Below are 238,595 nucleotides of genomic sequence, written 5' to 3' on the forward strand. Positions count from 1 at the left end.
GCTGAATTTATGTAGTTATTCTAAACAAAGTGTTTTGATAACTTTCAAATGTAGTAACAGGTCAATGTAGAATAAACAAGCCTTTACATAATTACCATAGAAGCAGTGTTCTACTAATATAACAATGTGCACCTTTTATTGTCATTCCCAGCCGAAACAGATACTGTGCCTATTCATAATTTTGTCTGATGGAAATGAGGCTACCTTGGCAAACATGTCACAGTGGTCATACCTGTATACCTGATGTCCTGTATACAAAATGAGTTCCTTGATCCTTTTGCAGAATACACAGGGTTTCTCCCTCCCCATAATGACTGATATGATTCAATTCAATAATTAAAAAAAGACAAAACAAGTAAAAGTTTAGTACATTATTTTATGCTAAGTGACAGGTCTCTCTCCATGTAAAGACATCAGTATCAAGCCCGTCTGTCAGACTGGACTTCACATCATCTTGCAAGTCTCCATGTGCTGACTCCATACATGTTTGTGTGAACACAAACACACACAGTCCCTGTTCTATTGCCACTGGCAGTTAGGATAGGTGATATCTGACAAACAAACATATACTATGTTGAAGCTTGAAGAGGTCAGACTAAACCTACCTAATCGACGACCATTGGTGAGTGGGAAAGAGGTGAGGCTGGAGGTAAGGTCTTTGCCAGCACCCCATTGATAAGCATGGCAGTATAGATCAGCCCCTGGCCCCTCATCAAATATACAGTGCTATTTAAGAGTGGCTGGCCCAGTGTTTCAGTTTCATTGATATATGCAGAGGGTTGACACCTTTAGGTGGGACTCCCCATTTTGAGTTCTAGACAAACAATCCTATATCTGATTTTGTTTTGCGCCACCTTTTTGGTTTGCTTCCTGAATTTACTTTTGGTGTGGGTTTTTCTTTTGTTTTGCCTCTTGGGCAAATTTAGTGGGTGTCTTTTTGAACCCCTCCTAAAACCCCACCTGTTTCGTTTTGGTTGTTGTCAGTGACTCTTTGTTAGTTTCCCCCTTCTGTGAGTGACATTATTTGGTCTTATTGCTGGGGAACATAACAAAATGGGGGCTTGTCTGGGATATTGTTTCCCGTGAGTATGGTGGTCACTCTCGTCACCTACTCTGAAGCTCTGCTGTACCCAGATATTTGTGTTCAAAATAAACTTGTGGAGAGTTTCTTTCACTGACATCCACCTTGAGGGGTTATAAGATTGGTGGAATCATTTTGAAAGTTAAATAAGCACACAGGCTTTAATTAAATAAGAGGGTGTGCACTGCTTTGTCTCTTGAATGGAGATCAGACTGTGGCACTGTTGAAGTTACTGTCCTTCGGGCTTTTGAGTTGGTCCCAGAGGCATACAGACATCAGTTCTGTATATTTTTAAAAAACAATAAAGCCATGTTGAGTTCGCAAGGGAACAAGCATGTCTTTTTGATCTGTTCTTAAGAGGTCAAGGAATTTAAAGACTCATACTTCTCTAGCAGTTCAAGAATTGCCTTCACGAAAGGGTTGCAACCTAGATTCACGAGCACAAAGATCCCGCTTGAGAAAGCTGCAGTTCTAGCAGATGAGTTTGTTGACACATACAACTACCTTCACAAACAAAGCAACCAGTAGTTATCTCTGTGCAAAAAGCAATCCAGAGAAGTCCCCTACTGTGAGGTTTCAGTCCAGAGAAGTCCCCTACAGTGAGGTTTCAGTCCAGAGATGTCCAGAGAAGTCCCCTACAGTGAGGTTTCAGTCCAGAGATGTCCAGAGAAGTCCCCTACTGTGAGGTTTCAGTCCAGAGATGTCCAGAGAAGTCCCTTACTGTGAGGTTTCAGTCCAGAGATGTCCAGAGAAGTCCCCTACAGTGAGGTTTCAGTCCAGAGATGTCCAGAGAAGTCCCCTACAGTGAGGTTTCAGTCCAGAGATGTCCAGAGAAGTCCCCTACTGTGAGGTTTCAGTCCAGAGATGTCCAGAGAAGTCCCCTACAGTGAGGTTTCAGTCCAGAGATGTCCAGAGAAGTCCCCTACTGTGAGGTTTCAGTCCAGAGATGTCCAGAGAAGTCCCCTACTGTGAGGTTTCAGTCCAGAGATGTCCAGAGAAGTCCCCTACAGTGAGGTTTCAGTCCAGAGATGTCCAGAGAAGTCCCCTACTGTGAGGTTTCAGTCCAGAGATGTCCAGAGAAGTCCCCTACTGTGAGGTTTCGGTCCATTTCTTCAGTGCCCAAAGATAAAGATCAGCAGAATACTGTTTGATTTTTTTGTATCCGCCAGTTTGTCAGTACTGGCGTGAGAAAGTACACATCGTCTATCAGTGTTCTAGGATGAAACGGAGAAATGAGAGAAAAAGCAGTTTCTTCTTGTGGGAGCACTCCGGCCCATTAAGTCTCTGGTTAGGACTGGTGTATTTCCTAAACAAGATTTTGGATCCGATGTGTTATAGCCCTTTGATTCAGATGGGTTCGTGCCTCTGAGGAGTTGGGATGCTGTTACGCAGCCGTTAAAGATACTGTGAGATACCGGGGCAGCCCAGTCCTTCATTTTGGAGGGTGTTTTGCCTTTGTCTGACACTTCAGCAACTGGCTACAATGTGTAAGTACACGCCGTGGAGATGGGTTGCATTCCTTTGTATAATGTGGAACTCGAGTCTGTTCTTATTTCTAGTTCCATTGTTTGTGGGAGGCCTAGCCTACCAGTGAAGGGGGTCTTGTTCATTTTGGGAAACGATTTGGCTGGAGGGATGGTCGTGCCAAATCCTGTTGTTGGTAAGGAACCCAGAGTAAAGTAACCTGATGGGTTATCAAAACATGATCTTAGTGTTCTCAGTGTGTGCCGTTACACATGCTACGTCTAAGAAAGTTGCCGGGAGCAAGTCTAGTGTTGAGGATGTCAGCGATCTCACCGTGGTCGATATGTCCGAGACGTTTATGGGTGATCCTGATTTTGCTAAACCTCCTGAGTTGATCTCTCCTTTGAAAACCCCAAAGGTGAGAGAAGGTTCCTACAGTTGACACTTCAATGTCCAGGAATAAGCTGATTGGCGAAACAGTAAAATGTTCTAACGAGGAAATGGCATCCTCGTTTCACTTCGGGGCAAGACAATTGTCCCAGTGTGTCTCAAATTGTCGCTGTAGTTACACTACGATAAGAGACACTGAGGTTGGTTCATGATGTTAGTATGGCAAGCCATCTTGGGGTCAACAAGATGTATGACTGTATCTTGAATAACTTCTTCTGCCCTAGTCTGAAACAGGATGTTGTGGCTTAACTGTAAATTCTTTCATGTTTGCCAGAGGATGGGTAAACCGAACCAAGCTGTGCCGGTTGCACCTTTGCACTATATTCCTGCTTTTGACATACCTTTCAGCAGGGTTCTGATGGACTGTGATGGTCCTTTGCTCAAAGTTTCTTAACAAGTTACTCTTAACCATCATGTGCGCTGCGACTCGTTTCCCTGAGGCCAATTCCACGGAGGAAAATCACGAGAGGAAAATTACTACGGATATTGCAGCAGTTCCCCCTTGAAATCAGACATGTCCGTGGTCGAGCCAACTTGGTTGCTGATTGTCTTTCAAGAGAGGGCAGTCAATAAGTGTTGTCTTTTGTGTTGAGCCAGTGTGTAGCCCTGGCTCACAATTGATTTTGACTGCACGTTTTGCCATATTGGAGATGAGTATTGTTTTGGTTGAGATCGTTCAAAGAGGATGAGAGTTATAGGAGCGTACAGTATGTGAGTTTCTCAAAACTTCAATTTTAGACAGCTATAAAAAATATATGTACACAAATTCATAATAAAGATGTTGTTTTTTTTTAAAGCATATATATATATATACAAAAATAAGAAGTGGCTGTTTTGTCTTGTTTTTGCAATGAAAGTTGTTTTCTGTTGGTGATGAGAGAACTTGTCCAACAAAATTATAGGATTTATTTGTTGTCTTAAAGGGGGAAGGTGTTACCGGTTTTGGTTTTTCCATTTATTTTTTGAGGTTGGACTTTAGCACGTAAATCTTAGTGTTAGTATGTGTTACACCTGTGCTTGGTTGCCATCTTGTCATTGGGAAGGTGTTTCACATGTGCTGGCCCAGGTGCTATTTAAGAGTGGGTAGCCCAGTGCTCCACTTGTGTTGATGGAGGCGCAGGGTTAACATCTTTAGTTGGCGCTCCCTATGTTGATTTCTATACAAACAATCCTTTATCTGATTTAGTTTTGCCCCACCTTTTTGGTTTTCTTACTGTCTTTAAGTTTGGTGTAGGTTTTTCTTTTGTTTTCGTCTTAGGCTAATTTAGTGGGTGGGTGTCTTTTAGGTTCCAGTTGTTGTTCATTGCTAGTCAACTTTCAGTGGACACCCGCATGAGTGTCTTTCAGAACTCCTCCTAAAACCCCACCTGTTTTGGTTGTTGTCAGTGACTCTCCCTTCTATTTGAGTGACATTTGGTTTTCTTGCTGGGGAATGTTACTCAGCTAATACTGAAAAGCCAGAGAGGTCATTATATTCCAGTATTTCTGGTTATACTCTCCAGCGAGGTCATTATATATATATATTTTTTTCACCTTTATTTAACCAGGTAAGCTAGTTGAGCACAAGTTCTCATTTACAACTGTGACCTGCCCAAGATAAAGCAAAGCAGTGCGACAGAAACAACAACACAGAGTTACACATGGAATAAACAAGCGTACAGTCAATAACACAATAGAAAAAAAATAAAGTCTGTATACAGTGTGTGCAAATTACATGAGGATGTAAGGCAATAAATAGGCCATAGTGGTAAAGTAATTACAATTTAGCAGATTATGTAAAGGATTTCCTCCTCTTCGTCTGAGGAGGAGTAAGGATCGAACCAAAGCGCAGCGTGGTAAGTGTTCATGATGATTTTAATTAAAGAAAACACTGAACACTGAATCAAAACAATAAACGATGATGTGAATTTACAAAACGGAAACAGTACCGTATGGCCCAAACACTCACACGGAAACAAACACCCACCAACCAAAAGTGAAACCCAGGCTACCTTAGTATGATTCTCAATCAGAGACAACTAACGACACCTGCCTCTGATTGAGAACCATACTAGGCCGAACACAAATACCAACATAGAAAAACAAACAGAATGCCCACCCCAACTCACGCCCTGACCATACTAAAACAAAGAATAAAATAACAGAACTATGGTCAGAACGTGACAGTACTCCCCCCCCTCCCCCCTATAGAGGAGACGCCGGGTGGGCGTCTGTCCCTAGTCTGTCCCTAGTCATGGGTCCCGAATGGACGGGAGATTCCGGCAGCGCCGGACAGGCGGGAGACTCAGGCAGCTCCGGAGTGAAGTGCGGCTCCTGGCTGACTGGCGGCTCTGACGGCTCCTGGCTGACTGCCGGATCTGGCGGCTCTGGCGCATCCTGGCTGACTGGCGGCTCCTGGCGGCTCAGGACAGGCGGGAGACTCTGGCGGCTCAGGACAGGCGGGAGACTCTGGCGGCGCTGGAGAGGAGGAAGGCTCTGATGGCACTGGACAGGCGGGAGCACCTGTAGGGAGAAGACGGAGAGACAGCCTGGTACGGGGGGCTGCCACCGGAGGGCTGGTGCGTGGAGGTGGCACCGGATAGACCGGACCATGCAGGCGCACTGGAGCTCTTGAGCACCGAGCCTGCCCAACCTTACCTGGTTGAATGCTCCCCGTAGCCAGGCCAGTGGGGCGAGGTGGAATAGCCCACACTGCGCTGTGCTGGCAAACCGGGGACACCATGCGTAAGGCTGGTGCCATGTACGCCGGCCCGAGGAGACGCACTGGAGACCAGATGCGCAGAGCCGGCTTTATGGCACCTGGCTCGATGCCCACTCCTGCCCGGTCCCTCTCGCTCTCCGGTAAGCACCGGGAGTTGGCTCAGGTCTCCTACCTGACTTAGCCACACTCCCCGTGTGCCCCCACCCAATACATTTTTGGGGCTTCCTTGCCAGCCATGTTCCCTCGAAGCGCTGGCTCCCATTATCTGCTGCCTCCGCTCTCCTGGCTGCCTCCACCTGTTCCCATGGGAGGCGATCCCTTCTCCTCCCATGTGTCGCAACCCTTGCCGTCCAAAACGTCCTCCCATGTCCAGGAGTCCTGAGATCGCTGCTGCACGATACCACGCTGCTTGGTCCTTTTTTGGTGGGTGTTTCTGAGGAGTAAGGATCGGACCAAAGCGCAGCGTGGTAAGTGTTCATGGTGATTTTAATTAAAGAAAGCACTGAACACTGAATCAAAACAATAAACGATGACGTGAATTTACAAAACCGAAACAGTACCGTGTGGCCCAAACACTCACACGGAAACAAAGAATAAAATAACAGAACTATGGTCAGAACGTGACAGATTATTCAGGGAGTGATAGATGAGCAGATTGTGGTGTGTAAGTAGTGATACTGGTGTGCTAAAGAGCAGCAAAGTAAATAAAAACAATATGGGGATGACGTAGGTAGATTGGGTGGGCTATTTACAGATGGACTATGTACAGCTGCAGCGAGCGGATATTCAAGTCTCTCTGGTTATACTCGCCACCACTAGTCGTTGCACACCAAGCTAGCGTTACTGGTGCAGACTTGGGGACCAACCGAACTCCAACCACCTATTCTGCATACTATAGGCGCCTTTGGCAGGGATAACTATTCTGCATACTAGGGTCCTTTGGCAGGGCATGCATTGCAAGACATAAAACGTTGGCTGTGGAGGCATGGTCAATCCATATAGGGTTTTTCAGTCTGCCATTCTTTGAAAGCATTGGGGGTGATGACACTATGGAGTCCCATTCAATGAAGGGACACGACAATTTCAAAGATTTTGTAGAGTTACAGTTCATGTAAGCAAATCAATTCAATTGAAATAAATTCATTAGGCCCTAATCAATGGACTTCACATGACTGGGAATGCAGATATGCATCTGTTGGTCACAGATATGTAAAAGAAAAAGTTAGGGCCTTGGATCAGAAAACCAGTAAGTATCTGGTGTGACAATTTGCCTCATGCAGCACAACATGTTCTTCGAATAAAGTTGATCAGGCTGTTGATTGTGGCCTGTGGAATGTTGTCCCACTCTTCTTCAATGGCTGAGCGAAGTTGATGGATATTGGCGGGAACTGGAACACTGTTATACATGCTCAATGAATGGCATGTCTGGTGAGAATTTTGGGCATGGAAGAACTGGGACATATTCAGATTCCAGGAATTGTGTACAGATCCTTATGACATGGGGCCGTGCATTATCATGTTAAAACAGGAGGTGATGGCGGTGGATGAGTGGCACAACAATGGGCCTCAGAATCTCGTCACGGTATCTCTGTATTCAAATTGCCATCGATAAAATGCAATTGTGTTTGATGTCCGTAGCTTATGCCTGCCCATACCATAACCCCACCGCCACCATGGGGTACTCCATTCACAAAGTTGACGTCAGCAAACAGCTCGCCCACACAACGCCATACATGTGGTTTGCAGTTGTGAGGCCTGTTGGATGTACTGCCAAATTCTCTAAAACAACATTGGTTGAGAAATGAATATTCAATTATCTGGCAACAGCTCTGATGGACATTCCTGCAGTCAGCATGCCAATTGCAAGCTCCCTCAACTTGATACATCTGTGGCATTGTGTTGTGACAAAACTGCACATGTTAGTGACCTTTTATTGTCCCCAGCACAAGGTACACCTGTGTAATGATCATGCTGTTAATTCAGCTTCTTCATATGCCTGACCTGTCAGGTGGATGGATTATCTTGGCAAAGGAGAAATGCTCACTAACAGGGATGCAAACTAATTGTTGCAAAAAAATCTGAGCGAAATAAGGGTTTTGTGCTTATGGAAAATTTCAGGGATCTTTTTATTTCAGTTCATGAAACATGGGGATCAGCACTTTACATATTCCGTTTATATTTTTCATCAGTGTAGTTTTTCAATTAAACATTTCCACATACATAGATACATAGATCCACATAACTCGACATGACTAGGCAAGGATGTATTGCTCAACAATCAAACAGAAAAAGACATGTAAAAAAACTACAACATTTTTGACGAGACTGCCTTTATGACAAACTTTGTAGTCAATTTTGACACTAGAATAAATGTTTCTGACTCAAAACAAAGCCACATAGGCCATTTTCAAAGTGATTGGTTGCTTTTTAGGGGCAGTCACTATACACTTAACAAAATACAATATGTAATCGGAATTACTCAATATAGAGTCTGCAAAACTTAAATTGGTCTCTTGTGCTGGGCAGTGGGTTTAATACAGAGTGCTGGTGACTCATTACTTCAGCCGCTACATTCATTACAATCCAATACACTGCATATGAATTACATACTGTATGGGTTTATAGATATAAACTGCTGTATATGCTGAGGTAAAAGTGGGTTGGGAATACTCAGTAGGGTCTGTAGGTCGAGTGGAAAGTGTGTCTTGGTATTTAGACTTCAGTCCCTCAAAAAATAACACCATATATTGATTCTACAGACCCTACTCTACTGAGAATTACCAACCTCTCTTTTGACTCAGCACATAGAATCGTTTTTTCTCCACAGCCCAATGTTGTGAACATACTGATCTGAACATTGTGTTTTTTGATAGTGGTCTTACAAAAGGTTTTTAGAAGCATATTTGTAATTATTTTCATAAAGTCCTTTTTGCGTTTGCTTTTATGCACAATAAAAATGGGACATTGATTAAAATGTAATGCTGTATCTTTTGAAATAGTTATCCACATTTTAATCTTTTGAAATGCGGGCTTTTATTTTGAAGGAATTGTATTAGCATACAAAACTGACGTCGTCGTTTGTGCTGCTGGCAGAACACTAGTGCGGCATTGAATGTATATGTCCTGTTTTGATTGTACAGTAGATCAGAAGAAGTAGTGCTCAAATACGATCCTTTACTTTGTTGACCAGGTAAGAACGCCGACTTTATCACTAAATGTTACATTCGGGTAAACGAGTTGGTCTAAACTAGGGTTCAGGGAAGAATATAACAAATTAATAGCTAAATGTCCGAAAAGTCCACAGATTCTACACAATTAATAACCGATTGCGGCTTAACCAATATAAATGATTGTAAAAAAAATTACAAATGTAAACGATGAGCTGTCTATCCTAAAGCCTATTACCTTCATGGCATGCGTTCAAGCAACCCCTAATGACATTTTTGCCGCGTTATTGGGTGTGCTGGTTCCCTAGGGTTGACCTACTTTTGCTGTCATGCATTGCAGTCAGTGTGTTTGTTCGACTTTGCAGGCGACTTGCCGACTGACTGATCTACAAATGACCTTGCATCACAAATAACAACTCATTATTATTTGTTGATCAGCCAGTGTCACCATTTACCCACAATGCATTTGACGCTCTCAAACACGGTAGTGAGTTCACTGCCCATTTAATTGTCTGATAAAATCCTTAACGAAGGCTGTGCTGTTGTGCACTCCTTTTGGTGGTTTTGTTAGCGCGCGCTGGTATCGTGTTTGGTTTGTGTTGAGTAATGTGCAGCCCGGTTGCCGTAGTAAACTGAGTTTAATTATGTGGGGTAAAAGCCGATGTATGACTAATCAGATCTCTGTAGCGGCAGTACAGCATTTACTGAGATGCGACCTCGGCAGAAGTCAAAGCATTCGTACTGCTTGCGCTTTGGGGAGCTGTCGTACGCATCCAATAAATTGGTCTGCGGTGCACCACTCGTAGTGATAGCCTTTCAGCTAATTACAAACAACTGGCCAAACGAAATGACAAGACCTTACCTCTTCTGAGATGTTGGAGTAGGAGCTCAGCCAATTCTATCATGAAGTCAAAATACTGCACCGGTTTTCCACCTGCATCTCCCCGATACCCCCCAGCAAAATTAGGCTACATTCAGGCTATTGTTTATTTCACACTATGTTGAGGTAAACATCAGAGTATAATTCTTGTATGGATGTCAACCCCAATACATGTCCATGTCATCAATCAACTGCATTACAGTTAAAAGTGACTGAATACCACCACTGATTTCTGTATGCAAGCTATGCTACCAGTTTATATGAATGGGAGCATATCAGCACTTCTAACCCGGAAAAGGGACTACTTCTAAATGTTATGCAGCGAAAACAGCCAAATATATAAAAGTCTGATTTTAATAACCACATTGTGGGCCTGTTACAAAACATAAATCATGATGGATTTGACAAATATCCACTTTGTTTGATAAGATTTGTTGATTGTTTACAAATCCTCCCTGATCTCCTTCCAGGAGTTCTAACTCCTTTTTGTGTCTTTGAAATCCCTACATGAGGTATCATAAATATGTATTTTATTTGTCAACTTGTTCTGATAGACTTTCATCAAAGTTCTCAATGTTTATGCAGGATGTACTGCCCCCACCTAATGCCAACCAACATGTCAATACAGAGCTATGCGGAGCCCTTCGCATTGTTACCTCAATTTGGCCTACGCAAGCCTCCAGAGGCTCCACAATTGCGTCACACCCTTCGTTCGGAGACTCCGAACAACATTTCCAGATGAAGCATAAATCAGCTTTTCAAACAGACCTATATCCATCCTGCCCTGCCTATCTAAGGTCTTCGAAAGCCAGGTCAACAAACAGGTCACTGACCATCTCGAATTCCACCGTACCTTCTCCGCTGTGCAATCTGGTTTACGAGCTGGTCACGGGTGCACCTCAGCCACACTCAAGGTACTAAACGATATCATAACCGCCATCGATAAAAGACAGTACTGTGCAGCTGTCTTCATCGACCTTGCCAAGGCTTTCGACTCTGTCAATCACCATATTCTTATCGGCAGACTCAGTAGCCTCGGTTTTTCGGATGACTGCCTTGCCTGGTTCACCAATTACTTTGCAGACAGAGTTCAGTGTGTCAAATCGGAGGGCATGCTGTCCGGTCCTCTGGCAGTCTTTATGGGGGTGCCACAGGGTTCAATCCTTGGGCCGACTCTTTTCTCTGTATATATCAATGATGTCGCTCTTGCTGCGGGTGATTCCCTGATCCACCTCTACGCAGACGACACCATTCTATATACTTCCGGCCCGTCCTTGGACACTGTGCTATCTAACCTCCAAACGAGCTTCAATGCCATACAATACTCATTCCGTGGCCTCCAACTGCTCTTAAACGCTAGTAAAACCAAATGCATGCTTTTCAACTGTTCGCTGCCTGCACCCGCACGCCTGACCAGCATCACCACCCTGGATGGTTCCGACCTTGAATATGTGGACATCTATAAGTACCTAGGTGTCTGGCTAGACTGTAAACTCTCCTTCCAGACTCATATCAAACATCTCCAATCGAAAATCAAATCAAGAGTCGGCTTTCTATTCCGCAACAAAGCCTCCTTCACTCACGCCGCCAAACTTACCCTAGTAAAACTGACTATCCTACCGATCCTCGACTTCGGCGATGTCATCTACAAAATTGCTTCCAACACTCTACTCAGCAAACTGGATGCAGTTTATCACAGTGCCATCCGTTTTGTCACTAAAGCACCATATACCACCCACCACTGCGACTTGTATGCTCTAGTCGGCTGGCCCTCGCTACATATTCGTCACCAGACCCACTGGCTCCAGGTCATCTACAAGTCCATGCTAGGTAAAGCTCCGCCTTATCTCAGTTCACTGGTCACGATGGCAACACCCATCCGTAGCACGCGCTCCAGCAGGTGTATCTCACTGATCATCCCTAAAGCCAACACCTCATTTGGCCGCCTTTCGTTCCAGTTCTCTGCTGCCTGTGACTGGAATGAATTACAAAAATCGCTGAAGTTGGAGACTTTTTTATCTCCCTCACCAACTTCAAACATCTGCTATCTGAGCAGCTAACCGATCGCTGCAGCTGTACATAGTCTATCGGTAAATAGCCCACCCATTTTTACCAATCTCATCCCCATACTGTTTTTATTTATTTACTTTTCTGCTCTTTTGCACACCAATATCTCTACCTGTACATGACCATCTGATCATTTATCACTCCAGTGTTAATCTGCAAAATTGTAATTATTCGCCTACCTCCTCATGCCTTTTGCACACAATGTATATAGACTCCCCTTTTTTTCTACTGTGTTATTGACTTGTTAATTGTTTACTCCATGTGTAACTCTGTGTTGTCTGTTCACACTGCTATGCTTTATCTTGGCCAGGTCGCAGTTGCAAATGAGAACTTGTTCTCAACTTGCCTACCTGGTTAAATAAAGGTGAAATAAAAAAAATAAAAAAATGTATTTGTCACATGCGTCTAATACAACAGGTGTAGACTTTACTGTGAAATTCTTACTTACAAGCCCTTAACCAACATTGCAGTTAAAGAAATAGAGTTAAGAAAATATTTACTAAAATAAACTAAAATAAATATATAAAAGTAACACAATATAAGGACAATAATGAGGCTATATTCAGGGGGTACAGGTACCAAGTCAATGTGCAGATTACAGGTTAGTCTAGGTCATTTGTACATGGAGGTAGGGGTAAAGTGACTATGCATAGATAATGAACAGCATGGAGCAGCAGTGTAAAAACAAAGGGTGGGGTGTCAATGTAAATAGTCCGGGTGGCCATTTCATTATTTGTTCAGCAGTCTTATGGCTTGGGGGTAGAAGCTGTTAAGGAACCTTTCGGACCTAGATTTGTCGCTCCGGTACTGCTTGCCGTGCGTGTTATGATCTTCTTCATCTGATGAGGAGTATGAAAGATCGGACCAAAAACACAAAATAACCAAAGTGAAACAATGAAAATCGAAACAGTTCTGTATGGTGAAACACAGACACAGAAAACAACTACCCACCAACCATAGTGGGGAAAACAGGCTGCCTAAGTATGGTTCTCAATCAGAGACAACGATTGACAGCTGCCTCTGATTGGGAACCATACCAGGCCAAACACATAGAACTATAACACATAGAACAAAAACATAGAATGCCCACCCCAACTCATGCCCTGACCAAAGTGACAGTACCCCCCAAAGGTGCGGACTCCGGACGCAGAACTTAAACCCATAAACCCCGCTGCTTCGGCGCGGGACGTGGACCCCACTCCACCTTAGTCATGGTACGTGGAGGAGGCACCTGGATGGACCGGGCTGTGGGGAGCACTGGAGCTCTTGTGCGCAGCCTTGGCACCACTCCTCCAGGCTGGATGACCACTTTAGCCCGGACCCTCCAGAGTGCAGGCACAGGTTGAACCGGGCTGTGGGAGAGCACTGGAGATCTGGTGCATACCACTCGCACCTCTCCCTTAGGCTCAATGCCCACATTCGCCCGGCACGGGCAGAGCGCAGGCATAGGGCGAACTGCACCCTCCCAGCGCCCCGGAGACACAGCACGCAGCGCCGGCGCAGGATACCCTGGGCCGAAACGGCGTACCGGAGACCAAACACGCTGAGCTGGCACAACACGCCCTGGCTGGATGCCCACTCTCGCATGGCACTTGCGGGGGGCTGGCCTATAGCGCTCCGGGCTATGAGCGCGCACTGGCGACACCGTGCGCTTCACCGCATAACACGGTGCCTGACCAGTACTACGCCTCTCCCGGTAAGCACGGGGAGTTGGCTCAGGTCTATCGCCTGACTCCGCCAATCTCCCCGTGTGCCTGTTGCGCTGCCTTACCTCATATGGCTCATATTCCCAAGCCAGTGTCCCTTACCGTCTAGTATCTCCTCCCAATCCAGGAGTCGAGAACCCTCTGCTCCTTGTTACCACGCTGCTTGGTCTTTTTCTGGTGGGTAGTTCTGTAACGATCTTCTTCATCTGATGAGGAGTACAGAGCTCAAACAATCCATAAAGATATCCGTCATGTTGTGGAGTCAACATTAGTCAGAAATAGCATTATAAATATTCACTTACCTTTGATGATCTTCATCAGAATGCACTCCCAGGAATCCCATTTCCACAATAAATGTTTGATTTGTTCGATAAAATTCATCATTTATGTCCAAATGTCCTCCTTTTGTTAGCACGTTTGGAAAACAAATCCAAACTCACGACTTGCGTGCAAGTCCAGCGGAAGTTCTGTTCCAGTCCGTAGAAACATGTCAAACGAAGTATAGAATCAATCTTTAGGATGTTTTTATCATAAATCTTCAATAATGTCTGTAGAAAAGCAATGGAACGCGAGGTAACTCTCACATGAACGCGTCACGAGCCCATGGCACTCTGCCAGACACCTTGCTCAATCCCCTCTCATTCAGCCCCCTTCACAGTAGAAGCCTGACACAAGATTCTAAAGACTGTTGACATCTAGTGGAAGCCTTAGGAAGTTCAAAATGACCCCACAGACACTGTATATTGGAATGGCAATGAGTTGAAAAACTACAAACCTCAGATCTCCTACTTCCTGGTTGGATTTTTTTTCAGGTTTTTGTCTGCCATATGAGTTCTGTTATACTCACAGACATCATTCAAACAGTTTTAGAAACTTCAGAGTGTTTTCTATCCAATACTAATAATAATATGCATATATTAGCAACTGGGACTGAGTAGCAGGCAGTTTACTCTGGGCACCTTATTCATCCAAGCTACTCAATACTGCCCCCCAGTCCCAAAGAAGTTAACAATCACCCTATTTCTAGGAAAAGTAACAAACTTGTCTTCTTGGTCTTGTATTTGCAGATCTGCCCGGGCTGTGGACGAAAACAATGGCACTAATCTCCCTCGAGGATCTCGACGGATTGGAGGATGAAGAACTGGACAATGACATCACTGACAACCCTGATCCAATGGAGGACGACGAGCAGCAGAGGCTGTACACCCATTGGCAGGCGATCGCCAGCACACACCAGGTGTCCGTCCCCCGAGGTAAGCGAGATAGGCGGTGGAGTAAAATAGTCCCATTCGAGGTAGTTGCTTGGCAGCAGTGTATTTGGAGACAATCAATCTGAGAAATCTAACTCATTGCAACAGGACATGGTTTCTTCCTATAGTTTAAATAAAATCTCAGATTCTAGTTGCTACATCCTGTCCATAAGCAAAGACGGCTAAACAAAGTCCCAGAAAATGATGGCTACATTTCAACAATAATGGTGCATTGTTTTACGGCACGTTGTTTTATCTTCCACATTCCAAACCGTCTGTAATACAGCAGTATGACTTGATTGCTATAGTGTGTGTACTGAAGTCTCTATCATGGCGTACTCAAATGGGCATCAGTTTGAGGTCTAGTAAGAAGCTTATAGATATTAGAGCAGGCCCATTTACCTAGAGACTTGAATACTTGACATTAGCCCTGGGTTCCTTTTATAAAGCATAAGCCAATGACGAATATCTCCCCACTTTACTTGGTTCCGGTGAAGTTTTTACCAGTGAGGTTTGCGCTCAGGCTGCTCTCTGTAAACTTTAAAATAAATGAAGAAGACCCCTGTGTTGTTTTGATAGAAATGACAGGACCAATTCAAGAGCTTACTCGACGGAACCAAACCCAAGAAAGAGAGCAGGTCCCCTTTACCTCCGTCTCTCTGCATGAAAAGGTACAGTATGTGTCCCTTCCACTTGTTACCAATCTTAGGTCAGGATGACAATGGCAGATATGTTGGCTGGATGTTCCATTTTGAAGTGAAGGAAAGTCTGTAGTAAAAGCTAAATGAAGCCATTTTCTTGTCTTTCTTTTGAGTGTCTGGCATATGTACTTTTGAGTGTTTTGAATGATAAATAAATAATGAAAGCTGTGTGTATGTTCAAACGGATTTGTGTAAATGCCTGAGTGCAATGTGGTGTGTAAAATCTGTGTGCGTGTTGCCTTTATGACCATCCATGTATTTGCTTGAGTGCAATTTATGTTGTGTGTGTGTGTGTGTGCGCGCACGTGTGTGTTTCAGCTTGAGCATCCATGCCATTGCTCGAGTGCAAAGTGAAGTGAAAGATCTCTTATATTCCCTGAATTACGAAGTGTATGTTTGTCTATTTCTGCAGCTGGGCGAGGTGCTGTTTGAGGAGCGGGTGTACCCTGCAGGGAAGTGGGCGTGCATCACTAAAGGGGAGAAGCTGTATGAGCAGAGCATCTCCATGGGCTTCATGAAACTCATGAAATTCATCTGCAAGGAGAACTCTGTCGGTAAGGGCTTAGTGTTCATGTTACTGTGTAATTATTGATGTAAGTATAGTGAAAAATCTATTGTAATCACTCATTGTTACAACTATATTGTAATCACTTGTTGTTCCACTGTACTTACAGCAGTAACCCTAACCCTTATCATAACCTTAAGTACAGTGCATCTACAATTGATTGATTTGGGGCCTAGACTCTATTGTATATTAATTAGTCATTCTTGCTGTACTTACATCAGTAATCCTAATCCTTACCATAGACCTAAATATAGTGTATAGTAAAACAGGGTAACAGTGAGTAATTATAATAGCACACTCTTGTATCGACAGGACGCTATTTGGGAATGACTGTACCCATTGTGAACAGTATCCAAATGCTGGAGGACGGCAATGGCTTTCAGAAAGACATCTTGACCGCATACTACCTGCCTGCTGAGTTCCAGGCCAACCCGCCCCAGCCAACTGACCTAGACATCACCATACTCCAAAGGGAGGCTTTACGAGTCATCACCCGGTAAGGACACTCCCACCTCTGGCTGACTTCGATACTCAAGCCCCAGGCTTGATTTGAGGCATATTCTACTTCGCCTGTGGTTTGGAGACCTATTCTGACCCATTTACATATCGACATGTAAAAATAGATGGATTCAGATAGACAATGTCTAGCCAAAATGGGTGGAAATAATTAGTCAGATTAGTGATAAAAAAAACAAACATGGATATTAACTATACTGGCTGGTTTCCCAGCATATTAAAAAGCACTTACAATGGAGTCCACATTGAGCATTTGTTTTGGTCCAGTACTGGCTTAATCTGTGTGTGGGGAATCAACCCAAACAATAATGTTAACTTCAATAAATAATGGATACGTACTAGCTAGACTCACACACTACTTTGCATTGGTAAGATATCTGGCTAAAATACTATAGGTAAAAAAAATAATCAGATAATAGCAGTAATGATAGTATTTATTTAAACACGAATAACAAATGCGGTCTTCTGTAGGACTTTCTTCGGCACCACCACGGAGGAGACAATCATGCCTCAGATTAACCTGCTGTGGGAGATGCTGGGCCCCAGCGAGGAGATGCATCGCTACTCCTACATGGTGGCTGTCTACAACAACCCTGGGGAGTCCTGTCGCAGGAACGAGATCTGGTTCATCCGACGAGACCCCTAAATCTCTTATAACATCCACCTGTCCCCTCCTGTATCACCCCGACACCACCCTACCCCCCCCCCTCTGTGCCTCTAGGGTCGTGTTTATTTGCCGTTAAATGGAATAAAAGGGACAATAAGCAACACTCATTTTCAGTTTCCAGTGCAAAATGTTTTTAAAAAATGTTTATTTTTGTTTTTTGCGTACCCTAATCAACACAACCCAGATGATTCCTGTCATGGGGATAGAGAGTATGGATTAAAATGGGAGGAATGGCTCTTGGGTTGGTTTTAGAGGTAAACATGACAAGATTACTTTGAAGATGGTATTAGGTAGACAGTATGGCAGGAAAATACTTATTTAACATTCACTGAGATGGTATGCTTTTCTATGCTCTAGGGCAGCACAAGAAAATACTAAACTTCAATGGCATTTATACCATGTACACAACCAAATATGGTGTTTAAAATACAAGTATATTGTAGTTAACTCTTATATTTCCATCACGTTTTCTTTATTTTTCTTGCTTTTTATGTTTAAAAAAATGATATCATCTAATCATTGCAAACTGGTGTCACATAATGTCACAGTCCGTTTTACATTTGAGTCATTTAGCAGACACTCTTATCCAGAGCGACTTACAGCAGTGAGTACGCATTTTAATACTTTTTTTCTTGATGTTGATACTATAATTTTTTTTTTTTAATGTCTTATAGGTCTGTAACTTACGAGAAACATGTTGTATTTGCGGTTGACTAGAGTAGGCATCCAGGTTTAACCTATTGTTATCCATAGGTAATTCTGACACAACTTTGTCATTCAAAGTTACTTGCTATGATATGTGGGTGTTCTCTTACTCTTAACTGTCATTAAGTTTTATCCTTCTAGTGAATTTTGCCCACACTTTGCTACTTTACCTACATTTGAGGCTGGTGTAGGGATTTTGGGTATACGTGTCCTAATAAGTAAGTTACTATCCCCCTTCCCCCAGCCACAAAATGATTGACAGATTGGTCATTCGTTACCTTCAGTTGCCACTAGGTGTCAACCAAACAGTAACGTTTGTATTATGTTTTTTGTCTGTTTATTTGCTTATTGGTGAATAGCGAATATCTCACAAATGAATAGATTGGTTTTGGTGAGGTTAGTTGTAAATGGAGCTGAGACTGGGACCAGGCTCTTTAGGTTTTGAGGAAGGTTCAAGCTTTTTGAAGATTCATAGCTATAGTTAATGATGGTTGGGGAATGGAAGTTTAATTAAAGTGACTTATGAACCTGTCCGTTCAGCATGGCCAAATTATGTGCTCTTACTGTGCTTGCCTCTTTTTTAAAAATATATTTCCCAGAATAAGTGTGTATTTGTTTGTATTCTCCAGTAATTAGTACGGTATACATTTGATATGTTAAAATTGTACCCGGCTTCTCTTTTGTGACCTTGTATTTCTATGCTGTTTTCAACTGTTTTCAATGCATACATTTCAACATTTCAGTGTGAATTGTAGTGGGTTGCTTCAATTTAAAGCTGCAATATATAACTTTTTGGGCAACCTGGCCAAATTCAAATAGAATTGTGAGGAGTTATAGATCATTCATTCTCATTGAAAGCAAGTCTAAGATGTAGTAGATCTGTTCTATGTGTGTTATTTCTATGCTTCTGTTCATAAGTTTTGTTTTTAACTCTTACTTTCTGTTTTGTACAATAACTTCAAACAGCTGAAAATACTATATTTTTGGTTATGAAAAATATATTTCACAGCAGTTTAGATGGTACAATGATCCCTCTACACTATTTTTGCTTGTTTTGTTACAAACCAACATTTGGAATTTTAGCAAACAGAGAGATTTCTTTATAGTGCATCTTTAAACTACTTAAAAGATTGCCAGTGTAAGTTAATGGAGATTTGATATACATTTACACTTAAAAACATACCGTGCCTTCAGAAAGTATTCACACCCCATTTACTTTTTCCCCATTTTGTTGTGTTACAGCCTGCATTTAAAATGTATTCAATTTAGATGTGTCACTGATCTGCACACAATACTGCATAATGTCAAAGTGGATCTTTTATTTTTTTTATTTTTACAAATTAATAAAAAATGAAGAGCTGAAATGCCTTGCGTCAATAAGTATTGAACCCCTTTGTTATGGCAAGCCTAAAAACATTCAGGAGTAGAAATTTGCTTAACAAATCACATAAGTTCCATGGACTCATTCTGTGTTCAATAATAGTGGTTAATATTCATTTTTAATGATTACGCAGTTTCTGTACCCCACACATACAATTATCTGTAAGGTCCCTCAATTGACTAATGAATTTCAACTACATATGCAACCACAAAGACCAGGGAGGTTTTCCAATGCCTTGCAAAGAAAGGCACTGATTACCTATTTGAGCATGGTGTAGTTATTCATTAGGCTTTAGATGGTGTATCTGGGGTCAATACAAAAGATACAGGCGTCCTTCCTTAACTTGAGAGGAGAGGAAGGAAACCGCTCAAGGATTTAAAACAGTTACAGAGTTTAATGGTTGTGATGTGAGAACTGAGGATGGATCGACAACATGGTAGTAACTCAACAATACTAACCTAAATTACAGAGTGAAAAGAAGGAAGCCTGGACAGAATAAAAATATTCCACAACATGCATCCTGTTTGCAACAAGGCACTTAAGTAATACTGCAAAAAATGTGGCAAAGAAATGTACTTTTTGGCCTGAATACAAAGCATTATGTTTGGAGCAACAACACATCACTGAGTTCCACTCGTCATATTTTCAAGCATGGTGTTGGCTGCATCTACCTAAATGTACGTATTACCTCAATTACCACGACTAACCGGTGCCGCCGCACATTGACTCTGTACCAGTACCCCCTGTATATAGTCTCCACATTGACTCTGTATCGGTACCCCCTGTATATAGCCTCCACATTAACTCTGTACCGGTACCCCCTGTATATAACCTCCACATTAACTCTACCGGTACCCCCTGTATATAGATTCCACATTGACTCTGTACCGGTACCCCCTGTATATAGCCTCCACATTGACTCTGTACCGGTACTCCCTGTATATAGCCTCCACATTGACTCTGTACCGGTACTCCCTGTATATAGCCTCCACATTGACTCTGTACCGTAAAACCCTGTATATAGCCTCCACATTGACTCTCTACCGTAAAACCCTGTATATAGCCTCCACATTGACTCTCTACCGGTACCCCCTGTATATAGCCTCCACATTGACTCTGTACCGGTCCCCCTGTATTTAGCCTCCACATTGACTCTGTACCGGTACCCCCTGTACATAGCCTCCACATTGACTCTCTACCGGTACCCCCTGTATATAGCCTCCACATTGACTCTGTACCGGTCCCCCTGTATTTAGCCTCCACATTGACTCTGTACCGGTACCCCCTGTACATAGCCTCCACATTGACTCTGTACCGGTACCCCCTGTACATAGCCTCCACATTGACTCTGTACCGCAACACCCTGTATATAGCCTCCACATTGACTCTGTACCGGTCCCCCCTGTATTTAGCCTCCACATTGACTCTGTACCGGTACCCCCTGTACTTAGAGAGTCATGTGGAGGCTAAGCCTCCACATTGGGGGTACCCCCTAGAGTCAATGTGGACTACCGGTACCCCTGTACATAGCCTCCACATTGACTCTCTACCGGTACCCCCTGTATATAGCCTCCACATTGACTCTGTACCGGTCCCCCTGTATTTAGCCTCCACATTGACTCTGTACCGGTACCCCCTGTACATAGCCTCCACATTGACTCTCTACCGGTACCCCCTGTACATAGCATCCACATTGACTCTCTACCGGTACCCCCTGTATATAGCCTCCACATTGACTCTGTACCGGTACCCCTGTACATAGCCTCCACATTGACTCTGTACCGGTCCCCCTGTATTTAGCCTCCACATTGACTCTGTACCGGTACCCCCTGTACTTAGCCTCCACATTGACTCTGTACCGGTACCCCCTGTACTTAGCCTCCACATTGACTCTCTACCGGTACCCCCTGTACATAGCCTCCACATTGACTCTCTACCGGTACCCCCTGTATATAGCCTCCACATTGACTCTGTACCGGTCCCCCTGTATTTAGCCTCCACATTGACTCTGTACCGGTACCCCCTGTACATAGCCTCCACATTGACTCTGTACCGGTACCCCCTGTACATAGCCTCCACATTGACTCTGTACCGCAACACCCTGTATATAGCCTCCACATTGACTCTCTACCGGTACCCCCTGTATATAGCCTCCACATTGACTCTGTACCGGTCCCCCTGTATTTAGCCTCCACATTGACTCTGTACCGGTCCCCCTGTATATAGCCTCCACATTGACTCTGTACCGTACCCCCTGTACATAGCCTCCACATTGACTCTGTACCGGTCCCCCTGTATTTAGCCTCCACATTGACTCTGTACCCCCCTGTACCTCAATGTGGAGGCTAAGTATAGCCTCCACATTGTATATAGCTGCCTCCACATTGACTCTCTACCGGTACCCCCTGTATATAGCCTCCACATTGACTCTGTACCGGTCCCCCTGTATTTAGCCTCCACATTGACTCTGTACCGGTACCCCCTGTATATAGATTCCACATTGACTCTGTACCGGTACCCCCTGTATATAGCCTCCACATTGACTCTGTACCGGTACTCCCTCCACATTGACTCTGTACCGGTACTCCCTGTATATAGCCTCCACATTGACTCTGTACCGTAAAACCCTGTATATAGCCTCCACATTGACTCTCTACCGTAAAACCCTGTATATAGCCTCCACATTGACTCTCTACCGGTACCCCCTGTATATAGCCTCCACATTGACTCTGTACCGGTCCCCCTGTATTTAGCCTCCACATTGACTCTGTACCGGTCCCCCTGTATATAGCCTCCACATTGACTCTGTACCGGTACCCCCTGTACATAGCCTCCACATTGACTCTGTACCGGTCCCCCTGTATTTAGCCTCCACATTGACTCTGTACCGGTACCCCCTGTACTTAGCCTCCACATTGACTCTCTACCGGTACCCCCTGTACATAGCCTCCACATTGACTCTCTACCGGTACCCCCTGTATATAGCCTCCACATTGACTCTGTACCGGTCCCCCTGTATTTAGCCTCCACATTGACTCTGTACCGGTACCCCCTGTACATAGCCTCCACATTGACTCTGTACCGGTACCCCCTGTACATAGCCTCCACATTGACTCTGTACCGCAACACCCTGTATATAGCCTCCACATTGACTCTGTACCGGTCCCCCCTGTATTTAGCCTCCACATTGACTCTGTACCGGTACCCCCTGTACTTAGAGAGTCAATGTGGAGGCTAAGTACAGGGGGTACCGGTAGAGAGTCAATGTGGAGGCTACCGGTACCCCCTGTACATAGCCTCCACATTGACTCTCTACCGGTACCCCCTGTATATAGCCTCCACATTGACTCTGTACCGGTCCCCCCTGTATTTAGCCTCCACATTGACTCTGTACCGGTACCCCCTGTACATAGCCTCCACATTGACTCTCTACCGGTACCCCCTGTACATAGCATCCACATTGACTCTCTACCGGTACCCCCTGTATATAGCCTCCACATTGACTCTGTACCGGTACCCCCTGTACATAGCCTCCACATTGACTCTGTACCGGTCCCCCTGTATTTAGCCTCCACATTGACTCTGTACCGGTACCCCCTGTACTTAGCCTCCACATTGACTCTCTACCGGTACCCCCTGTACATAGCCTCCACATTGACTCTCTACCGGTACCCCCTGTATATAGCCTCCACATTGACTCTGTACCGGTCCCCCTGTATTTAGCCTCCACATTGACTCTGTACCGGTACCCCTGTACATAGCCTCCACATTGACTCTGTACCGGTACCCCCTGTACATAGCCTCCACATTGACTCTGTACCGCAACACCCTGTATATAGCCTCCACATTGACTCTCTACCGGTACCCCCTGTATATAGCCTCACATTGACTCTGTACCGGTCCCCCCTGTATTTAGCCTCCACATTGACTCTGTACCGGTCCCCCCTGTATATAGCCTCCACATTGACTCTGTACCGGTACCCCCTGTACATAGCCTCCACATTGACTCTGTACCGGTCCCCCCTGTATTTAGCCTCCACATTGACTCTGTACCGGTACCCCCTGTACTTAGAGAGTCAATGTGGAGGCTAAGTACAGGGGGTACCGGTAGAGAGTCAATGTGGAGGCTACCGGTACCCCCTGTATATAGCTGCCTCCACATTGACTCTCTACCGGTACCCCCTGTATATAGCCTCCACATTGACTCTGTACCGGTCCCCCCTGTATTTAGCCTCCACATTGACTCTGTACCGGTACCCCCTGTACATAGCCTCCACATTGACTCTCTACCGGTACCCCCTGTACATAGCCTCCACATTGACTCTCTACCGGTACCCCTGTATATAGCCTCCACATTGACTCTGTACCGGTACCCCCTGTACTTAGCCTCCACATTGACTCTCTACCGGTACCCCCTGTACATAGCCTCCACATTGACTCTCTACCGGTACCCCCTGTATATAGCCTCCACATTGACTCTGTACCGGTCCCCCTGTACTTAGCCTCCACATTGACTCTGTACCGGTACCCCCTGTACATAGCCTCCACATTGACTCTGTACCGGTACCCCCTGTATTTAGCCTCCACATTGACTCTCTACCGGTACCCCCTGTACATAGCCTCCACATTGACTCTCTACCGGTACCCCCTGTATATAGCCTCCACATTGACTCTGTACCGGTCCCCCCTGTATTTAGCCTCCACATTGACTCTGTACCGGTACCCCCTGTACATAGCCTCCACATTGACTCTGTACCGCAACACCCTCAATAGCCACAGGCTATTATTGCATGTTTTGACAAATTTAAGCAAAAGGAAATGGCGAGGAACATGGGGAGAGGACTCAGAAACACTGATTTTGGAATGAATGATCACTTCCCCGCCGAGATCAATGAAAGGAGAAAAAAACTATCCCATCATGAAGGAAAAGCGTTGCCTGAATCAACGAGTCTTCATGGTGATGGATAAACTTTATATCAACGGGTAACTATATCGGGACTCAAGAGTAACTCCCCGACTATTTTAATCAAACTGTATCGGGACTCTAGAGTAACTCCCTGGCTATTTTAATCCAACTGTATCAGGACTCTAGAGTAACTCACTGGCTATTTTAATCCAACTGTATCGGGACTCTAGAGTAACTCACTGGCTATTTTAATCCAACTGTATTTTTTAACGAGGTAAGCAAGTTGAGAACAAGTTCTCATTTACAATTGCGACCTGGCCAAGATAAAGCAAAGCAGTTCGACACATACAACGACACAGAGTTACACATGGAGTAAAACACACATACAGTCAATAATACAGTAGAAAAATAAGTCTATATACAATGTGAGCAAATGAGGTGAGATAAGGGAGGTAAAGGCAAAAAAAGGCCATGGTGGCAAAGTAAATACAATACAGCAAGTAAAACACTGGAAGGGTAGATTTGCAATGGAAGAATGTGCAAAGTAGAGATAGAAATAATGGGGTGCAAAGAAGCAAAATAAATAAATAAATACAGTAGGGGGAGAGGTAGTTGTTCGGGCTAAATTATAGATGGGCTATGTACAGGTGCAGTAATCTGTGAGTTGCTCTGACAGCTGGTGCTTAAAGCTAGTGAGGGAGATAAGTGTTTTTGTAGTTCGTTCCAGTCATTGGCAGCAGAGAACTGGAAGGAGAGGCAGCCAAAGGAAGAATTGGTTTTGGGGGTGACCAGAGAGATATACCTGCTGGAGCGCGTGCCACAGGTGGGTGCTGCTATGGTGACCAGCGAGCTGAGATAAGGGGGGACTTTACCTAGCAGGGTCTTGTAGATGACCTGGAGCCAGTGGGTTTGGCGACGAGTATGAAGCGAGGGCCAGCCAACGAGAGTGTACAGGTCACAGTGGTGGGTAGTATATGGGGTGACAAAACAGATGGCACTGTGATAGACTGCATCCAATTGATTGAGTAGGGTATTGGAGGCTATTTTGTAAATGACATTGCCGAAGTCGAGGATCGGTAGGATGGTCAGTTTTATGAGGGTATGTTTGGCAGCATGAGTGAAGGATGCTTTGTTGCGAAAAAGGAAGCCAATTCTAGATTTAACTTTGGATTGGAGATGTTTGAGTTAGACTGTAAACTCTCCTTCCAGACTCACCAGACACCTAGGTATTTGTAGTTGTCCACATATTCTAAGTCAGACCCGTCCAGAGTAGTGATGCTAGACGGGCGGGCAGGTGCAGGCAGCGATCAGTTGAAGAGCATGCATTTAGTTTTACTTGTATTTAAGAGCAGTTGGAGGCCACGGAAGGAGAGTTGTATGGCATTGAGGCTCATCTGGAGGGTTGTTAACACAGTGTCCAAAGAAGGGCCAGAAGTACACAGAATGGTGTCGTCTGCGTAGAGGTGGATCAGAGACTCACCAGCAGCAAGAGCGACATCATTGATGTATACAGAGAAGGGAGTCGTCCCAAGAATTGAACCCTATGGCACCCCCATAGAGACTGCCAGAGGCCCGGACAACAGGCCCTCCGATTTGACACACTGAACTCTATCAGAGAAGTAGTTGGTGAACCAGGAGAGGCATTCATTTGAGAAACCAAGGCTATCGAATCTGCCGATGAGGAATCTGCAGCTGCTTTCCAATCTTTAGGAATCTCGGACGACACGAAAGAGAGGTTGAACAGGCTCATAATAGGGGTTGCAACAATTTCGGCAGATAATTTTAGAAAGAAAGGGTCCAGATTGTCTAGTCCGGGTGATTTGTAGGGGTCCAGGACTCTAGATATCAGGACTCTAGAGTAACTCCCTGGCTATTTTAATTCAAATTTCAGTTTGTGTTGTAGTGTATCATGACAACTTCAACTATAATGAATACATGCTCTATTGATCTCCTCTATAATGAATACATGCTCTATTGATCTCCACTATAATTAAATATTTTTTACCTTTATTTAACTAGGCAAGTCAGTTAAGAACAAATTCTTATTTTCAATGCTGGCCTATTGTGTTAACTGCCTGTTCAAGGGTAGAATGGCAGAACGACAGATTTGTACCTTGTCAGCTCGAGGACTTGAACTTGCAACCTTTCGGTTACTAGTTCAACACTCTAACCACTAAGCTACCCTGCCACCCCATCTATTGAGCTCCACTATAATGAATACATGATCTATTGATCTACACTATAATGAATACATGATCTATTGATCTCCACTATAATGAATACATGCTCAATTGATCTCCACTATAATGAATACATGATCTATTGATCTCCACTTTTATGAATACATGATCTATTGATCTCCACCATAATGAATACATGCTCTATTGATTTCCACTATAATGAATACATGCTCAATTGATCTCCACTATAATGAATACATGATCTATTGATCTCCACTTTTATGAATACATGATCTATTGATCTCCACCATAATGAATACATGCTCTATTCATCTCCACTATAATGAATACATGCTCAATTGATCTCCACTATAATGAATACATGATCTATTGATCTCCACTTTTATGAATACATGATCTATTGATCTCCACCATAATGAATACATGTTCAATTGATCTCCACTTGATAAGGAAAGGGTTGCATATAGCTTAATGTATGTAGCCTTCCTAACAAAACACATGAGGTTTTTAACTTGGTCAACATAAATAGTAGTCATATTTTGGCTGTAAATGATGGGCAAATGAACATTCAAGGAAATAGTCTACTTAGAAAGGACAGGAATAGGAATGGTGGGGGTGTAGCACTGTACACTCAGAATCATATACCTTTTAAGAGGAGGGATGACCATAATGTATGTCAAATAGAGGCACTATGGGCTCAGGTACATCTGCCTCACCAGGCACCCATATTGGTAGGATGTGTGTATAGACCTCCTAGCTCTAAGGTGTCCTATCTGGATGAATTATGCACTGGGTTTGACCAGGCCACAGATAGTAACAGAGATGTGTTTATCTTGGGTGATTTCAATATAAATTGGAAGGATCATAATCATTCAAATATAACTAAATTGATGAGATATGCTGAGAACTGTGAAACAAATGGTTAATGATACTACTAGATCCATCGTTCAGACACATGCATTGATCTGATCTTCTGTAATATACCATTGCAATGCTTAAAAGCCAGATCAGTGCCATAATATTGTGACCATAACCATGAACACCAAGGTTCCAAAGAAACCCTCAAGGATTATGGTCAAGAGAAATTGTAAAACCTTTAATCATGAGCTATTTCAAAATGATTTGGCTGCTGTACCCTGGGAGCTGATTTATCAAGAGGATGACTTCAATCACACTACAGAATGTTTTATTGATGTTCTCACTGAGGTAATGGACCATCATGCCCCAGTAAGAAAGAGGACAGTTGGGGCTCGTCCATCTCTATGGAGTGATGATGAACTGGGTGAGGCTTTTTCTCAAAGAAATATGGCAAAAGTCTTAGCAGCCAAATCTAAACTAGAAACTGATGTTCAGAATTATAGAACATTGCGTAATTATGCAGATAAATTAAATCTTAAGAAAAAAAAAATGTTATTTTTCAAAAATGCTTTTATTGATTGTAAAAATCATTCTTAAAATGTGTGGAATAGAGGCTTACTTGTACATCTATCTCATCATGCCCATCTAGTGTGGAGGTTGGCGGGAGAACAATAACAAAACCAGCTGATATTGCCAATAATTTTGCCAATTTTTTTACAAAGAAAATGTATTTACTGAGTGATAATGTAAACATACATTCTTCCAAACAAGCTATTGTCCAATGGATTGATGATCATATTATGAGCAACAAGACCTGCTCTTTTAGTCTACAAATGGTGTCAGTAGAGGAGGTGTTAAAACTATTGAAGTCATTACCTGATGGTAAATGTACAGGTTACGTTTCTTATGGACAATTTTTTACTTCGCTATGCTGCCCCATAGATTGCAGCTCCACTGAAATAAATATGTAAATGGTCAGTGGAAAAGGGGATGTTTGCAAATGTATGGAAGCATGCGAAACTGTGTTCTATTCCGAAAGACAGCAAAGAACCCATTACTCCGGCCAATAGTCGACCATTTAGTCTACTCCCTGCACTCAGTAAGATATTGGAGGGTAATTGTGAATAGACAAATATGGGACAACATGGTTAAGAATGATCTGATTACAGCCAATCAGCATGCTTATCGCAAAATGTAACGGCTGTCGTAGGTGGGAGAAGGTGAGGACCAAGATGCAGCGTGGTAAGTGTTCATCATTATTTTAATAAACTGAACACTAAATACAACAAGGAACAAAAGAAACAACCAAAACAGCTCCGTCAGGTGCAAAACACACTAAACAGAAAATCACTACCCACAAAACCCATGTGGGCAAGAGCTACCTATGTATGGTTCTCAATCAGAGACAACGACAGGCAGCTGTCCCTGATTGAGAACCATACCTGGCCAAAAACAAAGAAATACAAAAACATAGAAAAAAGAACATAGAATGCCCACCCTAGTCACACCCTGGCCTAACCAAAATAGAGAATAAAAAGCCTCTCTATGGCCAGAGCGTGGCACAAAACACATTCCACTACCACTGCATTGGTTGACATGACTGACCAGTGGCTCAATGCTATGGATAATGGCAGGTTTGTGGGTGTACAATTTTTTATTTATTTTAGTGCAGCATTTGATTTAGTGGATCATGAAATAATTTTGACAAAATTAATGCATTATGGTTTTAAGGAGGTAGCACTGAATTGGGTACAGTCATATAAAACTGACAGGAAACTGTCCACCTATGTCAATGGTTCATTTTCTTCCCCTCATGCTTTAAACCCTGGAATACCACAAGGCAGCTGCCTTGGGCCACTTCTTTACTTAATATATACCAACAACCTTCCTTATGCCTTATCTGAAACTCAAGCTACTATATTTGCAGATAATACTACAATTTATACAGCAAGACAATCGGTTCAACATGTACAGCAAGCTCTACAAGTAGATTTGGAAAATATCAGGGAGTAGTGGAACGACCCTGGGTTTATAAGCGTGGATATTGACTCTGCCGCTCGAGCATGCTTTTGGGGCACAGTCGATAGCGCGCTGGACTTCAGATTAGAAGGTTGAGGGTTCGAGACCTGCTCCCTGCCTGTTTCATCACACTATGCAACATTTAAAACAGCCAAACTCTATTCACAAAGGTATTCAGTTGGTAAGAAACAGACATTCAGTAAATATCAGGAATAGATTGTCCACCATCTATGTGTTATCCAGACAGAAAAGAGAAATAGGCAAAATAACATTTTGATGTAGAGTGTGGCGTACATCAGGTCAGCCACCGGCGGGAGACTCGTCGAGGCCTATTGACAGACGGAGTATACATAACGAGGCGATGGCTCCATCTGCCAGGTCTCGACGGGCTCTCCGCCCAGGACTAATTGAGCCTGATTGGGGAGTTGGTGAGCAATCAAGGGCTGGTTGCTCACCAGCTGTACAAGCCCCATAAAGCTACCAGAAGGGCAGCACACAGGAGAGGACTGGGGGAAGTAAGGTGACTTCCGTGCAGTTGGAGACAGTGCCCGAGCTAAGACGAGGGTGTTGAGTTTGTGTGCCCGACAGGATACAGCAAGACGGAGCCCAGAAGACGGTATCCCAGAGATGGTCTCATGGGGGAGACTGATCGTTTTCTTTTGATTTATTATTTAATAAACATCCTTGAAACCGAGCTAATCATACTCTGTCCATGTCTGATCTGTGTAAATGTCTTGACCAAACCCCCTGGCCTGCCACAAGTGGTGGAGAATGCGGGCAATCTGATAACATGGTCAGATCAGGGTTGACATTTACACAGCATCAGCCTGGACAAGTTGATAGCTCCATTCATCCGGGCCCAACAAGCACAACAGTCGGTTCAGGAACCAACGCTGGAGGAACAGCGATTACAAAATGTCCGCCTCGTTGAGGAAATCGGGAAGCTGCAAGGAGGAGCGTCCTGAATCACATCCCAACCAACTAACGGAAGACGATGATGTCGAGACCTACCTCTGTACGTTTGAACGGACGGCTCTACGGGAAGGATGGCCAAGGCCGAAGTGGGTCAGTCTGCTGGCCCCGTTCCTCTCTGGGAATGCCCAAAGGAGTATTGGGACCTGAACGACGAACAGGTGACTAATTACGACGGGCTCAAACAGGAGATACTCAGCCGCTATGGGTACAGCCTGGCTCAACTGTTCCACGACTGGAGGTTCGTAGCCGACGCATCCCCCCGAGCAGATGAGCGACCTACTGCGCGTCACCAGGGCATGGCTCCTAACTGATGTATCCACCCTCTCCATCCTCGACAAAGTGGTCCTGGATCGCTTCTTACGGGCGCTACCCCACGACATGAAGAGGGCAGCGAATCTATGCACGCCTCAGACCTTGGAGGGCCTCCTGGAAGCAGTGGAGACGCATCATAACACTCAGGCCCTGCTTAATGGGAGCCGGGACGAGTCAGCGACCCGTCCGAGGGGACGGAAGGACAGCCCCACCGCGGTGTACTCTGAACCCGACAGTCGGCAGGGCCAAAGGACCACAAACCCGTAAAGAAAAGGCTGGGGTAGGGCCGACCCGTCACCGACGACCCCAGGTAGATGGAGACCAAAGGAGGTGTTTTGAGTGTGGCACCCGGGGGCACATTGCCTGGAAATGCCCGGCTTGAGAGGAGTCGATGCCATCAGCTAGCCCCGGAGGCGAGGTGGGTCACGCCGTGAACTATGTCACCTCCTGTTGGGTGCACCCCCGAATCAATCAGCACTATTGGACTCCGGAAGTATGGTTACACTCGTAACCATAAGCCTGTTGAACCAGGAGACTGAAAGGGGTAGGGAGATGTCCATTTCCTGTGTTCACGGTGACACAAATCGGTATCCAACCGTATGGATCAACCTCGAGACGCCACAAGGGAGCTGCCAGATGATGATGGTGGGTGCAGTGCCAGAGTTGCCGGTACCTCTCCTAGGGGGACAGGATTGTCCGCTATTCGCGGCCCTATGGGGGCACGAGTTGAGGAAGAAGGTACGAGCCGGCCGGTTCCACTGGCGCGGGATGAGGAGGGCCGTGGAAGACTACTGTCGCAGCTGCCTGGAGTGTCAACTCACAACCCTGAAAGCCCACTTCCAAAGCCCATTGGTCCCCCCACCGATCATCAGGGTGCCCTTTGAATACATCGCCATGGACATAGTGGGACCCCTGGTAAAAACAGCATGAGGACACAGGTACATCCTGGTGATAGTAGATTATGCCACCCGGTATCCCGAGGCCATTCCCCTACGGGCGTTGGTATCCAAGGGAATCGCCCGGGAGCTGTTCCACCTCTTTCGCTGGGTGGGCTTCCCGAACGAGATCTTGACAGACCAAGGTACAGCGTTTATGTCCCGCCTCATGAAAGAGTTGTGTGCCCTCCTGCAGATCAAGCAGATCCGGACCTCCGTTTTTCACCCGCAGACGGTTGGACTCGTCAAGCGCTTTAAAAAAATGCTCAAACAGATGCTGCGGACTGGGGGAAGTAAGTTGACTTCCGTGTAGTTGGAGACGGTGCCCGAGCTAAGACGAGGGAGTTGAGTTTGTGTGCCCGGCAGGATACAGCAAGACGGAGCCCAGAAGACGGTATCCCAGAGAGGGTCTCATGGGGGAGACTGATCCTTTTCTTTTGATTTATTATTTAATAAACACCCTTGAAACCGAGCTAATCATACTCTGTCTGTGTCTGATCTGTGTAAACGTCTTGATCAAATGGTTTAGACTATGATGAAGGACAAGGAAGACTGTCTTCAATCTTATCATAAACTATTAATGCAATATTGACACGTTAATAACAACAGTGGCACAAACACTATTTGAAGAATGTATCCAAATAACTACATTTTTGCCAGTACATTATGCAGCACACTAATGCAATTGTTCAAACCGCTTACTCTGCCACAAGAGCAATAAAGAAATGTAATAATTTAACTGAGCAAACCAGAAACCTTTCTATATATACATTTAAACAATGCTTTAAAACCATTTAAATATAATACATAGGAAAGTTGTGCTTGACTATGGTAGATGAAGAATCAATCTATCTTTTTAGACTGTTAGAGTATTTATCGGGTCAATATGTAAGTCTATTATGTCTGTTTGTAACAGTGTGTGAAAAATGTGATCATATTACAAATAGTTTTTTAATGGACTCATGGAAGATTAGTCCAAATGAGGACTAAAAGGGAACCAAATCAAATACATCCCGCCACCTCTCCCCTGTAACTATTCCCCAGGTTGTTGCTGTAAATGAGAATGTGTTCTCAGTCAATTTACCTGGTAAAATAAAATACAAATAAAATGTTTGCATAGAAAAGTGCAAACATGTTTGGCCTACTAACGCTACTTTAAAAAAAAATAATTATTTAGTGCCCACCATCCCCTCCCTCTCTTCTCCAAACACCGGAAGCTTCTCATCCAATGTGGGAGCGAAGGGGAGAGTAAAATAAAAAGGCTACTTTCATTCAATAGTGTCGAAGTAATTTTATGTAGGCAGCTTTGTTTCTTTTTGCCATTATCATTAGGGCCCACGTCTTCACATTTACAAATTGATCGTGCAACAGTCGTATCATCGGACGACCACTAGACAAAGCAGTAGTTTCTCGTTGGAGTACTTTTCAGAGGTCTTGTGAAACGCTGATAGTTCAGGTTTTCGCGCTGACTTCCCTTCGTTTTGGGGCTCGTTTTCTTGTGCGAATGATTTAACTTAGTTGTGGCTTACTTTGCTGGAGTTCTATTATGGAGTTACCGTCCACAGAAAATAATGGTTTCAAAGAGAGTAACCTGAACTCGGCGAATAGGCGTAGACAAGGAGTCATGCCGACCATACACACCACGACTCTCTTTCTTATTTTCACCAAAGGTAAGAAGACACCAAGTGGCCACAAGCCCGCCGGGTGTTATACATGTTAAGTTATCTGAAAGTGTGCTTATCGCTCGGTACAATACTCTATACTATAGACTACTACTTCAATGTAACAAACTAGCTTTATTTCAGAAAAATGTTGGTGACTAGAGTAGACTAGAGTACGTTATCCAATAACCCAAGTTGTAAGTGCCCACAAACAAGTTGAAACAACGTTGTCTTGGTTTTTTAAAAATGTAACCCTTTTATTCTACGAAAGGCTAGTGTAATATTTAACGGCAGTAAGCTCGTTGTCACCCACTCCCAAAAAAACTCTATGTTCCAAAAACATAATCAGTGAAAATCGTGCTACCAATTTTGTATTTTTTTTTAATGTCCAGTTGGTTAGTTTAGATAATGTCATGACCAAATATTCTATCCCCTTGAGCATTGGTCTTTGACTTGACAGCATTGCAGGGCATACAAAGAACTGTCTTCCAATGCCACACATGGTAATGCTGCTATTTCCATAACAATATGCATTTTACAGTATGTCATTTGAGTTTAGTAGAACTCATAACAGGACCACGACTAAAAACTGTTTTTGGGCAGAAGGCAGAATAATTATCAATATTGGTTGTCTGCAAAATTCATGTTTGCATGACCTGACTTCAGAAGTTTCCCTACTGCTCAGCTTGATTCAACAGGCTCTTTCATAAAATATAGCCAGACCTGGGCTGAAGAGAGTGGGGGAAGTGACTGGCCTACAGTGAGTGTACAAAATATTAAGAACACCTAACTAATATTGAGTTGCACCCCTCTTTCCCTCATAACAGCCTCAATTTGTTGGGGCATGGACTCTACAAGGTGTCAAGCTTTTCATAGGGATGCTGGCCCATGTTGACTCCAATGCTTCCTACCGTTGTGTCAAGTTGGCTGGATGTCCTTTGGTTGAGGGAGCATTTTTGATACTCACAGGAAAATGTTGAGCATGAAAAACCCAGCAGCATTGCAGTTATTGAGACAAACTGGTGCACCTACCACCGTACCCCGTTCAAAGGCACTTTTGTCTTGCCCTTTCACCCTCTGAATGGCACATATACCCAATCCATGTCTCAATTGTCTCCATGCTTAAAAATCCTTATTTAACTGGTCTTCTTCACTTCATCTACACTGATTGAAGTGGATTTTACAAGTGACATCAATAAGGAATCATAGCTTTCACCCAGGCTCACCTGATCAGTCTGTCATGGAGAGCAGGTGTTCTTACTGCTCAAACATTTTCCAATCATCTCAGAGCTCCAATTCTAATTGGGCAGCACAGGCTGATTGTCAGGAAGGATATGTTCATAGAGATCCTATAACTGAATTATAGGATCCTATGGATATGTTGGTAAGGCAAATACTGTAGTACAGCGTGTAGAAGGGTAATTTAGCTATGCTGCAGGCTAAAGCCGCCTGTAAAAATTTAAGGTAAGCTTGTGCAAAGAAGTGACATGGCTCCAGCTCAATGCTTTTGCTTTGGTCCTTCTGCAATGCCCCAATGTATAACTACAGTATATATTTTTTATCTTGTAGGTAAGTGGAAGTGTGGAGAAACAGTCAGGGAATGGATTTGTATCTTTTTGGAGACATGGAGAAAAAGTGTGTTGGGGTGTTGGCCTCCGGGTCTCTGGAGGAAATGGGACTACATTTGCATGGAAACCCAGGAGATAAAAGCAGCCTGACAAGAGACTTCACAGGTAGTTGAGGGGCCTGCTTGATCTTTAGAACTCGAGGGGGACCATCTCCTTCCATTGTTATGGAAATCAGGATTGGTCTGGGAAAAATACTTCAGAAGCACTCACTGTAATTGCAAAGACAGAAGTAGTATCATTTCACTTGACAAGTCCCTTTGCTCTGATTTGGACTCACATTTTTGTTTATTCTAAACTAAGATGACTGAGAAGCATGCTATGCTGTAGTGTGGTTTTCATACTATAATTAAGTGGAAAAGAGCCCCCAGTCTTATTGGACTGTTTTTAAATGCAAGGCTCTGTGTATTGTTTGAAATATCACCATTTTGATTTCTGGGGCTTCAGAGGGGGAAATAAAAATGTCTTCAGATACTTATACATCAAAACCATATTGTGAGCCCTTTTCCCCTGACAAAGATGGTCCTGTGTCGCGATTAAGATCTACAGTGTATAATGTGAAACATCCTTTGCCTTTAAGTACTGGAATATGGCCTGCTTCCAAGGAGGTTTCAGTTAGAGGAATAGTTCACATTGATTACAAATGTAACTTGTTTTATAGTTATTTGGAGAGTGGTCTATGTACCTGGAGAGCCGGCGATCTAATATTTGGGTTTGTTTACTTTGCTACACAGCCAGTGTTTGGGCTGCTGACGCTAGTATAGATTATTTTCTTGGTTGTATTACCTTTCACGTGAGGTATATTTGTAAGTTGAGTGAACTCTCGTAAACCAACAGCGCCCACACAGGACATAGGCAACGCCACAGAAGGCTATATCACACAGGGCATAGGGGATGCTACAGCCGGCTATATCGCACAGATGAAGTGAGAATAACCAAACACATACAATAAGCTCAATCACCATTTGCAGCAATGGAAGTGCATTATTTTCTGAAACATTGAATTATGCCTATAGTATTCTAATCTTATTTCCAACATTTCATCCAATTTGTGTTGTACTTTCAGAGCTTGTACAAATTTGCTGGTTCGAGCAAAACCCAGTCCTTATTTCCTATACTACCATCTGTTCCTAATGTGTGTGTGTCTTGTTAAAGCAATGGCAACTACTCGTATGAAAGAGAGGGTCACTCTGGTCTATGACACATGTGAGGATGGAGGATAAGCAGCTGTTTTCTTGAAACACATTCTGGATTAGGCGTGATGGCATGTTCTTCTCTCTTGTCGAACTCCTCTGAGGTCTCGTGGGTCTTTGGAACTGTGCCGTTAAATGTCAAGGGTAACCATCACTATTCTCTTTTGGCACACCTCTGGCAGCTGCAGTTTGATCAGACACACGAGTGTTTATTACAGCTGAACTTTAAGATCTGGAAAATATGTTTTTGAAGGAGTTTTTTTTGGGGGGTAGAGATAATAAATCTCACCACTATTGCCCTTTAGTCAGCCAAAGCAAATGGTGTTAGCGGTCAGCCCTGATATATAGGGCATTTATTAGAGAGGGGGTTGATGTATAAAGATTTGTCGTACTATTATTAGAAGTGTAAAAATAAGACCTCAACCTCTATGCAACGTCACACACATACACACCAATGAAATATACACAATTTTAAATGTAACGGTGGAGATTCACAGTTTAGATGAGTAACTGTTAACTGCACAGTATTTAAAGCAAAACAGCAGTGACACTATTTACACTGTCAAAGGTTTCAAAATTACATGGGCAGGTGGGTGTAAAGGTAACATTTTATAATTGAGTCCTCTGATATGGTTGATGCCCAACTCATAGGATGATTGATGCAACTTTATTTGCTTGTTGAGTAAATCTACCCTGGGTCAACCCAGCCGGGTCGTGCCAAGGCATGTTGTAACCGAGGTGCTTGTCATTAGTTTCCACAATGCCCTCCGTATTTGGGGCCCAACCCTGTGCACAAAGACGATGCCAGCGGCGGACATAACTGACGTTTGATCTGATAGCCCTTAATGAGCTCCTAAAATGACAGCCTGGCAGATGTTTGAAATGAATGCCTGTGTAAACCATGCCACCCGTCGTGAGATTGCTCGCCGGCAAAGAAATAGCAGGGCCTTTGCAAGGAGGAAGAGATTCGGCTCATAAGATGTCAAGTTATCTGATATGGAGTGTCAGCCAGGAATGGCCTGAACAAAATGGTGGGAAAAATTGGTCTGTTTTGAAGTGTCTAATGATGAACTGTTCAACAACAAAGCTCAGAACTATTTGATCTCCAGACTCATGGTAGGATGTGTTTTTAAACATTTCAAAGCATTTGGTTTAACTATTGTTTTTGTTTTTTTGCTAAATTGGACGTTCTTTAGAACCAATTTAGGAAACTACATCTGTGTGTGGATCTGTTACTCTGGCATACTTAGGTGCTTATTTAAAAAAATCAAAATGTGTCCCCTTTTTCACTCCTTGATGGAAACAGCTTTGTTGGTAAAAAAAAAAGAGCTATATTTAGCTTTGAACTTGAAGTAGGCTCCTTTGGCTATTTCAGGAAGATCTGTTCCTGAAAACGGCTCCAATTTCCTTTGTGTGGCCAGGAAATGTTGGGTTGAAATCAACAGCTTTCACTGGTTGCAAGGGATTAAAAATGGACGATTGTGTGGAAGATAAATCCCAAAGACGGTGTGAGTCATCCGTTGCAGAATAACTTTGATGACCCAATTGTTGAATGATTCCATTGTCTTTACGTTTTAACGGAGAAGGATGAAATTAAGTAGTCTGTTGGGCATGAGGTCAAACTTAAATGTTTGCCATTGCACACCCTTCATTGCCACTTTCTAGATGAATCAAAATGTCACCCTTTTTTTTTTTTAGACATGCCTTTCTGCCAAAGCTAGGACCTAGAGCTTGTCTTTCAGCTGCATAAGAGCCATTTCCACCATATCAGTCAAGGTGCATAGCCCTGTAACGCTGGCAAACCTCAGTGCTGCTGACTGGGAGAGGAGTGTTTCCATGTTGTAAAGTACACTAGGAAAGCCCGGCAGATTGTCATTCACAATTCCACATAGAGATTTGGCTGCATTTTTTCCCCATTTTTAGAGAGGGATTTCACAATTTATTGAGGACTGATTATGGCTTTTTGATAAGAATATATATATATATATATATTTTAAAGCATGTCTTCAAAATACTTGCATGTAAACCCTGAATAACACACTCTCAGAACTGCTTGGGTTTTGTGCCGAATGATAAGTAATGACATAAGAGTAATTGCTGACGCAGTGTATAAAGTATACACAAAAGTAGTGGTCCAACTGTTTATGTCCGTGCCATCCCTTCATGCTCCTCTAAAATGACGACGGCATGTGAAATGGACAGCGAAACTCCCAGATGAAAAGAACCCTGTCTGACAGAGCCAATCACAGCTATGCACGGCTCTCGTTGAACATGATGAGGTACACCAAAGGCTGCTCAAAAGCCACAGGCTCCAATCATCAAGGGAAACACACACAGACTGAATCCAGGGCAGAGAGGTCACGAGCAGGGGAGAAGAGATGTTTTTACACTTCGCCACCCAAGAACAAGCTCAGTCTGAACCGTTTGAAGAACTAGGGACATGAGTGCTGGTACCTTTTTTGAGTCCCACTGTGGTAAAACAATATTTATTGCTAGATGTTTTGCCAGATTTTTGCCCTTCGCTGCGCATTGACCCTTTCCGGTCCTCTCAAGGGCTGTCTGGAGAGATTTGTTTTAGGGACAATTTTAGTCTGTTGACCTGCCTGGAACCAATATGGAGTTGCCTGGTGACTCTCCTGAGTGCTCTGCAGAGAGAACAAGTGGTTCTTGTTATGAGATCAGAATTTGTGTAATTAAATTGAAGTCCATATGCTTTTCATTAAGCGCCATCTATTTCCAGAAGCGAATTTAGAAATGCCACAACATTCCCAGAGCACCAAAGGCTTTTTAGATTTTATGTACTATAAAGAGAAGCATGTGGAATTTACTGTGGAGGATAGACTAACCTTCAGCACTACACACATTGCCCCTTCCCGCCAATTTAGTTTGTGAGAAGAAATAATTACTTGGTTACTATGCCAACACTATCAACATATGAGGTCTAAAAAAAACTGCTGGGTTGCACAACTGTGAATGTCCCAAGCCTCGTCTCCTAAACATTTCAACATCCTCTGCTGTTGGCCTCCCTTAATGTTTATTGTATTGTGCTGTAGCTTGTGTGCTGTAGGGGTATTGTTTGTTTGTCAGGGGCCCCACGCTTTCTGCGGGTACGCATCAGTCGCTTGCACTTCTCACAGCATGAGGTCAACACTGCCAACTGGCAGGGGTGGAGAGGATGACCCACCCCCACCCACAGGGGACAGCTAATTGCATCGCATTCTAAATCACACATCGAAAACACATACTCTGGATAGACTTCCAAGTCTGAGCTGCCTGCGGCAGATGCCATACCACGGTGGATGAGGGGGCATAGTTGAGATGTCATGGGTTGTAACCTGGCTTTGGTGCATCAATTGTTATTTCTGCCCTGAAAACAGAGAGTAGGCTACTTTATCACCTTCAAAGCCAGTTAGCCAACAGTAAAATGAAAGCCCCAAGGCTCACATGAGAAAAGTGGCTGAACCCCTGACTCTTCCAGGGCCGGAAACTTGGCTCTGGACTCTTAACGATCGAGGTAGACAAAGCTTTTATTTTCTTCTCCAGGAGCATATCAAATTAGGCATAAGTAAAGGCTTTGATTTTTTTAATCAGAAAATGTTAAAATCTACAAGGAAAAGGTCTTATCAGAAATGCATCAAAACCCCTGCCAAATAATATCAACCCTTAGTATTTGTTTTTTGGAGGAATTGTTTACGAGTTTAAAAAAATATTGCCTTGTGCCTCTTAATTCTGTAACCAAAAAGCGACATATATTTTAAAATGTCTCTCCCTCACGAGGAGGATAATGAAAGTTCACAAAATAATAGGTAATGGTAGACCTACCGATTTCAGTTATAGTGATTTTACTGATATCAATTTTACTTGAATTATTAAGTGAATATAACTCGTAATTCTGTTACCAAATTGGTACAATGGGAAATCATAATAGTCACAAATCACAGTTGGGTCACCTGCTACTGTCCTCCCTTCCACTGTCATGTTCAGCTCAGAACAGCTTTGTCTGTCTCATGGTCAAACCAAGAGTGTTAACAGGCTGAGTCTGGACAACCTCTCGCTCTGTCTCGCTCCAGTTAATGTCACCTCTCCCAGCTCTTACTGACCTCTACCCACGAGCCCACAAGCAACCTAACGCACTGACCGACATCAGACGTCTATGGATGTTGAAAAGTAGTTTACATTTGGTCAGTCGACCAGGACCAAATATGAACCTATATTTCACAGGTTCGGGTAGCTCAGTGGAGTATAACTGCACATTTCAGCACCCAAAGAATATCCCACTTTTACACAGGACAATTCATGTGATACTGCTGCAGTTTGCCCACACACTAGTCGCCGCTCAACTCCATCGTACATCGTTGTTTAGTCGGCTAAATAGAGTACAATGTAGTACAGTACAGAAAAATGTATTCTAATACTGTATATAGGTGGTTTAATCAGTTAGTCTTTTCTGTAGTATTTGTCTAAGTCGTGTCATGTAATTACATTTTTTTTAACTGTCATAATCTCCAAGAAAATGACCATGTATGGCCATAGTAAGCTCCCACTCATCTCTGCGCCCACCCCCCTCCAGCTGTTTTGTCCCTTGTATGTGCAGTGAAGGGGCAGGGGATTCTCATATAAATGTTTTGGCCACAGATGGGTATCCATCTCACAGCTGGGCCCCTGCGTTAAATGAAGAACGGTTCACCAAGGATTTAGTCTCATCGGCCTCTGATACAATCGCACGCCATGCTCTCTGTGATGACAGGACAGAAGAGAACAGCTGCAATGCAAACCCATCCTAGGTCTGGTTTCTTATATCGAATTAATTCCAATGAATGTTTTTCTGCAATATTCCAGATGTTTGAATCGCATGAAGTTATTTTGTATATCCTTTTTATGAGCGTTTGTCTGCTTGTTCTCATGTTGTCTTTTTGGTCTCCTTCGCTGTAAACCTTGCGACCAAGCTTATTCTGGACAGGATTTGGGCAAGAGTGAAACCTCTCGCTTCGCCTTTTCCTCTCTGTTTCCACACACACCAAGCCCCTCCCCCTGCCACACCAACAAAGTTGAGAGAACACTTCTTCCTCTGACAAGCAGTGTCAACTCGCAATTTGAGGTTTGGTCCAACAGAATCTGTCAAATGGACACTGAAACACATTGAGACATTTTACTGCAATAAAGAAGTTAACCTTTCTAACGATACCTTTTTAAAAATGTTTCAACTACTCAAATTGCACGCAGAGCAGACACTACTGAAACAGGAGTATCAGTGAACATTGATACTGGAAAATGAATGCTCAGTTTGTCACACGGCATTGCGGTACCATGTACCTCTATCAGCATTTTAGCTACAGAATTATGTTAGCTGTGTGGTCTTTTTATTTTAAATGAGCAGTAAGCATTCAAACATAATTGATATAATGAATTGGCAACTCGTTTTCATTCTGAGAAATAAGGTAGGTCACTTGATTTTTAACATCTGAACACAGTGGACAGGCTAGCATGCTGTTCAAACAGTGGGAGACAGACAGAAGGGTGTTTTCGTAACAATTCATCTGTTCTGCCTTGTTCTTGAACAAATAGATTCAAGTTAGCTTAACTTTAAATAGTAACATTAACCGGCTACTCACTAGCATGTTCTTTTGCCTGAGAGATTGAGACCTGTGTTAATTTTCTGTATGGTAATATCTGCTACAAGAAGTTTGTCATTATTGGTGAATGTACATTATGCATTTGTTCTGGTAAAATGTTTGAACAAAAAGGGGCATTTTCATAGACTTGAAAGCCAGATCAGTGATTATTGCAAAAAAATAATCAGGTGCAACTAGTTAGAGAAATTATATTATTTAGCCTAATTTCACACGCTGTGAATTCATTAGATTATTGCTGACTGTTTGAAATGCGGTGTATTTTACCTTTTTAATTGTACAACAATGCTTATTTAGAGAACATAAACAAAATATCTTGTGAATCGCCCTTAAGTTTGAAAAAAAAATTGAGATGTGATTTTTAGGCCAGATCGCCCCGCCCTATTCTATCCTACTGCCGGGCTGTTCTTTGCTGTGCTCCTCCTTTTTGGGTGGAAAATTGTCATTATTGTCGATTTATCCAGGAAACACATTTAGCAGTTATGATTAAATTGACTCCTATGCCTAATGTAAATTTGTCCAAAGTTAGCTGAGCCAGTCCCTGAAATCATCTTTGACTGAAACGGTGCTGCTAACTAACCAGCTACCTAGTACTGCACACAATGTTGTCTTCCAAAAAAAGCTAGCTAGCAAGTTACTGTAGCTAGTAGTGCTAGCTGATGCTTCCATTGAGTTTTCATGAAGCAGCTGTTCTTCTGCCACGAGTCATTGCAGTAGCCTCCCGAGTCAGCTGTTGTGCTCAGCTGACCCAACGATACGATTACGGGGAGAAACATGCTGATCCTGCGGACTGATTTCTGATATGAGTTCTTTTTAATTGTGGGTCTGCGTGCCTACAACTTCAGGGGAATTTAGACAGACCAATGCAAGCTTTTTGTGTCATTCATGTCAGTAAGCTAGTTACAACAGTTAGCTACATAGCTGATCAAGTCACTGCAATGGCAACCAACATCCTTGCGCAGCCTTTGTGCAGGAGATAGCCACTGGTTTATTTAAACATTTTTGCGTACTATTAAATCACTCAAAGTTTGTAATAACTTTGCTCACTAGTTAATCTGTCTTTCTTGGAATGTCATGTCATACAAGAGCACAGTGATGTCAAATTAGGAACTATGTTTGAATTTTAAATGTTTTAAAATGAGTTCCACGTCCTACATGACAGACTGGTTGAGGAACGTGAGTCGTGGGGGAGTCTCCCAAAAACCAAATCACTGGTACCCTGCACCGTGGCCCTTATCAGAGTGGATTCACCGTCTCCCCTTTTGCCTGTCACTCTGGACTGTGTTATTAAACGGAGGGTGACTTGCTCCTACTGCAGGCCCCAACTGGTTCATCTCAGTATCTGCGGGCATTTCAGAGCGGGCACCTGTTTAGCCATGTCCAGCTTGACACTGTCCCTCAACGTGGGAGCAGCTGCATAAACTTCCAACTTCCTGCTGTTCCGGACCCTCTGATTGGCCTTGTGAACACCTACCTACCCCCTTCGACTCCCTGTTTGTTTGAGGGATCCAGGCCCAGTGTGATACCGCAGGCCCAACTGCCTTGCCCGACTATTAGGCCGTTCTGGACTATTAGGTTACCCCAGGGAAATCAGCAGCTGAACGTGATGTGCTTTAATATTTTTATTTTACCTTTATTTTACTAGGCAAGTCAGTTAAGAACAAATTCTTATTTTCAATGACTGCCTAGGAACAGTGGGTTAACTGCCTGTTCAGGGGCAGAACGACAGATTTTGTACCTCGTCAGCTCGGGGATTTGAACTTGCAACCTTTTGGTTACTAGTCCAATGCTCTAACCACTAGGCTACCCTGCCGCCCCAATATGTTGCCTTCTTGCCGTTGACAGTCACGCAGCTTGATGACTTAAATAGCTTTTCGCATGCTCCCATGGCGTTGTCTCAAGTGGATGAGATGAGGACAATGGGAGATCCAGTTTCCACTGTTGTGTATCTGCATAACGATGCTCCTCAGCCTTGTGGACCGTGGGTATGGTGAAACACACCTCAGTAAAAGTTATGGCAAGCGTACGTACAATGCTGTTGTCATTTATGGACACCCCTTGTGGTGGGTCATATTTCACAGAGTGGTTTTGTTTTAATGGCTCAATTTAATACTTGGCTCCTTTAGTGGACAGGTGGTCCAAATCAACGCTACACAATTGTTAAGTGGGAGTCTGCTCGCGTCCATGGAGTCATCCTTACGCCTGATGTATAGCACCAAAATAGGTCAGTTTGAAGTTACCACAGCGGAAGCCCACAAATATAAGGTAACATTCTCATTTTTATTCTACAGTTTGCCATTGTGGTATCTCCCAGTCTTCACGTTCCACAGCGTTCTGTATCTTGTGAATTAAACCTAAAATATTTCTGTGCCCATCTTTCCCTGCCTACAGTCAATAGCGCTTGGTGGGAGGTCCGTGCATCTGCAATGAAGCCTCGTAGGTATCTTCAAATGGAACCAGTCACAGGCCCAGTATCTTTACACCAAAGGGTCATTGACCGTTGTGCATCAAAGCCCTCCTTTGTGCGAGCGAGGGAGAAACCACATGAGTTTTTTTTTTAACAGAGCCAAGTTGATCTTTGAGACAAGTAGGGTACCGCTATACGAGCTGGAAGAGGAAGACCAGTGCCCTAAAGCTCCGGGTGCATAACTTATACCGAATGAAAGAGTTTACAACTCGACCGATCCAACGCATGTAACAACAATTGATGCCTCAACTTATTTGCTTCCCTGCTTGGTGCACGATTTGCGTCTTAAGGTTCACATGAATATTGATTTTAGCTCGATCTTGGGAGGGAGGTTGTGTTTGTCGCTCAGATCCCAGTTGTGATGTAATGTACAGCGTTTTATGCAGCAACAGCTTCCATTTGTGGTTCATGTTTCAGCCAATCAGGTTTGCTTACACTCGGTTAGTATAGTTCCACTGCTCCAGCAACTATGAATGCCACCTTTGTCACTTTAAATTCCTGCCCTGGAATCAAGGAAGAGGTTTGGAATGTGCCAGTGCCAGGCATTTCTGCAGAGGCTAGGGTCCTCACCTAGACACTGATTTTTCTAGACACTTTTAAATGTGGAAGACCCTTGTCATTCCTGATATCTCAGAGAATCTCATGATTTGAAATTCAATATAAAATAAAGCCTACTGGACTCCAATGGTTCGTCATGATGCTCTGGTAAATGTACCATCTCTGGTCAAACAATTCTTTACATGAAACAAATGTTCGAGGCATCATCCTCACAACCTTGTTTAGCTACACTCTGCACAGTTGATGCCGTGCAACATAGCGAGTCACCACATGTCTGTTTGTTCAATTTGTTTGGAGAGTAAATTTCCCCAGAGTCCACCCAGAAGAGGCGACAAACAGACTGACGCTCGCTGGAGGCCACACGAACACTCGCCCGGTTTATTTTCCCGTGGAAAAAGTGCAGGAAAGATGTACACATACAACCCCTGAACTGTCCACTGCATATTCATGCGGGGAAAGAAAACACCCAACTGTGGTGGGGTGGGGGCTAGGTTTCTCTGTGGCTGCTTATGATAAAAGTGTCACTATTCTTTTGTTTTCTGAGAGAATGTCTGAATCAATCAATCAAATGTATTTATAAAGCCCTTCTTACATCAGCTGATGTCACAAAAGGCTGTACAGAAACCCTAAACAGAAAGCATTGCAGGTGTAGAAGCACGGTGGCTAGGAAAAACTCAGACTATGAGGGTTGGCCAGTACTCTTCTGGAGATTATAACAGAACATGGCCAAGATGTTCATAGATGACCAGCAGGTTCAAATAATAATAATCACAGTGGTTGTCGAGGGTGCAACAGGTCAGCACCTCAGGACTAAATGCCAGTTGGCTTTTCATAGCCAATCATTCAGAGTATCTCTACCGCTCCTGCTGTCTCTAGAGTTGAAAACAGCAGGTCTGGGACAGAGAGCACATTGAACTCTATCTTTAAATAGAAGAGATACTTTATTGAATAGCCTAGATTTAGGTTTGTTTATTAATTGCAATGGTTCTTGAATGACACCAACAGGCTCTGTTTGTATACTTGTTGTGACTTGTAGTTTTGAATAATGGAGGTGTGAGTAGACATAATAGCTATAGCCTACATTGCAGCAATGACTCCCTATTCTCTTGTCTGTTCAGTTCTTCTGGGTCTTGGTACCCTCTTAATCAAGAGTATTCTCTGAGAGGATCCTGTCTCCATAGCAGCAACAGGCACAGATAATGGCTTGTCATGTCCCTCTGACTGTGCTAAGTTTGGAATGTGTCCTCCCCTGTAGAGGAGAGAGCTAGTCTCTGTGTGTGTGTGTGTGTGTGTGTGTGTGTGTGTTTTTATTTATTAGTGGACCACAGGATGTGTGTGAGCTAGTACAGAGCCAAAGAGACGAGTCCTGGGGGCATTGTTATTGGGCACCAAGGGCTACTCTCCTTCCTGTAGTCTCAATTAGACTCTCACTAGGTACTTCTAATGATATAACTACTCTAGAAGCAGTGAGAACACAGTGTTGTGTAGTTGACTGGAGTTGTGTAGCTAGCAAGGCTGTGAGCTTTTAATTTTGGATAGAAAGAGGGGAGCATGATAGCCCACCAGAACAAAGAGGTCATTGGACAGGTCGTCATTGTAAATAAACATTTCTCTTAATTGACTTAACCTTTTTTTAAATGAATACAGGTAACTAAAATGCATGGATGTTCAGACACTTTTACTCTGTCTCACATTTGCTGGGTAACCCAGGAGTCCCATTTCATCCAAGGCTGAGGGGTATGAATGAATACCTCATCCTCTTGAAGCCGGGCAGATGCCACTCCGCATTTCATCCCCTTCGCCCTTCACTCTCGACCTGCGATGTGTTGACATTGTGTCCCGTGTGTATTAAAAAGAGACCAAACCAGGTGCAGCCACATTAGAGTTGAACTGTTTAGGTTCTAACTGTTCAGGATACATTCTTGTTTAGTTGTTGTTTCAACCAGTCTCTTGATTCCACACATGTATGTCACGATCACAGCACATTTTTATTGTTGATAGACTTATGAAACAGAACATAATATGGATTCAGTACTCAAACACACACATATAGTATCATATAGTTATTGTTGATAGTTATATTTTGTTTCATAAGTCTATGATGGATTCCCCACACACATATAGTATCAGTTGTCCCCCCCTTGGTAAAACACAGCAACCTGTACACCAACAGAGGCCAAATGCCAAAGTAAGGTGGTATGCATTCCATGGTGGAGTGAGTGAGGGGGGGGGGGGGGTCAATTGAGTGATTGCACAGTGCCCGCCTACCTACAAAAACACTATTAGCTCAGTTGATGAGTGCCAGTCATTCATCCTCTTTGCTCATTATAAGTGTAGCCTACTTGTGCCACCCCCCCCCCTCTCCATGGGAAAGCCGAGGCTTTATTTCCTACTCCCAGTGCAGACTGGTCCACTCCCAGCATGGGCCTTCGCTCGGCCTGGGCCCCAGTAACCAGTCACTGGAGCGAGACAGACTGCCGTCTCAGTCTCAGGCAGTCGTCTGTCTGGATGAATGGGCAGCTCTGAGTTCCAGACAGGCCCTGCCAATCACTGAGGATCAGTGGCACTCTATTCAACGCCTGGGACAGAGAGAGAGAAACAAATCCGTCATTGATATTCATACTTAGTATTACTAGCATTTATTAATTTGAAGGTTCACACGTATTATTCTAGTAGTTTGACTTGATCTGCTTGTGTAACTAGAGTTTTCGCTCACATCTCCCATAGACATAAATTAATGAGTTGCGCAAAAGTCTGATTTGCGCTCAATGTGCTCAATTTGGAATCTGGACATTTTAAATGTCTTTTAAACAAGGACAACCTAGTATAGTTTTAATGTAATGAATGGCTGTGTCCTGTAGGGTGTTCTAATGGCTTATACTGCACCCTTAAAGGGATAGTTCACTTTTATGAAGTTTTTGCTTATTTACAGCTCACCTAGGGTGGTGTTGTATAATCCAAACCACTTTGAAGTTAATTGTCCCAGTGTTTAGCAACATCCCAAATCTCCTGGCCAGTATTTGTTTGTGCATGTAGCAATGCAAGTGGAAACTCATGGTCTTGCAGGAGACGTGGTTATTATTTGGGATGAGAGTACATACCTGGCATGTCACTCAGCAAGGGGAGGGAGGCCAAGGAGTTATGAACCATGTCCAGAGAAGCTGGGGCCCATGGTCTGTCTGCAGCACACCTGGGTGTCCGTCTGTCTGCAGCACACCTGGGTGTCTGTCTGTCTGCAGCACACCTGGGTGTCTGTCTGTCTGCAGCACACCTGGGTGTCTGTCTGTCTGCAGCACACCTGGGTGTCTGTCTGTCTGCAGCACACCTGGGTGTCTGTCTGTCTACTCCCAGCTGCCAGTGGACAAAAGAGCCAAGGGCGTCGAGGGGAGATGGTGGAAGGGGAAAAGCACTGTCCTTTTTCCTTTTTTTTAATGATTTTTTTGAGTTGATGTGCGGATGGCTGAAAGTAGTCTTTGACTTGATCTTGTCAAGGAAGAAAAATATGATGAATAAGTATGTGCATCAAATGCAGGCTTTGTGAACGGAATACTTTTTGGTTTAGCGTAACACGTAAGAGCATAACGACTAATTCCTCTCTTTTCATCCTCCAGTTCTCACCGTTCACGCCGCCTCCTTCCACTTCACCAAGGAGCCCAAGTCCCAGGATGCCTTGCACGGCCGGAGCGCCATGTTACGCTGCGAGGTCAGCGACGCGGAGGGCGTGAGTTACAGCTGGCTGCAAAACGGCGATGCGGTGAATGACACGGAGCGCCGCTTTCGGGAGGGCGGCAACCTCAAGTTTACCTATGTGGACCGGGTGCTGGATGCCGGGACCTTCCGGTGCCTGGCCGCCAACAATGCCACGGGAGGAGAAGAGCGCTCCACGGAGGCGTCCTTCAACATCAAATGTGAGTTTACTTAATTTTACTTCATTATTTCTCATCAATGTAAGCCCTTATCAGTGTTTTGAGATCTCATAACCAAAATACTGTAAAAAGAGGTGCAGTTGTTAAATTCATACACATATATTGATATGACTCAAACTAGCACTAAGCATGGATGGCAGTGTAATAGCAAATGATAGGCATAATTATGTTACTGCAATAATTTTTCCAAATTCACTGAATTGGCTGCACAGCAATTAACACCATATTAGACCTTATGAGGACCTACCTGTTTTGAATATTGACAGTTGCCTTTGCAGCCATAGATTCAAACTTATTGAGTTTTATTTTTCCATATGGAAACTCAATATGTCTATCCTCCCATGTGTGTCTCTACAACCATCAAATGCATCTCCTGAAGCGCTAAGAAAACGCTGCCTCTTACTTATAAAGACTCTTACGAGAGCCAGCCAGTGCTTTCCTTTTCCTAACTCTTATTTCCGCCGGACCGAAAAACGAAATCACGCCTGCGTGAGAGGTTATTTTGAGTGCGGGGCGGACAAAAGTGTCATTTATGTCCTCTACCAAGATGGACCGCTTGTGAAGTTGCAGCGTCTGGCTGACCGTGTCACAAAACAAGGAAGGTCAGCTGACAGGAAAGGGGCCGTTTTGGGAGCCGGCACTAAGTTAGCCGGCCAGGTGTGAATGGCTGGTTTGTTTGTGTAAATGAGCAGCAAGAGGGGGTTTGACACCTTCTTTTTCTTTTTTCCCCTCCTTTTTATTAACCCACCTTGGGTGCTCGCCCTCTACCTTCTGTCTTTTGTTAACACTCACTCAACCTACCTCTCCCCCCCATCTGTCACACAGGGCTAGAGAGTGGTGGGGTGACCCTGAAAGATCCTGCATCAGAGCAGGACATCGAGAGCTCTGCCCCTGTGACGTTCCGGTGCAACATTGATGGACACCCACGGTGAGAAGCACAACCACGGCCTTAAGGTGTCCGCATGCTCCCCTGCCCAAAACTGTTCGTAAGAGTTCATGCATATTAAAATAGACGGGGTACTTGCCGCTTTAAAAAAATTTTTTCAAGCGAACATCTTTTTAAGAGAGTATGTGAGCATACTCGTTCTGCTGGCCGAACTGAAGCACTCTGACGCCCTTACAAGGCCTGACGGGGCCTCAAAACGTTCATCAGTCTCTCCACTTATTCTTATGTGCCAACTCACTCATGCATATTAAGTAGTCATGTCTTCCTCCCCCAGACCAACATGCCACTGGTACAGAGACGGCGTACGCCTGCCGGAGAAGAGCCATCAGATCAACAACAAGGAGCGAACTCTGACCCTGCCCAGTGCCAGCCCAGACAACAATGGCCTCTACTATTGCTGTGCCAAAAATCCAGCTGGGCACGTGTGCAGCAATGTCAACTTCACCCTCGATATCATAGGTGTGTATATGGACAAAGATTCAATAAACAAGAGGTGAGGAGGGATGGCAGTTCCCCCCCCCATAGTTTAATTGCAAAGCAACACCCAGCCCCACTGACATTAACATTGTGACTAGAAGCCAGAGCTGAAGAGAGCCCGTTGACCGGTCTCTTACCTTTCTTATGTACTCTTTGTGCTGTATACCTCTTTCTCACAGTCTCTTCATACCACACACTCACACCCTTACCCTCTGTATAGATAAAAGTTTCCCTCGTCCCGTGGTGATTCCTGAGGACCTGGTGGTGATGAGGAACGAGGAGGCCCTCCTTAACTGCCTGTTCACTGCTGAGCCCCCTCCCACCCAAGAGTGGTACCATCAGGACGAGCTAATCACCAACAAGTCCCGGTAAGACTTTTGTGTGTGTTTTTAAATCTATCTACATACACTACTGTTCCAAAGTTTGGGGTCACATAGAAATGTTTTTGAAAGGAAAAGCAAAAAAAAAATGAATGTCCATGAAAATAACATCAAATTGATCAGAAATACAGTGTAGACATTGTTCATGTTGTAAATGACTATTGTAGCTGGAAACGGCTCTTTATTTTATGGAATATCTACATAGGCGTACAGAGGCCCATTATCAGCACTCCTGTGTTCCAATGGCACGTTGTGCTAGCTAATCCAAGTTTATTATATTAAAAGGCTAATTGATCATTAGAAAACCCTTTTGCAATTATGTTAGCACAGCTGGAAACTGTTGTCCTGATTTAAAGAAGCAATACAACTGGCCTTCTTTAGACTAGTTGAGTATCTGGAGCATCAGCATTTGTAGTTTCGATTACAGGCTGAAAATGGCCAGAAACAAAGAACATTCTTCTGAAACACGTCAGTCTATTCTTGTTCTGAGAAATGAAGGCTATTCCATGTGAGAAATGGCCAAGAAACTGAAGATCTCGTACAACGCTGTGTACTACTCCCTTCACAGAACACCGCAAACTGGCACTAACCAGAATAGAAAGAGGAGTGGGAGGCCTCAGGTCACAACTGAGCAAGAGGACAAGTACATTAGTGTGTCTATTTAAAGAAACAGATGCCTCCATAAGTTCTCAACTGGCAGCTTCATTAAGTAGTACCCGCAAAACACCAGTCTCAACTCAACAGTGAAGAGGCGACTCCGTGATGCTGGCCTTCTGGGGAGAGTTCCTCTGTCCAGTGTGTGTGTTCTTTTGCCCATCTTCATCTTTTCCTTTTATTGGCCAGTCTGAGATATGGCTTTTTCTTTGCAACTCTGCCTAAAAGGCCAGCATCCCAGAGTCGCCTTTTCACTGTTGACGTTGAGACTGGTGTGTGTTATATATATATATATATATTCTCTCTCTCTCTCGTGTGTCAAAAGTTTGGACACACCTACTCATTTTATTGAACCTTTTATTAACTAGGAAATTCTTATTTACAATGACAGCCTACCAAAAGGCCTCCTGTGGGGATGGGGGCTGGGATTAAATATAAATCTAGGACAAGACATCACAAGAGACAACACTACATAAAGAGACCTAAGACAACATTCCAATGTTTTTCTTTATTTACTATTTTCTACTTTGTAGAATAAGTGAAGACATCAAAACTATGAAATAACACACATGGAATCATGTACTAACCAAAAAAAGTGTTAAACAAATTAGATTTTAGATTCTTCAAAGTAGCCACCCTTGATGACAGCTTTGCAAACTCTTGGTGTTCTCTCAACCAGCTTCATGAGGGTATCACCTGGAATGGATTTCAATTAATTTGTGGAATTTCTTTCCTTAATGCATTTGAGCCAATCAGTTGTGTTGTGACAAAGTAGGGGTGGTATACAGAAGATAGCCCTGTTTGGTAAAATGTCAAGTCCATGTTATGGCAAGAACAGCTCAAATAAGCAAAGAGAAATGACAGTCCATCATTACTTTAAGACATGAAGGTCAGTCAATCCAGAACATTTAACCCCTCTAGGGTATGTGGGACGCTAGAGTCCCATCTGGCCAACATCCAGTGAGATTGCAGAGCTTCAAATACAGAAATACTCATTATGAAAACAAAACATATTTCACATAGGTTTAAAGATGAACTTCTTGTGAATCCAACCACGGTGTCAGATTTTGAAAATGCTTTACAGCGAAAGCATACCTTATGATTATTTGAGAACATCACCCAGTTGACAAATTATTACAAACAGTAACCAGCCAAGCAGAAGCGTTACAAAACTCAGAGATGGAGATCAAATTAATCCCTTTGATGATCTTCGTATGTTTGCACTCAGCAGACATTCATTTACTCAATAAGTGTTCCTTTTGTTTGGTAAAGTCTCTTTATAACGCGCAAACAAAACGGAGGTTTTTGGATATCTTCAGTAATCCACAGGCTCAAACGCAGACAAAATAATCCAAATTGTATCCGTAAAGTTCATAGAAACACGTCAAACGATGTTTATATTCAATCCTTAGGTTGTTTTTAGCCTACATGATCTATAATATTTCAACCGGACAATAATGTCATCAATATAAAAGGTAAACAAGAAATGCACTCTCGGGATTGCGCATGAAAAAGCTCTGTGACACGTCCACTCATTCAGACTGGTCTTACTCCCTCATTTATAAGAATACAAGCCTGAAACAATTTCTAAAGACTGTTGACATCTAGTGGAAGGCATAGGAACTGCAAATTGAGTCCTAAGTCAATGTATACTGTAATGTCATTGAATAGAGAACTCCAAAAGAAAAATACTTCCTGAATGGATTTTTCTCAGGTTTTCGCCTGCCAAATCAGTTCTGTTATACTCAGACACTATTTTAACAGTTTTGGAAACGTTAGTGTGTTTTCTATCCAAATCTACATGCATATCATATCTTCTGGGCCCGAGTAGCAGGCCGTTTAATTTGGGCACACTTTTCATCCAAAATTCAGAATGCTGCCCCCTACCCTAGATAAGTTAAGAACTTTGAAAGTTTCTTCAGGTGCAGTTGAAAAACCATCAAGCGCTATGATGAAGCTGGCTCTCATGAGGATAGCCACAGGAACGGAAGACCCAGAGTTACCTCTGCTGCAGTTCATTAGTTACCAGCCTCAGACATTGCAGCCCAAATAAATGCTTCAGAGTTCAAGTAAAGGACACATCTCAACATCAACTGTTCAGAGGAGACTGCGTGAATCAGGACTTCATGGTCGAATTGCTGTGAGGAAACCACTACTAAAGGACACAAATAAGAAGTGATTTGCCCTCTGCGTCGACTTGCCAAGAAACATGAGCAATGGACACTAGACTGGAGGAAATCTGAGCTTTGGTCTGATGAGTCCAAATTTGAGATTTTTGGTTTCAACCACCGTGTCTTTGTGAGACGCAGAGTAGCTGAACGGATGATTTCTGCATGTGTGGTTCCCACTGGGAAGCATGGGGGAGGAGGTGTGGGTGTGCTTTGCTGGGGGATACTGTCAGTGATTTATTTACAATTCAAGCACACTTAACAAGCATTGCTACCACAGCATTCTGCAGCGATACGCCATCCCATCATGTTTGGGCTCAGTGGGACTATCATGTGTTTTTCAACAGGACAATGACGCAACACACCTCCAAGCTGTGTAAGGGTTATTTGACCAAGGAGAGTGATGAGTGCTGCATCAGATGACTTGGCCTCCACAATCACCTGACCTCAACCCAATTGGGATGGTTTGGGATGAGTTAGACCACAGAGTGAAGGAAAAGCAGCCAACAAGTGCTTTGAAGAATCTCAAATAAAAAATATATTTTTATTTGTTTAACACTTTTCTGGTTACTACATGATTCCATGTGCTATTTCATAGTTTTGATGTCTTCACTATTAATTTACATTGTAGAAAATAGTAAAAAGGAAGGAATACCCTTGAATGAGTAGGTGTCCAAACTTTTGACTGGCACTACATACATACATACACACACACACACACACATACATATAGTTGAAGTCGGAAGTTTACGTACACTTAGGTTGGAGTCATTAACTCATTTTTCAACCACTTCACACATTTCTTGTTAACAAACTATAGTTTTGGCAAGTCGATTAGGACATCTACTATGTCCATGACACAAGTAATTTATCCAACAATTGTTTACAGACAGATTATTTCACTTATAATTCACTGTATCACAATTCCAGTGGGTCAGAAGTTTACATACACTAAGTTGACTGTGCCTTTAAACAGCTTGGAAAATTCCAGAAAATGATGTAATGGCATTAGAAGCTTCTGATAGACTAATTGACATAATTTGGAGGTGTACCTGTGGATTTATTGCAAGGCCTACCGTCAAACTCAGTGCCTCTTTGATTGACATCATGGGAAAATCAAAAGAAATCAGCCAAGACGTCAGAAAAATAATTGTAGACCACAAATCTGGTTCATCCTTGGGAGCAATTTCCAAATGCCTGAAGGTACAATGTTCATCTATAAAAACAGTAGTATGCAAGTATAAACACCATGAGACTACTCAGCCGTCATATCGCTCAGGAAGGAGACGCGTTCTGTCTCCTAGAGATGAACGTGCGAAAAGTGCAAATCAATCCCAGAACATCAGCAAAGGACCTTGTGAAGATGCTGGAGGAAACGGGTACAAAAGTATCTATATCCACAGTAAAACGAGTCCTATATCGACATAACCTGAAAGGCTGCTCAGCAAGGAAGAAGCCACTGCTCCAAAACCGCCATAAAAAAGCCAGACTACGGTTTGCAACTGCACATGGGGACAAAGATCGTACTTTTTGGAGAAATGTCCTCTGGTCTAATGAAAGAAAAATATAACTGTTTGGCCATAATGACCATCGTTATGTTTGGAGGAAAAAGGGGGAGGCTTGCAAGCCGGAGAACACCAACTCAACCGTGAAGCATGGGGAGGCAACATCATGTTGTGGGGGGGCTTTGCTGCAGGAGGTGCACTTCACAAAATAGATGGCATCATGAGGTAGGAAAATTATGGATATATTGAAGCAACATCTCAAGACATCAGTCTGGAAGTTAAAGCTTGGTCGCAAATGGGTCTTCCAAATGGACAATGACCCCAAGCATACTTCCAATGTTGTGGCAAAATGGCTTAAGGACAAAAAAGTCAAGGTATTTGAGTCCGTTACACCAGCTCTGTCAGGAGGAATGGGCCAAAATTCACTCAACTTATTGTGGAAGGTTACCCAAAACGTTTGACCCAAGTTAAGCAATGCTACCAAAAACAACTTTAGTGTATGTAAACTTCTGACCTACTGGGAAAGTGATGAAAGAAATATAAGCTGAATTAAATAATTCGACTATTATTCTGACATTTCGCATTCCTAAAATAAAGTGGTGATCCTAACTGACCTAAGATATGACATTTTTACAATGATTAAATGTCAGGAGTGGGGAAAAACTGAGTGTAAATGTATTTGGCCGAGGTGCAATAATCTCTCTCACACTCTCACACCCTGTTCCTGGAGAGCTCCCCCCTGAAGGTTTTCGCTCCAACCCCAGTAGGAACTAACCTGACTCGGTTTATCAACCAGCTAATTATTAGAGTTGGGTGCTCTAGATTAGAGTTGGAGCGAAAACCTGCAGGAGGGTAGCTCTCCAGGAATAGGGTTGGCCAGGCTATATATACAGTGCCTTGCGAAAGTATTCGGCCCCCTTGAACTTTGCGACCTTTTGCCACATTTCAGGCTTCAAACATAAAGATATAAAACTGTATTTTTTGTGAAGAATCAACAACAAGTGGGACACAATCATGAAGTGGAACGACATTTATTGGATATTTCAAACTTTTTTAACAAATCAAAAACTGAAATTGGGCGTGCAAAATTATTCAGCCCCTTTACTTTCAGTGCAGCAAACTCTCTCCAGAAGTTCAGTGAGGATCTCTGAATGATCCAATGTTGACCTAAATGACTAATGATGATAAATACAATCCACCTGTGTGTAATCAAGTCTCCGTATAAATGCACCTGCACTGTGATAGTCTGAGGTCCGTTAAAAGCGCAGAGAGCATCATGAAGAACAAGGAACACACCAGGCAGGTCCGAGATACTGTTGAGAAGAAGTTTAAAGCCGGATTTGGATACAAAAAGATTTCCCAAGCTTTAAACATCCCAAGGAGCACTGTGCAAGCGATAATATTGAAATGGAAGGAGTATCAGACCACTGCAAATCTACCAAGACCTGGCCGTCCCTCTAAACTTTCAGCTCATACAAGGAGAAGACTGATCAGAGATGCAGCCAAGAGGCCCATGATCACTCTGGATGAACTGCAGAGATCTACAGCTGAGGTGGGAGACTCAATCAGTCGTATATTGCACAAATCTGGCCTTTATGGAAGAGTGGCAAGAAGAAAGCCATTTCTTAAAGATATCCATAAAAAGTGTCGTTTAAAGTTTGCCACAAGCCACCTGGGAGACACACCAAACATGTGGAAGAAGGTGCTCTGGTCAGATGAAACCAAAATGGAACTTTTTGGCAACAATGCAAAACGTTATGTTTGGCGTAAAAGCAACACAGCTCATCACCCTGAACACACCATCGCCACTGTCAAACATGGTGGTGGCAGCATCATGGTTTGGGCCTGCTTTTCTTCAGCAGGGAAAGGGAAGATGGTTAAAATTGATGGGAAGATGGATGGAGCCAAATACAGGACCATTCTAGAAAACCTGATGGAGTCTGCAAAAGACCTGAGACTGGGACGGAGATTTGTCTTCCAACAAGACAATGATCCAAAACATAAAGCAAAATCTACAATGGAATGGTTCAAAAATAAACATATCCAGGTTAGAATGGCCAAGTCAAAGTACAGACCTGAATCCAATCGAGAATCTGTGGAAAGAACTGAAAACTGCTGTTCACAAATGCTCTCCATCCAACCTCACTGAGCTCGAGCTGTTTTGCAAGGAGGAATGGGAAAAAAATTCAGTCTCTCGATGTGCAAAACTGATAGAGACATACCCCAAGCGACTTACAGCTGTAATCGCAGCAAAAGGTGGCGCTACAAAGTATTAACTTAAGGGGGCTGAATAATTTTGCACACCCAATTTTTCAGTTTTTGATTTGTTAAAAAAGTTTGAAATATCCAATAAATGTCATTCCACTTCATGATTGTGTCCCACTTGTTGTTGATTCTTCACAAAAAAATACAGTTTTATATCTTTGTTTGAAGCCTGAAATGTGGCAAAAGGTCGCAAAGTTCAAGGGGGCCGAATACTTTCGCAAGGCACTGTGTATGTATGTATGTATGTATATATATTTTTTATTTATTTAGACCCTGCTGTTCAAGTCCAGCTAAAGATGCAGATTAGCGAGGGATAAAAATTAATAAATGGCATTATACTGTGACATGGTTCAGTGAGTTAGACATGTATGTATTACACACACACACACCAGATGCGTGAATGCTAAGTACCGTCTCCTAGATGTGAATGACGGTTTCTACTATATACATCCACTCTAAGCCTGTGTGTGTGCATGTTGTTTATGAATGTTTTGGAAGCATGTCGACATTGAGGTGAATTCCGCTAATGTTTTATTGTTTATTAGTATCTCTTCCAAGAGTCCTATTTAAAATGTAAAAATATAGAGAAAATGTCAAACAAGTCCTCTTTCCTGAGTTGGCCAACTTTCCAGAAAATGTTCAGTGTTTTTGTTTTGATGTTTCTTTCTCTTCCTCCCTAGGTTGGTGATGTTGAACAATGGCTCCCTACTCATAACCCAGGTGAAGCCCAGAAACACTGGGCTCTACAAATGTGTAGCCAAAGGGCCCCGCGGACTCCCTGTCACTCTGGAGGCCACCGTGAACCTAGCAGGTAAGGGAGCACACACAGACATGCACAGTTTTGATACACTGTCTGAAGACGCATGTTTGAACCCTTCACTTCGTGTCTAACTCACTGTACCCTGTCACAGTATAATGCCATTTATTAAGTTTATTCCTCGCTAATCTGCACAATTTTTTAGCTGGATTTGCATGGCATGGTCAACAGTTCTACTCTGCAGTTGAGTGGTATACTGCATTGCCTTCATGATTAGGACACAAGATATTTGTTTTGCAGTCTTAATTCATGGTTTTTGTTTTCTATTACTGATGTCATGATGGACTATAACTTCAAATACTTCCTCCCACCCCTTACAGAGATCGAGGAGATGGGCCCCAGCCAGACCCGGGTCTTCTCGGCAAACTCCCTGGAGAGGGTGTCCTGCCGCCCCCCTCGCGGCCACCCGGAGCCCGATGTGTGGTGGGAGCGGGGCGGGGAACGCGTCCCCTCAGAGGGCAGGGTCTACCAGGACGGACTGGAGCTGGTCTTCAGCCCCACCCAGGGGGAAGACTCTGGACTGTATACCTGCGTGGGCCAGAACAAGGCCGGTACCAGGAGGCAGGAGCTGACCGTCACCGTGGCCAGTGAGTATAGACCTCAAGACCCTAAAGGCTTTTCATACTACTGAGCCAAGCCAAGCTGGTCTGGTTACACATCCACAATTGTCCCTGGAACCTTGATGAAAAGCACAATGTGAAATGAAAATATCGGAGCTAGCACAGTTTGGATCAGGTCAGCAAGATGGTGTGAAAAGGGTATTTGTGGTCAAAACGGTCTAAAATTGAGGGAAGCAGTATGTAAACTTGTCCCATTTTAAAAACAGTGTCCCCTAATGAACACGACTCAGGTATTTCACTGCTGAGGCGGGAGTTGGACAGAACTCTGAAGGACTGTGGCTCTCCAGGATTGTGGCATTTGTTGTGACCTGCACCTGCTGAAATGTATTGGTTGTAGACACTACTTTTTAAGAGATGCTAAATGTGTGTATCCCCTAGCCCCTCCGGAGTGGGTGACGAAGCCAGAGGACAGCCAACTGGAGGAGGGCCTCCCTGGGTATCTGCATTGCCACACCCGCGCCACGCCCCATCCCGAGGTTACCTGGTACCGCAACTTCATCCCCATCACCGCTGAGGTCAGTCCTGTGGTCCGAACTGTGTCCTGGTCATTCTGAAAAGAAGTGGGAATATACACTAAGAACTACTACACGCCGAGTGTACTAAACATTAGGACCACCTGCTCTTTCCATGACATAGATTGACCAGTTAAATCCAGGCAAAAGCTATGATCCTGTATTGAAGTCACTTGTTAAATTGACTTAAGTCAGTGTAGATGAAGGGGAAGAGACCGGTTAAATAAGTACTTTTAAGCCTTGAGGTGTAGATTGTGTGCGTTCCATTCAGAGGGTAAATGGCTAAGACCAAATATTTAAAAGGACATGTAGCCAACTTGACACAACTGTGGGAATCACAGGAGTCAACATGGGCCAGCCTCCCCATGGAACGCTTCCGGCACCTTGTCGTCAACGCCCCGATGAATTGAACCTGTTCTGAGGGAAACGGGGGTGCAGCTCAATGTGTTATGTTTGGTACACTGAGTGTATATACTTATATTTACACACGGTTCTGGACATTGTGAATGTGATATTCTCTTGCAGTATCAAGTTCATTAAGAATCATCAAACGATAATCCATGTAATGAAATGCATTTCTCAAATATGCCCCTGCCGGTGCATTTACATAATCTGTATTGCAGCACAGCTTCATAGTTAAACTTTTTTATGCCCAGAACTATAAATATACATAAAGGTGCAATCTGTAACTTTCATTTCTATGAAACCTATCGTTAACAATGGGTTATCTTTTGACTGCAGGACATTCGCTTTAAGCTGTACCCCAACGGGACCCTGAGGATCAACAGCGTGGAGGTGTACGATAACCACCTGTACATGTGTCGGAGCCAGACGGAGGCTGGGAGGGTGGAGGGCCGGGCCAGGGTCTTCGTTCTTGGTGAGTATGTGTGTCTGCGCGCACATGCGTCGGTGTGAGTTTGTAAGAGAGAGAGACAGCATGCAAGTGTGTGGTAGTGCCATAATGTGTTTGTGGTGTGCCCTGTGTGTATGTATGTGAGCGAGAGAAAGAACTTTGTGTGTGGGAGTGCCATGTTATATATGTGTGTATCGGGTGGTAATTGCTAGCTTTTGGCCAATTTCAAATTAAAATGAAATGCCGATAAATAAAATTGGAGCCGGCCAAAGTGCCTGGGGCTGCCCCGCTGAGGAGAGAGAGAGGAGCCTTGGCTCAGGCTACTGTTGATTATGAAGATTTGGGCCTTTTTTGTTGAAGTAAAATGAAAGTTAGAAGGCCTGGCTCCAGACTGCAAGCATTTAGTCGCATATTGCGGACCTTTGACATGGCTGTGCGAGTTTAAAAAAATCTATTGGTCGCATCGGTGCGAGCTGCACATTCATTTACCTCACTCCAAACAGTAAAGTGCATTATCCTCATGATTCGTGTAATGAAAGTGTCTGCTTTCCTGCCCCTGTACTGGTTTCGCTGGAGCCCGCTGCCGTGTCGAGCGAGCCACTCGTTCCTTTCCCGGGGGAAAAAATGCTCCAGGAGAATGAAGTGTTCTGATAGTATAACATTTTAAAAACACCGCTATCCTGTTGTCACAGGTGGAGAGAGGATGTTCTCAGCTTTCTGTAGATATACTTTTTATTTCTAAACTTTTAATTTTGAGTTCAATAGCAACTATTTTACAAATAAGATATTTGATATGGCTGTGAGATACGGAGCGCATGAGCTGCTCATTGGCCATTGTGAGTGCATAGGCCTCATTGGGCAGTAGACTACAACTGCAATGTTTTTTGGGGACATTAAATGTACTGTTAGATTTGTACTGTTAGATTTGATACATGGCTACTAGCATGTGTTTTGAGTTTCCACTTACTCATGTGGTGAATTGACCCCAAATAAATTAGTCTGATATTAGATCACATAAAGATGCAGGCAAAGTCATCTCTTTTGAACCCCCAAAAATGATCAAATATTAACAGTAAAATATAACAACAATAGTATAATTTTCTACCCAAAATGCATGACAAACACTGGAGTGGTTGGACATAAATATTTTGAATCACATGAAAAGATAAACTTTTTAATAAAGCACTGAATTACTTTATAACATGATAGGCCTACATTTAAAAAAAATATATATTGCATGATGCTGTGAACATTTTTGGTGTGACTAAATCATGGGTTGGTGCCACCAACTGAAAAAAACTTAGGGAAAATGGTAGTCTGGATCCCTGCTACAAGGGGTATGTCCCCTGTATGCACAAGTTCTAATATTGTAGCGGACAAAGATGAGATGAATGTTGGCATGGCCAAATGCAGGCCGCAACTTGATATTCCGGTAGGATGCAATTTTGAAATATTTATTTATTGTAGGCCTATTTATTAATCTAAACCAGTTCTTTAAATATGCAAAACATGTTTCATTTCATTCTGTTGAGACCTTTTTGTTGGCTAAATTTAAATTTGATCTGTCTTTTTTTCAATGGTGTGCTCTGTATCATTAGCCTATTGCTTGCATTTGTTGGGTACGGTAGGCATTAGCCTGCCTTGTTAATTGCTACAATATAGCCGGTTCAAAACTTTATGGACAAGTGTTTTGTTTCATTCTGTTGAGCCATTTTCTTTTCTTTTTGATATTACCCTAATAAAGTTTAGTTTGAAGGTTTGGTGTTGTGTAGCCTATTATACTGCAGGCCTATAATATGAAGGTAGTGCGCACCGGCGCTCCAACTGACTTCGACATAGGAGGTGAGGAAGAATGTTTTAGGCCTACCAGACTACTACAATAAACGCTAATCTGTTAGAAAATTAACAAATTATCCCCCTTCTGAACGGCTATATCTGTACAGCAGACACAGTCGCCTTTCTGACAAGTATAAAGAAATTCAGTTTTGCATATGCTACACATCGAAACACAAGGAATAAATAGTATTTTGTCATTAGTTATAGGCTTTTTAAGGACATCGAAGTGTTCCTTTTGGCCAATATCGCTAATTTATTGATGACGCTGGCTGCGTGGGTGGAAGGCCTAATGGGTTACGCGTCCAATGCATATGGATGACCGGTAAATGTATCAAATGTCTGAACTGTATTCTTCCTGGTCATTTGGCCAGTGCCTAATTTTCCTTACGGAAACCGTGTGTGTGTGTGTGTGTGTGTGTGTGTGTGCTTGGAGATGTGTATGCTTGTGTCTCTCTACTCCACGTTCTGTCACCAAAACGGTTGTCTCCTCCCTGCAGAGAAGCTGAAGTTCACCCCCACCCCCCAGCCCTCCCAGTGTCTGGAGTTGGACAAGGAGGGCACTGTGCAGTGCTCCGCCAAAGGCCGCGAGATCCCCACCATCCAGTGGACCAAAGCAGGTAGGTGTTCAGACCTCCTTGCCTGCCTTAGGACTCAGACACACACATGTACAATGTTGCTCAATCCAATCCAAAATCTACTCTTAGCCCCTACCCCTTGTACCTAGATGCTTCTAGTTGATCTCAAAGGATAACATGGGTGTAAGCAATATGGTGTAATAACCTCCTAGCTTATTGGCATAGTCAGATTTTCTGGCTTTTTTTTTTACACCCTTGTTTAATTGTAGATGTATGTGTTTAGGGGTAGGGTCGAGGGGCTATTCAATCGAGGTGCTAGAGGGTTTAAACACTTTTGTTTCTACATGTGTCTCCGACACATGAAGGTTAGAATAACATCCAGAAGAGTATTCGACCCTCCAGGAACGGAATTTCATTAGCCTGGGTTAGGGGGTTGATATTGGACTGCTCTCTCTCAACTGTTACACTTTTTGTTTCATGCTGTGGTTTATAAATAGTTTTAGTCTATCTAATGTGTGAGCTGTGCTCCACTTGTAGGACAATAAATGTGAATCTGAATCTCTAATATTCCCACCTTGCAGATGGCAGTGAGCTGCCAGAGCATGTAGTACAGACCGGCGGCGTGCTCCACTTCGCACTGGTGACGAGGGACGATGCGGGCAACTACACCTGCCTGGCTTCCAACAGCCTGCAGGGCCAGATCACAGCCGCTGTGCAGCTCACCGTAGCAGGTATCCCTTCACTAACACTAGTGGCACTAATGCCAACCACACCAATGCAGGTCACAGACACACCACATCCTGCCACCTATACAACCAGACACCTCACAGACCAAGGATCCAACGGTTGTCGTCCTCTACTTTTTAACTAGAGATTGATTTCTACCTGTGAAAAATGTGTATGCTCCAGCCAACCCGTGACAGTTAATTGATTAAGTTCCAGGGTTAGGTTTAGAAACAAAAACGGCAGTACTCAAGATGGCAGAACTACGTTATCTGATTTCAACAGTGCTAATGCCATCACTAAAGCTGTCTCTAGACTTCAACACAACTAAATCCATCTTAACCAACACTTCCACTATTTCTTTATTTCCTTCTCTCTCTCTCCCAGTGTATATAACATTTAATATGGAGCCGGAGCACACCACTGTTTACCAGGGCCACACAGCCATTCTGCACTGCCAGGCCACCGGCGACCCACAGCCCTTTATCCAGTGGAAAAAGAAAGACAAGTTCCTGGAGCCTCGCAAGAGCAGGTAGAGAACCACAACTCTGTGTTGTTAAGGCCCAAAGTCATTTTTGTCGTATTTGGTTTCTCATTTGTGGGTTTTTCGTTCTGAACACCGTGCTAAACAGCATGTTTGGATAGTGTGTTTTGATATTTTTTTTTATCATGGTAGGGAAGATGTCTATCTAGCCTTTGCCATATTGCTATCAGCCAGTCCTAATTCCCTTCCCTTAGGCCTAACCCTTCATTGTCTGGTAAATACAATAAGGCAAATGCAGTATGGTGGAAGTGCTTTTACTACACTGCTTATACCTCGAGACCCCTCTGATATTAAAGGGTTAAGGCAGGGGGAAAGGGTTAGAAAGTGGAAATGAAATGGATCATCTGTGAATGGGCGTAAACGAGGGAAAAGAATTGAATGCAGCCACGGCCTCACTCCTGTGCTGTTGGCTCTCCAGGTTTCAGAAGATGCCCAACGGTTCTCTGGTCATCCACGACGTGAGTGTGGAAGACACAGGAAGCTACACATGCATCGCTGGCAACAGCTGCAATATCGGCCACACATCGGCAGAGCTCTATGTCGTAGGTAAGACACCAAACTAAGAAGTAAACTTTGTGTACCTGCCGCAGCTGTCTAAAGTATTTTAATGGTTGTGGTAGGTGGAGGAAATAAAGCAGTCCCCCAAACTGTAAATACTTATTTTGGCGCTTGAATGTGTAATGATAGTAGCAATGTCTCATTTAGAAAGAATGTAATTGAGAGGTGTCATCTTGAGATGTCCACTTGACATCTGAGGTTGAGATGGTGATTCAGTACTCCAATAGAAGACTTTTTAATTCAATAGAGAAGCATATCACGTCACCGGACTCTTTTGTGTCTGTGTGTGTGTGTGTGTGTGTGTGTGTGTGTGTGTGTGTGTGTGTGTCAACAGAGAAGCCTGTGCACCACTCGTTGGAGGATGACGAAAAGGCGCCATACAAGATGATCCAGACAATCGGCCTATCGGTGGGCGCCGCCGTGGCCTACATCATCATCGTCCTGGGCCTGATGTTCTACTGCAAGAAGAGACGCAACGCCAAGAGACTAAAGGGCCCCGAGGGAGAGGAGGCCGAGACAGAGCACCTCAACGGTCAGCGTTCGCAGTCGATTCCATTCAGTTGAATTCAAGTGTCTGGTTTTCCTGGTAGTGTGAAATGTATTGAAACCATTACAAGTATGCAGTACAACAACTACACGCTGACATTTATTACTAGTGACATGCACCAATATGTAAAGTCAATATTGGTGTCTGCATTTAAAAAAAAATACGATATCAATAAATGGCTAATTAAAATAAACATTATCCTCTTGAAGCTCTAAAACGGAACTGTTTCAAGTGATTCATTTCATTTCCATGGCTGTAATTTCTTTAACATTTCTGTACCTAGAAATAAGAAAAGGACGATGGAGTATGTACAAGCAGTCATGTTTAGTTACCGGTATTGAAGGATGCCATTTTGTCCTGGCACTACAGGGGGCACGGTGCAGACCAATGGACAGGCCACCGCTGAGATCCAGGAGGAGGTGGCACTGACCAACATGGGCACCACGGCCAGCAGCTCCAGCAACAAGCGCCACAGCAGCCACGACAAAGGGCACTACCCCCGCGCCAACCTGACCACCATCACCACTCTGGGTATAGAGCAACGCATGCATGTGCACACACGCGTCGTCATTGGAAATAAGAATTTGTTCTTTGTTGACCTGTATAAATAAAAGCTATATAAAATGATATTGATTCCCCTCTCCTACACAGGGAAAGGTGAGTTTGGCGAGGTGTTCCTGGCCAAAGCCAAGGGCATCATGTCAGCAGGAGGAAGAGGCAGTGAGGATGAGGATGAGGAGGAGACGGTGGTGCTGGTGAAGAGTCTGCAGACGCGGGACGAGACTCTGCACCTGGAGTTCCGTCGCGAGGTTGAGATGTTCGGCAAGCTGGGCCACCCCAACCTTGTGTGCCTACTGGGCATGTGTAGAGAAGCCGAGCCTCACTACCTCATACTGGAATATGCTGAATTGGTAAGGAGGGAGCTACCTGCTTACGCTCCAGGGTGAAGTTTCCCCTAGGTACAGATCTAGGGTCAGCTTCCCCTCCCCAAACCTTAACCATTAGTGGGGGAAATGCTAAACTGACCCAAGATCAGTGTCTTCGGGCAACTTAACTTTACCCTACTCCCTACACACACACACTTTATTCATGTATCCTACATGGCAGTCAATTGCATCATTGAAATACATGGGTATTAAGGTTACATGCCTTGATAAAATAAAGACTATTTAAAATATGAGCTACGTACGAACACACTGACCCTAGTGCATTGAAAAACGAGTGCGGGTGTACTTAAAAAAAAAACATCCATGATTTAGCATCCACCCCAGACCTGTGTATATGTTCCTAGGGGGACCTGAAGCAATACCTCAAGATGTCCAAGAATGAGGAGAAACCCAAGTCCCATCACCTCAGTACCAAGCAGAAGGTCAGTTTACACACACAAAAAGGCATAAATGAGCATCTTAATTAGGGTTGGCTTCAGTGCAGTAGGCCAGGATTTGGTAGCTGGTGCTTATAGTAAGGCTCTCCTGTTGCATCATGCCACTGGCTTTCACTGGCTTTCACTGTCTGTTGGACCACTCAGAAGGAGAAACCGATTAACCAGAAGATGTCATTTTAAAAAAGCCATTCAAATGCTTAAAACACACGCACTAACTCACTCACTTGAAGGCACATATATGCTTGAAAACACAGTGATATAATGCTCCGTATGTCCCACTCTCTCTTTCCCTCAGGTGGGGGTGTGTCTGCAGGTTGCCCGGGGGATGGAGCATCTATCCAATCAGCGCTTCGTCCACAAGGACCTAGCCACCCGCAACTGTCTGATCAGCGCCAAGAGACAGGTCAAGGTGTCTGCACTGGGGCTCAGCAAAGATGTCTACAACGAGTAAGATTAAATCTTGATTTAACCAGGAAAGAGCCCTTGCGGTTGAAAACCATACTTATGGTTTTTATTAATTTCAATGAATCCAGTCACAGCATAATTGTATCGATAATTTAGATTTCCCAAAGTCTCCATTTAAAGAGACCTGTGATAAGTATAGTGAAAAAGGCACCAACAGAGATGGCCACCTCGCTTCGCACTCTTAGGAAAAAATGCAGTATTTTGTTTTTTTAATGTATTTCTTACACTGAGTTTATTAATTCAACCATTTTTTAAATTTAAAAGCACACACAAAACTTGAAAAAGCCATACATGCATAACATTGAGGATAACGCACAATAAAGTCTGGGAATTATTTCCATTGTGGTCCTCTTCAGACAAGATGGCTAGACAAGATCGAACACAGTATGACAGTGAAATAATAAATTTAAAAAACATAGAAGAACAACATCAATCTCATCATTCCAGTTACATTATAGGGGTTATTCATATGGGCACAGAAGACATCAAACTTATTTTAAAAGCTGTCCAGAGAGGACGATGTTTTTATATGCAGAGGCAACTCATTCCATTCTGAGGCTCCAGTATACAAGAAAGTACTTTTCCCAGCATTACTCCTGAACCTGTATAAGCACACATCAGCAACACCTGATCTGGTGCTGTGATTGTGTGCATCCCTAACACGAGGAAAGTAATCACTTAGATATCTGGGCACAGGACTCTTGTAAACCAAACCTAGTCTAATCTGGGACACCCTAGCCTCAACAGGCAGCCAGTTTAGTTCCTGAAAGCAGCTCCTGCCTATGTGAGTATGTGGACTCACCTTCAGTACTACCCTGATCAGCTTATTCTGGGCTATCTGGAGCTTCCCCTTCATAAGTTTAGATAAGCCCCCAAACCAGGAAGTACTAGCATAGTCAAAATGGCATTGAATGAGGGCAGTAGCTAGCAGGAAAGCTTAAGTCTTATTACATACACCTGGGAGAAACTATTGGATATAAGAGCAATGTCAACTTACCAACATTATGACCAGGAATACAACTTTCCCGAAGCGGATCCTCTGTTTGGTCCACCACCCAGGACAATGGATCGGATCCCAGCAGGTGACCCAAAACCACAGCGCCGCAGACGGAGTGGTCTTCTGGCCAGGCTCCGTAGACGGGCCCACTGCTCCCGAGTATACTACTTGCCAATGTCCAGTCTCTTGACAACAAGGTAGACGAAATCCAAGCAAGGGTTGCCTTCCAAAGAGACATCAGAGATTGTAACATTCTCCGTTTCACGGAAACATGGCTCCCTCAGGATACGTTATCAGAGTCGGTACAACCACCTGGTTTGTTCACGCATCGCACCGACAGAAACAAACATCTCTGGTAAGAAGGGTGAGGGTGTATGCCTTATGATTAACGAGTCGTGGTGTGATCATAACAACATACAGGAACTCCAGTCCTTTTGTTCATCTGACGTAGAATTCCTTACAATCAAATGTGGACTGCATTATCTACCAAGATAATTCTCTTTGATTATAATCACAGTCGTGAGCAGAAACCTCGACGGCCCTGAAAGAACTTTATTGGACTCTATGTAAAACTAGAAACCACACATCCTGAGACTGCATTTTATTGTAGCCGGGGATTTAAACAAGACTAATCTGAAAACAAGGCTCCCTAAATTTGATCAGCATATCAAATGCGTGACCCGGGCCGGCAAAACTCTGGATCATTGTTACTACAAAGCTCGCCCTCCTTTCGGCAAATCTGACCACGACTCCATTTTGTTGCTCCCAGCCTGTAGGCAGAAACTAGAACAGGAAACGCTCAGGTCTGTTCAACGCTGGTCCGACCAATTTGATTCCACTCTTCAAAATTGCTTCGATCACGTGGACTGGGATATGTTTCGGATAGCGTTGAACAACAACATTGATGTATACGCTGATTCAGTGAGCGAGTTTATTAGCAAGTGCATCTGTGATTATTAAAACCTTCCCCAACCAGAAACCGTGGATTGATGGCAGCATTTGCCCAAAACTGAAAGCGCGAACCACTGCTTTTAATCAGGACAAAGCGACCGGAAACATGACCGAATTCAAACAGTGTAGCTATTCCCTCCGCAAGGCAATCAAACAAGCTAAGCGTCAGTATAGAGGCAAAGTAGAGTCGCAATTCAACGGCTCAGACACGAGAGGTATGTGGCAGGGTCTACAGTTGTGGCCAAAAGTTTTGAGAATGACACAAATATTAATTTTCACAAAGTTTGCTGCTTCAGTGTCTAGATATTTTTGTCAGATGTTACTATGGAATACTGAAGTATAATTACAAGCATTTCGTAAGTGTCAAAGGCTTTTATTGACAATTCCATGAAGTTGATGCAAAGAGTCAATATTTGCTGTGTTGACCCTTCTTTTTCAAGAACCCTGCAATCCGCCCTGGCATGCTGTCAATTAACTTTTGGGCCACATCCTGACTGATGGCAGCCTATTCAATGCTTGGAGTTTGTCAGAATTTGTGGGTTTTTGTTTGTCCATCCGCCTCTTGAGGATTGACCACAAATTCTCAATGCGATTATGGGGTCTGGGGAGTTTCCTGGCCATAGACCCAAAATATTTATGTTTTGTTCCCCGAGCCACTTAGTTATCACTTTTACCTTATGGCAAGGTGCTCCATCATGCTGGAAAAGGCATTGTTCATCACCAAACTGTTTCTGGATGGTTGGGAGATGTTGCTCTCGGAGGATGTGTTGGTACCATTCTTTATTCATGGTTGTGTCCAAAGGCAAAATTGTGAGTGAGCCCACTCCCTTGGCTGAGAAGCAACCCCACACATGAATGGTCTCAGGATGCTTTACTGTTGGCATGACACAGGACTGATGGTAGTGCTCACCTTGTCTTCTCCAGACAAGCTTTTTTCTGGATGCCCCAAACAATCAGAAAGGGGATTCATCGGAGAAAATAACTTTACCCCAGTCTTCAGCAGTCCAACCTCTGTACCTTTTGCAGAATATCAGTCTGTCCTTGATGTTTTTCCTGGAGAGGAGTGGCTTCTTTGCTGCCCTTCTTGACAACAGTCCATCCTCCAAAAGTCATTGCCTCACTGTGCGTGCAGATGCACTCACACCTGCCTGCTGCCATTCCTGAGCAAGCTCTGTACTGGTGGTGCCCTGATCACGCAGCTGAATCAACTTTAGAAGACGGTCCTGGCGCTTGCTGGACTTTCTTGGGTGCCCTGAAGGCTTCTTCACAACAATTGAACCGCTCTCCTTGAAGTTCTTGATGATCTGATAAATGGTTGATTTAGGTGCAATCTTACTGGCAGGAATATCCTTGCCTGTGAAGCCTTTTTTGTGCAAAGCAATGATGGCACGTGTCACTGACAATCACTGACAGGATGTCAGCTGGTCCTTTTGTGGCAGGACTGAAATGCAGTGGAAATGTATTTTTGTGATTCAGTTCAGTTGCATGGCAAAGAGGGACTTTGCTATTAATTGCAATTCATCTGATCGCTCTTCATAACATTCTGGAGTATATGCAAATTGCCATCAAACAAACTGAGGCAGCAGACTTTGTGAAAATTAATATTTGTGTCATTCTCACAACTGTACAGTCAGTCGCAGACTAAAAAAGAAAACCGGCCCCGGACCCCGATGTCCATGCTCCCAGACAGACTAAACATTTTTTTTTGCTCGCTTTGAGGACAATACAGTGCCACCGACACGGCCCGCTTCCAAAACCTGCGGGCTCTCTTTCACCGCAGCCAACGTGAGTAAAACATTTAAACGTGTTAACCCTCGCAAGGCTGCCGGCCCAGACGGCATCCCTAGCCGTGTCCTCAGAGCATACGCAGACCAGCTGGCTGGTGTGTTTACGAACATATTCAATCAATCCCTATCCCAGTCTGCTGTTCCCTCATGCTTCAAGAGGGTAACCATTGTTCCTGTTCCCAAGAAAGCTAAGGTAACTGAGCAAAACGACTATCACCCCGTAGCACTCACTTCCGTCATCATGAAGTGCTTTGAGAGACTAGTCAAGGATCAGATCACCTCCACCCTACCTGACACCCTGACCCACTCCAATTTGCTTATCGCCCCAAAAGGTTCACAGACGAGGCAATTGCAATCACACTGCACACTCCCCTAACCCATCTGGACAAGAGGAATACCTATGTAAGAATGCTGTTCATCGTCTACAGCTCAACATTTAACACCATAGTACCCTACAAACTCGTCATTAAGCTTGAGACCCACCCAACTGGGTACTGGACTTCCTGACGGGCCACCCCCAGGTGGTGAGGGTAGGAAAATATCTCCACCCCGCTGATCCTCAACACTGGGGCTGCACAAGGGTGCATTCTCAGCCCTCTCCTGTACTCTCTGTTCACCCACGACTGCGTGGCCATGCACGCCTCCAACTCAATCATCAAGTTTGCAGACGACACTACAGTGGTAGGCTTGATTACCAACAACGACGAGACGGCCTACAGGGAGGAGGTGAGGGCCCTCGGAGTGTGGTGTCACACTCAACGTCAAACAAAAACAAAGTTGATGATCGTTTACTTCAAGAAACAGCAGAGGGAGGAGCACCCCTTATCTACATCAACGGCACAGTAGTGGAGAAGGTGGAAAGTTTTAAGTTCCTCTGCGTACACATCACGGACAAACTGAAATGGTCCACCCACACAGACAACTGGTGAAGAAGGCGCAACAGCGCCTCTTCAACCTCCTTTAGGCTGATGAAATTTGGCTTTTCACCAAAAACACTCAAACTTTTACAGATGCACAATCAAGAGCATCCTGTCGGGCTGTATCACCGCCTGGTACAGCAACTGCTCCGCCCACAACCGCAAGGCTCTCCAGAGGGTAGTGAGTTCTGCACAACGCATCACCGGGAGCAAACTGCACCACCTGATGTCACAGGAAGGCCATCATCAAGGACAACAACCACCCGAGCCACTGCCTGTTCACCCCGCTATCATCCAGAAGGCAAGGGCAGTACAGGTGCATCAAAGCTGGGACCGAGACAAAAAAGAACAGTTTATATCTCAAGGCCATCAGACATCACTAACATTGAGTAGCTGCTGCCAACATACTGACTACTACTGATTACTTGTTAGATTTTACTGCATGGTTGGAACTAGAAGCACAAGCATTTTGCTACACTCGCATTAACATCTGCTAACCATGTTAATGTGACCAATAAAATTTGTTTGATTTGATGAATTGACAGATTAAATTGTTGTGACACCCAGTGGCCAGACTACCAAACAACACCCAAAGTGGAGGTTACCTTAGTCCTGGTGCTGACCTGTGTGTCCTCTCTCCGCCTCCAGTGAGTACTATCACTACCGGCAGGCGTGGATCCCTCTGCGTTGGCTGCCAAGCGAGGCCGTGTTCGAGGACGACTACTCCACCAAGACGGACGTGTGGTCCTTCGGCGTGCTCATGTGGGAAGTGTTTAGCCTGGGCGAGCTGCCGCACGCTGCGCTCGACCACGACAAGGTCCTCGAAGGTGAGGCCAGTAGAACTGGAGCTTGGAAGTGTTATTGAAGGATGCTACTTCACCCCAGATGGGGGTAGAAGTCCACTATTCTAGTGTCACACATTTTGTCACCCTCCTAATGGTTACTTTTCTTTGCCTGCTCATAGTTGTTTAAAACCACACAATGCATACCAGATGACGTCACCAATGTCACTAGAGGATGTTGCACACACAATTTTAAAAAACTTAAAAAAAAAAAAAACATAGATACCTGCTGTTTACATTGCGGTAATGCTGGAGATGAATATAAGGTTCAAAAGTAGTGGAATTCCCTTTTAAGGTTTATTGCTCTGTTCTGTCCTTATTTCTCTATCCCTCCTTTCACCTCTTTCCCTGCATTTTGCTCGCTCTCACCCCATGTGTGTTGTTCTCTCACGTCTTCCCCTCTACCAGAGCTGAGAGAGGGCCGGGGGAAGCTGCCCCTGCCCCAGGGCTGTCCTTCTCGGGTGTACAAGCTGATGACTCGCTGTTGGGCCCCCAGCCCCAAGGACCGCTCCTGCTTTAGCGACATCGTCTCTGCCCTCGGCGAACTGCCCTCCGAGAGCAAGGTGTAACACACACACGGCCCAGGTGCACTGTGTGTGTGTGTATGAATGTGTTAGGAATGGGGGGAGGTGACAAGTGTGTGTGTGAGAGCAGTTGTGTACAAATGTGATTAAGTCCATACACACACACAAAACCGGTGGATCAGTGTGTATGTGAAGGACGTATAGAGGTGTTGGCGTGTGTGCGTGAGCATGCATGTTTTGGCTTTTTTGAATTTGTGTGTCTCGCACTCCAGGACTATCCTACTCTGCCCTGTTGGCCTCTGTAGTTAGCGTCTGCAAGAGCAGAAAGAGTCTCTTAACAACAAGGAACTTTGGTCCCAAATGAGGACCCAGCCGAGAAGAGATCAACATCCGGACGAGCTTCTCCTTCACGTCTCTATGGATTAAAATGACAATTTTTTACAATGAGGACTTATATTGTGCCTTAGGTCAAATGGTGTCTATAACATTTAATCTAGAAACTAATGACAGTTAATGTCGGCACGGTTTTCACCCCAATTGGATCTTTTCTGTTGCTCATGTTTGTGAATGGACAAGACAGAAGGGACATTTTCTGCCCAGAGCCAAACGGGACATTAAGGTACAACCTCTTCAGGTGTAAAAATCGAATGTGTCTCACCCTGTTAGATATGATCAGAACAAGGTGAAGGGCCAGCGGTGGCATTATTACACTTGTGTGGCGTTTAGCTGGAGTGTGGATGGAATCAAAGCTCACAACACTAGTTTTCCTTGCCTTGAAGGTACATCTTTGGTTTATTTAAAGTATAGTCATGACAGTATATGAATTAGCTTCAACATGCTATTTGAGTAAAGGTAACAGATCATCTGAGCTGTAGCATTCAAGGCTAGCTATAGGCCATCCTGTCATGGACAGTTTTGTACTCCTATCAAAGATGTCTGAATGTTACTGCTCCATTTGCCCATCATTCATCCAATCCTATCGCGACCTGAGCTTTTCCAATCAGAGTGGGAGAAACCTTTCTTTGTAGTGCTTTTGTATTCATGTTTACAACATGCACTGATCACAACTATACCTTTTTGTATTCTAGAAGGATTGTTTTGGAGACCTGTTAACTTATTTTCAAGGTCTTGTTTTGTATGTTTTCACTGTATAGAAAGGTACTAAGCTTCTTTGATAATTGTTTTATGTGTGAGGCATTTGAGGATTTGTGTGGAATAGTTCATTTGTCATTTATTGAACCAAAACATATGGAATTAAGGTTCTCCTGAAAAAAAAAAATGTGTAAGTGCCTGGCAAATGAAGGACTTTGCATCAGTCTTGCTATTGTTTTAATATTTACTTTTTTACTTGAACATTTTTATACATTGCAGATTTTCCCTTTGTTTTTATGTACAAAATGTTGTAGTAATTTGGATATTGGTTCTATTTTAAGTGTTTATCCAAACATACATGCCGCTGGTCCAATAAAATCCTTTTGTTGTAAATGTACCTTTTCTGTTTGTACGCCGTTTGGGAAATATTGTGCATATAGCCGTTATTAACAAATATAAGATCTCACTGGTAACATGTAGCGTTTGGCTTGAGTAAGAGTACACCTTAATTTAAAAAAAAATCTATCAACAGTTTAACAAAAAATAACCCTCTGCAAGGATATTCAAGCTTTGTCCAAATCTGATATTTATCCAAAGTTAATATTGGTATCATCAAACTCAACAAGTCTGTATTGTTTTGTCTTTGAGGGTCAGTCCAGCTTGCAGAGTGGAGGATGAAGATCTGTGAATCCTAAATCCAGCATAGTGTGGCTCCGTGAACGTGGTGTGGAATGCATGCAGAGGAACACTTGACCCACGTGAATCGATTATGTAGAGTCACAGGCCGTCTCTGGGCCAGTTCAGATAAACCCCAAACTGACTGATGAGCGCAGGCCAGCTCTCAAGAGGAAGGATAGAACTTGATCCCCCAGCCTTTGCATTTTGATCCATGTACTCCTTCACTACTCCTCCTTCTGAGTCTGTTTAGACATCACCCCCACTGATATGGCTCTGGGTTTCTCTCTTCCAGTCCACTCTCCCTCCCAGTAGCAGTGGCCCAATAGCTGCTCTTGACATAACAACCCAAAGGGATTCTGAGGTTCAACGGGAGTTGTTGGTTTCCTCTGTCCTACAGTGTTAGCTGATAGGCATCCGAGGGACAGATTTCTCTATCAGACTGCTAATACCATGTGATAACTAAGACAGATAGGGACTATGATCTGTAACAATACATAACATTCTTTTGAAGAGTTATGCTAATTGAAATACGTTTCCCCCCCCAGCTATATTACTCACATTTCACAAGCCCTGGTTTGTTCCAGCATCAAATGGTCCACAAGGTGGAAAAATGTTAACCGTTACTGAGTTGCAAAGTTCTCCACAATGGTTCTAGAGGACTAAGACAGACAAGGCATTAAGACCAACCCTGCTGTAGCCCACATTTACTTCAGCGTCTCCAGCCTAGTGTGGATCCTCCAGCACAGCAGAGAGCAGTTGCAGTCCTAGCTGCTTTTAGCAAGCCGGTATATTTACAGTGCATTCTGAAAGTTCAGACCCCTTCACTTTTCCCACATTTTGTTATGATATAGCCTTATTCTTAAAAAGGATCAAATAAATTACTCATCTACACAAAAACAGATTTTGACATTTTTGCGAATTTATTACAAATCAAAAAACATTATTTACATAAGTATTCAGACCCTTTGCTATGAGACTCAAATGGAAAAAGGATGCATCTGAGGTCAATTATCTACAACTTGAGTGCAGTCCACCTGTGAAATTCAATTGATTGGACATGATTTGGAAAGGCGCACACACATGTCAGACAAAAACCAAGCCATGGAATGATCCGTAGAGCTCCGAGACAGGATTGTGTCGAGGCACAGATCTGGGGAAGGATACCAAAAAATGTCTGCATCATTGAAGGAAAAAAAGGTTAAAAAAAAAAATTTTAGCTCCTGAATCCAGTATGTCGTAGATTAAGTTCAGTTTTCATGACTGCGGAAACAAAGCAACAGTCATAGGATTCCTACCTTAGAATGCAGCTATCTGGTCTGCAGAGAGAACTTAAAGCAAGATGAATAGATTATACTCTATGAATATGTTTCAGTGTAGTACTTCTTGAATTTGTGAAAGATTACAAAATACCAGTTGAGGGGAGTATTGGATTATTTTTCAGATGGAGGTATTTGACTACCTTTGCATGTAGACATTACTTGATATTTAATTATCACAAAGAATCTTACTTACATTGCTCTCTTGCAGAACCTGGAGACTGGTACCAGCCTTCTGTGGCCATCTTTAAATTGAATGTGTAGGGCACCTCTTCTGATATCTGCAACATGTAGAGCAGAGCACTGCTATGCTTCAAGCCTGTCCCCAGAGAAAGTTTACTGTCTCTTTTATTCTTTGAATGTGATTGAACTTGTGCCTGTTAAGTGGCTTTATATCAACAGTTACCTACGGAAACGGTACTGTACTGCATAGTGAGATTTCAAATGGTCACACCCATATTGTTTATTAACTGCAGTGTATATTGTTCAGGGGTGTAATTCAGTATGACAGCATGCTGTTTAATTCAGAGGAAACGGTACTGTACTGAATGACCAGTTGAAGAATGGAGTAATTATGGTGGCCTAGAGGGCGATTGTGTATGACGTGGTGCACAAGTTTTGCGATTTCATGTCGTTCAGGAAGCTAAATTCCTAGGTATAACACTGGATGGTCAATTATCATGGTCAAATCACATTCGCAAAGTTGTTGTGAAGGGCATGTCTGTTTGTAAAAAGATGTTCTGCATTTTTGGCACAAATCAACTGTCTTTGTCGTCCCATCTTGATTGCTCTCCGGTAATAGGGTCAAGTGCAGCAAAGAAAGAACTAGCAAAGCTGCAGCGGGCTCAGAAGTGAGTAGCATGCCTTACCCTTAACTGCAAATACAGAACTAACAACAACATGTCAGTCTTTCCTGTTTGAGAGTTGACAACAGATGAACTGATTCTCCCAGTTATGAGAAATATTACTGCATAAACAAATAACATTCAGCACAGACACTCATACATAGCCTACAAAACATCCCACCAGAGGTCTCTTCACAGTCCAAGTCCAAAACAAATTCACGGCAACGCACTGTATTACACAGAGCAATGAACACATGGAACTCCCTTCCATCTCCAATTACTGAAGCAAACAGAAAAATGACCTTTTAAATGGATTAAACAACATTTCATGGAACGACAGGTACTGTGAGGAGACATTAAATTATCTGGCAACAGCTCTGGTGGACATTCCTGCAGTCAGCATGCCAATTGCACGCTCCTTCAAAACTTGAGACATCTGTGACATTGTGTTGTGTGACAACTGCACATTTTAGTGACCTTTTGTCTCCAGCAAAAGGCACACCTGTGTAATGATTTTGATGTTTAAAGGATCGGACCCTTTTTGTTCAATTTCCTGGCTAAAATGACATATCTAACTGCCTGTAGCTCAGGACCTGAAGCAAGGATATGATATTCTTGATACTGTTTGGAGAATAACACAGATCTGGAAAAAGATAATAGAAAAAAAAGTTCCATCTTTGAAATGCAAGAGAAAGACTAAACAAAATCTACCACCAGATGGCAGCAGTGTGTATGCAAAGTTTCGGACTGATCCAAGTGAAGCATGACTACACTATATTTTGTATCAAGTCTGCCAGGAGTTTGCCCAAATGTGCCACATTTGTCAATTAACACATTTAAGTACATAACTATAGAATATACAAAAATAAAATGATGGATAATTAGCCTCCTGACAGAAAAGATAACCTTCACACATCTAGATGGCCAGGTCTGGGGCCAGAGACAGCAGGGGTTCAAACTGTAGAACCCAGTTCCTACATTTTAATATAAAAATGTATTTTTATCAAACAAAACTATCCTACATCTTGGGACCCTCAGGTTGACAAATCAGAGCAAGATTACTGAACGTAAGCAGATTGATACATTCACCTCTGAAGGTAAACTAGTTGCCGTGTTTTGTTGTTGTGCACTCAAACAATAGCATGCAATTTTTTCAATGATAGCTACTGTAAATTGGACACTGCAGTTGGATTAAAAATAATTTACGCTTCCTATCCATATAAAACACGTCTATGTCCTGGAATGTTGGCTGTTACATAGATCATTCTAGTCACATTAGCAACAACCGTCCCGGTTTAGGGACACCGATCTGGTAGAGGATATTATTAATCAGATTCTTGATATGCCAAACCTGTCAGGTGGATGGATTATCTTGGCAAAGGAGAAACGTTCACTAAAAGGGATGTAACCAACCTTGTGCACCAAATGAGAGAAATAAGCTTTTTGTGCGTATGGAACGTTTCTTGGATCTTTTATTTCAGCTCATGAAACATGGGACCAACACTTTACATGTTGTGTTTTTATATTTTTGTTCAGTGTATTATCTTTAATATTTAGTTTGAGTTTTCTTCTAAACTGTGGGCAAAAATCAAATGGTGTTTAAGTTTTTGTATGTTACCAATTGAACAACATATATTGCAGGATAAATCAATGTTAAAGTTTACATACCTGGCCATATATGAATGTTACATTTTACTTTATGGTTGGTTATGTAGGCTTCTTCTAACCCATCGCTTTCTACTACATACAATAATACAATTTAATGATATCTTTACATGAATATATATAATTTAGAAGTCCAAAAATGGATGTACCAACTACAGATAGACTTAAAGGGACAGCCAAAAGTGTGCGAGTTTGAGCATGTATCCATTAGGCCTATGGATTTTCTTATCAGCATGAATTGCAGTGGGGCAAAAAAGTATTTAGTCAGCCACCAATTGTGCAAGTTCTCCCACTTAAAACGATAAGAGGGGCCTGTAATTTCCATCATAGGTACACTTCAACTATGACAGACAAAATGAGAGACAAAAAACAGAAAATTTGCAAATTATGGTGGAAAATAAGTATTTGGTCACCTACAAACAAGCAAGATTTCTGGCTCTCACAGACCTGTACCTTCTTCTTTAAGAGGCTCCTCTGTCCTCCACTCGTTACCTGTATTAATGGCACCTGTTTGAACTTGTTATCAGTATAAAAGACACCTGTCCACAACCTCAAAACAGTCACACTCCAAACTCCACTATGGCCAAGACCAAAGAGCTGTCAAAGGACACCAGAAACAGAATTGTAGACCAGGCTGGGAAGACTGAATCTGCAATAGGTAAGCAGCTTGGTTTGAAGAAATCAACTGTGGGAGCAATTATTAGGAAATGGAAGACATACAAGACCACTGATAATCTCCCTCGATCTGGGGCTCCACGCAAGATCTCACCCCGTGGTGTCAAAATGATCACAAGAATGGTGAGCAAAAATCCCAGAACCACACGGGGGGACCTAGTGAATGACCTGCAGAGAGCTGGGACCAAAGTAACAAAGCCTACCATCAGTAACACAATACGCCGCCGGGGACTCAAATCCTGCAGTGCCAGAAGTGTCCCCCTGCTTAAGCCAGTGCATATCCAGGCCCGTCGGAAGTTTACAAGAGAGCATTTGGATGATCCAGAAAAAGATTGGGAGAATGTCATATGGTCAGATGAAATCAAAGCAGAACTTTTTGGTAAAAACTCAACTCGTCGTGTTTGGAGGACAAAGAATGCTGAGTTGCATTCAAAGAACACCATACCTACTGTGAAGCATGGGGTAGAAACATAATGCTTTGGGGCTGTTTTCTGCAAAGGGACCAGGACGACTGATCCTTGTAAAGGAAAGAATGACTAGGGCCATGTATCATGAGATTTTGAGTGAAAACCTCCTTCCGTCAGCAAGGGCATTGAAGATGAAACGTGGCTGGGTCTTTCAGCATGACAATGATCCCAAACACACCGCCCGGATAACGACGGAGTGGCTTCGTAAGAAGCATTTCAAGGTCATGGAGTGGCCTAGCCAGTCTCCAGATCTCAATCCCATAGAAAATCTTTGGAGGGAGTTGAAAGTCCGTGTTGCCCAGCAACAGCCCCAAAACATCACTGCTCTAGAGGAGATCTGCATGGAGGAATGGGCCAAAATACCAGCAACAGTGTGAAGACTTACAGAAAACGTTTGACCTCTGTCATTGCCAACAAAGGGTATATAACAAAGTATTGAGATAAACTTTTGTTATTGACCAAATACTTATTTTCCACCATAATTTGCAAATAAATAAATTAAAAATCCTACAATGTGATTTTCTGTTTTTTTTTCTCTAATTTTATCCGTCATAGTTGAAGTGTACCTATGATGGAAATTACAGGCCTCTCATCTTTTTAAGTGGGAGAACTTGCACAGTTGGTGGCTGACTAAATACTTTTTTGCCCCACTGTAGATTAGAATAAAAGTGGGGCTTTTATTGCTCATAGGCTGGGATCCGCACTATGCAGCTGTTGCAAGAGCGCAATTTTCACTGGCTGTCCATTGGTTTCAAAGACAATGATTGATAGTCACCTTGAACTTCTTGAATTCAATCATTATTGGGTACAAATACACACTTAGATTTGTGAATAGCCATCCACAACAACCAAAATCCGTAAGGCGCAAATAGCTAAACGAGAGAGCAGCAGTGTGATTCACATCAATACGCTATGTAGATATCAATAATAAGTGATATCCGGATCGCCGAAGACTACACCACTGCTGTCATCCTTTCCTCCAAGCTTTTATTACATTTGATAATCTTCGGATGCCGACAGCAGTCGCACCATTGTAAGACATAGCTCATACTGTAGCCTACGAAAGTTTATTTGTGCTCTTTTCCCGCGATCCATCAAACACATTTGGTGTGTCATCATAGTGGTCAGACAGGGTCAGGTGGAACAGATTTAAATTGTGCGCCTTTTTCAACGCTGATTTGAATGTCATCGAGAAAACAGTGTTGTCAAATATTTTTTTCCCGCAAACATCCTTACTGAATTTAAACGTAATCTTCAAATTAATCATCTTGTTTTTCAAAAGTTTCAATTGATTACAATATTTATGCTGGTAACGGATTACAGTTACCGTTTTTGTAATCCCTTACATGTAACGGATTCCATGAAATCCGTTACTCTCCAGCCCTGCCTAACGTACCAGAGGGTAAACAATTGCCATTCAACCAGTTTTGAAAAGAGAAAACATTCTGCTCCATTGTAAAGTGCAAGGGTGCCACACTATTTGAGCACAACTGTAAGTGCATTTCATTACCTTGCAAATCACACATTGGACCTGAAATCAAATCGTGTCACATGCTTCCTAAACAACTAGATGTAAAGTAGACTAACAGTGAAATGCTTACTTACAGGCCCTTCAAAATGCAGAGGGAAAAAAATGAGTAATGATAACTTGCCTATGTACACGGGGTACCAGAAATGTAGCATAACATAGGATGATGACATTGGCGGAAAGGGAATAGGGGATACCTAGTCACTTGTATAATTTAACGCTAGCATATAGATTCAATCTCAGGCGTGTTAGGGTACAGCATAAAGGCAAATTAACATAATCAATGCAATTCCGAATTATAAACGCTAGATGGCAACATTGGCACATTTAACTCGTTTTTGACATTGCAAATAATAGACGAAAGTCTTAGGTATGGCTTTTTAGTTCTGTTATTGCTAAACAAGGTGATACTTTCCTTGTATTTTTAATGAATGTATACGAAGTCGATGCATTTTGACCAGGAATCAGTGACCAATTCGCTTATAAATTATGGTATGCTTACAAATACGGTACTTCGAATGTTTAGGAATGTCATTCTTTAAATCTCGAGATGATTTACCGCCCAAGAATGATGATCATGATGATGCTTTCCAAACAAACAGTTCGCACATGCATATCCTTGGCAGCATATGTCAACAATCAAGAACCACCTCCTCCTGCTACCACAAATACGTCCTCATAACCATTTTCTTCAATTCATATTAAACCCTCCCCTCTCCTCTCTCCCCCCTCTCTTTGATCTAGGTTGCTCGATCCCTCTCTCGCCACCTGGCGTTGCTACTGTCATGTTCTTTCGTCTTACAGCGTTGCGAAGGAATATAATGTTGTTGCTTGCATGCGTTCTATAAAAGATATTCCATGAACACGGGTTGTACCCGCGTAGGCTACCCTGCGCCCAAGCCTTTTGGGAGGGGAGAATGAAGTTCGCTTCTGTGTAGGGTGTTGCTTTTACTACTACTCCCCCATCTCGCGTTCGTTTTCCTAGTGTGTGTCAGCCTATATATCAGGGTGGATCAATGCTGGATTCTTTCCTTCATACAAACTCCTATCCGTTCTTTCGGCCCGCTACACCCGCTTGCCTCGTACCCGGGGGCGCATCTATCAGCATAGATAGACCTGCGCTGGCTCCGAGCGGGCCTTGAGGTAGATATGCTGTAGTGTGGAATACTCCCTTTGGACGGTCGGGTAGGAAATGCCGGCGGTGTAAAAAAAAAGAAAAGAAAGTCAAATTCATATTTTTACTCGTCGCACTGTTCTCGGCGGCTGCCAAGCTCGGGGCTTAGCGGCCTGTACACACAAAATGTCGACCAGAACGCCATTACCCACAGTGAATGAGCGTGATACAGAGAATGTAAGTATCCAATGTTCCTTCTTCCCTATGGCCTATATTTTCCTAAGGACGATATTATTTTTGGCTGAGTTTGTGTGGTGGTGCCTTGTGAATCACAATAACGCTAAAATTGGGCTTGTCTGTGTAACCTCTCGGTCAGCAAGCTAGCCGCATAGCCCACTGAGGATTTAGCTAACGTTACCCATCCTCTGCCATTGTCATTTTTTAAACATTATTGCATTTGAAATCGTTTCATCAGATCAATTTTTACTCATGCCATTGTAGGTTATAAGACTACAGGTAAACATTCATATTTGTAGTAGCTAGAATTTGGCCATGTCTGCGTGGAAGACTGCGTCCTAAAATATGTGTTCTGATGCTTTCGGTTATCTATGACTGGGAAACCGTTGCCCACAAATCAGATACAATGTTACCTTGTGTCTGTCGGTCCTCGCTGATCATTACAGCCAAAGTTACACCGTATCTTAATTTCTGGAGGAGGCCCGTTTTGAAAATGTGCCATAGCATAGGACAATTTCTATTGTTAGCTTACTGCAACATTAGATCCAGACCATGTTCAAAAGCTGTGACTCAACTTGGGAGATCATGGTAGGCCTACGTGCGGGAAGAAATCTAGCTCAGCAGGCGGTCTAAGTGCCTTGACTGATTACCGTCTGTCGTACTGTAGTTAATGACGCATTTTGCTCTGATTAAGACAATTAACATGGCTTTCAGGTAGTTGTTACAGGTAGGGCCTAGTAGTTACATCAATTTTTTTTGACTTGTAATTTAATGATAGGCTAAATACCCATTCATTCTTTAAGAATATAACTCATAAATGCCCCATGAGTTTATTTCAACTGTCTTACCCCCAAATATAAGCTTTTACTCCTGTTTGTAACAATGTCATTGTTAAACACTCAAAACATGGAACTATTATTTATCTCATGGATGGTCAGTCTGCATCCACAAAGCTGTCTTTGAGTTTGAAAATTCAGATGTCAAAACGTAGGTTGTGACCAATGATGTATATAAACCCTGGAATGCAGATCCTATGTATTGGCCATTGACAGTCTTTGAAGCCACCGGTCGGCCATATTGACACTCCCCGGAAGGCGCAGTCCTCCACAGGAATGAATGGAATTCTATCAATTAAATGTTTTTAAAGGCAAAAGTACATATATTTAACGTTTTTGATGTGGACAGTAGAATTGGTCATCTCAAAAAATTACTTTAAGAAATGTTTTTTTTTAGATTTGTATTTTTTATTTAGAAGTTTAGCTCACATAATATAATTTAAACATATGCATTAAAGTGACAGATTTTTCACCTAGTCGTCTCGGGGATTCGAACCAGCAACCTTTCAGTAACTGGCCCATCTCTCTTAACCGCTAGGTCAGGAAAGCTGCAGAAGGGCGTGCAGGTTACTATTAACTATCATTTATCAGTGCAATTTTGACGGCCAACTAAAAGCTGAAAAGTTTGAGGGCTTATCTACTGTTCCCTCTTTAGATTTGAGCTCATCTCTCTCTGGCTAACATTAGTTGTTGATCTTGTTGATAGGAAACTGAGGGAGAGCGAGCCTACCTTTTTCATGGTTGTTTCATCAATAGGACTGTAAAGTTCCCAAATGTAAGAGGACTCCCGTTGTATTTATATATTTTCATAAATCCATTCAGGTGTATTTTGTGGCTTTTGGCGACTGCTTTGTAATGATCTAAAGTTGCGCTGTTGCTACTGCCTGTAAACACAGTCTGGTTAAAAGTGAATGATGGCAGGGCCATGTGGCAAATGGCTTGTTTGCATACAGGCTTAGTGTAGCTATGATTGGCTATGGTGCACCGGTCTATGTAAACTACAGTCTTGGACAAGGCGGATGCTTTTTTTATTAGGTTTTAATTACTGCAGTGTTTATTAATTGTCCAAAAGCACTACTGCTTTGATTCCTACTCTATATTTCTATAGAAATTCCTCATGCCTTTCCCATACGTCATTCCCAAACATTCTATGAAAATGTGAAAATGACTAAGTGCTTGTTTGTCAGACAATTTAGAAAAGTGTCATTATTCCTGGGGGTGTATATGAGCAGATTTTTAACAAGATTTTATGTTGCTAAAATGCTTTCAGTTGGTCTTTAATAATGAAGCCAGTCAAGTTTTTGAACTGTCACCGAGAAAAGGGTTTGCGATTGTGCATGTTTATGAATGACTGTTGGAACCATGTGTAAAGTGTAATTCAGAGTCCACAGATGCAGAGACGTGATAGTCTGGCGTCCCATTGTGACATGGCTACGTGCCTCTGAGACTGTCTGCAGGGGAATGCCAAGCCCGAATGCACACCTCTCAAATTCCCAACCAACGCAGCTTTGCGTACTCAACTTCTATTCATCTGAATTAGAGGTCGACCGATTAATCGGTATGGCCGATTTCAAGTTTTCATAACAATCGGCAATCGGTATTTTTGGGCGCCGATTTGCCGAATGTTTAAAAATAAAATAAAAAATTAAATGTATTTTATTTTTTATTTTTTACACACCTTTTTATTTAATCTTTATTTAACTAGGCAAGTCAGTTAAGGACACATTCTTATTTTCAATGACGGCCTAGGAACAGTGGCTTAACTGCCTTGTTCAGGTGCAGAATTACAGATTTTCACCTTGTCAGCTCGGGGGAACCAATTTTGCAACCTTACAGTTAACTAGTCCAACGCAATAACAACCTGCCTCTCTCTCTCGTTGCACTCCACAAGGAGACTGACTGCCTGTTACACAAATGCAGTAAGCCAAGGTAAGTTGCTAGCTAACATTAAACTTATTTTATAAAAAACAATCAATCATAATCACTAGTTAACTACACATGGTTGATATTACTAGATATTATCTAGCGTGTCCTGCGTTGCATATAATCTGACTGAGCATACAAGCATCTAAGTATCTGACTGAGCGGTGGTAGGCAGAAGCAGGCGCGTAAACAACTTTCGGGCGTTTTGGCAGCAGCTCTTCATTGCGCTGTTTATGACTTCAAGCCTATCAACTCCCGAGATGAGGCTTGTGTAACCGAAGTGTCGTAAATTGTCGTTATGTTGCTGGTTTGAGCCCAGGGAAGGGCGAGGAGAGGGACGGAAGCTATACTGTTACACTGGCAATACTAAAGTGCCTATAAGAACATCCAATAATCAAAGGTTAATGAAAGACAAATGGTATAGGGGGAAATAGTCCTATAATTCCTAAAATAACAACAACCTAAAACTTCTTACCTGTGAATATTGAAGACTCATGTTAAAAGGAATCACCAGCTTTCATATGTTCTCATGTTCTGAGCATTTTTACATGGCACATATTGCACTTTTACTTTCTTCTCCAACACTGTTTTTGCATTATTTAAACTAAATTGATCATGTTTCATTATTTATTTGAGACTAAATAGATTAGATGTATGTATTATATTAAGTTAAAATAGGTGTTCATTGTTCATTCAGTATTGTTGTAATTCTCGTTATTACAAATATATATAAATAGATATTGGCTGATAAATCGGTATCGGCGTTTCAAAATCATAATCGGTCGACCTCTAATTGGAAGAGATTTCTGAATGTTCTTCGCCCAGCATACACCCCTCCAACCAAATCAAATCAAATCAAATTTATTTATATAGCCCTTCGTACATCAGCTGATATCTCAAAGTGCTGTACAGAAACCCAGCCTAAAACCCCAAACAGCAAGCAATGCAGGTGTAGAAGCACGGTGGCTAGGAAAAACTCCCTAGAAAGGCCAAAACCTAGGAAGAAACCTAGAGAGGAACCAGGCTATGTGGGGTGGCCAGTCCTCTTCTGGCTGTGCCGGGTGGAGATTATAACAGAACATGGCCAAGATGTTCAAATGTTCATAAATGACCAGCATGGTCGAATAATAATAAGGCAGAACAGTTGAAACTGGAGCAGCAGCACAGTCAGGTGGAAGTGAAACTGGAGCAGCAGCATGGCCAGGTGGACTGGGGACAGCAAGGAGTCATCATGTCAGGTAGTCCTGGGGCATGGTCCTAGGGCTCAGGTCAGTTGAAACTGGAACAGCAGCATGGCCAGGTGGACTGGGGACAGCAAGGAGTCATCATGTCAGGTAGTATCATGTCAGGTAGTCCTGGGGCATGGTCCTAGGGCTCAGGTCCTCCGAGAGAGAGAAAGAAAGAGAGAAGGAGAGAATTAGAGAACGCACACTTAGATTCACACAGGACACCGAATAGGACAGGAGAAGTACTCCAGATATAACAAACTGACCCCAGCCCCCCGACACACAAACTACTGCAGCATAAATACTGGAGGCTGAGACAGGAGGGGTCAGGAGACACTGTGGCCCCATCCGAGGACACCCCCGGACAGGGCCAACCAGACATTCTTCATATTTCTCTCTCTACCATTTCATATACCTTTGATGATTGGATGTTCTTATAGGCACTATAGTATTGCCAGCCTAATCTCGGGAGTTGATAGGCTTGAAGTTATAAACAGCGCTGTGAAGCAAACGTTGCTAAGAGCTGCTGGCAAACGCAGGAGAGTTTCAATGAATGTTTACGAGCCTACTGCTGCCTACCACCGCTCAGTCAGACTGCTCTATCAAATAATAGACTTAATTATAATATAATAAACACACAGAAATACGAGCCATTGGTCATTATGGTCAAATCTGGAAACTGTCATTTTGGGGGCGGCAGGGTAGCCTAGTGGTTAGTGTTGGATTAGTAACCGAAAGGTTGCAAGTTCGAATCCCCGAGCTGACAAGGTACAAATCTGTCTTTCTGCCCCTGAACAGGCAGTTAACCCACTGTTCCTAGGCCGTCATTGAAAATAAGAATTTGTTCTTAACTGACTTGCCTAGTAAAATAAAGGTAAAAACAAAACATTTATTCTTTTTGAGAAATACGGAACTGTTCTGTATTTTATCTAACGGGTGGCATCCCTAAGTCTAAATATTCCTGTTACGTTGCACAACCTTCAATGTTATGTCATAATTATGTACAATTCTGACAAATTAGTTTTCAATGAGCCAGGTGGCCCAAACTGCTGCATATACCCTAACTCTGTGTGCAATGAACGCAAGAGAAGTGACACAATTTCCCTAGTTAATATTGCCTGCTAACATGAATTTATTTTATCTAAATATGCAGGTTTAAAAAATATACTTCTGTGTATTGATTTTAAGAAAGGCACTGATGTTTATGGTTAGGTACATTCGTGCAACGAATATGCTTTTTTTTTGCAAATGCGCTTTTGTTAAATCCTCCTCGTTTGGCGAAGTAGGCTGTGATTCGATGATGAATTAACAGGCAATGCATTGATTATGTGCAACACAGGACAAGCTAGTTAACCTAGTAATGTCATCAACCATGTGTAGTTAACTAGTGATTATGTGAAGCTTGATTGTTTTTCATAAGATAAGTTTAATGCTAGCCTGCAACTCTTACCTTGGCTCATTGCTGCACTCGCGTAACAGGTGGTCAGCCTGCCACGCAGTTTTCTCGTGGAATGTAATCGGCCATAATTGACATCCAAAAAATGCAGATTACTGATTGTTATGAAAACATGAAATCACTTCAATACACATTTGCCTGTGAGCATCAGTCATCCAGTTGCATACACAGCTTGAGCAAGACATTCATCAGCATTTCTCTGACTATGTTTCTCCATTGAGTCAAAAAAATGTATGATTCCAGGAGCTGTTGCTATCGATAAGGTGTCTGACTCATAATTTTCACCTCGAATAGAAGTCGAGGGACTTTTGTCAGAGGTTGCTTGTTGTGAGCGCTGAGTGAACTTTATGCACTTGGCCAGATGATTCTGCATATTTGTTGCATTCTTCACATATGATTTGGCACAGTATTTGCAAATGTACACCGTTTTTCCTTCTAATTAGCTGCAGTGAAATGTCTCCACACATCAGATAGTGCCCGTGGCATTTCCCTGTAATGATTTGAAAAAAAAATAGTAAAAAAACAAACAAATACAATTCCATGTACAGATAAATAGTTAAGCAGTTAGATTAAACAACTCCTTTGTAAGATACATGTTTTAAAATGAAACTTGTATGGAAACAGGTGAATTAACACTCCTCAGTTAGCAGGCTCAAGCCAGCTAAAACCCACATGGTAGCAAAAACTAACTAGCAGAAATTGTTAGAAATGTTTTAAACACATTATGCTGTAGGCTACTATTTACTAGTTAACAAAAAAAAAAAAAAATATATATATATATATATATATATATATTTCACCCCACCCAGTATTGTAATCAAAACTTGAGAAAGCATGTAGTCCTTGGCTCAGACTGTGTAGTAGTGTGGGCTCAATAGCATCTCATTAGTGTGCAAGATCTTGAGAATCAGCTGTCCATGTGATGGAAGTGTGCACTGCACAGGTGATGGAAGGGGTTGCAATTCCATTGAATTGGGGATAGTTTAACCAAAATATGCCACAAGATCTAGAATTGCCTTGAGCATCCCACAAAAAAGGTTCACTTCTCAACTTTAAAAAAATGAATTTAATCAAAATTCCCGGGCTTAACTTCCCATGGAAAATGTCCACCCTTTGCAACCCTATCTACAACTGGTAGCGGTCCACCTAGACTGGGTCAGCAATATCTGCAGACTGCTGTTTTTGGCATAATTCATTTGGATATAAAGTCTCTTCAGTCAATCATCAGTGGGCCACCAAAAAATGTATGTAGCAAATGCATCCCTTGACTTATGCACTGCTCATTGGATGAATGACATTCCATTCCATGAGTTCCACATGACTTAACTTTTTTTTTTGTGAATCTATACGTCACTTCCATTATTATATTGTCTATCTCTAGTCTGCTTATTGCCTCAGTACAAGCTAGATTTAATGGCTGACTAATTAAATAAGTTAATAGATTTAAGCATGGCATGCCACATGGAAAGGCAAAGTGCTACTGCCCTTTCCCTGTGAGCTATTGATCCATGCTGTCAGGAGGGATATATTTTGAAGTCAGTAGGCTACAGTAGTTCTGAAGAACTGTGCATTATTCTACACAGCTTTGTTTGTGTGTCTCATTCCATATTCATTTATTGGGACTAAGGTGGGTAAAAATTTCATCCTTAAAATACACATTAATTTCAAAGAGCTTACCTCAATGTAGGAAACAAATGTTGAAAAGGCAAGCATCAAAAGTGTAGTTACTCTTGACAGATCATATTTCAGTTTTGTGTTTGAAATTACCAGCTTATATCAGGGGAAAGCCAATTGAAAAAGGGAAATAAGTACTTTACTCAATTTCTGATTCCAGAACGAGTTGTTTGTCAACTTACTGTAAAATACTGCACTGAAAGATAATGGGTTTGAAGATATGCAAGTTGACAGAACTGGGTCCTCTTTCTTCTTAACTGCAGTAGCAAGGCCCAATTTCCATTACAATCCAGTTAAGTGCCCTATTACAAGACATTGTGTAATGCCTAGAAATAAATTGCAAATCACTGTCTTTGAATATTATTGAATGTTGAGTGTAATAGTAGGCTAATGATTAGAATCTTGATATTGCTGTCGAAAGAATCAGGGCACTGTTCTATGTAGTGAAACATTGTGAATTCCTAAAGAAAATTATAACTGTGTTCAAGACCGCTTGCAATAAGTTGAGGGGGGATTTGCTTTTTGTTTGTTTTTAAATCTTCTATGAGAGCCTGTATCAGAGTAATGTGACTAAATGCAGGTGACAAGTCTCTTGGACCTTTGTCGATGAATATCTGACAACTGCAACTTGTCTGGGCCAGGTCAAAGTAGCTTGACTGACTTCAATACCACCCCCCCACCCACCACATTGAATCAGTGTAATGGATAAACTTGTGGCCTGCATTCGCCAAATATCTGCCTGTCTCCACATATTAAAAGGTATATATTGAGATGGAAATAACCTCATCAAATATTTATTGGTAAGATTTGAGAAATGTGTTTTTAAAGTCCAAGAGCTCATAATTTTGTATCACTTTATGGGATGAATAAAGTTGCTTCCTGTGCATAAATGAAACCTTTTGGTCTTGCTACAAAAATTATGATAGTAAATCAGAAGAAAATGAGCCTGGGGGGAAATGTTGCCCTTTCCATAAAGAAGACCGCCCATTGTTGCCACAGGCAATGCACTACTACTAACTAACAGCCCTCAGGCTAAAAGGAACCAGTAACTATCTCTGTAAAGAAAGTGAGCGTGAAAGACTGAGCGAGGGAAATAGAGAGGAGTTCACTGAAGCATACCATATTACTGCATGGCATTTCAACTGGCCCAACCATTGCATAACAAGCGTCAAGGGGTTTGAGAAAGGATTGAGGCTTTCTAAGAGGCGGGCCAGGGGTGTGGGCTAATGTACCTTTCTGGAATGCTGTGTACAGGCAGTGCGCTCATTGTCACATAAACGCTGGAATTTTAGTGGTGTTAATAGATAACACCACAGAAAGAACCTCTGGTGCTTCTACCTGCTTTCCAGGAAAGGAAACAGAATCCACTGTTGGCTGACAGAAGTGGCTCCATGGTGTCTTTCAACGCTGTCATCTGGATTGCATGAAAATAACTTATTGCCTTGCTCAAGGGCAGAATGACTTTTTTTTTTACCTTGTCAGCTCCAGGATTCGATCCAGCAACCTTTCGGTTACTGGCCCAACGCTCCTACCCGCTAGGTAACCTGCTGCCCCACGAGCTCAATAATTAATTTGGTATTAACCTGTCTAGGAACGGGGTTCCGCTAACAGCCAATGAAATTGCAGTATGCCAAATTCCATCAACAGAAATCTCATAATTCAAATTTCTCAAACATACAAGTATAAGACACCATTTTAAAGATAAAATTCTCGTTAATCCAACCACAATGTCCGATTTCAAAAAAGCTTTTCGGCGAAAGCAGAACATATCATTATGTTAGGTCAGCAACTAGTCACAAAGCATACAGCCATTTTCCAACCAAAGAGAGGAGTCACAAAACTCAGAAATGGAGAGAAAATGAATCACTAACCTTTGATATTCTTCATCAGATGACACTCTCGGGACAACACGTTACACAATACATGCATGTTTTGTTCGATCAAGTTCACATTTATATCCAAAAACCTCAGTTTACATTTGGCTTTGCCTCCAAAACATCCTGTGAATTTGCACAGAGCCATATCAATTTACAGAAATACTCATAATTAACATTGATAAAAGATACAAGTGTTATTCACAGAATTAAATATATACTTCTCCTTAATGCAAGCGCTGTGTCAGATTTAAAAAAAACTTTACGGAAAAAGCAAACCATGCAATAATCTGAGTACGGCACTCCGAGACCATCACAACCCAAAAAGATATCCGCCATGTTGGAGTCAACAGAAGTCAGAAATAGCATTATAAATATTCACTTACCTTTGATGATCTTCATCAGAATGCACTCCCAGGAATCCCAGTTCCACAATAAATGTTTGATTTGTTCCATAAAGTCCACCATATATGTCCAAATAACTCCTTTTGGTTCATGCGTTCCGTACACAATCTAAACTCACGACGAGCTGGCAGGTCCAGGCAAAAGTTCAGACGAAAAGTCATATTACAGTTCGTAGAAACATATCAAACGATGTATAGAATCAATCTTTCGGATGTTTTTATCATTAATAATGTTCCAACCGGAGAATTCCTTTGTCTGTAGAAAAGCAATGGAACGAGAGGTAACTTCCACACAAGCTCGTGGCTCTCTGCCAGACCTCTGACTCATTCCCCTCTCATTCGGCCCCACCTCACAGTAGAAGCATCAAACAAGGTTCTAAAGACTGTTGACATCTAGTGGAAGCCGTAGGAAGTGCAAAATGACCCCACAGACACTGTGTATTCGATAGGCCAAGAGTTGAAAAACTACAAACCTCAGATTTCCCACTTCCTGGTTGGATTTTTCCCAGGTTTTTGCCTGCCATATGAGTTCTGTTATACTCAGACATAATTCAAACAGTTTTAGAAACTTCAGTGTTTTCTATCCAAATCTACTAATAATATGAATATATTAGCAATTGGGACTGAGTTTACTCTGGGCACGCTTTTCATCCAAATGTGAAAATGCTGCCCCCTAGCCCAAACGGGTTAATTAATTGTTTGCAACCTATAGCTTGCTGTTAATTTGAATTAAGTGGACTGCTTTTTTTTGTTTTTGTTGCATTGCCCTCAACGTTGCAGATAATTGCAGTTGCATACTTTTACTAGCATCTACTGCTTCCCAGGAACTGATTATTAGTGTTATAGCAATATCTTCAAGATATGGTGCAATGCTGAAATATAAGGCCTACAGTGAAAAATGTTTCTCACAGAACAACCATTGACCTTTGGGAAGAGAACATGGCTCTCTGTGGACATCAAAGTATGGCTAACTTTCTACAGCTCCTTTCATATTAAATGACCCTTGGTCAGCTTAGCTTATACATAATAGTCCCCTAGGAATGAATCATAAACAGACATTTCTTGAGAAGCAACGAATGCAGTTAGCTTCTCAAACTACACATCAGTCCATGGCCCTGACTCGTAAGGGGGAAGCAAGAAAAGGAATGGTTCCATTGCTGTCCTGTGAATGTGTTTACGATTAACAGTATGCACCCACTCCGGGCCCTGTTCCATTTTAGATCACATTTGATGCGTAGCAGAGTAGCCTTGCAACCCTGTGGCACATATGGCAACGTTTATAGCTAGTGCCCGCAAGAGACCAGCAATGGTTGATACAGATCATCTTTGGCGCTGCATAAGCACAAGTGTTGCGTACACTTACGAGCAGCCAATGGAGGCTCACTTGGATGGAAACGTAAAGAATCTTGGCATGTTTATCCACTTCAACAGGTAATAAATATAATTGGTTCTGGTATGCTTATGTTAATTAGGGACTGGAAATTAGCATAAGTCGTAAGCTAATTGCTTCACAGCTCAATGCATCTGACTCCGTGTCAGTGTTGCATTTGCATGTCTCCCTATTAGATAAAGGATTAAACTAGTTGATATAACAATACCAAAATGAAGACCAGAAAAAGATTATCCTAAGTGCAGCAGATGATGCAGCCCACATGCAACTTGTGTAACTCTAGCTTTAGGAAAGTCTGTGACCACGAATCAGACAAATCGGTAGCTATGTCTGTCGGATCTGCGAGAGGAACGAAACGAGGTTCATAACGAATGCCCAGATTAGAGGTCGACCGATTAATCGGCATGGCTGATTTCAAGTTTTCAATACAATCAGTAATCGGCATTTTTGGACGCCGATTATGGCCAATTATATTGCAATCCACGAGGAGACTGTGTGGCAGGCTGACCACCTGTTACGCGAGTGCAGCAAGGAGCCAAGGTAAGTTGCTAGCTAGCATTAAAGTAGTAAAAAAAAATCTCTTCACATAATCACTAGTTAACCTAGTAATATCATCAACCAGGTGTAGTTAACTAGCTTGTCCTGCGTTGCATATAATCAAAGCGGTGCCTGTTAATTTATTCATCGAATCACAGCCTACTTCACCAAACGGGGGAGGATTTAACAAAAGCGCATTCGTGAAAAAAGCACAATCGTTGCACCATGTACCTAACCACGAACATCAATGCCTTTCTTAAATTCAATACACAAGTATATTTAAAAAAAAAACCTGTATTAGTATTTAGTTAAAATAAATTAATGTTAGCAGGCAATATTAACTAGGGAAAATGTGTCACTTCTCTTGCGTTCAGTGCAAGCAGAGTCAGGGTATATGCAACCGTGTGGGCCGCCTGGCTTGTTGCAAACTGTGTTTCTTCCTAACAAAGACCGTAATTAATTTTCTGGAATTTTATGTAATTCTGACATAACATTGACGGTTGTGCAATGTAACAGCAATATTTAGACTTAGGGTTGCCACCCGTTCAATAAAATACAGAACGGTTCTGTATTTCACTGAAAGAATAAACGTTTTGTTTTCGAAATGATAGTTTCCAGATTTGACCATATTAATAACCAGAGACTCGTATTTCTGTGTGTTAATTATATTATAATTAAGTCTATTATTTGATAAAGCAGTCTGACTGAGCGGTGGTAGGCAGCAGCAGGCTCGTAAGCAGTCATTCAAACAGCACTTTCCTGCGTTTGCCAGCAGCTCTTCAATGCTTGAATCGCAGCGCTGTTTATGACTTCAAGCCTATCAACTCCCGAGATTAGGATGGCAATATTATAGTGCCTATAAGAACATTGAATAGTCAAAGGTATATGAAATACAAATGGTGTAGAGAGAAATAGTCCTATAATAACTACAACCTAAAACGTCTTAACTGGGAATATTGAAGACTCATGTTAAAAGGAACCACCAGCTTTCATATGTTCTCAAGTTCTGAGCAAGGAACTTAAACGTTAGCTTTTTTACATGGCACATATTGCACTTTTACTTTTTATATTGTACTTTTAATTTCAAATAAGTGTCTATTCAGTATTGTTGTAATTGTCATTATATATACACACACACACACACACAGTGGGGCAAAAACGTATTTAGTCAGCCACCAATTGTGCAAGTTCTCCCACTTAAAAAGATGAGAGGCCTGTAATTTTCATCATAGGTACACTTCAACTATGACAGACAAAATGAGAAAAAAACATCCAGAAAATCACATTGTAGGATTTTTTATGAATTAATTTGCAAATTATGGTGGAAAATAAGTATTTGGTCAATAACAAAAGTTTACCTCAATAATTTGTTATATTGCCTTTGTTGGCAATGACAGAGGTCAAACGTTTTCTGTAAGTCTTCACAAGGTTTTCACACGCTGTTGCTGGTATTTTGGCCCATTCCTCCATGCAGAGCTCCTCTAGAGCAGTGATGTTTTGGGGCTGTTGCTGGGCAACACGGACTTTCAACTATATATATGTGTATATATATATATATATGTGTATATATGTGTATATATATATATATGTGTATATGTATATATATGTGTATATGTGTATATATATGTATATGTGTGTGTGTGTGTGTGTGTGTGTGTATGTATATATGTGTATGTATATATGTATATGTACAAATAGGCCATTTTTAATCGATAATGGCAACAACAGCCCTTAGTCAGATGCTATCCCTATACCGGTCCCAGTTTTCTGTCATTCTGCGTGGTCGGACAGCTTATCGATGGGTCCGTGAAGCCGAATGCCATTGTGGCATGCCTGCATTACGTCCTCAACCATGTTGATATGCAAAATTGACCACATTTGAGGTTGGTGCTGGAGCAGTTGCCTGGGTTCATTTGATCAACGCTTCCCTCAGGGCCAAGGCAAGGGAGAAGAGAATGTTGGTGAAATTCCATAATTGGAGTTTCCCCTACAGACATCAGCGCTCTAGATGACATAAATAAGGTATGGGAAGGTATCTGCTTTCAAAGCTCAGGAGGAATTGGTCAATTAATTCCCTCACGTCCTTGCAGGGCTACAATTTCCTACTTTGTGAAGCTTAACCTTAACCTCACTGTCAAAATGAGCACAGGTAATAAGCTGATATGCAACCCTTGTGTGGTTTTGATATTGTTCAACAAGACCATATTCCTTCTCAATGTCTTCTTGAGTGCAGAGGTCAATAGATGTACTGTTTTAAATTAGCGTTTTACTGAAAGTCATGAGGGTCAAACCATATTTGTTCCCATAGGAGTTCTTGAAGTAGTCCCTTTTCAGATACATTTATTTTAATCTCATGAGTTTTCCATACTGAACAATAGTTTTTCAAAACTTTGATTCTGAAATCCCCAAGAGGTGGAAACAAATAAAAAGCAGCGCCAAAGTCAATGGACCTGACAAAGCTTCCTCAGTAGCTTAGATAAACCTCTCTTGCCCTTACAATGAGCTTCAGTCTGTTCCCGTTAGATGAGCCTCTGCAACAGTGGCTGTTGATTTTGAGGTAATTCCTCAGTCCTCTAGCCCTCTGTCCTGTTTTGTGCGAGACAAGCTGGAGTGAGTCCCATGCTGTTCATTCATTCAGACGTGACACTGTCACTTTCAACTTTTATTTCTTTCATTACATTCCACTGGGAATGTATAAAATAAATAAAAGCTGAAATAAATCATTCTCTACTATTATTCTGACATTTCACATTCTTAAAATAAAGTGGTGATCCTAACTGACCTAAGACAGGGAATTTTTACTAGGATTAAATGTCAGGAATTGTGAAAAACTGAGTTTAAATGTATTTGGCTAAGGTGTATGTAAACTTCCAACTTTATTTGTATTTTCTACATTGTAGAATGATAGTGAAGACATCACAACTATGAAATAACACATGGAATCATATAGTAACCAAATAAGTGTAAAACAAATCAAAATATATTTTAGATTCTTCAAAGTAGAGACCCTTTGCCTTGATGACTGCTTTGCACACTTGGCATTCTCTTAACCAGTTTCACCTGGAATGCTTTTCCAACAGTCTTGAAGGAGTTCCCACATGCTGAGCACTTGTTGGCTGTGTTTCCTTCACTCTACGGTGCAACTCATCCCAAACCATCTCAATTGGGTTGACGTAAGGTGATTAGGGAGGCCAGGTCATCTGATGCAGCACTCCATCACTCTCCTTCTTGGTCACTGTAAATAGTCTGGGTGACCATTTGATTAATTGTTTAGCAGTCTTATGGCTTGGGGGTAGAAGCTGTTAAGGAGCCTTTTGGACCTACATTTGGTGCTCTGGTACCTTTTGCCGTATGGTAGCAGAGAGAACAGTCCATGACTTGTGAGACTGAAGTCTTAGAAAATTGAACGCTTGGTATAGAGGTCCTGGATGGCAGGAAGCTTTGCCCCAGTGATGTACTGGGCAGTACCAACTACCCTGTCTAGCGCCTTATGGTCAGATGCCGAGCAGTTGCCATACCAGGCGGTGATGCAACTGGTTAGGATGCTCTTGATGGTGCAGTTGAAGAACTTTTTGAGGATCTGGGGGACCCATGCCAAATCTTTTCAGTCTCCTGAGGAGGGGAAAGGTGTTGTCGTGCCTTCTTCATGACGGTCTCGTTGTGTTTGGACCATGATAGTTTGTTGGTGATGTGGACACCAACTCTCAACCTGCTCCACGACAGACCCGTCCATGTTAATGGGGGCCTGTTTGACCCTCCTTTTCCTCTAGTCCATTACTACTCTTGGATGCTTTATGCATACAGGCTCAAGAGTGAAGGTAGTAGGACCTGAGAGCTTCATTTAGCCTTTAGTGACCAGACCCTTGAGTGGCTGACGAGGAAGGAGAATTCAGAAAAACGTGTGTTACCAAACACAATGTTCTGTTGCTAGGGCTTAGCGAGCCAAGCGAGCGTGAATGAGCGAGCAAGTTGAGCAGAAATAAGTGGCGAACGGCTAAAAGCAAGGGCAAACACCCAGCTCATAACCCCCATTCAGAAGGTTGGCATCATGAATGTTCTGGATGGAAAGAATTGGTTAAAACAACAATGGGCACTGGTGTAATGGGCTGATTTTGAAAACCATTAGACTAAATAGAGGTGTTATAATAATACAGTAATGAAACCAGTAGAAGGGTGGTTTCCGAATCCTCAACGTTCTGGTCAGTTATTATATTACCACTATATAGTAAAATGCTGTCATTATGATAATATTGTTGATTATAATACTTTGCCATAGTATTAAGCATTTCCCAGCTTCACCTATTTTGTTGACTATCAGTCTGTTTGTATAATGATATGCTTTCCATTTTTATTGAAGGGAGTTGCCACTGTCCCTCAACTATCCCTCTCTGTTTCTCATATTTTGGCTTTGGTTGATTTGTAAATGGTAGCCCACATATGGAGGTGACTAGTAGTGTGTTGATATTGCTCACAAAGTTGAACACAACTGCACAAGGCTCCTGCCAAAGGATGGAGAATAAAAAAACAATAACAGCGCTCCATCTCTTTACGCTGCTGTCACTTGTGTTCATTGTGCAGCCCCACACCTGTTTTTATGATTTGAAGTAATTACCTATAATGCACAATTTATCACTCCACTTCTGAAGAAGACACTCCTGGACCACACCCCACAAATCTGCTTTTACGCCACTCCCTTCAGTCGGCAGTCGCTAGATGATATGTGAGGTCTGCCCACCACCGTCCCTTTCCCATCTGCTGTGACGAATGCGTCAAGGCTAACGGTTAATAGCTAACAGCTATCGACGACTCCTGCGTTTGGCCCAAGGCCACAGACTTTTTTCTCCTATCCAGATATATTACATTTAGTAAGTGTTTACAATGGCGGGTTATTGGTCGTATTGTTAATTCTATCATTACCGTAATTTACCTCCTTGTGTCCCCAAGTATGACAGTGCTGCCCTATCTTTTAGGCAAGGTTTTCCTAGGACAAACACTTACCGGTGATGAAATACTCCACTGAGAGTCCTGGGATGTATTCACTAGAGGTCGGCCGATTATGATTTTTCAACGCCGATACCGATTATTGGAGGAGCAAAAAAAGCCGATACCGATTAATCGAGCAATTTATTATTTTTAAATGTATTTATTTGTAATAATGACAATTACAACAATACTGATTCAACACTTTTATTTTAACTTCATATAATACATCAATCAAATCAATTTAGCGTCAAATAAATAATGAAACATGTTCAATTTGTTTTAAATAATGCAAAAACAAAGTGTTGGAGAAGAAAGTAAAAGTGCAATATGTGCCATGTAAAAAAGCTAACATTCAAGTTCCTTGACCAGAACATGAGAACATATGAAAGCTGGTGGTTCCTTTAACATGAGTCTTCAATATTCCCAGGTAAGAAGTTTTAGGTTGTAGTTATTATAGGACTATTTCTCTCTATAACATTTGTATTTCATTAACCTTTGACTATTGGATGTTCTTATATGCACTTTAGTATTGCCAGTGTAACAGTATAGCTTCCGTCCCTCTCCTCGCATTTTATCTAACGGATGGCATCCCTAAGTAAGTCTAAATATTGCTGTTACATTGCACAACCTTCAATGTTATGTCATAATTATGACCAATTCTGGCAAATTAATTACAGTCTTTGTTAGGAAGAAATGGTCTTCACACAGTTCACAATGAGCCAGGCGGCCCAAACTGCTGCATATTTCCTGACTGCTTGCACGGAACGCAAGAGAAGTGACACAATTGCCCTAGTTATAAGAAATGCATGTTAGCAGGCAATATTAACTAAATGTGCAGGTTTAAAAATATATACTTGTGTATTAATTTTAAAGAAAGGCATTGATGTTTAGGTACATTGGTGCAACGACAGTGCTTTTTTTGCAAATGCGCTCGTTAAATCATAACCCGTTTGTCGAAGTAGACTGTGATTCAATGATAATTTACCTGGCACCGCATTGATTATATGCAACGCAGGACACGCTAGATAAACTATTAATATCATCAACCATGTGTAGTTAACTAGTGATTATGTTAAGATTGATTGTTTTTTATAAGATGAGTGTAATGCTAGCTAGCAACTTACCATGGCTTCTTGCTGCCCTCTCGTAACAGGTAGTCAGCCCGCTACGCAGCCTCCTCGTGGAGTGCAATGTAAGGCAGGTGGTTAGAGCGTTGGACTAGTAACCGGAAGGTTGCAAAAACGAATCCCCAAGCTGACAAGGTAAAAATCTGTCGTTCCGACATTTGAAAAACTTTACAGGACATTTGCTGTTTCCATCAGGCCTGTCGTGATTAGATTTTTAAAAATCTGACGTACTTTTAATGGATGGAAACCTGGGTTATGTAGCAGATAGACTCTCGCTAGATGTTTAGCTTTGTGACTGTGTGGAAAGCTGGTCTAGTCGGAATGCCGCAGCCTCTGGCATACGTCTTTGATGTTTGAATCTGGCCTATTCTCCTTTGACACAACCTCTATCGTTCCACACTGATCCGTTCAATAAAAAAATGTATTTTTTAAACCGACACGTTGTTCATCTCCACACATGTCACATTCTTACAGCACACTTCTGTGGAGGGCTACCAGGAGCCCCCGGCCCCCCCGGCCAAGTCGGGAAGTCGGCACAGCCTGCCGAGATGTCGGAACTCTGTGGCGTCCACGACGGAGGAGCAGCCACACATCGGGAACTACCGGCTGCTCAAGACCATTGGCAAGGGGAACTTCGCCAAAGTCAAGCTGGCCCGGCATATACTGACAGGACGAGAGGTACGTTTCCTCCATTATGAATTTGTCACTGTCATTTAGCAATTTGGTCTTTTGTTGGATTCCTTTTCATTTAAGACAAAGATTAGCCCAGGCGTAACCAGGGTCTGTTTTCAATTTAAATGTGGCTAAAGATACTTATACTGAACAAAAATATAAATGCAACATGTGAAGTGTTGGTTTCATGAGCTGAAATAAAAGATCCCGAAAAGTGTTTCATATGTACAAAAAGCTTATTTCCCTCAAATTTTGTGCACAAATTTGTTTACATCCATGTTAGTGAGCATTTCTCCTTTGCCAAGATAATCCATCCACCTGACAGGTGTGGCATATTAAGAAGCTGATTAAACAGCATGATCATTATGCAGCTGCACCTTGTGCTGGGGACAATACAAGGCCACTAACATGTACAGTTTTCCACACAACACAATGCCACCAATATCTCCAAGTTTTGAGGTAGTGTGCAATTGGCATGCTGACTGCAGGAATGTTTCACCAAATCTGTTGCCAGAGTATTAATTTATCTACCATAAGCCAACGTTGTTTTGGAGAATTTGGCAGTACATCCAACCGGCCTCACAACCGCAGATCACGTGAAACCACACCAGCTCAGGACCTCCACATCCGGTTTCTTCAACTTCGGGATCATCTGATACCAGCCACACGGGCAGCTAATGAAACGGAGGAGTTTTTCTGTCTGTAATAAAAACCCTTTTGTGGAGAAAAACTCATTTTGATTGGCTGGGCCTGGCTCCCCAGTGTCTGGGACTATGCCCTCCCAGGCCCAACCATGGCTGCACCCTTGCCCAGTCATGTGAAATCCATAGATTAGGGCCTAACAAATTCATTTCAATTGACTGATTTCCTTTTATTGAACTGTAACTCAGTAAAATCATTGAAAATGTTGCATGTTGAGTTTTTATATTTTTGTTCGGTATAGATTCCCCACAACAGACAATTGAAACAGATAATCAAATGGTTTACGACAACGAAAACTAAAAGTAATAATTTTGTAAACATTTTTTTTTTTTGGACTTAAGACTGTTGTAAAAACACCATCAAATCAGCTCCAAGAGATTTTAATTTTGAAAGTCTTTCCACACATATGTATGCATGTTAGCAAGGTTTGAAGTTATGTTTTAGTCATATTAGATCTGTTATATAATTATTTGTAATTATGTTCCGGCCCCTTGACCATCCGCTTGAGAAACAATTGGCCCTCGGCTAAATCTAATTGATGATCCCTGTTCTAGAGGTCATGTTGATTCATCTTGAGTGTTTTATTTTAAATGCCTAAACAGAAAATAACCCACTTTTCCTTCTTTCGAATTGGTCTCACGTGCGTGGCATGTCAAGTTTGTTGCTGTTATTGACCTTGTTGAAAATTGCATGCGTCGGTCTTGTTTGGTACACACACAGAAATATTTAGACACTGGATTCATGCCAATAGCTTAGCGATTACGTGTAAAGACTCAGAGGTGTGGAGTTCCTAAAGTTTATACATTGTCTGCATGTCCACATTTCTCTGGATTTTTGCTTCATGGGCTCAACAACTGAGTGAAGAGGGAATCTGGAGAAATACAGCACCAAAGTACTGTCCCATATCTCTATGAAAGCAGATGTTAAAGGAAAATGTTTTTCTGACCTTAAAGGTAGTATAATGTCCCCACATCACATGCCTTTGGTTGCTTTGATCCAGTCTATGCCCTCGTACACAAATGTGTTTAAAAAGATGAGCACCAAATAAACAGTGCTTATCTTTTCATTTTGGATTGCAACAACAGGTGGGATGTGGATTTATCAACATCTGACCACTTTTAGTCTGAAAACATCTGACACTTTGGTTTTGGAGTGAACTGTCCCTTTAAAACAAGGAAGTGAACTGTCCCTTTAAAGTGTTACTGACAGCATTTAACTACTATTCAGATTTGAAACAATCATATCAGTCAAAAATATCAAATTCCCAGTTTATGCTTCAAAACCAACTTTATAAGGGGTTTTAAAAGTAGGTTCCATTTGAGTCTACATTCCATGATGTACACTTGCACATTGATGACATAATAGATGAATGCAGTTCAATACATGATTTAATATAATTCACCTATACATTTCTTGGTAGTCCAAAAAATATTGCTCTTAGCATGTAAATCACAGCTGGCCTTGTACATTGTTTGCTGCCTCCATTCGGGATGCACGGTTTCAGTTTCCATTACTCAATATTTTGGACAAAAACTGCCAAATTTAACTACGGCTGGGAATGACAATACAATCAAACTCTAGCAACACACGTCAGTCATAACGTGGATAATAGGCAAGAGTATCTATTTACAGTTGAAATTGGAAGTTTACATAAACCTTAGCCAAATACATTTAAACGTCAATTAAAATGTCAATTCCTGACATTTAATCCTAGTAAAAATTCCCCGTCTTCAGTGAGTTAGGATCGCCACTTTATTTTAAGAATATGAAATGTCAGAATAAGAGTGATTTATTTCAGCTTTTATTTCTTTCATCACATTCCCAGTGGGTAAGAAGTTTATGTACACTCAATTAGTATTTGGTAGCATTGCCTTTACATTTTTTAACTTGGGTCAAATGTTTCAGGTAGCCTACCACAAGCTCCCCACAATAAGTTGGGTGAGTTTTGGCCCATTCCTCCTGACAGAGCTGGTGTAACTGAGTCAGGTTTGTAGGCCTCCTTGCTCACACACGCTTTTTCAGTTCTGCCCACAAATTTTCTACGGGATTGAGGGCAAGGCTTTGTGATAGCCACTCCAATACCTTGACTTTGTTGTTCTTAAGCCATTTTGCCACAACATTGGAAGTATGCTTGGGGTCATTGTCCATTTGGAAGACCCATTTGCGACCAAGCTTTAACTTCCTGACCGATATCTTGAGATGTTGCTTCAATATATCCACATAATTTTGCTCCCTCATGATGCCATCTATTTTGTGAAGTGCACCAGACCCTCCTACATCAAAGCACCCCACAAAATGATGCTGCCACCCCCGTGCTTCACGGTTGGGATGGTGTTGTTCGGCTTGCAAGCCTCCCCCCCTTTCCTCCAAACATAGCCATGGTCATTATGGCCAAACAGTTCTAATTTTGTTTCATCAGACCAGAGGACATTTCTCCAAAAAGTGCGATCTTTGTTCCCATGTGCAGTTGCAAACCGTTGTCTGGCTTTTTTATGGCGGTTTTGGAGCAGTGGCTTCTTCCTTGCTAAGCAGCCTTTCAGGTTGTCGATTATAGGACACGTTTTACTGTGGCTATAGATACGTTTGTACCTGTTTCCTCCAGGATCTTAACAGGGTTGTTTGCTGCTGTTCTGGGATTGAGATGCACTTTTTGCACCAAAGTACATTCATCTCTAGGAGACAGAATGCTTCTCCTTCCTGAGCAGTATGATGGCTGCATGGTCCCATGGTGTTTATACTTGCATACTATTGTTTGTACAGATGAATGTGGTACCTTCAGGCATTTGGAAATTGCTCCCAAGGATGAACCAGACTTGTGGAAGTCCACAATTTTTTTTCTGAGGTCTTGGCTGATTTCTTTTGATTTTCCCATGACGTCAAGCAAAGAGGCACTGTGTTTGAAGGTAGGCCTTGAAATACATCCACAGGTACACCTCCAATTGACTCAAATGATGTCAATTAGCCTATCAGAGTCTTCTAAAGCCATGACATCATTTTCTGGAATTTTCCAAGCTGTTTAAAGGCACAGTCAACTTAGTGTATGTAAACTAGAATTGTGATACAGTGAAATAATCTGTCTGTAAACAATTGTTGGAAAAATTACTTGTGTCATGCACAAAGTAGATGCCCTAACCGACTTGCCAAAACATTAGTTTGTTAACAAGAAATGTGTGAAGTAGTTGAAAAACAAGTTTTAATGACTCCATCCTGGGTGTATGTAAACTTCCGACTTCAACTTTATGTAGAAAGCTAAAAACACAGAGCCTAACGTTATCTAGCTAGCTGCTAGGAGGATGTCGAATCAAACTTTATTTGTCACATACGCCGAATACAACGTGTAGACTTTACTATGAAATGTTTACTTATAAGCCCTTAACCAAAATAAAATATTTACCAAGTAGACTAAAATAAAATGTAACACAATAAGAATAACAATAACAAGGCTATATACAGGGGGCACCAGTACCGCGTTAGTGTGTGGGGGTATAGGCTTGTTGAGGTAATCTGTAGGTGGGGGTGAAGTGACTATGCATAGGCAACAAACAGCGAGTAGCAGCAGTGTTCAAATTGGGAGGGGGGCAGCAATGTAAATTGTCCAGTGGCGATTTCATAAATTGTTCAGCAGTCCAATGGCTTGGGAGTAGAAGCTGTTGAGGAGCCATTTGGTCCTAGACTTGGCGCTCCGGTAGCAGAGAGAACTGTCTAACTTGCGTGACTGGAGTGTCTGACAATTTTATGGGCTTTCCTCTGACACCGCCTATTATATAGGTCCTGGATTGCAAGGAAGCTTGGCCCCAGTGATGTACTGGGCCGTTCGCACTACCCTTTGTAGATGCCGAGCAGTTGCCATACCAGGCGGTGATGCTCTCGATGGTGCAGCTGTAGAACCTTTTGAGAATCTGTGGGCCAATGTCATGTCATTGGAGGAGTGGGTGAGTGAGTATTTCCCCTAATATCGTTTTTTTGGTGGCTATACACAGCTAGACATGCAAGTGTCATTTGGTTACAGTAGCTAGCAAGAACTTCAATTATTTTTATCCTGTTACCATATCTCTTGTTCACAAATTCACTCTGGCGATCTACTCCGATTTCAGAGCACTCTCGTCTGAGTAAGACTAATAACTGGTGAATTCACGAACGTTCAACACCGGCTGAATATGGACGGTGTCAGTTAACATGGGCCAAAAAAGTTATAGATAGTCAGGAACGCTCTAGATAACAACATGTAAACAGCCTAACTGGTCAGAGTGTGGTGTTCTCTCATTTGTGTCTGGAAGTAGCGAGCTAGCCAACTTTAGCTAGTTAGCTTGGTTGCAGACAAGCGCCACAAGGATGAGTAGGCTACAATTCCCCATTGTTTATCATTGCAATTTTGACGGCCAACTAGCTCAAACAGTTTGAAGGTTTATAAAATGTTCCTTCGTAAGATTTTAGCTCATCCTTGCTCTGGCTAGCATTAGTTGTTGATGTGCATAACTGAGGGGGAGAAAGCCTACCTTTTTTCATGGTTGTTTCATCAATAGGACTGTAAAGTTCACAAATGTAAGAAGACTCCCGTGGTATTGATATATTTGCAGACATCCATTCAGGTGTGTTTTGTGGCTTTTGGCGAATGCGTTCTAATGATCTAAATGATCTATAGACTCAAATCGCAACTCCCTGTAAACACACAGTCCAGTTCCAAGTGAATGATGGCAGGCCTGTGTGGCAAAAGGCTTGTTTGCATGAAGGCCTACTGTAGTTACATTTTAGTAATTTAGCAGGTGCACTTACAGTGACTTATTACCGCCACACCGGCGGTCACGAGTCATGATGGCAGTCAAATTCCACGTGACTGTTTAGTCACGTTAATTAGGTTTCCCCAAGTTCTGATGCTGCCGATGGTCATTAGTAGCCTACCAAACTTGCTAACTGCCTGGTACTCAGCACTTTATTGTCCCTCTAATCACTCTGACATCAATGCAAATGGTATCAAACATTTTATCAAACACTTCATGAGAGCCTTTGAGCTCATGTTGCACAGCATTTCTATAGGCTATGCAATTGTGTGAGAAACATAGTGATGGCCTCTTGAAAAGCTGATTGGATCCTCTTTTTATAGGCTAGGCCTATATTTATTTCTCAACTTTCCTAATATTAAGCACATTGCATCGCTTCACAACAGGAGTATAGTCTACCTGGTTGGTATGAAATTAACTGGGAAAAGCGCCCTCCATTTGCTATTTATTAAGTGCATAGATAACATGTATTTTTTTCCTTCCTGTTTTTAGACAGTTGCATGATAGTGGTCTATTCTAAATCAAAACTAACTTCATACATATATTATTTAGTATATGTGAAGACCAGATTGAATCAAAAATAGGCTAATATTGTCACCCATCAGACTATCACTTGTGAATGAAACAATGAAACCATGTCTTTTTTTGCGACATTTTCAAATCATAATCGCACACCTCATGTAGTCTAGCCCATAGTCCTATATGTTTTAAGGTTTGTAATCACAACAAAAGTGGCCAAATGAAACTGATTAATCCGCATTACACTGGGTGTAGAGTCTAACCGGCATACATATGCAGCACATGAGTTTCAAGTTTGAGGAAGAATTTTCACCATAGAAATGAACCTTTTTTATTATAAAAGCATTTTGCGGTCACGTTTGAGAATGGTGTTTTCCTGCTAATGGCACATTCGTGCTTATAGCCTACTGCCGTGTGTGCATTGCTGTGCTTATAATGTGAAGAAATAGCCTAATAGTTTATCACCATTTTTAAGCTAAACATTCTGATCTGGTTTTTTTTCTACTTGTGGTTGTATTAATTTGGGATCTATTGAATCCCACAACTGTCCCAGACTGTTTGGAATATTTATTTCTAGCATTGAACAGGTCAACGTCTGTACTATGGGGGATAGTAGATTGAAATAGGCTAGTGCTTTTGCTGTGCGTTAGGCCTACTCATCTTGTTGGCAGATGAAAAGTAAATTACAGTTCTTCCTATATCTTCAATATGCACCTCGGAATTGGATAAGAATGCACGCAGTTCCATCCCTGATGTGTCTGTCTTCACTTGTGGCCTGTGAGAGACCCAATCACTTGGACATAGAGCCATGTGAGTGAGAGGTGCTTCAGCCCAAGGGCCACTGGCCGCAAGAGGCATGGATTTTTTTTAGGGCGCATCAAGGCCACAAAGGGGATGCAGCTGGGAAATTTGAGGCATTATCAAGTGCTTGTCAAATTGTGAATGAGAGACTGATGAATGTGTACAGCCTGTGCAAAACAACAAAGCAGAGCTCATGCCTTTTCATGTAACTGTATTTAAGTCATTAGAATCGCATCATGCAGCCTTAGAATGTATTAAAAATCAACACGTATAACCCAACATTTGTATCACAACTGAAGTTACATACATAACTCTGAAATAAGCATATAGGAGTACCTGTTTCATTAACTGCTCAACACAGAATAGCCCCATGTGAGCACTCCCTCAAGTTGTTTGGAGAAAATATCCTTTCTATTTTATTCCCTTATGTTCAGTTGTATTCTTCGTACTATAAAATAATGCCACGATATTCTAAGCAAATCTTGTCTGCTAAATGAACTATTGTAGCCCACAGCCATATGGCATAGCAAGATCAGGGCCTAACATAAGGACAACTCAGATTATGCTATTTGGTTCTTGCTCTTCATTTCATGTTTCTTTAGATTTGTGTCAAATTAATAATGGATTTATTGTGATGGTGTAGGCTATATTAAATGGATTTATTAGACTTTTAAAATGTAGATGTTCCAAAAGTCTGCATCAGTGGCTTGTATGCTATGCTAAACGTGTTTTATGTTTAATTAACGTGAGACCAGCAGTTATTTGCTTGACAATAAAAGGCCCGCAATTTCACGACTGCCATAGCCCTAGTAGTGAGTGCATACATTTTGATATGTTTTCTAGTGGTCCCCGGTGGGAATCAAACCCACAACCCTGGTGTTGTAAGCGCCATGCTCTACCACCTGAGCCGACAGGCCATGGTGCACTGGTCTGCATAGACTCCAGTCCTGGACGAGACATGTTTTATTTAATGCAGTGTTTCTTAATAGTCCAAACGCACAGCCGCTTTCCCACTATATTGCTATAGATTATTTTTTTTTTGAATGCCTTTTTATATGTAATTCCCAAACATTCTAAGAATTTATGAACATGTGAAAATGACTAAGTGGTCGCTTATCAGAACATTTTTTTTAAATAGTGTAATTCTCCTGGGGGTGTATATGAACATATTTTAATACGATTTGATGTTGCTAAAATGCTGTCAGCCACTTTAAGACAAATCAAGAGTTAACAAGATATGGCTGCATTGGTTGCTCTCACCACCCGTTGACCTCAACCACTCAACAATTCTCTTTCAGTGTTGGCCAAAACCTCAGCGCATTTTAAAAAGTCTACTCTTGAAATGGAAATAACTTTGGCTGGGAACTCTGACCCAGCATGAGCCACAGTATAGGTTAAATTATTGATGCAATGTACGTCAGTACTCTCGCCAGAGTGTTGAGTGAGATGTTGTTACGTGTGAAATCAAACATTCCGGTATGCCTACTAAGAGATTGGCTGATAGGATGCGAATGCTTATGGTCTCGCGAGCCTGCTGTTTCTACCCAGTAATGGTGTCTGATTTACATATCCATATTTCAGAAGAGGAGGCACTGTTCTTTGCAAGGGAGGTATATTCTACGCTGCCTGTGATATGATTTGTGCTAGTGTCATATCCTATCCCAAAAAATGATTGTGCGTTGATTATAGTGATTATGGTTCATTGTAGTCTAGGGGACTGATGCAACCTTTCTCAGTGACTCTTTAAAATGATCTATGGCACACTGGGGAGTACGAGAAGAATTTCACATGCGTCTTTAAAGGCACAATCTGTAACTTTCACTTCAAGTGCAGCAGTAGCCCTTTTGACTGGTTTCTAATTTGTGGGGGTGGATCTGGACAAATGGAACTGCCAGTGAGTTATTATAGTGTCTTTTTTTTAAATGGCGCTCTTGCTGAGAAGTTTGTACACCAACACAGGCCCAAATAAATGACCTTTTTCCTCCTCAATTCCACTCTATGAAGCAGTTCATGTTTTGCACCAGGAGGACCAAACAGCAGCACTGCACCAGCTCAGATTTGAACCAACAACCCTCTGATTCATAGTCCTTAAAGCTGCCACAGTCAAATTAAGGAGTGTCGCTTTAACTGTTGGACATAACTTGTCTCTTTTTAGAATGGTTAATCTTAGAAATGATGGATCGACACGAGCCTCTGGTCTAGACCTTGATAGAGGAAATTGGCCGCCTACCGCCTTACACTATGAGCATGTAGGCAGGTCGGCATTACGTCTGAGGCTTCCGTTTAAGATCCCTCACTCAGTGGCCAGGGTATGTTTTTATTTACCAATATGAAAGGAACCTACAGAGCCTGTGTCGACCTCAGCAGTCATCTCTAGACATTTCTAAGACCAGTCTCGTCTGAAATGATGGTTGAGGAATGTCATTACAGCCACCATCTCTGTGTGTGGGGCTCGCTGCTGTCGCTGTGTGCGTCCAAATTACATTCTCATACTGTCCTCCATTCAAAACATTAATCAGTTTGTGCATTTGCAGCCTTCCTAACAGGGACAGCGTTTATCTATTTTGTTTCGCTGGCAGATAGCAAGAATTAGGCCTGAATAGATTTTCAATTTTGAGCTCGAGTTACCCAACCCAAGGCAGTCGATTCTGCATTCTGGCGACTTGATCCCCCTGTTCTGAGGAAAGCACACCTTGTGTGGTGCTAACCATGATGCTAATTTACCATTTAATCATAACTTTCTGTCTGTATCCTAAATGGCACCATATTCCCTATATAGTGCACTACTTTTGATCAGGGCCCATAAGGCTCTGATCAAAAGTAGTACACTATACAGGGAATATGGTGTAATTTGTGACACAGCCTCTCTCGAAAGCTCCTCGGGCTCCGGTAAACCTGGGTCAGGATTAGAGGATCAAAACCTTCCATTGTCAAACACAAAATGGGTGATGTCACAGGGCTTTGGCCTGATGTGATTGGTGTGTAATGTCTATTTCTTGTTTGTCTTTGCTTCCGAAGGTTGCCGTGAAGATAATAGACAAAACGCAGTTGAACCCCACTAGTCTACAGAAGGTAAGGCCTCACATTCAAACTTCTCTTTCTCTCTCCCTTTTTCTCTTTCTTCTCTTCCTCTCTCGCTCTCTCTGTTAAACACGGTCTATGATGGGTCACGTCAGCACAGAGATCAGATGATATCTATACAGCCTCCCTTTTGGGTTTTGCGTCAGACACCGGATGACATTGTGTATGAGAGACCAGAGCCACACAAGGGCCATGCTCGTGAACTTTTGCTAAGACCATTGGTTTAAACCATTGGTCTTAAATGGCTTGTTGCTATCTTTTCTCATAGGCCAACGTGGCAAAATTAGCCACGATGCTGGGGCCGACTAGCTGAGCAGATAATTATATTCTGTAACTAAATCCTTATCAGCCAATAAAAATAGTTGACGTAGTTGGACCTGATTCCAACACTTTTTCACTAAAGCATCCTTACCAGAAATCCAATGCACTACATCCCATGCAAATATGTGTATTGACAATTAACTCAGTGAACGGTGCCTAGTTCCTGATCTATCTATCACAACTTGTGCTGTAATTTTTAATCCCCATGATCACTTTTCCTTTGAAATGTAAACTAACATTCATTGATGTATTGTGTTGAAGAAAATCACCATGAAAATTAAGTTTAAGAATGAATTCCATAAGGAAATACATGTTTGTCTTCAGCCGTGTTCACAAACACATTGCTAGGACCTAATAATCATACTGCATGGACTATGCCACCAAACAGTCATATTGGTCAGGAAAAATTACACCCAGTTGACAAGACCACCATCGTCTTTTTATGATTGATCTAGATGCGAATATAAATGCATAATCCGCTTAGAAGCTTGGTTAAAAAATGATTTTTAAGCCTAGAGACATGGATAGTGAATGTGTGCCAGTAACCACGTTTCCATCAAATCATTTCATGCGGATGAATTACCTGACGCATGAAACAAGTCACGACCGGGCTGATGGCAACATGTTATGCCAGTACAATTTTATAAATGCCAACAATTTGTTTGTTCGACATCTTTTTGTTGGTAAAATAAATATACGAGAAATGGCGGTGGAAATGGCTTTCTGTGCAAATATTGATATAATAACCATCCTATTGAAGTCAACTTGGAGTCACGTGACATGTTGTGTGGTCCTCCCACTACGACTCGGGGAAAGCATGCAGTTTATTAGACTACAGATGAAATAAGTTAAGATGAACTTCCCTGGTCAATGTGCAAGGTAATGAATGAGCTTTATGCTCCTTTCTGATAAATATCAAGGTTCTTATTCTGGTGACATGATTATTGATGCTTGGCTGCCATTTGACAAATACAAGTAATTACCGCTCTTATCCATAATAATCTCAATGTAGGTAGCCTACCCGCACTGAATCTGTGAGCTGTTGGCTAGAGCACATGTGACAAGACCAGAGTGGGCACATTTGCAATATATAATGCTCAAGATTTGTGACAAAACCATCAGATAAAAATGTAATGGAAACACATTAAACTTAAATTACCATGTACGCAGTGAAAAATATAACCGCAAATGTGCAATACGTCATCATGCACAGCCTTTTATCTGCGAAAAGTCTGTTTGATGGAAACCTCTGGAGGGAAAATGCAGATTTGAGAGTATTTGCATAAATCTGTGGCAAATTGGATGGAAACCTAGCTACTGAGGTTGAATGGGCAATACAAAATATTTAATTGCCTTTTGAACGGAGTATGTAAAGTCGGTGCCAGGCACACCGGTTTGCGTGTCAAGAACTGCAACGCAAGTTTTTTCACACTCAACCGTTTCCTGTGTGAATCAAGAATGGTCCACCACCAAAAGGACATCAAAGCCAACTGGGCACATCTGTGGCAAGCATTGGAGTCAACATGGGCCAGCATCCTTGTGGAATGCTTTTGACACCTTGTAGAGTCCATGCCTAGACAAATTGAGGCTGTTCTGAGGGGAAAAGGGGTGCAACTCAATAGTAGGAAGTTGATCCTAATGTTTTGTACGCTGTATACTGACACACTCCACTTACCATTTAAGACCAATGTTTTAAACCAAAGTTCACGAGTATGCCCCCCCCCAGGGTTCGTTAAAACCTTCCTCCATTTTGGCTCCAGTTGGCATGCATGACTGTTAGTCGCTTTCGATGAAAGCATCTGATAAATGGCCTATAGTAGTTGGATAGTTTAACTATCTCCATCTAGTGGCCAAGTTGACCCGTTTTAACAATTGCAATTGGATGGTGTCTTTACCGTTTAAGGTCTCTAATAGGTTGAGTTGTTTTTTTTTGCTACTGGATGTAATGATCTGCTCAGCTGGCCATCCCCAGAATCGTGGCTAATTTTGCCAGGTTGACCTGTGAGAAAAGTTATTAGCTTGCCATTTAAGACCAATGTTTTAAACCAAAGTTCACGAGTATGCCCCCCCAGGGTTCGTTAAAACCTTCCTCCATTTTGGCTCCAAGCCTTCCATAATAACAACAATATGATGTCACATGACTTTTGCTGCCAATGGAAATTCAACATCTTAAACATAGTTTAACCAACTGGGTTTGTCTGTGGCTCCATGAGAGACCAACAGTAAATGCTTATTACCTTTGATGCAGTGCTTTCCTTGGTTTGGAAATGTGGTTGGGCCTATGCTAGGCCTTGTGATATTTAGAGCAACCTTGTTGTGTCTAGGTCTGATAGGAGGGGCTTAGCCGTAGATAATCTGGGTTTGGTGGAATAGGATTAAGTTGCACCTAGACACTGATCTAACATCAGTTAAGTCATTTTCACCACCTAATTGTAAAATGTATGACGGGGAGGGTAAACTGGTCCTAGATCGGTTGTTAATTGAAATGTGTACCTAGAACGGTGTTGGTTGACAGTGTCTTGGTGCGAACTGCACCCTCACTAGATCCCTTCCAGAGTAAGTATTTTTTAAAGTGTTGTCCTGTGTTTTGAAACGTAACCCATCTGCGACACCTGCAAGACTTTTCTCTTTCAAGTAACTTAGCTGTGACACAACAATGAACCTGAACCAAAAGCTTCTGTCCATTTCAAACCCAGAGCTTATTTGTGAGCTCTATCCGTGGTCTCGGGGGAAGTGTGTTCGGTTCACTAGAAATACGAGCCTGAAGCGGGAGACAGAAGCATACCAGGTCTCCTCTTTTTGCATTGAAATCCAAACACCAACAATCCCCTCGATAGAGCTTTGGCAGGATATGTCATCTGGTGCGGCCTGGGGAATGAAACATTGGTCATTACAATACCATTATTATAGGTTTACATGCAGACGGCTCCTAGCAAAGCACACAAATAAACCCAAGAATTTGTGGGATTGCTGAACTGTAATTTCATAAGCTAGCGATTACTGATTTATTGAGTAATTCATACATTTATCTTGATTTTGTTGGGAAAAAGACCATTGGGCATGTTATTATCTTAATGTTTTGGGTATGGGTTATGACCGTTTAATGGATGAAGAAAAGTGTGGCATGACGATTGTATACAATCAATATGTGGGCCTATTTTGTGCCTCAAATATGCTAGGTGTAACTAGCTGGTCTTGTGCTAGGTGTAACTAGCTGGTCTTGTGCTAGGTGTAACTAGCTGGTCAAGTCACCATTGCATTTTCAGCCTTTTAAATGTATTCCTGCATATCTATATACGGTGGTATATTAAAGGTCCCCATGCGTTTTCATCTTAATATCAAATCAAGAGTGTTTTCTGATTTGATCAATAACAAATGCGGCAAAATACAGAATGTAAAATGCACATAAAGTCAACATTGTATTTGGATTCAGTCTTATCTGGTGAACTGCTGGGTCCTTACCTTTGGTCTAATAATTTTCCCATAATCTCAACTGTTCCCTTTCAATTGCTACCATGCTTATGCTTTTCATATGTTTTCTATAAGAAACATTTCAATTTAGTCCTATCCATATATGCCAATTCTCACACATGTAAAGGGTTTGGATGGAGTGTCGCCTTGCGACTTCCGCTTTTGGAAGATAACATCACAGGCTTCCAGTTGTTTACACACCACGCAGTGTGTGCTCGCGTTTCAGCTCAGTAATAAGTCACGTAAGAGTATCCCTCTCGCTCATTCTCTCACACAACAAGCAGTTCTGGTGGTGGATGTCATTCAGAACACCCTGCATCGGCCAGTCTAGGATGGGTGGATGTATGGATGATCTCAAAAGAGAGACTGATAGATGGACATACAGAGTTAGACAGAAAAATATCATATTTTAGGTAAAGCTTTCTTTTAGAACATGAAACAGGACATAGGCTGGCTTGTGACTTCACAGGAGGCAGAAACTGTCGATAATTGCCCGAGACACTTGTAATGTGAGGGCCATCCACGCTATCGTATTCCAGCTGATCAATAGCTCGCATTAGGCCACATCCTCCCCCAGCCATGGGTGCTTTGTCCTTCAACACAAAGGATGCACATCAATAGTCTAAAAATGCCTCCTCCTCTCGTCTCCTTTTCTTCCATCTGTGCATACCTGAAATAAGGTTGAATATAAATAGTTTAGAGACCTCGTTTTATTTCCAAGCGAAAGCAAATTCCTAAAAGGCATTCGACATATTACTGTCACTTTATCCCGTGTTTTCAGATCTGTGCAGATGGAGAGGAAGCCGCATTAGACTATCGAGACGCACGCGCCATGAGTTCTCGTGTTATAAGAACACTGTGTGGGATTTGTCAAAGCTCCGCGGGCCTGTTACCCCGCTACTATTCTGCTACATGTTTTTTCCCGGTGTGGTCGGAAAAGCTGAAATTGGCCCACGGTCTGCCCGTCAGTTACTTGACCATGCTGCAAAGTACCTCCCAAGGGAAGGAATTTTCAGGGCCTGTTTTCTGATTAATCATTTGAGACTGCTCTCTGATTCCCCCACAAGACACATCTCTGCTGGCTCGCTGGTGGAGCAGTAGACTTGACCAGGGCATTTTTGATGGATTTGTGCAGCCTATAGTCCCATACTCATAAATTACCCCTCTAAAATCTTGAGTGGAATTTGGCCAGCATTGAGTAGTTCCCAAACTGTGGGGCACCACCCCTAGGGGTGCGAGGGGTCAGCGGGTGGGGCTTTCAACTTACTCTTGAAAGTTGTGATAGTAGAATGCACAAGGTGGAATTTCAAAATTGGTAGTGTAGCATCTGTTTTCCTTTTGTCATGTCAGTCATTGAATACATTGGAGCTATTTATAACTTGTCAAATGTCCAGATCAACTAGCCCATGTCAGATAACGTTTTTTAGCCCATAGATTTTGTAATGTTTGAGTCACTCAGATATCACATGAATACACGTTAGACATAAATGTATAGAATTGCAAGAAATAACCTTTAAACCTGCAAAATGTTCTCTCTGTATACAAGAGGGACGTAAACAGTTTGTCATGAACAGTGCTTGTGCCTGTGGAAGTACACATGGCGGGAGGGGGCGGGATGTTCCCCAATGCTGGAAGGGGGGGTCTGAGTAAAACATTTTTGGAACAGTAAACAAGTATGATCTGTAAACTTGCTTTGAAGGCTACATATTGGCAAGAGAATGTCCAAATTGTTTGTGTTGCCCTCCGAGTATCAAGTATATATTTATTTGTGGATTTAATTTTTCTGCTATTGCCTCTGTTTTTCATGCTGCTATATCATTGGATGATAAACAATAGTATCCTTATGTTATCTTTATCCCAAGGCAGTGGAGGCTACTCAGAAGAGGAAGGGGACGAACATCCTATAAGTGAATTTTTGTCTAATTTAAATGGATTTTTATTTGGATTTTACACAAAATAGTGAAGTGAAATGAAAAAAATAACTTGTTTCAAAAAATAAATATAAAATAAGGAAAAGTGGTGCGTGCATATGTGTTCACCTCCTTTGCTATGAAGCCCCTTAAATAAGATCTGGTGCAACCAATTACCTTCAGAAGTCACATAATTAGTTAGATTGCACACAGGTTGACTTTATTTAAGTGTCACACGATCTGTCACATTATCTCAGTGTATATATACACCTGTTCTGAAAGGCCCCTGAGTCTGCAACACCACTAAGCAAGCGGCACCACCAAGCAAGCGGCACCATGAAGACCAAGGAGCTCAACAAACAGGTCAGGGACAAAGTTGTATCTCCACAACAGCCCCTGCCCAGTGGGGGCCGCCCACCAAAACTCACAGACCAGGCAAGGAGGGCATTAATCAGAGAGGCAACAAAGAGACCAAAAATCAACCTGAAGGAGCTGCAAAGCTCCACAGCGGAGATTGGAGTTATTTGTCCATCAGATCACTTTAAGCCGTACACTTCACAGAGCTGGGCTTTACGGAAGAGTGGCCACGGAGACGGGGACGGAGGTTCACCTAACAGCAACACTCAAGTGGTTTAAGGGGAAACATTTGAAATGTCTTGTAATGGCCTAATCAAAGCCCAGACCTCAATCCAATTGAGAATCTGTGATATGACTTAAAGATTGCTGTACACCAGCGGAACCCATCCAACTTGAAGGAGCAGTTTTTCCTTGAAGAATGGGCAAAAATCCCCGTGGCAAGTTGTGCCAAGCTTATAGAGACGTCCCAAGAGACTTGCATCTGTAATTGCTGCAAAAGGTGGCTTTACAAAGTATTGACTTTGTTTTTTGGTCGAATATTTTGCATCTTCAAAGTGGTAGGCATGTTGTGTAAATCAAATGATACAACCCCCCCCCCCCAAATCTATTTTAATTCCAGGTTGTAAGGCAACAAAATAGGAAAAATGCCAAGGGGGGTGAATACTTTCGCAAGCCATTGTGAAACATTTAAGTTATCAGTTTTAGATTATCTATACTAAATATATTTATATTAGGGATGTCAAATGATGAAAATAATGGAGTTAATAGCATTAGTTAATCGCGATGAATTCCTTTTTTTCTTTGCTCAAATTTGGCCCTAAAAGATTTTTACATTTAAAAAGCATTGCATTGTGAGTTACAGGCAAACTATGCTTTGATTTATAAGGTACGGCAACACAAAATGATCTACATCAGAATGTTTTAATAGGAATTTTCCACATAGCTTTAAGTAGGCCTACTCGCTCATTTCAATGTTCTTGATGCTTAACACTTGCACACAGCAGTCTCTCACTCTCTCTCTCTCACACACACACACACACACACACACACACACACACACACACACACACTCACACACAGCTTTAAATACTGTTAATGCTTCAAGCATTCTAAATTATTGTAACTATAGCAGGGTTCCCCAACTGGCGGTCCGAATTTGGCTTGCTGGTGATTTTATTTGGCCCCCCGAGTTCTCTAAACAAACAAATAACTACTTAAAAAATATATTTAATTGATGGATATTAAACACTAAAAAATACCAGCAAATAATCTCCAAGTAATTTTTAAAGTAATTTTTGGGGAAATCTGTGCCAAAGTATTTCCAAACCTAATATGTGATTGTGTACAAATGTAAGCAAGATTTGAGATTATTATGTTTTAGTCAAATGTTATCTGTTTGGGATTCTTGCAGTCAAATTACTTGTAGGCTTAATTATGTTCTGGCCTGCGGCTGAATCTTGTTCATGATCCCTGGACTATAGGGGATACAAAGAACAGAGCTCTTAAACTTGTCCAACAATGTTATTAAAACACTTTAACCATCTGTACTGTTCAGATAAATTTACACACATAGGCCTGTATATACTTACACTCTCATTTTTATTTAGATTTTTATTTTATGTACTGAGACCAAGGTCTCTTTAACAGATGACCCCTGAATTACAAAAAAGACATGCAAACCAAAAGGAAAAGCCCGATAAACACATTCTTCAGTAATATGGTCCTTAATCAGCTTTTTGAATTTCCAGAACATCAAATGTAAAAAAAAAAAAATGTTTTGAAGATTGTTCCACAAATGTTAAAATTTTTATTTAACCTTTTATTTAACCAGGTAGGCCAGTTGAGAACAAGTACTCATTTACATCTGCAAACAACAACACAGAGTTACACATGGAATAAACAAACGTACAGTCAATAACACAATAGAAACGTCTATATACAGTGTGTGCAAATAAGGTGCAAGAGAACTAAAAGTTGATTTAACAAACTAGAGACCAAAGGAATTTACAGGGTTAGCCATCCTTGAGACTGGGTGTCGTAACTTGTATGTCTAAATGTTAGTAATGATGTTAGGTGCAGTGTGACTTTTTGTAAAAGGGCTTAATAAATGAAAACATAGCAATGTGTCAACCTATGTGACATCAGAGGGCCAACCAACTTTCTGGTAGAGAATTACGCTCTCTTCCTCTCGCGCTCACACTTGACTATGATTTTGATTACTCCATTGTTGGGAAAGAGCAAGCGAGAAATGCATTTCACTGTACTCTTGCATATGCAGCCTACCTTTTGAAGCATCTCTTTGAAGACCCTATTCCTTTTCAGTTCTTCCTGTGCCATTCAAGTTTGTGCATAGCCTAGTCAGTGGTCAAGTTCAGGTTGCTAGCTAAGTAACATGACTAGCTAGCTAAAAATGTTGTTGTTAAACCAACAAATAGCGCCTCACGAGTAGTTTAAAATGGCCTGTGACATGCGCAACAATCTACGGCAGAATGAAAAAACGGCTCCGATTTTTTTTAAAATATATATATATTTTTTATTTTAAATATTGGGCATAACTTTTCACACGATTTTGGCTAGAGGCACACGGTCTTCATCCATGCAAAGCCGCAAGCACTGCCTGCAAGCAGTGTTGTGTTCTGCTCTTAAAAGGGTCCCTGTGGTGAAGAAATGGAGACATGATTAACGCCGTCCAAAAAATATGCCGATTTTAAAAAAGTCACTCATTAACTTTGACAGCCCTAATTTACATCTCATTAAATAACTAAAACACACTGTTTGCAATGGTCTACAGTAGCTTCAACAGCACTTTATAAGGTAGTACCATGGTGTTGCCGGATGACAGCTATTTTCCCATCCTCCTCTGGGTACATTGACTTCAGTAAAAAAGCTAGGAAGCTCATGGTTCTCACCCCCTTCCATAGACTTTCACAGTAATTATGGCAACTTTTGGAGAATGTCCTCCAAACTGTCTGAGCTTTTGCAGTATGAACTGATATGTTGTCCACCCAATAAAAGGATCAGATAATTAATCTAGTTCTGAAAGCATAAGCTACAGCAAGCTAGCACTGCATACAGTGTGGTGAGTGGTTGACTCAAAGAGAGAGACAATAGTTGAACAGTTTTAAACCAATTCATTTCTTTAGAAAATGTAAGGAGAAGCAGCAGTAAGAGGGAGAGGGTTAGCTATTTTTCTTCTTGGTTTTCCTTTTCACTTAGCTAATGCAGCTAATTTTGCCTACTCAATAACCTGACTCAAACAGAGGAATGCTGTTTAAGTTAGCTAGCTGGCTAAGGCTATCCAACACTGCAACTCTTCCAAGTCAAGGTAAGCTTTCGGTTGTGTTAATTTATTGCTACTAGGGCCCGACTGTCTAACTGCTTGCTGTACACTACTGTGTGATTGTACACATGGATTGGATTAGTATCATGATACCAGAATTTGATTTTGATACCGACGCAAGGTTTATTATCACGATACTCGATACCATAACGATACTTGATAGCATGGCAAAAAAAATAATATTAGCTTGTCACAGAAATCAGCGTATTTTGCCTTATTTGCATATTACAAAGCCCTGGGCTAGTGAATTAATTTTTGCTTTAGCTGTAAGCTAGCATCCAAATCGGATGTGAGATACTCTATATGAATCCTGTCAAGTAAAATGGCCAATAAGGGTGCAATGAATTAGCTTAATTTCTCAGATCAAATGTATATTTCAACAAAATAATGTTGCAGGAATGCTAATCTTATCTGTTTCTACAACAGAAATGATTTCAGAGCAATCTGAGATGGTGGGTGTCATGGCTTGCTGATATGACATGGAACAACCCAATGCAGAGATAGAAAGACTCATCTTTGTGTCTGTGCCATAATGGAAAGAGGGCTCAACTTCTGGAAGCAATTAACAAGCCTAGCTTAACAAGCCTAGCTTAACAAGCCTAGCTTAACAGACATTTTTCTGCGTTTGCGTCATTGTGTCGTGTGTTTGTCTCAATGTGCAGCCCTGCTTCTGCACTGAACAGAGATTAATGATGTGGGGGGTGTGTGTGATTTTTATTTTATTTTTTATTTTACATTTTATTACTTAAAAATATACATATTTCACCTTTATTTAACCAGGTAGGCCACTTGAGAACAAGTTCTCATTTACAACTGCAACCTGGCTAAGATAAAGGAAAGCAGTGCGACAAATACAACAACACATGGGATAAACGAACATACTATGTGTGTGCCTTAGAAAGTGTTTCAGAGGGAACCAAGAGCGAGTCGGAAAGATGGACCCAAACACACAGACATTTATCCACAACACCGTCAAATAATTCCACCCTCGCAGGAAGTTGTACTTATCAGTAAACTTAACAGTCAGCTCAGAATGTTGTTGTGGTGGAATTTGGAAATATCTTGCTAAAAATATCCCCTAGATTTTGCCATGTCAGTTGCTCAGCTCAATGCACAAGAATGCATTACAAATTGCATATTAAGAATGAAGAGGAAGGAGCATCCTTAAGGACCTCTGAATATAATTTGTTTGGTAGTCAAATGGGTATGTTTTGTGAGGAGCCCATTGAGAAAAATAATAACAGAATGATGTCAGGGTAGTGTTAAATTCAAATGAGATACATTTGTATATCTAATTTGACAAGATGGTTCTCAATAGCATGGTGTGTTATAAATGCCCATGACAATTTCTGGTCCCAGTGCTTACATAGGCTATTTCCTAAGCATAACTTTATAAGGCTGCCGTAATGTAAAACGTCTCCCATTCCATACTAGGGCTGTGCGGTATACTGTTTTATTATATACCGGTATTTATGCACGGACCAGTTTGGTTTTTTTTCTTTATCTTCTATACCTTCAGCAGCATACCACACTGCATATTACTGCTGGCTTGCTTCTGAAGCTAAGCAGGGTTGGTACTGGTCAGTTCCTGGATGGTAGACCAGATTGTTACTGGAAGTGGTGTTGGAGGGCCAGTAGGAGTCACTCTTTCCTCTGGTTTAAAAGAATATCCCAATACCCCAGGGCAGTGATTGGGTACACTGCCCTGTGTAGGGTGCCGGCTTTTGGTTGGGATGTTAAATGGGTGTCCTGACTCTCTGAGGTTATTAAAGATCCCATGGCACTTATCGTAAGAGTAGGGGTGTTAACCCCGGTGTCCTGGCTAAATTCCCAATCTGGCCCTCAAACCATCACTGTCACCTAATAATCCCCAGTTTACAATTGGCTCATTCATCCCTCTCCTCTCCCCTGTAACTATTCCCCAGGTCGTTGCTGCAAATGAGAACGAGTTCTCAGTCAACGTACCTGGTAAAATAACGAATAAATAGAAAATAGCAGTATTTGAATGTTTGTTTGGTTAAATGTGATACGCCGTGTGTAACGTCCATTTTTATAGTTTACTCCGCTACTTGAGTCATCCCTCTCCGCTCTCTCTCTCTCTCCCACCCCTTCACTCAAGGAGCGCATTTGTTGTTGCTTGACCACGAGACTCTTTCGTTCAGTCTGCATGGTAAATACAGCACATGCAACAATCTTGATGACAATGTTGTTTCCATTTTGATCTTAAAATACATCCACACGTGTTCTATAATTACAATATTAGTTTGTGTTCATTACATCTTCTGCAAACAGCTAGTTTGTATTTTCTTGGCAAGTTCAGCTAAATCGTGTTAGCCACTAATAATAATCGCTAGTTAATAAAAGTACTGAGTCAGAGCAAACGTAGCTAGCTAATACAGCCTGATACCAGTACTGGTGGAGGCTTAAATCAGCATGTTGTTTATGCAATAGTATATTTTAAATCAAAGAGGAATAGGCGAAGCATGAATATGTTGGCTATATGAATAAAGATTTAATGTAGCCAAAGATTATAGGGTCCCCTAGGAAACACTCACCATCACTTTGGTTTCTACCCTGTCACAATAACTTGTCCATGGCATTTTCATTTGTTGTCATGTCAAACAGCACTGTATTCAAAGTGCCCACTCTTACTTATATTCTAACTACAGAATCATAATAAACATTCTATTTCCATGATTCCAGAAGTTCACCCAAGTGTTTTGATCTAAATCCTAATTTGGTTAAAAATAAGGCCTAGTATTTTTGCCCATATCGTGGCAGTGTGGAAATAATCTCATGAGTGCAGGAAATGCAGAAAATGGTGGAATTGCAGGAAATTATTTTAGGTTGAAGTTGAATTGAACCGTATAAAACAATCCGAATGGAGAAAGAACCATTGAAGTAATTTCGAATATATGTGTTGCCACCCTAGGGTTATGCACTACTTATAAAACAAATGTAGAACTTTTATTAATCAAAAACATAAAATATCGTCATACCGTCACAAATTTGAAAAAATAATATGATATTTTGTCCATATCGCCCAGTCCTTTCCCATATATTATCCTACCCATTATTAGGTAGTAAGGCTGCTTCATTTGTTTTAGTTTGTTTCCTCTCAGTTTAAGGTTGATTTTGCTGTATCATTTGCTTTAATTGGCTTTTCAATTGGTGTACTCAAGCGTGTTCCATTATAATTACTCAGTCTGAGCTGTAAAGGCCACTTATACTCTGCAGTTACCATAGTAATACTTGAACAGCTAGCTACATATAATTCTGATATAAAGCCTTAAATTCTAAAACTACTGTAACACTACTATAATAATCATCTACATCTCAGTACTAGAGCCGTCACTACAGACCCTAGTTCGGTTACAGGCTGTATCACAACCGGCCGTGATTGTCCCATAGGGCGGCGCACAATTTGACCCAGTGCTGTCCGGGTTAGAGTTTGGCAGGGGTAGGCCATCATTGTAAGTAATAATTTGTTCTTAACTGACTTGCCTAGTTAAATAATAAAATCTGGTTGTCTGGGGTCGACGGGATGAAAAGTCTATCTTCCAGAGCTTCCTGTCAACATTGCAGACGCAATCTCCTCCAGTCCGGTGTCGCTCCTTAGCTGGATAATGATGTTAGTTGTACTACTATTGAGTAATAATAATACAATACTAGTTAACACTGCATATTCCCTGGGCTGGTACCCCTCTGGTCTGTCTGCCGTGTCAGAACTAGACTCTGTTGCGTTCACGAAAGACAATGGTTGTGAGGGGAACAAAGGGATAGGACAGCATCCAAATGTGATCAATTGATCTGTCACTATTGTTGGGGGAGATTTTTGGGGCCGATTTTTGGGTGTCGTGAGAAAGAGGCCCCACCCCTCTCCTGCTTCGTGTTGCTCCATCATTTAGCGTTTTGCCTTTCTCTCTCCCTCTTTCCATCTCTTCTTTAGTTTCGCATCTTGCATTCTAAGCAGGTAGGTGACCTTTCTGCTCCCTGACTTTTCCACCCATTGTCTGTGTGTGTCTGCGACACATTCATTGTGGTGTTTGCTCTTATGTATGTTGTCAGCACATACACACATACCTACACAAACCTGTGTGATATATGTTCACCATATTTTGAAGTTCATACACTGTGAAAGCACTGTGCACATCACTTCGTAGATGTCCTCACTCATTCCTATGTGGCTGATCACCCCCCCCGCCCATTTGTAAGGCTTCTTCTGTGATAGGGTTTCATCATCTTTTTCTACATGGGGTGAACGAAACATGTGTTTGTATAATGTGACAACATGGCAGCTGTTCTTACTATGGCTATCTGTGTATAAAATGCTAAATGTAATTTTAGTTTTTTGTTTTGTGCACATATTACTTCAATAAATAAGTGTCTTACAAGGCACTAATGGGTATATGACACTGGAATCAAATTAGTAGCAAGCTAGGGGGTTTGGTGGCATCCCCCACCACAAAACTTTTGCCCTACAAAATCAAATTTGGTGACATCTTTAACACCCCAATAACATAAGGGTTAGTCGTCAGCTATTTGGCTGGCAGCTGGCACTTATGGAACTCACTGGTCTAAGCTTTGCCTGGACAACATGACAGCCATAATGCAGTAGTACTGCTTGTCCTAGAAGGATCATTTTGATATATTTTAGAGTGGAATTCCACTTCCCTTTTTATTTTTTTATGCTTTATTACAGATAGTTTAGAAACAGAGAGAGAATGGAAGGAGGAGATATAGCAGGAATACAAGATGCAGGAATTGAATCTAGTCTCTGGTGGGAAGGCACGTGCATGCTCACAGTACACGTCCTGGTAATCCATCTGGCCCTGCGGCCTTGTGAATGCTGACCTGTTTAAAGATCTTACTTACTCACATCGGCTGCGGAGAGTGTGATCACACAGTCTTCCGGGAACAGCTGGTGCTCTCATGCATGTTTCAGTGCTATTTGTCTCGAAGCGAGCATAGAAGTAGTTTGGTTCGTGGCACTGGGCAGCTCTTGGCTGTGCTTCCCTTTTGTAGTCTGTAATGGTTTGCAAACCCTGCCACATCTGACGAGTGTCAGAGCCAGTGTCGTACGATTCACTCTTAGTCCTGTATTGACGCTTTGCCTGTTTGATGGGTCATCGGAGGGCATATCAGGATTTCTTATAAGCTTACGGGCTAGAGTCCTGCTCCTTGAAAGCGGCAGCTCTAGCCTTTAGCTCAGTGCTGATGTAGCCTGTAATCCATGGCTTCTGGTTGGGGTATGTATGGTCAATGTGGGGACGTCGTCATCGATGCACTTATTGATGAATCCAATGACTGATGTGATGTACTCCTCAATGCCATCAGCGGAATCCCGGAACATATTCCAGTCTGTGCTAGCAAAACAGTCCTGTAGCTTAGCATCTGCTTCATCTGACCACTTTTTTTTATTGATCGAGTCACTGGTGCTTGCTGCTGTAGTTTTGCTTGTAAGCAGGAATCGGGAGGATAGAATTATGGTCAGATTTGCCAAATGGATGGCGAGGGAGAGCTTTGTGGCGTAAAAGTGGTCCAGAGTTTTTTTGTTTTTTTTTCCTCCTCTGGTTGCATATTTAACATGAAATTTAGTAACGCGGATGTAAGGCTACTAGGAGCGCCGCCTCTGGTTGAGCGTTTTCCTGTTTGATTATGGTGGTATATAGCTCCAGGAGTGCGTTCTTAGTGCCACCATCAGTCTATGGTGGTTTGTCAACAGCTTTGAAAAATACAGATAAACTCTCTTGGTAGATAGTATGGTCTACAGCTTATCATGAGATACTCTACTTCAGGCGAGCAAACCTTGTTCTCCTTAGATATCGTGCGCCAGCTGTTATTTACAAAAATACATAGTCCGCTTCCCCTTGTCTTACCAGACGCCGCTGTTCTGTCCTGCCGATACAGCATGTAACCAGCCAGCTGTAAGTTGATAATGTCGTCGTTCAGCCACGACTCTGTGAAGCATAAGATATTAGTTTTGAATGTCCCGTTGGTAGTTTAATCTTCCTTGTAGGTCATCGATTTCTATTTTCCAGAAATTGCACGTTTGATAGCAGAATGGAAAGAAGTGGGGTTTATTCGATCGACTACAAATTCTCAGAAGGCAGCCCAGCCCTCTGACCCCTTTTTCTTCACCCTCTCTAAACGCAAATGACGGATCTTGGCCAGTTCCCGGGAAAGCAGTATATCATTCACATCGAACTCGTTAATGGAAAAAAAGGATTCTGCCAGTCCGTAATTGCAGTTCTGATGTCCAGCAGTTATTTTCGGTCATAAAAGACTGTAGTAGCAACATGATGTACAAAAAAAGTAAAATGATAAGTTACAGACCATGCAAAGAAACACAATTGGTTAGGAATATGTAAAATGTCAGCCTTGTTCTCCGGCGCCATCTTGTATCCTGATGAATCCATTACCTGGTTGCTAAAATTCTTAATGTTAACCTAATTTCAGTTTGTGACAAAACAAGCAATATATATTGTTGAGAATCATTGGACCATCTAAATTGATGTGAAATATATTTTCCATAACCGAAAATATTGTATTTTAAGCTGTTTGACGCTGGGGTAAAAAAAAAAGAAAGTAAAAGACGCAAAAACAAAACATAAAAACGGACGCATAGAAATTGCGCACATGAACAGATCTACCACTTCTTAGACTTGCTCAATGAGAATGACAGATGTATAAATCACATTTCTATGTGAATTTGGTCAGGTCGCCCAAAAAGTTAAACATTGCTGTAGGGATGCACAATATATCGGTGAACATATCGGAATCGGCTGATGTCTGGTTCAACACCGATGTTAACATCTCTGGTACAAGGTCCCACCTTGACAACAGCCAGTGAAATTGCAGGGCACCAAATTCAAAACAACAGAAACCCCATAATTAAAATTCCTCAAACATACACGTATTTTACACCATTTTAAAGATACACTTCTTGTAAATCCAGCCACAGTGTCTGGTTTCAAATAGGCTTTACTGCGAAAGCACATTTTCCAACCAAGGAGAGTGTCACAAAAGTCAGAAATAGCATTAAAATTAATCACTTACCTTTGATGATCTTCATCTGGTGGCACTCCCAGGTCTCCATGTTAGACAACAAATATTTGTTTTGTTCGATAAAGTTCATCTTTATGTCCAAAGACCTCCGTTTTGTTGGTGCGTTTAGTTCAGAAATCCAAAGGCACAATGCGCGCTCTCAACACCAAGACAAAAAGTGAAAAAAGTACCATAAAAGATAGTAGAAACATGCCAAACGATGTTGTTTAAAATCAATCCTCAGGTTGTTTTTGTCATAAATAATCAATAATATTTCAACTGGACAAAAGCTTAGTCAATGGAAAAGGTAAACAAGAAATGCGCACTCCCGATCATGTGCTTGGTTCATGTCTAGAAATTCATTGTCCTCTCATTGAAAGTGCTATATCTCCCTCATTTTTCAGACAAAACGCCTGAAACAATGCCTAAAGACTGGTCATGTTGAGGAAGCCATAGAGATCGTGAACTGGGTCCTAAGTCTTTGTATGGTGGATATTCTTTCAATGGAAAAACAGCCTTTCAAAATAATAGTACTTTTCCTCAGGTGTTCGCCTGCCATATCAGTTCTGTTCTCACAGACATTATTTTAACAGTTTTGGAAACGTTAGTGTTTTCTATCCAAATCTACTAATTATATGCATACCCTAGCTTCTGGACCTAAGTAGCAGGCAGTTTAATTTGGACACGCTTTTCATCCAAAATTCCGAATGCTGCCCCCTACCCTAGTGAAGTTAAAAAACGATGTCAAAGCTACCGTGCATATGTATTTGACTGAGCAGTCAACAAGTCGAGCAGTCATTTGAAAGAGTAAGAACGTTTCAGCGAGACAACTCAAAGGCAAAATGCATTAAAGCAAAGATAATGGAATTCATTGCCCTTGACAATCAACCGTTCTCTGCCGTGGGTGATGTTGGCTTTCGCCGACTGGTCGTGCACCGGTACACACTACCAAGTGTGCTATTTTTCAGATGTTGCCCTACCGGAGTTACACAGTAATAGCGTCACTGCTATTATCTTCACGACATACAGAACATATTATGGAACACCGTTTGTGTCTTTGCGTGTCAAAAAAGATACAGTAGCACTGTCAGTTGTAAAAATGTTCAGCAAACAGTGGCCACGAACGATGTGTTTACAATACCGTGTTGGAAATAAAGCGTCATTTGTTTGACCACAACTTCTGGGGAAGCTAGCTTTAGCTTGGTACCTAGCTAGTACCAATACAACCAGTCTGAAAACATTGACCAGTAGAAACTGCAGTCATTTTCATTATTCTTAGCAATGATTCAGGAATCCTTGTAAGTATCAGCTAGGTTGCCACTTGTTGTTCGCCTATTGAAATTGCACTTCAGTTCATGAAAATAAATAGCTAGCCAGCTACTTACCCCTGTTGCCCAAAGCTAACATTATAACCAGCCAGCTAGCTTCAGCTGGCTAGTGAGGAATTTGTGGTTTGCCCTCAAAATAAATCAAATCCCAAGTCAAATAAAATTGTATTGGTCACATTCACATGGTTAGCAGATGTTAATACGAGTGTAGAAAAATGCTTGTGCTTCTAGTTCCGACCATGCAGTAATATCTAACATGTAATCTAACAATTTCACAACAACAAAGGAATGAATAAGAATATGCACATAGAAATATATGGATGAGCGATGTCCGAACGGCATAGGCAAGATGCAGTAGATGGTATAGTGTACAGTATATACATATGAGATGAGTAATGTAGGGTATGTAAACATGATATAAAGTGACTAGTGTTTAACAGTCTGATGGCCTTGAGATGGAAACTGTTCTTCAGTCTCTCGGTCCCAGCTTTGATGCACCTGTACTGACCTCACCATCTGGATGATAGCGGGGTGAACAGGCAGTGGCTCGGGTGGTTGTTGTCCTTAATGTTCTTTTTGGCCTTCTTGTGACATCAGGTGGTGTTGGTGTCCTGGAGGGCAGGTAGTTTGCCCCCGGTGATGCATTGTGCAGACCTCACTACTAGAGGTCGACCGATTAGGATTTTTCAATGCCGATACCAATGACGATTATTGGAGGGCCAAAAAAGCCGATTCCAACTAATCGGACGATTTTTTTATTTATTTTATTTTTTATTTATTTGTAATAATGACAATTACAACAATGCTGAATTAACACTTATTTTAACCTCTAGCGTCGAGCAATCCCGTATCCGGGAGCGTAATCATAGCCTCAAGCTCATTACCATAACGCAACGTTTCCTATTCATGAAAATCGCAAATGAAATTAAATAAATATATTCAAACACAAGCTTAGCCTTTTGTTAACAACACTGTCATCTCAGATTTTCAAAATATGCTTTTCAACCAAAGCTACACAAGCATTGGTGTAAGAGTATTGATAGCCTAGCATAGCATTAAGCCTAGCATTCAGCAGGCAACATTTTCACAAAAACAAGAAAAGCATTCAAATAAAATAATTTACCTTTGAAGAACTTAGGATTTTTTCAATGACGAGACTCTTAGTTATTAGATAGCAAATGTTCATTTTTTCCAAAAAGATTATTTGTGTTAGACGAAATAGCTCTGATTTGTTCATCACGTTTGGCTAAGAAAAACACCGGAAAATGCAGTCACTTACAACGCCGAACTTTTTTCCAAATTAGCTCCATAATATCGACAGAAACATGGAAAACGTTGTTTAGAATCAATCCTCAAGGTGTTTTTCACATATCTATTCGATAATCTATCAGTGGTGGCAGTTGCCTTCTCATCAGAAGAAAACGGAAAAATACTGCAGCTGGAGATTACGCAATAATTGCGACGGAGGACACCAAGCGACCACCTGGTAGATGTATCTCTTATGGTCAATCATCCAATGATATGCCTACAAATACGTCACAATGCTGCAGACACCTTGGGGAAAACGTGGAAAACCTAAGCTGACTCCTAGCTCCTTCACAGCCATATAAGGAGTCATTGCCATGAGGCGGTTTCAAAAAATGCGGCACTTCCTGATTGGATTTTTATCTTTTTTTTCTGTAACATCAGTTCTGTGGCCCTCACAGACAATATCTTTGCAGTTTTGGAAACGTCAGTGTTTTCTTTCCAAAGCTGTCAATTATATGCATAGTCCAGCATCTTTTCGTGACAAAATATCTTGTTTAAAACGGAAACGTTTTTCATCCAAAAATTTAAATAGCGCCCCCTATATCCAAGAAGTTAACTTAATGTAAAACATCAATAAAATCAATTTAGCCTCATAAATAATGAAACCTGTTCAATTTGGTTTAAATAATGCAAAAACAAAGTGTTGGAGAAGAAAGTGATGTGCCATGTAAAATATGTGCCATGTATAAAAGCTAATGTTTAAGTTCCTTGCTCAGAACATGAGAACATATGAAACTTGGTGGTTCCTTTTAACATGAGACTTCAATATTCCAAGGTAAGAGGTTTTAGGTTGTAGTTAATATAGTATTTATAGGACTATTTCTCTATAGCATTTGTATTTCATATACCTTTGACTATTGGATGTTCTTATAGGCACTATAGTATTGCCAGTGTAACAGTATAGCTTCCGTCCCCCTCGTCGCCTATACGGGCTCGAACCAGGAACACATCGACAACAGCCACACTCGAAGCATCGTTACCCATCGCTCCACAAAAGCCGCGGCCCTTGCAGCGCAAGGGGAATAACTACTCCAAATCTAAAAGCGAGCGACATTTGAAACATTATTAGCGCACACCCAGCTAACTAGCTAGCCATTTCACATTGGTTACACCAGCCATTAGGCTAATAGGCTTGACGTCATAAACAGCGCTGTGCTTGCGAAAAGCTGCTGGCAAAACGCACGAAAGTGCTGTTTGAATGAATGATTATGGGCCTGCTGCTGCTCAGTCAGACTGCTCTATCAAATCAGACTTAATTATAACATAACACACAGAATTACGAGCCTTTGGTCATTAATATGGTCGAATCCGGAAACTATCATTTCGAAAACAAAACGTTTATTATTTCTGTGAAATACGGAACCGTTCGGTATTTTATCTAACGGGTGGCATCCCTAATTCTAAATTTTTTTGTAACATTGAAGGTTGTGCAATGTATGTCATAATTACGTAAAATTCTGGCAAATTAGTTCACAGTGAGCCAGGCGGCCCAAACTGTTGTGCGCAAGAGAAATGACACAATTTCACCTGGTTAATATTGCCTGCTAAACTGGATTAGTAGTTATAACTAGTGATTATGATTGATTGTTTTTTATAAGATAAGTTTAATGCTAGCTAGCAATTTACCTTCGCTTCTACTGCATTTATGTAACAGGCAGGCTACTCGTGGAGTGCAATGGTTAAGAGCGTTGGACTAGTTAACTGCGGTTGCAAGATTGAAACCCTGAAAATCTGTCATTCTGCTCCTGAACAAGGCAGTTATCCCACAGTTCCTAGGCAGTCATTGAAAATCATGTGTTCTTAACTGACTTGCCTAGTTAAATAAAAGGTATATAATTTTTTTAAATTTTTTTAAATAAACGGAAATGGGCACCCAAAAATACCGATGTCTGATTGTTATGAAAACTTGAAATCGTCCCTTATTAATTGGCCATTCCGATTAATCGGTCGACCTCTACTCACTACCCTCTTGAGAGCCTTACTGTTTTGGGCGGATCAGTTGCTGTACCAGGAGGTGATACAGCCTGACAGGATGCTCTCGATTGTGCATCTGTAAAAGTTTGAGTGTTTTTGGTGACAAGCCAAATTTCTTCAGTCTCCTGAGGTTGAAGAGGCGCTGTTGCGCCTTCTTCACCACGCTGTCTGTATGGGTGGACCATTTCGGTTTGTCCGTGATGTGTACGCTGAGGAACTTAACTTTCCACCTTCTCCACGACTGTCCCGTTGATGTGGGTAGGGGGTGCTTCCTCTGCTGTTTCCTGAAGTCCACTACCACTGTAGTGTCGTCTGCAAACTAGATGATTGAGTTGGAGGCGTGCATGGCCACGCAGTCATGGGTGAACATGGAGTACAGGAGAGGGCTGAGAACGCACCCTTGTGGGGCCCCAGTGTTGAGGATCTGCGAGGTGGAGGTGTTGTTTCCTACCCTCACCCTGGGGGCGTCCCGTCAGGAGGTCCAGGACCCAGTTGCACAGGGTGGGTTCGAGACCCAGGGTCTCAATCTTAATGATGAGTTTGGAAGATACTATGGTGTTAAATGCTGAGCTGTAGTCGATGAACAGCATTCATACATAGGTATTCCTCTTGTCCAGATGGGTTAGGGCAATGTGATTTGCGATTTTGTCGTCTGTGGACCTATTGGGGCGGTAAGCAAACTGCAGTGGGTCTAGGGTGTCAGCTAGGGTGGAGGTGATATGATCCTTGACTCTCAAAGCACTTCCTAATGACGGAAGTGAGCGCTACGCGGCTGTAGTTGTTTAGCTCAGTTACCTTAGCTCTCTTTTGGGAACAGGAACAATGGTGGCCCTCTTGAAGCATGTGGGAACAGCAGACTGGGATAGGGATTGATTGAATATGTCCGTAAACACACCAGCCAGCTGGTCTGCGCATGCTCTGAGGGCCGGCAGCCTTGCGAGGGTTAACACGTTTAAATGTTTTACTCACGTTGGCTGCGGTGAAGGCGAACCCACAGGTTTTGGTAGCGGGCTGTGTCGGTGGCACTGTATTGTCCTCAAAGAGAACAAAAAAGTTGTTTAGTTTCTGGGAGCAAGACATCGGGGTTCGAGACGGGGCTGGTTTTCTTTTTGTAGTCTGTGATTCACTGTAGAACCGTGCAGTGTTACGATTGATTGTTTTTTATATGTTTAATGCTAGCTAGGACCATACTGTGGCTCCTTGCTGCACTCGCATAACAGGTAGTCAGCCTGCCATGTAGTCGGTCGACTTGTGAATTCATACACAGTATTTTAATTGTAATAAATTAAGACTTTATTGTATTAATATCCTATTTGCATATTGTATGTAATTAACTGGTCTAAAAAAATTCACTCACACGTACCTCTCGTGTCTGAGCCGTTGAATTGCGACTACTTTGTCTCTATACAAGAGGTCGACCGATTATGATTTTTCAACGGCGATGCCGATTGGAGGACCAAAAAAAGCTGATACTGATTAATCTGACAATTTTTATAAATGTATATATATTTGTAATAATGACAATTACAACAATACTGAATGAAACCTTATTTTAACTTAATATAATACATCAATAAAATCTATTTAGTCTCAAATAAATAATGAACCATGTTCAATTTGGTTTAAATAATGCAAAAACAAAGTGTTGGAGAAGATAGTAAAATTGCAATATGTGCCATTTAAAAAAGCTAACGTTTAAGTTCCTTGCTCAGAACATATGAAAGCTGGCGGTTCCTTTTAACATGAGTCTTCAATGTTCCCTGGTAAGAAGTTTTAGGTTGTAGTTATTATAGGACTATTTCTCTCTATACCATTTGTATTTCATATTCCTTTGACCATTGGATGTTCTCATCGGTACTTTAGTATTACCAGCCTAATCTCAGGAGTTGATAGGCTTGAAGTCATAAACAGCTCAATTCTTGAAGAGCTGCTGCCAAAAGCAGGAAAGTGCTGTTTGAATGAATGCTTACAAGCCTGCTGCTGCCTGCCACCACTCAGTCAGACTGCTCTATCAAATAATAGACTTAATTATATTATAATAAACACACAGAAATACGAGCCGTAGTTCATTAATATGGTCACATCCGGAAACTATCATTTCGGAAACCGAACGTTTATTCTTTCAGTGAAATACCGGAAGCGTTCCGTATTTTATCTAAAGGGTGGCATCCCTAAGTCTAAATATTGCTGTTACATTGCACAACCTTCAATGTTATGTCATAATTATGTACAATTCTGGCAAATTAATTACGGTCTTTGTTAGGAAGAAATGGTCTTCACACAGTTCGCAACGAGCCAGGCGGCCCAAACTGCTGCATATACCCTGACTGCTTGCACAGAACGCAAGAGAAGTGACACAATTTCCCTAGTTAAAAGAAATTCATGTTAGCAGGCAATATTAACTCAAATCAAATCAAATTTATTTATATAGCCCTTCGTACATCAGCTGATATCTCAAAGTGCTGTACAGAAACCCAGCCTAAAACCCCAAACAGCAAGCAATGCAGGTGTAGAAGCACGGTGGCTAGGAAAAACTCCCTAGAAAGGCCAAAACCTAGGAAGAAACCTAGAGAGGAACCAGGCTATGTGGGGTGGCCAGTCCTCTTCTGGCTGTGCCGGGTGGAGATTATAACAGAACATGGCCATGATGTTCAAATGTTCATAAATGACCAGCATGGTTGTATAATAAGAAGGCAGAACAGTTGAAACTGGAGCAGCAGCACGGCCAGGTGGACTGGGGACAGCAAGGAGTCATCATGTCAGGTAATCCTGGGGCATGGTCCTAGGGCTCAGGTCCTCCGAGAGAGAGGAGAGAATTAGAGAACGCACACTTAGATTCACACAGGACACCGAATAGGACAGGAGAAGTACTCCAGATATAACAAACTGACCCTAGCCCCCCGACACACAAACTACTGCAGCATAAATACTGGAGGCTGAGACAGGAGGCATAACTAAATATGCAGGTTTAAAAATATATACTTGTGTATTGATTTTAAGAAAGGCATTGATGTTTATGGTTAGGTACACATTGGTGCAACGACAGTACTTTTTTCACGAATGTGCTTGTTAAATCACCCGTTTGACGAAGTAGGCTGTGATTCAATGATAAATTAACAGGCACTGCATCGATTATATGCAAGACAAGCTAGATAAACTAGTAATATCATCAACCATGTGTAATTAACTAATCATTGTTACGATTGATTGTTTTTTATATGTTTAATGCCAGCTAGGACCATACCTTGGCTCCTTGCTGCACTCGCATAACAGGTAGTCAGCCTGCCCTGCAGTCTCCTCATGGAGTGCAGTGCAATCGGCCATAATCGGTGTCCAAAAATGCAGATTACCGATTGTTATGAAAACTTGAAATCGGCCCCAATTAATCGGCCATTCCGATTAATCGGTCGAGCCCTACTCCTATACTGACGCTTAGCTAGTTTGATTGCCTTGCGGAGGGAATAGCTACACTGTTTGTATTCGGGCATGTTTCTGGCCGCCTTGCCCTGATTGAAAGCAGTGGTTTGCGCTTTCAGTTTTGCGTGAATGCTGTCATCAATCCACAGTTTTTGATTGTGGAAGGTTTTAATATTCGCCGTGGGTAGAACATCACCGATGCACTTGCCAATAAACTCGCTCACTGAATCAGCTTATACATCAATGTTGTTGTTCGATGCTATCCGAAACATATCTCAGTCAACGTGATCGAAGCAGTCTTGTGAAAAAAAAGGATGTCATTGACAGTGATGCAAATGAATACAAACGGTAGAATTATGCCATACTTTTATTTTGAAGGCTAACCGCGAAGTCCACTATTGTGGCTAGCTTTACATGGATGGGTCCGACCACCATTAATCAAATAAGAACCGTCTTTTAAATTAGGGTTATTTTTAGATGACATCTAGCTATATAGTTAGCTCGCTAACTATAGCTACTGAAACAGATTTTGACGTGTATCTTTTTTGATACGCAAAGACCCAAACGGCGTTCCATAGAAATCCTGGTTGAGAATTAAACGACTGAACAACGAAACAGCAAGTAAGTGAAAGAAATAGGTTTTGATTATGTTTTACTGGTAGTGGGGACATGTGTAAACACCAACAAAATTACTTTTTGTTCTGTGTATGTGTGTTATCTTTATTTAACTAGGCAAGTCAGATAAGAACAAATTATTATTTACAATGACAGCCCGGACGACGTTGGGCCAATTGTGCGCGCCCTATGGTACTCCCAATCATGGCCGGATATGATACAGCCTGGATGAAATGCAGTGCCTTAGACCGCTGCGTCCATGTGAATGCTTAAAAGGCTGCTCTCATTTTTAATATCGGTTATCGGTATCTGTGTTTTTTGGCAATGAAAATATTTGTATATTGGTATCGGCCAAAATTGTCATCAGTGCATCACTACATTGCAGCTTTCATTTAGGTTAATTAGATTGGTTGAAAGTAGGCTCTTGGTTTGTCCTAACACAGGTACAAGCTCAGGGAGCATGAAACCAGATTTTTTGGGGGCGGGAGTGGCACCAACCGAGGCAGTAGTACCCTAAAATTGACTGATAATAAAACACACATTTTCATTCCCCGTTTGAGAACGCTTTCATACGGTGGTGCCTGCTGAACGCAAGCCAGTTCTCTGCAGTAGATCAGACTAGACTCCTTTTGCTACTTGCGTCATGGGAGGGGGAGGTCTGGCCCACATACCTGTCACTCCTCATCAGCCAGTCAGGCATCAAGAGGCCACCCTAAGGGGTGCCTCGGACGCAAAGAGTCATTGGAGTAGAGGACGAGGTAAAAAGGGGATGTCTGTGTTGTTACTTTGTAGTTCATTGAGAAATGTGTGAGTGCATGCTTGTGTGCGCACGTGTGAGTGCCTGGTGTGTGAGAGGGCTGACGTTGCTGTGATGTATGGAAACTCTCTAGAGGGGCTCTTAAGAGCAAGACTGTGCAAGACACATATGTGGTCCGAGACAGTGAATGATGCAAATCATGAATAAAAAACAAAGTTAATGCTCAAATTCAGTGTGTTTGTTTATTACAGTTCTCACATTTTTCTTTGTGCATTTCAAAGAGGGTGTGGTAGACTGGTTTGGGTGTACTGGGCAGAAGTACCCCGATGCTCAGATACAAACATGCATGCATGGAGTTCACATATTCAATGTACACATCCACACGGTTAAAAATACACACAATCTGTTACTCACGGATGCTCGTTACTCCCACCCAGCCTCGCTTTTTGAGGAGCCAATCACGAGCCGCAATGTCATGAATATGAATCGAGTTGAGTCCCGTGGCTACAAGGCTCTCCCTTATCCAAGTGCTGAGCTAGTTATAGCCCCAGATCTAAAAATACAACCACTGTTCCTGCCAACTACAGCGTCACGTTTCTGTACACTGACACCTCATTCTAATAGTGCACCTGTGTACAGTGTTTTCCATGGTGCTGATCTTGAGTCAGTATTTAATTTACCCTGGTAATGGTTAAGGATTGGATTGGAGGAGGGGAAGCTGTTCCTAGATCAGTACCTAGAGTAAACTTCACCCCAAAACGTTTCCCCCATAGAAATGGGTGAAGATGAAGCACCTATCAGGGCTGGGTGATTATGACTTAAAAATATCTTGATTATTACAAACTTACGGGCAATTCACGATACACATCTCGGTTTGAATGTTTCCTCTAACTGTTCAACAAAGCTTATTTAAAGGTGAAATGCACTACATTTCAAATATCAGCAATAATCTAATGAATTTGGAGCTTGTGAAATTATACCTAGGCTAAATATAAGCCTTCCACAACCATAAGACCCACTAATGTAATTATTTTATGAAAATAATTTAATCATCATTTTTGCAATCACTGATCTGGCTTTTAAGTCTGTCTATGAATATTCCCTTTTTGTTAAATTTAACCAGAACCATGCATAATGCACGTTTACTAATAATGACCAACTTCTTGTTGCAGACATTATAGAAAATTAGCACAGGTCTCATATAAACAATCTCTCAAGCAGAAGTCCACGTGCTAGTTGGTAGGCAGTTGATCTTTTTATATTTAAAGTCTAGCCAACTTGGTTATTTTTGCAAGCAAACAAAGTAGAACAGACTCTTCTGTCTATCTCAAACTGTTTGAACAGATTGGTTGCCTGTCCACTGTTCAGATGTTGAAATCAAGTGGTTTACCTTATTCGTCAGAATGAGAAAGCTGCCAATTCCTTATATAATAGTTTTTTATGCTCATTGCACAGCTAGTATAACAGTATGCGGCAAATGCTGCTAGCAGTAAGTGGTACCACAATGAGGCGCATTCAGAATCAATGTTCATTGATACTCCCGTTTTAGTAGGTTCTGCTCTTCGCACAATTTGAGAAGTTGAGACATACAAATGGTATTGTTAGAAAGGTTTTCTTTATTACAGTAAAATGTCTTGTTGTGTTTCGGTGTCCTTGTGACCAGTTATGTTTGACCAAACCTCCAAATGCAAATGGCGAGTTGAAACTGTTTGTCGTTGTTGTGAGTGATTGGGGAGTGGCTTGCGAGTGGGAAGGTGCACAGTACACATGGCACAGAAAGAGCGAAGGAGACCAAAACACAATTAAAAACTATATTTGGACCTCGATTCTTGCGATAGAGGCATTTGGAACATTTGTGCTAAAACAAATAAGAATGAATTCGATATCGGCCAGCCCTACCTTCTATTCATTGTGATAATGATTCATAGGGTCATGGTTTGGTTTTCCCTTTGTTTCAGGGAGTGGATGCAGGGGGGGAGGATTCTCACCAGGCATGTGTGTACACTGATGAGTGTGTAAATTGTGTAGCATCAATGTAGAGCATTATATTTGTAGGAAAAGCAAGGAAGGAAATGTTTTGAGTGATAGTATCACCATGTTAATGCAACCAAAAGGCAACATTTACAGTAGTACAAGCTTCTCTACTTTCTCAGTGTTTGTGTGCACTGAACAGGAGAACCGTAGTAATGTCTTTGTATGTTTTTACATTTTTTCCCTCACCTTGAAATACCTTGAGGGGATTCCCACTGGTTCAGTCAGAGGATGATGGCTGCCTCCCAAGTGGCACATCTATCCCGTATATACTGCACTACTTTGACCAGGGCACATCGCACTACTTGGATCCTAGTCAAAAGTAGTGCATTATATAGGGAATAGAATACTTTAATATTCTATTTGATAAAATACTTGAAAGTACTAAAGTCATTTTTTGGGGTCTCTATACTTTACTATTTTATATTTTTGACAACTTTTACCTTTACTTCACGACATTCCTAAAGAAAATGTACTTTTTACTCCATACATTTTCCTTGACATCCAAAGCTCATTACATTTCGAATGCTTAGCAGGACAGGAAAATGGTCCAATTCACACACTTCTCAAGAGAACATCCAAAGTCATTCCTACCGCCTCTGATCTGACTGACTCACTAAACACAAATGCTTTGTTTGTAAATGATGTCTGAGCGTTGGAGTACACCCCTGGCTATCCTTTAAAAAAAATGTAGATGGTGCTGTCTGGTTTGCTTAATTATAAGGAATGTGAAATGATTTCTACTTTTACTTCTGATACTAAAGTATATTTTATCAGTGACATGTACAGTTGACACTTAAGTATATTTAAAACCAAATACTTTTTGACTTTCACTCAAGTATTGTTTTACTGGGTGACTTTCACTTTTACCTTAATCGAAAATGACTCAAGTATCTTTTACTCAAGTATGACGATTGGGTACTTTTCCCACCACTCCCATTTGGGATGCAGACAATTAGTGTGGCAAGGTATACCGGTACCACGGTAAAATCACGGAACCAAAACGTCATGATACTTATGGTACAATATGGTACCAACATTTTTGAATACTGTAGTACCGTTTCATATGATACTACCAAATTGTTGGGCCCTACCGATTTAAAGAACCCTCTACTGCCTCTTATAAAATGTTTATTAAGTCAGTTTTGTTTATAAATTCTGTTAATTTTAAACAGCAACTAGTCACTAGTATGCGCAGGTCTGATAATGTCCACTTAATTTTCGTGCCAGGGTTTCTGTTAGGAAAATGTGGTGCAGGTCATTTGACTGGCAACTTTTACATTTACTGGACATTTGAGAAATCTGATTAGGGTGTCCACCCAGAGGAAATCTATTCAGTTACTTTGAAGCAAGGTAAGACATACCTCGTATTAAAATGTTCAGGTTTCGGGGCGGCAGGTAGCCTAGTGGTTAGACCGTTGGACTTGTAACCAAAAGGTTGCAAGATCGAATCCCAGAGCTGACAAGGTAAAAATCTGCCACTGAACAAGAGTTAACCCACTGTTCCTAGGCCGTCATTGAAAAGAAGAATTTGTTCATAACTGACTTGCCTAGTTAAATAAATGGAAAAAAAGTTTCAAAACCTTTATTTAACTAGGCAAGTCTGTTTTAAGAACAAATTCTCTTATGTTTTCCAAATGCATAGCCTACTGCCTCCAGCTCATCCAGGCTGTATCACAACCGGCCGTGATTGGGAGTCCCATAGGGCGGTGCACAATTGGCCCAGCGTCGTCCGGGGCAGGCAGTCATTGTAAATAATAATTTGTTCTTAACGGACTTGCCTAGTTAAATAAAGTTTACATGGCAAAGTAGTGTGTTGACGCGCTGATGAAGCCTGCCTCCCATTTGATGCTGCCGGTCTCGCGCTGCCTGACATATTTTCCGCTCATAGGATATACGCCTGTGATAAATCAGATACACAAGGAATATACTGTAGCCGACACGCACTCATTTTAATTCCATTAAATTAGGCAAATTAACCTATTGACCAATAAGCATGACCGGTCAAATGTTTTTCCATCGACTGGTATTTTCACAAAGTTTTTTTTCTCTATGGGATTTTTTTCTTCTGGACAATTGGCTGGCTCCAATGTTAAATTAATCGGCTTTTCAACAACAAAAAAATGATAGGCCAAAAGCCGGCTATTACAAGCTGACAGATCCTGTTTCATGTGCATATCAGGTGTGGAGGCTGTAATCCACCAGCCGAAGCCACTCTCCGGCTGCTCTTCCTACGCATCTATTCCTCCATCAGTTTTTAACATATCGTTTATTCAGACCCTGATCAGTCTTCTGTTGTTACATCTGACACATTGGAGCAGCGCTCATAGCGAACAAAGTGGATGCATTCTATATAATTTCAACCCTGGTATAACCAAGAGAAACGGCTTCGAGATGGTCATTCTTGCAGCTTTACAGCAAATGAAGGGTCTTGTCTCTAGCTCAAACGGTTGAAGAAATTACTCATATTACTGGAGCTACCTTTTTTTCTTGATGTGCGATTTCTGCGCACATTAGATACCATAGATATCATGTTGCTTGCCATTTTAAACTAATCCGGGGCCGCTAATTATTGTTTGGATAACATGCGTTGTTCAGTCATGTTACCTAGCTGGCTAACAACCTGGTAACTTGACAGTAGGTCTCGGCAAATTTTGATTGACACAGGAAGACAGCAAAAGGGTCTGCTACTCATGAGATGTGCTGCAAAGGTAGTTTACATTAGGCCTATATGAGATGTGCTGCAAAGGTAGTTTACATTAGGCCTATATGAGATGTGCTGCAAAGGTAGTTTACATTAGGCCTATATGAGATGTGCTGCAAAGGTAGTTTACATTAGGCCTATATGAGATGTGCTGCAAAGGTAGTTTACATTAGGCCTATATGAGATGTGCTGCAAAGGTAGTTTACATTAGGCCTATATGAGATGTGCTGCAAAGGTAGTTTACATTAGGCCTATATGAGATGTGCTGCAAAGGTAGTTTACATTAGGCCTATATGAGATGTGCTGCAAAGGTAGTTTACATTAGGCCTATATGAGATGTGCTGCAAAGGTAGTTTACATTAGGATTCATATAGGCCTATCTTTCTGGTGCTCCTTACATTCTGTTTGGTGCCCAACTTTTTAAAGTTGGGAGCAGAGGTTATGGGTTTGTGTGTTTTGAGGGAGACCGTGTTTGAAGGAGAGAGTGTTTGTCTGTGTTAACTGAAGAGTAAATGTTTCATGCAGGGTTTTCCTCCTACTGCCACAATGACATGCAGGTCATGATGAATGTCTTTTCATTCCTCCAGCCAAATCACAGGCAAGCCTTTGCAAATATGAGCAAATCAGCGATTCTACGCTGTCTTCTATTATATAGTGTGATGTTAAATTCAATGTGTAGTTTTGAGTAGAAGTGTGAATATCGGTGACAGGTTTTTTGTGTAGCACGTGCATAATGTTTAGAAAATGTGAACAAGTGTAATGGCCATCGGATGGGGCGAACGGGATGCTAGGCCACTCAGATCTTCTCCCACTGTGGTATCGCGATGCTACTCGCGATTTGTAATGCACCGATATGACATTTTTGTCCGTTTCCCGATTGGCCATTATTTTCCTTGCCAAAAAACCAAACATTTTAGCGGCCTTTTAAGCATTCTAGTACAGTTGAATAGTTAACACATGCACGCAGCGGTCTTCGGCACTGCATCTCAGTGCAAGAGGCGTCACTACAGTCCCTGGTTCGAATCCAGGCTGTATCACATCCAGCTGTGATTGGGAGTCCCATAGGGCTGCGCACAATTGGCCCAGTGTCGTCTGGCCGTCATTGGAAATAAGAATTTGTGCTTAACTGACTTGCCTAGTTAAAAACCGGTTACACACACACACCCACCCTCCACACTGACCAAAAACATATTTTGTTGACATTTACGTCCCACTACCAGTAAAACATCATCAAAACCTATTTCTTTCACTTACTTGCTGTTTCGTTGTTTCATTCTCAACCAGGATTTCTATGGAACGCCGCTTGGGTCTTTGCGTGTCAAAAAAGATACACGTCAAATAACACGACATAATCTGTTTCAGTAGCTATAGGTAGCTAGCGAACTATATAGCTAGGTGTCATCTAAAATAATCCTAATTTACAAGACCGTTCTTATTTGATTAATGGTGGTCGGACCCATCTGTGATGCTTGCCTCAATAAGGATTAGCCACAGTAGTGGACTTTGCGGTTAGCTTGCAAAATAAAAGTATGGCATAATTACACTATTTCTATAGATTTGCATCACTGTCAATTACTTTTAATTTGAAGGCAAACCGCAAATTCCACTTGTGCCTAATCTTTATTGTGGCTAGCTTCACAACACGGTCCGGTCGAGCCTCACTAGCCAGATGAAGCTAGCTGGTTGCTTATAACAGAAGCTTTGGGCAACAGGGTTAATTAGCTGGCTAGTTATTTGTTTTCATGAACTGAAGTGCAATTTCAATAGGCAAACAACAATACTTACTCAACAAAGATTCCTAAGAATAATGAAAATGACTGCAGTCTCTACTGGTTATTGTTTGCAGGCTGGTTGTATTGTTGCTAGCTAGGTACCAAGCTAAAGCTAGCTACCCCAAAAGTTGCGGTCAAACAAATTATGCTTTATTACTAATGTGGTATTGTAAACGCATCGTTCGTGGCTGGTGTTTGCTGACTTTTTTTTTTTTTTTTACAGCTTTGACAGTGCTACTGTATCTTTTGACACGCAAAGACTCACACGGTGTTCCATAGTATGTTCTGTATGTCGTGAAGCTAATAGCAGTGACGCTATTACTGTGTAACTCCGGTAGGGCAACATCTGAAAAATAGCACACTTGGTAGTGTGTACCGGTGCTTGACCAGTCGGCGAAAGCAAACATCACCCACGACAGAACGGTTGATTGTCAAGGGCAATGAATTCCATTATCTTGGCTTTAATGCATTTCACCTTTGAGTTGTCTCGCTGAAACGTTCTTACTCTTTCAAATGACTGCTCGGCTTGTTGATTCCTCGTTCCACACAGCAGACATTGTGTGGGCTAGGTTAGGAATGATGTGTAGCACGTGTAGCGGAAAATTTTACGTGCCGTTATTACGTCATGTACCTCAATCAAATACCTCAATCTTACATCCGCTGATATCTCGAAGTGCTGTACAGAAACCCAGCCTAAACCCCCAAACAGCAAGCAATGCTGTGCGGTGGCTAGGAAAAACTCCCTAGAAAGGCCAGAACCTAGGAAGAAACCTAGAGAGGAACCAGGCTATGAGAGGTGGCCAGTCCTCTTCTGACTGTGCTGGGTGGAGATTATAACAGAACATGGCCAATCTGTTCAAATGTTCATAGATGACCAGCAGGGTCAAATAACAATAATCACAGTGGTTGTTGAGGGTGCAACAGGTCAGCACCTCAGGAGTAAATTGCTTTTCATAGCCGATCATTCAGAGTATCTCTACCGCTCCTGCTGTCTCTAGAGAGTTGAAAACAGCAGGTCTGGGACAGGGAGCACATCCGGTGAACAGGTCAGGGTTCCATAGCCGCAGGCAGAACAGTTGAATCTGGAGCAGCAGCACAGCCAGGTGGACTGGACAGCAAGGAGTCATCAGGCCAGGTAGTCCTGAGGTCCTCCGAGAGAGAGGAAAGAGCGAGCGAAAGAGAGAATTTAGAGAGAGCATACTTAAATTCACACGGGATAAGACATGAGAAATACTCCAGATATAACAGACTGACCCTAGCCCCCTGACACAAACTACTGAGGCATACATACTGGAGGCTGAGACAGGAGGGGTCAGGAGACACTGTGGCCCCATCCGACGATACCCCCGGACAGGGCCAGACAGGCAGGATATAACCCCACCCACATTGCCAAAGCACAGCCCCCACACCACTAGAGGGATATCTTCAACCACCAACTTACCATCCTGAGACGAGGCCGAGTATAGCCCACAAAGCTCTCCACCACGGCACAACCCAAGTGGTTATATACGTTAAATAGGAATGCACAGTAGCTTTGACATCGGTTTTTAACATCGCATCAGCAGATTCCGATATGTTCACCGATATATCGATATTCCCCCTCAGGAGACTGAAAAGATTTGGCATGGGTCCTCAGATCCTCAAAAGGTATGGTAACTGCTCGGCCTCCGACTGCAAGGCACTACAGAGTGTAGTGCGTACGGCCCAGTACATCACTGGGGCCAAGCTTCCTGCCATCCAGGGCCTCCACACCAGGCGGTGTCAGGGGAAGGCCCTAAAAATGGTCAAATATCTAGCCACCCTAGTCATAGACTGTTCTCTCTGCTACCGCACGGTAAGCGGTACCGGAGCGCTAAGTCTAGGTGAGGCTTCTAAGAGGCTTCTAAACAGCTTCTACCCCCAAGCCATAAGACTCCCGAACATCTAATCAAACCCAGACTATTTACATTGCCCCCCCCCTCCCCTTCTTTTACGCTGCTGTATATAGTCTCGCTATTGTTATTTTACTGCTGCTCTTTAATTACTTGTTACTTTTATTCTTATCTGTATTTTTTGTTTTTACTGCATTGTTGGTTAGGGGCTCGTAAGTAAGCATTTCACTATCTGTTGTATTCTGGGCATGTGACCTAATCAAATTTGATTTTATTTATCGTGATACTTGACTTGGTGTTTTGTTTTGTTAGCAAAATGTTGGTAACTTGACCACTACAAACAATGTGTCAGGGTACTGGTCCTCGTTCGCCCTCTGGGAGAGGAGGGAGTCGGGAGGAGCGGACAGGCAGCCAACACATGTTACAGCACCCTGTCACCGCTTGACAGAGGCTGCCTAATCACACGGGTAACGGTGCGCCACAGGGACTGTTGCCGCGCGGACCCCATTAGCCCTTATGGAAGTCTGTCAAGCACACACAGTAAGCGCACGCACACTATTAATTCACTCACTCACTTTAACACACACACAGTACACCCACACTCGGATACAAAGCCTGTCGTCCATCTATGAAGCAGTGACTAATTCGCTGCACACATGAGCAGTCAAAGATGAAAATGCCTAATGTTCTACTCCACTTCAGCAGGCATGTCAATCATCTCTCCAGCTCTCTTTAAAGCCAGTATTCTAGTTACACTTCTGGAAAATGTCTGTGGACTTGTTGGGTAACATTCAGCTATCGTTCTGTTGTTGTTGGAATAAAAGGGGCAGTCCAGAGGTTCGACAATTAGGTGTCACAGCAGCTGCCCAGCAATGGTATTGACTGTCTGGTATAGTACATGTCCGGAGGTGTGCAGTTTAATCTCATTGAATGGTAATAGCCAGAATGCAGCATCAGTATAATTAGTGATGTACACTAATTACATAAGTTACTCGTGTAATTAGTGATGTACACCCTAAACCAGGGTCTTGATCCTAGACAGAAGTTTGATTTAAACTGTTACAGTATCCTATACTGTAGGATACAGTATATTTAGTGATGTACACTAATTACTTGTGTAATTTGTGATGTACACCCTAAACCAGGGATCATCAACTAGATTCAGCCGCAGGCCGATCTTTTCTTGAGAGGATGGTCAGGGGGCCGGAACATAATTACAAATCATTTGTACACTGCAAATTGACTGCAAGAAGCCCAAACAGATATATAAATCATTTCAAACCTTGCTTGCATTTGCATACGATCACATATGCAGTATCTCTCTAATATGTGTGGGAACAATTTTCCAAAATTAAAATCACTTAGAACTGATTTGCTGGTGTTGTTTTTTGTCTTTTGTGTCCATCAATAATAACTTGTGTGGCCAAATAAAATTCACCCGCGGCCCAAATTCTGCCGGCGAGACGCAAGTTGGGGAACTCTGCCCCAAACTATTTATAACGGATGTTTAATCTTGGTGTTGTACCCTGAAATGCTCATGTTGTTCATCTGAAACATCTGTTCAATGCAGCTGCATTGTCATCCAAAAAACACTGATGCAACTGCTCAATGATCTGAATGTGGCCCTGTTGTGTTGGGCTTTTTTAAACACCAGTGAAGCTCTTGAACACTCACAGTACCAACAGTTATCATCAGGAGATGACAATCATATGCTCCAGTCATTCCAGTCAAGATACAAATCCAACTTCTGTGCAAGAAGACAAAGTATTATCTTATTTCACTTTCAAAACTGATTTTGTTCTTGGTTATTTTGTTTCCTTGATTTCCGTGATGAAAATGACGAATGATCCCTGGCAGTGAGTTTGATTGCAGGAGATTATGATTGTAGTTGGCATTTTTCTCTCTTCTTTTCACAGCTCTTTCGTGAAGTCAGGATCATGAAGATCTTGAATCACCCCAATATAGGTAAGACCAACCAACACATCTATTCTATCATCACAATGCAAGTTATTTTCAAAAGCAATGCAAGTGTGAAGCGAGATTGTACCGTATTAATACTAACACTACCATATTAATACCACTTCGCACGACTTCTTTCAAACCTATTGTACAACATCCAATTCATTTGTATCCATTTCTTTCCATACTCTGTGACGTGGACAGTTTTGAGAACAGAGCTATCAAAAAAACAAATGAAATATCACCCAAAGACTCCATTTTTTAAATTTAACTAGGCAAACAAATTCTTATTTACAATGACTGCCTACCCCGGCTAAACCCTAACCTGGGCCTGTTGTGCTCCGCCCCATGGGACTCTCGATCACGGCCGGTTGTGATACAGCCCGGAATCGAACCAGGGTGTGTAGTGACACCTCAAGCACTGAGATGCAGTGACATAGACCACTGCGCCAGCTTGGGAGACTTGGCCTAGGATAAGAACATGTATGCGTTGTCTTCCTATTAATGTCTTTATGCTACTTCTTGTCCAGAGCAAAACATTTGCCTCTATCAATGGGACTTGCCAGGCTAGATAAAGGATACATCAAATAAAAAGAATGACAAACTAATAACAAGAGAACTTGATGGAAAGCGATGCGGCATTCCAGGATGTGGCTGTGCAGTGACAACTAGGGAAAAGGGAGCCGGCAGTCTTTATTAGTTGAAAACAAATCATACCGGATCCCATTCCGGTTGACTTTGAGATGCTCCTTTTCTGGGCCGGCCCATTCCGGCTAGCCAGCGGGTGGTCGGAAGTACTCCCATAAAACGTATTTTGGACTGGGGGATGGCTTCATTAAGACCCTGGGCCTGGGAATGATTACACAATACACACGCACACACACTTCAAGGCAAGGGCAGAGATTTATCTGAAGGTAACCAGTGTCACTTAAAAAACCCAGACTCGCCAAGTTGCTTTTTACAACCCATTATTCACCAACAGATACAATTTCTTTCAGCCATAACTGGCATGTACTGTCTTTCTGTTTTTGGGTTATGTTTCCAATCATGGTAATGTCGGCAGTACCTTTTTATTGTTGTTCAGTTTAGGCTGATGAATCCCATTTTTAGAACTAATCCAAATCTAACGCATCTGACCTCCTGACCTGATGGGAACAGGTTGAAGCAGTTGTTGAGTGGTACCCTGAGCGCCAGTCTGTTTTAGCGATCATGCCAGCTCTTTGTCACGCATTATGTCAAACATGTTTAGCTTGACAATGACAGCTATGTAGTTGCTAAGAGCACAAACAGATCTGGGACCAGGCTAGATGAGTGGATGGGCAGGGCTGGCAATTATTAGGGTGGCTTTGCTCTCGATAGCTTGCTTATTGTTTTAGGTGGGATAGTTTAGGGTGGGTTGTGCAGGCAGTCGCTGATATTGAATCTTAGAGGCCATCTTCTGCCATTGTGGCCTTGAGCAGGGCACTTAGGTTCTAAACTGCTCCTGGGATGTGCATATGGGGTTTTGAGGAATTTGAATAAAGGAGACAAATCTGTTTCCTTAAGACAATGGACAATTAAGTAATCATCATTATATTTTAATAGTCAGGTCAATTTGACTTGAGTCCAACCCTGATCAAACCTTCAGTCTCTTACTACCTTTCTCTTTTCCCGTTCTATGCCCAAAGTAATGAAATGAGTGTGACAGGAAGGGGGTCATTTCATTCCTTTACTTGTTGAAACAGACTCAGCGTGCTGGTCTCCACTAGAGGTCGACCGATTAATTAGGGCCAATTTTCAAGTTTTCATAACAATCGGTAATCTGCATTTTTTGGACGCCGTTTACATTGCACTCCACGAGGAGACTGAGTGGCAGGCTGACTTCCTGTTATGCGAGTGCAGCAAGAAGCCAAGGTAAGGTGCTAGCTAGCATTAAACTTATCTTGTAAAAAAAACAATCAATCTTAACATAATCACTAGTTAACTACACATTGTTGATGATATTACTAGTTGATCTAGCTTGTTCTGCGTTGCATAATATCGACGCGGTGCTTGTTAATTTTTCATCGAATCACAGCCTACTTCGCCAAACGGGGGGTGATTTAACAAGCACATTCGCAAAACAAACACTTTTGTTGCACCAATGTGTACCTAAACATCAATGCCTTTCTTTAAAATCAATACACAAGTATATATTTTTAAACCTGCATGTTTAGTTAATATTGCCTGCTAACATTATTTTCTTTTAACTAGGGAAATTGTGTCACTTCTCTTGCGTTCAGTGAAAGCAGAGTCCGGGTATGTGCAACAGTTTGGGCCGCCTGGCTCGTTGAAAACTGTGTGAAGTTTTCTTCCTAACAAAGACCGTAATTAATTTGAATTGTACATAATTATGACATAACATTGAAGGTTGTGCAATGTAACAGCAATATTTAGACTTAGGGATGCCGCCCGTTAGTTAAATACAGAACGGTTCTGTATTTCACTGAAAAAATAAATGTTTTATTTTTGAAATGATAGTTTCCAGATTTGACCATATTAATGACCTAAGGCTTGTATTTCTGTGTGTTATGTTATAATTAAGTCTATGATTTGATAGAGTAGTCTGATTGAGCAGTGGTAGGCAGCAGCAGGCTTGTAATCATTCATTCAAACAGCACTTTCGTACATTTGCCAGCAGCTCTTCAAGCGTTAAGCTGTTTATGACTTCAAGCCTATCAACTCCCGAGATTAGGCTGGCGTAACCGATGTGAAATGGCTAGCTAGTTAGCGGGGTGCGCGCTAATAGCTTTTCGATCGGTGACGTCACTCGCCCTGAGACCTTGAAGTAGTTGTTCCCTTTGCTCTGCAAGGGCCGCGGCTTTTGTGGAGCGATGGGTAACGATGCTTCGAGGGTGGTTGTTGTCGTTGTGTTCCTGGTTCGAGCCCAGGGAGGAGCGAGGAGAGGGACGGAAGCTATACTGTTACACTGGCAATACTATAGTGCCTATAAGAACATCAAATAGTCAAAGGTATATGAAATACAAATGGTATAGAGAGAAATAGTCCTATAATTCCTATAATAACTACAACCTAAAACTTCTTACCTGGGAATTTTGAAGACTCATTTTAAAAGGAACCACCAGCTTTCATATGTTCTGCGCAAGGAACTTAATTAAACGTTAGCTTTTTTACATGGCACATATTGCACTTTTACTTCCTTCTCCAACACTTTGTTTTTGCATTATTTAAACCAAATGGAACATGTTTCATTATTTCATTAAAATGTATTTGTCTGTGGCATGTGTTTAAGTCAAAAGCATCCGCACACACACATCATACCCCCCACATGTGTGTGCGCGTGTTTGAAAGAGCCTTTATGCATCCAGAGCAATGAGAAATGAATCACTTTCTTTGTACAAATCATGGCTTTGTTTTTTTTCATATACACAAAGAGCTTATTTCTCTCATGTTGTGCGCAAATTTGTTTACATCCCTGTTAGTGAGCATTTCTCCTTTGCCTCTGTGGCATATCAAGAAGCTGATTAAACAGCGTGATCATTACACAGGTGCACCTTGTGCTGGGGACAATAAAAGGCCACTTTAAAATGTATAGTTTTGTTACACAATACCACAGATGTCTCAAGTTTTGAGGGAGCGTGCAATTGGCATGCTGACTGCAGGAATGTCCACCAGAGCTGTTGCCAGAGAATTTAATGTTAATTTCTCTACCATAAGCCACCTCCAATATCGTTTTAGAGGCCACGTGTAACCACGCCAGTCCAGTACCTCCACATACAGCTTCTTCACCTGCAGGAGTATTTCTGTCTGTAATAAAGCCCTTTTGTTATAAAAACACATTCTGATTGGCTGGTTCTGGCTCCCCAGTGGGTGGGACCTATGCCCTCCAAGGCCAACCCATGGCTGAGTGTGTGCATCCCTGCCAAGTCATGTGAGATCCATAGATAAAGGCCTAATTCGTTCATTTAAATTGACTGATTACCTTATATGAACTGTAACTCAGTAAAATCTTTGAAATTGTTGCATGTTGCGTTTATATTTTTGTTCGGTATAGATGCACCCTTTTTGTCTGTCAGCTAGTAGTTGACAGGATGTGTTGTCCTCAATGGCTGTCTTCACTCATCCACTATTTCTCTCCTTTTCTCTCCAGTTAAATTGTTTGAAGTCATTGAGACTGAGAAGACACTTTATTTAATAATGGAGTACGCCAGTGGTGGTGAGTATGAACAAAATAATGATTGAATCTAAAATGACTGTCTTAACTATAATGCTTCACCCCCATGCACAGTATTTTATTGGGCAAGTGATACATGTTTTAACCATGATTGTCTTTTCCCGGTTCAGTAAGCACACATTCTCTTTCTTTTGAGACATTTGTATATTTTGTCTGCACCTTAAAGAGTAACTGTACTAGCACATTGGCAGACAACTCCCAGGTATTGGAGAGCCGCATTGTGTGCAGGCTTTTATTCTACATCAGCTAAGACGCCAAATTATTCATATTATTCTGGTACAAACTGAAGATTGTAATTAGCTGATGACTTGAATCAGGTGTGTTAGAGATGGCCTGGAACAAAAGCCTGCACACCTGCGGCTCCAGGACTGGAGCTGCCAAAGCTTTTTGGTTTGCAGTAGATGTTTCCTCCCTCACTCCAGACCTCGCTCTTTCTTTCTCTCGACCTGTCCAGGTGAGGTATTTGACTACTTAGTTGCACATGGAAGGATGAAGGAAAAGGAGGCTCGGGCCAAGTTTCGCCAGGTGAGTGACTGCTAACACTCAGTCACACACAACTGCAGACTCACATGGACACGGACACACTCCAGCAAGCAAACACACACTTACACACAGAGTATAGCGATACAAGCGCGTGCGTGCGCACACACACTGCTGAAAACCACTGTGTGAAGAGGTGCAGTGATGTCACCAGACATATCCTCTGTCATCCAGTGGAGAGGGAGGAAAGAAAGGCACTGCAGGAGACGGGTCCGTGCTCTGAATAAATATATGAGCTAATGACCTCCTGGGAACAGACAGTGCGTGTATGACTGCATTTATGTTCCATGTTCTACAGGAAAAGGGGGGATACCTAGTCAGTTGTACAACTGAATGCCTTCAACTGAAATGCATCTTCCACATTTAAGCCAACCCCTCTGAATCAGAGAGGTGCAGGGGGCTACCTTAATCGGCATCCACGTCATCGACGCCGGCTGTCTATTAGGGTGTGTGTCATGCCACTGAGTCCTACAGGCGAGGTTGGGCATGTCTCTTACAGTTTGTGTGTATTCTACAAGCCAGGCAGTGTGTGAGTTGATTACATCTCAGTAAAGTGTGTGTGTCTGCGAGCGTGTGTGTGTGTGCTCATGAAATTCCCATATCTGTTACTCAGCACAAACAGACCTCATGCTGATTCACCAAGCAGAAACACAGAACATCATTAGAAGTACTTTATTACTCCCCTAGTGTACTTCTCTGTCAACCCATACTGTGTTTTGGCATCGCAGCATCCTTGCATGACTAAGTGAAAATTTGACTTAAGCGGATTCCCCTTAAGTATATAAGGTTAGTCAATGGCCCCGTCTAGAAACAAGGGACTAGGCCTTTCCTCTAGACTCTAGTGGTAGTCCTTAAGCATAGCAGAATCCTTTTATGAAGTGTCTCTCCCAAGTATATAAGGTTTGTGTTGGTCAATGGCCCTGTCCAGAAACAACCCCTAGCCCTATCCACTACCCACCACATTTGTAGATCTGAAGCAATTGGATAGGGTGTAAGGAACATGGCAAAAAATTCAGAGCGCAAGGTCAATCTATTACTATATTGCTGACCCCTATCCAGTCCTTTCAGATCTACCTAGGAGTCAATATAGAATTGCACAAAAAGTCTAAACTGTTCATTTGAATTGGTGCAAATGTCTAACCTTTTCTTTGCATCCTTCCTTTACCTCTCCTTTGAGCTAACTGTAAGGTGACCAGATGTCCCCAATTCCCGGGACAGTCCCCGATTCTGGTGACATGTCCCTGGAAATGTCCCCGATTAGCCCTCAAAGAAAAAACCAACTCAGAAGTTAAAATGAGTCTGATATTTAAATAATCAAACACTGTATCCAATCAGATTTGCATGTAAAAATGCTGTCTTTCACTGTACCCAACTCATTTACCTTTTTATCTTAATATTTATCAGTGATAACCTATATTGTAACCACCGCATGAACGACCGTACCTCCAACAGCATAGCTACCAAACTTGGGTGATAGGCTACGATTAAGAACTGTAGAGGGGTAATCCATTTTTCGCGCAGCTAAAATCTGCTCACCTAAGCTAGCAGATCAGTTCCCATATTATGTGTCTCAGAATAGGACTGCTGTTCAAGGATCTGCTTTTTTGGATCGTTATGAGATAATATGGACCGAGGGGACCTGATCCTAGGTCAGCATTCCTACTCTGGACATACTTTATGAATTCGGCCCTGGAAAATATGTGTTGTCCTATCCAGTCTTGTCAGAATTGATGTAGCGTTAGCATACCTCGAGGGAGGAAGGATGACTTATCTATGTAGCATTCAAACAGAGTACCCTATCTCTGACTGATGAGAGATTTGATTAGCCTTATTGCAAGGAGGCTAATGCAATCCAACCTCTAGGAATGGGGACTAATTAATTTGTAGCGTAGCATAGCTTAGCGGCTAATGTTGACTAGCTGTAGAGATTCATTAGCCGTCAGTAAAGCGATTGCGTAGCAGCTAAATCTACCATTGAGATTTGTTAGCTTAGCTTGGTAATTTGTTGATTTAGTTAAATCAAGTGTGTTAATGCTGGGGTAGAAATGTACAGCCTGAGAGACCCCCTAGGAATGGATTGGGGAAAAATTGTCCCCCTCCAACAGAATTTTCTCTTTCAGATTGTCTCTGCAGTGCAGTATTGCCATCAGAAGAGGATCGTCCACAGGGATCTGAAGGTGAAAACCAATACCATACATGCTGCTGTAGCATTGGAACTTTACGCCATCAAGGGTCACACACACAGTGACTCACTGTCTGAGTGTGTCTGAGTAGACATTGATCGATACAGATTGAGAGACAGACACTCACTCTCTCTCTCTCGATCACTGTATATCCGTCTTTCTGTCTGCTGTGTCTCTCGTATACAAATACTCACCCTCCTCTTCCAATCTCAAATCAGGCTGAGAACCTACTCCTGGACGCAGACATGAACATCAAGATTGCAGACTTCGGCTTTAGCAACGAGTTTACCTTAGGCAGTAAGCTGGACACGTTCTGCGGCTCCCCGCCCTACGCTGCCCCAGAGCTGTTCCAGGGGAAGAAGTATGACGGGCCCGAGGTGGACGTCTGGAGCCTGGGGGTCATACTGTACACACTTGTCAGCGGCTCACTGCCCTTTGATGGACAGAATCTAAAGGTGTGTATGGTGGGGGGTGGTTGTGTGTGTGTGTGGATTTTGGGGGATATTCTGTATGGAACCTATGGGTCATAATGTTATAGGTATTGGTTGAAGCTCAGTGTTAAATTCCAATATGACACCAATCTCGATAAAAATTCGCAAATCTACTTTATTGGAGGTACACAACACACTCCCCGCCTCTTTAGTCATGAGCATTTTTTTAACAGGGTCATTAGCAATTGAGTTATAGGAGTATTTGTTGTGCCTACCTAGCTAAAATTCTGGACGTCAGATTAAAATGAGACTATAGCATCCATAAAGTGACCCGTCTTTTAAGAAACAACGATGTGCTACCCTTTTGTAGCATTTCTGACAATGTTAACATATTTGTTTCTTTGCCCAAATGCCGAGTAATAACACTGGGTCGGTTGCTCGGCAACAACACAGCTACTTGCACCATGCTGCCAGTCATATGTGTATGCAAACAAACCTAGGCTACTGTATATAGCTAGCTATATGGTGGTATCCAAGCTGAGGTTAATTCATAAATGCAAGCAGATATTTTGGTTAGCTAGGAAGCTAACTAGCAAACATTAGCTTGCTTGTACAAAGTCCCGCAGCTGTCCTCTGAAGCCAGCTAACACTTGTCAGCTGAAAGCTAGCTAGCTAAATGACAGGCAAATAAAGGTAGCTGGCCAATGAATGTAGTTTTCATTAGGTAGGTAGGTAGCTCGCAATGTTAGACGAGAGCTAACGCTGGCTAGGTAGCTAACCAACAAGCGAGGAAAGCTAGCTATATTTAGCCAAGTAAGGTTTTTCACATAAGAAAGTCATCATGTGTTAACTGCTGATCTAGACTCTTGCGTTTAATCGGAGCACAAAAAAACATGCTCAAATAAACTAGCAAACGTCCTTGGCTGCTATGAAAGCCAATTTAACTTTAACTAGCTAAGTAACTTAAGCCACCCGAAGACTGTCACGTTGGCTAACGTTGATGGCCAGATCATTCACCACAATATATCATACTTTCTTACGCAAAATATAAGTACTGTAATTTCCGGACTATACACCGCTACTTTATTCCCACACTTTGAACCTCGCGGTTTATACAATGACGCGGCTAATTTATGGATTTTTCCCGCTTTCACAAGATTCATGCCGCCAAAAAAATGGATGAATATATTGTACCACGTTGAAATCATGGCAGGTGACACATAAAACAATAGAAACACATAAATAAGTAATGTTGGGGATAGGAAACATAATCAAAAAGGACAAATCTTATATCGGTCTGCTAATACAAGACTATTAAAGGCCCAGTGCTCTAGTTTTGTAAAAAATAAATAAATAATAATTAATTACCGTAATTTCCGGACTATAAGCCGCTACTTTATTCCCACACTGAACTTCGCGGTTTATACAATGACGCGGCTAATTTATGGATTTTTCCCACTTTCACAAGATTCATGCCGCCAAAAAACTGAGCACCATCACATAATGTGACGTAAATCGAGCGCGCTCAAACTTCCCATCATTCTGATTACGGTAGTAATTTTGTCACCCTCATCATGGCAAAGACACGGAGAAATGCATATGATGCAGCTTTCAAGTTGAAGGCGATCGATCTGGCTGTTGGAAAAGGAAATAGAGCTGCTGCATGGGAGCTTGGCCTTAATGAGTCGATGATAAGACGTTGGAAACAGCAGCGTGAGGAACTGACGCAACAAAAGCTTTCAGAGGGAAGAAAAGCAGATGGCCCAAAGTATTTGCAGCCACTCGACATCAGTGTAAATCGTGCATTTAAGGTGGCGCTCCCTTGTTCAGTGGGAGGCTTGGATGACAAGTGGGGAGAAATCCTTCACTAAAACGGGCCGCAGGCGAAGAGCATCTTATGGTCAAGTCTGCCAGTGGGTCCTGACAGCGTGGAGCATTGTCAAAAAATCCACTATCATCAACGGGTTTCGAAAGGCTGGACCGCTGCGTGTTGAAGGGGCAGAAATGAGCTCAGCGGGGTATTTGCCTCCGGATGAAAGTGATGAGAGCGACAATGAAAACGATCCAACATCGGATGAAGCAATTCTGAGGCTATTCAACTCCGACACCGAAGGAGATGACTTCAGTGGTTTCAGTGCACAGGAGGAGGAAGATAGTGACCAATGACTTTCTTGGTAGGCTACTGTTTTAATTTTTGTTACAAGCCGTGTTTCGTTAAAGCCTATATATTTTTGTTACAAGCTGTGTTTCGTTAAAGCCTATATATTTTTGTTACAAGCCGTGTTTCGTTAAAGCCTATTTTTGTTACAACGCCGTGTTTCGTTAAAGCCATTTATTTTTGTTACAAGCTGTGTTTCGTTAAAGCCTATTTATTTTTGTTACAAGCTGTGTTTCGTTAAAGCCTATTTATTTTTGTTACAAGCCGTGTTTCGTTTAAAGGCTGTGTAAAGTTAATTTGTTTCAATGTACCGGTAGGCACCTGCAGTTTATAGATATGTGCGGCTTATTTATGTACAAAATACATCTTTTTTAATAATTCAGTGGGTGTGGTTTATATTCAGGTGCGCTTAATAGTCCAGCAATTATGGTAGTTAGTTAATGTTACTTTGGGAAACTGCCAAGCTAATCACTTTCATTTGCATTGTACAGACCGAGCTACGGTAACGTTAAGACGAGGTAGCCAGATTTCAGACATGATAAACACTGCAGTTGGCTACGCTACATTTCCTCGACTAAGAACAACCAAGACCACAACACAAACTATAACAGAGAAAACGAATTGCTTCGTTAAGAAACAGTAAATTAGCTATGTTGAACCGCATATAATATATGGTTGAACCTGTAGAGAAATGCTATTTCTTATTCAGGTGACCAAACTATTGTTAATACAGGGCTACGACTCAAAGTAAAGCCTGTGGGGTCCCCTACAGGATAGCTCCCGCATTACACTAATTGCCAAAACCAGCGCACACACACATAATCTCCTTTGTAGCTGAACATTGTGTGCCCGAAGAGGATTCTACGATGACGGACAGACAACTGAGCCAATGGCGGAAGACTACAGACTACACCCCAGCTGAACCAATCCAAAGATCCGATCTTCCAGAATCAACCTACTTTCTGTTCTATATATAAGTGGTGTACTGATTGTAACGGTCTCTTTGCCTGCAGTTCCGTACAAACCAGCGGAGGAGCCGTAATTACGCTGTTCTAGATATCTTCACTCTGAATAAACTGTCGCTTGTCATACAATTTACCACCTTGTCTGAATCGATCCTTGACCGACTCGCCCGTCTACATATCTAATTTCTAACAAACCCCAAACGCACATGTACAGATAACCATCAGTTGCCCTTTCCAAGGCTAACAGTATCGCTGTTTCAAACACGTGTTGAATAAATTCCAGCTCTGGCATAAACAAACTCCCTCTCCTGGCGTCTTTACATTTATAACCCAAATGTGTGCTGACTGATCAACAGTGTCAAATGACTTTTCAGTGTGTACACAGGAAATCCAAAATCGCCATACACAAGTGAAACATAGTCGGGGCTCCACACGCTGCACCAGGTGAAAATAACAACATCAGAATCATTGCTTGGTTACGTGACTTGCTTTGTGAGAGTTTGGTCACATAGATTAGAAGCAACATACTAAATGTAAATCAAGGACACTGAAATTAGTATAATATGTTACATTTGGTATGCTTACAAAAAACAGAATCTTCCTATTTCTGAATTTAATCTCTATTTTTGGTGTAAATGGCATGTTATAGAAGGGTCCGGACACTTTTTGTTAGTGTGTGATTTGGCTTGTTTTTGAGAAATTTTCCTCAGCCGCAATTCGATTCCTCATTGCTTGTTGAGCAGTATCGGTACACAACGATGAACAAAAGCTCCAAAAATAAATTTTCTTTAAAACGGCATTGTTGGTTAAGTGCTTGTGAGTAAGCATTTCACTGTAAGGTCAACAGTTGTTGTATTCGGCGCACATGACACGCTCTCAGTATCTTTATGTAGATATTTCAGGCCAAGCGTGTCCTGTGGGCAGCACAGCTGGTAAAAGAAACATCTGGAGTCGCACAAAATGGATTATAACCTTGCAGATAAAGTTCGGAATGATACAATTTCATGTGTACAACATCCTAAAGACCTGTATCACTATACTGTAATGAAACGGCAGGGAGCAGGTCTCGAACCCTCAACCTTCTAGCCCGAAGTCCAGCGCGCATTTATAAACCCCAGGGTCGTTACAATACTGAGAGCAAGTCTGTTTCTAAAAGGACATGCCCTGATTAGGGGTCGACGGATTATGATTTTTCAACGCTGATACCGATTATTGAAGGACAAAAAAAGCCGATACCAATTAATCGGCCAATTTTTAAAATGTATTTGTAATAATGACAATTACAACAATACTGAATGAACACTTATTTTAACTTAATATAAAACATCAAAATCAATTTAGCCTCAAATAAATAATGAAACATGTTCAATTTGGTTTAAATAATGCAAAAACAAAGTGTTGGAGAAGAATGTGAAAGTGCAATATGTGCCATGTAAGAAAGCTAACGTTTAAGTTCCTTGCTCAGAACATGAGAACATATGAAAGCTGGTGGTTCCTTTTAACATGAGTCTTCAATATTACCAAGTAAGAAGTTTTAGGTTGTAGTTATTATAGAAATTATAGGACTATTTCTCTCTATAGTATACCATATACCTTTGACTATTGGATGTTCTTATAGGCACTTTAGTATTGCCAGTGTAACAGTATAGCTTCCGTCCCTCTCCTCACTCCTACCTGGGCTCGAACTAGGAACACATCGACAACAGACACCCTCGAAGCAGCGTTACCCATGCAGAGCAAGGGGAACAACTACTCCAAGTCTCAGAGCGAGTGATGTTTGAAATGCTATTAGCACGCACCCTGCTAACTAGTTAGCCATTTCACATCGTTACACCAGCCTAATCTCAGGAGTTGATAGGCTTGAATTCATAAACAGCAGAGCTGCTGGCAAAACACACGAAAGTGCTGTTTGAATGAATGCTTATGAGCCTGCTGGTGCCTACCATCGCTCAGTCAGACTGCTCTATCAAATCATAGACTTAATTATAACATAATAACACACAGAAATACAAGCCTTAAGTCATTAATATGGTCGAATCTGGAGACTATCATCTCGAAAACAAAACATTTATTCTTTTAGTGAAATACGGAACCGTTCTGTATTTAATCTAACGGGTGGCATCTATCAGTCTAAATATTCCTTTTACATTGCACAACCTTCAATGTTATGTCATAATTCCGAAAATTCTGACAAATTAGTTCGCAATGAGCCAGGTGGCCCAAACTTGCATATACCCTGACTCTGCGTGCAATGAACGCAAGAGAAGTGACACAATTTCACCTGGTTAATATTGCCTGCTAACCTGGATTTCTTTTACCTAAATATGCAGGTTTAAAAATATATACTTCTCTGTATTGATTTTAAGAAAGGCATCGATGTTTATTGTTAGGTACACGTTGGAGCAACGAATGCGCACTGCATCGATTATATACAACGCAGGACACGCTAGATAAACTAGTAATATCATCAACCATGTGTAGTTATAACTAGTGATTATGATTGATTAAGTTTAATGCTAACTAGCAACTTATCTTGGCTTCTTACTGCATTCGCGTAACAATCGGGCTCCTCGCGAAGGGAGGTGGTTAGAGTGTTGGACTAGTTAACCGTAAGGTTGCAAGATTGAATCCCTGAGCTGACGAGGTAAAAATCTGTTGTTCTGCCCCTGAACAAGGCAGTTAACCCACTGTTCCTAGGCCGTCATTGAAAATAAGAATGTGTTCTTAACTGACTTACCTAGTTAAATAAAGATTGAATAACGGTGTAAAAAAAAAACTTGAAATTGGCCCTAATTAATCGGCCATTCTGATTAATCGGTCAACCTCTAGCCCTGATACTGCACAACGAGAAATTGGGAAGTGAATCGCGAATAGTGTAAGTTTCTCAAAAACGAGCCAAATCACACAAAAAAATATATTGACCCTTCTATAACATCCCATATACATCAAAAATAGAGATTTACTTCAGAAATATGACAATTTGACAATAACTAATTCTGGATGGTTTGCTGGGGTGGAAGGATAGGCATATAACGTGAATGTCTAGCAACCCAAAAGTTGAGTGTTCAAATCTCACCATGGACAACTTTAGCATTTTAGCTAATTACCAACGTTGCTACTACTTACTACTTTTTAGCTACTTTTCAACTACTTAGCATGTTAGCTTGTCTGTAGAGCTTCGAGGCAGGATTTTGTCGAGACACATATCTGGGGAAGGGTACCAAGAAATGTTTGCAGCAGGAAAGGTCCTCAAGAACACAATGGCCTCAATCATTCTTAAATGACAGAAGTTTGGAACCACCATGACTCTTCCTAGAGCTACCCGCCCGGCAAAACTGAGCAATTGGAGCCTTGGTCAGGCAGGAGACCATGAGCCCGAGGATCATTGACAGAGCTCAAGAATTCCTCTGTGGAGATGGGAGAACCTTACAGAACAACAACCATCTCTGCAGCACTACACCAATAAGGCCTTTATGGTAGAGTGGAAGCCTCTCCTCAGTAGAAGGCACATGACAGCACACTTGGAGTTTGCCAAAAGGGAACCTAAAGGACTCCAACCATGAGAAACAAGTTTCTCTGTAATATGCCAGGGAGATAGCAACGGTGTACATAAGAAAGTAATACTACATGTACGTTGTGTGGTAAGCTGTTAGTAGCCCATGTGCCTCATCCTAATAATTTGGTACCTTTCCCCTCATAATTGGGGCGGCAGGGTAGCCTAGTGGTTAGAGCGTTGGACTAGTAACCGAAAGGTTGCAAGTTCGAATCCCCGAGCTGACAAGGTACAAATCTGTCGTTCTGCCCCTGAACAGGCAGTTAACCCACTGTTCCTAGGCCGTCATTGAAAATAAGAACTGACTTGCCTAGTAAAATAAAGGTAAAATTTAAAAAAAATTAAAAATAATTTAGCCTACTGTTCTGACTTGGTGGTACACATGTAGCCTGTTTTAGAGAAATGTCATCATCGAATATTGTAAGACCAGTGTGTGCTTATATGCCCCCTTTATTTATCCTATGGTTCCGACATGGTGTACAGGGAGAATATTGTGAGGATGGCCCATGTTCTGAATTCTTTTTCAAAAGTGCTGAACAAATTGTTGTATTGACTACACTAACGGTCAAAAGTTTTAAAACACCTACTCATTCAAGGGTTTTTCTTTATTTTTACTATTTTCTATATTTTGAATAATAGTGAAGACATCAAAACTATGAAATAACACATATGGAATAATGTATTAACCAAAAAAGTGTTAAAAAAATCTAAATATATTTTATATTTGAGATTCTTCAAATAGCCAACTTTTCCATGATGATAGCTTTGCACACTCTTGGATTTCTCTCAACCAGCTTCATGAGGTAACCACCTGGAATGCCTTTCAATTAAAAGTTCATTTGTGGAATTATTCTACTCCTTAATGCATTTGAGAAACTACAGTCCATCATTACTTTAAGACATGGAGGTCAGTCAATCCGGAACATTTCAAGAACTCTGACAGTTTCTTCAAGTGCAGTCGCAAAACCCATCAAGCGCTATAATGAAACTGGCTCTCATGAGGACCGCCACAGGAAAGGAAGACTCAGAGTTACCTCTGTTGCAGAGAATAAGTTCATTAGTTACCAGCCTCAGAAATTTCAGCCCAAATAAATGCTTCACTGAGTTCAAGTAACAGACGCAGCTCAACATCAACTGTTCAGAGGAGAATGTGTGAATCAGGCCTTCATGGTAGAATTGCTGCAAAGAAACAACTACTTAACGACACCAATAAGAAGAGACTTGCTTGGTCCAAGGAACACGAGCAATGGACATTAGACCCGTGGAAATTTGTTCCAACCGCAGTGTCTTTGTGAGACCCAGTGTGGCTCAACGGATGATCTCCGCATGTGTATTTCCCACCATATTGGCAGGCAATATTAACTAGGGAAATTGTGTCACTTCTCTTGCGTTCAGTGCAAGCAGAGTCCGGGTATATGCATCCGTTTGGGCCGCCTGGCTTGTTCCAACCTGTGTTTCTTCCTAACAAAGACGGTAATTAATTTGCCAGAATTGTACATAATTATGACATAACATTGAAGGATGTGCAATGTAACCGCAATATTTAGACTTTGGGTTGCCACCCTTTAGATAAAATACGTAACGGTTCCGTATTTCACTGAAAGAATAAACGTTTGTTTTCGAAATTATAGTTTCCGGATTTGACCACTAAAGTGCCTATAAGAACATCCGATTGTCAAAGGTATATGAAATACAAATGGTATAGAGAGAAATAGTCAACGTGTCATAATTCCTATAATAACTACAACCTAAAACTTCTTAACTGGGAATATTGAACCACCAGCTTTCATATGTTATGAGCAAGGAACTTGAGCTTTTTTACATGGCACATAATGCACTTTTACTTTCTTCACCACACTGTGTTTTTGCGTTACAAATCACGGTATTGTGAAAGCACCTCCTCTAAGAGTATGAATCAGGCTGTTTGAGGACGTTTGAATCCGAAGCAACCTGCCTACACATAGCTACTGTAGTAGGTCAAAGCTGTGTGCTAGAAAACCTTGGTATAGCATGGATGGAATAGGCATTGTGGTGCTCATGTGAATTTCCTTTTTCGGCTTCAGACCAATGCCTATTCTCACATTTTTTTTTTTCTTTGATAGGCCAATATACTTGATTGTGTGGTGGGGCATGGGATGGATGTATGGAAGAGATGTAAGGATAAAGCGAGATGGACGGTAGTCTGGAGGTCATCCTTTATGCCCTTTGATTCTCCCAAGGGGAGGTGTGTGTGTGGAGACACTTATTTCTGATGTGGAACACATCATTCTCCTTCAGTTGCTACCGTAGTCAAATACTGCTGTTTCAGTTGTTCCACAGTTCTCATTGCTAGAACGTTTTTTTGTCACACTTAAAGTTACGTAGGCCTTATACAGTACTGCAAAACAAAACACTGTTTTTGGTCACACTATTTGACGTGGTCCAATTACATATTTAACATTTTCATGCCAAATAAAGTGTTGAGTGGTAGTCTTTCTCTTCCTTTGGCCAAAAAGTCTCATCCACTGTTATTGTTAATTGTCCTGTGTAGGAGCTGAGAGAGAATGCTAAGAGGGAAGTATCGTATTCCTTTCTACATGTCTAGAGACTAAACCAAAACCTCTACTCTCTATATCCCTCCATAGGAGCTGAGAGAGCGAGTGCTGCGAGGGAAGTATCGTATTCCGTTCTACATGTCTACAGACTGTGAAAACCTGCTGAAGAAACTGTTGGTGCTCAACCCTGGCAAACGGAGCAGCCTGGAGGTAAGAGAGTGCGAGCAACACACACTGACACATACGCGAATATACGGTCACGCACACATGCATGGACACGCTTATAGACTCAAACACATACCACATGTGCATGCTCATACAGACATGTAGATATAGAAATCTCTAGTTCACGTCTACACTTTGCTTTCATGGAACTAAAGAAGACATGTTAAACAGATGGCTTCTAGACGCTGGAACACTTTGATGTGTTGCTCAGTTTTTTTTTCTTCTACATCTTACTAAATCCAACTTGAGCATACAGATGAACAAAGTATCATGTTTTTCACTATGCTGAAGCTGTTTAGTCCTCTCGATCTTTGTCTCTCTTTGTCCCTTGGTCCATCTAACTGTCTGTCTGCCCCTCAGCAAATCATGAGAGACCGCTGGATGAACGTGGGCCATGAGGAGGAGGAGCTGAAGCCCCATCAGGAACCGGAACCCGACTGGAACGACACCAAACGGATAGGTCAGTCACACACGCCCAATATCATAAAAGTCTGATTGGATTCTCTCCCTTCCTCACTTATGGGCTGTTTTGTAACATGCTATATTTTATGAAAAATATAAATTCCATGCCACAATATGATCAAATACAATAATGTTATTATTCTTAAGGGAACTTCAGGTGTTACATTATATTACTACCCTTTTCATGCCATTCATTCATTGTGTTATGTTCCCTCCTCTCTCCCTACAGAACTGATGATAACCATGGGCTTCCCCAAAGAGGACATCACAGATGCGTTAACAGGACAGAAGTACGATGAGACCATGGCCACTTACCTCCTTTTGGGCAGGAAACCAGCCGAGGTGAGACATGAGCTATAGCCATAATAATGACAGACTTCACAAACAAAGAATTCATGTGTATCCTATGGATACGCACATTAAAGACTTACTCCTTTATTTGAAAACCACAAAACGGCAGCTCCACCACTTGGTTTGCTATAAAGCTGAGGGAAGGGGCAACCACACTCAAATTTTTATTAGGAGATATTGATCAAGGACTGACAGTCCATGAGGTCAAAATTATAGTTTAAACTGTGTTTTAAAGCTATACTTTAGACTGAAATAATCATACACAGCGGTTAACTTCCTGCTTACCAGACATCAACAACAACAACATTTTAATCCGCCAAGACTGCCATTATTTCCTCTTCCCAATGTACGCCCTCCCTTGAAGCATGGGAAGAGCCAATAGTGGCGGTCTTGGTAGGTTAGAATTTTCTTGTTGATTTCTATAAACAGGAATTCGCCCCACTGATGTCATATTGCAGTCTACCTTTAAGTCTACATGACCACCATGTTATAGTGTGTGCAATGGCTCTTTTTGTTTTTTCAAATGACCCCCCGTCCTTTCATTGGACAGTTTGAGGGGAGCGAGTCGCTGTCCAATAGCAACCTGTGTCAAAGGTCACGGCCCAGCAGCGAGGCCAACAACAGTTCCAGCCAATCGCCTGCCCACTCCAAGGTCACACGCAGCATATCGGCCAACCAGAAGCAGCGGCGCTTCAGCGACCATGGTAAGGACGGCATTGTCGATCATCTTGAATCTCATGGCACAAGACTTGAGTTTTATCACCATTATTAAAGAAAATATAGTTATAATATATTGGCTAATCGTAGCTTAAAGAGTTATGGATTTTGGCATTTTTATGTCTCTGTGTCCAGTATAAAGCAAGTTATAGTTAGTTTTGCGAGCCAATGCTAACTAGCGTAAGCACAATGACTGGAAGTTTACAGCAGGGCTCTCTCCAACCATGTTCCTGGAGTGCTACGGTCCTGTAGGTTTTCAATCCAACCCTAATGTAGTTCACCTTGCTGTGCCTTCAGAAAGTATTCACACCCCTGGACCTTTTCCATATTTTGTTGCAACAGTCTGAATTTAAAATTGATTAAATTAAATTGTGTGTCACTGGCATTGGTGAAGTTTAGATGGCGTATCAATACACCCAGTCACTACAAAAATACAGGCGTCCTTTCTAACACAATTGCCGGGGAGGAAGGAAACCCCTCAGGGATTTCACCATGAGGTCATTGGTGACTTTTTTAAAAACAGTTACAGAGCTTAAAGGTTATGATAGGTGAAAACTGAGCATGGATCAACAACATTGTAGTTACTCCACAATACTAACCTAAGTGACGCGGTGAAAAGAAGGAAGTCTCAACAGAATAAAAAATATTCCAAAATATGCATCCGGTTTGCAGTAAGGCACTAAAGTAAAACTGCAAGAAATGTGGCAAAGAATTTAACTTTGTCCTCAATGCAAAGTGTTATGTTTGGGGAAAACACGAGAGTACCATTCTTCATACTTTCAAGCATGGTGGTGGCTGCATCGGGTTTTTTAGGATAAAAAGGAATAGAGATAAGCACAGAAAAAATCCTAGAGGAAAACCTGGTTCAGTCTGCTTTCCACCAGACACTGGAAGACAAATTCACCTTTCAGCGGGACAATAACCTAAAACACAATGCCAAATATACACTGGAGTTGCTGACCAAGACTGACATTGAACGTTCCTGAGTGGCCTAGTTACGGTTTTGACTTGAATCGGCTAGAAAAATCTATGGCAAGACTTAAAAATGGCTGGCTAGCTCAACAACCAACTTGACAGAGCTTTTCTTTTTTTTCACCTTTATTTAACCAAGTAGGCTAGTTGAGAACAAATTCCAGCTGCGACCTCATTTACAACTGCGACCTGGCCAAGATAAAGCAAAGCAGTACGACACAAACAACAGAGTTACACATGGAATAAACAAACACACAGTCAATAACACAATAGAAAAAAGTCTATATACAGTGTGCAAATGAGGTAAGGCAATAAATAAGCCATAGTGGCGAAATAATTACAATTTAGCAATTAAACACTGGAGTGATAGATGTGCAGAAGATGAATGTGCAAGTAGAGATACTGGGGTGCAAAGGAGCTAAATAAATACAGTATGGGGATGAGGTAGTTGGATGGGCTATTTACAGATGGGCTATGCACAGGTGCAATGATCTGTGAGCTGCTCTGACAGCTGATGCTTGAAGTTAGTCAGAGAGATAAGAATCTTCAGCTTTAGTGATTTTTGCAGTTCGTTCCAGTCATTGGCAGCAGAGAACTGGAAGGAAAGGCGGACAAAGGAAGAATTGGCTTTGGGGGTGACCAGTGATATATACCTGCTGGAGTGCGTGCTACGGGTGGATGCTGCTATGGCGACCAGTGAGCTGAGATAAGGCAGGGCTTTACCTAGCAGAGACTTATAGCTGACCTGGAGCCAGTGGGTTTGGCGACGAATATGAAGCGAGGGCCAGCCAACGAGAGCATACAGGTTGCAGTGGTGGGTAGTATATGGGGCATTGGTGACAAAACGGATGGCACTGTGATAGACTGCATCCAATTTGCTGAGGAGAGTGTTGGAGGCTATTTTGTAAATGACATCGCCAAAGTCGAGGATCGGTAGGATGGTCAGTTTTACGAGGTTATGTTTGGCAGCATGAGTAAAGGATGCTTTGTTGCGAAATAGGAAGCCGATTCTAGATTTAATTTTGGATTGGAGATGCCTAACCAGACACCTTGGAATTTGTAGTTGTCCACATATTCTAAGTCAGAACCATCCAGAGTAGTGATGCAAGTTGGGCGGGCGGGTGTGGGCAGCGATCGGTTGAAGAGCATGCATTTAATTTTACTTGCATTTAAGAGCAGTTGGAGGCCACAGAAGGAGAGTTGAATGGCATTGAAGCTCGTCTGGAGGTTAGTTAACATAGTGTCCAAAGAAGGGCCAGAAGTATACAGAATGGTGTCGTCTGCGTAGAGGTGGATCAGCAGCAAGAGCGACGACATTGATGTATACAGAAAAAAGAGTCGGCCCGAGAATTGAACCCTGTGGTACCCCATAGAGACTGCCAGAGGTCCAGACAACAGGCCCTCCGATTTGACACACTGAACTCTATCAGAGAAGTAGTTGGTGAAACAGGAGAGGCAGTCATTTGAGAAACCAAGGCTGTTGAATGTGCCGAGAAGAATACGGTGATTGACAGGTTCGAAAGCCTTGGCCAGGTCTATGAATACTGCACAGTATTGTCTCTTATCAATGGAGGTTATGATATCATTTAGGAAGGTACGGTGGGATTAGAAATGGTCGGTGATCGGTTTGTTAACTCTGCTTTCGAAGACCTTAGAAAGGCAGGGTAGGATAGATATACAGTTGAAGTTGGAAATTTACATACACTTATGTTGGCATCATTAACTCATTTTTCAACCACTCCACAAATGTCTTGTTAACAAACTATAGTTTTGGCAAGTCGGTTAGGACATCTACTTTGTGCATGACACAAGTCATTTTTCCAACAATTATATCACAATTCCAGTGGGACAGAAGTTACACTACACTAAGTTGACTGTGCCTTTAAACAGCTTGGAAAATTCCAGAAAATTATGTCATGGCTTTAGAAGTGTCTGATAGGCTAATTGACATCATTTGAGTCAATTGGCGGTGTACCTGTAGATGTATTTCAAGGCCTACCTTCAAACACAGTGCCTCTTTGCTTGACATCGTGGGAAAATCAAAAAGAAATCAGCAAAGACCTCAGAAAAAAATTGGAGACCTCCAAGTGTGGTTCATCCTTGGGAGCAAGTTCCAAACACCTGAAGGTACCATGTTCATCTGTACAAACAATAGTACTCAAGTATAAACACCATGGGACCACGCAGCCGTCATACCACTCAGGAAGGAGACACATTCTGTCTCCTAGAGATGAAGTACTGTGGTGCGAAAAGTGGAAATCAATCCCAGAACAACAGCAAAGGACTTTGTGAAGATGCTGGAGGAATCCTGAAAGGCCGCTCAGCAAGGAAGAAGCCACTGCTCCAAAACCACCTTGGAAAAGCCAGACTATGGTTTGCAACTGCACATGGGCACAAAGATCGTACTTTTTGGAGAAATGTCCTCTGGTCTGATGAAACAAAAACAGGACTGTTTGGCCATAATGACCATCGTTATGTTTGGAGGAAAAAGGGGGAGGCTTACAAGCCGAAGAACATCATCCCATCCGTGAAGCACAGCAATGCTACCAAATACTAATTGAGTGTATGTAAACTTCTGACCCACTGGGAATGTGATGAAAGAAATAAAAGCTGAAATAGATAATTCTCTCTCCTATTTATTCTGACATTTCACGTTCTTAAAATAAAGTGGTGATCCTAACTGACCTAAGACGGGTCATTTTTACTAGGATTAAATGTCAGGAATTGTGAAAAAACTGAGTTTAAATGCATTTGGCTGCATGTAAACTTCCGACTTCAACTGTATATATTTCATTTTCAATACATTTGAAAACATTTCTAAAAACATGTTTTCTCTTTGTCATTTTGGAGTATTGTGTATAGATGGGTAGGGGGGATAATTTAAGCTGTAACACAAGATGTGGAATAGGTCAAGGGGGTATGAATACTTTCTGAAAGCACTGTAATTAGGTGGTTGATGAGCTGAATCAGGTAAATTACAACTGGGGTTGGATTAAAACAAGCTACAGGAGGGTTGCTCTCCAGGAACAGGGTTGGAGAGCCCTTGTCTACTGCGGTACTCTCTTCCCAGAGAGTACCGCAGTATAAACCAATAACCATAAAACCTAGCGGTCAAACAAGGAAATGGTTTCATTATCTATCCCATAGTGGATTGTAAAAACACTTAAAATAAGGACTGTGTTTCGTGTAGGCTTACCCTGGCGTAATGTTTTGATTACCGTGTTAATCTCTCTAGGACAAGGTGGCTTTTATCAATATATTTGCCTGTATTTACCCTCCAAAAAGGACATTCTAATTAGCTGCTAATGTGGTTATCATAAAGAACTACAAATGCCATGGTGATCTGGATGAGACTGATGAGTCGAGGCAAAGGTAAGATTATGTGGATTAACTATGTTAGCTAAATGTAGTAATGAATAAATTGGCTACATTTCTTTAAATAGGCAATTCTGTGAAATGTCTTGTGCAAGTTTTAAATTGACACCACCAAAGGGGACACTCCTTGCAAAGGTGTCAGCTAGAGATGACGTGCAGAGGCATGCAGGGATTTGTAGTCTTGCATGATGTCTACTTTGATGCTAATGAGTATTTTTGAATCTGAGAGTAAATGGAATATATAAGTTATCTTGTCAGAGAGCAATTTACATAGTTATCAAAACGTCACGCCAGGGTTAGCCTACACGAAACACAACCCGTATTTTAAGTGTTTCTACAATTCCCAATGGTAAAAATGAATTGTGGAGAAATGATTGGAATCATTTCCCTGTTTGACTACTAGGTGTTATGGGTATTATGACACCTCCACTGTGGGGCTCTATAGACTTCCAGTCATTGTGCTAACAGTAGTTAACAATTGCGCGAATGGTAGTTGGCAACTTCCTTCAAACTAAACAAGTTCATCTGACTCTGGGGAAGTAGATAGTGCTTCATTGCCAAAATCCTGAAATATCCCTTTAAGTTGAACTGATTAGCCTCAGGAAGTTCCCTTTACACTTGAACCGTGTGCAACACGTGCAAGCAGAGCTTTCTTTACATGTGGCCTAATATAGTACATCCAATGGAAATGTTTAATTACTTAACACCCGTAGGTATTTTAGGTGGATGCCAGTCAATAAAACACACAAATGTAGTTTTAACTGTTCAACTATCATTATTATATAAACGTTCTGCATTGACTGAAGTTAAATGATATTTGCCCTAACTCTGCGGAAACCACAATGGGGACTTCCTTGTTAAAAAAATGAAGTCCATGCTGTTGTCATTGCTCTGTGGCTCCTCAGTGGCGCCCTCTATCCCCCCGTCTATGTCCAACACCAAGCGGGCGCAGGCCAACAGCGTGGAGAGCGACAAGGGCGATGCCGCCCACAAGCTTGGCACGGCCGGTTCCAAGGCTGACGTGCCCACCTCGCCGCTGGTGGCACAGGAGAGGAAGAAGTCATCCACCGCCTCAGGGGTGAGGGATCAAAGTGCCCTTTTGGGGGTCAAAATGCTATGCAGGATATGTATTATAATATTCAGAGGGCTACGGTTTCTGCCTCCAAATAAGCAGGGGATGACTGGCACAAAGTAGTTTTCTATCCCAAAATGTACAGGAAAGTTAGTCATTCCCAAAGTCATTTAGAACCTATCAGACTAGTCATAACTAGTCACTAGATGCTTTGCTTCCATTATGGTTTTTATTTTGTGGGATGGTCAGAACAGAAATAGTCTACATTGTGAATTAAGTTAGTAAAGGCTGTGTGTTTCTGTGTGCGTGTGTGTGACCCATAGAACAGCAACGCTATGACCAGGAGGAACACGTACGTGTGTGAGCGGTCGAGCACAGATCACTACACGGCCATTCCCAATGGCAAGGACAGCAGGTGAGGAGGGCGATGGGGATGATTGCTGTTGATAACGTTTGCAGCTTTGATTGCTGTTGACAATGTTTACCTGCCTAAATACGTAGGCGTTGGAGTGTGACTCCAGAACTGACTCTCTCCCTGTTCTTGCCCCCTCTCTACCCCTCTCTCCCACTTTCCTCATGTTCTTCCTCCTGTGACCCTTCTTGCCCCCTCTCTACCCCTCTCTCCCACTTTCCTCATGTTCTTCCTCCTGTGACCCTTCTTGCCCCCTCTCTACCCCTCTCTCCTGCTTTCCTCGTGTTCTTCCTCCTGTGACCCTTCTTGCCCCCTCTCTACCCCTCTCTCCCACTTTCCTCATGTTCTTCCTCCTGTGACCCTTCTTGCCCCCTCTCTACCCCTCTCTCCTGCTTTCCTCGTGTTCTTCCTCCTGTGACCCTTCTTGCCCCCTCTCTACCCCTCTCTCCTGCTTTCCTTGTGTTCTTCCTCCTGTGACCCTTCTTGCCCCCTCTCTACCCCTCTCTCCCACTTTCCTCATGTTCTTCCTCCTGTGACCCTTCTTGCCCCCTCTCTACCCCTCTCTCCTGCTTTCCTCGTGTTCTTCCTCCTGTGACCCTTCTTGCCCCCCTCTCTACCCCTCTCTCCTGCTTTCCTTGTGTTCTTCCTCCTGTGATCCTTTTTGTCCCCTCTCTACCCCTCTCTCCCGCTTTCCTCGTGTTCTTCCTCCTGTGACCCTTCTTGCCCCCTCTCTACCCCTCTCTCCTGCTTTCCTTGTGTTCTTCCTCCTGTGATCCTTTTTGTCCCCTCTCTACCCCTCTCTCCTGCTTTCCTCGTGTTCTTCCTCCTGTGATCCTTCTTGTCCCCTCTCTACCCCTCTCTCCTGCTTTCCTTGTGTTCTTCCTCCTGTGATCCTTTTTGTCCCCTCTCTACCCCTCTCTTCTGCTTTCCTCGTGTTCTTCCTCCTGTGATCCTTTTTGTCCCCTCTCTACCCCTTTCTTTCGCCTTATTTCTCTCACCGTCCTGCTCTCTGTCTCTCGCTGTCTTTCTCTCAGTCTGACTGAGATGTCAGGCTCGGCCAGTGGCTCCTCGCCCTCGTCAGGGGCAGCCTCAGCTGTCCCTTCCACCCGTCCGCGTCATGTCAAGTCCATGTCGGCGTCGGGCCACCCTATCAAGTCCCCACTGCCTCCCATAGACGACAACGCGGAGTACAAGGGGTGAGCTAGGGGGCTAGAGAGAGTGAGAGGGGCGCAAGTCCCAAATAGGAAGGGGCCCAAGTTATATGAATTACTAATACCTACCCTATAAATGTTTTTCTTCAGGTCTAAATCGACTCACATTTTATTTGTCACATACGCCGAATACGACAGGTATTTCACCTTAACGTGAAATGCTTACTTACTAGCCCTTAACCAAAATGGCAGTTCAATAAATGGAGTTAAGAAAATATTTACTAAATAAACTAAAGTAAAAAAATCAGAAGGTAACACAATGCATTTACATAACAATGCAGCTATATACAGGGGGTACCGGTACCTAGTCAAGGTACGGGGGTACAGGTTAGTCGAGGTAATTTGTAAAGTTACTATGCATAGATAATAAACAGCGAGTAGCAGCAGTGTAAAACCAAAGGGGGGAGCGTCAATGTAAATAGTCCGTTGGCCATTTGATTAGTTTAGTTGTTCAGCAGTCTTATGGCTTGGGGGGGTAGAAGCTGTTAAGGAGCCTTTTGGTCCTAGACTTGGTGCTCCGTTACCACTTGCCGTGCGGTAGCAGAGGGAACAGTCTATGACTTGGGTGACTGGAGTCTTTGAGCATTTTTTGAGCCTTCCTCTGACATCGCCTAGTATATAGGTCAAATGAAGTGCCTAAAGGTAGGGGTACATTTAGAGTTGAGCAAAGGTATAAGACAATGGAGGGTTGAGGAACTGTGAGAAATGACTTGTTAGGACGTCCATGTTTTTTCATTGCCCTACGATACTATTTCCTAGAAGTCAGAGATGGAACTTAATTTGTTTAATGTTCTATTACTACTAATGTCTTGATATTAGGTGAGGGAAGAAATAGGTGATATTTCTTATCTATATCTTCTTTCTACTTCCTCTTTCCCTGCACCTATTCTTCCCCTCTCCCTCCGCAGCCCTCCCACTGCCTCGCCGTCGGCGCACAGCATCAGCAGCAGCACGGCCGCCACGCCGCCTGACCGCACACGCTTCCCCCGCGGCTCCTCCAGCCGCTCCACCTTCCACGGGGCCCAACTTCGCGACCGCCGCTCGGCCACCTACAACGGTCCGCCCGCCTCGCCCACACTCTCCCATGACACAGGGGCTCTGTCCCAGGCGCGCAGGGGCACCTCCACGGGCATCATCGGCAAGATCACCTCCAAGTTTGTCCGCAGGTCAGTGGAAATGGGCGGAAAATGCACCATACCAATATGTTTGCCAAACCTGGGACAAATAGTCAGATGGCCTACCCTGAAGTATTGTAGGTGCGCTTGATTTATCCACAACTGCGTGCAAGGCTGAGCAGAGTTGGCAATTTTGGGCCCATTCTATAGGTTTCATTGTACCGGGCAAATCTCCATTATTTAAACGTATCTGACAATGTATTTGACTCAGGTCTGATATTTACAATACTAAACTGCAGGAGTATGGTCAAGTCCATTTCAATTCGGCAAGTAAACGGTAATTACAATTTAGTTCCTGAATTGACGTTATTGAAATGGAATTGACCCCAATATCATGTCTCATGTTTCCCTTCCTTAGGGCCATATTTACCCAGTGTTTGCATCGGATATTGAAAGTAACAGCTGCATATTTTGTACTAGTCAATATATGTAGTTCTTTACTAGGGTACCATGTAAGGTACAAGGCTGCTTTGAGTGTGGAGAGGGATAATAGTGTGTGGTTGGGTTCCTCTTTCTCTCAATCCTGCATCAGGTGAAGTTGACCTTAGACACTGATCTTGGGTCAGTTCAGCATTTCCCACTAATGGTTGAGGTTAGGATTGGGGGAGGGAAAGCTGATCATAGATCTGTTCCTAGGGTAAATTTAACCCCGGAGCGCTAAGCCCACAGATGTCGTGTCCAGGCCCTATTCCCCTAGGTGAGCCTGCGGTGTGCAGGCTCTGGTCTGAGAGAGACGTGGGCTGCTTAAAGATATGCTCACACACTTGCAGGACCACACGCAAAGGCATAGACACGCATACATAAATGCATGCAGTCTCTCTCTCTTACACACACGCGCACACACACACAGAGAGAGTGTGAAGTCTGCAGTATCTGTGACCGTGCTGCAGTCAGTCAAGGGCACTGGGTAAAATGAGCCTGCTTTTTATCACCAGCCCGGGGCTCCACCCTTAGAGCATGACAACCTAACCTATCACACTGCAGCCTGCCTGCATAACTGAGAGGTTCTATACACTCATCGTATGCTACTGTAGCAATCAATGTGCATTTTTTTATGAAGATTTTTATTTAAGATGAAATGTTTTGATTTTGTTCTTAGAGTTTGTTGAGAGCAATTGTTAATCAGACTTTCCATGTGTAGTAGGTATGAACTGGTTATGAACCAACCAGTATGAACTAGTTGGTTCTTAGTGCCTTCAATCAGCCCATAGTGAATTTAGCGTTATTGCTGAAAGCGTATGTAATGTGTATTTAAGTACATAATTTGTTAATGGAACATTGGGATCGATTTGCTGACGTCGTGGACCCATCACCATTTGATCGTACATGTCTGCCACATTATGAGAAAGTCATTGAACAACATTTCCACAACACCCTTTTCTGCCTTTCTGTTTCCATCCATAGTTACATTCCAAAAAAACCAAAAAGACCAATTTATTTAAAAATTACTTCTTTCATTGTTTTTTTTGTGTTTTTTTTTTAGAACTATGTCTTTCAGGGCTGGCCAGAGGTAGGAGCGCACAGAATGGGTTACCATGTCTATATCCCCACAATGACTCACCTCCACACCCTCTCTTCATCGCAATTCTAAAAGCCCTCTTCAACGACATGCAATCATTCATGCCCTGGTGCCAGCCCCCCTTCCCTAACCCCTCTCCCTATCCCCTCCCCACCCAAAATCCACTGTGCCGGGGCTCTACACCGCTCCGCATTATCCACCCCCCTATCTGACCCTGCACCACTAACAGAGTGAGATTGAGACTCCCGAGATGCCTTGCCTGTGATGCCTTGGAGTTTGCAGACACCTGCACTCACTTTCCGACTTCTTCTTGTTTCGTTCTTTGGTTTGAGTGTGTTGTGTACTGTAGATGACTTCTATCATCCATCTCTCTCTGTTCACATGATTTCCACATTGTATCATCCTCCGTTTTAGCTTGCTTGCCAATATACGTGTCATGTTGGTTTTTTGGCAGTCCTCGCCAGTTGCCTCCCCAGAACGAGTTGAGTCGCGTGACCGTGTATGTTTATAGGTTTGACCCCATCCCACCCTCTACCTTTTCACGTTCACATATCCCATCGTCTGTGTGTACACTGGCGATCCCTTCCACTGCTCTGTTGAACTCTGAACTCTGATTGCTTCCCAAAGGGCCACGGTTGAAGGAGAGGCCAGTGGCAGTACAGACCCCCCAAGGTGAGGCATCGGCACAGCCGCCCGCAGAAAAAGCAACAACCTCGAAATGAAAGCATGGCATGTCAATGAGGGTCACTACTAGTCTCAGGATCCTAAGCGAATGTCACCGGTTCACTCTTGTTGTGCTGTTCTTTGTTGTTATATGTGTACTTTGTCCCCATGCCCTCTGTCACACAGCGGTGGTGTTTGCGCTTTTTGTGCCTAAGTGGCGTGACCCTGAATACCATGTTCTTGCTAGACCTTGGTGGGCCATGTGTGTGTTTAAACTGTCTAGAAGTGTCTGATCTGAGTGTGTATTACACGGAAATAAGTAATAGGTGCGTAATCTTTGAATAAAATATGAGTCATTCAGTTGTCAGTCTTACGAGGTCCCAACACATGGGTTATATAAGTTCGGTGCGTTACCTTTTGTCCTCTATTATGCCCCCGTTCCATCTTTGAAAAATAAATAGTCGCACGCTCTATATACTCCCAACCACGTCATATGACTCTTTTAAAAAATATATTTTTTAAAAATGGTCAGCACCTCACCAACCTTTTGGGGTTTTGCGTCTACCTACTTATCTCCCATTCAATTAACACTATTGCCTGTGTTCTTTTCCTCTACAGGAGCGCGTCAGGGGAACCCAAGGAGGACGGTTCCCGGGACTCCAAACCCCGTTCACTGCGCTTCACATGGAGCATGAAGACTACCTCATCCATGGAGCCCGGCGACATGATGCGCGAGATCCGGAAGGTCCTGGATGCCAACAACTGCGACTACGAGCAGCGCGAGCGCTTCATGCTCTTCTGCGTGCACGGCGACGCCCGCCAGGACAGTCTGGTCCAATGGGAGATGGAGGTGTGCAAGCTGCCACGCCTCTCACTCAACGGCGTGCGCTTCAAGCGGATCTCAGGCACGTCCATCGCCTTCAAGAATATTGCGTCCAAAGTGGCCAACGAGCTCAAGCTGTGAAAAGTGACTTTTGGGAAGACTAAACAAACTAAAGAGAATTAACATACAACACTGAAAACGGAGGGGGCAGAGGACATAATCCTGGTGTTCCTTGAGTTTGCGGGCGCCCCACGTGTCGGGCCCAAGAGAGTCAGCCGCAATATTGAGTTTACCGCTATTCGAGGCTACTGCCATATTGCTTGGTGAATCGACACACAATACACTCCCATTTTTCCTCCCCAAGGCAAACCCCTGCATTACATATTCGTTGATTATAACAAGAGGTGAGAACTGACCATTATTGCAATGATATGAAAACATTTGTATCAAGGGCCCGCAAAATTTCAATTCCATTGCTAAACTACCATTAAAGGGGGTTGAAATAAGAGACTGCAAAGCTACTTTTTCCACATGTACAGTATAAAATAAAATAGAGAATGTTTTGTTGTATTGTTCATAGAGTTGTATAAAACAGGACTCTTCAGCATAATGTCTGCAGGTATTGTATAGTCTTGAGTTTCTGTACAGAACGTGTTTAAATGTGTCATACTGTATTTTTTTCTTTTCGTTTGGAGTTCTTTCCTTCTTGTTGACATATTTGTAGATTGTTTGCCTCCACTGAAGTCTAATGTTTAGAAGGGAAAAAAAAACATTTTTTATTATCACGGGGAAAAGGAAAAAAACAAGCTTATTTTTTACTTTTCATGGATAATAAGTTCCTTTCCCAATACAGGAGAGATCGAGTGACGTGTGACGTGATCTGTGTTAAAAAGCAAAACTCTACACATCCCAAAGCCCTAATCAAGTCATTCCTCCTAATGCACTATTTTGGCCATTCTCACAACCCTCTTTCATGTAGCGTAGCTGAATGATGACGTTAGCACTGCAGTTTAAAATGTTCTGTTTATTGCATAGAATTTACATAAGGGATCTTATGTTGGCTAAGTCAGATGTGACGAACCATGTCCTTTAATTATCTTTGAGAACCCAAATATACAGTGTAGACTAGCAGCACCACAAATTGTTCAGTTGCACTCAATTTTAAGCCCGCTCTCATAAAGTCCACTTTATGCAGTCTTAAACACGGTGTTGCAGTTGTCGCTGGCATTGCGCTCGATGATTAATCAAATGCTCTTCAAACAAATATTGGGACAAAACTACCCATTCAAAACACTATTCATGGTCTTTTAGTAGCATAAATGCACCGGCCACCATTCTAGGTCAGGAAGTGACATCAATTATTATAACTGCCTCAAATATCTCATGTTCTGCTTGAGAATGCCCAAAGCTTTAAGGGTTCACACAAAGTGATGCCCAAGCAGTTTGACCTCACTAGTGACTATATCCCTCTGTTTCTCTTCCTTCTAAACTGCAGTTAATTGGTAGTTACTGTGCGACACCTGTCTGACTTGTTTTGTGATCAATTTTATTTTCTTGCAAAATATATTGTATTTATTCCACCACATTATGCCTTTTAATGTGCTGCTTGGTATTTCTGAGGCATTCACCTGTACGAGAAAAAAAATAGGATATAGCTAAGTTTCGCACATTTTTATTTTGTTTTAGGTTTTTCCCCTTTGTAATTAGTGATTGCGATGAGTACGTAAAATAACCACTAGTGCTGGTACGTTTCTACTTGTTATTTTGTATGAAAAGTAATGAGGGTCAACTGTGCAATGGTATTCCATGTTGTATTACTGTAAAGATGAGAGATGGGCCTATAGACCGCACCCTTTAACGCAGCGTAGAGAATGGAAACAAAATGCAGACATTTTATTTCCTAATTTCAAAAGACACAATAGAAAGGAAAAAGCAAAGGTGAGTGGTTAAAAAAAAAATGAAAACAAGGTTAAAAGCTGTGAGTCCTTCTGGAAGCTGAGCGAGAAATCTCCACCGCTGACTTTCTGTGGCATTATGGGAGCAGGGGGGGTTGCACGTGGAAGAAAAATGCATATTCCTAATTGTTAACGGTACAACTTCCAGAGAGGATGTCTATTGTGTTGCCTTAGCACGTCAAGTGTAGAGGAGAAGCAGAAAGTGTTAAAGAAATGTAAATGATTATGCCTCGCCCTTTTCATCTCCATTAACCCCTCCCCCCACCGAAAGCCCTCCTGCCACAACATACATGCGAGGAACGCTTGAGTCATCTAGATTCAGTCTCACTCGTGCACAATATTAAAGCTTACTTGAAAGGAGTCTCAAGCAAATGTCTGGTGTCATTTTGTTTATTTTTTTTACCAGTATTGACTATTCAATTTTGTGTGAGTAACCATGGCTTCACAGCCAATCGGTTTAACATAACCCGAGGAACGATACGTCCTGGAAAGAGCTTTGTAATTTATATAGAAATATACACTGCTCAAAAAAATAAAGGGAACACTAAAATAACACATCCTAGATCTGAATGAATGAAATATTCTCAATGAATGAAATATTCTCATTAAATACTTTTTTCTTTACATAGTTGAATGTGCTGACAACAAAATCACACAAATTATCAATGGAAATCAAATGTATCAACCCATGGAGGTCTGGATTTGGAGTCACTCAAAATTAAAGTGGAAAACCACACTACAGGCTGATCCAACTTATATGTAATGTCCTTAAAACAAGTCAAAATGAGGCTCAGTAATGTGTGTGGCCTCCACGTGCCGGTATGACCTCCCTACAATGCCTGGGCATGCTCCTGTTGAGGTGGCGGATAGTCTCCTGAGGGATCTCCTCCCAGACCTGGACTAAAACATCCGCCAACTCCTGGACAGTCTGTGGTGCAACGTGGCGTTGGTGGATGGAGCGAGACATGATGTCCCAGATGTACTCAATTGGATTCAGGTCAGGGGAACGGGCGGGCCAGTCCATAGCATCAATGCCTTCCTCTTGCAGGAACTGCTGACACACTCCAGCCACAGGAGGTCTAGCATTGTCTTGCATTAGGAGGAACCCAGGGCCAACCGCACCAGCATATGGTCTCACAAGGGGTCTGAGGATCTCATCTCGGTACCTAATGGCAGTCAGGCTACCTCTGGCAGGCACAAGGAGGCCTGTGCCGGCCCCCCAAAGAAATGCCACCCCACACCATGACTGACCCACCGCCAAACCGGTCATGCTGGAGGATGTTGCAGGCAGCAGAACGTTCTCCACGGCGTCTCCAGACTCTGTCACATGTGCTCAGTGTGAACCTGCTTTCATCTGTGAAGAGCACAGGGCACCAGTGGCGAATTTGCCAATCTTGGTGTTCTCTGGCAAATGCCAAACGTCCTGCACGGCGTTGGGCTGTAAGCACAACCCCCACCTGTGGACGTCAGGCCCTCATACCACCATCATGGAGTCTGTTTCTGACCGTTTGAGCAGACACATGCACATTTGTGGCCTGCTGGAGGTCATTTTGCAGGGCTCTGGCAGTGCTCCTCCTGCTCCTCCTTGCACAAAGGCGGAGGTAGCGGTCCTGCTGCTGGGTTGTTGCCCTCCTACGGCCTCCTCCACGTCTCCTGATGTACTGGCCTGTCTCCTGGTAGCGCCTCCATGCTCTGGACACTACGCTGACAGACACAGCAAACCTTCTTGCCACAGCTCGCATTGATGTGCCATCCTGGATGAGCTGCACTACCTGAGCCACTTGTGTGGGTTGTAGACTCCATCTCATGCTACCACTAGAGTGAAAAGCACCGCCAGCATTCAAAAGTGACCAAAACATCAGCCAGGAAGCATAGGAACTGAGAAGTGGTCTGTGGTCACCACCTGCAGAACCACTCCTTTATTGGGGGTGTCTTGCTAATTGCCTATAATTTCCACTTGTTGTCTATTCCATTTGCACAACAGCATGTGAAATTTATTGTCAATCAGTGTTGCTTCCTAAGTGGACAGTTTCATTTCAGAGAAGTGTGATTGACTTGGTTACATTGTGTTGTTTAAGTGTTCCCTTTATTTTTTGGGGCAGTGTATATTGCTCTGTAGCTCATGATTATCCTAATGTGTGTGGCCATGCCAAACATCATACTGAAAGCAAACAGGTGAAATTATGCAAAAATATTTGAAGTCAAACAGTTTTTATATACAGCACATAAGTACAATTTTGAACTTTTGAAAAGTATTTAACTTTTGTATGCAATATTAATGCAATAAGTCTTTGTACCTATGTCACAGTGTTAATTGAATTAGAACACAGTACAATCAACATTAACATAGCTGTTAAAACATTGTTGGTTTTAGAAAAACTCATGATCATGTCATTCTCGCAATAGCACGCTCCCAGTCAATCTACTAAAATGTGAAGTTTTTGTTGATTAGGACAGGAGTCCCTTTCCCTCCCATCTTCCTCAGCTCTACTTCTGTAAAGGCACCAGATCATCGATTTTCTCTTCCCCCTCTAACCTCTTCTCCATGCGGATGAGCAGCTTGACCCCGTCCACCACTAGCTGCGTGAACCCCACCTCGTCCAAGCCGATTGTCTGGGCATTACTGATGTTATACACTTCACTGCAGTCTAAGGAGAAAGAGGTAAGAACTTCAGTTATTTCGACCATATTAAAGTGGGGTATGTAAGGACTTGCTTGTCAATTTGGAGGAAATTATAGCAGTATATTTTTTTTATCCTTGTAAAAAAAAAAGTAAAATTTAAAGTAACTAACTTATAGCATATATACACACACATTATACAATACATGACTTAAAGTATGTTGACACCTGTTCGTCAAACATTTTATTCCAAAATCGTGGACATTGATGTGGACTTGGTCCTCCCCTTTGCAGCTATAACAGCCTCTTCACTTCTGGGAGGGCGTTCCACTAGATGTTGGAACATTTCTGCAGGGACTTGCTTCTATTCCCTCACGAGAGAATTAGTGAGGTTGGGCACATATGTTGGGTAATTAGGCCTGGCTCACTGTCTGTGTTAAAATTCATCCCAAAGGTGTTCGATGGGGTTGAAATCAGGGCTCTGTGCAGGCCAGTCAAGTTCTTCCACGCCGATCTCGACAACACATTTCTGTATGGACCTCACTTTGTGCATGGTGGCATTGTCAAGCTGGAACAGGAAAGGGCCTTTCCCAAACTGTTGCCACAAAGTAGGAAGCACAGAATTGTTCTAGAATGCCATTGTATGCTGTAGTAGCATTAAGATTTCCCTTCACTGGAACTGAAACATGAAAAACAGCCCAAGACCATTATTCCTCCTCTACCAAACTTTAAAGTTGGCACTATGCATTGGTAAGTTCTCCTGGCATCCGAAAAGCCAGATTTGTCCTTCGGGCTGCCAGATGGTGAAGTGTGACTCATTACTCTAGAGAACGTGTTTCCACTGCTCCAGAGTCCAATGGCGGCAAGATTTACACCACTCCAGCCGACGCTTGGCATTGCGCATGGTGATCATAGGCTTGTGAGCGGCCGCTCAGCAATGGAAACCCATTTCATGAAGCTCCCGACGAACAGTTCTTGTGCTGACGTTGCTTCCATAGGCAGTTTGGAACTCGGTAGTGAGTGTTGCAACTGAGGACAGATGATTTTTATGCGCTTCAGCACTCGGTGGTCCCGTTCTGTGAGCTTGTTTCCACTTCACAATAACAACACTTGGTTGACTGGGGCATCTCTAGCAGGGCTGAAATTTGATGAACTGACATGTTGGACAGGTGCCATTCTATGAGGGTGCCACGTTGAAAGTCACTGAGCTCTTCAGTAAGCCCATTCTCCTGTTTGTCTGTGTAGATTGCATGGTTATGTGCTCGATTTTATACACCTGTCAGCAACGGGTGAAGCTGAAATAGCCGCATCCACTAATTTGAAGGGACGTCCACATACTTTTGTGTATATGTAGTGTATATTACACCTAGAGTTATACTCATCAGAATATCTAGAAGAATGATTCATGACCTATATATGTTTTGCCAATTGTACAAAAACTCTGTCAAATGTGCCAAGGAAGTGCTGAAATTCAGAATAGATTTATTTTTTACTCAAATTAGTTTTCACTAAAACAATTTCAGCCCGTCCATGTGCATTACCGGTGTTGTCCATGCGGAGGCGCAGTCTCCTGAGGACGTCTTCCAGACGTTTGTGTCTGGGCAGGTGTTGCAGCTTGACACGAACGCTAGCCCTCAGGCCGGTCCCCACATCTGCTGGAGAGCTCACTACCCATCCAAGCTGCTGCTTCCAGATGAATGGGTGCCTCAGCTTTTTGTACAGCGCCTCCAACTGGACAACAAGAGACGGTCATAGCTCATTAGTTTTGCCCCATTCAATTTCTATTAATAGACTTGTTTTTTTTCACCATCACAGAAGTTTGGATTGGACATCCATACTAGAGGACGACCGATTTAATTGGAATGGATGATTTAATTCGGGCCGATTTTCAAGTAATCTGCATTTTTGGACACCAATCATGGCCGATTACATTGCACTCCACGAGGAGACTGTGTGGCAGGCTGACTACCTGTTATGCGAGTGCAGCAAGGAGCCAAGGTAAGGTGCTCGCTAGCATTAAACGTATGTTATAAAAAACAATCACTCTTAATGTAATCACTAGTTAACTACACATTGCTGATGATATTACTAGTTTATCTAGCTTGTCCTGCGTTGCATATAATCGATGCGGTCCCTGTTAATTTATCATTGAATCAGCCAAATGAGTGATTTAACAAGCGCATTCGTGAAAAAGGCACTGTCGTTGCACCAATGTGAACCTAAACATCAACGCCTTTCTTAAAATCAATACATAAGTATATATTTTTAAACCTGCATATTTAGTTAATATTGCCTGCTAACGTGAATTTCTTTTAACCTCTTGATCCTACTTGAGACGCAGACGTCCCACCTAGAGCTCTGGAAATGCAAATGCGCTACGCTACACGCTAATAGTATTAGTTAAAACGCAAACGTTCATTAAAATACACATGCTTGGTATTGAAATAAAGCTACAGTCGTTGTGAATCTAGCCACCGAGTCAGATTTTTAAAATGCTTTTCGGCGAAAGCATGAGAAGCTATTATCTGATAGCATGCAACACCCCAAAAGACCCGTAGGGGATGTAAACAAAAGAATTAGCATAGTCGGCGCTACACAAACCGCACAATAAAATATAAAACATTCATTACCTTTGACCATCTTCTTTCTTGGCACACCTTGATGTCCCATAATCAATACTGGGTCTTTTTTGGATTAAATCGGTCCATATATAGCCTAGATATCGATCTATGAAGACTGTGTGATAAACGGAAAAAAGTAGCGTTTCATAACGTAACGTCATTTTTAAAAGTTAAAAAGTCGACGATAAACTTTCACAAAACACTTCGAAATATCTTTTTAATGCAACTTTAGGTATTACTACACGTTAATAAGCTATAAAAATCATCAGGAGGCGATGTAAATTCGATAGCTGGTCGTGTGGAAAAAATGTCCGGAAAAACACAGAGACAATGCCTCAGGTTGGTGGTCGGAGGGAATCGGTTCCCTTTGGTCGGATCTACCAAGAATCAAATCAGAATCAAATGAGAAGACTCTATACATCCTGTGGAAGCTGTAGGTACTGCAAGCTCGGCCTCATTTAATACGGTTCACCTTTAACAATCCATGGAAGTGGCGCATGGATACTTTTTTCCATCTCCAGTGATCAGATTTTCCTGCGCTTTTCGATGAAACAGACGTTCTGTTATAGTCACAGCCGTGATTTAAACAGTTTTGGAAACGTCTGAGTGTTTTCTATCCACACATACTAATCATATGCATATACTATATTCCTGGCCTGAGTAGCAGGACGCCAAAATGTTGCGCGATTTTTAACAGAATTTCCGAAAAAGTAGGGGGGAGGCTTAACAGGTTCTTTTAACTAAGGAAATTGTGTCACTTCTCTTGCGTTCTGTGCAACAGAGTCATGGTATATGCAGCAGTTTGGGCCGCCTGGCTCGTTGCGAACTGTGAAGACTTTCTTCCTAACAAAGACAGCCAACTTCGCTAAACGGGGGATGATTTAACAAAAGCGCATTTGCGAAAATATCATCATCGTTGCACGAATGTACCTAACCATAAACATCAATGCCTTTCTTAAAATCAAGACACAGAATTATATATTTTTAAACCTGCATATTTAGTTGAAAGAAATTCATGTCAGCAGGCAATATTCAACTAGGGAAATTGTGTCACTTCTCTTGCGTTCATTGCCAGCAGAGTCAGGGTATATGCAACAGTTTGGGCCTCCTGGCTCGTTGCGAACTAATTTGCCAGAATTGTACGTAATTATGATGTAACATTGAAGGTTGTGCAATGTAACAGCAATATTTAGATATTAGATATAATATTCAAGCATTGCGCTGTTTATGGCTTCAAGCCTATCAACTCGAGATTAGGCTGGTGTAACCGATGTGAAATGGCTAGCTAGTTAGCGGGGTGCGCGCTAATAGCGTTTCAATCGGTGACGTCACACGCTCTGAGACCTTGAAGTAGTTGTGCCCCTTGTTCTGCAAGGTCCGTGGCTTTTGGTCCTGGGCTGGCATGGTTACACGTTGTCTGCGGTTGTGAGGCCGGTTGGACGTACTGCCAAATTTTATAAAACTGTCAATTAAATTCTCTAGCAACTGCTCTGGTGGACATTCCTGCAGTCAGCAACTTGAGACATCTGTGGCATTGTGTGACAAACTGCACATGTTAGTGGCCTTTTATTGTCCCCAGCACAAGGCACACCTGTGTAATGATCATGCAGTTTAATCAGCTTCTTAATATGCCACACCTGTCAGGTGGATGTATTATCTTGGCAAAGGAGAAATGCTCACTAACAGGGATGTAAAGGCATTTGTGCACAAAGTCTGAGACAAATAAGCTTTTTGAGCTATTGAACATTCCTGGCATCTTTTATTTCAGCTGATGAAACATGGAACCAACACTTTACATGTTGCGTTTATATTTTTGTTCAGTATATTTATGTAGCAAGCTAAGATTACGGAGCCTAATGTTAGCTAGATAGCTAGCTAGGAGGATGTCATGTCATTGGAGGAGTGAGTGAGTGACTTTGCCGCCTCCGTATCGTTTTTCGGTGCCTATACACAGCTAGAGATGCAGGTATCATTTGGTTAGCTAGCAAGGACTTAAAACCTGTTAAAGATAGGGCTGATTACTGCCCCCTTTGGGGTGATTGCGTGCCCATAGTAAACAGAAAAAAAATCTGTCAAAAATTGCTAATATATGCATATAAAAATTATTATTGAATAGAAAACACTCTAAAGCTTCTAAAACCGTTTAAATTATGTCTCTATGTAAAGCAGAACTCTCAGGGCACTCATTCTCCCAAACTCTCTCTTGTCATCATAAAAGTTGGCCCAACTTTGACGTCATCGCCCCCACCCTTCCCAAGCACTTACAGTCCTGGGAACAGTTTCTATCTCTTCAGCGCGATGTCTGCTTTCAATGGGGCTCACGAGGGTTTTGGCGGGCCGAAACCTTTCGGTCACGCGAGAAAACAGGTTACTCTCATGCGCGTTCTGCTCGGGTGATGTCTTTCTTCCAAGATTGATTAAACGACTCATGTGTTTCTGATCGTCCTGAGAATTGCTGTGAAGCTAGATAACATGCTAACGCTGTGTTCTGAACATAGTTTGACAAGTTTAGTCGACATATAATATGTAATTTCGACGTTTTGGTGCACACCCACTTGACTTTTTGGCTGCATTTCAACCGAAATATGTCGTGTTTGATCACCGAAAGACACAGACTTCCAAACTAAAGCTGTTTTTGGTAAGTATAAACCCTTCCAGGTCTTCTGATGGAAGAACAGCAAAGGTAAGGGAATATTTGTGTTTATTATGGGTTTCTGTGGACTCCGAAGTAGAGGAGCCAAAATGCTAATTCCTGAGCGCCGACTCATATTATAGCCTAGTGAACGAAATCTGTAACGTTAAAAATAAATGTAACACAGCGATTGCATTTAGAAGAAGTGTATCTTTCTATATATATGTAGAACATGCATATTTAGTCTGTTGTGTATTCCATGTTAGCTGACGGCATATGGCGGAGCTATCGTCATTTCTCCGGACATTTGAGTAGCGTTTTTTTGAACATGGCGTCATTGTAAACAGATTTATGGATATATATAGCATATTATTGAAAAAAACATAAATGTACTGTGTAACATGTTATATTACTGTCATCTGATGAAGATTTCAAAAGGTTAGTGAAATTATTTTTATTTTAATCCTGCGTTTGGTGATTGCATATTTTGTTGAATTTGGCTATGGAAATTAGCTTGGTCTTCGGGTGTGTCTTCGGTGGTGGTTTGACATAAATATGTGCTATGTTTTCGCCGTAAAACATTTTAGAAATCTGACTTGCTGGCTAGATAAACAAGTTGTTTATCTTTCATTTGAGCTATTGGACTTGTTAATGTGTGGAGGTTAAATATTTTTAAGAATATTTTTTGCGTTCCATGCGCCACATTCCAGCTGACGGTGGGAGGGCTGGTTCCCAATTGGGACTCAAGATCCTCAACAGGTTTTAAACAACTGTTATTCAGTTAACATATCTCTTGCGTTCGCAAATTCACTCTGGCTTTTTTATCTACTCAGATTTCAGAGCACTCGTCTATGTCCCAGAGCGCAGAATGGCTGATGAATTTACGAATGCGCAATATCCGCTCAATATGATCGGTGTCTGTAAACAGGCGGAGAAAGTAATTGCACAGCTAGAACAATGAGACAGATATATTTCACTTGATGTATAAATGTGAGGCATCCGCTTGACGTTTCCAACCATTACCAAATGCTAGTTAAAGGAAGCCCCGTAGCAGGCAGTGGGAGAAGATGGAACAAGATGGATTTTTTTCCAAATTGTGTTGTGTAGAAGGGCCGGGGTGCAAAGGCTAATTGTGTTATTGCACTTCGCAGGCTAGGTGTTCCCTAAGGAAAATATGCTGGAGTGCTTGAATATGATGTCGCTAGCCTGTGCTTGACTCATTTGTTTCCATTTGAAACGACAAAACTGTGGTTTATATTGATTTAGTTATAACAGTCTTTGGTAATAGTTAGTCACGAACGCTCTGGATAACATGAAAGCGCATAACCAGCTCTGCTAGGGCGAGTAAAATGGTCAGACTAGATCTGATTGGCTTTGGCGCATCGGTCTGCGTAGACTCTGGTCCTGGACGAGACAATGTTTTTATTAGGTTGTATTTGCGTAGACTGGTCCTGGACGAGACAGATGTTTTTATTAGGTTGTATTTGCGTAGACTGGTCCTGGACGAGACAGATGTTTTTATTAGGTTGTATTTGCGTAGACTGGTCCTGGACGAGACAGATGTTTTTATTAGGTTGTATTTACTGCAGTGTCTCTTCATAGTCCAAGCGCACGGCCGTGTTCCCAATCAATGTTGCTGTAGCATTTTCACAAATGCCTTAGTATACATAATTTCCAAACTTTTAAATAATTTATGAAAAATGGGAAATGACTTTGTCTAAGTGGTTTCATGAATTGTTGTGTGTAAAATCTCTAGAATGACCTATGTTTACCTTTGATGTTAAATGGCATTATACATATCCTTGTAATTCCGATTATAACTATTTTATTAACATTATTATTCTCTTGGCCAAATATTATATTCACAAATGTAAATGGGGTGGAAAAATTCCTAATTTTGTAGTTTTTTTTCATTGAACTGTTACAATTGTATAAATCCCTGAAACTTAAGTTGGAAAAATTATTAGAAGTAATGTCTCTGTTAATGTTAATGTCACATATTAATGATGTCCTGAATTTTTTTATTTTTGGGGTCGGGTTCGCCTGGTGTTCTATTATTTAAAAAATGTCATTGTATTCACCGGAATGTCCCTGTATTGATGTGTAATAATGTTATTATTGTTGCAATATAAACTAAATTAAAACAATAAGAATAGAAAAGTGCTCGCTTAAAAAAACTAATATTCGTCCTTGGTGTTTATGAACTGATTTTAATACGATTTCATGTTGCTAAAATGCTGTCAGTTCCACTTTAAGGTAATCATGCAATCAGGATCTGTGTCTTCCGAGGGGTACCAACCTTAAGGATGTTGACACAGATACATTGGAAGGCCTCTGCGATGTTGGCGTCATCTCGCGTGGTCACCAATCTGAGGTGGTCGTCAATGTTGACCCATACCACCAGGGTCCCATCTTTACTGATCCTGCAGAGTGGTAATGGTCATCACAACAGTATCCGTGTTCAATGGACTTACAGGGCCAGTCCTTGCATCTAGAGTGCTGTTATGAGTGTGAGAGTAGTTCGATATAGCCTCGTCCCTCAGCCATATACTAAAACAAGTGGTGTGCTGCTGTTTTGCTGGAAACAGCTTTAATCTGTTAGAAGGCCCATCGTGTAAAGGCACCATCTAACTGGGTTGTACATTTTGAGTAATATTGATTAATCACAGGACCTGGGTCGAGCTACAGAATCAGCTGGGTTTGTGACACCATATTTTTTGTTGCTTCTTTAAAATGGTTTGAATAATATGGGGTTTATTTAAACAGATATTCATGATGATTTACTCCTATACTTAGAAGAAGAGTGCACTGCCTCACTTCTCCACTAGATTAGTAACGAACTGTTAAAGGCAAAACAGGCCGTAGAGCAGTTGTTTTACTTCTCCATCCAGTTTACAACTACTGTGGACTAAAAGGCATAACAGACCCTAGAGCAGTTATTGCAACATTAACGTGTGAACATTACATTATATTTACGTATTTTTCATTGCACAAAGAATATTAGTGCATAAAAAAGGTAAACAACACACACAATAAATGATTTAGGTTGTAAAGAAGGGAACATGCCAGTGGCACTTAAAGAGCAGCACTGACCATACAGCTCTGGAGTCAGGCCAGTCACGGGCCACCCCGTTCCTCAACTGGGAAAGGGAAGGGGCTCCCACGGTCACTCCCTTGTCGTCTTTGTCTTGTGACAGTTCTGCCCTTGAGTACAGCTTCCCTGGCAACTCCTCTGCCAATTGGTCCAGAGCTGGAAGAAGTGTCAATCAATCATGTTTGCTATAGGTCTGATTGGTTAGTACAGGGATGCTCTGCTCCATTCTTCGATGACAGCAGTTCTGCAGATTTTTGTCCTTGCCTTTTAGCTAGTGACTGATTTCTATTTGGGCCATTCGGTAACATCAATTTAGTGAAGCGAAAACCAGCCGAGCTGTGGAACTCGGCCTTGAGCTGTGCACCCCTGAAATAGTGTATCCTCCTTCTGACTCCATGTACCATTACAATGTTACTTGAAACTACTGTGTGAGAAGGAGCATTGATTGCTTTTGCTTGGTGTCCTCAAGATTATTAAAATTGATAGCAGCCCTCATATTCATTGTTATTCTTTAAATGTAAATTAATAGCCTAAAACATATCAACTTAAACTGCTGGAGTTAATGAGCTCAATTACATTTGGTTTTAATTGCCGTTGAGGATAAAGTATGACACTGTATCAGAGTTTGGGTCAATTCCACAACTTACATTTTAATTCTGTTCTCGCTCCCTGTAAACTCCATTGAATTAAATTCAAATTCCAGGTCAGTCTTTGAATTCAGAGAAAATTCAATTCCTCTGAATTCCAATGTTCGGTCAATTCCAGTAATTGAATTCCCAATTCAATATTATCCCCAACAATTCTAATTCTAATTTATGTCACTGTTCAGACAGCCTAGCTATACTGTAAATATAGGAATAGATGTTGAAATTAGTAAAACAAATCCTACAGTACATGTTTGATACTCTGTGCATTAATTCCATTAACTGGGAAATGTAGGAATATTGAATTTCAATCTAAAAGATCATGTTTTTACAATTCCAATTTAATTCCAATTAAAATATATATATATTTCAATTCCATAACTTGAAGATTTAAAAATGTGAATTTAATTAACTGTAAATTATCCACTTCCTGACTGAATTCAATCATTTAAATGGAATTTAAATTAAATTGGAATTGACATCAAATTGACATCAAACCTTTGTGCAATGTTGTTACTGTAGAACAGAGCACGCAGTACCTTTCTTGGCCAGCATGAAGAGCTGTCTACGTTCTCCCCGGCTGCAGTGTGTCGGAAAGCCGAAGTCATCCACACCGCGCACCACACTCACCTCGCAGCTCAAGGCGTAATCACGGTCAAAATCATCACCTCCCTACGCACATACACAAAGTATACATTAATCAGCCAGCCATACACACACACACAGAGAGAGCGAATAAATGGCGAGCAATAAATGCATTTAAACACATTTAAGTATTTACACATCTGATACGGATGTACTGGATAACACTATTGGAATGCTATGCCACAATGCCCTACATACAGTGCCTTGCAAGTATTCATCCCCCTTGGCATTTTTCCGATTTTGTAGCATTACAAACTGTAATTTAAATAGATTTTTATTTGGATTTCCTGTAATGGGGATTTACACAAAATAGTCCAAATTGGTGAAATGAAATGGAAAAAATAACATGATTCAAATTCTACAAAATAAAAAATGGAAAAGTGGTGCGTGCATATGTGTTCACCTCCTTTGCTATGAAGCCCCTAAATAAGATCTGGTGCAACCAATTACCTTCAGAAGTCACAATTAGTTAAATAAAGTCAACCTGTCTGCAATCTGAGTGTCACATGATCAGTCACATGATCTCAGTACAAATACACCTGTTCTGAAAGGCCCCTGAGTCTGCAACACCACTAAGCAAGCGGCACCATAAAGACCAAGGAGCTCTCCAAACGGGTCAGGTACAAATTGTGGAGAAGTACAGATCAGGGTTGGGTTATTAAAAAATATCTGGAATTTTGAACATCCCACGGAGCACCATTTCAATCCATTATTAAAAAATGGAAAGAATATGGCACCACAACAAACCTGACAAGAGAGCAGGTTTGACCAGGCAAGGAGGGCATTAATCAGAGAGGCAACAAAGAGACTAAAGATAAACCTGAAGGGGCTGCAAAGCTCCACAGCGGAGATCGGAGTATCTGTCCATCGGACCACTTTAAGCCGTACACTCCACAGAGCTGGGCTTTACGGAAGAGTGGACAAAAAAAAGTCATTGCTTAAAGAAAAAATTAAGCAAACCCGTTTGTGTGGTGGTCGCCAATAGGCATGTGGGAGACTCCCCAAACATCTGGAAGAAGGTACTCATGTTAGATGAGACTAAAATTGAGCTTTTTGGCCATCAAGAAAACGCTATATCTGACGCAAACCCAACACCTCTCATTACCCCAAGAACACCAGGTTTTTCATCGGCAGGGACTGGGAAACAGGTTTCCCTCAATTTCCCTGTATTTAGCGCCATCCATCATTCCTTCAACTCTGACCAATCTTCCAGTGATTTGAGACTGGGGCGGTGGTTCACCTTCCAGCAGGACAATGACCATAAGCATACTGCTAAAGCAACACAAGTGTTTTAAGGGGAAACATTTAAATGTATTGGAATGGTCAAAGCCTAGACCTAAATCCAATTTAGAATCTGTGGTATGACTTAAAGTACACCTGAGGAACCCATCCAACTTGAAGAAGCTGGAGCAGTTTTGCCTTGAATCTGCAAAAATCCCAGTAGCAAGATGCGCCAAGCTTATAGAGACATACCCCCAAGAGACTTACAGCTGTAACTTCTGCAAAAGGTGGCTCTACAAAGTATTGACTTTGGGGGGTGATTAGTTCTGCACGCTCAAGTTTTTAAAAATGGTCGAATTTAATGTATGCCCCCCCCCCCAAAAAAACTTTTTTTAAATTCCAAGTTGTACGGGAACAAAATAGGAAAAATGCCAAGGGGGGTGAATACTTTCGCAAGCCCCTGTATTTGTCATAAACATTACTGAGATCTTGACATAACATCTATCAACAGTTTTTATGACATGTCAAATCACACATCTTTGGTAGGTCTGTTATGAAGTGTGGCACACAGAAATCGTGTGAATAGTCCAAGAGACATGTGGCAAATGTTAACTTTTTCAGAAAAGCATGAAATGTTGTAGTTGGGATTATGATGAAACCTTCAAATGCAACTTTATTTTAACAATATTTTACATTTTGTTATGTGAAATGGAGATACACTTATAAGACCAGACTCTGTGTCCACGCTACAGTACCTTTAAGTTGTCATGATTAAAGTCACTCTCCTGTAACTTGCTGATCTTGTGGTTTTGGTAGGCCTCAATGACCCGATCAAAGAAGTCACAGAAGAGGATGTACGACTGGCCGTCACCAGCCACACAACCCACAGACATGGGTCCATGAAGCTCCCCTGTAGGACAGTACAGGAACAGAATACAGACATATCGTAAGTAAACACTCATACACTAGAGCCACACATTGTAAAGCAGCAGCAGATATTTTGGATTAGCTAGGTGTTAGGACATTGTTATAGTATTTTTTTAAGTGGGTCGCTATCATTATAATACATATACACTGCTCAAAAAAATAAAGGGAACACTTACACAACACAATGTAACTCCAAGTCAATCACACTTCTGTGAAATCAAACTGTCCACTTAGGAAGCAACACTGATTGACAATACATTTCACATGCTGTTGTGCAAATGGAATAGACAACAGGTGGAAATTATAGGCAATTAGCAAGACACCCCCAAAAAAGGAGTGGTTCCACAGGTGGTGACCACAGACCACTTCTCAGTTCCTATGCTTCCTGGCTGATGTTTTGGTCACGTTTGAATGCTGGCGGTGCTTTCACTCTAGTGGTAGCATGAGACTGAGTCTACAACCCACACAAGTGGCTCAGGTAGTGCAGCTCATCCAGGATGGCACATCAATGCGAGCTGTGGCAAGAAGGTTTGCTGTGTCTGTCAGCGTAGTGTCCAGAGCATGGAGGCGCTACCAGGAGACAGGCCAGTACATCAGGAGACGTGGAGGAGGCCGTAGGAGGGCAACAACCCAGCAGCAGGACCGCTAACTCCGCCTTTGTGCAAGGAGGAGCACTGCCAGAGCCCTGCAATGACCTCCAGCAGGCCACAAATGTGCATGTGTCTGCTCAAACGGTCAGAAACAGACTCCATGAGGGTGGTATGAGGGCCCGACGTCCACAGGTGGGGGTTGTGCTTACAGCCCAACACCGTGCAGGACGTTTGGCATTTGCTAGAGAACATCAAGATTAGCAAATTCGCCACTGGCGCCCTGTGCTCTTCACAGATGAAAGCAGGTTCACACTGAGCACATGTGACAGACGTGACAGAGTCTGGAGACGCCGTGGAGAACGTTCTGCTGCCTGCAACATCCTCCAGCATGACCGGTTTGGCGGTGGGTCAGTCATGGTGTGGGGTGGCACAGCCCTCCATGTGCTCGCCAGAGGTAGCCTGACTGCCATTAGGTACCGAGATGAGATCCTCAGACCCCTTGTGAGACCATATGCTGGTGCGGTTGGCCCTGGGTTCCTCCTAATGCAAGACGATGCTCGACCTCATGTGGCTGGAGTGTGTCAGCAGTTCCTGCAAGAGGAAGGCATTGATGCTATGGACTGGCCCGCCCGTTCCCCAGACCTGAATCCAATTGAGCACATCTGGGACATCGTGTCTCGCTCCATCCACCAACGTTGCACCACAGACTGTCCAGGAGTTGGCGGATGCTTTTGTCCAGGTCTGGGAGGAGATCCCTCAGGAGACCATCCGCTACCTCATCAGGAGCATGCCCAGGCGTTGTAGGGAGGTCATACATGCATGTGGAGGCCACACACACTACTGAGCCTAATTTCGACTTGTTTTAAGGACATTACATCAAAGTTGGATCAGCCTGTAGTGTGGTTTTCCACTTTAATTTTGAGTGTGACTCCAAATCCAGCCATCCATGGGTTGATAAATTTGATTTAATTGATCATTTTTGTGTGATTTTGTTGTCAGCACATTCAACTATGTAAAGAAAAAAGTATTTAATAAGAATTTCATTCATTTAGATCTAGGATGTGTTATTTTAGTGTTCCCTTTATTTTTTGAGCAGTGCATATATACATACAAATATATATATACATATACATATACATACATACAGACATATAAAAATACATACAAAAATACATATATATATATATAAATGTGTGTGTGTAAAAATATATTATTTTTTATGTGTGTATATATATATTATTTTTTATATATTTATAGATATGTGTGTGTATATATATGTGTGTGTGTATATGTAAATTGTATATTTGTGTGTATATGTAAATTGTATAAATGTATATGTAAATTGTATAAATGTATATGTATATATTTGTGTATAGATGTATATGCATATATTTGTGTGTGTGTATATATATATATATATATATGTGTGTATATACAGTGGGGAGAACAAGTATTTGATACACTGACGATTTTACAGGTTTTCCTACTTACAAAGCATGTAGAGGTCTGTAATTTTTATCATAGGTACACTTCATCTAAAACAACTATCCAGAAAATCACATGGTATGATTTTTAAGTAATTCATTTGCATTTCATTGTATGACAAAAGTATTTGATCACCTACCAACCAGTAAGAATTCCGGCTCTCACAGACCTGTTAGTTTTTCTTTAAGAATCCCTCCTGTTCTCCACTCATTACCTGTATTAACTGCACCTGTTTGAACTCATTACCTGTATAAAAGACACCTGTCCACACACTCAATCAAACAGACTCCAACCTCTCCACAATGGCCAAGACCAGAGAGCTGTGTAAGGACATCAGGGTAAAATTGTAGACCTGCACAAGGCTGGGATGGGCTACAGGACAACAGGCAAGCAGCTTGGTGAGAAGGCAACAACTGTTGGCGCAATTATTAGAAAATGGAAGAAGTTCAAGATGACGGTCAATCACCCTCGGTCTGGGGCTCCATGCAAGATCTCACCTCGTGGGGCATCAATGATCATGAGGAAGGTGAGGGATCAGCTCAGAACTACACGGCAGTGCCTGGTCAATGACCTGAAGAGAGCTGGGACCACAGTCTCAAAGAAAACCATTATTAACACACTACGCCGTCATGGATTAAAATCCTGCAGCGCACGCAAGGTCCCCCTGCTCAAGCCAGCGCATGTCCAGGCCCGTCTGAAGTTTGCCAATGACCATCTGGATGATCCAGAGGAGGAATGGGAGAAGGTCATGTGGTCTGATGAGACAAAAATAGAGCTTTTTGGTCTAAACTCCACTCGCTGTGTTTGGAGGAAGAAGAAGGATGAGTACAACCCCAACAACACCATCCCAACCGTGAAGCACGGAGTTGGAAACATCATTCTTTGTGTATGCTTTTCTGCAAAGGGGACAGGACAACTGCACCGTATTGAGGGGAGGATGGATGGGGCCATGTATCGCGAGATCTTAGCCAACAACCTCCTTCCCTCAGTAAGAGCATTGAAGATGGGTCGTGGCTGGGTCTTCCAACATGACATCGACCCGAAACACACAGCTAGGGCAGCTAAGGAGTGGCTCCGTAAGAAGCATCTCAAGGTCCTGGAGTGGCCTTGCCAGTCTCCAGACCTGAACCCAATAGAAAATCTTTGGAGGGAGCTGAAAGTACATATTGTCCAGCGAAAGCCCCAAAACCTGAAGGATCTGGAGATGGTCTGTATGGAGGAGTGGCCCAAAATCCCTGCTGCAGTGTGTGCAAACCTGGTCAAGAACTACAGGAAACTCTGATCTCTGTAATTGCAAACACAGGTTTCTGTACCAAATATTAAGTTCTGCTTTTCTGATATATCAAATACTTATGTCATGCAATAAAATGCAAATGAATACTTAAAAATCATACAATGTGATTTTCTAGATTTTTGTTTAGGATTCCGTCTCTCACAGTTGAAGTGTACCTGTGATAAAAATTACAGTTGGAAAACCTGCAAAATCGGCAGTGTACTTGTTCTCTCCTCTGTGTGTGTGTGTGTGTGTGTGTGTGTGTGTATATATATATATATCACAAACATTTTGCCTGCGACGAGGTGGAGACTTAAAGTATTTTATGATTCCCTAGCACAGTAACCACACACACCCTTAACCTAACCTTAACCCCTAATTCTTAGTTTTTTTGCTGAAAACAAACGGGATTGAGTACTGTGCTATACTGTACATAGTACTAGTACCACCAGTGTAGGAAGTGATAGATTGTATATCGACAGTCCATATACTACTCTATCACTTCCTACACTGGTGGTACTAGTAGTATGTACAGTATAGCACAGTCTTCAACCCCCTTTGTTTTCAGCACATACAGATCTAGCAACAAGCGTTCCCTATAGATCGCGCAATGCCTGTTGACTTCACCTGGTTCCTCGAGGCCCGGGCGTATGACATCATCAAAGATGACCCCACTCTGGGTGGCACGGTTGAACTGGCGAGCATACAGTTTTGGAGTCAGGATGCTCGCCATACACGTGTAGTTGTATTTTAGGTTAGGGAACTCCTCTTCGGGGGAACCTCTCTTCAGGTTGAACAGGGACATGGGGTCTGTAGGGACCAAGGTCTGGGCGGATAGGATGTGGTCAGACGGGAAAATAGAAATAGAATAGAGTATAAACGTTATTGGCCTTGAAGGCCGTTTGTCTAGAACATACCAGTAGACTACATAGAATAGCATGAGAATTTCAATTCATAAATGGAAATGCATACACTATGGCCCATATTGGCCTACACATAATGATGCAGACCAATACCATACAAATAAATGAGTTCTAAGGTAACCTCATCCCCAGGTTATTACACACAGCGCATATATGTAAGTCTGGTACATCAAGAATTCAAAGTTGGCCTTAGTGGGAGTGACCATAGAATTCTATGGGAGTGATGATTTGTCATGGGGTATTGTGTGTCGATGGGTGAGAGAAAAAAATCAATTTAATCCATTTTGAATTCAAGCTATAGCACAACAAAATGTGGAATAATACTCTCTGGAGGCACTGTTAAGGCTTCCCAGCCAAAACAGTTCAGAAGAGTTTGTGCATATACTATGACGACATTTTGTGACTCTTATGTTCGTTTTCACACAAAGTGTTTTCTCAAGGCAAGCCGAAGTCAGTAGCCGAAGTCTACTCTGCGTTTGTTATTGGTTAACAGTATGGATTCTTTAATAGTAGGTGTCATTCAATGAGAGACAACTGATTTTCATTCACAATTTTTCACTTGAGAAATACTGGACCAAACATCTTAGACGCAACATTGCACGCTTAAGATGTCCTCTGCAAATATGTCAAAATTAATGACAGATTTCTTGAGTTATCGTAGATTAATTCTGACTATTTTGTGTAAGTGTATACTGGCTACGGTATCTCAAAATGGACAAACAGTATTATTGCCACTTTTTTCTCATTTTCAACCGAAGGTCTTTCAAGGGAGTATGCTGGCACACTTGCTCGGTTCGTCACAAAATGCGTTCATAATATATACACAAACTGTTCCAAACTGTTTCGGCTGGGAAGCATGCTGACGCCTTTAATTAACTCTCCACCATAGAGAACGATAGAGGCCTCTAGTGGCCAAAAGGCTGATTTGGCATGGGTAGCGCCACTTTAAAGTAGTCGACTGGGTGGGATTCCTATGAATTGTTGCCTCGGGTGCTGCCCATGCTGTCACAGATGCGCTATAATGGCAAAGATATAAAGTCCTCTATTTAAATGTTTACAATGACAACATACAGTATCTTGGGATTTTCCTGGTGGATTTTCAGCTCATGAATTAAATTCTAATTGAGTTCATTGTTTAACTGGACCCTTGGTAGGTTTCAAGAGGGCACACAACAGAAAATGTTTTAACACAATTTTGCAATGGAAACCTAATGAGCATTTTTGGGGGGCAAGGTAATCCCTCCCTATTTCAGTACATCGTCTTCCATTCGATGCCTAATGAACATGACGCTGGTCTTGACTCTGCCTTGTTGTATGACCAGATGTTTGAAAACACTCGGAATTGCAAGGCTGCGATGGCTTTCGTCCACATAGCTTAGTCCTTAGTTACCCTGCACAGTAGGAATATAGAACACAAATCCTTGCAGTGAATTAGATTGGATCAAAACAGTTCCCAAAAGTATTACCTCGAGATGGGGCCTGTACTTTGCTTCCAACGAGTACGTGATTGGGGCTGTAAGAGAAGTTTTACATCAGGAATGCAGTACAGTGGCATTTTATATTCTTAATCTCCAATCAAAATCATAACGCAAAGGAATTGAAGGTGTGAGCTCTACCAAGATCTATTAGTTGCCTGGCTGAAAATGCCTCTCAGCCATGCAGAACTGTAGCCTGTGTGTGTAGGGAAAAACAACATGCCATTTGCAGTCATTTTGTTATTTTCGTTTAGGCAATGTGAAAGAGGATGCACGCATGCCACAAAATGGTGGCGTCACTTACGTTTGATCTTCCACATCTCGTCAAATGAGAACGACTTTGGTGGCTGGCAGTCTGGACTTCGTGGCCTGGGTATAGGGTGGTAGTGGAGGTGATCGTACGGTCCCAACTCTACTCTCAACACTGAACAAAAGAGCTAAGAATAGCCGCGTAGTCTCGTCATCCCCAGTTTTGACTGTCCAAGTCCCACCTGACACGCTCATCTTTACAAAAGTGGTGCGAGGGTCGCCGGTGTCATGTTGCATGGCCCTAACAATGTCAGTCTTTTTATAACTCAATGTACATTAGCACTGCTAGGATGGGGTGGTTGGTGGATGGGTGTGTACACAAACGTAGAGTTGACTTTGGACAGGCACACCATAGCAGTGAATGGTGCTAAATGGAAGAATCCTTATTTGGAGGAGGTTCCCCCAGGGCTCAATGTTTAGTCAAAGTTACTGACAGCTAGCCTCGTCACAGATCTGTTTGTGCTATCACGTCAACTACATGTCAACTCCATATTTGGCATGACAATGAGTGACAAAAACTTGACATGAAAGCACAGAAAAATCTGGGACCAGATTAAATGATCACTGGTGCATTTGATATATTTCTAAAGAAAGTGTAAATAACTTTTTAAAGGTGCAATCTGCAATATGTACAGCTGGTGGTAATTTCAATGAGTGATGATACCCACTGATTACATTTTTCCAGCCATGTCCAGCCACCAAAAAGCAGGGCTGCCATATAGCTGACAAAAAAATGTAATAGAATCAGGGATTGTGCCTTTGATAGACCATTAAGAGAAGTTTCAAAATACAGAGTGGCTGCAGATCCAAATTCTCTAGAACCATTTTCCCTACAACTAAATCCAAAGCTTCTACGCATATGTGGGATTCTCTCATTTACGCAGTCTCTCGGCTTCACTTGTTTAATTCATTAACAGCCCAGAGAACTGGCTACTTTGGCAAATTTCTGTGATGAATTGAGAATTCTGCTTGTTAAATCCAGACTGAATCACGTAATGATATTTCTCTATATATCAGACCCGAACATAATAACATATGTTACTGTAAGACAAAAAAACAACACCTAATTTCTTAAGAGATTTAGGATGATTGTGAGAATGGTAACATTTTTCTCTCGTGGCCAAAACCCAACAGTACGCCACTAGGCAAAATGTTTTTTGATTGAAACAAAACACAGGTGTGCTACAGTTTAACACCATCTGCTCTAAAATTCGCTCCCTATACGTAATTCAAATGAAACACTGTACTTCGAAACAACACTGTACACAATTCAAGAAGATCTAATGCGTATTCCCATGAAACTGATTAAGATCAAATGGTTGGCATGCAGAAGCTGCATTGGCATTTCACAGGTCACCCTCCCTTCGAGAAATGTGAAGGGAGGGGGACCACAAAAATTGGTGCTTAAAGTAGAGGTAAAGAAACACGGCCAGAACATGATTCGTATCTCCAAGGGGGTGGTTTCCCTGGGATCTGCAGCCTCAGCCAACAAAATATGCAGCCAAACATTATACATTTATTTATAAACAGCCTTTATTGAATAATGAGAACAGTTGTTTTTAATGCAAAAATAAAATCTATATCAACTTTAGTAGTTTTTTTTTGGAATTGTTAGTTAGATTACTTGTTCGTTATTACTGCATTGTCGGAACTAGAAGCACAAGCATTTCGCTACACTCGCATTAACATCTGCTCACCATGTGTATGTGACAAATAAAATTTGATTTGATTTGAACTTTAGCTTTCTGTGACAACAATACACACATTTACACTCATAAACACTGTTTGGAAGTTAAACTGTGATATGCGGATCTGACGTGGCCGTGACGGTAAAATAATTTGTTCCAATAGAGTAAGGAATGCGTATTTATGTATTCAATCGTAGATTCCAAAAGGCTTTATACGTCTTTGCTGTAAACCATCACTGACTATTATTGTTCTGTGTAAGATGTCTGCCCTATTACATTTCAAATATTGTTTAATAATTGTTCACGTTTCATGTCCAAATCATCCTAAAGTGTCTGAAATTGCTTATGTAGCTCAATTAAGTTAAACTATAAGATTTGGAACAGGAAAAATGCTGATATACGGGATTGTTGTTAGATCACACATGCTAAAAAGTTAGCATTTAGAGACCGTGGCCAGGGACACTAAAGCAAAGCAGGATTGCTGTATTACCTTGTCTGAAGATAAGGAAACCAATAATGAGGTTAAACTATCCATTTAAAGGGGAAATCCACATAACAAAGCAGTCAGCCTGGAGAAATGTAACCACTCTCGAATTCATAGACAAAGCTATGAATGCAAGGACGGATCATCCAAGATAATAAAACATTGGAGGACTTATATACACTGCTCAAAAAAATAAAGGGAACACTTAAACAACACAATAACTCCAAGTCAATCACACTTCTGTGAAATCAAACTGTCCACTTAGGAAGCAACACTGATTGACAATACATTTCACATGCTGTTGTGTAAATGGAATAGACAACAGGTGGAAATTATAGGCAATTAGCAAGACACCCCCAATAAAGGAGTGGTTCTGCAGGTGGTGACCACAGACCACTTCTCAGTTTCTATGCTTCCTGGCTGATGTTTTGGTCACTTTTGAATGCTGGTGGTGCGTTCACTCTAGGGGTAGCATGAGATGGAGTCTACAACCCACACAAGTGGCTCAGGTAGTGCAGCTCATCCAGGATGGCACATCAATGGGAGCTGTGGCAAGAAGGTTTGCTGTGTCTGTCAGCGTAGTGTCCAGAGCATGGAGGCGCTACCAGGAGACAGGCCAGTACATCAGGAGACGTGGAGGAGGCCGTAGGAGGGCAACAACCCAGCAGCAGGACCGCTACCTCCCTTTGTGCAAGGAGGAGCAGGAGGAGCACTGCCAGAGCCCTGCAAAATGGCCTCCAGCAGGCCACAAATGTGTCTGCTCAAACAGTCAGAAACAGACTCCATGAGGGTGGTATGAGGGCACCAAGATTGGCAAATGTGCCACTGGCGCCCTGTGCTCTTCACAGATGAAAGCAGGTTCACACTGAGCACGTGACAGACGTGACGGAGTCTGGAGACGCCGTGGAGAACGTTCTGCTGCCTGCAACATCCTCCAGCATGACCGGTTTGGCGGGTCAGTCATGGTGTGGGGTGGCATTTCTTTGGGGGGCCGCACAGCCCTCCATGTGCTCGCCAGAGGTAGCCTGACTGCCATTAGGTACCGAGATGAGATCCTCAGACCCCTTGTGAGACCATATGCTGGTGCGGTTGGCCCTGGGTTGCTCCTAATGCAAGACCATGCTAGACCTCATGTGGCTGGAGTGTGATGCTATGGACTGGCCTGCCCGTTCCCCAGACCTGAATCCAATTGAGCACATCTGGGACATCATGTCTCGCTCCATCCACCAACGCCACGTTGCACCACAGACTGTCCAGGAGTTGGCGGATGCTTTAGTCCAGGTCTGGGAGGAGATCCCTCAGGATACCATCCGCCACCTCATCAGGAGCATGCCCAGGCGTTGTAGGGAGGTCATACAGGCACGTGGAGGACACACACACTACTGAGCCTCATTTTGACTTGTTTTAAGGACATTACATCAAAGTTGGATCAGCCTGTAGTGTGGTTTTCCACTTTAATTTTGAGTGTGACTCCAAATCCAGACATCCATGGGTTGATAAATTTGATTTCCATTGATAGTTTTTGTGTGATTTTGTTGTCAGCACATTCAACTATGTAAAGAAAAAAGTATTTAATAAGAATATTTCATTCATTCAGATCTATCTTCCCTTTATTTTTTTGAGCAGTGTATTAGTGATATGTACTTGTGGATTCTTGAACAATATAACGTATAAATGCCATGAGCTTAGATAAACTGTCGTACCCAATCATAACCCAAAAAACAAGCTTATATTTGGGGTTCTGATGGGGTACAACAGTTTAACTATAAGCTCGTGGCATTTATCTTCAAGAATCAACAGCTATATATCACTTATGATATATTTCCAAATTGGATGTAGCAACTGCAGATTGCCCCTTTTTTAGTTTTGTTGTGGAAATTCATAGTGCTGAGTGAGACTTTGTAATTTCTTAAAACAATCATCTTTATTTAATATTGATTAATTAGAATGAAGCTGGTTGACCCCACACTCTGAAGTGTGTGTTGCCGAGAGCTTAACATTTAATGACAAAACAGAGATCTTTAAATACAGTAGGAGACCCCAAAATGCTTAGTCATGGCTGATTCCACTCCCCCCATACTGAATGGGGGGGCACCACAAGCCATCCTGGGTTCATCCTGGGTTCATCCTGTGGTCATCTGCACAATAAGGGATTTTTCTACTCCTCCAGGCTATCTCGGGTCACACACCACATCTTATCTATGGAATGCCAGCTGTAGGTTTTTATCACCAAGACATGAATCAATTGTCAGCTCAAGCTCCAGATCCTAACTCAGTCCCACGGACACAGATGAGAGAGTACTCATCATAGCTATTCGATTCATAAACAGTATTATAACATCATCTTGTAATTTATCTACCATAGGTATATGTTGAAATGTGAACATTTGTTTCCTTAAACCACAAGATCTGTGTGCCACGTCTACTTTACTTTTTGTTTAACATTTACTTTGACTTCCAGCACCTGCCCAAAGTTACTGGATCTGTCTGTCATCATTTTTTTCTCTCCAAATGTTCCAATCTGATGTGCTGAACTTTCTTTGAGATTTAAGGCCTTTACATACATGCATTGTATATATTAGCTTTCATATTTCTTCAAAGTAGAACCATGTGTTTCTGTAGAGTCAGACAGACTGACAAGGCTGTCATTTTGACAAGACTACGGTTGAAACGTGTCATCTTTTTGAATAAACTAGCACCATTAATTCATAAATATGGTTGTTGTGGTCCATTCATGTGTGTTGTTACTCTTCCATTATTTTTAAGGCTTAGGCCGGGATTCCATAATGGAGCAGCGTACTAGCCGGTAATGCACCTTTTTATAGGCAATTTCTTTCTCATAGATCACATTAATTTTCTTTCGCTTAGTTCGCTGCTCTGTAACGTGCCTCGGATTGAATCCCAGCCTTGGTATTATATGTATATATATATATATTTACCCAGAAAAGCACCTCATTCCCATAGAAATGTATATTAGAGCTGCATACCTGTATCTGAGGTGTCATTTTTTATTATGCATGGGCATCCCATAATGTTTTAACATGAAAGCTCCTACAATGTGATTTTCTGGATTTTTGTCTGTCATAGTTGAAGTTTACCTATGATGAAAATTACAGGCCTCTCATCTTTTTAAGTGGGAGAACTTGCACAATTGGTGGCTGACTAAATATTTTTTTGCCCAACTGTAGCTTGTTGTATCTCTGAAAGAGAGCAAAATTAAACAACTCAAACAATTAACTTATGGCTAATAATTGGTAACTACTAGGTTTCCAGAATTAGTTAATTTATCTTGTGCTGGAATACTACTGTTGGGATTCATGTAGTCCACTAAACAATGGTTAGTGTTACATATATTTTTCTTGTTGCGCTTAAGTGCCATTTTGTTGTACTCATCCCGGAAACATAGGCCGGCATTCAATAGAAGACACGGTATAGAGCAACACATTGCATTTTACTTTTAAGGTTAATTTACATTTGAGCCAACATGCACAGTGTTTACCATGAATGGGTTGTGTCGTGGAAAATTCCTACTGAGAGAGACTTTGTAATTTCTTCAAACAATCATCTTAATTTAATATTAATTCATTGTTGCAATAATGAGTCAACCCAACACTCTTGACTGTTGGGCCGAGTAGCCTAACCTTTACAGACAATGCAGAGTTTTTATGTAACTGATACTAAGTCATGGCTGGATCCACCCCTCCCATGCAGATTGAGGGCACCATAAGCCACTTTGGGTTTATCCTGTGGTCATCTGCCTCTGGTGTTGTTTCCCAGATGCAAGAAGGACTAGATACAATAAGGGTTTTGTTTTATTCCTCCAGGCTCTCTCTCTTGGTTACACCCACCACATTTATCTATGGAATGTCAGCTGTAGGTTTTTAGGCTCCTCTCAATTCACACAGACATGTAATAGAACATAAATGTCATACTATTAGTTAAGTATATTAATATCAAACAGATCAGGTAAATATGTCATTCTTCTATCACAGTTGTTGAATTAGCATTTGGGCATGACGTTTAAGAAAAAACAAACTACACTCTTTATTTAGACACCCGATCCTCAAATTGTAAAAAAAAATACTAAAGGTTGTGATTAGCTAATCATTTTCTTTAATATAGACCCTTCCCCCAATAATTTTGCCATTGGAGGGAATTCAAGGTCGTTATCGGTCTTATTTTCAAGGTGGTAACACAATGACATAGAACCTACATTACTTTTGTTTACTTTATAGCATTAAAAATATGTCACTTCAACTCTACTTGAACAAGCACATTTGGTTTCCCTAACTACTTTAAACAATGCAAACACATGGATGATTGTTATGCATGTACCACACAATTTAAGGAAAAACACATGTAACAATTCACTCAATGATAACACCTTATAATAACTTTAATGAATAAGCATTCTAATGTTTACAATGTTTACAAACCTTCAATGTACATTGGCTTATTCAGTAAAGTTATTACAATTACATCAACTACTTTAACAGCTGTCCATTAATCCCTGAGATGTCATCAATTGACAATTAATAGATTGCATGCTCTCTGATTGTAGGACTTTACCACAAAATACAATATCTGTGGGGAGCATTAACACTTGAATCCTCAGTGAACATATACAAGCAGTCTGCAGACAAGGCTAAAGCAATAAAAAAATGTAAATACCTCACTGCAATATCTGTATTGCTTTATCGTTTCAGTATCTGGGGAAAATGCATGGATTTGCATGTTTGCTAAATTGAGTACAGCTGAGGGATTGGCCTGCACTGAGCTTTGAAGCATTAGCTAACTGTTTTTGAAATGATCTCAAACCCCTCTACAAGTCCTCCAAACCGCTCGTGTCTACTTTGACCTTAACAAAGAGCGTATCGTCTCTCACGTATATGGCGTTCTTGGGTGTCTCCAGCTGGGCATGCGAGGCAAAGCACTGGAAACCAGAGGCCACGTTGGTGGGGGCGTTGGCGGTTGCAGCGGCCGAGCCAGGCCGGTGGAAGCTAGTGTTTTCTGGGTCGGGTTTGAAACTCATAGTCAGGTGGTTGTTGGTGCCGCTCTGGTCCAGCACTGACAATGACACAGGCTGTCTGAAGGGCCAGGGCAGGAGAGGGTCGAAGTCTCCCCTCATGAGGACCACGTAGAGAGACAGGTGGGTGTCCCGGCCGGCCCCGTCGCCGTTCAGGTAGGCCCTGGCGGCCATTTTGTAGCCACTGCGACCCGTGTGGAAGGGCGCGCTGCTCAGGCACGGTCCCTGGCCTTGAGACCCAGCCTCCTTTCTCTTGCGGTAGTCGCGGAGCTTCCAGATGAGCTTGCCGTCGTACGAGGTGGACTCGAGCTCTCTGAAGTGCTCCTCGTTGCACTCCAGCTGCGCCGTATGGATGCTGAGGAGGCGCGAGTGGCGCATGTAGGTCTCCTTCAACTCCCCTGGGGGAAAGATGGCCGATTTACATTTTTGATACTTTAATTAATCCACAAGTAATTTTAATAAATGTCAGTACAATGTTAATTATTTGCTCATAATCGCTTAAAAGCCTTAAAGACTTAAGATCATTGGCCTAACAGTTTTGAGTCTTTCCATAATCTGTTACAAGCCTTGGAGACTTTAGCTTATTGCCCTAAAAGTCTTGCGTCTTCCAGTAACCCGGGATTGGTAACCCCTGAGTTACTTGAATTCTGTGGAATATGCTGCCAGAGGCAGTTTTACCATAATTCAAATAACCCAGTTACATTTCACAAGACCCACTTTTCACACTTCACGGGCTTACTGTCTGTGGAAACCATAAGAATGAACTCTAATCCACCTTTAGTTCACCCAGACCATTAAGGAGCCCCTCCACTCACCCAGGTGGTCTTTGAGCCCCTCCGTGACGGACACCTGCTGTCTGAGGGCGTCCAGGGACGCTCTGATTTGGCCCAGTTCCTCCCGGGCCACACCAGGGCCAAACACACTGGACAGCTCCTCGAGCTGGAGCTGGACGCTGGAGATGTGATCCCGCTGCTCCTCCAGAGACCTCTGTACATGGAGGACCAGAAAACGGTAACACTTTATTTTCAGTACAGCTAATTACATGGGTAGTGTTCATAATCATTAGGCACCAAACAAAATGTTTTAAAACGTTTTCTGTTGCATGCCCTCAAACACAATAATACAGGTAGTCTCTCTTATGAGAATCCTAAAGTTTTGATTCCTATGACCAAAGGATTATATTAATTGCATTGTGTGAATGACTGATTCCTGCTTTGGGTTCCATTAACAGTAACAGCAGTGTTTCTTACCTGTACTGTAGAAAGAGTGCACTATTTCCATAAATATTTTTAAGGTATTTAAAAAAAAAAATTAACAGAGAGAAGATGCAAGTGGGGAAAGACGGAGAGTGGCTGTGTAAAAGGGCAGTAGGCCAGATTCAAACTTATACCTACACTACAGAAATGCTGCAACATTACCACTAGACCAGCCAGGCCTCTGGGTGTTGTATTGGTTACAATACAGTACTGCTTCTTACCTGTACTGCAGACAGGGTGTTGTCACATCGGCTGACCTGCTGGGCCAGTGGGTGGACCTCCTTCTCCAGACCGCTGACCTGGCGGCTCCTCTCCTGGAGCTCCTTGTGCCTCAGCAGCACCTCCTGCTGGAGGATTGCCATCTGCCGGGTCAGAGGAATGGTCTAAGTCTCCAGGTACAACTTGCCCTTTGGTACATTGATCTAGGCACTATAAGGGCTGAATCCTAACTTGAGAAAGGTTCTGGGTAGTGATTGGTCCTACCTGTGTCTCCAGCTTGGTGTTGCTCCCCAGAACCAGGAGGATATGATCATTGAGAGCAGTTTCCTCATGAACTTGAACTTGGGCTCTCCTCTCCTGTCCACACAGAAAGAAATAACAATTAGTTGTGTGGCAATCATCTGTTGCCATACAACTGCCTGTCATGTTTAGAAATGACATGCCAAACAATGACATACAAATTACAACACTCATTATACATACTGTATTGACATTAACTTATCACGATGGGTAAGGCTGATGTTGAACCAAGACAAATTCATGTGTCTTTTGGTTGTATTGTATAGGACTAGTTCATATAAACACCTATTACCATTACTGAATAAAAATATAAACGTAAAGTGTTGGTCCCATGTTTCATGACCTGAAATAAAAGATACCAGAAATGTTCCATATGCACAAAAAGCTTATTTCTCTCAAATTTTGTGCACAGGGTTGTTTACATTCCTGTTAGTGAGCATTTCTCCTTTTCTAAAATAATCCATCCAGGTGTGGCATATCAAGAAGTTGATAAAACAGCATGATCATTACACAAGTGCACCTTGTGCCAGGGACAATAAAAAGCCACTCTAAAATGTGCAGTTTTGTCACACATTACAATGTCACAGATGTCTCAAGTTTTGAGGGAGCGTGCATTTGACAAGCTGACTGCAGGAATGTCCTCCAGAACTGTTGCCAGATAATTTTGTTAATTTCTCTACTGTGAGCCACCTCCAACATTGTTTAGAGAATTTGGCAGTATGTCCAACTGGCCTCACAACCTCAGACCACGTGTAACCATGCCAGCCCAGGACCTCCACATCGGGCTTCTTCACCTGTTGTATCGTCAGAGACCAGCCACCCGGACAGTATTTCTGTCTGTAATAAAGCACTTGTGTGGATAAACTCATTCTGATTGGCTGGGCCTGGCTCCCAAGTGGGTGGGCCTATGCCCTCCCATGACCACCCATGGCCTAATTTATTTATTTCAATTGATTGATTTCCTTATATGTAACTCAGTAAAATAGTGGATGTTACATATATTTTTGTTCTTTCTGATACTCTGGAGAACATATAGACATTACTTATTGTCGTGAATTGTTACAAGGCCATTGTTTTATCACCACACGACATCTGTGTCACTACCCATCCAAGAGGGTCGAATAAGGACTTCGACCCATTGAGAATGCAATCATTGTGACTTGAGCTTCCAGCCCAACCGATAAATTGAGATTGTCCGACTACAACTAGATTTCCTTTGGCGTAGAATTAGAATCCAAAGCACAGAGAGTGGGAAAATATGTCCACCAACCCGGACAAAGCAGCCATATTTCTTAAAAACACAGTCCGTCTGCACCTCAGGACACTGGTCAGCATGGTCTTCAAGCTGTGTGAGAGAGAGTACATTAAAAGCAAAGAGGTGTTAGTCAGAGAGGGAAAGTGAGGGGGGGGGGTATAAAAAGGTGAAAAAGAGAGGGGAGAAGTCAGACTGAAAAGGATAAGTGAGATTGGGTGAGATGTAGAAGCAGGAACCAAATTAGTTCTACACACTCATACAGTTCTACAAACAGCTGTACAGCGTATTATACACCAAGTGTACAGATCATAAGGATCACTTTCTAATATTGAGTTTCATCCCCTTTTCCTCCCAGAACAGCCTCAATTTGCTGGGGCATGGACTCCACATGGTGGTGAACGTGTTCCACAGGGATGCTGGCTCACTTTGGCTCCAATGCTTCCCACAGTTGTGTCAAGTTGGCTGGATGACCTTTGGGTGGTGGCCCATTCTTGATACAGACAACCTGTTCAGCGTGGAAAAACCCAGCAGTGTTGCAGTACTTGACACTCAAACCGGTGTGCCTGGCACCTACCCCGTTCAAAGGCATTTAAATATTTTGTCTTGCCCATTTACCCTCTGGAATGGCACACATACACAATCCATGTCTTAAAAATACTTCTTTAACTTGTCTCGCCCCTTCATCTACACTGAGTGAAGTGGATTTTACAAGTGACATCAATTAGGGATCATTGCTTTCACCTGGATTCACCTGGTCAGCATGTCATGGAAAGAGCAGGTGTTCCTAATGTTTTGTACAATCAGTGTATGTGCTTGTGGCAAAATGTCAAGGAATATAGAAAATCCTTCTTCAAACAATAAATGAGCCTCTTCAAACAATACATTTAGCAAATAAAACAAATGTTATTGTCATATCTGAATATTTACCATGCATCTTTTAATCATCTGGGAGCATTTGTTGGGGCACTTGATTTCAACCTCTGGGCATGAATGCCTCTCATGATCCTGGTGGAGTCCGAACAGAAATAATAAGTGATTATTAAGAAGGATGTTCCTTCTTAGTGACTTACAGTATCATATCATAATAGACTGAAAACAGCTTTGTTCAAGTGTTGTCAAAGGCACTTGCAGTTTTGTGAACTGTTAAGAGACAGCAGTAAGTGTGAGGGATTCAAACATACATTCAAGTCACTTGCGCCACCTGTTGGGAGAATTACTGTATGTAATTCCCAGACTGTAAAAATAATCTTTGGCTAAATGTAGTACAACCAAGGGTTAGAGGGGGAACACAGTTGAAGGACAATCCACTTCCTTAATATTACTTGTTATGATATGGGGGGGTAGCATAGTGTTAGCAGAGAGTTGGGCAACACATTTCCAGGATACACTTCCACACTCCATCCCCAGGTGGCAGCAATCAGGTCTACATGCTGAGCTAAGCCTTGAGAAACACATCAGGTGCAGCCAATTAAAGTGATTGTCAGTCTGAGAGAAAGAGAGGAGGCCAGAAGCCCCCCAGACACCCTTTTGTTTGTTTCTTTGTGTTAGTTAACCTCTTTGAATGGGCAGGCCTTTTTATAGTTTGGTACATATTTATTTTGTCACCATCTGAACAAATAATAATAGCTGGGACTGGCTGACCAAAAAATCAAGACGGAGCTGGCCTTGGACCTAAGTTAAGGTAGCTGTGTCCGGGGTACATGTATTCAACACCTAGGTGCATACAGTGATTTCACATGTACTGCATATGCACTTAAATCCAGTTACCTAGGCCTAAGACACCTAGACATAACGGGTGCAGCAAAATCAGTAGGCTAGTTATGGGTTTCGTAACAGAATAAAAATACTATGTTGAGCCTGAGGACCGTTCCACCATCTTAGAAAATCCCAAATAAACCGCCGGGGACAACAGCAAATCGAAAGTCCTCATATCATAAAACGTAAACCCTGACCATTGCAAGAGTAAGAACATATTAAAACAGTCAATTCCTCTGGCATTCACCTCGAGCTGGCAGCATGTGTAAGGATGCTTGCAGTAGTGACAGGGCTCCATACGGTAGGCGCAGCTGATTCTGAGGTGCTCCTGCAGGTCCTTACGTTGCATGGTCTCACTGCAGCCTGCATTGGAGCACTGCAATGACTCAAACTGACATGCCTGTAGATGCTCCTGAGAAAGAGAGAGGGAATGTGTATCATGTATCAAATGTTTGGTCATGTTGCTGTCTGAGCATTTGTTAATGATTTATTTTACAGTCCTGTTTTAGCTGCCGTTTTCTCTCGTATTTACTACAGCAACGGGTAACATTTGGTACTTGTGGTGTCTTGTGGGATTTACCTGCAACCGACATAATGTCATTCTGTGGGAGCAGTTGGGGGAGTTTGTGCAGTAAACTTCTAAATTTGAGATCTCCCTTTTGCAGCAATTGTCTTGGAAAACCTGCAGGAAACGGTAACAATTGTGTAGTATTGTTTTACATTTCAAGACACTCATGATTGTTTAATTTCTCTCAATAAAATTGTTTTGTCTTACAAATTAAGTAGGTTGGGTCTCTTAAAGTTTCATGAAAAGTAAAACCTTAAAAATATTTCTATGTACCAGTGAAAATACAAAGTAGACATCAGTTGTGTTATCAGTAAAACTGTACTCTGCGAAAAGTAATTCTGAATAAAGTATGCCTAAAGTATTTCTTCATATATTTAGCTTTCTTCCCAAATGAACCATGGTTTCTTAATCTCACCTCATCAGATTTGATCAAACCTCTGTCCAAAGGACAGGCAGGGGTGGTGGCTGGGGAGTTTTCCCTGCACAAAAGAGAGCATCACATTTCAATATGATTGCTGACTTTTAACTTATGACATATGCTACCTACAGTATCAAAGAATGGCCCTTTAGCTCAATGCTCAATGGGCTAACACATTATTAAAGAGTAAATTCAGAATTGTGTAACTTGATTAATTCACAAATTTAAAATATATATATTTGAAGGCCGAATAAACTGAAATCAACTTCAATCCACTCCATATTTGGTTTGTTATATGTGGTTTGATGTCATGTGGCCAATAAAAAAAGCAATGCTCAAATGCTTTCATTTCCAATCTTGTGGTGGCTGAAGTTTGCAGTGGCAGTTTAAAAAAAAAAAAGAACTGATTCATTTCTCCTGGCCCATGGACTACTTTCAGGGTGAGAAACCACCTAACTGACAATTAGACGACACTCTTATCCAGAGCAACTTCTAGTAGTGACTGTGTACATTTTCGTACGGGTCCCCCATGGAAATCGAACCCACAACCCTGGTGTTGTAAGTGCTGTTCTCTACCAACTTCCCCTTTAAATTGTGACAGATCTTGCACAATTGAGGGCTGGTAATTGAGGGCTGATTCCAGTTCAATTTCAGTCAGCTTGGAGACATATTTTTTACTTAAACAATAATACAATCTTCAGAGGGGAAAGGACCATTTTCAAATCACAAATAGAATTTCGATTCAACTCCTAGACTGACTGGAATTAAAATGGATTTGACCCAAAGTCACCCCCACCCCATACACCCCCTCACTGTGTAAATGAACACATAACATGCAGTAAATGGTTGTTTTGTTATCACTACTGTTCTTACAGGAGCCCTTGGATGCAGCGGTAGCAGAAGATGTGTCCACAGCCGGTTTGGTGTGGGTTGAGAACTACTCCTTTACAGGTGGGACAAACATAGTGCTCTTCCAGCTTCTTCACAAACTTCAAACTGTGCTGCACTGCAGTCAAGTCCGATTCCCACGGTCCCGCCACTCCCGAATTCTGCCTGGAGAGTCCTCCGGATCCACTCGGGTCACTCTCCTTTGTTGCCATGGCAATCTGTAGGCTGACAGGTGTGCGGTAGATGTCGGACAGTTTGTAGACCTATGCAAATGTACATCTACAAAGACTCTGTTGACATTAACATTTCCTATTCCAGAAGTCCTGCAATTGACTGACTACCTGCATGACTTTGACATTCAGAAAATCCCATTCAAAGCTCTCCATAATGAGATATAGTCCAAACATTTGTGCATGAAAGTGTTTAGTAAATAGGGGGAGGGGTTTATGTAATATCCCCACATTTTAAAACAAACCTGTCTTTTTTAAGGAGTTTATTCACATGGACTTATAACCAGGGCCGTAGCTACATATGAGGACAACGAGGTCTGGGTCTCCTGTAATATTTTTGAATACAAATAAATACATTGTCAGTCACTTAATTAGACCATGGCTGTTAACCTTTTTTAGATTGGTAAATGAGTCGTTAGTCTAGCCAGCTAAACTTTCATGGCTGAATTACCGACCCGGATCGCAAAGCATGTACCCAGGGGTCCTGACATCCAAGGGGCCCACATTCGTTCTGGTATTTACTCTTGTATCATACTAACATGGCAAAACATGTAGAATTGCAGGAAATTGTCTGTAAAACTACAACAAATCTGTAAAAACATATTTGTTGACCTTTTTTGTAAATAAAATACTTTTCTGCCAACAGATCCCTCTGTACATATACAATTATAGTTTTGAATTCCGGTGCTGATGGAGTTGATGCGAGTTAAAGTGTAGTGGCTAATTGTTTAGCTATAGTTGAATTCAGAAGTTTACATGCACCTTAGCCAAATACATTTAAACTCAGTTTTTCACAATTCCTGACATTTAATCCCAGTAAAAATTCCCTGTCTTAGGTCATTTAGGATCACCACTTTATTTTAAGAATGTGAAATTTAAGAATAATAGTAGATTTATTTCAGCTTTTATTTATTTCATCACATTCCCAGTGGGTCAGAAGTTTACATACATTCAATTAGTATTTGGTAGCATTGCCTTTTAAATGGTTTAACTTGGGTCAAATGTTTCGTGTAGCATTCCACAAGCTTCCCACAATAAGTTGGGTGAATTTTGACCTCTTCCTCCTGACAGAGCTGGTGTAACTGAGTCCTCCTTGCTCACACATGCTTTTTCAGTTCTGCCCACAAATATTCTATAGGATTGAGGTCAGGGCTTTGTGATGGCCACTCCAAAACCTTGACTTTGTTGTCCTTAAGCCATTTTGCCACAACTTTGGAAGTATGCTTGGGGTCATTGTCCAGTTGGAAGACCCATTTGCGACCAATCTTTAACTTTCTGACTGATGTCTTGAGATGTTGCTTCAATTATCCACATAATTTTCCTACCCCATGATGCCATCTATTTTGTGAAGTGCACCAGTCCCTCCTGCAGCAAACCACCCCCCGGCTTCAGGTTTGGGATGGTATTCTTTGGCTTTCAAGCCTCGCCCTTTTTCCTCCAAACATAACGATGGTTATTATGGCCAAACAGTTCTATTTTTGTTTCATCAGACCAGAGGACATTTCTCCAAAAAGTACTATCTTTGTCCTCATGTGCAGTTGCAAACCGTAGTCTGGCTTTTTTATGGTGGTTTTGGAGCAGTGGCTTCTTCCTTGCTGAGCGGCCGTTCAGGTTATGTCGATAAAGGACTCATTTTACTGTGGATATAGATACTTTTGTACCTGTTTCCTCTAGCATCTTCACAAGGTCCTTTGCGTGTTGTTCTGGGATTGATTTAAACTTTTCGCACCACAGTAGGTTCATCTCTAGGAGACAGAACGCGTCTCCTTCCTTGAGTGGTATGACGGCTGCATGGTCCCATGTTGTTTATACTTGCGTGCTATTGTTTGTACAGATGAATGTGGTACCTTCAGGCGTTTGGAAATTGCTCCCAAGGATGAGAAGCTTCTAAAGCCAAGACATCATTTTCTGGAATTTTCAAAGCTGTTTAAAGGCTCAGTCAATTCAGTGAAGGTAAACTTCTGACCCACTGGAATTGTGATACAGTGAATTATAAGCGAAATAATCTGTCTGTAAACAATTGTTGGAAATATTACTTGGGTCATGCACAAATTAGATGTCCTAACTGACTTGCCAGAACTATAGTTTGTTAACAAGAAATTTGTGGAGTGGTTGAAAAATGAGTCTTAATGACTCCAGCCTAAGTGTATGTGAACTTCCCGACTTCAACTGTATATGTTTGTAGATCGAGGTGAATGAAGCTACAGCAACCAATGTTATAATGGCTGGGGTCATTTTTGCTATTTTTGAGGTTCTCCAAATAGCAATTGAGTGTTTTTAAATTGTATAGAAATGCAGTTAATGAGCTTCAACTGTCTTACCATCTATTGAAATGGTGGCGGGGGTGCTTCCAGACCTCACTAAAACTCAGACCCTAGCTACAGCCCTGCTTGTCGGGATGTTCAGAAAGGCATTAGTGTGTGGTAAAGTTTCCATCTTCTAACATGTTTAATGTTAAATCAAGCAAATATTCCTATGATTCTCAATCGGCACCCATGAAGGACCGTGGATTGTCTCATCAGAATCTCCCTTTCAGAAATCCCCCTAGCCTAGTGGCTTAGTGCTGGTGGAATCAGCGATACTGTCTTTGGGGTAAACCCCCTCGCAGCCCGCGGTAATGGTGCGCGGCAAATCCTTAATGAGACAATGGACAATTAAGCTAAACATGGCTTATGTTGTATTATTACATTAACAGTTCGAGGGTATTCATTGACGTTATATTGAGAAAGACAAACAGCCGGGACGGAATTATGCGCTCTTTGCAGCACTACAATTTCGGGGAATCCCCACTGCTGAAGAACAGCATAATTAATTATGATTCCAATAGATGAAAACATCATGATTATTATAAAAATAGATTATTTTAATGTTAAGACGACATCCAAGGGAGTTCTGTATTTATATTGTTTAGTCAAAAAGGAACACTGAAATTATTTTGCTTTCGTTTTCATAGCCTACATAATTAACAACCGTTGCATTGAAGATCTGAGCAGGCAGATCTTACCGTGTGCGTTCTTACCGTGTCTTTAAAAACGGAATGTGCGACGATGTTCTTGGTTTACTTTTGTAATTTACATCCACATTCATATGGCAAAAACGTCTGCACAGTACCGAGTGTGTAGCCCAGGCTACACGTCACAACTCGGCGTGCCGCAAATTCTATATGAGCGGAAAATGTTTCAGGAAGTGAATGTAACGGCACTGTGTTCACGGTTCACACCCTTTAAATGATCGTATCCTGAAACGCTGTCAAATAAAATGTATGGTTGACACCTTGCATAGCCTCCCTGAATCGTATCGAGGTAGGGTGCTGAAGAAATGGTCTCTTTTTTTATGCATCCACAGGTTTAAAATTGTATTTGCTGGAAATTGAGAGTTGAAAAATTGGGAAGTTTCAAGTTATTTTCAAATACATTGTGATAATTTAACTATAGGCTACAGTTCACGGAGCTAGTAGTTCGATCAAACCCAAACGTCAGAGTGGTGCTTATAATACTGCTATATTACAGGTTTGAGCATATAGAAATGTAATAAGTGGTCTAAAATAACATGCATACATTTAGAAATGTTGAGCACAATGATACTGCTTTTTAATATAACAAATACATTACAACAGAATCATGTAGGCCCTGGGCCTCGTAAGTCAAGGCCACCAAGAAGCACAGCTGATGTTTTTACATGCATGGCAAAACTGGTTGAATCAACGTTGTTTCCACGTAATTTGAACCAATATAAAACTGATGAATCAACGTGAAACTGACTGTATTTGCAAAAAGTCAACGTAAGGGCATATTTTTTTTCACCCAACCTTTAACCTAAATCCAATGGCATGGTAACCAAAACTAGACCAACTGATGTCTGCCCAGTGTGCCGGTATTATTTACATAAGCCTATGCTATTTAATTGCATTTGTTTAGAATTATTCCACAGCAGTTCCATTGAGGCATGATGATTTTGGGAAACCATTCAATTGTCAATTAGGCATATCAAACATCAGAAACAACGCTGGATGCTGATAAAAATGATTTAGGCTAAAGTAGACAAATCAATTAAAGGTAAACTATGCAACAATTCCAAATGTTTTTTTTTTTTAATTTAAGTGCTATTTATATTTGGGATTGCACCAGTATGCAATATTTTTGGGGCAATATTCATTTCAATTTAAGCAGGCAGGGAAATGTAATGATTTACTATGACAACATGGGGCAAACCAAATAAATGTAAAATAACAGACATGGAATTTAAAAATGTTTGAAAGACACTTGATTGAAATGCAAGTGCAACGAGAGACCGAAATAATGGCAAGTGAATAGCATAGTAAACACAATGTCATGTATTTTTAAGGCAAAATGCAAGTCCTCAATGTCCATGACTATATTTACTTCTGGCCACATTATTTCCACAGGAAAGGATTAATGACTCAGTGTTTTAGTGGTTCAAAGGTCATTTAAGTTCGCATTTCAACATGTTAAAGCTTGTCACCATGTACAGTAGTGAATTATCCTATTTCCTCCTCCATTCCTTAACAGTGATTAGGCAGAATTTGAGAAACGTTCCAGAAATCTTACAACCAGGATTTCTGGAGAACATATAACATTTTACGGAATCTTTCAACCCCGAACATGAAGTGGCACTCATTCATTCCCAAAACTTGGTAAGAAACTATTGATCGTAGCTGGACAGACAACATAAAACAAAATGTTAGAAATATTTGAATGGATATGTTAGGGACTATGCCACATCTTACACTGGGAATAACTGATAGGCGACTGTTAAAAACAAGCTTTTGGATTTTGTTTTAGTTATATCATCATGGTTTAAAATTATGCAAACAAATTACACAACTGTACAGAAGTCAAACATTTTGTTCTTCAATATATCTTAAATGAAAATCATTTAAACAAATTCCTGAAAATGTGGCTCACTGACTACAACAATCAATTGACTGACAGTGACACCCTCGTAGCTTAATATTACATTAAACAAGTTCATTTTATTAACCGGTTCATCATTTTTTTCAATCGGTTTCTTCCAGTTTAGATGAATTCAATCATGTAAATACAGTTGTCCTAGACGTGTAAGAGCACTTACACAATGGTTATTATTATACTGGACATAGGCAAAAATCAGTCAAGTCCATAGCACCGAGTAGAAAAATAAATAATGCTTATATAAAAGATAAACGTCTATATTCGCTCAAAGAACAAATATGCGTTACAGTAAATCACTAGTTGTGTGTATTGTCCATCATAGTGTCTTCAATATACCTTTTGTTTATATACTACTTGCAAATTTTGCCAGTTTGTAAAATATACATTAACCAGAAGCCAAGAACACTTTCAAAAAGAACCAATGCTTCTAGTAAATCTTTAACATCACCAACACATAACATCTAAGCAAGTCTGTTAAAGATGAGTGAATTAAAAAAAAGTGATTTCAAATAAATAAAAAAACTAAGACCTAACCTAATATACATATACTTTAAAAACTTCAACGGTTTTACTTTTCTCATTAATATACATAATTTCCTCATAACAACCAACGATTGACGACCTTCAGGAAAACAACAGCAAACAAACGACCAAGTAAAAAAAAAACGACCACGACTTTTCAGTTTTCTTCCTTCGCCATTGCACACACTCAGTGCAGCGTGGAGGAGGACGGCATCTCCGATGGGATACCCACCAGGGTGGGGGGCGGCTGGCTGGAGCCTGGGCACCCTGTGGAGGTGGGGACAAGAGGCCGGGGATTGAGGCGTGGGGGCTGGGGGTTGGAGGGCCGGATGAGTGGGGGGCTGGTTGAGCACGGGCCGGGGTTGGAGGAAGCGGGCCTGCTGCTGGAGAGGGGGCGGCTGCCTGTGGAGGGCTGGGGTGGCCGGCAGGGAGGGCCGTAGGAGCGGGGGTGGCTGGTTGAGCGAGGTTGCCGACGACGTCACCAGGGTCTGGAAAGTTGCAGCGGGAGAAGGGCCTGACGAGAGGGTCACCTGGCCCTGGAAGAGAGAGGCGTGAGTTGGGATTTCAGACCAAAACACAGATGGGCAATACATTACAGCATACAGTGCATTTGGAAAAGTATTGTGAACCCTTTTACATTACAGCCTTTATCTAAAATAGATTTTTTTAAACATTTTTTATTCTCCCATCGACATATAATGACAAAGCAAAAACAGGTCTTTAGAATTTTTTGCAAATCTATTAACATAAATACCTTGATTTACATATTATTCAGACCCTTTGCTATGAGAATCGAAATTGAGCTCAGGTGCATCCTGTTTCCATTGATCATCCTTGATGGTTTTACAACTTGATTGAGTCCACCTGTGTGGTAAATGCAATTGATTGTGCCGTTCAAAATCATGTCCACACACACACCTGTCTATATAAGGTCCCACAGTTGACAGTGCATGTCAGAGGAAAAACCAAGCCATGAAGTCGAAATAATTGTCCGTAGAGCTCCGAGACAGGATTGTGTCTAGGCATTGAACGTCCCCAAGAAAACAGTGGCCTCCATTCTTAAATGAAGGACGTTTGGAACTACCAAGACACTTCCTAGAGCTGGCCACCCGGCCAAACTGAACAATCATGGGAGAAGGGCCTTGGTCAGGGAGGTGACCAAGAACCCGATGGTCACTCTGACAGAGCTCCAGAGTTCCTCTGTGGAGACGGTTGTCCTTCTGTAAGGTTCTCCCATCTCTGCAGTCCTCCACCAATCACGCCTTTATGGTAGAGTGGCCAGACAGAAGCTACTCCTTAAAAGGCACATGACAGCCCCCTTGGAGTTTGCCAAAAGGCACCTAAAGACTCTGACCATTACAAACAAGATTATCTGGTCTGATGAAACCAAGCTTGAACTCTTTGGCCTGAATGCCAAGCGTCACGTATGGAGGAAACCTGGCACCATCCCTACGGTGAGGCATAGTGGGGGCAGCATCATGCTGTGGGGATGTTTTTCAGCAGAAGGGACTGGGAGACTAGTCAGAATCGAGGGAAAGATGAACGGAGCAAAGTACAGCGCGATCCTTCTCCAGAGTGCTCAGGACCTCAGTCCAACAAGACAATGACCCTAAGCACACAGCCAAGACAACACAGTAGTGGCTTTGGGACAAGTCTCCTGAATGCCCTTGAGTGGCCCAGCTAGAGCCCGGACTTGAACCTGATCAAGCATCTCTGGAGAGACATGAAAATAGCTGTGTTGCGACGCTCCCCATCCAGCCTGACAGAGCTTGAGAGGATTTCCAGAGAACAATGGGAGAAACTCTCCAAACATGGGTGCCAAGCTTGTAGCGTCATACCCAATGACTCAAGGCTGTGCTCGCTGCCAAAGGTGCTTCAACAAAGTACTGAGTAAAGGGTCTGAATACTTATGTAAATGTGATCAGTGTTTTTATTTGTAATAAATTAGCAAACATTTAACAAACCTGTTTTTGCTCTGTCATTGTGGGGTATTGTGTATAGATTGTAGATTTGTTTTGTCGAGATTGGTGTGGAAGAACTTGACTGGCCTGCACAGAGCCCTGACCTCAACTCCATTGAACACCTTTGGGATGAGTTGGAATGCCAACTGTGAGCCAGGCCTAATCGCCCAACATCAGTGCCCGACCTCACTAATGCTCTGTGGCTGAATGGAAGCAAGTCCCTGTAGCAATGTTCCAACATCTAGTGGAAAGCCTTCCCAGAAAAGTGGAGGCTGTTATAGTAGCAAAGGAGGGACCTACTCCATATCAATGCCCATAATTTTGGAATGAGATGTTCGACGAGCAGTTGTCCTTACTGTCCATACTTTTGGTCATGCAGTGTTTTGTATTATACTATTTTCTATACTGTATAGCATGGCCATCTACCACTGGTTATGAAATAATACTTAGCTACACATCATGCAAGGAGTAAACGACCATTCAAAAGTAAAAGACCAGTCAACCACATTCAGATATTTCTACACGTTATCAAGTCGATGAAAATTTGTAGAATAATAAATTGTGAATTGAAAATGTAGTGTTTTGCATATTGCCCCCACCCCTTCCAAGGTGTGAATGTCCACATGCAACTAACATTGTTAGGAACTTTGGCACAATCATAACTGCTTATGACATCTTATGCCCTCACTATAATGTTAAGACACCTTTTCATGAAGGAATGTTTATGAAACTGCAGTGTTAGAGAATTGTTGGAGCAAAAACCTGCTTGTGGGAGGCCAACTCCCATAGCGAAATCACAGAAGGGGTTTCTGGGAAGGTAAAAAAAAATGTTTTAGGGGAATAAAGGAACGCTCCACCACCTCCTCCTCCTCTTCGTCCGTACTCTTCCCAGAAGGGGTGATGGAGCTGTTCTTCCCCTCCTCGCCAGAGGTGGCAGTGTCAACGTTGGGGGTGCCAGTTCCCTGCTCCGCCTCCCACTCCTGCAGCACCTCCTCCAGGTTAAACCGGCGGCGGTAGTTCACAAAGAAGTTCTTTACCTGCCCTACCGTCTTATTACCGATAACGTCGGCAATGGCCTGGAAGTCTTTCCCGTACTTCCGGACACCTGGTGAAACAACAAATATTCTGAAATTGCACAAGGTAAACAGACTGGCGGGCCATGGACAAGAACATGACCTGACTACAAACGCACAAAGAACTTAGGTTTACCTTGAACTGCCAGAAGCTGTTCATCTGTTGTCCAGCGGGCATTAACTTTTTGGTTGCACTAGAACAGACAAAGAATACCTGATATTATACACTGAACAAAAACAAATGTAACATTTGCAAAGATTTTACTGAGTTGCAGCTCATAAGGAAATCAGTTAATTTAAATGAATTGTTTAGGGCCTAATCTATGAATTTCACATGACTGGGAATACAGATGTATCTGTTGACTCAGATAGCTTAAAAAAAAGTAGGGGCTTGCATCAGAAAACCAGTCAGTATCTGGTGTGACCATTTGCCTCATGCAGCACACCATCTCCTTCACTATAGAGTTGATCAGGCTGTTGATTGTGGCCTGTCGAATGTTGTCCCACTACTCTTCGGGTGGGTGTGCGAAGTTGCTGGATATTGGCGGGAACTGGTCGTGGGTGACATGTCTAGTGAGTATGCAGGTCATGGAAGAACTGGGACATTTTTTTTAACTTCCAGGAATTGTTTACAGATCTTTGCGACATGGGGCTGTGCATTGTCATGCTGAACCATGAAGTGATCGTGGCGGGTTGAATGGCAAGACGATGGGCCTCAGGATCTCTTTGCTATCTCTGTGCATTCAAATTGCCATAGGTAAAATGCAGTTGTCTGTAGCTTATGCCTGCCCATACCATAACCCCCCACCATGGGGCACTGTTCACAACATTGACATCAGCAAACCGCTCGCCCACATGACGCCATATATGCTGTCTGCCATCTGGCCGGTACAGTTGAAGCTGGGATTTATCCATAAAGAGCACACTTCTCCAGTGTTCCAGCAGCCATCGAAGGTGAGCATTTCCCCACTGAAGTCCGTTACGACGCCAAACTGCAGTCAGGTCAAGATCCTGGTGAGGACGACGAGTCTCATCAGCTGTCCGGGTGGCTTGTCTCAGACATTTCCGCAGGTGAAGAAGCCGGATGTGGCGGTCCTGGCCTGGTTACACAAGTCTGCAGTTGAGGCCATTTGGACTTACTATCAAATTCTCTAACACAATGTTGGAAGCCACTGATAGTAGAGAAATGAACATTAAATGACCTGGCAACACCTCTGGTGGACATTCCTGCAGTCAGAGTGCCAATTGCACACTCCCTCAAAACTTGAGACATCTGTGGCATTTTAGAGTGGCCTTTTATTGTCCCCAGCACAAGGTGCACCTGTGTAATGATCATGTCGTTTTAATAAGCTTCTTGATATGCCACACCTGTCAGGTGGATGGATTATTTTGGCAAAGGATAAATGCTCACTTACAAGGATATAAACCAACTTGTGCACACCATTTGAGAAATAAGCTTTGTTCTAGGTCCCTTTCTCACTGAAATCTAAACATTTGGCACATACCTCTGGCAGCCTGAAGTCATCAATGCCCGCTTCCATCCTGTGTTTCAGACCACTGTTCAGTTGCTTTGCATTTTGAACCTGTGGGATAAATTCATAGTGCCTTCAGAAAGTACTCACATCCCTTGACTTTATCGACATTTTGTTGTTACAGCCCAAGCACAATACCCCATAATGTCAAAGTAGAATTATGTTTTTAGAAATGTTTACAAATTAATAATTTAAAAAATGAAAAGCTGAAATGTCTTGAGTCCAAGTATTCAACCCCTTTTATGGCAAGTCTAAATACGTTCAGGAGTAAAAATGTGCTTAACAAGTCACATAATAAGTTGCATGGACTCACTGTGTGCAATGTGTTTAACATGTTAATTAAATGACTCTGTACCCACACATATACAATTATCTGTAAAGTTGTTCAGTTGAGCAGTGAATTTCAACCACAAAGACCAGAGAGGTTTTCCAACGCCTCAAAGGGCACCTACTGGTACATGGAAAAAAGAAGGAAAAAAATCAGACAATGAATATCCCTTAGAAGCATGGTGAAGTTATTAATTACACTTTGGATGGTGTATTAATACACCCAGTCACTACAAAGATACAAGCGTCCTTCCTAACTCTGTTGTCGGAGAGGAAGGAAAACTCAGGGATTTCACCATGAGGCCAATAGTGACTTTAAAACAGTTTAAATGCCTGTGATAGGAGAAAGCTGGAGATGGATGAACAACATTGTAGTTACTCCACAATACTAACCTAAATGTCAAGAATGAGAAGGAAGCCTGTACAGATTTTTTTTTCTCAGACATGCATCCTGTTTGCCATAAAGCATTAAAGCAAAACTGCAAACAAATTGGCTAATTAACTGTCCTGAATACAAAGCGCTATGCTTGGGGCAAATTCAACACATCACTGAGTACCATACTTCATATTTTCAACCATGGTGATGGCTGCATCATGTTATGAGTATGGTTGTCATCGGCTAATACTTTTTTGGGGGGGTGGATAAAAAGAAACGGAATAGATCAAAGCACAGGCAAAATCCTAGATTAAAACCTGGTTCAGTCAGCTTTCCAACAGACACTGGGAGACACATTCACCTTTCAGCAGAACAATAACCTAAAACACAAGGCCAAATATACACTGGAGTTGACCAAGACGACATTGAAAGTTCCTGAGTAGTGTAGTTAGTTTTGACTTAAATCAGCTTGCAATTCTATGGCAAGACTTAAATGGATGTCTTGCAATGACCAACTTGACAGAGCTTGAAGAATGTACAATATTTGCTTTTTTTTTAATCTCTTGGATTTACCCAGAAAGACTCACAGCTTTAAAATTGCTGCTAAAGGTGATTAATATGTACTGACTCAGAGGGTTGAATACATGTATTCAAGAGAATTTAAGAAAAATAAAACACTTACATTCTTCCACTTTGACATGTAAATCATTGACAAAAAGTTACAAATCCCTTTTAATCCCACATTGTAACACAAAATATTGAAAAAGTCAAGGGGTGTGTATCCTTTTTTTAAGGCACCGTACATATGCTTAGAACACCACAATGCAGTAAGTAGTGCTGATACACTACATGACCAAAAGTATGTGGACAGTTGCTTGAACATTTCATTCCAAAATCATGGGCATAAATATGGAGTTGGTCCCCCTTTGCTGCTATAACAGCCTCTACTCTTCAGGGAAGGCTTTCCAATAGATGTTGGACCATTGCTTCGGGGACTTGCTTCCATCTAGCCACAAGAGCATTAGTGAGGTTGGGCACTGATGTTGGGCGATTAGGCCTGGCATGCAGTCGGCGTTCCAATTCATCCTAAAGGTGTTCGATGGGCTCTGCAGGCCAGTCACGTTCTTCCACACTGATCTTGACAAACCATTTCTGTATGGACCTCGCTTTGCACAGAGGCGTTGTCAAGCTGTAACAGGAAAGGGCCTTCCCCAAACTGTTGCTACAAAGTTGGAAACACTATCATCTAGAAGGTAATGGTGTGCTGTAGCATTAAGATTTCCTTTTACTGGAACTAAGGGGGCTAGAGCCCGAACCATGAAAAACCCCACCGTTATTCCTGCACCAAACTTTACAGTTGGCACTATACATTGGGGCAGGTAGATCCTGGCATCCGCCAAACCCAGATTCGTCCGTCAGACATCGATGGTGAAGCGTGATTAATCACTCCAGAGGACATGTTTCCACTGCTCCAGAGTCCAATGGTGGCGAGCTTTACACCACTCCAGCCGACGCTTGGCATTGCGCATGGTGATCATAGGTTTGTGTGCGGCTGCTTGGCAATGGAAACCTATTTCATAAAGCTCCTGACAAACAGTTCTTGTGCTGACATTGCTTCCAGAGGCAGTTTGGAACTCTGTAGTGAGTGTTGCAACTGAGGACAGACGAGTTTGACGCGCTTCAGCACTCGGTAGTCTCGTTCTGTGAGCTTGTGTGGCCTACCACTTCGCGGCTGAGCCGTTGTTGCTCCTAGATGTTTCCACTTCACAATAACAGCACTTACAGTTGACTGGGGCAGCTATAGCAGGGCAGAAATTTGATTAACTGAATTTTGGAAAGGTGGCATCCTACGACGATGCCACGTTGAAAGTTACTGAGCTCTTCGGTAAGGCCATTCTACTGTGAATGTTTGTCTATGGAGATTGCATGGCTCTGCTCGATTTTATACACCAGTCAGCAATGGCTGTGGCTGAATTAGCCAAATCTACGAATTTGAAGGGGAGTCCACATTTGTGTATATATACAGTACCAGTCAAAAGTTTGGACACACCTACTCATTCAAGGGTTCTTCTTCATTTGTACTATTTTCTACATTGTAGAATAGTGAAGACATCAAAACTATGAAATAACATATGGAATCATGTAGTAACCAAATCAAAATATATTTTAGATTCTTCAAATAGCCACCATTTGCCTTGATGACAGCTTTGCACACTCTTGGCATTCTCTCAACCAGCTTCATGATGAATGATTTTCAATTAACATGTGTGCCTTGTTAAAGTTAATTCGTGAAATTTCTTTCCTTCATGCGTTTGAGCCAATCAGTTGTGTTGTGACAACTGAGGGGTGGTACAGTTCCTTGTGAAAGTATTCACCCCCGTTGGCATTTTTTCCAATTTGTTGCCGTATAACCTGGAATTAAAATCTATTTTTTTGTGGGGTTTGTGTCATTTGATTTACACAACATGCCTACCACTTTGAAGATGCAAAATATGTTTTCTTCTGAAAGAAACGAGACAAAAAAATAGAGAACTTGAGCGTGCATAACTATTCACCCCAACAAAGTCAATACTTTGTAGAGCCACCTTTTGCAGCAATTACAGCTACACGTCTTTTGGGGTATAACTCTATAAGCTTGGCACATCTTGCAAGTGGGATTTTCGCCCATTCTTCAAGCAAAACTGCTCCAGCTCCTTTAAGTTGGATGGGTTCCATTGGTGTGCAGCAATCATTAAGTCATACCACAGACTCTCAATTTGATTGATGTCTGGGCTTTGACTAGACCATTCCAAGACATTTAAATGTTTCCCCTTTAAACCACTTGAGTGTTGCTTTAGCAGTATGCTTAGGGTTATTGTCCTGCTGGAAGGTGAACCTCCGTCCCAGTCTCAAATCTCTGGAAGATTGAAACAGGTTTCCCTCAAGAATTTCCCTGTATTTAGCGCCATCCATCATTCCTTCGATTCTGACCATTTTCCCAGTCCCTGCCAATGAAAAACAACCCCACAGCATGATGCTTCACTGATGGGAGGTGTTGGGTTTGTACCAGACATAGCATTTTCCTTGATGGCCAAAAAGCAACATTTTAGTCTCATCTGACCAGAGTACCTTCTTCCATATGTTTGGGGAGTCTCCCACATGCCTTTTGGTGAACAACAAACGTGTTTGCTTATTTTTTTATTTGAGCAATGGCTTTTTTCTGTCCACTCTTCCGTAAAGCCTAGCTCTGTGGAGTGTACGTATGGCTTAAAGTGGTCCTATGGCCAGATACTCAAATCACTGCTGTGGAGCTTTGCAGCTCCTTCAGGTTTATCTTTGGTCTCTTTGTTGTCTCTCTGATTAATGCCCTCCTTGCCTGGTCTGTGAGTTTTGGTGGGCGGCCCTCTCTTGGCAAGTTAGTCTTGGTGCCATATTCTTTCCATTTTTTAATAATGGATTTTATGGTGCTCTGTGGGATGTTCAAAGTTTCTGATATTTTTTTTATAACCCAACCCTGATCTGTACTTCTCCACAACTTTGTCCCTGACCTGTTGGGAGAGCTCCTTGGTATTCATGGTGCCGCTTGCTTGATGGTGCCCCTTTCTTAGTGGTGTTGCAGACCCTGGAGCCTTTCAGAACAAGTACAGTGGGGAGAACACGTATTTGATACACTGCCGATTTTGCAGGTTTTCCTACTTACAAAGCATGTAGAGGTCTGTAATTTTTTATCATAGGTACACTTCAACTGTGAGAGACGGAATCTAAAACAAAAATCCAGAAAATGACATTGTATGATTTAAGTAATTAATTTGATGGAGTGCTACATTAGATGGCCTCCACAATCAACCGACCTCAACCCAATTGAGATGGTTTGGGATGAGTTGGACTGCAGAGTGAAGGAAAAGCAGTCAACAAGTGCTCAGCATATGTCAGCATACTCCTTCAAGACTGTTGGAAAATCATTCCTCGAGTGTGCAAAGCTGTCAAGGCAAAGTGTGGCTACTTTGAAGAATCTCAAATATAAAATATATTTAGATTTGTTTAACACCTTTTGGATACTACATGATTCCATGTGTTATTTCATAGTTTTGATGTCTTCACTATTATTGTACAATGTAGAAAATTGTCAAAATAAAGAAAAACCCTTGAATGAGTAGGTGTAGCCAAACTTTTCACTGGTACTATATATATAAACTAATGACTAAAATGTACTGTGAAAAAGCCTCAACTCAAGCACCTTGAGGACCCAGGTTGCCCTGCATTGAGACCAGAATCCCCAAAGCTCACCTGTCTTTTGAGGCCCACCAGCTCCATGTCCAGCTGCCGAAGGACGGTGTTGGCAGCGCTGGAGCTGCACGACACTGCCACCACATCCTCCTGGGTCAGATACATGCCCTTGGGCGGCCGGCACTTGGAACGCTGTGAGTGGTGCCGGTGCATGAGCGTCAGGTGCTCCCTTCGGCCAAGCCCAATCTTGGAGGAGCTCAGGGGCTGGGGCTCCGTGTGGCTCTGGAGAGGCGTAGGTAAACTTTCTATTAGCTGTCACAACTGTTCGTAACATCTATTGGGTCATTGTTAGGACATATGACATGACACCTGGGAGTATGTTTTAAGAGGTATATTATAAGGAAATGCCGCACACTCCTGTTCATGCTCCCAGGTGATTTTATTGATACGTTTTGACTCAGGTGTTCATCAGGCATCAATGAAAAATCACCTGGGAAGATGAACAGCAGTGTGGTGCTCTCATTTTAATTGGTAATGAGTTCACCTACAACTGACACACCTGCAAAAAAGTACCTGGATGTGCGTATGTTCTGAAGCTTTTGCAAGTTACAAGAAGTGTCATATTAAAGTGAGACTCAGCGATATGAAGTTGCCATGAGCAGCACCACTGATATTCAGATGAGCACAATGCAAGACTGTGCTCTCACAGTACCAGAGTTTCTGCACATATGTGTGGTAGAGTCCTGCACGGCTCTGTTTTTTGGACCCGAACCCGCCCCCGCCACATCAATTCCGAGCCCCACCCGATATCAAGACAGATATTTTCCCTCAACACGACCCACCAGCATAGAATTGTTCCAAGAACCGATCTATGACACGCCAAATAACATCAATTTATTTCAAAAAAGTTATGACCAGAGTGTTAGGCCATTTTATGATAAGCTGTAGACCACACTATCTACCAAGAGAGTTTCTGTATTTTTCGTAGCTGTCTGCATACCACCACAGACAGATGCTGGCACTAAAACCACACTCAATGAGCTGTATAAGGCCATAAGCAAACAGGAAAATGCTAATACATAGCCAGCACTCCTAGACGAAAGGGACTTTAATGCAGGGAAATTTAAATCAGTTTTACCTTATCAGCATGTTAAATGTGCAACTAGAGGGAAAAAAGTCTAGACCACCTTTACTCCACACACAGAGATGAGTACAAAGCTCTCCCTTGCCCTCCATTTGGCAAATCTGACCATAATTCTATCCTCCTGATTCCTGCTTACAAGCAAAAAGTAAAGCAGGAAGCGCCAGTGACCAGTGAAAGTGGTCAGATGAAGCAGATGCTAAACCACAGGACTGTAGCACAGACTGGAATATGTTCCTGGATTCTTCCGATGGAATTGATGGAGTACACCACATCAGTCACTGGCTTTATCAATAAGTGCATTGAGGACATTGTCCCCACAGTGAGTCTATGTACATACCCCAACCAACATTCGTACTGAGCTAAAAGGGTAGCGCTGCCGCTTTCAAGGAGTGGGACGAACCCGGAAGCTGATCCTCAATACGGGGGCCCCTCAGGGGTGCGTGCTCAGTCCCCTCCTGTACTCCCTGTTCACTCGTGACTGCACGGCCAGGCACAATTCCAACACTATCATTAAGTTTGCTGATGACCCAACAGTGGTAGGCCTGATCACCAACAACGTTGAGACAGCCTATAGGGAGGAGGTCAGAGACCTGACCGTGTGGTGCAAGGACAACAACCTCTCCCCCAATGTGATCAAGACAAAGGAGATGATTGTGGACTACAGGAAAAGGAGGACTGAGCACACCACCATTTTCACCAAGTTCCTTGGCGTCCACATCACTAACAAACTAAAATGGTCCAAGCACACCAAGACAGTCATGAAGAGGGCATGACAAAATCTATTCCCCTTTCAGGAGAATGAAAAGATTTGGCATGGGTCCTCAGATCCTCAAATGTTTTACAGCTGCACCATCGAGAACATCTGGCGGGTTGCATCACTGCCTGGTATGGCAACTACTTGGCCTCCGACCGCAGGGAACACAGGAACACAGGGAACACAGAGGGTAGTGCGTAAGGCCCAGTACATCACCAGGGCCAAACTTCCTGCCATCCAGGACCTCTATACCAGGCAGTGTCAGAGGAAGGCCCAAAAAATTGTCAGACTCCAGCCACCCTAGTCATAGACTGTTCTCTCTGCTACCACACGGCAAGTGGTACCGGAGCGCCAAGTCTCGGTCCAAGAGGCTTCAAACAGATTCTACCCCCCAAGCCATAACACTCATGAACAGCTAATAAAATGGCTACCCAGACTATTTGCGTTGCCCCCCTCCCCTCTTCTATGCTGCTGCTACTCTGTTATTATCTATGCATAGTCACCTTAATAACTCTATACCTACATGTTCATATTACTCAATTACCTCGACATCGGTGCCCCGCACATTGACTCTGTACCGGTACCCCCTGCATATAGCCCCGCTATTGTTATTTACTGCTGCTCATTAATGATTTGTTATTCTTATCTCTTTACTCTTTTTTTGTGTATTTTCTTAACTGCATAGTTGGTTAAGGGCTTGTAAGTAAGCATTTCACTGTAAGGTCTACCTACACCTGTTGTAATCAGCACATGTGACAAATAAAATGTCATTTTATTTCCCCTCCTTGCATGAAAGAATTTGCCTGCATGTCTATTAAACATTTGGATAAAAGGAAACCATGCCATGAATTAAGAACGATAGCCTTATCTTATTTTCTTAATGCGGCGCACATTGACAATTTAAATCGCTTTGAGAAAAATCCTTATAATTAGCCTTCTTACCTAATTAAAGCCTATAGGCGTCATAACGAAACAATACCTTTACATTCAATATTGTTTAGATAATAAAATAGTTTAATTGAACCAAATAAAAAAATCCCAGAATCGAATAAGCTATAGGCTGCAAAATTATCCTAAATTTATTTAGTAGGTTTAGACTTTATACAGCCTGCATATGGTCTAAATGAACAAAAGCCTGAATTAATGTAATAATTCATTGATAATTAACTGAATTATCGTAAACAAATACCTGCTTGCACTTTTGCAGGCTGTGTATCCATCTCCTGGGTTGTTTGTCCACAATGACTACAAAATCCTTCCAATTTCACTCGCGGAGCATATGTTTCCACGATGGTGTAATCCACCATCATAACCTTTCTTTCCATTTCTCCTGTTACGTTAGCCATTTTTGCGTGAGCTAGGCGCCAGGGAAAATAAATGTATGTATTGTTGCGTGGTGGAAGGAAACGTAAGGTCAGCACATGGACAAATTAGGAACGTTTCAACAACACACAAATAATGAATAGTTCCCTGCTCCACTCTCGCTGTGTGGCTGGTAGCCTAGACTATGTCTGGCTCACCGTGCACATAATGGAAATCGCAACAATTCAACAAGCTCCTGGGTTTGTAAAATAAATGTTGATTTAAACCTTTTGACCTGCAATATAATTGTTCTGAACTGCGATCCAACCCACGGGTTGAAAGACTTTTCATTCCACCTGCCATAAATGTTTTTTTGCGGGTCAACAGTGGGTATCCATCCCGATGCAGGATTCTAGTCCACGGGTGTGCGTCTCTCTGCTACAACGTAATAGCTATGGAACCAAAACTGTGTAAAAGTTTAGTGCTTCAAACGCTCTTAGTTGTTGCGGAAATTGACCCTGTTGCGTTTACTTTATGCATCGCTTACTGTACCTTTTTTAGTGTGACCTTTGTTACTAACCCAATAACTAGCCTACGGATATTGTTTCACTCGCTGTATCTAGTGGTCCTAGGCCTAGATACATGGTCTGTAACCTGAACGTGTGCATTTGTGAGAACTCTGTGCATTGGAGGACCGTGTCCAGGGAGACAGCAATCTTATCTTGGTCCAGGGCTAGCTCTGTCTCTCTTGACCTCGTTCGTCATCCAAGTGGATTATCATTTGTTCAGATGGTGACAAAAATACATGCATACAAAAAGGAAACCACAAACAAGTATGACTAAACTAAAGATTCAAAACTAAACGAAAGGCCTCATGGCCACCAAACCAACTAGCAACCTCACAGCTTGCAAGCTGGGACACTGACCGATGATCACCCTTAATTGGCAGCACCTGATGTGCTTATCAAGCAGGCTTAATACCTGGGCAAGGTTACGGCCACCTGGGGATGGAGTGTGGAAGTGTATCCTGGGTAGTGTGTTTGTCTACTGTATATCCTAACACTAACCTTCCCCCCACATCATAACACCTTGCATTTTATTTCACTATTTTCTTTGGCGTCTGTCTACTCTACTAATTGTAAGTGAATGCTGGTCACTGATTACTGTTTGATATATCCCAACTGCCATTCCAGCAGTTTAAATTCTAAAGTTTAGATAACGTACCTCTTTTTTCGTCTCCTTGGTGGGGTCATAATCGCTATCGTTTGCTTCGATGGGGTTGGCCTCCTCCATTTCTTCATCACTAATGTCAAGAAAAGCAAATCGTTATTGGATTCCAACCACTTGGAATTTGACAGACAGTAGTAAAAGGCGAGCTACAACTAACCTTTCATCTTGGGCGTTTCGGTTTGCCAGCTTTCTGGCCTGGCGGTCCATCAGGCTGGTCCTGGACCGGGTCTTCTTCCAGGAGTAGTAATACTTCACAAGACTGGATATGGATTTGTCTGGTAACTACAACAGATGAGAAAATGGTACCAATCGACAGTTTATACTTACATTAAAGACGGGATTCAATCAAAGGCGCATTGTTGACAAGCGCACTGCACTGTTGACAAGCGCACTGCACTGTTGACAAGAATACTGCACTGTTGACAAGCGCACTGCACTGTTGACAAGCGCACTGCACTGTTGACAAGCGCACTGCACAGTTGACAAGCGCATTGCACAGTTGACAAGCGCACTGCACAGTTGACAAGCGCACTGCACTGTTGACAATGCGTCCTTTAAAAGGCAATCACCCCAACGTTCACACAGGTTGCATTCAAGGTGAATGCAGATGTCGGGTCAAGCGTAAATTACCTTAAATTCAACTGCAATATTCATCCAGACTGCTTGTGTATGTTTGTATAAACAGTATACAGACATACATTCAAGTAAAAGATACTGTATATTAATATATGTATGTTACCATTTGTTGAATCCTGTGGAAGCTTTTTCCGTGGAAGCTGAAGGCTTGTTCGAACAGCACCTTATCCTCCACGGTCCACTCGTCGGGGAAGGGGGTGAAGTTGGGCAGGTCTGCCAGGGACTTCTCAATGTTGTGTTTGTGCCAGAACAGCATGCCCAATGCCTGTGGGGGACAGCAACGAGTGGAATCTACTGAGAATGGACACCAGGCAGGTCTATGGGGCGTCACGAAGCCAGAAATGCTTGAGCAACAGAACTAGAATAGGTAGAGTAGGTATTCCCCTAAATAACATTTGAATATGTTATTTTTAAGTATTTTTTAAATGTTTTATTTATTTCACCTTTATTTAACCAGGTAGGCTAGTTGAGAACAAGTTCTCATTTGCAACTGCGACCTGGCCAAGATAAAGCATAGCAGTGTGAACAGACAACACAGAGTTACACATGGAGTAAACAATTAACAAGTCAATAACACAGTAGAAAAAAAGAGAGTCTATATACATTGTGTGCAAAAGGCATGAGGAGGTAGGCGAATAATTACAATTTTGCAGATTAACACTGGAGTGATAAATGATCAGATGGTCATGTACAGGTAGAGATATTGTTGTGCAAAAGAGCAGAAAAGTAAATAAATATAAACAGTATGGGGATGAGGTAGGTAAAATTGGGTGGGCTATTTACCGATAGACTATGTACAGCTGCAGCGATCGTTTAGCTGCTCAGATAGCAGAAGTTTGAAGTTGGTGAGGGAGATAAAAAAGTCTCCAACTTCAGCGATTTTTGCAATTCGTTCCAGTCACAGGCAGCAGAGAACTGGAACGAAAGGCGGCCAAATGAGGTGTTGGCTTTAGGGATGATCAGTGAGATACACCTGCTGGAGCGCATGCTACGGGTGGGTGTTGCCATCGTGACCAGTGAACTGAGATAAGGCGGAGCTTTACCTAGCATGGACTTGTAGATGACCTGGAGCCAGTGGGTCTGGCGACGAATATGTAGCGAGGGCCAGCCGACTAGAGCATACGAGTATGTCGTGGTATTTTATGAATACATTGTGGGTCAAATTTACTGAGCTTTCACACAGTTGTAAATGTTAGGCCTGTCGGGGGGGGGGGATTGGAAAATGTTAAAATTGTGAATATGCTTCAAGTTTTTCATATGATTTTGAAAAATAGGTGGATTCTCTGCATTGGTGAAAAAGCTTAGTAAAAGTGGCCCTAATTAATCCTAAAAAGCAGACATACCTGCTCAACATTATATCCATGCTTCTCTTTTGCAATGGCAATATATTCATCCACTGTGGGGGAAAAAATCATAGTTTAATTAAACTACTTAGAAATATTTTTGTAAAATCAATTTTTGGTTGTCTTTAGAAATAAGATGCTTGTGAAAACCAAACTGACTTACATTTTGGGTCGAAAATGGTGTGATATGGAGACCACACCAACATTCCCCCACTATCTTTATCACTGTACTTGGTAGAACCTACAGAAATATATATAGCACATATATAGCACATAATTAGAAAAAACACATTTTCATATGGTGTAATTTCATGTCATTTTAACAGCCTAATTAAAGCAATACATGCAGGACTAAAGAGGCTGCTTTATTGTTGTTAATATTGTTTAGATGGCTTTTTGTTGCTAATTCAGTTGAAGGAGACCAATAGCAAGCCTAGGGTGGGCAAGTATAGCCTCGGGATAGAAATGTTTCAAAACGCTTCTATAAACCAAACATGGACAACATCTTTCAATGGGCCCATAATTCTCTACACATCTGGCTCAATTCTGAAATAAAAGACTACTGACTATGGGTTGTAAAAGTAAAAAGGTTAATTTAAATGTATTGTCATAACCTATACCGAGGCTACCACCAGAATACAGTCAGGTAGATCAAGCATAACCTTACCAGGATCAAATTCTGGTATATTGGCTTGATAATCGGATCCCACACGCATTCCGACATCTGCAATTAGGAAAAATGTGTATAACACATTAATAGACACATTTTCTGTTTTTCGCGTTCAAAATAATAAAAATAATACATGTACAGTGTGACATGCAAAATGAGTGTTCGAGGCTATACCGTGCTCGTCGTCACTGCCACTCTCATCAGAAAAATGTCCATTCGATGCATTTGAAGGGCTTTTTGTTCCGTTAGAGCGTCCCTTTCCGAGATACTCCGACCCTTTATCCATCATTCCAGGCATTTTTTACGTATCTTTGTGGGTTCTCCTTGGGAGAATACCTAATATAACCATGCAATGTATCTTTTTTCACAGCCAGTCTTTTCAATAACTCCCACAGCTACGCAGCTGTGACACTGTGCCACAGTCCAGTATTCATCCACCATTTTTAGCTAATTATGGTTTTACAAAGATATGTATATAAAAAAAAACATTGTTCAAGCCTGTTCCTGAGTCTGCTATCGGTTGTTTTTGGTGTAATTCACACGACTTGTATTTGTTCAGACATACAGCAATTGATATTCAAAATCAGAAGGAACTAATTCGTCTGGCGGAAGGACTTTTACGCACTTGGTTATATGAAGCCAAACTGCGGCTCTGCGTGCGCCGGTGAAAATGGAGTTGTTTACAGTCACGCTCCGTAGACGAATAGGCTACAACAATAATCATTTGTTACAATTTCTTACACATAATATAGGCTACGTCTGTTTGGACACGTTGGAGGCGTTTTGTAAAGCCAATATAGAACCTGTGGCTCTTTTTTTTTAAGAAGCGTCTTTATTCACAGAAGCGTCTACACAGCTTTTCAGCATTTCAACGTAGGCTATTTTTGACTTGATTTTTTTTGCAAATATAAACAACTTTACGTTTGCAATGATGGCCCCATATTAGGCTAATGATAAGTAGAGGAATATAGCCCAACTGTACAAAATAAAATAACCTGTCGTTTGGGTAGCCACGTTTTATTCTGAACATTGCCCTTGGTTTGCCAGCAGATGGAGACAAAAGACCACTAGCCTATTTCGAGAGATCCCACAATTAATGAATTGTTTATTTGGTTTTCGAGTGTAATTTATTGATTTGGAAGTATAGGCCTATTAAATGTTTACTAGGCCTATGTAATTGACTTATGTCCGTGTGAGTGATGAGCGGTGACTTTGAGAGCGTTTGGAGATGGTTTTTACTATTTAGGTATCCAAAATTACTATGGGCCTAATTAACTGAAAATGTCAGTAGGCTCTCCCTCCCAATCCACATTGGTAGACCTCATTCCATGATCCTCTGTCCAGTCTATGAACTAAACTATGGATACAATGGTTGGTAAATAAAAAACCCACAAAGCCCTTTAGATGGTCAGTGAAGATGGACCCCAGCAGTTTGCCATGGAGGAGGCAAACTGGATATGAATAAAGATTTTTTAAAATATGGATAAAGAATTAAGAAATTAATTAAGAAATGCCTGGTTGGTTGGTACACTGTAGTACACTGTAGTGTACCTAATATGAGCTGCATTTCTGTACAAAACAGTCTTGTTCACATGTAAATTACTGTAATGTAGGCTTACATCTATTCAATGGCAAAAACATAATATTGGGGGGGATAAGTGCACTATATCACTTGGCAGAGGCCATAGTTCAATCACATACCGAGAAACTGTTTACCCAAGATCGGGGGTCTTTTGACACATAACAATAATTTATGTAATTTTGTCATAATACCTATGCTACAACTCTCTTCAATCTGAAAAAGCCCTATAGAATGAGTTAATCGATGGTGCCATATTGAACTCGAGGAAACCACTATTACTATCTGCAACTAACTGAACAAAAAATATTGTAATCAGATGACAAATGCTGTTTAAAAAACTAGATGATTACTTCTAAATTCAGAAATTACTTTTAAATTCAGAAAGGATGTTTGTGGGGGGGGCACTGACACCTATCAAATCAAATTTATTTATATAGCCCTTCGAACATCAGCTGATATCTCAAAGTGCTGTACAGAAACCCAGCCTAAAACCCCAAACAGCAAGCAATGCAGGTGTAGAAGCACGGTGGCTAGGAAAAACTCCCTAGAAAGGCCAAAATCTAGGAAGAAACCTAGAGGGGAACCAGGCTATGTGGGGTGGCCAGTCCTCTTCTGGCTGTGCCGGGTGGAGATTATAACAGAACATGGCCAAGATGTTCAAATGTTCATAAATGACCAGCATGGTCAAATAATAATAATCACAGGCAGAACAGTTGAAACTGGAGCAGCAGCACGGCCAGGTGGACTGGGGACAGCAAGGAGTCATCATGTCAGGTAGTCCTGAGGCATGGTCCGAGGGTTCAGGTCCTCCGAGAGAGAGAAAGAAAGAGAGAAAGAGAAAATTAGAGAGAGCATACTTAAATTCACACAGGACACCTGATAGGACAGGAGAAGTACTCCAGATATAACAAACTGACCCTAGCCCCCCGACACAAACTACTGAGGCATACATACTGGAGGCTGAGACAGGAGGGGTCAGGAGACACTGTGGCCCCATCTGATGACACCCCCGGACAGGGCCAAACAGGAAGGATATAACCCCACCCACTTTGCCAAAGCACAGCCCCCACACCACTAGAGGGATATCCTCAACCACCAACTTACCATCCTGAGACAAGGCCGAGTATAGCCCTCAAAGATCTCCGCCACGGCACAACCCAAAGGGGGGCGCCAACCCAAACAGGAAGATCACATCAGTGACTCAACCCACTCAAGTGACGCACCCCTCCTAGGGACGGTATGAAAGAGCCCTAGTAAGCCAGTGACTCAGCCCCTGTAATAGGGTTAGAGGCAGAGAATTCCAGTGGAAAGAGGGGAACCGGCCAGGCAGAGACAGCAAGGGCGGTTCGTTGCTCCAGAGCCTTTCCGTTCACCTTCACACTCCTGGGCCAGACTACACTCAATCATATGACCCACTGAAGAGATGAGTCTTCAGTAAAGACTTAAAGGTTGAGACCGAGTTTGCGTCTCTCACATAAGTAGGCAGACCATTCCATAAAAATGGAGCTCTATAGGAGAAAGCCTTGCCTCCAGCTGTTTGCTTAGAAATTCTAGGGACAATTAGGAGGCCTGCGTCTTGTGACCGTAGCGTACCTGTAGGTATGTACGGCAGGACCAAATCAGAGAGATAGGTAGGAGCAAGCCCATGTAATGCTTTGTAGGTTAGCAGTAAAACCTTGAAATCAGCCCTTGCCTTGACAGGAAGCCAGTGTAGGGAGGCTAGCACTGGAGTAATATGATCAATTTTTTTGGGTTCTAGTCAGGATTCTAGCAGCCGTATTTAGCACTAACTGAAGTTTATTTAGTGCTTTATCCGGGTAGCCGGAAAATAGAGCATTGCAGTAGTATAACCTAGAAGTGACAAAAGCATGGATACATTTTTCTGCATCATTTTTGGACAGAAAGTTTCTGATTTTTGCAATGTTACGTAGATTGAAAAAAGCTGTCCTTGAAACAGTCTTGATATGTTCTTCAAAAGAGAGATCAGGGTCCAGAGTAACGCCGAGGTCCTTCACAGTTTTATTTGAGACGGCTGTACAACCATTAAAATTAATTGTCAGATTCAACAGAAGACCTCTTTGATTCTTGGGACCTAGAACAAGCATCTCTGTTTTGTCCAAGTTTAAAAGTAGAAAGTTTGCAGCCATCCATTTCCTTATGTCTGAAACACATGCTTCTAGCGAGGGCAATTTTGGGGCTTCACCATGTTTCATTGAAATGTACAGCTGTGTGTCATCTGCATAGCAGTGAAAGTTAACATTATGTTTTCGAATGACATCCCCAAGAGGTAAAATATATAGTGAAAACAATAGTTGTCCTAAAACGGAACCTTGAGGAACACCGAAATTTACAGTTGAAATTTACACCTTTGTTGTCTCAATGACATTCAAGGCCATTTTGAAAAAAGTTTTTAAACTTGTTCCACATGAGCAAGTCTGACCACAAGTCAGCGACCATTATGATGACACACCAAATGCGATTGATGGATCTTTTTTGTCTTCTTCTAAAACTATTTTGGTATTTGTTTCATCAGTCCATTGTTGATATAGTCCCAAAATGTTTTGCATGTCAGCAATCAAGTTTTAAAGATATATAACTTTCAAAATATAGAGATACAGCCAGTACCATGCATTTTGCATGATGCAAAACATTTTGGGACTATATCAACAATGGACTGATGAAACAAATACCAAAATAGTTTTAGAAGAAGTTTTGGGGGGGGAGTTTTCCTTTTAAATGGAAAGAAATCCAAGAG

At 42.1% G+C, this 238,595-nt stretch overlaps 6 protein-coding genes and 1 long non-coding RNA gene across 12 annotated transcripts; 3 read left to right on the forward strand and 4 right to left on the reverse strand.

Annotated features, from left to right (window-relative positions):
• Positions 1 to 8,752: 8,752 nt before the first annotated feature.
• LOC112230444 (heme-binding protein 1) lies at positions 8,753 to 19,284 on the forward strand. The gene is made up of 6 exons (XM_024396762.2): positions 8,753 to 8,886; positions 14,584 to 14,769; positions 15,346 to 15,437; positions 15,880 to 16,021; positions 16,345 to 16,528; positions 17,020 to 19,284. The coding sequence occupies exons 2-6, from the start codon at positions 14,610 to 14,612 to the stop codon at positions 17,192 to 17,194; spliced, it is 753 nt and encodes a 250-aa protein (XP_024252530.1). The 5' UTR covers positions 8,753 to 8,886; positions 14,584 to 14,609; the 3' UTR covers positions 17,195 to 19,284.
• Positions 19,285 to 32,723: 13,439 nt separating this feature from the next.
• On the forward strand, positions 32,724 to 73,903 carry LOC112230445 (inactive tyrosine-protein kinase 7-like). Its single transcript, XM_042310886.1, has 20 exons — positions 32,724 to 33,177; positions 48,253 to 48,549; positions 49,393 to 49,495; positions 49,788 to 49,972; positions 50,211 to 50,358; positions 57,643 to 57,773; positions 58,100 to 58,366; positions 58,778 to 58,914; positions 59,653 to 59,788; positions 62,098 to 62,217; positions 62,757 to 62,906; positions 63,286 to 63,430; positions 63,861 to 63,988; positions 64,335 to 64,532; positions 64,917 to 65,078; positions 65,199 to 65,458; positions 65,839 to 65,916; positions 66,227 to 66,378; positions 71,697 to 71,875; positions 72,299 to 73,903. Exons 1-20 carry the CDS (start codon positions 33,054 to 33,056, stop codon positions 72,457 to 72,459), a joined length of 3,261 nt encoding a protein of 1,086 aa, XP_042166820.1. The 5' UTR covers positions 32,724 to 33,053; the 3' UTR covers positions 72,460 to 73,903.
• A 1,422-nt stretch (positions 73,904 to 75,325) lies between these two features.
• LOC112230447 lies at positions 75,326 to 82,681 on the reverse strand. The gene is made up of 3 exons (XR_002950322.2): positions 82,445 to 82,681; positions 75,697 to 75,781; positions 75,326 to 75,444 (listed from the first exon to the last, which is right to left on the reverse strand). It is a non-coding gene; the product is annotated as an uncharacterized LOC112230447 (long non-coding RNA).
• Positions 81,421 to 178,072, forward strand: LOC112230446 (serine/threonine-protein kinase MARK1). 4 transcript variants are annotated; one of them, XM_024396765.2, is made up of 19 exons: positions 81,421 to 82,031; positions 99,936 to 100,139; positions 109,952 to 110,005; positions 123,363 to 123,386; positions 146,154 to 146,202; positions 150,326 to 150,391; positions 150,864 to 150,934; positions 153,070 to 153,126; positions 153,351 to 153,587; positions 162,864 to 162,983; positions 163,359 to 163,458; positions 163,690 to 163,802; positions 164,362 to 164,515; positions 169,781 to 169,953; positions 170,271 to 170,362; positions 171,394 to 171,555; positions 172,479 to 172,736; positions 174,892 to 174,936; positions 175,546 to 178,072. In XM_024396765.2, the coding sequence occupies exons 1-19, from the start codon at positions 81,981 to 81,983 to the stop codon at positions 175,889 to 175,891; spliced, it is 2,376 nt and encodes a 791-aa protein (XP_024252533.1). In that variant the 5' UTR covers positions 81,421 to 81,980; the 3' UTR covers positions 175,892 to 178,072. The 4 variants fall into 4 exon arrangements, with proteins under 4 accessions (XP_024252533.1, XP_024252534.1, XP_024252535.1 ...); XM_024396766.2 differs by lacking the exon at positions 174,892 to 174,936; XM_024396767.2 differs by lacking the exon at positions 123,363 to 123,386 and having other exon boundaries at positions 81,422 to 82,031.
• Positions 178,073 to 179,733: 1,661 nt separating this feature from the next.
• On the reverse strand, positions 179,734 to 198,334 carry zgc:172076. The gene is made up of 9 exons (XM_024396770.2): positions 198,160 to 198,334; positions 197,847 to 197,893; positions 196,085 to 196,283; positions 191,938 to 192,092; positions 189,856 to 189,988; positions 188,672 to 188,828; positions 187,878 to 188,001; positions 181,867 to 182,056; positions 179,734 to 180,353 (listed from the first exon to the last, which is right to left on the reverse strand). Exons 1-9 carry the CDS (start codon positions 198,173 to 198,175, stop codon positions 180,193 to 180,195), a joined length of 1,182 nt encoding a protein of 393 aa, XP_024252538.1. The 5' UTR covers positions 198,176 to 198,334; the 3' UTR covers positions 179,734 to 180,192.
• Positions 198,335 to 204,432: 6,098 nt separating this feature from the next.
• traf5 (Tnf receptor-associated factor 5) lies at positions 204,433 to 215,431 on the reverse strand. 3 transcript variants are annotated; one of them, XM_024396771.2, is made up of 11 exons: positions 215,271 to 215,431; positions 212,007 to 212,246; positions 211,131 to 211,194; positions 210,728 to 210,829; positions 210,395 to 210,559; positions 209,320 to 209,397; positions 208,408 to 208,482; positions 207,102 to 207,194; positions 206,840 to 206,980; positions 206,178 to 206,349; positions 204,433 to 205,760 (listed from the first exon to the last, which is right to left on the reverse strand). In XM_024396771.2, the coding sequence occupies exons 1-11, from the start codon at positions 215,336 to 215,338 to the stop codon at positions 205,159 to 205,161; spliced, it is 1,800 nt and encodes a 599-aa protein (XP_024252539.1). In that variant the 5' UTR covers positions 215,339 to 215,431; the 3' UTR covers positions 204,433 to 205,158. The 3 variants fall into 3 exon arrangements, with proteins under 3 accessions (XP_024252539.1, XP_042166715.1, XP_024252540.1); XM_042310781.1 differs by having other exon boundaries at positions 215,256 to 215,374; XM_024396772.2 differs by having other exon boundaries at positions 212,007 to 212,239; positions 215,271 to 215,366.
• A 2,318-nt stretch (positions 215,432 to 217,749) lies between these two features.
• On the reverse strand, positions 217,750 to 234,689 carry rcor3 (REST corepressor 3). The gene is given in 13 exon segments (XM_024396773.2): positions 217,750 to 218,045; positions 218,047 to 218,240; positions 220,526 to 220,770; positions 220,875 to 220,932; positions 222,244 to 222,321; positions 227,240 to 227,461; positions 231,604 to 231,682; positions 231,767 to 231,891; positions 232,349 to 232,510; positions 233,589 to 233,641; positions 233,752 to 233,829; positions 234,256 to 234,312; positions 234,433 to 234,689. Coding segments are annotated over 13 exon segments (1,629 nt in total). The 5' UTR covers positions 234,557 to 234,689; the 3' UTR covers positions 217,750 to 217,891.
• Between the last annotated feature and the right edge of the window lie 3,906 nt (positions 234,690 to 238,595).

The sequence above is a fragment of the Oncorhynchus tshawytscha genome, linkage group LG32, assembly GCF_018296145.1.
Source record: "Oncorhynchus tshawytscha isolate Ot180627B linkage group LG32, Otsh_v2.0, whole genome shotgun sequence".
Classification (NCBI taxonomy): domain Eukaryota; kingdom Metazoa; phylum Chordata; class Actinopteri; order Salmoniformes; family Salmonidae; genus Oncorhynchus; species Oncorhynchus tshawytscha.

Coding starts and splice junctions, on each gene's coding strand:
- LOC112230444 (XM_024396762.2), top strand. CDS start 14,610: ATGGCACTAATCTCCCTCGAGGATCTCGACGGATTGGAGGATGAAGAA. Junction 16,022..16,344: donor CTGCAAGGAGAACTCTGTCG/GTAAGGGCTTAG, acceptor TTGTATCGACAG/GACGCTATTTGGGAATGACT. Junction 16,529..17,019: donor GCTTTACGAGTCATCACCCG/GTAAGGACACTC, acceptor GGTCTTCTGTAG/GACTTTCTTCGGCACCACCA.
- LOC112230445 (XM_042310886.1), top strand. CDS start 33,054: ATGGAGTTACCGTCCACAGAAAATAATGGTTTCAAAGAGAGTAACCTG. Junction 33,178..48,252: donor CTTTCTTATTTTCACCAAAG/GTAAGAAGACAC, acceptor TTCATCCTCCAG/TTCTCACCGTTCACGCCGCC. Junction 57,774..58,099: donor GGCCACCGTGAACCTAGCAG/GTAAGGGAGCAC, acceptor CACCCCTTACAG/AGATCGAGGAGATGGGCCCC.
- LOC112230446 (XM_024396765.2), top strand. CDS start 81,981: ATGTCGACCAGAACGCCATTACCCACAGTGAATGAGCGTGATACAGAG. Junction 100,140..109,951: donor ATATACTGACAGGACGAGAG/GTACGTTTCCTC, acceptor TTGCTTCCGAAG/GTTGCCGTGAAGATAATAGA. Junction 163,459..163,689: donor GAACGACACCAAACGGATAG/GTCAGTCACACA, acceptor CTCTCCCTACAG/AACTGATGATAACCATGGGC.
- zgc:172076 (XM_024396770.2), bottom strand. Junction 192,093..196,084: donor CCCGGGCCTCGAGGAACCAG/GTGAAGTCAACA, acceptor ACTGTCCTACAG/GGGAGCTTCATGGACCCATG. Junction 188,002..188,671: donor CCTGACTCCAGAGCTGTATG/GTCAGTGCTGCT, acceptor ACCACTCTGCAG/GATCAGTAAAGATGGGACCC.
- traf5 (XM_024396771.2), bottom strand. CDS start 215,338: ATGAATGTGGATGTAAATTACAAAAGTAAACCAAGAACATCGTCGCAC. Junction 206,350..206,839: donor ACACCCTGTCTGCAGTACAG/GTAAGAAGCAGT, acceptor CTCCATGTACAG/AGGTCTCTGGAGGAGCAGCG. Junction 205,761..206,177: donor GGGGCTCAAAGACCACCTGG/GTGAGTGGAGGG, acceptor TCTTTCCCCCAG/GGGAGTTGAAGGAGACCTAC.